This window comes from Equus quagga, chromosome 14 (genome assembly GCF_021613505.1).
Source record: "Equus quagga isolate Etosha38 chromosome 14, UCLA_HA_Equagga_1.0, whole genome shotgun sequence".
Taxonomy (NCBI): Eukaryota; Metazoa; Chordata; class Mammalia; order Perissodactyla; family Equidae; genus Equus; species Equus quagga.
In genome coordinates, this window is record NC_060280.1 from 14,425,610 (window position 1) to 14,699,770 (window position 274,161).

Genomic DNA, 274,161 nt, shown 5'->3' on the forward strand with positions numbered 1-274,161 from the left:
TCCCCAGCGAGAACTGTGAGGGCTTGATTTTTCAGAGCAACTGTTCATTTACAGACTCAGCTTCAACCTAATGAAAATGGATTGTGAAACTTTAATGAACAAGACTTTGCTGTCATAATAATAAAGACTTTGAAACAACGCGGAGGCCTCCATAGCAAGCGTCTGGCGCTGTGCTTGTTGCTACGGTACATCAAACCAATTAAGCCACATGATGAATATTTACACCGAGGTTTTTTTCAACTCTATGACATAAGATAAACTCGTAAAAGTGAGCATTAATTCTGCATCAACAGTTTCTGACATTACATCGCAGCAAAGACGCATCTGCCCAGCCAAAAGCCTGTGTCTGCCCACCTCTGTTTTGTCTTAATAAATGTCAACAAAGGATTAGAACATTCTGAAAATCCAATTTGCATGCATGGGTAGTGAGTACTGTGCAAGGAAAATATCTTCCTTGAAGTGCGTGTACGTTTGTGTGTGTATGTGTGTGTGTTTTGCTTGTGGGTTTGTGTATAATAGCACCCAGGTGGGCTTGTTCTCTCTGCCTGCTTCTCTGTGCCTGGGGGAGTGTGTTCCTGCCTTGTGCACACAGATCTGTGGCAGTGTGTGGGTGTGTAACAGTGCACAAACTCACTGCTCTGTGCATATATCCTATTTGTGTGTACATTTCTGTCTCTGAAGCTGTGTATCAGGGAGCGATTTTCTGGGTTTGTTTGGATTTGTATGACTTTTCCTACTCTCCATTCAACAATATTTACTGAGCATCTATTGTGTACTAGACAATGCGAAGCTACAATGGTTATGAAATCTTTGAAAGCATCTCTTCTTGGGGAGCTATGGTCTGGTGGGGGACTCTATACATCGATTAATATCCAGTCACAGTGAAGCATGCTAAGTGCTAAGATGAGAAAAGGAAAGAGTGTTGTGGGTGTGCATGGCAGGGAAATAGAACATAAATAAGAGAAATTGGGAAAGACTTCTCAGAAGAAGTGGAACTTAAGCTGGGCTTGAAGATAAGGAGTTATTCAGGCAAAGAAAGGAAGCCAGATTGTATGCATACGTGGACTGTGTGCGTGGCGGATAGATTTTTTCCAGGGTCTGTGTGCATTCCCATGTGTGTGCTTTGAGCAACACATGCATGCATGCACTTCTGTGTACCCAGGCCTCAATGTCTGAGAATCATAGCACTTTCTGGCAGGAAATATCTCAAAACCAGACACCATTCCTCTGCATTGTGAATGATGCAACTGGAAAGCAAAGGACCCTGGCTTTGGGAGGCCCAGGGCAGCGACTCTGGATTCAAAGATCTGTTACCACCATTTCTAATCTAACCTAAGTTTGCAAGTCAAGCTTTCAGGTACCCATGATTGCCTCAGGTTCTTATTGACAGAAGCGTAGAACTTCCCAGAGGCTGATGGAAGATGGAATGACCCTCTGATTTTGAGCACAAGTTCAGTAGCTTAGGAATTTTCAAGTCGGGAATTTCTAAACAACCTTAGCCCAGCAGTTAGTGTCAGCCACAGACAAGTCAATCAGACTACAGTAACTTCTGAATCTAGCTCTACTCCAGCCATACCCAGTTGTGCAAACACATATGGACTCAAAAGAACAAGTCCTGACATGAGCATGGTTAAAAAAAAAGTCAAGGAGTTAGCATTGCTCCTCAGCTGCCCCAACGCCTCTCAGACAAGCTGTCTCAGAGCAGAGCAAGAGTCCACAATTTGTCTTCTAGTTGGACGATAGGTTGTAACTTCACTATTTGTGCCCAGAGTGCATCCAGGTACAAGGAAGAAAGCAATCAAGATGCGAACCAGCCGAAAGAGCTGTCACAAACCCATATAGTTTATCCACAGGGAGCCCTTCAGGCATTTGGAAACTCATTTTACTCACGGAATTCTTGGAGGTTCTGTTCCCAGACTACAGAAGAGGAGAGGCAGTCAATTAAATTTGTAGAGAAAGCTACTATTCGTAGATGCATCAACAGAAGTGATGAGGTTTGTTCTGGGGCCATTTATCATGGAGGCAAACAGTCCTACCCATCCTCCCAAGGGCCTCTCTGAGTGGCGGATGGTGTTCATAATGACAACACCGAGTCCCCAGGAGAAGGTTAAATCATACTCAGTTTCCACTGGTGAAGAAAGGTACAAATATCTGCTGCAAAACAATTTTTAAGAGATTTGACTGTTTAAAGGGTTAGCCCTTGGCGCTCCAGGCAGTTCAACTACCCAAGTTCAGACTCACTAGCGTACACCGAGTGCCAACTAGGCATTGCGCATCTGGTGGTATTTTTACCAGTCATAGAATCCTTACCAAAATCCTGAGAAGTAGAATTTATTACCCCCATTTTAGAAATGAGGAAATCGAAGCAGAGAGAAATTGGGCAGTAAAGGGCAGGAACACTTCTGGTTCTCATTCTTTATACTTCTAGATACTTCTTGCAGAACAATTGCCCCAGGGTTTCAGAGACATGAGGTCTTACAACAGAAGCTTAAAATTTTCCCACACATCAATCAGCAGGCAACACCATCACTCTTTGAGGGGCTGTCTTTCTTTAGCATTTATAAAAATCCTCTGTCAGCATCATCGTCCCAGCGTGGCCTTCCTCTCAGGATCAGCAGAAATAGGGGCTTCTGAAAACAAAGCCTGAAGAAACATTAGTTTACTTGGAGTGACGCATAAGAGGACACAGACCGCCTTGACACAGCAAAAGGGCTCAAGGAAAGGAAGTGATATTTATGCTTTCCCATGGGTTCTCTCATTTAGCCTGCACCACAGTCCTGTAAACGTGTACATCTGTAGTGTGCATATGTACATAAATGCACACTACAGAATTGATCTATGCTGTGCCAGGCACCATGCAAACGTTATCTCTACTCTTTATGATACAGCAAGCGGGTAACATGACCCCAGGAAATCTAGGGTGCAGAGAGGTTTAGCAAGTTGCCCATAGTCACAACGCTATGAGTGGTAGTGCTGGGATTTGAAGACAGGATGTCTGACTCAAAATCCAGTGTTCTTTCCGTTATGTTGTGCTGCCTCTGAGACTAAGTCCCCAGGCCCAAAGCAGCTAAGCCTATCACATCTTCAGAAAGTCCTTGCAGTCTGAGGTTCATGATACAGGAAAGAGGATTGGTTGCTTCTTATCATGGGCTACTGGTGCAGCCCAGCTGCCTGGCTGTCACACCCTGAGTCTTGAAGGGTGTGGGGAGAAGACCTAGCTCTGTGCATCCTAAAGGCAAAAGGGGCTCGTCACCCATCCTAGAGACTTAGCACAGAGGCTCCCAGGGACCTATGGACCTCAAGCATCATCTTGTCTAACTCCTTTGCCCCACCCCAGGGGCCTCTATTGAAAAATCTTCATGGCTACAAATTTATCTCAATGAGGTCCATTCTACAGAATGAGTTCTTGTTCTACAGAATTAAACTAGAGGTAAAATGCCTCTCTATAGGTTCCACCCACTGGGCCGACACCAAGTCTCTCCTCCATGGGACCCCCTGGTCACTCAGAAGGTGGAAGCAGTGAGGACATGTGCTCCCCCTCGGGATGTATACCTGGGATCCGTCAGTGGTCTCCATTCTCCTCAGTGAGCTTCGGTGTGTCTCAGACTTGCAAACGGGGAAGCAGGCAGACTGGTGCCGAGCCCTGGGTGATCTGACCAGCCCTTTCTGCAGCAGGGCTGAAGGGAGGGCACGTGCTCTGGCCAGGATTGAGCCTCTATAGCCTCTGCTGGGCAGACCCTCTGAGAAAGTCTCATTCCATTGGACAGAGCCTCCTCTCCATCCTCAACAATGGGATCTAGGACCCGTGTGAATCATCACCTGTAGGGGCCATAAGATCTATCAAGTGCTTAGCAAAGTACCTAGGAAGGTGTGCCCACTGATGTATGGCATTATTATTACTATTGTTGTTGCTGTTACCTGGTGATAGCATCTCAGGGCAATTAGCAAGGGGGAGGTGCTAAGGCTCACCAAAGCCTCCACACTGCCTTTGATGAACATAAATTGTGCTAATAAGGAAATCTGGGTTTTAATTACAGTTCTACCATTAAAGATGAGGAGGAGGAGGAAGAAGATGATTTTGATGGTAAAGTCCACAACAAAAGCAATCATCATTTCTCCCACATTATAAACACCAGGCACATTGAATCGGATGCTTACAACAATCCTGAAAAGTGGATACTATTATTTATGCCCATTTAACAGATGAGGAAACTGAAGCTTAGAGATTACATGACTTGCCAAGGTCATGTAAACAGCAAGTAAAGAGATTAGAATCTTGGTGGTCCAGGAGTCCCTGAGCCCTTGCTGTTAATGCTTTTGTGATAATTCTTGTCACCAACTTGCTGTGTGAGTTTGGGCAAGACCCTTCCCCTCCCTCGGCCTCAATTCCCCATTGCCCAGGTTTTCACAGCCCAGTAGGCCTAAGATTGACTTGAGAAGGCAGTGGAGGTTCCTGGGAAGACCGAGTCTCCCCACTGAGCATGCCACCCTCTACCTTCCTGCATATGAATTCTCTCCTGGCTGCCAGGGCAGCAGTCAGGCTCATCTGAATATGTAAATCAGAATTAATTATTCAAGACTGGGCCTACTTTGCATACCAATTCCATTTTCTTCTGTGTGGGAAGGTTCTCACCCCTTTTAACAGTTTAGAATAATGTGCATCAGACCTCGAAAATGAAAACAAAAGTCTAAAAAAAAGACTGGAGGAAGAAGGGATAAGCTGATTTCTTTTTCTGGTTGCTCTCCCTGGCTAGGGCTAGGCTTGGATGGGCTGCCTGGAAACCAGGGGGCAGAGGTCCCTACAAGCCGGGATGTTCTCTGCCGTTAATGGTGAACAAAGGGTTCTTGAATTTCTGGATCATGGATGTCTTTGGGAATCTGATGAAAGCTGTGGAGTCTCTCCTCCAAAGAACAAAATGCAAATCTACAAATGTAGCATACAATCATGGAGCGTTCTCTGAGAACCTGGAACTCAGCCCTGGACCCCTGGTTAGGAAGACAAGAATGGCTCAAATCAGAAATATTGTGGGGGATGAAGGCCCATTGGATTCCTGGGCCTGCAGGTGTGTCACTGAGAGTTAAGGAAGATGCCTGAGGCAGTGGCCTTCTACCTGATCCAACACAGTTTACCTGAGATGCCTAGAGACGCCTATGGCCTTCATTGAGATCAAGGTGGACAAGGGCTCACCCCGGGGCACCAAAGCCTTGATTGGTTCAGCTGAGAGTATATGCTGAAGAAATATCTTCAACTACATTTCTGCAGAAGATGTAAAAATACTATTTATAAATCATACTATTTCGTATGATCACAACTATAAAAATAACCACACAGAAACAAAGATGAGAAGATCAGTAAAATTTTTGTGGAAGTTATTGTTGAGTATAACAATAGGTGACAGTTCTCTTTTTGCTGATTTTCTACATTTTCCCAATTTTCTTTAATGAAAAATTTTGTCTTATGATGAAAAACATGTAAAGCTTACATTAAAAATTACAAAGCAAGATCAATGGGTGGCCCATGATTAGTCTCGGAGAACAGAGAAAAGAGGGGTCTATCTACCAGGACTTTAAAAACACAAATAATAGAAGTTGGATTAACATGGAGGCATGGCTGTGATACCTGAATCCAAGCAGAAGAAAGGAAACTAGTCAGAGGAGAAACAGAAGAATGAACCATATGCTCAGAGAGAGGCAGACAGCAGGATCCATGCTGCCACTCCTCTCCTGCAAAAGAGAGAAAAAGTCACACCCTGGCTCCTGACTCCCCAGGAGACCCGGCTGAGTTCTGTGATGCACCTTTAACCTTTCTTTTTGCCTAAGCTGGTTTGAGTGGGCTTGGTCCCATGTAACCAAATAATACCTAAGACAGTGTGAAGCTGGACAGAACAAGTGAGTCTACTCTACGATTGAGTGTCTGTGACATCTGAGTGAGTGTGGGTGACATCTGAGAAATTATGTGTAACATCTGCATGGGTGTGTTTGTGTAACAGGCTGAGTGTGTGTAACATCCAAGCGTTTGTGACATCTTGAGAGAGTGTGTGTGTGAGATCAAAGTCAGTGTATGTAGCACTGGAATAAGTATGCATAGTTAGCTGGAGTCAATAAATGTTTAAATCTGTGACCTGTCAGTTGTAATTTCTATCAATTTCCCCTACACAATCTGGTCTTATACTCAGCCCAAGGGTCTCATCTCTGTAAATCTCACCTGGGGCCAGGGCAGACTTTCTCTGCACGCTTTTCTGCCCAGTTCCACAGGCGTGGAAAGAAGAGCAGCCAGTCAAGTTCATCCCCTCCCTGCTCTTCAGACAATGTCCGCTGATTCTCAGCAACTTCTTTGGGAAACTGAAGCCCAGAGCCAAGGAACAGCTCCCTCTTGATCTCAACATCAGGCTAGGATCTCAACTGATGTTCAAAGCAATCCTTGGGTGTTGTCTGGCACAGATGACTATTCCCATGTCACAGATAAGTAAAACTGAGGTCCACAGTGATGAAAAAACTGGTCCAAGTCACACGGGTTAGGAGCAACCAGGAGATGAACTCAGTTGTCCTGACTCCAGAGCCTGTATCCTTCCCAGTATGCCACACTCCTCCCAACTAGACTCTGCAGATGTCATGGTCAGTTTCTTTCAGCCCTAATCTAGTCTCTATTCACTTCCATTTTCCCGTCAAGAGCTCCCAGATGGGCATCCATTGCAACACTGAGCCTATGGCAGCAGGAGTAACCACAGACACTCCTTGCTGGTGGCTTTGAGCCCACTGGCACAAGAGTTGACATAGGGATGGACACTGAGCCTGCAAAATGTACAGGCCTATACCCGAGCGGCGCTGGCAAGGCAGGTTCATTCTGCTGCTTTCTTGGGATTGATTTTATTGGGAGAACTGATGACACAAAGATTGCTGCATGACAAAGCCCTGATAAAAGTGTTTCATCAAGGCCGATGCAGAATCTAGAAAGCCTAGGAGAGATGACCTGGTTGAGCACTGTAGCAGGGATATGTTTCTAAAGCTCTTTTGGGAAAATGGAGAGACTCTGGCTGTATCCAGTGGGTGTAGGGAGGCATCTTACTTGGCTGAGGTCTAGGAGAAGAATGGATTGTGCTGAAGCCACTGGGTGTGTGGCATTGGGGGCTGAACTTGTTTCATGCTGTTTCCTTCCCTGTTGGTCCAGTGAGACCTGCCCAGCCATGGAGCCATCTGCAATGATCAGCAAAATTGTGTGGGGAACTCCAGTTCCATTCCCCAAACTATGTCTGCTTTTCCCAGAAGTACATGCCTACAACTGTGCCTGAGACTCCAGTGGGAGTTTTCTCTCAAGGGGACCCTCTGGCTCCAACCCCATCCCCACCTGGAGATCATTCAGAACAATGTCCTTCCTTATCATCTCACTGTGAATAAATCCACCAGAGCCTTTCCTGAGAGCAGGGTTTTATAGGAAGGATGTGGGGAGCGTATAAGGAAGCTGGCTAAGGCGGGAGAGATGGAAAATGTGGAAAAGTAAAGGCAGCAAGCTGAAAGCCCAGAAGACACTCTTCCAACATCTCAATTTACAGAAGGCCTGTCCACTCACGTTTAAAGTGGAGACGCTTGTGGCTGAGCATTAATGAAATGATTTCGACATGTTGGGCACAGTTATAAGCACTTTGTATCCATTAACTCTCTTAATCTCTTTTTCTCTCCATCTCTTCAGCTCACTACTTTGCACGGATAAAGTAATTCATGGGCTAAAAGATTACCAAAATGGCTAAGATAGATAGGCATGATAGTGAGACAGTAAGAAGAAAAAGAAAAACAGGTATCTCATTTGTGTCACTGCCATTAGCTTTGAAAACATTTTCTCCATAAACTATTTTCAGTGGATCTATTTTATCCTTGCTCTGTTTTTCCCACCTGGCTAGGAAACCATCAAATGAAAAATAGTAGATTTCTACTAGAAATAGAAGACAAAATCACAAGCACCATTATTAATGAGGTGATTTAAAAATATACATATTCAATCAAGAGTAATTGGGGCTGAGCATAGTAAGTCATGGAAAATTATAAGCTCTGCCCACTCTAGGGCATGACTGACTATTAAAATTTTTTTCACACCATTGCCTACAGAAAGCAACTGGGCACCACTAGGGAGGTGACAGCAGAATGGCCTCACTCCCTAAACAGGCTTACAAAAAAGAGGACAATCTGTTGGATTGCTGAAACAAACTTAACCCTTTCGTGGCCAAGCGGGTTTTTGACAAGGAACTGTCAAGAGTTAACTCCTCAAGGGCAAGTCAGAAAACAGCTTATTCATTTGAAAAACGTTTGTTGAATACCCATTATGCACTTTTGCATTAGTTATCCAGTTTCCTTTAATTCTGAAAACTAATATATGTAGCCCATTTTATTCATCCTTGTTCATAAAGGCAGAAACTGGAGTTCAAAAAAACCAAGGTTATCTGCTCAAGGTCACAGAGAGAATCTGCAGTTGTCTATTTCGGCTCCACTCCCAGGGATCTTCTCGAGACCCCATAGACACCTGGTTTGCTCATTCTGCTTCCTCCAGCCACAGTTGATAAAGACCAACAAACCTCGGTTAACCGGAACCCCTGGCACCTGGGGATTTTCTTTAATGTTCTTCTCCGCTTTATTTAGAGTTAAAGACATAAAGACAAAGGCCTGCTATTTCAACTTTGGTAGCTGAGAAGTTTGGAACAGTGTCCGCATCTGTTTTTCGTACTGGCTCATGCAGAAAACCTGGTGAATTTGAGTCTTTCTAGGAAGGTACTACTTGCAGAAATGGTCTCTTTGAACATGATTTCTCACTGTCCAGGACTAGGAGTGGTGAGACTCTCTGAATGCCCAGGTTCTCTTATCCCTTCTTCCTGCCATCCCTTCCTTTTCCCCTATCCCCATCACATGACAAATTGGGATCCAGAGAGAGGCAGCGAGTTGGCTGACTTAGATATGGGCTGATCCTAGCACATATCTTTTCTTTCTTACTAATAAATCCTTAATATGAGGCTGCTTCATTGTGTTATGCCCCATATTCCAAAAAAAAAAAATGCAGAGGGAAAATAAAAATTCTGTATCGGTGAAGTGTTTGATTAGCTAGGTTCTATGTTGTCAAGGTTGGAGGCCACGTTGTAGGATGTAACAAACTCTAAACCAAGAATTGGTTAATGAGGGTTCCAGCCTCAAATTCACTGTCTATTACAAGGGTGTCCACGGACATTTATTTGACCTCTATGAGTATAAATTTCGTCAACTTCAGGTGGAACTAACAATACTTACTTCTCAAGATGGTTGTAAAAATCAGGTTATATAATGAGTATGGAAGTACTTGGAATATTTAGAAGTGCTGTCAAAATTGCAGGTGATTCGTGCTTGTGACCTGGCTCAACAGCATCCCGTCTCTGAGATGTGGAATTCAAGCATCGCCAGGACCATAAACGAGTAGCACGAAGAGAGCAAAGGCTTTGGGACCGGATTGGTGCTGGTTCAAATACTGAATCTACCACTTGCTAATTGAATGCCCTTGAACAAATTAATTATGCTCGCTCAGTCTCAGCTTTTCACCTATAAAGTGAAAATAGCAATACTTTTCTCATTGCGTTGTGGAGAGGACTACAATGGTGTGCTGGTAAATGTTTGACAACCACCTTTCTGAACTAAAAAAGCCCTGGTTTGTAACCCATGGTATAAACACTCGCACTGCAGCTGACTTCAACTTACCAACGTGGAGTCACCAGATGCTGAGCCGGGAAGCTGTGTGCACTTGGATCTTGCAAGCTACCCTGAGCCAGTGCCAGCCCACCTCTCAGATTAGATGAGTTAGTGAATGTGAAGACCCAGGACAGGTTTCCCATTTACTGGGAAATCAACAAATGGTTATTGACTTTATTTTGCCTGGGCCTGTCCTCCGAGACTCAGAGTCTGAGGCAGACACTGAAGCAAGCTGAAGGGGAAAAATCTTCAAGCAGATTCATTCCTGGGGTAAAGGAAATGAGGCTGGTAACCGGAAGGAAGGGGCCTGGTGCTGCTGCGAAGACAGATGACCACAGGAAGATAATCAGCAGGAAAAGGAGTCGTCGTCCCCCAAGCCCTGAATACAGTGAAGGACTGGAATTCATCCTTGGTCTTGGTATCATCCAGATCCTCTTCATTCTACCATCACCTAGGTAACTGGGGCAGTGTGGGATTGGTTGCCTGGCAACAAAGCCCACCTCTCTACTCCTGTACATAGCCACATGCCCTGACCTCTGGTGACATTCCCTCCCCACAGGCCACTGCCTGTCCCAGCAACACACTTCTCTACTGCTAGCCCCTGCCCCTGGCTGAGCCAGGCCCAGGGCCCATTCAACCTGAGTACTCCAGCCCAGAAATCCACAAGGCGGCCTGCACTCTTGGAAGAAAAGCACCAAAGACAGAGAGTCCAGACCAGGAGCCAGAAGCCTTGGAGTCTAGTCTGAGCTCCATACACGATCAGCTGCTGTGGACTCTTCGACATGTTGCTTGAGTTCTCTAAGTTTTTGTTTCTTCACCCCTCAGAGGAGAATTCCCTCTCCTCTGTACAATGGGAATTTTCTTTCATCTGCAAAATGGGGGATTATAATGCCTGCTAGGCCTACACACAGAGCTGTCCTCGGGTCCATGTGTGTGGAAAGTCCTCTGATGTACATCGAGTGCAAGGGGAGATGAGGTGATTATGACAATCGCCAGCAGTGCTGGCATCAAACAGGCTTCCACCTCTTCAAATTTCCCTGAAGTTAGGCTCAGGCCTTGGCACCAGGAAACCAAGGGATGAGAGAAGCCGAATCTCTTCCAGGACAAAGCGGGTAACATATTCTAATGGATTCTGAGAGGGTTTGTGTTCCTGCCCTTGACCATTGTAGAGCCATTTGTACAGGCAGCCCAGAATCCTGCCCAACAGCTCTCTCTCCGAGAAGAAAATTGGCAGCCCTGGGAAGCGAGCAGCTCTCACGTTAGACTTGATTAGGGACCAATTTGGGCCTGTTAGCTGAGCCTCCAGTATCATCTCAGCCAATTATTGGCCCAGCCTGGCCTGCAGCTGGCTGCTCCCTTCCAAGCTGGACACTTTTATTTCCAGCAGAGCTCTCCCTGCGCCTGAGGCAAGAGACCAGGGTCACTGTGGCCCATTAAAAAGATGGAGAGAGAAATAGCTCACTCAGTAAGGTAATGGTGAGGGTGGGCCTTGAGCTGGAGCTTTAATTAAAAAAAAAAATCCTCAATAAACAGTCTTGTGCCTCACGTGTAGTAAGTATGGGAATTTATAAACTCTCCCCAGCTATGGGGCTCCGATGACTATTAAACTTCTCGTCTGGCAGAGGAATTTCACCCTTACGGGCTAACCGTGCTACTCCATCTCTGCCAAGCCAAACAGGCTGGCAACCCAGGAGGGAAGCAGTAACACTGTGCTGTGACCGCCCCCCACCCTCCGAGAGCTCCTGGGGTCCGGCTGCCCCCCCAAACAGTGCTGGCCCTTAGGAAAACCAGTATCTGCCCAGACTCTCCTTCCTGCTCCTCTCCCTGCCTCTGCGGGAACCTGGCACTCACCCGGCCTCCCTCCAGTCAAAGCACTGCTTCCAGCAATGCAAACGAGAAGGGTCAAATCTCAGAATAACGTGTTCGCTCTTCCCCTAGGGCTGGGGCTGCCTTATATATTTAACAGCCGTCATTTTTCAGCATGGCATTCAAGGCCCCCCACAGTCTGGCCCCTTCTTCCTCATTTCTGGCCACTCTCTGCTTCCCACCTACCCCTCTATGCACTCTCCTTACTGTCCCCTGCCCTTGGACCTCTGCTCGTGCTGCTCCCTCTGCCTCGATGCCCACTCCCTTATATTCTCCCCTGGTGTAGAGTGGTCGTTAAGTGCACGGACCCCAGGGCCAACCTAGAGTTAGCACCCCAGCTCACCAGCTGTTTTTCTTTGGTCAAGCAAAACCTGTTAATACTTCAGTCTCCTCAATATAAATTGGAAATTATGGTACCTACATCACAGGGTTATTGAGAGGATTAAACGAATGAATGTGCGCGTTGTGTTTGGCGCCTAGTAAGCATTATATAGCTATTTGTTGTACTATTATCCTTTAAGACAAAAGCAAACCACAGACTGCAGGACAAACCCAACCACCTGTTTTCATAGATAAAGTCTGGCTGGAGCACAGCCACAGCCTCACCCACTGTGCCTGTCTTGTCTAGGATTGCCCTCCTGCTACAATGGCAGAGGTGAGCAGTTGTGACAGAGGCTGTAGGGGCCCCAAAGCCTAAACTATTTACTATGTGCCTCTTTACAGAACAGCACAGAGCAGTGCTTTAAAGACTCAAAGAAGATGCTGACTAACTCCCAGCTCCAGGCTGCATTAGGTACCACCCTTTCTGTCCCCGCGGCCCGAGCCTTTCCCTTTTGCACACTTCTCACAGCACTGCGGTGATCTTCTGGGGTGTCTGCTTCCACCATTGGGCTGTGAGCCCCTCAAGGGAAAGAATCCCATTTTTTTCACTTGTTTTTCTTCTGTAGGTCATAAGAAATAAATTATGAATAACGGATGAACTAGGAAGGGGTCATCTCTTGAGCCACAAAGAGACTCAAGCACGAACCTAGCAAGCTGAACAGTGCTGCCCAATTTGGGATGCGGCAGACCCAGCTCCTGAGGGGGTTCCTGTGACTCTTATATAGGAAAAGCCTCAGCCTTGTCTGACCCTTGTCTGTGCTTCCCAAAGCAGAGCCATTTCAGATTGAAACAGCTTCAAAAGCGTGAGTTGATGATGGAGAAGGAAGAACAACCTGGGTATCGACACACAAGTTTTCAGTATGATTAATTCTCAGTGTTTCAGAGTCTCATCCCTCCTCCTTCACATCTTTCGGTAACTTGGGTGTATTGCTCAGCGGCGGCTCACCAAGTTATTCACAGGAGCTTTCAGGGAGTGGGTGGTGAGGAGGCAGGAACAGAGCTGGGGGCCCAAGAAACACAACAGGAAATAACATTCCCAAGTGATAAGGAGGCTGAGAAAACGGAAAGATGGCCAAGTCTGAGGTTTGCTAGAACTTTCTTCTGCATAGCCTTCAGTTAAGAAGGACTTCTAATCTGGAAGACAAAAGTGGTGGGAGAAAGGATGCTATGACCTTGATGAACACCTAACGTCACATTCATACAAGCAGGAGCTATTAACTCACAGCCTCTCTCCTGACACCAGATATGGAAAGTTCTCTATGCATCATAGAGATTTAGTGATGGGCAGGCAAACAAACACAGATTAAAAAAGGAAACTCAGTCCCTGCCTTCAGGGAGTCCGTCATCTAATGAGAGGTTAAAACCAATAGGATTGTAATTGTCCTTGTAAACCTGAGCAAAAACCCAACCAACAGTGTGCACAATGAACCCCAGAGACTAACTCAGTTTCTACTACTGTGAAATCTCAGTCTAACCAAAGATTCCCAGCCAGTGACGCACTGACTGTAAGCAATATTTGAAACAATAAAACCTCCTGTAACAGGAAAAGAATTCAAAGAAGCCCTTGGGGTCTTTGTAAAAAGGTTTGGCCTATATAAATACTTGCTGCATAATTGAGTACCCAAGAACATTGGGCAAAAGATTAGGTGATGTGGAACTTTGGCAAAGTTGCCAAGAGGACCAAGGGCAAAAGAAATCCCATCGGAAGGTGCCACAAGCTCAGCATTTTCTGAAGTGTATTTCTTAGGATATTTCTAGATATTTTACTTAGAAAGTGTTAAGTAGGTGTCTTGACAGTAGAACCTTTAGTGTGGTCTTATTTAGTGTGACTCAGAAAGAAAGAGAATGTACGGCATTTCTTAAATAACTTATATGTATTTGATCAGGGAACACGTTTTCTATAAAGTATCACCTGGTTCTCATGTCCTGCAAGGCACAATTAGGGAAACGATAGAAGTGTTGGTAATAATGTGAGCTCTTTGAGGAAAGAGAGACTCATCTCTTATGGTATTGCCAGTGCCCCGGACAGAACCTGGCACAAAGCGCTTAGAAAATATTAGTGGAATGAACGGACCTAAAGTAAAAGCTGATGTCCTGAGTTTAAGGCATAGATATGTGATTGCCTCAGGCTTCTATAGACTTTCTGTAGCACAGAGAAGGTAGGGAGAAGTTCTCCAGTCTCTGGTCTCCAACTGAGCTCAATTTATAGCACAGTGTTTTCTGGAAGAAACTAGGATAGCTTGTTCATCAGCTTCAGATAAAGGCTACCCCTCCTTGAGAGATGATTGAGTCAGATACCTCTGAAACAGGAGAGCCTGTGGACCCTCATTCAGAACCTGAAGTGGCCCACCAGCTCACAGCTCCGCTGAAGGAGCCATCACACAAGGGAAATGTCATGTGTCAATTTCATCTGAAATTAGCAGGTTTTCCCGGCCGCTACCATTTTAAAGAATCTTTTAGTGGAAATACTCAGGCCAAATAATTTTTAATAGTCTCCATGAACAAAATTCTATAACACTCTTGCTGCACCCTTATATACACTATTAAAGTGCCTGAAAATTATAGAAATTATTTTATCGGCTACATTAATTTCCTCTTGAAACATCTCAACATATCAACTCGAAATTAAGCATCAGCATTCTGCAGTTGCATTTAAATATGTTAATAATCACAGGTAAATAAACCCAAAGCTGAAATTGTCTACAAAGAATGGAGGGCAGCTTGCTGCAGGTTCACAAACACAATGTAGGATAATTATATGCTAAAACACTTAACCTTGGGAACACACAGAATATTTACAAAGATCAATTGCTCATAATAAAAAGAAAAAAAATTTAATCAAATGAGAGAGTTATCTAGTAAATGGTTAGCAAACTTGATGGGAATTCCTTTGATAACACCATTTCGATATGATTAGTTGTACTATTTTTACATCTTTAGTAAACAAAGTTTGATTATACCACTGAGCTCCCTTTCTGCAGAAATATTACAAACCCATTAGTGGCTAAGAAGAAAGTGTAGAAGAAGGAGGGTTCAAAAAATGGTTTTAAAATTACAACCCACCCTTATCCCCCTTCTCCTTGTTTTCGGGATTTACTGGTTGTGAGGGCAGCCGCAACACAGTCCCACACACTCAGTGCATTAAAAAACAGAAATTTATTTTCTCACAGTTCTGGAGGCCAGAAGTGAGAAATCAAAGTGTCAGCTGGGTTGGTTTCTTGTGAGGCCTCTCTTCTTGGCTTGTAGATGGAGTCTTCGCCCTGTGTCTTCACGTGGTCTTCCCTCTCCATCCATCTGTGTCCAAATTTCCTCTTCCTGTAAGGACCCCAGTCACACTGGATTAGGGCCCACTGTAGCGACCTCATTTTAACTTAATTACCTCTTTCAAGACCCCACACCAAATACAGTCACATTCTCAAGTACTAAGGTTTAGGATTTCAACATATCAATTTGAAGGGGACATAATTAAGCCCTAACACTAGTACACCTAACTAGTACACCTAACTAGTACACCTAACTAACTAGTACACCTAACACTTCTCTTCCTCCATTTTTTAAAGGAGACAATATTATTGTCTTAAAAAATTTCCTCTTAAAAATTTACATATGCACCCTTCGAATCTGTCATCCTATCAAATTACAAACATTTCTATTGATTTGATCTCCTAAATTTCTCTCATCCCTCACTTAGGTTCTCACAGCAGCTTTTTCCCTGATTGCTCCCGACATCCAGCAGCCAGAGTGATCTTTCTACATATAAATCTTACAGCTTCTTCTCCATTTAAAACCTTTCCTGGATATTCAAACATCCAAAATTCTAAGAAGCTAGAAATTATACCCCTGTGGATTTATCCAAAAGAAAGAATTGGAAAATTACACAAGTATGTACTTGCAAAGATTTTTGTTACAGAATTGTTTACAATAAAGAAAATTGAAAATCGCCCAAATCCCTGATAGTAGCAGACTGGTTAAATAAAATCTAGATGTGTGTCCACGCAATCAATTACCACACAGCCGTAAGAAGGACGAGACGGGGGAGTATGTTTGCTGATAATGAAAAAATGTCTGTCCTCTATTAAATTGAAAAAAAAAAAATGTAAGGGTATATATAATATGTTCTTATTTAACATATAGATGGATGAAAGATGGATAGATTGTGAGATAGAGAGACAGACAGAATTCTGGAAAGATGTAGATCAAATTGTTACCAGTGGTTATCTTTGGTGGTATTACAAGTGATTTTTTTGTGTCTGTCTTATTTAATTCTTCAAAAATATATATTGTTTATGTAATAAAGAAATTAAAGTTTAAAAAGCAAAAACTCTGCTAATTTCTCCTTCCTCACAGATATAAATTCAAACCTCTTAGGATGACACCCAAAGATCCTCACCTGGAGCCATCGTACGTTTCCAGGTGCATCTCCTGTTACCCACCCTCACCAGCCCCAACCCCTCCACTCCACCTCTCTCTATTCCCCTAGCGTGTCATGCTGTCTCCTATCTCTGTGCCTTTTCGTTTGCTTTTTTTCTACTGAATTGCCTTTTCCCACACTTTTTTACCTGACAAACTCCTATTCATCCTTTAAAACCCATATCAAACATCACCTCCTCTGTGAAGTTTTCCCCACCCCTCAAGACATGGTTCCTCCCTCTTCTGGGTCCCCACAGTTCTTTGTTTTTGCTTCTACCACAGCATGTAACTTCTTCCATCTTGATTATTTTTTATGTTCCTTTCACTACTCTTTGGGAACCTCAAAGACTATGTGAGGATCTCAGGAGTTAAAGAGCCCAGGAGAAGTTAGTCCCCACTGCTGATGTCGTGTCCTTGCTGGAGGGCAGAGTGGGAGGACTAAAGGAAGTCTTTAGAACTCAGCTCCAGTCCCTCTTCCTTGGGCAAGCTTTCCCACACCACTGCCACCCTTTCCTTAGGCTAGACCAGGTCCCTGTAACATTCTCTGGCTATTCCCTCACCGATTACTGCCGGCCTCCCTCTTGAGACTGTTTTCCTTCTGAGGACGGGGACCATGCATGCCCACTGTGCTGCCCAAAACATCCTCAGTGCTCAGATAGTTCTTGAATAAATGAGTAGTGTCCAGCCTGGTGCCTGGCCCACAACACTCTCCAGGCGATGTGTTCTCTTCCCTTGCCCTCACCTGCTATTACAAAGACTGAATATTTCACACTCTGTCCTGAGACTAGGAAGTCCCCGCCCTATACAGGGGACCTAGAAGAAATCACATCACTGCTCACCTTGAGAATGATTTTGAAATATTTCCACCAGAGAAGTTCTTTTGAGGCTGGAAGAAGCTCTGGCTCATGCTTTGTAATGGACTGTGACATTTCTCTGAGTTTTCTTTATAGCTTTTCCAGGAAGGACTCCTTTCAGGACCATTAGAAGAGTGTGGACAACGATATACACACCGAAATAAAAGCACCAGAAGGAAATATAATAAAGTGTTAACCCTGGCTTTCTCGGGGTGTGGTGCAGTATGAGAGATGTCTCTTCATACATTTCTGTAGTTTCTAAATTTTTCATATTGAACATGCATTGTGGTTAGAATAATAATACAGCATTATTATGAAGAAGAAGACAGTCCTGGTATGTCTGCAATGACACATGAGTAAATCTCAAATTGCATTTTCTCATTGATACACATGGATATAACCCCATATCGTGGGAGAGTCAGCCTGTAGTGAAGAGTCAGCCTTTAGTTGGCCTGTGTAGGGCAGATCAGAAAGCCTGGGCCAAGTAAGCCAGAGATGGTTTCCCTGCCCAGGAAAGCTCGGTGGGTCTCAGGATGAGAGTCACTGAGCCTCCGGGAACAAGGAAAGGTCTCTGAGCCCCTGCAAATATTTGAGAACAATTTTCCTGGCCTCCACTCTCAAGTTGTTTTGTTTATTTTTGTTTCATTTTTGTCCGACTAACCCCCTCACTTGAGTCAACAATTTTCATATGACCTTCTTTCCATCACTCTGCTTACCTGCATCTGGGGCACCCCCCAGTATCAACTCTCTCTCTTAAAATATGCCTCCAGGTCTGTCTTGACTGCAGCAGGCTGTATCAGAGCCATCACCGCCCTTGTTTGGAGCATATGCATGCATTAATCTTATGACCCAGCTACAATGGAGAGGATAAGAGCAGAGAGTCTGGAACCAGACTGCCCGGGTTAAATCCAGCTCTGACGCTAACTGTGTGACATTGACCAAGCTCTTTGACATCTCTGGGCCTCACGTACAATGGTGAAACTAATGATACCTAGCTCAGAGGGTAGCCAGGAGGATGAACGGGGTTCATCCGTGTAGAGCACTTAGAACAATGCCTGGCAGAGGAGAGTGGTGCAAGCATTAGCTGTTATTATTATTATGACCAAAATTGCTCTGGTTTTCACTGAGGTTTTTCTGTTTTGTTTTTGCGAGGAGAGAGGAATTTAGCTGCTAAACTCTCCCCCAGCCCCCCACCATTGACTGACGTAAAGATTAAGGTCAGGCCCCCTCAGATCTTGGACTTTCCCCAGATGGGAATTGCACAATTGATTTTTGAACCCAGAGGCAGCAAGATGAATTCGCATATTTCCCAAAGAAATCTGAGAGAGAATATGAGAGACGGGCAGAGAAAGAACAGTGACAGAGAGAGGCAGAGACAGAGAAAGAGAACAGATTGAAACTGCTAGTCTGGCATCAGGAATGAGGGCCTTGGAAAAGCGGTTCATTTCCCAGCTGGTTTTTCTTTCTTTTTTTTTTCTTGGTGCTTTCCTTTTATTCATTTGTGTTCACACTTCCCCCTCTTGTGGATTATCAGAAAATCACAGGTGCTCCTTGCTTTCCAGTGGATTTCGAAGCTGGTAAACTCTCAGGGCTGGCAGTTCCGGCCAAGGCAGCTGGGTCAAAGCAGGGAGGCAAGGCGAAGCTGTGTAGTAGCCACACACATCACCTGCTCCCTATCCCAGTGTCATGTGAGAAGAGAGAAGCTGCTTCTCCAGCATCACTAAAGAAGAGCTCAGTAATGAATGCCAGTTCCTCTCAGGATGCCCCCAAAAGGCTTTGAGGAGGGCGTGGACTCATTTGGGGACAGGGCAGTAAGAGGGAAAAATGATACAGCAAATCCAAAGGAGAACTGTGTCCCTCACTGCTCTCAAGCACCTTGTTCCAAGCCCCTCTGTGCCTTTACTCTCACTGTAACTACACCAAGTGCCCATCCTTCAAGAACCAGGATAGATGTCACCCTTTTCATATTTTTTACCAACTCCTCCTCAGACACTTAACCCAGTGGAAGTGTCTTCTCTTCTCCCTCCTTACAGAACCTTATCTAGGACTCTAATGTGACACTGGTCAGATCTATGGCAATTATAGGTGCCATTGGCTCAGCATCCCACAAGACAGTGAAGAGGAAAGAGAAGAGGCTGGGTTTCATGACTCCCCAAAGACCCAGCCTCCAGCATAAGCCTGCTCTATACGACGGGCTGAGAGAACACTTGATGAATGTTCCATGGTCATGCACTTGGATGTGTGACCTCAGCCACGTGCAATGAGTGTCTCCGTTTCATGAGAGAGGGGCCAGGTGAGGCTGCATCTGAGGGTAAACTATAGTCCCAAAGTGCATTCATTCCTTCCATGAGGACTTCCTAGACAAAGACAGTTTCAATTACCTACATCTCCATTTCAAATTTATAGCCCACCTGCATTGGAAAAATATCTACGTCTCCGCAACGTATTCTCTAAATGCTTCAGAAGAAAAGGAAGGAAAGGAGGGAGGAAGGAGGGACAGGAGGAATGGAGGAAGGAGGGAGAGGAGAAGAAGAAGGAAGGAGAGGAGAAGAAGAAGAAGAAACAGCAGAAAAGGAGATGAGGAAAGAAGTGGGGAAAAACAGAGAGAAGACAGCATAGGTCGCAGTTGGTGAACCTAGTTGCAGGGTATATGGATAGCTAGTGTACCCTTCTTTCCATTTTTCTGCAATTTTGAAAATTTTCAAAACAAGAAGTTGGGAAAAATGCAAAGAAAACCCCCATATTTAAAGTGGTTTGCAAGTTTAAAAATAAAGTAAATGGCAAAGTAAGAAATAAAATGAGGACACAGATAAAAACTAGTCTCTCAACCTAGGGGCCATCAATGGGCTTTAGGGGTGACAAACCTCAGGAAATTTTAAGTACAAATGCTATGTTAGTGCATTTTTCTAGGAACGAAGTTTACATCTTTCATCAGATTCTCCAGGGGTTTGTAACACCCCATGCCCCTCAAAAGTGTAAAAGCAGTCACCTAAGGGAACTGAGAGAATCGCTCGTACCCGACACAGGAGACTCAGTGGCTGTCGAATGACTGAAGTAATCAAATTTGAGAGACAAGAAATACCTTGGAGATCATGCAACCCAGACCTCTACGTCCAGATGGGGAAACTAAGTCCAAAGAAAGGTCAGTGAGCTTGACTCCAACAAATTTAACATGTTTCACTGGCTCATAAATGACAACTGGGCCCACAATGCTCTCCTTATGCCAAGGGAAATTTTTTCCCCTAGAAAAGCCATGGTGAAAAACATTAGCAGACAATGGTCATTTGTTGGCCCTCCTGGACACGGACATGCATCTTTGTCCCAAACCAGATGACTGCATTCTTATGGAGCTGATTGCAAAGGAAGCCTTGTCAAGGGGGTTATGGGTGTCTCAGTGGGACTGGGGACTCTCTCAGCTGTAGGGGAGAAGGAGCCGGCCGCTAACTAAGATTGATGGGTGGTACGAGCCCTGGCAGGCCAAACACAATGCGGGGACGGTCAAGTGGGGGAACAAAATTAGTTTGCAAGATTAGAACGTATTAACACAAGTCAGACAACTGTCATGTCACAGCTCTTCACTGTAATGCTGATTGGCAGGCAAGCATTTCTGATTCTGATGGCCACGGAGCCGAGGCGTCTGCAATCTGTCTCGCATGACATCCACCGGCTGGCAAATCCCCCCTGCCAGAGAAGTCAGCTTTTCTTAGAAAACTGTGTCCCTTGGGTCTTGTTTGGCAGGCCCCCAGGCCAAAGGTGCATGGTAAGATGGAGAAGGCAGGGAGGATATGGTAGCTGTCAAGAATTTCAGCTGAAGAGGAAAGGTAGGCTTCCCAAGCTCCATGAGACAAGTACTTCTGGATCACTCAGAGGCCGGGAACCCGGATGAGGATGTCAGGGAGACGCAAGAGGCACCATAATCCCTGCCTTAAGGAATGATCAACTTCACTGGGGAGCCGAGACCTACACATGTGGACAAGTTCAATAAGGAGGCAAAGCAGGCCAGAGTCAGCAAGGCCATTCCTGCCCAAGCCCCATCCAGGTCATTCTAATGAATGCCTGAGACCTGAGATAGATGTTTAAATGGAAGTTGGAGATCAGCAGATGTACTCTTGAACTCACTATGGGTTGCCAGAGGAGGGAAGAATCAGGTATCAATCTAACCCTTTCAGCCTGAGCGCCTGGAAGGATGATGCATCACCATCTGAGATGAAGGTGACTGTAGGAGCACAGGACAAAACCTTCCTGGATATGAAAAAGCATCCAGGTCATCTGACATAAAGGCTTTTATCTCAAGAAAAACGTTTACATGTAAGTCTTTAGTGAAGAATTTCAGAATAATGAAAAAGCTAGCGCTGTGAAATTCTAGAAGATCATCTGTCTTGAAGAAGACCTCAAGGTTGATCAATTATACAAAAGAACCATGATGATTTACAAAATTTCGTGTATACAGATGGTCAACACTTTGGCCCTGGGGAATTTGAGGATAACCTGGCCCAAGGATGCAGTGTTGGATAACCCCAGGGCGTGCCATTTAACTATGCTACAATGTGAACAATACACCCTGGGAATTGTGCAATACAGTGGCCTTGGCTTGACCAATCCAATTCTACTTGGAAGGGTTGTGGAAAGAGAGAGAGGAGTGAATCTGTACGAGAGGCACCCGGAACAAAAAGCTTCCTTGGTGAAAGTGAACTGTTGTGTACTGGAACTTGCCGTGGAATCAAGTCTTGAGGTTGGTTTCAAAGCCAACCTGATAAATAATGTAGACAAGTTGCTCTTTTATTTCTGGAAAACCACAAATCTTGGCTATTAGGCAAAACTTTGACTCCCATGGAGCTGAACAATGAAGACTGGTTTTTTTGTTGTTTTGAGTACTCTGAGTGCAGGAGAGAAAAATGTGGCAGTGCTTTGGCAGACTCTGTAAAGCTCAGTTCTCCAATTGATGGGACTTGTAAAGTCCTGACGGCTTTGTTGCCCGTGTTGTACATAGCAGCATGATTTGACTGGGCATATGCCATATCTACACTGATAGAATTAGTGTCATTAGTATTATTAACATGCATGCATTCTCCTTTTTGTTCTCTGGACCTGTTTGGAGTTTTTAGACAAGCAGACTACTGGTGAGACCTCAAAGTGATGACCGTGTCCATTTTTAGTTTTAAAATGAAAGCATTTTATTAATAACCATGCTTGGGACAAAGTTGGAGAAACAGAAAAGACATCTTAAAATAGTGTGTTTCAGAACAAAGTGAATTTGGCTTTTGTATGTGCAATTTTGGTATGTGATATTCTTTATCTCATTTGTTACAATCTTTTGTTATGTTTCAGTATTTTGATACAGCTAATTATAATAAGATCTGAACAATGAAGACTTGAACAAAAGAAATAGACGAGAAGATGTCACGTGGGATGGTGTTTAAAAGATGACCTATTTTATGCTTTGCAAACCGTCTTTTCACAGTGGGGTCTTCCTCACCACTGCTATTGAAGAAATTTTCATGAGAGTCTTTGAAGAAAAAGAAACAAAATCCAAAAGACACCAGTAATTCCAATTGCCTACAGGTGGAGAAAAGAAGTACCATGCCACAGCTCAGAAAGAAAAAAAGGCCTCCAGAGAATGGAGAAGCTGAAGGCATCACACTGCAAGTCCCTAAAGATGCTTGGGGGGCCTTAGCCATTTGATTACAGATTAGAAAAATAGACATTATTGCCTCAAAAGGAGGCTCAGAAAACGTAGGAACAGCCTTGAAGTCTCATAACTGCGGTTAATTGAATATTTAATAGGCTACTTTAATATATAATAGGCAAAGATTTAATCAAAGTACCCATTCCAAAAGGATAACTGAGTATTCTGAATGTTCGAGCACCTGGAAGGGAAAAAGTATTACTGTACTGATATAATAATAACCGCTAATGAAATATCTATACCTTTGAAGACAAAATTGTTGACATACTGAGTAGAGTATCATTGTTTCACAAGCAGTGACTGCTAGTTCATTGGGATATTTTATCACAAGGAATTCAGATTCAAATGAACGCAAAAATGTAAAAATTACAGATTACCCCACATTCCTCTATGAATAACAGATGTGACAATTTCTGTACCAACTTGAAGTTAGCAGTGTAGGTATTTAGAGTAATTCTTATTTTCAAACAGCATTTTTTCAAGAAACTAAAGCTATGATAAAAACTGCCACAGTATATGTGCTGTCCATATAATTTTATAAATTTCAGCTTCCATGGCCACTGTTCAGAAGGGTTACATTGAGGTTACAGGACTGTTCTAAAAAGGCTGTGAAAGAGTGACTGAAATATCACATAGGCAGAGCCGGGACAACCAGGGAACTCAGCCAATCATGAATCTTTCTTTTGTAAACTTACTTGAAAAAGTTCGAAGTGGTTGGAAGAGTGGACTGGATGTTACAATTGGGACTTCTGGAAGATTTGGAGAAAACATACTTTCTTCTGAGACTTGTTCACTTAATGATGAAAAATGTCCAAATTTCTCATTAGCTGTGTGTGCTGGAGCATCCCATGGCTCACTAATCTTGAATGCCACTGTAAACAGTGTGCTCTTATGCCAACAGGATGTGCGTATTGTGACAGCTTGTAATTTCAACATAGGATTTCACACAGTCTGCAGTAGCAACCAAAGCATATGGAGAAAACACTGGCCTTTTTTCTGGCCCCTAGTTCCACCCATTTAAGAGAAGTTCTACTTGCCTTTCATAGCTCCCTCCCTGTAGACTTAGTGATCCATTCCTCACATAACCAGGAAGTCGCCACTTAATTAAATATAGAAAACAATAAGTGGACTGAAAATTGCTAACAGACTCCTATGAAGTCCAGGGCAGTTCCTAAGGCATCTGGAAAAGTTTCTGTTCTGATGGGTGTCCCTGACATTCAAAGCTTGAACAATGTGCAAAGTGGCTCTTTGAGATCGCATCATGTCATCCATCAATTAAATTCTATCCCTGACCAAAGATGAACACGTGTGACATGTTCCTTCAATGCGTAACTTAAAAGGTGGGTCAAGAACTGGTCTGGAGAATGGAGACGCCTTCGTTACTTCCTAACGAACATCTGGAGAATATGAATCCACAGCTGCCTTTGTCTATTTCAAAGCTTCCTTGATGACTCTCTTGTCCACAGCCCTTCTTTGGCATACTCCCTGTGAATGACCATGTTATCTCTCACTGAAGGTGGATTCAACTTTGAACTTTCCTTCTAAGATATGTGTGTCCAAAATCAAGGCTAGACAAGGGCTTCCCTTTATTCCAATGTAGACTTTAAAAAAACCTGCCTCTTACCTTGATCCTGTCTGGTCTTTTCTAGGTATAGTCTCATTAATGAGTAGTGATCAATATTTCTTTTTAATGTACTTACTCTACTGTATTCCAAAATTCCATACTATTGATGTAAAAACTGTGAAGTCTCACTCTTCTACTCTTAATTGAAAAGAAAAATCCAAGAAATGATCTAAGTACATTATATGGATCTTCTTCTGTCCCTATGAAGACATCAAAATGACCTCGTAAAACATCTTACTTTGATGTGAGCCCTAATGGTAACTCTTTGGTGAACAATTGGTAAGATGCTGCTTTTGGCCCTGGTTTGGTATGAATATATGGCAAAACTGTGATGTTTCTTTCTTCTACTCTTAATAGTAAAAAAGTGCCTGGAAATGCTTGTATATAGCCTTAAAAATATAAGAGTGTTCTTCAATGATGTTTCAATGAAACATTTAGACAAAGGATATCATGTACCTTTAAGTTTCAGATATATTTTACTGTGATGACTGAAAAAAATCTATTGCTAAAATATAAGGCTACAGGAAGATTAGGTGTTAAAGAAAAAAGAAAGAAAAAAATATCTACCTAAAAAATACCATACTAAAGTAATAATAGGGATTTTTAAAATAAAATATAAAGTAAACATAAATTGAGAGAATACACATATACAATGAAACATCATTGAAGAACAGTGGTCTTAATATCTCTTTTATCCCTTCTTCTGTTAGTATTGGAGTACTTTTTCCCTCATTAATGATGTACAGATGTGTGACGTTTTTCTCTTCTTGTGACTCAGAGGAGCATACCTTGTATTTATCATGAGACTTCACCTTTCTGTAGACAAATAATTTTAGAGCCTACACAACAAACTGCTCTGTTTTGGGTGTCATTCTAGAAATGTCTTTATTTTAAGCTATTGTATTCCCTTCTCCAAAAATACAAATAATCTGCCTCTAAGGATAAAATTAACTGTTGGTTAGATTATCACTTTGTCTCCACATCTAAGAAGCACTTTGAGACTTGACCCTTATATTCTGGAGGAAAATCCTCCTGTTCCTGGAAATCATGTCAGAACTTGAACAAATATCTGTCTGTGGTCTCAGGCCTGATGGACTTTGTTCCTGAGTACATGAAGAAATTTCTAGCTTGAGAGAATCACAAGTCTCTCAGAAAATTTCATTTAGACAAAGGATATCATGTACTTCTAAGTTTCAGGTAAATTCCACTACGATGACTGAAAAAAAAAGCTATTGCTAAAATATATGGATACAGAAAGATTAGAAGGTAAAGAAAAAAATATACACCTAAAAATACCATACTAAAGGAATAATAAGAATTTTTTTAATAAAATATAAAGTAAACATAATTTGAGAGAATATACAAAACCATGAATTAGTTCTTTGAACAGATTAGTAAAATTTCCGAACTTCTGACAAACAATCAATACAAAAAAGCAAAAGCTCAAAAATACTAGAAAGGAAGAATGGGACATAATTCAGAATCAGTAGAATTTAAAAGATAATAAGAAGATATTATGAAATTTTTACGCCAATAAATAATTGAAACATGAATTACAAAATCCTCAAAAAATACAATTCACCAAAATTGACTCTAGGAAAAGATGAAAAAGGTGAATAGTCCAATAACCTTAAATAATTGAATTGGTAAATTAAAAAAAATCTTCCCACAAGAAACACTAGATTGTCTTATTGATTCATTTTACTAATTATTCAAAATATTCCTATCTTAAAAATTATTCCAGAAAGAAACTCACATAACTTTCATTAAGAGGACAACATAACCTTGATTTCAAAACCTAATATGGATAAAACAAGAAATTTGATTGGTGACAAAGACACACTACAAGCTCCCCTGCCTGAAACACATCCTTACAGAAGTCTCTTTACAGTCAAAGAACACAAATAAAGACTTTAGAATACATTCATTCCACCCAACTTACATGTTATTACTGATAGATATTTTAATTTTTGTTTTCTTAATCCACAAAACATTCTTACTGTTATTTCACACAACGTTCATGAAGATTTAACCAGATATTTGCCACTTTTTTTCCTTTTCATCCTTCTTCCCTCAGATCTTCCTTCTAGGATCACAATTCTTCCGCTTAAAATGCATTCTTGAGAATTTCTTTTAGTGAGAGCTGTTTGATGTCAAATTCTCATCGTTACTGTTCATCTAAAAGTATTATTCTCCCTTTATTCTTGAAAAAGTCTTCCAAGCAGTTATTTTCTCTCCATATATGGTAGGCAAAACAATTCTCCCTCGGCAAAGATGTCCACACCCTAGTGCCTGGAACCTGTGAATACGTTAAGGCAAAAGGGAGTTTGCAGATGTAACGGAGGTTATTGAGCTTAAAAAAAGAAGAGAATCCTGGAGCATCCAGATGAGTTTAATATAACCACATGAGCCTTTAAAGCAGAGAGCTCACATGACTGAAGTCAGAGATATACAACAGAAGAGGCAGAGGTGGCAAAGGGGAAGGCAGAAAGATTCTAAGCATGAGAAGGATCTGAGGCTCTATTGCTGGCTCTGACATCTGGGGGCCTGTGCACAAGGACAAGAGAGAGGCCTCCAAGACCTGAGGGTTGCCCCCAGCTGACAGCCAGCAAAGAAACAGGAACTTCAGTCCTACAGCTGCAAGGAACGGGATTACGCCAACGACCTCAATGACCTTGGAAATAGATTCCTCCCAGAGCCTCCCAAATAAGAGGCCAGCTGGCTGACATCTTGGTTTCAGCCTTGTAAACCTCAGAGCAGGGAAATTGGCTGAGTTAGCCTGGACTTTTGACCCTCAGAACAGTGAGAAAATACATTTGTGTTATTTTAAGCAGAGAAATGTGTGGTCTTTTGTTATGACAGCAATAGAAATCTAATACTACGTTGACAATATCATTCTACTGTGGCTTTCATGTTTGCTGTTGAGATACCAGCTGTTGTTCTAATTATTTATTTCTTTTAAAGTAATCTTTTTTTTTCTCTGCTTATCTTTAAGATCTTGTCTTTGTCTTTGATGTTCTGTAGTTTCGTTTTAATACGTCTACATGTGGATTTCTTTTTATTTGCCCTCCTGGGAAATCATTAGTTTCTGAATGAGGGAGTGACGCCCTTCACCAATGTTGGAAAATTCTGAGTCCTGACATCTTCAGATATGGTGGCTGCTCCTTTCTCTCTTTTCTCTTCTGTAATTCCAGCTTAATATACGTTGAGCCTATTAACTCTGTATTCAATTTTTCTTAATTTCTCTTCCATATTGTCCATCAAAGACCCTCAGATATACATTTTTTTCATGCCTTCAGTTCATCAGTTCACTATTCAGCTGCTTCTAATCTGCTTTTAAAACCATCTATTTAGTTTGCATTTTGATTACTTTTAGTTTTATTGTTTCTATTTTAAATTCATTTGGTCATTTATAATAGTCTTGCTCTTTTCCAATGTTGTAAATCCTTTTTATTTCTCTAAAAATTAAATGTTTTAATTTATATTCTTACTTATATTTGATGCTTTGAATATCTATAGTCAATGTAGGACTAGTTCTGTTTTTATTTCTCAGAGCACTTCATTTCCTTTTGTTTCACGTAAGTTTTTTTGACTGAGTTCATATTTCTTGGAACTTTATCTGTGGAAATGCTTTGAGGCCTTTGAAATTGTTTCTTCCAGAGAGAATTGTATTTTCATCTGATTAAAGGACTACTTTAATCAAAATCCTTGGCCTGGAGATTTTTTTGAATCACTCAAATCATGTGAACTCAGGCTGCAAGTTCATGCGAGAGCCATTTTGTGGCACAAATTTCCGTCTGTGTTGGTGCCAAGAACCAAGACAGGAGGTTTTCCTTCCAGCCTCTTGGGTCAGAGGCTTGAGCTTATTTCTGGCTCGCCTCTATACTGAGGATGCAATCCTTTAGAGCCCAGCTTTTTGCTGGCAGGCTGGTCTTCAGACTCTCCTCTCCAGGCAGGCTCTGGACTTGGTTTAATTCAGCAGTGCCACATGAGGCTCTGAAAGCCATCACTTCTTTTCATCTGGTTTAGCAAATGCCCTCCTGGTAAAAGCCTGCCTCTTGGGTTTCTACTTTCACTTGGTACATGGCTTCTTATTCTCTTGCCAGCTCATTAGAACCTTTAATAAGATGTTGTCTATAATTTATTCACTGTTTTCAGTTCTTTTCAGTGAGGGCCAATCAGGCTACCTTGTATCTGGTGCCCTGCTGGAAATGGAAGTTCCAGGTGCTCTTGCCTTTCTGCGAGGTGAATTCCCCAAGGGAAGGGCTACCACCAGCCTTTTCCTCTCTCTCGGGTAACTTCTGAAGCACTAGGATCCAGCAAGATGGGAACCCATCCTACACGCCAGTAATTAGGCCAAGCTGACCTGTGTGCTTCATGCTGCTGGTCCCACTGTCCTCTCCCTTGAGGCCCAGTCCCTCTGTTCCCACTGTGTCTGGTGCCCCTGCCATGCCTACTCTGCAGTTCTGAATCTTCCCCACCCCCCATTCTGCTGACCCGAGCCCGTCCAGCCTGACTCCCATACCTGGCACAGAGGAGGGTCAGACCTGACTGCGCCTGATCTTTAACTGCCTGTATCCTTTCTGGGAGCTCCACCCTGTTTTGCTGCTAACTTCCCCCTCCCTCCCAGCGTCCCTTGGGACAGACACTGCAGAGCTCTGTTTCCTAACCTGTGCTGGAACCCAGTGCTGACAACAGTAGGTTCCAGAAGGCAGCATGTAGTAAGAAAGGAAGAAGCACAAGTTTTGGAACCAAAAATATCAAAGTTTACATCCCAGATCTTCCACTTGTGAGTGAATTACCACTTAAATTTTCTAAGCTTCCATTTCTTCATTTGTAAATATATCTTTGTCAGATTATTGGAAGTACCAGAGATGATAGATAGGAAGCATCTGATGCAAAACAGGTGTTTAATTAGGTCCCAGGTGGCTGGAAGAATACAAAGGTTGTGGCGTTTCTGGGGTTGAGACTGTTACTCTGGACTTTGAAGACTGGACTTTGAGCAATTACAGAAAGAAGAAGTCTGCTGTTGGATATCAGCTCTGTTGGAGGAAACTGATATCAACTAACTGAGGCCAAAATGGGATGTGGACTAGTGTGGAGTGTAGAAAGGACTGAAAACTCAAAACCTGAAACTAAAACCAAAACTCAGAATGTGGCAAAAGAGAACTTAGATCAGAACTAGCAAACAAAGCCACAGGAAAGCATAGGAAATATTTGACATTTCTTGCTCTTCTCTTCCCTCCCTCACCGCTGGCAGGGATTAATGACAATGAAAATAATGATAATAGCTAAATTTGTTACTGTTCCAAGTTCTTTAGTGAATTAACTCATTTGACCCTAACAACAACTCCATGATGCGGGTATTGCTGTTGTTAGCATTTTATACATGAAGACACTAAAAAAAGCACAAAGAAGTGGAGCAACTCATCCAAGATTAAGCAAGCAGCAGAGCAGCCTGGCCCCAGAATCCAAGCCCTTAGCCACTTCGATACGCTGCCTCTCCAATAAGAGCATCCTGTCCTGCTCTTCTCGGACTTCTCACCAGTAGCCGTGCAGGAAGCCACTATCAATTAATGGAGTTGACACAAGGAGTGAAACCTAATTTCCATCTTTGGTCTAAAGATTCCTGGCTTCTGGCTTTAAGTGCACCTAGTGAGCTGCGTTGGTGGAGACGCTAGGCCTCCGGTGTCTTTAGATGCTCTGTTGTTTGTAGCTTTCCCTATGTAATTATGTTTACGTTAACTACTAGCAAACTAGCCGAGGCGCTCCCGGAGCGTTTTACCCTTCCTCCAGTCATGCACCTGCCTCATCCTGTCCTCCCTATGAGTTTGTGTGTCTGCCTCCAACACTAGATGTGCACTCCTCAAAGGCACATAGAGAAAGTGCTCTATTTTTCTATTTTTCTGTCCCCAGGTCTATCACAGTCTCCATCACATCCGTATAACCCAATAACCATTTTAAATTCACAAATAAAAGCAGCAATCATGACTAGCATCTTGTTTTGTACCTTCAGAGTGCTGGGCCCTGTGCCAGACACATCCATATATTATTTCTAATTCTTACAACAACCCTGTGAGCTGATATTATTCTCATTTTATAGATAAGGTGCAGAGATATTAAATAATAGTCCTAGATTAAACAGTCAGCGGCTGAGCCAGGATTTGTATCTAGATCTAGATGGCTCCCATAGCTGCATTCTGTCCTGTGACATCCAAAGAGATAATAAACATTTAGGAAATGAATAAATTTGATCACACATTTCATTATGAGCATGTTTCTCAGCTATATTCTATCGTTGTCTTTTAAATTACCTGATCAAGAGCACAGTAGGTGGATATATGCTGCTGACATTTACAGTCACTAGCCTGTGTCCCAGGAGGGCAGACTGGGTTAGAAACCTGCCTCTGGCATCTAAGAGAATAGAGACCAAGCAGGACTCAGGGCCTTGGGAGTGTGGGCCAGGTTCTCCAGCCCGGCTGAGCTGGGAAGTGCCTCTCCCCTGCGCCGTGCCCATTGGATCTGTGCCTGCCACGCCTATAAAACCAAAGATCCGTCTCTGTCACCTTCACTTTTTACCTACTGACAATTCTGCCATTTTCACCTTCTGATTCTCTCCTGCGTCAGAGCACAGAGAAGGGAGTCAAGTCCAAACACTGGGATAAATGTATTTTCAATTGCTTGGGTACACAAAAGAGACCTAAGTAGAATCTGGTCAATTTTTGCATCCAGCAATTGTAATCAAATGTAAACCATCTTCTAGAAGGAAAACAGCATAGGCTTTCAAGTCAGACAAAACCGATTCCTAGCCTGGATCTGCTGCTTACCAGTCATGAAATTTGGGGCAAAATATTTAACTTCTTTAAGACAAAATTTCTCATCTGTAAAATGGGCATAATAACATCTGTCAAGAATGAAATCCAAGGAGGCATGTGAAGTGTCTAACACTTTAATAAATGCTCTCTCCTGTCCTCATCCTGTCTCCAAAACAAAGATCTGAGAACTAACTTTTATCCCACAATAGAACCAATGTGAATGAAATTTGCCTAAAAATCCAATTTCAACTCAAATCATACGACTATTTCTTATGCTGGGAGAGTACGCAGGAGAAGAGATCAAAATTTAATCATTTACGTCATGATCAATAGTTCCTTTCCAGGAGAAAAAAAGTAATTTTACTACTACCTACTGAAGTAGCTTTCAACATTTTTACCAAATGGGATTCATTATTTTTTAAAGATAATCCCACTTTTATAAAAAATTTCCCTGTCAAACTGCAGGTGTGAATAACAATTCAGTTTCTTGCCTTTATTAAGCAGCAACAAAATCTAATCACTATTAGAGCTTTCGATTGGCATGTATTCAGTGTGCCCCAAGCAAAGGAACTTGGCATCTTAATTCTCTGAACTGCCTCCTCTTGGTTCATAGATTCCATTTACATCATTACTGACTCCTCCGAGGTTCCATAGAACCCGTTAGATTGGAATCTGATTCTGGAGGGATGTTCAGGGAAAAAAACCTATATCTAGAGCCCGCTGACCAGAGTCGCCCAAGAATTCTTTTCCTGCTGCCCAAGGACACAGCAATTGCTGAGTCGGGCCCTGAAAACAAGGGCTTTGTTTTGTCTGGTTACCACATGGCCCCTTCCTTTCTCTTTGGAATTTGACAAGCAAATTGGCATTTGTGTTGCTGAGACTGTCATAGAATAGTGATTGTTAATTATACCCTAGATGTCCTGCCTCATTCTGCCATGGATGTATTATGCTAAATGTGCGTAGTGAGCAAAAGATCTTAAATTTGATTTCAAGTTGCCTATGGCAGCATGCTGCCAGCCCCGCCCCAGGGCAAAGAGCTCCTAAAGCTGCCTGTTGGGAGCTCTTATGCTCCAGGATGCCCGGTTCTAACTCAGACCAGAAAGTATTCGAAGGGTCCAGCAGATGTCAGTATGAATTCTTGAGTCTCTCCAGGTCGAATATTAACACGTCAAATTACATCATCCACTGCCCTGGAGAGCTATCTCCAGACAGGGTATTGTATGAGCTTTAGCTTCAGAGATGATATTTTCTGTAAAGATCTCCTCTAATTGGTAAAATTCCGACCTTACATCTCAACCCTGAAGCAGGATGAAAGATGCAGTCTCAATTATAAAGAACCTTCAAGGGATGAACAAGTGGATAAGGTGGCTGCTTCTAAAAATACATCCAGCCTATGCCAACTCTCTGCTCTCCTCTGTGTAGCTCGCCTGGATTGATTCCAGCATCTTCAGTATCTTACTCAGCAGCCTCTCCCTTTATCACCAAAGATGGAGCAGGGCCTTAGGTTTATTACAGCTTTAGAATCAGCAACCAGAGACAACGTACCCTGCTCTCCTTATGTGTGCTGGGACACTTCTCGGAATATCCTTTGATTCATTTCGGGGTGCTTTACATATTAAGAAAAGCACAGAGGATAATATACAAGTACTCATGTGCTCACTAACCGGATTTAACAGCTGGTAACATTTTACCATATATACACTACAGATCTTTTATTATCAATCAAATGAAGGTCTCATATATCCCTCCTCAATCCCATCCCCTCGCCCACTTCCCCCAGGGATAAGCATTGTCTTGAAGTTCACGTGTATCATTCCCACCTGTGTTAGTTGCCTGGCGTTGCCATGATAAAGCACCACAAACGCATTAGCATAAGCAACAGAAATTTATTATTTTCCAATTGTGGAGGCTAGACATCAGAAGTCAAGGTGTGAACAGGGCCATGCTCCCTCTGAAGGAACTTAAGAAAAGGTCTCTTCCAGGCCCCTCTCCTGGCTTCTGGTAGCTCCTTTGCTTGTGGCAGCATTGTGCCATGTCCGTATGGTGTTCTCCCTGTGATCAGGTCTCTGTGTCCAAATTTCCTCCCATTTTTGGGGTTGTGGGGGTGAGGAAGATTCACCCTGAGCTAACATCTGTGCCAATCTTGCTCTATTTTGTATGTGGGATGCTTCCACAGCATGGCTTCATGAGCGGTGTGTAGGTCCATGCCCCAGATCCGAACCTACACCCTGGGCTGCTGAAGCAGAGTGGGTGAACCTAACCACTACACCACTGGGCCGGTCCCCAAATTTCCCCTTTTGATAACGACACCCCTCAAATTGGATTAGGGCCCCACTCTACTCCAGTGTGACCTCATCCTAACTAATTACATCTACAATGACACTATTTCCAAATGAGGGGTCATTCTGAGGTGCTGGGGGTTAGGACTTCAACACATGAATTTGAAAGGACAAAATTCAACCCATAACACCACCCATGTATTAATACTTTCACTACATATGACTTTTCCACAAACATATATAGGATTTTGTGTATAACAACTTTTATATAAATGGTATTATACTGTATGCATCTTTTGTAACTTTTTAAATCCAACAATATGCCTTTGAGATGTATCAATATGACAAATTTACAGTACTTCATGTATAGTATTCACTGTATGAATGTATCACTATCCTCTCTATCCTAAAATTAAAAATGTCTACACAGTCCAAAATGTCATCTGATCAGTAAATAATAACAGATACATGAGTCTTGAGCTTGGACTTCATGAGCTGTCTGGTTCCAGTCCTTGCCAAGATTATGCAAATCTTTAATTGAATTTTGTGATCCTGCAACTTTGTGATTTCGAGCCTCAGCAGGTTCCATTGTTAAGGAAGTTTCAGGCAGCATGAGGAGAGCCACTTAACTGTTGGGGAATATCACTAAGCAACAAAGAAGAGAAGGAAGATATTGTAATTGATGAATAAGTATTAAAAGTTTCAGTTTGACTTTAGAGAGCCCTGGGGTGACAGCTGGATGTCCTCAGCCCATGGGATGTCCCTGAAGGAGGAAGGCAGAGGCTGGAGATGAAGTGCATTTCCCACTCCCTGACTCCTGGACTGGTCTTTGGGACAAGACATTGATCCCTCTGTCTTTTGATCAGAAGTCATAGTGAGCAGCCAACACAGCAAAGGGGAGTTGAATAGTGACCCGAAAGCTACAGAAACCTTCCCAGACATTCTTGCAAGTGAACAGCCTGGAGCCTCACCTGCTTATCTGGGGTCTCCTTTGTCCAGGGTTTTGGCCGTGGCTGACCTAAGGTTCAGCAAAGTGAAGGAAGTCTTGATCTTAAAGGCAGAAGATGCAGCACAGATGAGATGGGCTCACGTGGTCACCCAGGAAGAGGAGAGGAAGGCCCAGCAGCATGAGCAAGTACTCCACAAGGCTGTCAAACTCAGGTGCCGAGAGAGAGACAAGGAAACGGCCATCCTGGGAAAGTTCTTAGAGAAAGTGAAAGCATCCACTGGTCGTTGGACTCAGAGCTGCAAGCATGGATGGAATGATGGGAGCCTTCCTGAGGAGCAATCTCACGGAAAGAGATGTTGACTGCCTTTGCCCAGGCCACTTTCTTCCTGTTCCATGGTGTGACATCTGGCATCTGTGAACATCTCTGCTTTTGTGTTCCTCCATCTTTATTACTCTCTGAAGAACCTCTACAGGAGAGTTCCACATCACTCCTAAATACTGGAAAATCAGATGAAATTTGTCTTCTGGAAGTGGGAAATGAGGTTGGATGTGAATTTTAAGGAAATATCTCCACTTTCTTTGCCTGCCACATGAGCCTTTGAAACGTCTTGTTCAAAATTTGGGAATTCTCTTCAAGGACCTCCACAAGCAAAGTGGCAACCTGGTGTGAGGTGGTGACTTCCCTCAGATGGGTCATATGAAGACTTTGTCAAGACAAACCATCTAAATAGAACTCTCCACATGAACCTTTAGCTTTAGAAATACTTTAGAAGTATAGGTAAGTTTATTAGGAAATTTTAACATGTTTGAGGTCTAAAGAATACATTTTTCAAAGGATGTTAAAAATTAGCACGCCCCTCCCGTCACCTCGTACCTCAAGGTGCATATGGATTGAATAGAATGCACAGCATGGCTGCAAGCATGTGAGCAGCCAAGCCTGAAAAATGGACCCGAAAAAGACCCCACCAGCCTCTCCCTCCCTGCCTTCCCTAAGGGCAGAAACTGGAGGAGCCTGGCTCACAGTAGTGTCACCCCCATATCCCAGCTGTCATCTCTGGTTACTGTGGCCTGTTCAAATGAGAAATGACCCTGTTTTGAAGGTTGATGGTGGGATAAGCTGCAGAGGGACTGATTGAGTCTCAGGGTGGAGAAGAGAGAGGCCGCAGGCTTTCAAGAAAATGCCATGTAAACAATGTAGGTAAACTGACAAGATCTTTGTTTCTATGTGACGCCAAAATTTGAAAATATGCAAAAATCCCTTATGGATTTTTTTATGGATTTCTATGTGGACTCTGGTTTTTCTTGTGGGCCTCAAGTCTGAGACTCACACACATGCACATGAGCACATCTAAATATTCTACAATGTCTGCTTTTATTAGTCATGCATAGCCCCAAAAGTGTGTAAGAGAAGCCAGCCCCATGGCCGAGTGGTTAAGTTCACGCACTCCACTTCGGCGGCTCAGGGTTTCGCTGGTTGGAATCCTGGGCACGGACGTGGTACCACTCGTCAGGCCACGCTGAGGCAGAGTCCCACATGCCCCAACTAGAAGGACCCACAACTAAAATATACAACTATGTACTGGGGGGGGTTGGGGGAGAAAAAAGCAGGAAAAAAAAAAAGATTGGCAACAGTTGTTAGTCAGGTGCCAATCTTTAAGAAAAAAAAAGTACATAAGAAACCACAAATAAAAACCATGGTGAAGAAATTATAAGATTATGGACGTAAATAGAACCTTTACAACAGGATCATCAGAAAACTCTAACAAAAAGAAATTTTAAAAGAATTGTTTCCAAAGGCTGTCATTGCTTTGAAACAGAACTGATAACATACGGCATTTACCTTGATTTGTCTTTGATGCTTTACCCTGACACTAGACTAAGGAGTAGCTATTTTAGAGATTTTCATGGTATCGATCCTGAACTGTAGAGGATTTCTATTTTGATTTGTTAAATTATATTTCATTGTCTCATTCCTATTCTCTTTTTCTCTGAAATAATCTTCGTGTCTATTACCACAATTTTAACAAATTTAACAAATTTTGACAAATAACTAAAGGTTGTGTATCAGTGCTTAAAAATTATTTAATTAAAAATGCAAATGATTTTTTTCAAATAAAGAGAAATTTGGGAATTTGCAAAAGTGCTATACTTGTATTTTTAAGATCAAGCATGGCGTTTGGGCTTCTGCGTACATGAATACAATAAAATGCATGTGCTCCAAAGCAGAATGCTCATGGGCTTTGACGTCAGACAGTTTGTATAAATCCTATCTTCCATTACCAGTTATGTGACGTTGGACAAGACGTAGAGTCTCTCTGAACCTCAGTTTCCTTATTTGTAAAAAGGAATTTGTAATGACTTAGCAGGGTCATTTTAGAAATGTAGTGATGTATCGTATGTTACAGTGCCTGGCAAAAAGCAGGGGCTCAAAACAAATGGCAGCTCTGGTATAGTAGTTGTTATTTCTTGGATGCAGGTTTTAGCTCTTTGATTAATTCACTGTGTAATTTCAGGCAAGTCTCTTTACTCCTACGTGTAGGACGTTGAGATGGGGCCAGATGGTCTCTACATCTCTTGCAAGATTGAAGTCTCTGTTTCTAACATGCTATGGGTCTACACTTGAGACACTGTCAGGAAGGACCAGGCAACCTGAATAGATGCAAAGGTGGAATTTGTGGACTTGAACTGTAGCCACATTTATTGAGCACTCGTCATGAGGCACAATTCTAAGCCTTTTCCATGTATTGATACATTTAATTCTCACAACAACTCTATGATTAAGGCACTATCATTCTTCCATCTTACAGATGAGGAAACTGAGGCACAGAGAGGTTATGTACCTTGCCCAAGGTCACACAGTTAGTAAATGGTAGAGCCAGGATTAAAACTGAGATAGGCTGCAGAGCTCAAATTTGCTTTAACCACCATACTTAGTTTTTTTTAGGGATTGGCCTACCAACAGCTAAAATCACAGGTAATCCCAGCACTTATTCATGCTTACTTTTCTTTCCTGGGTCTAGAGTAGACCCTCACGACATGTTTTCTGGAGGATGATGGTTCTACAAAAGTCCAGAGCTGTATCTACCGTCTAGTAAGTGTTGGGTGCTAAGTTCCTGCTTTCTTCCCAATTAGCCCCTGAAGTCAGGCAGATGTGGGTTCAATCCCCTTATCAGTATTAACTATTGGGTTTTGGCAACATTACTCAACCTCTCCACACCTCTGTTTCCCCATATGTAATGGAAGGAATAAATGAGAACATTAACAATAACACCTAACTCACAAATGTGAGAATTACCAGAGGCGGTACACAGTAAAATGCATGCAGGAGGCACCCACTGCAGGGGATCAGCATTAGCTCCATTCTTGGGGACAAACTTCAAACGGAGTCACTTCTCCCTTGTTCTGAGCCCCAGAATGGGATTCTCTGCCCCGGGGCCTCTGTTATGACTCCTGTCTGGGGCGGTCCTGGAAGCCCAGAGCTGCTCACAGATACGGCCAAGCACACAGTCCACGCTCTGGGCAGCTGCAGAATCGGTGGGACCTTGAGGATCTCATCAGCTGAGGCTGAGTCATAGCATCCTGCCTGCCCAACTCTTTGCAGCCTAGAGAGGGAGGGTAGGATGTTCTCCCCACACCTATGGGTTTAACTGTAAATTCCATCCATGCCTTGACATCATCCTTTCATTTCTTTTAAATGTTCTCTTTCAAAAGTTCCACCTTTCTGAATAACGTTATTAAAAAAAAAAATCCATCCCTTCAAGTCTTTGACCTGAGTTTTCCATTCTGTGTCCAACTTCCTTTTCTTCCTCCTCTTCTTTTCCGTATTAATAAAGTTTCCATTCTGTGCAACATGATCTCTCCATGCTATGAATGTGTGGGTGTTATAAAAAGATATTGTTAAAGGGACAGTAACTATTCTGAAGTTTAATATAGCCAGAGAGAGGACTTAATGGAACTGTGGGTCCCCAAGGGCAGTATGCTCTCACAAAGGATCTTACAATGGAAGCTTCCGTGGTGTCATTTGTGTTCCAACACTTTTGAATAGGCTCTGGTTTCCCTCAGCCTTAGATCTTCCCTTACTGTTCTTTTTTATTCTTATTAAGATGTTATTTCTTTATTTTTAAGGTTCACAGCAAAGTTGAGGGGAGGGTACAGAGATTTCCCGTATACCCTCCACCGCTACACAGGCATAGCTTCCCCTATTACCAACATCCCTCACCAGAGTGGTGCATTTGTTACCACTGATGAACCTGCACTGACACATGAAAATCACCCGATGTCCATAGTTTACGTTAGGGTTCACTCTTGGTGTCGTACATTCTATGGGTTTGGACAAACATATGATGACATGTATCCATCGTTACGGTATCATACAGAGCATTTTACTTCCCTAAAAATTCTCTGTGCTCTGCCTGTTCATTTCTCCCAACAACCACGGATCTTTCTGCTGTCTCCATAGTTTTGCCTTTGCTAGAATATCAAATAGTTGGAATCATACAGTAAGTAGCCTTTTCAGATCGGCTTCTTCCACTCAGTAATATGCATTTAAGGTCCTTCCATGTCTTTTAATGGATTAATAGCTCATTTTTTTTTGGCACTGTATATTATTCCATTGTCTGGATGTACCATGGTTTATTTGTCAATTCACCTACTGAAGGACATCTTGGTTTCTTCCAAGTTTTGGCAATTATAGATAAAGCTGCTATAAATATCCATGTTCAGGTTTTTGTGTGGACATACGTTTTCAACTCCTTTGGGTAAATACCAGGTGCATGATTGCTGGATTGTATGGTAAGAGCATGTTTAGTTTTGTAAGAAACAGCCAAACAGGCTTCTGAAGTGGCTGGTACCATTTGCATTCCCACCAGCAATGAATGAGAGTTCCTGTTGCTCCACATCCTCATCAGCATTTGGTGTCGTCAGTGTTCCAGGTTTTGTCCATTCTAACAGGTGTGCAGTGGTATCTTGTAGTTTAAATTTGAATTTCCTTGATGACATATGATATGAAGCATCTTTTCATATGTTTATTTTCCATCTGTATATCTTCTTTGGTGAGGTGTCTGTTAAGGTCTTTAGCCCGTTTTCTAATAGGCTTGTTTGTTTTCTTATTTTTGAGTTTTAAAAGAGTTCTTTGTATATTTTAGAGAACAGGTCTCGACTGGACGTGCATTTGCAAATATTTTCTCCCAGTCTGTGGCTTGTCTTCTCATTCTCTTGACATTCTTTTGCAGAGCAGAAGTTTTTAATTTTAATAAAGTACAGCTCATCGATTATTTCTTTCATGGATCATGCCTTTGGTGTTGTGTCTAAAAAGTCATCGTCATACCTAAGGTCATCTAGGTTTTCTCCTATGTTATCTTCTAGGAGTGTCATAGTTTTGTGTTTTACATTTAGGTATGTGATCCATTTTAAGTTAATTTTTGTGAAGGATGTAAGTTCTGTGTCTAGATGCGTTTTTTTTTTTTTTTGGCATGTAGCTGTCCAGTTGGTCCCACCTTGAAAAGACTGTCTTTTCTCCATTGTATTGCCTTAGCTCCTTTGCCAAAGATCAGTTGACTGTATTTATGGAGGACTATTTCTGGGCTCTCTATTCTGTTTCCATTTATCTGTTTGTCTATTCTTTTACCAGTACCACACTGTCTTGATTACTTTAGATTTACAGACATTCTTAAAGTCAGGTAGTGTCAGTCTTCCAACTTTGTTCTCCTTCAACATTGTGCGGGCTATTTTGGGTCTTTTGCCTCTATATAAAGTTTAGAATCAGTTTGTTGATATCCATAAAACAATTTGGTGGAATTTTGATTGGTATTGCATTGACTCTATAGATAAACTTGGAAAGAACTGACATCTTGGTGATATTGAGTCTTCCTATCCGTGAACATGGAATATCCCTCTATTTATTTAGTTCTTTGGTTTCATTCATCAGAGCTTTGTAGTTTTCCTCACATAGATCTTGTACATATTTTGTTAGATTTATACCTAAGTATTTCATTTTGGGGGTGCTAATGTAAATGTTATTGTGTTTTTAATTTAAAATTCCACTTGTTCATTTTGGTGTATGGGAAAGCAATTGACTTTTATATATTAACTTTTTTTTTTTTTTGGCTGAGGAAGATTCACCCTGAGCTAACATCCATGCCAGTCTTCCTCATTTTTTTTAGTACATGGACCACCAGCACAGCTTGGCCACTAACAGAATCTTTGCAGCTGTCTTCACTCTCAAGCAGGAGTGCCTCCTCCATGCCTTCACAATCCGAGCAAGACCCTGGGCACCAGTCTAGACTTTGCCTCCCCTCCCCGACCCAACACTTGGTCCTGTGCTGTCAGTCGCTCACTCCTGTCAATTCCACCTCCAAATCTCTACCTACACCTCTCTCTAACAGAGTCTACACCTGGGAACTGAACACAGGCCGCCAAAGTGGAGGGTGCTGAACTTATTAAGTGCTAGGCCACCAGTGCTGGCCCTGTATATTAACCTTGTATTCTTCAACCTTGCTTTAATTGCTTATTAGCTACATGAGTATTTTTGTTGATTCTTTCAGATTTTCTATGTAGACAATCATGTCATCTACAAATGAATATACTTTTATGTCTGCCTTCCCAACCTGTATACCTTTCATTTTCTTTTCTTGTCTTATTCCATTAGCCAGAACCCCCAGTACATTGTTGAAGAGGAATGATGAGAGGGGATAGTCTTACCTTGTATCTGACCTCAGTGGGAGAGCTTTGACTTTCTTAGTGGGAAAGCTTCAAGTATGTGTTAGCTGTAGGTTTTTAATAGATATTCTTTATTAAGCTGAGGAAATTCCCCTCCATTCCTACTTTACTGAGTTTTTATCATGAATGGGGTTGGGTTTTGTTAAATGCTCTTTCTGCATATATTGATATTGTTCTTGAGATTTTTTCTTTTCAACCCCTTAATGTAATGGATTGCATTAATTGATTTTCAAATGTTTAAGCAGATTTGCATACTTGGAATACATCCCACTTGATCATGGTGTATATTCTTTTTATACACTGTTGGATTCAATTTGCTAATGTTTTGTTGAGGATTTTTTGCATCTATGTTGATTAGAGATATTGGCCTACAGTTTTCTTGTAATGTCTCTGCCTGGTTTTAGTATTATGGTAATACTGACCTCATGGAATTAGTGAAGACATATTCCCTCTGCTTCTATTCTCTGAAAGAAATTGTAGAGAATTTATATAATTTTTTTTCATAAATGATTCCTTTTCTATTCTTTGTCACAACTTATATTAGAAAATTAGGCTTACATGCCTCCTGTTCTCAGTCCTCCTTATATCCAAGCAGAAAAACTAAAAGGGTGTGGAAAACTGTCATTAAACAAGAAAGTATATTTTCTTCCATTTGGCACATTTTCTTTTTACCTTCCCTTTCAAACTCTTGCCCCTTGACATCAAAAGAACGTTCAGTAATAACATCCCTTCAGATCATCTTTCTAAGAAACACAATTGCTGAAGTCCCACTCCACCACAACTGGTGGCTGGAAAGGTTAGAGATGGGGCAGGGGTGGGGCGGGAGCAGAGGGAAAGGGGCCAGGTATGTTTTCAGTTCTAGAAGTTTCATTTTGATGGGAGTGGGATATGGGGAGATAAATGGGGCTGCGAGGGATTGACACACTGGATTTTCTAAATGTGAGTGAGCCGTTTGGAGAGAGTCTAGAAAATGTGAACATGACTGGGAAAAAAGCATATCAGATAGAGAGGACTTGCCGGAAATATAACAAATGTGGTAACTTTATAACATGCCTGCAAATTACTGGTACTCTTCCCGTCAAACAACGGAGCTTAACTCCCCTCCCCTTGAGTCCCTTGAATGTGGGCTGGACTTCTTATTTCTGATAAAGTGTGGCAGAAGTAATCTAAGTGACTTCTAAGGCTAAGTTATAAAAAGGACAGGTTCTTTCCAGCTCTATCACTCTTGGATCGCTCACTCTGAGGAAGCTAAACGCCATGTCGGAAGGACATTCAAGCAGCCTTCGCATGAGCCGCCACCTCCCTTCTGCATGAAGAGAAACTGAGACCTCCCACCAACAACCTGCACCCACTTGCCAGCCCTGTGAGCGAGCCACCTTGGAAGCAGATCCTCCACTTCTACTCATGTCTTCACGTGACTGCAGCCCTAGCCAACATCTTTTTTTTGTTGTTAATAACAGTTTTTATTGAGATATAATTCACACATCACAAACTTCGCCTTTTAAAAATGTACAATCCAGTGGTCTTTAGTATACTTAAGACTTGTGCAACAATCACCACTAGTTTTCATCATCTGCAAAAGAGACCTCATGCTCATTAGCAGTTGCTCCCCATTCACCCTCCCCTAAGCTCCTGAGAACTGCCAATCTACCTTATATCTGTGTGTATTTGACCACTTTGGACTTTTCACATATATGGAATCATATAAAATATGGTCCTTTGTATTGCCTCTTTCACTTATCTCACTGTTCTCAAGGCTTCTCTGTGTTGCAGCATGTACCAATACTCGACTCCTTTTTTATTGCCAAGTAGTATTCCATTGCATCGTTATACCATATTTTTTATCCGTTCATCACCTGTGAACGTTTGAGTTGTTTCCATTTTAGGAATTTATTTATTTTAGGAATAATTCTGTTATGAACATTCCTGTACAAGATTTTGTGTGGACATATGTTTTCATTTCTCTCGAGCATATACTTTGAGTCACAAGGTATATGCTGGGTCACATTGTAACTCTATGATTAACATTTTGAGGAACTGACAAAGTGTTTTCCAAAATGGCTACACTATTTTACAATCCCACAAGCAATGTATAAGGGTTACAATTTCTCCACATCCTTGCCAATACCTATCATTGTCTGTCTTTTTTAATTTAGCTCTTCTAGTTGGTGTGAAATAGTATTTCATTGCAATTTTGATTTGTATTTTCCTAATTACTGATTATGTTGAGCATCTATGTACTTTTTGGTCATTTATATGTATTCTTTGGAGAAATGCCTATTTAAATCCTTCGTTTATTTTTTATTTGGGTGATTTGACTTTTTATTGTTGAGTTGTAAGAGTTTATTATAGATTCTGATATTAATTTCTTATCAGATATATGATCTGAAATTTTACTTCCCATCACCGGGTTGACTTTTCGCTTTCTTGGTGTTGTCCTTTGTAGCACAAAAGCTTTTAACTTTGAAGAAGTCCAATTTATCTACTTGTTCTTTTGTCACCTGTAATTTAGGTGTTATATCTAAGAAACCATTGCCTAACCCAACCGTATGAAGATTTAAATCTACATTTTCTTCAAAGAGTTTTATAGTTTCAGCTCTTACATTTAGGTCAATGATAGATTTTCAGTTAATCTTTGTGTATGGTGTCAGGTAGAGGTCCAACTTTATTCCTTTGCATGTGAATATCTATTTGGAGCTTTTAAGGGAAAGCCAATCCGTTCTGGCCCCTCAGTGGCTACCAGGCTGCTAGTTTTCACAGCAACTGTGGTTGCACAGTTGTCAGCTTTCAAGATCCACAGAGCTGTGGGGAGGGGGATGGGAATCAGGCAAGTTAAAACACAGCAAACCTCATTGTTCTTGCAGAGGTTATGTCATTTTTCTTGAATAAACACTTCTTGGATTATTACAAGCCTTTCGTTAATTTCCATAATGCTGAAAAAGTTGATTTTGACAATCTTTGCCAGTGTTCTCATTGCTTTTACAGAGGAGTGGATTTCGGGGAACCCCTACTCTGCCATTCTGGAAATGCTTCCAACATCTTTATTGTAAACTCACGAGAAAGCTTGAGCCATAACCACTGAACTAAGCCATTCCCGAAAACCTGACCTGCAAGAAATATAAGAATAAACGTTTTTTGTTGTTTTAAGTCACTAAATTTGGGAGTAACTTGTTTTGTGCAATAGAGAACATGCAATTAATCACCACCTTCAAAGTTTTCAAAGGCTCTCATGCAGAAAGAGAGGTGTTCCCTGACATCAAAACTAGGACTAGCAGGTGAGTTTTCAGATTACGGCTTCATGCAGAGTGGAACTTTATGACCTTGAAGATTGTCCAATAGCAGAATGAGGTGATGGCTTTCATTGGAGATGCTTAAGCAATAACGGAGGATTCCTTTAGAAGGATATTGTCAAGGGGGTCCCGGCATAAGAAAAATGAGGTACTGGATCATTTATGTGGTCCTTTACAACTCTGAGATGATAACCAAAATGATGGCAGTAATGATGACGACAAGTTACATTTGCACAGAACTTTACAGTTTACTAAGAACATACAAATTATCTCCCTTAATGTTAACACTAACCCTAAGAGGGATGCCAAGCAGGGAGCATTATCACCTTATAGATAGGAAAACAGAAGCTCATAGAGATGGCATGCCTTGCCCAAAGTCAACAATAGGGAAGTGGTGGAGCCAGGATTCAAACTCACGGAGAAATCCACCTGATTCCATTTCGTGATGGTTCTTTCCACCACGTGATGCTGCCTACCTATCCTCAAATATCTGGATGTCCAGGTTTCCTTATCTGGGCAGCGCATGTAGCTGCACTTTCTCCAACATGTGGATTTCCTAAAAACCCATTCCCAGCCTTAATTCTGTGCTAGGGCCCAGAGAGAGGAGGATTTCAGCCAATATGCATGTTCCTGGCCAAGAAAATCCTAACTTTCAGATCAACCAGCCACTCTCAGTTCTAAGCTAATCTATATGAGCTAACTTGTGTCTGCATCTGACCACTGAGGCCTTTATGCCATGGCCTCAATCATGAAGCGTTAAGGTCATCTAGCTTGACAATGCCCTGCCAGGTCTAGTAGCTATCTTTCACAGAAGGCAGGATGAGAGTCAGCAGGGTGAGATTGCCTATGGAAAGACCATAGGGCAGAACCAATAACTGATGTGGAAGGTGGAACCTCTTCTACGTTCCCCTGGAGCACGTCTCTGTCCACAGCCTTTGGTCCCTTCTCTGCCAACAAGCCTCAACTCCTCTCTTTATAGACCTCTTGTGACTTGAACAGTCTATTGCATTTGATCAGCTCTGCACCAACTTCTAGGCCCCTAGAATCACTCTATTCAGACACTTCCTTTATATCTCTGTCTTCCTTGCTCTGAGGCCCAGGACACCTTTCTCTCTGAAGCCTGGCTGCAAGGACGGATGCCATTTCCCTGTACCCATATCCCACTTTGTTTCCTTTCTCTAAAATCCGTCCTATAAATCCTTCAATTGACAATTTGCTGCAATCCCAAAGTCATACTGGCTGCTTTCCATGCACCAGCTATGTGCCAGCACCTTAGGGAGGAGGAAGAAAGAATGTAGACTTTTCCACCTGTGCTCATGATTCTGTTAGTCCCCGTCCTGATCTCACCCAGATACCTTCTCCACTCTTCTTTATGCTACTGTCTCCCTCAGAAGCTGATTCCTGAAGATTCCATAACTCTGGCTCTCTCACCAGAGAATTTAGCCAATGGAAGAAGACACCTGTGGGAGATCAGAGAGTAAGAAGAGAGAGGTCCAGGCATTTCTTTCCTGCTGCCTCCATGCCCAGGCTCCATGTCTCCTCAGTGGCTGAGTCCCTACAGCTCCCACCAGGTGGCCCTTCTGCCACAAGTCCAGCTCTCAGTGGACTTTGGCAACACTTTTATCTCACCTGACCCTTCTGCCCTGAGGATGGCAGGAACTTACAATTGTAACAAGTCTCTGTGTGCCTCAGCATTCCTCAGTACCTTCCTTATCTCTGATTACAAGTCTCCAAATAGTCTATTTATGAACACTTCTTTTTTTGAACCATCTGAGTTAAATTCTGTTTCCTACTGGAACCCTGACTGATAGACATACACCCCCACAGCAAGTGTTACGGTGTAGAGACTTTCAACACATATGTCACCCAAAGGCTGCTCCTCTCCTTTATTCTCTTCAAGTTCTGTCATGTTATCGACCAACTAGCCTAGTACTGAGGAAGGGGCAGAACTTTGACCTTGACCCAAGAGGTTTAGTCCTCATTCTGTGTGTTTTTGGGAAAATCAATTGCCTCTCAACACAGGACTCACTTTCCTCAACTATAAAACGAAGTGTTAAACTGGATCAGTGGTTCTCAAAGTAGGGCACGCCATTGTGGGGGGTCCCCAAGACCCTTTAGGGAGTTCTGTAAGGACAAACTATTTTCATAGTAATTCTGAATTTGTTTACCTTTTGTTACTTGTTGATTTGTGCTAAGGGTGCAAAAGCCCTGATGGGTAACATTGTACCTTGGCATGATCAAGGCAGTGGCGCCAAACTGTACTAATAGTCATTGTTTGCTTCACTGCCACCTACTTAAAGTCAATTTTTCAAGTGCCAATTTCATTAGGACTATCTTTGATGAAGAAGTAAAAATTATGAATTTTGTTAAATCTTGAACCTTTAGTACATATCTCTTTTTTAATATTCTGGGTGATGAAATGAGAATTAGGCTTAGGGCATTTCTCCTGAATGCCAAAATAGGAGGGGTATCAGTTTCAAGAAAGAAACACTTGTCTAATTGTTTGAACTGCAAAGGGAATGAGTTGCTTTTTCCATGGAACATTATTTTTATTTGAGAGAATAACTGGCAGAAAAACTATGGTCACTGAGACTGAGGTGTTTGATAGACATTTTCAAAAAAATTAACAAAGTGAGCTCGTCACATCAAGAAAAACAACTGACAGTGTCTGTTGCCAGTGATGACACCTGAGCTCTCAAGCTTGATAGCTTCTCAGTACTTGAAGACTTTTCTGATGAGATCAGTTGTGATGGTAACAAAAGTTTGTGTTGATATCACAAGATGAAAGACACCAACATTTGGACAATCTGCATAACTCAGTGAGATATATCAAAAACCATATTCCTAAAAGTGAAGATTTTGCATAACGACTCAGAAGACCCTGGTTTGAATCCAGGGTCTGCCATTTACTTCCTACATCAGCTTCATTGTCTCATCTGAAAAATATGTTTTCTCATCTGTAAAATGGGTGTAATAGCTAACTTAGAGTTTTATAAGAACTGAATAAATAATATATGGTAAGAAACGTTAATGTATATTCATGTTAATATATAGAATGATATAAAACAAGGGCTTAGTGCATGGTAAATACTGTACAAGTGTTTGTTACCATTATGATGACCATCATCATCTTCACCATCATTTTAGGCAAGAGGACCCAGATACCACTTTTCTCTGTATCACAGAACTTCAGAGAAGAGGCTCTGGTACTAGATATCACCAGGTTCACATCCTAACACCACTTACTAGCTAGTGACCTTGGGCAAGTGATTTAATAACATAGTTGCAATCTCATAATTTTATTATAAGGAATAAATAAGATAATGCATGTAAGATGCTTGCCCAGGAGCTGATACATTAGGTTAATTCATTTAGAATAGTAAAAGAATTCAAGAAGTGTTTCTTGAATTGCAGAAAATCATGTCACAATATGGTGCTATTAAACCTTTCAAAAGGATTCACGGATTTTTGTGAATTTCAAGCATTTGTATTAGTAAACCAGCTCTCTGGAAAAAAAAACAAAAGCTCTGATTTGTAGCATCTGCCAGTTTCTGTGGTGTAAACACTCCCACCATTGCCAGTTTCAAGCTACTAACATGAGGTCACTCGATGTGGAGTTGGGAAGACACCCTCACAACTGTCCCTTGTGAGCTGGTATGAGCCGCTCCCACACACCACTACTTTCAAGGATCCTTTTGAAGAGGTATTATTCACTAAAACCTCATCTGGGGACACTGTTCACCATGAGCTTACACAAGAGCAGGGAAGCCAAGAGCTTCTGGAAACTTTGAAATCTTTTTGGTTTCTCACTAAATCACTCAGAACTTGACCCATTTATATACCTATGAAAACAATACAACTTTCTACTCAGTTTTAATGGTTGGAAAAGTTTTTGTGGCATGAAAACTTCAGAAGCAAGAAGCTAGTCTAAGATATAATTTAATCAGAAAATCCAAGACACATTCTGTTTGATTCCATTTATTAAAGAATAAAACTTTCATTCCAGTATATTCTTTCCTGCTATGAAATTCATTTAAAATCTTTTAGAAAGAACAAATTCAACTTAAAAAAAAAACTGCTGGGCACTTAAAATACTCTGGTTCCCAAGTTAAAAAACAATGAAGCCAGATTACGTAGCGAGAACAGAGAAAGATGAAGTGAAATCACCCATGACAATCTGTCACATTAGCCATTATGCATTTCAACATCTGTAACTGAGAAGTCACAGAAGTCAAAAAGGAAAAACAAAAAAGACGCCCAAGGACCACAAACTGCCTGATGATGTTGCTAGAATATTTAGCCCTCTGTCTATTTCATGTAAAAAATAAATTAAGTATAAATAAGGAGGTGAGGGGGCTGGTGTGTACTCAGGTGTGTTCACAGGTGTGTACTCAGAGGGGGCATGAGAATGGGGCCAAATGCGTTTCCTCTCCCACGCTCCCTACACAAAGCTCTCCTCCATGTTGCTGCAGAGTAAGAAAGAGTCCACAAGCCGGGGCTGGACCAGCTGCTGGAAGTCGGAGTCCTGGAGGCCTTCTGGACAGACGCCGGCCAATCTACGCAGAGCAGCCTGGGGAGGAAAGAAAAGAGATGATACAGGTCAGACGGGGGGCCCTGCTCAGGTGCATGTATTTCCTTCAATTGCCCTGAGAGATGCATTTCAGGAAGTGGCTCATTCACCAGCCAATTTGAGCTGATCATCACAAACACCTTAGTGATCTGGTCCTTTTGGTCCTTGGTCACCATAGCAAACTTTTCACTTGGTGACCTGATTCCATTTGCACCTTGGTCGCTATGGTGGATGTCATCTGAAAATCGTCATGATCTTAATAATGGTCTTGCCCTCTTGGTTTTTCAGTCATCTTAGGAACCCAGTTGTTTTAAAGATCTGTCATTTTAAAGGTCTGGTCAACTTAGTGATATATGTAAATTCAAGCTATGTTCATCCTAGAGACTAGGACTGCCAGAAGCATCAGTGGAATTATATTCTTGCTTCCAGTTCCCTAGAGGAACCTTAGAACAGCAAGGACTATTCATTTATGCATACATTCGGCAAGGTTCTGAGCAAAGCATTGTGGGATGCGAAGGAAGAAGAGAGAAAGAGGAAGGAAGGTCATAAAATTGAAGGAGATGCAGAGTCTGCCACCAAGATGAGATGAACAGGAAAGAGAGGTGCAGGCAGAGTGGAACTCCTGCCCAGGCTGCCCCACACTGAGCATTTCACTCTCCCCTGAGCAGGCCAGCCTGTTTACGTCCATGTGCCCTTGCTCAGCTCTTTCCCACGACATGACGTCCCTCCTCACTCTTTTCTAGCCAGCAGTTGCATTCATCCTGCAAGACCTGGCCCACTGTCACCTCCTCTGTGAAGCCCTCCTTGATTCCTTGAAGAGACAGTCTCTCCCTCCGCTGTGTACTCACAGCCCCTGAGCTGACCTATACCTTCTCACGCTTGACTGTAACTGTTTTATAGGTGTTTACCTCCCACACTAGACTCTGAGCTCCTCCAGGGTAGAGACTCTGTTTTGTTTTTCTCTGTATCTACAGCAGGTAGCACAAGAATCGGCACAGGGCTCAATAAACGTTTGCTGAAACAAAACGACTAATGAAGTGCTTTAAAATCGAGTTCTACGACCAGAGCTAACTGAAACTGTAAAGGTAAGCTGTGCGCCTCCCTAGACCTCTTTCCCGGGAAGCTGAGGCCATGCATGCTAAGCGCTCGGTGAATATTAATCCCTTCCCTCTTCTGGAGCCCGTGCACAGCAGGTAGCAAGGTTGAGCTCCAGGATGCCCTTCCCCCAGGAAACAAAGAGGAGGGGAGTATCTGGAATAGCAGAAGAAGCAAAGGCAAAGGAAGGCCAACACTTACTACCTACACATAGTATTTCATTTAATCCCTAGAGGACGCTGCAAGGCATCATAGTCTCCATTTTGGAAATAAGGAGACGGAGGCTCAGAGAGGGAAAGTGGCCTTTCCAAGATCACACAGCAGTCCAACTCCAGGACCCTCATACCTACACACACATGGAGGATGCTGCAAGTCCAGGACGCTAGGTCACATTGAGTACAAGGCAGGCAGGGAGCTTATTACCTAGACATGGGGGGTTTCTATGACTGAGAAATCAGGCCATGCTGGTGAAAAGAGAGGATGGCTTAAGCTAATTATTAGACTAACAGGTGCTGCCATGTCCAAGCTGGATCAAGGAGAAGTGACGTGTGCCTGTGCACATAAGCAGGGTCTGAGACACTAGTGGCAGGAAGTAGACTCCACAAGACTGTCTCTCCTGGGGTGTGACCCCCCCCCCGCCAAGGGCTGAAGAGGCTGAACTCCATAGCACATTCTGATTCTTCTCGGCTCCCACTGGGAGAAACAACCCCATCGCCCTTGAGTTGTCACAGTAAATACAGAACCAGGGATCTTCAGCAGAGGATATGAGGCCATTGATGTATCTTATGTGATCAGGGATGAAAATAAAGCAGGAGAGAGGGAAGGACAAAGAGAGACAAAGAAATAGAGAGAAAATAGACCCATGAAGAGAGAAAACGAGATAGAAAAGGAAAATAGCAGAGAAACAGAGAAAAGGAAACAGCAGAGAAATGGAACAAGAAGGAAATATTCAAACAGCGAGACAGAGATAAACTTGGTGAAAGAAAAGAGACCAAGAACACAAGGGAGATGGGGAGAGAGAGACAGTGACAAAGCAAGAGCGAGAGCACCCTGAGGCGGGCAACAGGAGAGAGGTAGGAGGATGCGAGGAGGCAGAAAGGGAGGAGGGGGGAAAGGACTGTGGGGGATAAAAAGAAGAGGGGGAAAGGAAAGGAGAGAGAGAAATCCTAAGAGAGGAGGCAACCTCCAGAAAGAGAGAAAAGCAATAAACAAAATATGAGAGAGAAAAACCTAGAAACAGACCTGAAAAACCAGAAAAGCAAATACACACCCTCCTCTCCCCAGGGTCCCCAGAAAGTCTGCAGGACGTGAACCCAAACCAACTCAGAGCACCCTCCCTCAGCATCCAGGGGTGGCAAGGACCCTTCACCATCGTGAAGCCTTCCTCTCGGCCTCTGCTTTCCTTGGAGGGTTGACAGCCAGTCACCCCAGGATCTCATTCCCAGACAGTCTGAAACACTGAGCACTAAGCCAGCCCAGCAGCCCACTGACAGCGCTTCATTAAGGAAAATCAATCCTGTTTGCAAGAGGCAATCCGCGCTGCCACTTCCCCAGACCAGATGTGGGAGATGGTAATTGAAACGTCCTCCCTCCACCTGAAGAGAGCCTTTGACAGTGGGAAGAGGCCTCATGGGAGCGCAGGACAGGGAGCTTCCAACTCCGTCTGCAGGGCCGGCCTCCACGTGGCCCCACCTCACCAGCCAGGGGGCCATACTCAATGTGGAGCCCCTTCTGGGAGCCGAACCGGTAACACCCACCAACACGGGCTGGGGCAGGGGGCAAGGAACGGTCACCAAACCCAAGGTCCCGTGGAGATACAAAGAGCTGGGAAAGGGCCCTGGCTCTAAGAGGGTTCCAGGCTAGAGGGGGAGAAATACAAATCCTCCGCATGAGGCGAGTTAGGGAGACCAAGGCTGTGAGACACGGAGGGAGAAAGTGTGGCTGGAAACAGATGGTCTGGTAGACAATTCGAGATCTTCAGCAACAAGCAGGCCTGTGTTTGCCTTCTAACAGCCTCTCTCATAACATCTGGAATACCGGATAACACAACCTGCCTGTTACTAGGAAAACAAAATCCGGGTAGGCAGGCCCAGCCACACGCTGTGTACTCCGTGTCTCTGAGCCCGGGAAGGCCCTCGGAAGCTTCACGGAGGAGAGAGATTTTGGCCTGAGCCCTGAGGAGGGGCAGGCACAGTTGGAGAGAGGGCATCTGCAAGGGCCAAGGGACAAGGCACGGTGTTGGGTGGCTCAGGGCACTCTGGCCCAGCTGAGCTGCACGGGGCCTGGAGGCGGTGGGAAGCCTTCAGACCCATGGTGGGTGGGAGCCAGACTGCGAAGAGCTGAGCCCATAGGTACCAGGGAGCCATGGAAGGGTCGATCACAGAAGTGTCATGATTGCAAACTGTCTGTGAGGAAAACTGGCCCAGCACCCACATGGAGGACGGATTCGGGAGGGAGGGACCGTCTTCGGCATCCAACAACACATCCACAAGGAGAAACGTAATCTCTTTTCCACCAGAAGGTCCTTCTAGTGACTGGAGACAGTGGCCAAGCCCTTCTGTGTGCTGTCATTCAAACCAACAGTGGAAATGGAAAAGGAATTGTGACAAGCCCACTGAGCTGTGGAGCTTCAGTTTCCCAACTTTTCCTCCGGGCCTCTTCAGCGTCAGGCCGTGGCGGGTGCCCGGGTTGTGAAGGTAATGGTGGTTGGGGCCGAGGATTACGTGTTTGCCCAGGTATTGTCTCTCTCCGTTTTACTCACCAGACCAGACGGAATTACAAGGGTCTGAGAACTCAGATGAAAAAAATTACATCTTTACATTCACTAACCTATTTCACTTCCTGAAATAGCATTCGCTTCAGTTGTGAATGTAGCAACAAAGCATGAAGTCTCAGCAAGCCCTGCGACTTGCTCACCAACAGACATCACAGATGCTTTCATAGCCCATTACACTGCTGGAGGTACCTGCATATATCCTGAACGCTCGTCTCCAGTCAAGGTTGCCATACTTAGTAGACCCACTGCTAGATCCTACTTAATGTATGAATTAAAAAGTACTTATATTAATATATCATGTTTAAATACTCCAATAATTATTTTAATAGAATTGATTTCCTTTTCAATTCTATAATATTTTATTTTATGCATTTAAAACACTATTCTGAGAAGAGGCCCATAAGCTTCACCCGATCACCAAAGGCACAAATAAAGGTTATGGTTATTCCACATGTACCAGAATAAGAGCCCATGAGAGCAGAGATTTTTGTCTTTTATTTTTCCACAGCTGTATCCCCATAGCCTTAGAGAGTGCATGGCCCATAGAATCACTCAGTAAATATTGATTGAATAAAATTTACAGCACTTAGTGACCTACCCAATGTCACACAGCTCCTTAACGGCAAAACCAAGACAGGTGTGTCTGAGTGTAACACCTGCTGTTTCTGCCGCCACACAGTTCCCATCAGGAGCTCCCAGAAAGGAGATGAGCTCAGCTAAAAGAAAAATGACGGGGTGAGGCAGGGGTGTCACTGTTTCACTGTGAGACAGCTCGAAGGACCTTTAGATGCATCACTTCTCCCTCACTTTCTCTGAGGACCAGTCAAGGATCTGGCACTCCCTTCTGGAAGTTAAATGGCCTGTTTATACAACACCTTCCCTGCTCCTTGATGCTTCCAACCAGAAGCTGCTCTGCTTCGGGATTCCTTCCAGCCCCAGCAGGGAGGAGTGTAGAGACAACGCACGCATTCCTCACCTGGTCCTGCTCATTGTTTCATGGTGGGCCCAGGCATCAAGGAGGAGTTGGGTGGGGACCTCCTGAGACGTACTTGCCTGGTTCAGGGTGAAGATTCTGGGGGCTGCCTGAATAATACTCTCTGTCCTATCCTTTGGCCTCCAGAACTCTTCCACAAAGGAGCGGGGAGCTACACAGCTGGAAGAGCACCAGTAGAGGGGCTCTGTCCAAGGACGAAAGGAGGCTTTTCTCAAATGTCTGCTTTGGAACAGGCAGGAGACATCCATCCCCGAGCTCTCACACGCTGTGAGCGCCATGGCATCAAGGACACCAGCTACTATTCTACCAGCGGTCACTCTGGTCTTCATCTGCGGTTAAGATTTCCCAGAATCTCAGAGATTGGTTACTAAAACTGTGGGTGGGGGTGTTCCCCAGCCCGCCATCTTTCACATATGTGACCTCATATAATTTTCTTCACAATTTTATGAATTAAGTGAAACAAGTATTACTCTCATCACCATTTTAAAGGAAGAGAAAGGTTGAAGCCCAGACAAGTTTCATGGCTTGCCCAAGCCAACTGTGGCATGGCCCGTTCTCCCAGCCCCTGGTCTGCAATCCCAAAGCCCAGGGAGGAAGCTAGGGAAGTCTGAGAACTCACCAGGCAGGCCACCAGCACGGCGTCACTGCTGTTCCTCTCGGACGGCGATCGGCAGAGCTCGATGAGGCGGGACATACCTGCGTGAGACAGGGAGAACCTCACACCCAGGATGGGGAGCACCTGGCCAGGCCTGACCTAGAGGTACTCCCTGCTGCATCTCTCACATGCAGCCTTCTGCATGGAACCTTATCGAGGAACGTGGCCCTCAGGGCCCGGTCAACCCGCCAATCAGCCGCAGAAGGGGGCTGAGCCCACCTGGAGGAGCTTAAGGAGACTTTCTGCTCCCTTGGATGCAAACAGGCCCTGGTTAGGGCCAGGATGAGCTGGAGCATCAAAACCAAACTCCTTAGTGCCAAGACACTGGCCAGGACTGAGCTCAGCTAAGGTGCAGAGGTGTGAGCAGTAGAAGGCACTGCAGGTCCTTCTGAGAAAGAACTTCCTGTGTGGATACTTCTGATTTTACTAGAACTATGTTTAACATTTACATCAGTGGAAATTTCCAGTACCTTTTTTTCCCAAGTGCGTAGTTCAGTCAGAAAATACATTGTGGATAAAATTACAGAAAACTACAGATTGAGCAGGTTCACGTTTCCTAGGCCTTTCCAGAGGGAAGTTTAATAAATGACTGCTTTTCAATGCAAATTGGCTTTTTCAAACTCTAAAAGCAACAACAAAACTCATTGTAAGATAAAGTAACAAAAAGCACGAGGACACATTCTACATTTATCCTCTAAAAAGTCTTTACAGAGCTGGAACCCTCTGCTGTCTCAGGGCCCCCTCTTGCTGTCCTCGGGGTACCTGGATGATGGGTGCCACTGCCAAGCTGATTCCCAGGCCTCTCCCTGGAGGCCCCTCGCAGCCTTCACACTGGAATAACTTCCCAAACCACAGCTGAAGACTCAGCTCCTCGTTAAAACAGTCTTTGACCCACTCAGATAAATGTGGGCTCCTTCCCTGTGTGCCACACGTGCCGTGGACAGGCTTTGAGCGTCACTCTACGCCACTCTCGTGCAAATATTTGTTTCCATAGCTGCCGACCTCATTAGGCTGTGAGCCCCCGCAGTCAGGATAATGTTGTAATCAATTCTATATGCCTAGCACGCAGGACAGAGCCTAGTATAGAGTGCGTCCTCTGAAAATATTTGTTGGGTAAGTAAGTGACTAACTGAATGAATGGGTGATTTAATGAATGGACTAATAAGTTAATGGACAATAAGTAAAGTAATGAATGAGTTAGTGAATGAATGAACAAAAGGATGAATTAATGAGTGAGACAATGAGTAATGAACAAATGAGTGGATAAGTAAATAAATGAGTAAGCGAATAACCAAATGAGTGAATGAATGAGAAAACGAATGAGTGAATGAAAGGATGGGGTCTTAACTACCAGGAAGTCTGCAGGTGAGTCACTCTTCTGGCCCACTTAAACCTCTCTGGGCCCTTCCCCTCTCTTGCTTCAGCCCCAGGTTAAAGCAAGCTAGACTAGGGTGTGCACCCTGGGCCTCCATCCCAGTATTTCTCAGCACCCAGAGAGTAGAGCTCACCCCAGCCAGCTCCTACTCTGAGCCCTCGGTTGCCACTGTGAAATCAGGGCCACTCCTGTCCCCAAGTCCCCCACTCCACTCCTGCCACAGCCAGCATCACTTACAGCTCAGCCGCACAGCCTCTCGTGCCACTTCCGGGTCTCGGCTGAGACGGGCCAGGGTCACTGCAGCCTTCTGCTGGACTCGCTCGCAGGCGGCCACCTCGGCAGGGGTCCCAGACCTTGGCTTCTCGGACAGCATGCCCATGATAAGCTGGACCCCTGGGTGGGAAGTGATGAACAGTTGGTCCCTACCCCAGCAGGGAGCCTTCCCCTCGGGGCCAGCTGGATGGATGGCTGCAGGGCTCAAGCAAAGGCTGTCAGAATGACTTAGGGGTCTCAACCATAGGGGGAAGCTGGGCAAGGTTTCTCTCCTTCTGCCCCGGGGGTGTCTCTGATTCCCTGTACCAAGTTCCTAGACTTGGAGGGGCCATCTGGAGGACATCCCTTTTTATTTCTTTTAACGCCATTACTGAACTTTCACTACATCCCTGATGCAGTGCTAAATGTACAGTTAATGCTTGATCCTCTAAAACGTCCCAATAGCCTCAGAAACTAGTTATATGGGAATTCACTTTGAGGCCCAGAGAGAAGTGAAGTATCTTGCCCAGGGTCATGCAGTGAGTAGTTGGGGAGCTGGTATCAGAACTCAGATAATCTGGTTACTCTCCATCATCTCTTCATCTCTGATGTCGGCTGCATCTGACAGGTCCAAAGATGACGGGTCCCCCTGATGGCGGGTGACCCAAATCTAGGCTGGATAATCACTAGATCAGATGCTTTAGAGGGGATTCATGCACTGGAAGAGCGTGGAGTAGTTGGACTGGGAAGTTTAGGCCTGAATTGCCCCATTTCTCCCTCCTAAGGTTCAAGGGACTCTGCAGGCCCTGCCTTTCAGGGCCCTTATTAACTCTGCCACCACATGCTCTAATCTTGGGGACCAGGGCTTCTCTCCCAGACCCACTCCTTGGCTGCTGAATGGAATAGGCCTTCAGGTTCCCTATGCCCGCAATGTCCCTAAGACAGTGCCTGCTAATATCCTGAGGTATGTATGTATGGCGGGGGGGCATAAACAGGGGATACCAAAATGACAATTTCAGGAAGTGCCACAAACTTAAGAAATTTTACTAACTCCCTTGGTCAAGGTTCCCATAAAGAAGCCATTTTCCAGACTGCAGCTTTGTACCTAGAATCTGCCAAAGAAGAGTTTCTCATATGCTAGGAGGAAAGCTCCACAGGGCAAAGATTTTTGTCCATCTCCTGCATGGATATATCTAAAGTACCCAGAATAGTGCTTAGCTCAAATATTTGTTGAATGAATATCAAATGAGTGAATGCAAATGTATTCATGTGAAAAGCCTTATAAACATATAAAAACAAAGTTTCCCTTAAATATACATTTTAGAAGTCTTATCTAGAAAAAGATGTTATGCAATCGGGGCTGCCTAGGAAAATCTAGAATATGTTTCCTAGGTTCTGGCCAGGCTCAGTGCCAGAAAAACTGCCTGAAAACTGTGGGGAGTTACAGCTTAGAGAGCAGCTCCCAAGGCCATGTTCCCTCCCCAGTGTTCTCGCCAGCTCAGCCCCAGCCCCTGAGGGAGAAGCGGAACCAGCTGAAAGGGGACTATTGATGCCAATGGGTTGACAAGCGAGAGCCTGGGCTGCCTCCCAGTGTGAGGATGACCAGTGGTCACATTCTCTGACCTCCTGGTATGGCCCCCTTCACCCAGGGCCACCAACGACACTCACACACAATTCAGGGTGGGACAGAGACAAAATCACCAGGCTGCCGGGGGCAACGTGCGTCAGTCTCAAGCATCCTGGTAAGAGGAGTGCCTTTCAAAGCCCAGCCTGCACAATGGGGCCTACTCTGTCCAGTTCAGGAGTTCTGCTGTCTTCTGGTGGCCCATGGTTGTGTCATCACCATTGCTGATCCCTCAAATCCTGCTCCACTTGGGTAAATAGTCTCTTCTTCAAACTCTCCTCAATTAAACCCTGCGAGACTGACACCGTTTCCTGAAAGAGCAGATACACTTAGCACAGTACTCGTTCTGTGTCAGATACTTTTCTCATTTGCTTTATATTAATCCTCACATCATCCTTATGAGGCAGGTATTATGTTTGTTCCCATTTTGCTGATGGAAAAACAGAAGTCATCAGCCAATAAATAACAGAGCCAGAATTCAAGCCCAGACAGTCTGTTTCCAGTTTTCACGGTCTCGGTTACTGTGCCATCCTCCCTCTGTGGCATTATTTTATTACAGGTGTCACACTTTTGGCACCTTATCCCTTTTGTCTTCTACACAATGGAGTGAGACCCTCCATTGTTAGCACAATGCCAAGCACATAGTAGGTCTCAATAACTGCTGACTGAATGAATCAGTAAATAGCACTTTGTAAACCATAAAACCCTCTATACGTGCCAGCTAATCCAACCTCAGGTCCGTGGGCCTATGGAGACCTTTTCCCATTGGCCACTTGAACGTGAGGCTCTGAAGGCTAGAGGAAGAGGCCACAGATGATACCCCTCGGCCTCTCAGCCTCAGCTGGCTCAGTAAAGTTATTCATTATTAGCTCAATCACATGAAATGAACACAAAACGATGCCTTTCAATTAGCAATAAAGCAATGGGGGATGGGGAATGTGTGTGTTTGCTAAGACAGCAGGCAACCTGGGAGAAGGGGCTTTAACAAGAGCAGAGGCAGCTGGCCCAGGCTCCCAGCTCACTTGTCCTCATTAGCGTCTCTGGTTTCCAACCGGTTGCTAATTGCTCCCTTATTTCCTAGTCACAGGAAGCCCTCCCCACTCTCTGTCCCCAGCTGCGAGGCAGCTGACCTGTCCTCCAGCAGAGACTGCTTAGATCAGCTTCCTGGCCAGGGAAACCTGGCCTCCTCACCTGGACATTGGTGACACCCTCAGCACAAGGTGGGGGCAGGGGAGCAAGTGGGGAAGGGATGCTCTGGGTCCTCACCTGAGGGGTCAAGGGATCCGGCTGGCCCTGACCTGCTCGCCCACCTCACCCCTTTCCAGGCACTTCAGCTTTCTAGTGAGGCTAAATCCAATACAACAGAAATGCCTTAAAGTTAAATGCACCTTTTTGTAAGAATAAATTTTTATTTCTTGGATCATAATGAAACCTCTGTCTTCTCTTCAGCATCCTAGTTAAAATGGTAACTGCCACCCCTACTCTGGGTCTACCTTACCCCTTCCTTGCTTTATTTTCTGCATGGCACTGTCACCATCTGATATTCTCTTTCTTCTTGTTCATTGTCTGCCTCCCACTGGAACTGAAGCTCCGTGAAGGCAAGCAAATATTTACATATTGGCCCAGTTGCACACAGAAGCACACGTATATGTGCTCACGCAACTGTGGAGACCCACCTGTACACATTTACACACCTACACATAGGCCTTCACACAAACACAAAGGCACGTGTTCCTGTATGGCCACACAATCCATGCAACACGCACACTGCTGAAAAGGCATACCATTCTCCTGAATGATGTCAGAGGCGCACTGCTCCAGGACAGACATGTTCGCCAAGATGGTCACAATCTGAAAAAAGAGAATTGAGAAGCTAAGAAAATGGGCACACCTGAGCCAAAAGGTGCTCCCTACAGACCGGGGATCCAGAGGCTAAAAGCCTTCCTTCAGCCCGTGACTCCTTACTGTCCACCTGGCCCATCTTTCTATGGGATTTTCTTCCATCCCCATGGGCTCCTGCCACCAGATGTGCTTCCCCAGTGACTGATGTCCAATCCTCATCATGTGGCCCTAGGATGGCCCCCAGGCACCCAACAAGCCCACTGGAGAGAACAGCGCCACCTGAGTGAAGATGGGGCTCCCGTCATTTTTCTGCAGGGTCCCTCTGGCCCCAGACCCTGAAATGCAGATAGAACTGGCCGGTTCCTGGCTACCCCTGCCCTGGGTTGGGTTCTCCCCATCCTAGCTTCTTGCCCTGAAACCGAACCCTACCTACTTTCAACTGAAATTCATGGAGACTAAGGTGAAGTTAGAGAACATGAGCAGGATAAAAGGGCAGGATTACATCCTAAGCATCAGGTATTATATGGAATCTGATGAGAAAGCTCATGCTCAGCTGCACTTGACAAGTCTGTGGCCTCCAAACCTTGCTTTTGGTCATTGCTGAAGGGCTTTACTTGTAGTGAAGAGATGCTGACACCAGGTGACAGTGAGCCTTGCTACAACCTCATGGGCTGGGGGGCCAACAGCCCAGCCCATGCCCACCCCTTGGCAAAGTCAAGGTTGCAGAGAAAACTCACAGCACAAAACTGGAATAAGGAATGGACCATCAAGGGACCCACCGCAGACCCCAAACTGTACAGGGTAACAAAACACCACCAGAAAACACTGGAAACTCGGCACCTGTTAATGCAGATACCGCCATGACCGTGTTCCTGACACACACGGCAAGAGGAAAGTCCACTCGCTTCCACAGAAGCCGCCAGCACTCTCAAACGGTAATTAAAATAAGTAACAAAATAAAATGAAAAACGCTTCTCGTTGGTGTAGGCCTCTCTCTCTTGAAAGGTTTCTTCAAAGCTTGTGGCACAGTGTAACTGCAGGCCGTGCCCCCGCCTCTGAGGCAGCGGCTGGCAGTCCCCTGAGGACGGTTCGGGCAGCTTAAATATTGAAACTGGATAACGCATAGTAATGTGATGCTACCAAGAAAGATGATCCAGATGTTAAGAGGCTCAATATCAGCATATTATTCTGGATAATGAATGCATATAACAAATCTGTTCTTTAAACAGAAACAAAAATGTTTGCCATATTAATAGAATGTCTATCTCCCCTTTCTTCACTAAACACATGTGGAAAAGGGATACATATTCTCAGGGTGCTGTGGCATCCGTGTGTGTCAGCCCCTTCCCGCTCAGACCTGTCAGGGGCCTGGTTGGGTAAGCAGGACTTGGGGTATTGCCAGGGGAGGGGCCAGAGAGTACCCCAAAAGCTTTACCCCAAAGACAACTCTGCCCCAGTGGGATGTTTTATGAAGAGAGTGGCAATCTCCCATTTGCATTTTAGGAAGATAATGGAATTAAAGGAGATTTAGTCCTTGGAGCTCCCCTCCCCCTTTAAGATCGTGAGTGTTTGTGGGCTGAGTGGAAGGACTTAGAGGAAAAATATGGGTTGAAGAAGCAGTCAAACAATCGAAGGTTTCCCAAGAGGCAGAAAGTGCACAGTCTTACGAGGAGGGAGACACAGGCCACGTCTGTCAGATTGCAGTTCATGTGGCCTTCTCCGGGCTGAGAGCAGGAGCAGGGAGCACGGCCTCTGTTCCCACCACACAGGGGCCGCTACACACCAACCATCACCAGCCTGGCCTCTGAATAAAGACACTAGCTTGACATACAGATCCAAAAGAAAAGGAGGGAAGGAAGGAGGGAGGCAGGGGGGAGGAAGGAAGAAAGGGAGAAAGGGTAAAATAAAAAAGGAAAAGGAAACCTTTGTCGGCAGCATCGGGTTCATTACACGGCAATTATGATCTGTGTCACAGGCACAGGTAGGTCTTTGTGTCAGACTAATTTAGATCCTGTTAATGAAAATTACTTCCTCTTTGCAGAGCCTGTACCCCATGTGGTTTTCTGAGGTTCAGATGAAGAACTCAATTAAGCACAATTTGAATAAATGCCAATTATGCCCTGCTTTGAGTGCCCCTTTGGAAACATCCTTGTATGCACCGTGACGTCGAGGGGAAGGGGTCACTGTTCCTCATGCAGTCAAGCCCAGGCCTGGGCTTTTAGGGACAACCCGTTTACCTTGCTGGTACGTGACAGCAGTGCTGTCGGCAGACACAGAACAGGAGCCGGCAGACAGTTTTCCCTGGTCTGGGCTAATTCATTCCTGTCTGATGGTTTTCAGTTAAGCCCCTTTCCTCCTAAACAAGGGGCACTACTCCCTCTGCAGTTATTTGTCAAAGATGGAGATCAGCCTCAAGGAGGCCCCGGTGAGAGGCAGGTAGTGTAGTGGCTATGGGCACGGATCAGCCTAGTCCCAAATCATGGCTCTATCGTTTACTTTCCCCTGATCTTGGCCAATTTGCTCAAGCTTTCTGTGCCTTGGTTAACGAAGGTCTATTCGTTTTCTATTGCTGCTAAAACAAATGACCACAAACTTAATGGCTTAAAACACCACAATTTTACCTTGCGGTTCTGGAGGCCAGAAGGCCCGAGTGCATTTTACGGAGCTAAAATCAAGGTGTTGACAGAGCTGCATTCCTTCTGGAGGCTCTAGGGGAGAGTCCACGTCCTCCCCTTTTCCACTTTCTAGAAGCTGCTCACATTCTTGGCTCTTAGCACCACGTCACTCTGACCTCTGCCTCCTCGATCACATCTCATTCTCTGACTCCGCCCCTTCTGCCTCCTTCTTAAAGGAGCCCTTGTGGTTACATTGGACCCACATGGATAATCCAGGACAAAATTCCTGTATCCAGATCCTTCACGTAATCCCATCTGCAAAACTCCTTTTGCCATGTAAGGCGGCACATTCACAGGTAGTGGGGATTAGGATGTAGATATCTCTGGGGACCATTATTTGGTCCACTACAGAAGAGAAAAATAAGATAATTCCTAAGACTGTTGTGTGTATTAAATGACCCAATGTTTTGTCAAGCACCCAGAACATTTGTTAAATCAAATGAGTCTAACCTGCCTCTGGAGAACAGAGCCTAAAAGTACCCAGGTCTCAAAGACTGTGTTAAGCAATACCTCCCAAGGCAAGACCCGGTGTTGACAAACGTGCTGCTAACGTGAGATCATCCCCAAAGGGAGGCACGATCCCAGAGCAGGAGCTCCTCCCAGCAGAGAACCCAGCCAACTGTGTGCTTCCTACCTTCTGTGGCACCGGAAATCATTTTTCCTGTGGCCTCCCAAAGACTGACTGACCACCTTAGGAAAATTGAGGTGAATAGCAAATTGAACCAGAATGGCAGAGGACCTCCCGTGTCACTGATTCAAGAAGAAATGGCCCTGTGTGGGAAGAAGGCGACTGGCAAAGCCTTTTGACGTCAGCACACACATGGAGGAAAAGGTTTGCTCTGTGCTGGCCCAGGGCAGGTGAGCCAGGAACACTTGTCCACAACCAGCCCCACGGCGCGCACCAGGCTTGTCTCACATACGCAGCAATGTCTGCCTGGGATCCACTCCCACTCTACCTCTGTCTCCTTTGTTTGCTTTGTTGTAAACCAACACTGAGGTCCATACCACATAAAAGACAAGCGAGGATTACGCAGGAGACCCAAGGAGAGGCAGGTGCTCTGATCTAACAGAACTTGCAATACAGAAACTCTGACTTAGATTTAATGAAAAGTTATGATTGCTTTTATGCTGTGCAGTAATCAGGACAAAAAGGCCAACAGTTCATGAGACTGTAATTAGAATTACTCTTTAATTGCTAGATGGAACATTTAGATTTCTATTATCACTGTGTTAACTCTCTAGAAGCTAGAGCAACAATGTCAACTGCAACCCTGAGACCAGCCAGAAAAATGCCTCTCGGCCTCTCGAGGAAGCTCAGGGCTTCTCTCTGCCCTGCCATCAGGTCTTCCCTCCACACCACTCCTCTGCTAAAGAGCAGGAAGAGCAGAAATAATCGAGGCCAGGACGCAGGTCTGAAGAATGAAGGGGTCTGAGAGAGGAAGGGTGTGGTCTCTTTAAACACTCTATCTTCCCCAGGCCAGCAAACCAGGGGGCCCAGGAGAAGGTCCAGCTCTCTCCTTCTCCTCTCTCTCCGTTGAGCCTCTCTCTCCGTCTGTTAGGTTTTGTCTGGGGGACCCAGAAGCTGAGAGCTGGACGGGTGTAGAGACCAGGAGGGCACCTGCCTAGGCCTGAGACAAGCACACTGCTCCCACTCTCTGGTTCTGGGGTCTTCTCACTGCCAGGCCTGGCTGTCCCTCCTCACTACCAGAGAGGAAACACTGGTGGGCTGAGATTCCGGCTTAGGAGAGAGAGCCACAAAGGCCATGGAACTGCCTTGGATGTAGGTCCTAAGCTGTTGGCGACGGGGCAGAGGACTGTCTCTGGGGACTGCGCCGAGGCTGGGGTGTGGGCCTCACGGTATTAGAGAGCAGGTAAATGCCAGACCACACTGTCTGCCTCGCTTTCCCTTGACTTTTAGGGAGGGGATTATGGGGCAGATCAGGACCAGGTCCTGGTTTCCTCCAATCCCCTCCAGATAGGTCTATATGTGTATGTATTCATACGCAAATAGAGGTACCAACCTCTTCAAGTGGCTTATAGTCCTCATCAGCCCCTCAGACACACACACACACCTCATAGATACCCACACACACACTGAAATAACACACACCACCCATTGACTCACACCACACTGCACTCACCACCACATTAACTACATTTCCTGACCCTTTCTTCTGGCTCCAAAGCCGACCCTCCCTGTCTCAGACCATCCCAATCCCTGGTTCTATCAGAGCCCCCTGCCCTACTTGTGTTTGAGTATCCACTTTGGTTGTAAGTTCTCTATGAGCATTTATGCATTTATGAACATAATGACACAAGGAGGAAGGAAATATTATTATCTCCATTACATGGATGAGGAAATGGTGGCTCAGAGAGGTTAAGTGATTTGTCTAAGGTCATACAGCTAGGAAACGGCAGAGCCAGGATTTGAACTCAGGTCAAATGAACTCAAAGCCTATGCTGTTTCTACTGTGTCACATATGTCATATGTATATACGACAGCGGTTTACAAACTATAGAAGGCTTTTGTGGTGTGAGTCAAAATTAGCATCACTAGAAACTGACGTTTCTGAGAAATAGACTCCAGAAAATGATATTCACAGGGAGGTCTCAGAAATGCTACAAAATCCGGGCATTCTAAAATGCCAAGAAGACACTGCGCTTTCACGGGAAGAATATACCAGCACCTCTGCCTCTATGAAAGCAATGAATTTCTGAAGGCCACAAAAAGTCATGCTCAGTGAGAGGGTCTGTTGTGAGTTAGACGAGACAGCCAGGTCCCTTTCACCCTAGGTGGTCACTGATCAACAGGCAGGCAGGGCGGGCGAGGCGAGCCAGCACCAGCACCAGCACCAGGCAGCCCCCTTCCCACCACCCCAGGCCTTGCCTGTGGCTGGATTCCCTGGGCAACATGACCCCTGGAAAATACTTCTGGGGATGAAAACGCAGGCCACACAGATGGCTCCTGAGGCAGAGAGTGCTCCTGGATGCCTGGCCACATCCGGCTCCCCCAGATTAGCAGAGGGGGGAGGAAGAGCCCAGGCCGCAGGCTGCCCTCACCCCTGTCCACACCCCAAGGGGGCTACAGGATAGGCATGGCTGCGGAGGCTTCTGTTGGACAAATTAAGCAGACTCAGCTTGTGGAGACGACGAAGAGATCTCACTGAGATGTCCAAGTGGAGGTGGACAACGTGTAGATCTGGAGGCCTCACACAGCGCTGGCGTCACTGGCAGATGTATTACCGGAAGCCTCAGGGGCCTTTAATCTCCTAAATGCTTCAGGGGGCGGTGAGCACTGCAGAGTCTAATTCATCTTCTTTGTCTTCATTACAGAGAGCCCTCTGAGTGCCTTAATCCTCCCTATGCCACAGGAAAGAGCCATTTGTTTCTTTAACAGGTGCACTCCCACTAGCTAAGCGGTTGCTCTGAGCCAGGGCAGAAGGTGAAGCCATCCTGAGGAGGGTGGGAGATGGGCCTGGCTCAGACCAGAGTCGGGGAGGGGGGAGGACAGGGTTGGGGGAACAGAGCGGTCGGGAAGTGGGCAGGAAAACTCCTGACTCCATGTTCAGAAAGAACTGCCATCTGCAGAGAACTGGACCACATTCCCGCCCCACCCCGAGTCCCCTCCTTCTTGGGAATCAATGGTGTTTCAAGAGGCGTCCAGTCACTCCTCATGATGAAAAAGGGTCTCTGCCCATAGAGCCACAGGATGTCTGAGCTGGAAGAGACTATGCCCATATTACAGATGGAGAAACTCCACTCTGGAGGTTCTCTACTCAGGGCTGTGTGCCAGACACTCCAAGGCCAGGAGCAATAATAACATTCACAGTGGCTTCCATTTATTTCATGTACCAAAAGTTTATATTCATTAGTTTATTTCATTCTTATTTCAACTTTGGGAAGAATGTGTTATTCAACCCCATTCGCAGATGAGGAAAGTGAGGCTTGGAGTGAGCTGCCCAAAATTACATGATTATTAATAGCACAGAAGCTTTGAACCTAGGTCATGTGACCCAGAAATCCCTGTTCTTATGGCCTCACTCCTGGATCTTATAAGAAATGACCAGGGTTGGCCACAGGAGAGGCACTTGAAGGCAAAGGGACCTAAAATCATGTTCGGCAGGTGAGAGACCCAGCAACCGGAGGTGTCTAGCTGAGGAAAGGCAGAGCAGGAGCAAGGCAGACAATGCAGATTGGGCTCTCCAGCTCCATTGCCCACAGCCAAGGGCTGAGACTCCAGTGGACATTGGACATGCCCCCTCAGGAGCCAAGTGACCAACAGCCAGCCCAGTGGGCCATCACTCCTTGTCTGTTTGTACTGTCATAACTTTCCTCTATAGGAGGCTTGCCCAACTCTAAGAAGTGAGAGATTAGACTGGAAAGGAAATGGGGAACTGTGTCATGCATGGCTTGGAAGGCCAAGTTGAGGACTTTGGATGTGCTCTTCCTTGGGGCATCAAGTTTGAAAAATAATGATATTCATCATTTATTGAGGACTTAGCAGGAGCTAAGCATTATATCAGGTCCTCTATATGTATTAGCTCACTGACCCTCACAATAACCCTGCAGGGTAGACATTCATGTCTCAATTAATATATGAGAAAACCAACACCAAAGAGGCTGTGACTTGATGAGAGTCACCCAGTTAACAAATGGCCTGAGCAGGATCAACCCTCCGTCTCTCTGACCCCACAGCTACACTACCTCCACTTCATTTTCAAAGCTGGTCGTAGTTGAGAGTCAGAGACTAAAGTGTAAGTCAGGCCAGGATTTAAATGCTGGCTAGCTACTTGCCAACTATAAGATTTTGGGGACATCCTCTTGAGCCTCAGTACTCTTATCGATTAAATGGAGCAAATATTATCAGCCTTATAGTATTATTAGAGCCTCACATGCAAATGCTTATATACTAGAAAATTCTCTCTAAATGGGAGTTTCTATGATCAGAGATTCTAAGGATAAAAAATAACTGATAAGGTGCCATCCTGCTTCTTCTCTTTCACTCCCTAAACAAGCATTTAGAGAACTTCGCCATGGGTGCCAGCTCTGGGCTAGAGGTCTTAAGAGATCCTGGTGAAGTACAATCATGGACCATGCCCTCAGGGGAAAAAACTGACATGAAATAACTAGGAAGAAATAAATATCATTGGAAAAGTCAACACTGCATTGTGAGACGTGGCCTCCGAGAAAAGGAGGCAATTCCAGAGAGCTGGAGCCATCAAGGAAGGCTTCCCAGGAGCGCTGGGTTAGGAGCTGGGATGCAAAATTTTTGTGGCAGCTTCGACTAGGGGATGAGGCTGGAAGAAACAGACAGGGAGGGAGGCCAAGATGTAGACAGGGATGAGCTGGGTTGGAGGTTGGGGATCATCTAATGTAGAGCTGGGGCGCCTCATGGAATTTATAGAGTCCATCAGCTCCACCCTTTGGTAGGGAAATGGCAAGCTGAGTATGGCAGAGGTGGGACAGGATATAATTCCATAACCTCGAGCTCAAAGGCCCTTTAAAACCCCTTCATTCAATGTTTTCAAAAACGTTTAGCATTAAAATCCTTTTTCCTCAAACAAAACTTTACATGGAGCTCAAATATATAAAAACATTGAGAATGACAAGAGGAGTTGAGGCCAGAATCAAGGCTCTGCTCCAAGCCCCTGTTTTTGTGGAGTCAGAGAAGGGAAGCAGCTCGCTGCAGGGTACAATGTGAGACAGGCACCAACAGGACTAGGAGACAGAGCTTCAGAGGAGGTCCAGGGATCTTCCCATGGTGTCTCCGCCTCCTGGGATGGACAGGTGTGAATGGAGAAAGAGAAAGGCCCTACAGGGGTTGGGAGGTGAAAAGGGGGTAGAGAGGGTGCTTGTGGAGATCCTTCAAGGGCAACAGGGCATGTTGAGAACACTTTCCTTTACTGTTCTACAGAATGTGATCAACAGGACTGACTGTGTGCTGCCAGGCCATGTTGTGTCCCTCTCCCCAGTCCTGGCCTCCCAACCTCTATCTTCAGGTCAGGGCCTTGTTCTTGGTCCCACTTGAGCTTCTCACCTGGTCCCGGGTATAAGGCGTGTCCACTCTCTGCTTGTCACTGCAGGCTTCCAGGAGGACGCGGATGGCATTCAGCTGCAGGAGCATCTCACAGGCCATTGTGTCAAAGAAGGTGATGTTGGCAAGGGCCGCAGAGGCCAGCAGGAAGACTTCTCCAGATGAGGCCTCTTGGCACAGTTCTGGATGGCGAAGAGGAAGAAAAGATCTTCACTGCTAAGTGCTTTCATATCCTATCTCATTTGGTTCCCACAACAGCCCTGGGAGAAAATTCATGCAGGTGTTATAATACCCATTTTACGGATAGGGGAAGTAGTTACTACAGAGGGAAATTTATCTCTCTAAAAAGGTGGCAGAACCGGGATTTGAATCCTGATGTGTGACTCCTGTTCATTCCTTCGTCCAGCTATTATTTACTGAGTGAGCACTGGGAATGAGGCACTGCTGGTGTCTTGGGATAGCATGGTGAACAAGAAACATCGGGTCTTTGCCCGTTTTAGGGTTACATCCTACTAGTAGGCAAGAGAAAATGAGCTTTTAAAAAATTAATATAAATAGTTGTAAAATCTGACCAATGTAAGAGAGAAAATAAACAAGTGCTAAGAGAGAGAATAACTTGAGGTCCACTGGGGTGCATAAGGAAGCTCTCCTTAGGAATGAATTTACAGCTAGGACCTTGAGAAGAAAATGAGGTCAATCTTGAAACTATTTGGAGGATGAGTATGTTACAGGCCAAAGGAACAGCGTTTACAAAGGCCCTAAAGCAGAAAAGAGCTCCTAGTCCATTTGTCTCCGGTAATGTACACTAGACTGCCATTGAATTTGCCTTGAGAAAGAGGCTGAAGTTAAAACATAAAGACTCTGCCTCTCCAGCTGCCAACAGCAGAGCTTCATTATTTCCTTTTGGTCCCAAGAGAAGGGTCATCTGGCTGCAGAAAAGTCCTACACCAAGCCCCCGAATGTCACGCTCATTCCCTCTGATCCTACTGGCCATCACCAGTCCTACTCAGATTTCCCAACTTGCATCTGTAATTGTACTGATGAGTTTGATGGGTCTTTAAGGAGGAGGGGATCACCCTCAACCCCTGCATCCTTCCACCATCTAACATCCTCCTATGGGCTCCACATGATCTGGAATGGAGGCAAGAAAGGGCTCTGCCCATGGTACCACCCATCCACCCCAATAGACCTGATTTCTGACCCTCAGCTCCAACTTGAGCATCAATCAGGGTGCTTCCTGGGTCCACGCCCTCTCCTACTGATAACATCTCTATGAAAATACAGGAAGAGAAGCCACACTTCAGGGCAATAGCCCCAGGAGAGACAGTTCAGGAGGCAGAGTTGAGCTATATCCTATCCTGATCTCTAGTTCTTGCCTCCAGACAAAGAGTCTATACTTCCACTGGGCTCTGATATTGAAACTAGCACCTCTTGGCACCTTCCAGAGAGTGCCATTACTGGTCCCTAACTATAATGGGAGAGAAAATAACAATAATTGAACCACCTGCAGTGTGCCTTGCACTGTGCCATTAAGTTCTGAGCACCCTTAAAGTAGAAAATGGTTGCCTCTGTTTACAGATGTAGAAGCTGACACCCAGAGAAGCTGGTAGGAGCAGCAGTAGCTACCATCCGTTGAGTGTTTCCTCTGTGCAAAGCACTGCTATTCATTCTTACCTCATTAAGTCATTCTATCTTTACGACATCCTAGATTTCATCACAGTTTCTAGACAAAGGAACTGAGGATTCAAATGTTAAGTGATTTTTCAAAAATTATGAAACTGAGGACTTTTGGCAATTGTTGGGGCCTAGAAGCAAATCCAGGTCTGGTTGACTCCAAAATCCCCATTCCTTCTATACTCCAGGCTTCCTCTTGGCCTCTTTGACTCATCCCCAGCGATGCTCCTGCAGGTCTAGGTTCCAGTTCTGTCAGGAGGGCAATGTCTGTCTCTGGGCGGCGCTGCTCCCCGAAGCCCAGATGTGATCAACTAAACAACTCAGAATCTTGATCTAAGTGCCCAGGGCTGGGACAACGGATTAGCCAAGGAATTCAGAACTCGGTAATTCCCCTTTTCCAACGACTGTCCTATCCTCTGACTTGAGGGGAACCACTGGGTACAGCCAACCCCTTCCAGGCCACCTCCCTCCGTCCAGGGTTTGGAGTAAGACCACAAGACTCACCGGCCCACTTTGCTGTAAGATTTCTTAAAGGTCCAAACACCCACCCTCATTCTTATGCAGCCACCATTGCTGCCGACGCAGCAATTATTAACACAACCAACTAAGTGCCATTTAATTTTGGTGCGCATTTATTTAAACTCCGGTCTGAGTCACCTGGGAAGTGTTAGGAAGATTAAATTGAGGATTCCAGTGGCTCATTTATAAATGTTTCCAGGGAATGGCAAGAAATTGGAGGGCTTATTCCCACCAAAGAACAGAGCCCTGGCGTCCTGCCCAGAAGATACATCCCATCTGCTGACTCTCCGAGCAGACCCCACGATGCATCTTCCTCAGGGTGAAATAAATGAGGAGATTCCTCTTCTCCAGGGAGAAAACCAGTCTGGGCAAAGAAGTCGGAATGGACATACGGCAATAGTGAAAGGTCGTTTGGACTATATATGTTTTGGGATGCTTATTTATTTTATTATTTTCTATCATTTATAAATTGGGAGATCTTCCTATAAAACTTAGGATTTTTGTCTTATCTTTAAAACCTAGCCTTTTCTATGTGGCAACAATCAACTGGAGTTTATCAGTGACTGCCTCCACTTTAGTCAGTAGGCCTGCTTTTCAATTCCGTACAGGACTCAAATCTGCTAATTTTCTTCTTCCATCTGGCCTCATCAACTCCTTTATGTTTCCTCCCCGGCTCCAGTGTGAAGTATGAAACTCCTGGCTTAAGTGAATCCTAACATTGTTATGTTGCCTCAAGAAAGTTCCTTAACCTCTCCGGGCCTAGATTTCTTCTCCTGTAGAGTTAGCATTGAACTCTAGGGTCCCTTGAGTTCCATCCAGCCAAGACTTTCAACAGTCAGCTTCCATGTTTTCTCAACTTTGAATAAATGTGGATGTTGGCAAATAGACTTATGCCAGCCTGGCTCGTGGGTGCCACTGCCCCAGGGACTAGAATCAGCCAGGAAGTCAACTTAACTGATGCCTTGGATGTGCAAAGTACTTGCAGATCTTAACATTCTAGAGCTAGAAGGAGAAATTCTAGAGCTTGAGAGAAATGGTTCCAACCCCTTCTTTTATGTATTATTAGGAAAATTGTAAAATGAGCTTTCCAGTGTGACCTGGCAAGTGAGTGGCAGCATCTCAGACAGTGTCTGCACAGGGCTCTTGGTCAATAGCTACTCACTGTGTGGACGAATGAAAAGACAAAAAATGCAAACCCGAGTGTTCCAAGTCCAGCGTCCTGTGCAGCTCCTAAATTTGTGCGATTCCAGATCCCCCCAGCCCTGGTTTGGTGACTCCCAGAGCTACTTTACAATTCCTGAAGTTACTTCTCATTCAGTTTCAAAAGATACGGACATCGAGACAGTGCCAGAGACAGGGTTAGAAGTAGAAACACAGGTCATCACCAGCACTTATAAAAGAAAGGACGTGGTTTGTAAAACAACTTTCCTGAGGATTGTTATCCAGAAGAGTCCTTCTAGTTCCTGCAGTTTTGCGAAGGAATGCTGGAGGAAGAACGTGTTCTAGATATCAGGCTATGATTCTCCAGCCAGGACTTCAGGTGTCCAGACGGGAAACCTCGAGGACTCAAAGCCTTTCAGGCCTCATAATGTGAGACCAGTAGTGAGACTACAGGCAGCAGACTAGGGTGAGCCAGCGCTCTCTGAGAAGCTGTTTGCTCCCGGTCATTGCTGCCACATTCGGTGGGTACAAGACACTGAGATGTCAGGAACAAAGACCATCAGAGTCTTTCTGACCAAGGATCTGAACCTCAAAATTAGAGACCTCACTCCTCCCCGGGGCTTTTCCTGGTCTCCATTCTCAAAGGCCAATTAATCCCAATCTGACCTCACTTCAAGGAGCTTCTCAGAGGGCTGCACGCATTTTAGTAGAAGATGACACCAGAACTCTTTAAAGCCTGACTCTTATCCTTCGGTGGTGGGATTTCAGCTCTTGTGATCATCTGTGTAGGAGATGTGTGAGGTGCAGGGGGACCTTCTAGTCCCTTCCTGAAGACAACTGTGACAAGGCCCCCTCCCCCAGCAGTCCCTTCCGGCCCAGGATGACTCACTGACAAGAGCTGTCACGATCTCCTCCATGCTCTCCAGGAAGCTGCTGAGGTGCTGGGTGAAGGGCAGGTGTGGGGAGGTGACCTGGGCCACCACAGCCGCAGCCTCAGCCCGCGTGGCCTCTGAGTGGCTGTCATCAGTCAGGATATCGGCCAAGCACAGAACGCCATCCACCTGCAGATGGAGAGAGAGCACGTCCCTGTGCATTCTGGGAAAGCACCACTATTCATGATAGTAATGAGACAGAGACTCAAGCCCCCCTACGTGGTCCAGTGCTGGATCCCCCGTGACTCTGGGGGCCTATCCTTTGGCTCCAGCAGAGATCAGTGACCTCCCATGAGCTTCCTATATAGCAGACATCAAGCCAAGCATCTAAGGGCTAGGCCCTGGTCATCTACCACAGCCAACTGGAGCAGAAAGCACAGTCACTTAGAAATCTCACATCCGAGCTCTCATCCTGGCTCCCTCTTACTTACATTGTATGATTTGGCATTAATCACTCAGCCTTTCTGAGACTGTTTTCTCATCCACCAACAGGGTGTTGAGTGGGGCAGGGGAGGGGAGCTTAAAGAGATGAAGTAGGTGATGCTGAATCCAGAAGAGATGCTCGACAAATCTTGGCTCCCTCTTCCCTCCCTTGCGCTAGCAGCAGGCTGAGCTCAATGTCTTTCCTTCCCCATCCTCCCCTATAGAAAGAAGGCCATGTCCCCGGAGGCCTTGCTCTCTCTGCCCAACCAGAGAGGAGCAAACCTGGGCATGGCGGGACGTGAACGCCAGATAAAGACTTCAGCTTCCCAGTTCTGCCCCAATCAGATCTGCTCTTGGCATAAGAGCAAGCTCTTATGAGAGAAGAAGCTAAAAAAGAGTTTCCGCTTATTCCGTGTTTAACAGGTGCCGGCTACCACTCTAAGAACAGCGCATATGTTATTACACCATTTGATCCTTACCATAACCCTCTGAGGTCAGCGTTAGGATTACCCTCATTTACAGATGAAGAAACCAAGGCACAAATGTTCATTGACTTGCCCCAGATCACAAACTTTAAAAGTAGCTGATTTGGGATTTGAACCAAAATGGTTTGGTTTCAAAGCCCTTGGTTTTGAACAGGACGTTAGGCTGCCTTCTCAGAAGTGACATCTGAGCTCAGACCTCAGCCTCCATCAAAAGTCAGTAGATGAGACCTGCTTAGAGGAAAAGGAGGGTAGTAACCTGTGAAGGTTAGCTCCATAGGTCTACTGCAGCCCCTCAGGTGCCCCAGGACACCAGCCTTCCTGAGCGCCCTGCCACCAAGCGCCAAGGAGTCCTTCCCTGTTAGGAGTGGGGCGTAGGGATGAGGCAGAGAAAGAACCAGGAAGAGGTAAGGTGAGGAGAGGCCTGTGCTGATGCTCCCCACACCTGCCACAGGCCTGAGGTTCCTGTCCCTACACCCTCGCTTCCTGCCACTCAGCTTCAGCCGGTCTCCATAGGTCTGCGTTTCCTTTGACTAATTACCACCACTGAGTCCTGGGCCTCCCTTTAGTGGCTCTTGGGAGCTCTAAGGTCCATTAGCTGTGAAAGCCTTTGGCAGTCTCAGACTCAAAAGAGACAAATGTGGAAACTGTCCGCAGTAAAACTCACCTGGATGTGCTTAATAAAAGAGAACAAACAGCAGCCAGGCAGCCCCTGGCAGGACTGGATTCATGCCAGGTGTTTGACTGACAGGCCCTCGGAGAGAGGCCTCACTTGGGCCCAGGGAAGGAGGGCGGGCCTTCCTCTGGGCCTAGAAACAGGAAGCAACCCTACAGCCAACATAAGGAACCTCTCAGGCCTGTCTGGCCTTCACCCCTTTTCCTCCTTCCAGCACCATCCAAGGCTGCAGCTAGGGAGCTACAGGGTCCCTAGTGAGGGACTGTCTCAATCAGTCCAGTCTCCCTAATCTCGTCTTGGATGCAGATGAAGTTGCATCCCCAATCCAGCTGGGAACTCTGGTCATTTCCAAACCAGACCCAAACCCAGTCCCCAACACATGCTTGGAGATGGACCAATCTGAACACAGTAGAGAGGCCAAGGAGTTGATGGTCCCTGAGGGCCTGGATGCTAGGCCTCCTCCCAGCTCAGAATGCTGCTCGGCAAGCCCACTGAGCACATACTGTGTGCCAAGCCTTGCACAGGAGCAGAGGTGAACCAGGGCTGGGCGTCCCCTGCAGTGAGGGAGGTGACTCATCCACAAATAACCATTACATGGGTGACTTCAATGAGGGTCCTGCATGGGGAGACCTCCTGAAAGCCGCCCTGACTTAATGCCCACACCCCAGCTGGGGGAGGTGGCCCTCCTTGGAGCTCATGCTCACTCACAGTCTGCTATCATCGTAGCATTTATCACCATGATGGGCCCTTTTACTCCAAGTGGGGTCTGTGGACCAGCTGCACCAAATTCCCTGAGAGTTTCTTCAAAGCACATTTTTGGTCCCACCTAGACCTGTTCAACTGGACTCTCTGGGGAGCCTGGAATCTGCCTTTTAACAAGGTCCCCAGCTGACTCTACGTGCCAGCAATTTGGAGAAGCACCGCTGTGAGGAGATTCTCTGCTCCCCTGTCTGTCTGCCTGTTTCCCTGGGGGCTCTGCAAGCCCGGGGACCTCGGTTTGCCTGCTCGTGGTACTCCAGGCCTGGCACACAGTAGGCTTTTGGTAAATGAGGACTAAATGCAAGGAGGTAAAACTTGGCTGCAGACTTGAGGACACACTTAGACAAGTAAAGGAGAGGAATGACATTGCGACATCATGAGCAAAGGCTGCTTAGGAAAGGCAGCTTTGGAGAAACAGCCAGAAACATGGTATCCACAGATTCCTGACTCCGGGAAAATGACCCTGACCCCAGCCTGGTGAAGACCCCGTTCCTTCTCCACCCTCAGGTTTCCCAGAGAAGAGGATCTGGGGCGTCCTGCCTATGCAAGTGCCCACTGTCTTGATTTCCTTCTAATTTGGTTTATATGCTTCAGATCTCTTTTGGTAGCTTCCTACTTATCAAATATATCATCCTTTCAAAAGAGAATATATATACATATATAGCAAATTTATAAGATATTCAAAAATAATAAAATGAACACCTACATGTGTTTATGTATATGCCTAATAGCCAGAAATTCTAATATTAGGGATAAAATAGAACCAGAAAGCCCCTGTTCACCATTCTTGAGCTCATGCCTCTGCTTTTCCCTGACAGATAAGCCACTACCCTGAATTTTGTGCTTATTATTCCCTTGTTTTCTTTAGAGATTTATTGCCTGTGTATATTGTTTAGTTTTACAAGGTTTTGCACTTGACATAAGGGGATCATACTGTATGGTGCTTTTGTCCCCAGGCAGCATTATGTTTGGGAAGTTCCTTCCTGTTGTTGTGTGTGGCAAGGTCCATTATTTTCACTGCTGTGTGGTATTTCGTGGTGCAAATCAATCACAATTCATTTATGTATTCTCCCATCGATGAATATTTGAGCTGTTTCCCAGGTTTTGCTATAATACAAATGCTGATATGAATATTCTTCTAAATGCCTTCTGGCGCACATGTGCCAGAGTCTCTCGGTGTCTCAGTCTAGGAGTGGAATTACTGGCTCAGAGGGATTGCACATCTTTAATTTTTACCACTGTTACCAAACTGTTTTGCAAAACGGAGCAATGTATATATTCCCACCAGCAATGAATAAACTCACGTAACTCCATATTCTTGCCAACATTTGATACTGTCATATTTTAAATTGTTGCCATTTTGATGGGCGTGTAAAATTTGTATTTTAATATGCATGTCTCCTTACTATAAGGAAGCTAGGCGTCCTTTCGTATGTTTTTGATTTGCTCTGATTTGGTTTTTGCCATTTGGATGTCTTCTTCTATGAACTGCCTGTTTAGGAGTTTTCCTTTTTCTATTGGGTAGATTGTCACGAGGGCCAATTTCCCAGGCCTTTGGCTCTGATGCTACTGACCTGCCACTTAGCCTTCTGCCACCCGCCCAAATTGGTCTCTGTACCCATCACCATCTTGGCAGCTCCAACCCAGCCAGCTCATCACAACAGGAGGCCCTGAATGCCCACCCCGACCCCCACCCGGGCTCTGGGCTTCCCAGTGCCCGAACCAGTTCCAGTAGTGTCAGAACACGCAGGGCTCTGGACTCACACCTACCTGCGTCTGAATCCTACTTCTGTATCTTACTAGCTGGACAATTTTTGTGCCTGCTTTGAGCCTTTGTACATAAACTAGGGATAAAAATACCAACCCCAGAGGATATTGGAATCATTTACTGGGAGAATGCGTGTACAGTGCCTGCCACATGGTGGCGCCATCATTCCACCTCATCTCCGCCTGGTGGTTGTAGGCAGTAACCCTAGAGATGAGGCCCTGAGTCAGCTCCCCTCACTTCTGCCATCCCAGCCAAGGTCTCTCAATGGGACTTCTCTCCAGGGCATCTTTCTGCAGGCTCCTCTGGGACTGAGACCCCATGGGGAACCTCAGCCCTTTGGGTTGGGGCCTCCAGGTTTACCTGCCTGTTTGGATGTCCTTGGATCGTGCAGCCCAGAACTAGAACTTCTAAAAGGTCAGTGACTCCTGTTTTAATTCCTAACCAGGAATGATAAGATGAACAATTACAATCTCTCAGAAAGAAACAGAAAAAAGTAGGAGGGTCCCTGTATCTCTTTATAGTTCCACAGATGCTGACTGAGCACCTATCTCGTGATGGTGCTGAGCAAGGCCCTGATACAGAGATGAATCAGCAAGAAATTAGAGACAGAGAAAGAGAGACAGACAGACACAGAGAGAAACAAAAAATGAGAGAGCGAGAGAGAGCATATGCTTAAGAAGGATTTGGGACCTCGACCAGAGCAAAGCCCAGCCCCTCCCCTGCGGAGAACTCCCTCCATCTTGGCCCTCGCTCCTTCCTGGGCCTCCACGATACCCTACTTTTTGGGCTCAGCTCCTCCCTAGTTAACTGCTTCTTAGCCCCAGGTTTTCCTGTCAGCCCACTTTGTACCATCTCCGTCAACAGCACCCTAACCCAAGGGACCTCAATGACTCCTACGATGACCCCCAAACCTAGCCTCCAGCCTGGATCTTCTTTTCTGAAATCCGCATCTACATTTCCAACCTGCTACTGGATCTCTTTATGTTTAATTCTCAAACTAAGTTGCCTGGGTATTCCACGGCACCTCAAACCCGGTGCACTCTACAGCTGAAGTCGTCGTCTTCCCTGTCTTCCCTCCTCACTCCCGTCTCAGACCCCTCTCAGAAGTGACTTCCTCTGTGAACACGGACCTGAGAGTCTCTGTTTTCTCAGCTGCCACACCACTCTGGTCTGACCACAGCTGGAGCACTTCCCATGTTGGAATTTCCTCATCAGTTTACGTGCCTATCCCCATACTAGATCTGAGCTGCTCAGGGCAGCTCCTGTACTGAATCATCTCTGGTCCCCAGCACCCAGCTGAAGCCTGACACACACAGTTAAGTTGTGAAGTGTGGGCTGAATGATGAAAAAACAGAGGCCCAGGTTGGGGGAGAGATTGCCTGGACCACGAAGCAAGTTAATGCTAGGCTAGGACTCCCATCCTGGTCTCCTCACTCCTCGCCCTGCGCCCCCTCTGTGGGGCCTTTGGGAAGAGCGATGAAGGGAGAAGCTAAAGAGATGGCCAAGTCGGTGGCGGCTGCTCAGCTCAGCTCCTATGACGGACCCTGTCATAGAGTAGCTCAGCCTGAGGCCAGCTTCCTCAAACACTGGTCCCATTTCTGGAAAGTCTCCATCCGCAATCACCCACTTCCCATCCCCAGTCATAACCTTAATGATGCCAAAAGTGCAATCTAATCAAAGCACTTCCACATCCCTAAAGAACTGCTGCTGGAAGCACTTAGAGGTAATTAGCTTTTCCATGGAGTAGGATGGGCCCGGGCCCGAGGCCAAGCTTTCCTCATGGGAGGGCACGCAAGTGGTGACAAGGATGCTCTGGCCTGTCATCACCTGGGCAGCAGGGCCGATGCACCTGGAGTCTGGACACAGAGGGAGCTGGTGAATGCTGACATTCTCCCCAGGAAGTGAGAGAAGAAGCATGGAAGCCACACGGTTGAGAAACCCAAAATATACAGTAAACATCACATCAGATTTTTTAGCAATGTTCTCCTACTGATTAATGGAAAAGCATCAGTGCTGGCTTTTATGCAAATACCTAAGGGACACAGGCTGGTATACAAAGGCCCATCACCTATCATGGGTGCTGAGCTGCTGTTTTCCAGTAACTTTTTGCACATTTAGTTTTTAGGGAAAGAAAGAGGAGTTAGCTGCTGGGTTTTAACAGTTAAACAGAATCATGAGCGTGCTTCAGGGGAGGGAGCATGACCTAAAGACCCCCAAATTTCCTGCTTCACCTTTCTATCCACTCAGACACCTAAAGTCTACAGGAAAAAAAAAAGAGCAGTTGGAAGCCTGCTCATGGTTCCAGGTAGAACAGATCTGTTGGCCCAGGGTGCAGCCAGAGGGAAAATTCAGTCATTGTCAGAGATGGAAGCAAGGGTCATGCCCGAGAAAGCATGTGTGAGCCAAGGGACAGGGCGAAGCATTAGGGGTAGTAAATGAACCCCAGGGCCAGAAGCAGGATCTGAATGTGCATGTAAACTGTATCAGTGCAGGGTCAGGACAAAGTCTGTGAACAACACAAGGGGTTAAAGGCTCACTTTATAAAATGAGGCATTTGTTTTAAGGATTAGTGGCAGAGCTGACAGCTCAACAGAAAGCTACAGAAAGCATAACGGGCCTTTAGGAGGCTAATATTATCCTCCACCCAAACTCACAGATCCAAGATCCCATTCAGCCTCTTTTGCTATTTCAAACAAGAATCTTTGATTAAGAGCTAAGTTCCCAAATGGATAAATACCGGTGTTAATATGTAATAAGGAATAGGACAATGGATGAAAGGGATGATATATCCAGCTTGGCAAGCAAGTCAGTAAGGTAAAGAGAGGCGAGTTATTGAGGTGGAGAGAATTCCAGGATTGGGTCACTTAAGGATATAAACAGGAAATAATTTCCCTGTCAAGCAGATGATTTTCCTCAAAGCTGATAATCAAACGACTCTCTGAAGGCATTTAGAGGGGGGAGGAGCGAAGTTTGGGAGAAGGCATCAAAAGGTCACTAGGAACAAGCCCATTTCCCCTTGGGTTAGGGTTTCTAGGTTTGTGCTGATGTGAAATTTTCAGCAAAGCACTACTGGGCACAGCTGGGATCTGAAATGCACCCAAAGTGCTTCTAGATTAGTGGTTCTCAGATGATTAAAATCATCTGGGAAAGTTTTAAAACACTAATACCTGGGCATCACCACCAGAAATCCTGAGTTAATCGGTCTGGGGTGGAGCCTTGGCATCAATATTGTTAAAGACTCCTCAAGTGACTCTGATGGAGATCCTGGGTCGAGCGCCACTGCTCTAGAGGTCCCTGTGATGCACTGGAAGTTCACAATCCCGGGGGAGATGAGAGCCTGGCTTTACACCTCAGCTGTGCTACCTGCTGAGTAGGTGAAGTGAGCAAGGTACTCACCTTCTCTCAACTTTCTAATCCTTCATGTGATAATAATATCATACTTAATAATTAAATAGTGAATAAAATATTGAAAGTGCTTCTCCTGAAATCAGTAACAAGACGGAGAGATCCATTCCAGCACTCCTATTTAACATTTTATGGTGGCCCTGGCCAATGCAGTAAGACAAGAAAAAGAAATAGATAAAACAAACAATTTGAAAAAAGGAAGTAAAGTTGTCATAATTTCCAGATCACATGATTGGGTACACAATCCGAATCCACATAAAATCCAAAAAAATCTACACACCATTAAAATTAATAAGTGAATTTAGCAAGGTCATTAGGTATAACATTCAAAATTGTACTTTCTACGTATTAGCAAGAAAGAATTAGAAAATAAAAATTTTAAAATAACAATTACATTAGTACAAAAACATACCTAGTATGGAAAGTAGACATTTAGTGGTTAACATGATGTAGTCTATACAGAAGTTGAAATACAATGATGTGCACCTGAAATTTATGTAGTTTTATAAACCAATATTACCTCAATAAAATTTTTTTAATTAAAAAAACATATACCTAGAAATAAGTCTAAAAAAGATGTGCAAGATGTCAACACTGAAAATTCAAAACCTTGCTGAGAGAAATTAAAGACAATCTATCTAAGCAGAGAGATATATTACATTTATTGGTTGGAGTACCTTATACTGTTTAAGATGTCAAATATCCCAAAATTTATTTATAAATTTAAAGAAATCCCAATCAAATTTTCAGCAGGTGTTTGTGTGGAAATTAACAAGCTGATCTTAAAATATATATAAAAATGCAAAGAACTTAGAATTACCAAGATAATCTTAAAGAAGAACAAAGTTGGAGGATTTATTCTACAAAATAGAAAAATTTTATTATAAACTACAAAGACTCATACAGTGCCATATTGGCACAAGGATGGACAAAAAGACTAATGGAACAGAAAAAAAGTCCAGAAATGGACTCATACATATGTCGTCATCTTACAACAAAGGCACCACTTTAATTCAGTGATGAAAAGATGGTCTTTTTGATAAACGGTGCTGGCTCAACTGAGCATCATATTGAAAACACTGAACCTTGAACACCATTAAAAACAATTAATCTGAAGTAGATCATAGACTGAAATGTGAAAGGTAAAACAATAAAGCTCCTGGAAGAAAATATAGGAGACTATCTTCATGAGCTGGGGGAAAACAAACATTTCTTAAATGGACACAAGAAGTATTAACTACAAAAGAAAAGCTCAATAAATTGGACTTCATCAAAGTTAAGAATTTCTATTCATCAGAAGACACCATTAATTGAATGAAAAAGCAAACTACAGGCTAAGAGTCTATATTCTCAATAAATGTACCCAACAAAGAATTCGTATGCAGAATATATTTTTTAAAGTTTATAATTCAATAAGAAAAAGACAACTCAATTTCTTAAAATGGGCCAAAGTCTCAGACAGACATTTCACAAAAAGAAGATAACCAAATGGTCAGTAAGGATATGGAAAAATGCTCAAAATCATTACTCATCTGGAAAATGAAAATTAAAACCATCATGAGAGATCACTATGTCTCCAAGCAGGTCACAGTCAGGGCACTGCCTTGTCAGCTGTCACAAGGCTGCAAACTACTTATCCCGACTTCTGAAGCGTCCCAAAGGAGAATGAAACTCTCCTTTGGCAACTGTGGTGTTCATTATCTGTGTCTTTCCATCTCTCCTCCCTCTCTCATCCTTCTCTAAGTCTCTTCCTCTTTCTCATCACTCTTCTCTCTCCCTGTCTCTCTTTGTCTCTGCGCGTGATCAGAGGACCCACCACGTCCTGTCAGGGGTTGGTGGACGTTGTGCTTTGAGGGCTGGCCTGCTGCCAATACTGTGCTGTCAGTGCCAGGCTGTTCCCAGGAAGTGGGTCCTCCCTAGTCAGACTCTGCCCCCAAACCTGCATCCTCTGTCATCTTCTCAGTCTCCTCACCGTCTCCTTTCCCTGCCCCAGAAACTTCCTTTCCCCTGCTCCTCTCCAAACTAGCCCTTGCCCCACTCCGGAAGCTAAAGGGTGAAGACAGTAGGCCCCCACCCCTGCACCCATCCAGTGCCCTGAGTGACCCTTGCTTCCCTGCAGCACAGCTTCCCTTCTCCCAGCATGAGCATCACTCTGACATCTGATTTCTTATTCATTTTCTGCTCTCGCCAGGTTGCTCGGGGTGCAGCCAGGAAGCCCACTTTGACCAACATTTTACCCTGCTGAGCTTGGAACCCCTCATCTGACCAGACACACACACACACACACACACACACATACACACACAGGCCTCCGTCTGTGAACTCACAGGGAGAGGGAGGTGCCCAGCTCTCTTCTGACAACTCCGAGAGGAACACCACCTCCTCAACACACACCCAATCCCAGAGAAGAGGCACCAGAAATCGCAGCCCAGCCAGCTGAACACCTTCTAGCTTCTGTTAACCACATTTGTCTTCCAAAATTATTGCACGTGGCGCACAGACCAGCAGACCAGTATCTCCCTCCACCAAGTGAGAAAATCGAGACTCATGGGGATTAGGAAACTTCCTGTGGCTCCTCAGCAAACTGGTGGCAAAGGAAGGGCTGGGCCCAGGGTCTCTCCGATGACCCCCAACCTGGGGACAAGGTCTGTTTGGGGACCCAAGAACATGGGTTCAGGGCTAGAGGAATGGGGGGGGGGAGCTAGAACAAATTACCAGGATTAGATGATACAAGAGGGGGCTCAGGGCAAATCCCATATGAAGATTTGTAGTCATTCTGTCCTTGCTGAGGGACAATGTCTTTGCTCCCATCCTGCCACCCCACACAGGGGCCTGAAACTGCTCCCAGAGGCCCTGCCAGGCTGTGTCTGAGTGAAGTCAGACGCCTGCATCCTGGTCTCAGCCATGCTGCTAACAGTGGGCACGTGGCATGTATGTCCTTCCTCCCTCTGGGCCTCTATCCTCCCATCTGCAATGCGGAATAAGGCACCAGAGCTCTTCCAACAGTGTTTACTCAGTCACACAGCCAACATTGTTCACCTGTGTGCAGCCTCTTCCCTGATGGACCAAGGGGACCAGATGGTGCCTGCTGGTGGGGAAGCTCAGACTGAGCTCTGAGGCCAGGCAGGGGGAACACGCTCCAGGAGCAGCACTGAGCATGAGCATGGTGTGAGCACCCAGAGGAAGGAGAGCAGTCGGGGAGGCTGTCCAGGGAAGGAGTATTTGAGGCATGTCAGCAAGTGCAAGTGGAACATTCCACTGGGAGACCCCAGCCCAGGCAGGGGCTCCAAGACAAGGAAGCCCCTTGGACGCTCAGGGGAGGAATCCAGCGGGAAGGGGGAAATGACTCACATGTATGGCGCACTGACTCATTGTGTCCTCACAAACTGCAAGGCAATGATTATTGCTCTGCTTTCCATGTGATGAGCCCAGGGGTGGCAGGGGTGTGAGAAGGTGGTGAAGCTGGGCGTGGAGCCCAGACCTGTGTACCACACAGGCAGTGTGCTGGAGGCTGCTTGCTGGAGGGCACCTTCAGTGCCAGGCCGACAGGTTTGTATTTTGTCCAGTGAGAACTAGGGGGCTTATGAAGCATTCTGCTCCAGGAAAGCACAGGACACACTCGCTGGGGAAGCCTGGAAGCTAGAGACTTGTTAGAAGTATCCACATGCTCCGCCTAGAGGAGTCTGGCTCAGCCGGAAGAAGCGCCTGTTGCCTCGAATTTGCAAGCCCCCGCCCTCTATGCGCACACACACACATGTTACACAAGGACACACTGGCCCTGACCACCGTTTTGGGGCCCAGAGCCCACCAGCCTGGCCAGCTCCAAGAGAACACAGCCCCAGGCAGCGTGGCAGGGCTGCCGCTGCCGCTCTGGTCCACCAGGGGCCGCTGTTGCACAGCGCATGGGGACCCGGCGAGGAAGCGCTTCCTCCGCCCGCTGCCCGGAGGCCCCGCGCCTTCTCCACACTCAGGCTGGACCTTGCCTGTGGGATGCAGCCCCCCGGCCAGCCAGGCCTTCCTGCAGCCTGGGTAATACTGGCCCGTAATCTCAGCGTGAATCCTCGCGGGGAGAGGCGGAGGGGGTGGGCAGTGTGCCTAATTTTGTTCTGTCTCTTCACACCCTGGCCTCCTTCAAGTCCGCCCAACCTCTACCTTCAAGGCAGATGGAGGAGGTTGGGAGACTTTGCAGTGGGGAAGGGAACGAGCCACACTCCCTCTAGAAAGCCTCCTTGCAGGGCTGGGGAAGGTGACAATGGCAGTCCCCACTGCTGTCTGCCTGTAGGCCAGTCACAGCACAGACAGCTGACCTGGCACCCTGGGATTCTCTGCGCAGTCCTAGCTCATTCTCTGGGCAGGTGAAGGCCTAGCTGATAAGCCTAGGAGGGTTGAGCCCCAAAGAGGGATGGGGAGGCATGTGGATCTCCATTCAGAGGCATTCTCCCTCTCCCTCTCTCGAGGAGATACTCCTATATACAGAAGGGGCTGCAAGTCAAATTCACCAAAGATTTCTTACCTAGCATCCACAGCCCCTCTCTCCCCACCCAGCCTTACATATGAGAACTCACTCAATCCAGATAAGCAGCTCCCTCCCCCTGGGGTCTGCCTGCTATGCCACTACCTCTTTCAGCTAATGAGGTGGGGTGGGGAGGGGCTTGTAGCAAACTGAACCTATGGCTGGGAGCAAAAGATTGGGGTTCTCAGCCCAGGCTCTGCCTCTCCCAGTGTCTCTATGCTTTCTAGCCTCAACCTCCCCTTCTGTAAAATGGGTGTGACCATCTCTCCCTGCCTTCCTTGCAAAATGATTGTGAGAATCAAATAAGCAAAAGGATAAGAAAAACTGGTTAACTTTTCTTTTTTGCAAATATTACCTATTTCTGACCTTCTGCAACCCTACAAGGAGCAAGCAGTGGAGAGAAATTTCTGTAAAACAGTAGCTGGAATGGCAGAGCTCCCACCGCCCCCCTGCACCCCGCTCCTTCCTGCCCAGGGTCTCTGGGGTTTCAGTAGCTGGGTCCAGGCCTCTCTGTCTCTATCTCCAGCCAGCCCTTCAGATGTTAGGGCATCTCAATCCCAAGAAGCTGCCCCAGGAAACGGGGTAGGAGTGAGGGAGATGCATGCAGACAGGCAGCGGTTTCCCATCTCTTGCCACTGATGAATTTCTTCTTGGACTTGAAATTGAGCCCTCCTCCTCCTGTTCATTTTTAATTTCTCCATCGATTTTCATTAAATTCTCCCCTTGGCTCCAGCACAGGGTGAACTTCTTATTTGAAAAATAAAACAAGAGGCAGGGGGTGGTAATAAAAGGAAGCTCTCTGGAAAGCAAGATTGTCTCTGATCTCAAGGCTGGAGGAGGCAATTGTTAGAACCACCTTGGAGGTTGTCTGAGGCTGTCTGAGCACGGGGCTTTGAGTGTCCCCCACCTATTATGGCCCCGGATCTGTTGGTTCCTGCCCCTCAGATCCTCGGCCCCTCACCTGGACCACAGCCCCCAGTCCAGCTCTACTCCACAGCCCCCTCGAACCCCATCCTGGCCCCTGGCCCTGTCCAACCCCAGCCTCTGCACCAACAGTGCCCTAACCATCCCTTTAGCCACTTGGAACACCCAGAACTCTGCCAGGACTGGTGCAAAATCCCGAGGACTCAACCTTTTTGGGGTATGCAGAGTTTTCCCCAGATCAGCCTGAAAAGTTGGAGACAAAGGGGCAAGGAGGAGGGAAGGGAAGCAGACACAGGCTGAGTGCTCCTCCACACAGGCTCCAGGCTGGGGGCCCCACCCCCACTGCTGCACTGCATCATCACGGTGGCCCCACGAAGGAGGGGTCGTCCTCATTTTATGAAGAGGAAGCTGAGATCCAGAGAGGAGTGACTTGCTCCCTGGCCCCCTTGCAGCCTCACCCAAACCCCACAGTCCTCTCTTTTCTTGGTGCCCATCCACCCTCCCAGCTCTAGTCCTCCAGGAAGGCTGCCCTGACCGGCGCAGGCAGGCTGGGTCACCTGACCACCCAGGCTGAATTGGCTGCATCGGCTGTCATCAGGCTATGTGCTCTGGGGCCCTCACTCCCTCCTTGGCTTCATTTTCTTCCTCTAGTCTTCTCCAAGGTCGGGTCCAGAGGACACCACCTCCTCTTCTGGGCTCCCTGAACTCACTGAGCTCCTAAAAGGCTGATAGCCCCACCGCTGACTGGCCAGCAGAGTCCCTCTGCCTCTACCAAGGCCACTCTCCCCAGCCCACCTGGGAGCTCCTCCTTGGCACTCTGGGTCCAGCCTCAATGCTTCCTTGGTCTTGCCTTCACCAGCACCCCAGGTGGAGGTGGTACTGTGGGCCTGTGCCTCTCATGGCCTGGGACAGCCCTTCCCACTGTGTGTACTGCTGGGCCTCTCCCCACTTGGCCATCTAGGGAGGCAGGGAACACAGCTGCTTGTCTCTCCTTCCCAGAGCCCAGCACGGGGGCTGGGGGTTGAGGGGTGATTGTCTGCCAAGGACACAGGGAAGGCAGGACAGACTTCCTGAAACTCGCTGATACAGGGGGAACACGATTGTGAGGAGGCCACAGCCAGGATGAATCAGACCTCTGGAAAGAGAGAATGGAGGCTTGAAAGACCCTTCCGATACCTCTGGGGAGGGCTTTGCTGTGTTTAGACATCTCCAGCCCTGCTCGGGGAGCGTCCATGTCTGCCCTCTGCCCAGATCGACACCCAGAGCCTGGCTCCCAGGGAGCTGTTCCTGCGGTTCCCACCTCAGAAGGGCCAGCTCTTCCCAGGGCAGCACAGTATAAAGAACATGGGCTTTGGAACCAGCCAGACTTGGGTTTGGACCCAAGCTGAGGACACATAGTCTCTGAGTCTCAGTTTCCTCACCTGCAAAATGGAAAGGTTGTGAGAACTTGAGTTCCAGCCCTACCCAGCTTCTCCATCCTGTGCACCGGGTGGCCTCTTTGCACGCTGGCCCCTCCTGCTGGCATGCTAGTGCTCCCTCCTCCAACAGACAGTAACCTCCCTGAGGCCTCTGATTTCCAAACCCCAGCGAGGAGTCTCGGACCTGCTGCAATCACATGGCCACCATTTCTTCGGTGACAGGTGTTTGCCAGGCACCAGGTTACTGTACGTCTGTTCTTCTCGGACAGTCCTGGGAGGGAGACGTCATCACGCCCATTTGACTGATGAGGAAGTCATGCTTCTGGGAAGCTAAGCAACTTTCCCAGGGAAATGCATCCAAGATCATAGGTAGAGAAGTCTGGGTTCCAACCCAGGAGAGCCTGGCTCTCAGAGGCCATGGTTTCCCCACTGCGTGAGTGAGTTAACTGAAGGAGTGAGCTGAGTAAATTAAAGTAACTGACCAACTGGATGACAGAGAAATGAAGAAGCCGATGATGAAGTGACTTCCTGTGAGTGAATGAATGAACCCTCCACTGAGTCTTTGGCCACAAATGCCCCAAAGCCAACAGAGCTGGGCATCACACGGCAGGGCTGGGGACGGATGGGGGTGCCTGGTGACCCGACTAGACCCACACCTCCGCCGCTGAGGTCTGTGCATGATTTAATGAACCTCTTCAAGGTTGGATGGGAGTGGGGGGAACCACATGACAGAGATGAATTTCACCAAATCCAGTGCATTTCTTACTGCCAATTAATTAAGCGAGCCTCAGCGTGGTGGCCAGGCCAGTAAATCAGGGGAAGGCTGGGACTTTGACATTATCTGATTAGGGCATGACTGTGCCGGGGGAGTGGGCGGCTGGCAAGAGCCCCTGGGCACTGCTTCAGCACCCCGCCTTCACCCCCCCCACCCAGTCCTTGGATTTCCCCACTGTAAGCACTGACAATGGTCCACCACACCACAGCCTGAGGCCAGCGCTCAGCCATCTGGATCACAGATGGTGACAGGTGTGGGCCAAGTCCTCCCTGGGTGTCTCTGGAACTTCTCAGAACTTGGGAAGCAGCATGATGCGGAGGAAAACAGTGTGGACATTGGCCTCACAATATCAGATTTAAGTCCTGGGTTCGCCTAATGGTTCGCGGCCCAGGCTGGCTCTGACTGGGCAGAGCTGCTATTAAATTACTGCAAAGCCATTTATTAGCTGTGTGCTCTTGAGCAAGTTGCTTCAAGTCTCTGAGTCTCCCTTCCTTCCATAAACAATGAGGATAATAACAGTGCCAATGGATTAACGATTAAATGACACAAGGAAAGGAGGGGCTTAGCAAAGTGCTCGCTCAAAGCAAGTATGTGGTATGTGGTAGGGATTGTCCTTTTTGTCATCATCGTGACGTCCTTATTACCTGATAGAACAGGGGTCCACCAACATTTGCTGCAGAGGGCCAGATAGTAAATATTTTTGACTTTGCGGGCCCTATGGGCTCTTGCAATGATCGATTCTGCTGTTGTGAGGTGAAAGCAGACACAGACAACCCCTCAACAATGAGAACAGCAGTACTCCCATAAAACTATGGATCAAAAATTTGAATTTCACATAACTTTCCTCTGACACAAAACGTTATTCTTCTGATTTTTTTCAACCATTTAAAAATGAGAAAACCACTCTTAGCTCATGGGCCATATATACAAAAGCAGGCAGCAGGCTGACTCTGGCCCGCAGGCCGCAGCTTACCCCCTCTGCTCCAGGAGGCCAGCTCCATGGGGACAGGGGTTGTTTGTTCTGTTCACTGCTGTGCTCCCGGCACCTAAAACAGTGCCTGGCAAACAGCAGAGAGTCAATAAATATTTGCTGAATGAGTGCATTACAAGCCATTTGATTCTGTGCAACAAGTCATTTCACCTCTATAGGCCTTGGCTTCTGCATCTGTGCAATGGGGATGCTTGCACACAAGGCCTCAAATGTGCAGGCATCCAGTGAAATGAAAATGCATGTGGAGCCGCTGTGCAAGCCCCACACTTGCTGTACAATGTAGTTGCTGTTTCAGGCCCTCGGGGGGCTCTTCCCCTCTCCCTCCTACTCAGTGCCTGGCACAGAGCGGGTGTTTCAGGAATGTCCATGTCTGGAAGTGTCTGACCTGGAGGACGGGATGCCCAGATAGGCTTCCTTCTCCTGTGCCAGCTGGGGGTGGAGGATTAGGACCTTGGCCAGGAGCAGCAAGGTGGCGGCGGTTTAGCTGTGGGGACCTTTTGGGGCTCTGAGAGTATCTATGAGACCAGCAAGGCGGGAGGCAGACTGGGGATTGGACTCAGACAGACGGGGTCCAAATCCTGGCTCCGAAACTTACTATGTGATTTTAGGCAAGTCATTTAAACTGCCTGAGCCTCAGTTTCCTCGTCTTTAGGAAGGAGATGTGAATAGTGCTCACCTTACCAGGTTTTGGTGGGTTAATGAAGGGATGTGTGGAAGAGGCTAACTCAGTCTCGGGCACTGAGTAAGCACTCAGATGATGCTTGCGGGGCAGGTGGCCCATCTGGCCTGGCCAACATGCATTTGTGCCTTCTGGCTTTGGAGCAGCATTGAGAAGGTGGAAGGAAAAATTACCTCCAGCGTTCCCAGCCACACAGGTTTTCAACTCTAAACAAAAAACCCTGCCGGTTTTCTTCCCTGGATTGAAATTTCCCTGCTGCTCTGCAAACCCTCTACAGCCAAGAAATCCACTGCTCTTAGAGGATCGGCAATTCCAGTCCCTGCTCTTTTCTCCTCCTATTCTTCCTGCCAATAAGTGTGAAAGAAGATGAGAAACAAATCCTGCCTGGCCATTTTTCCACTGTCCAAGGAAGAAGATTTTATGGGAAAAGAGAAGATTTTTCAGCACATGAAGCTGGAGATGCTCAATGCATTTGCTTCATGAAGTCTGTCCGTCTGTCTACCTATCTCGCCACCGCCCCCTCCTCCATTTAGCCATCTAGGTGAGCACACACATACAAAGGCTTCCGACCCCGTGGGAGGGGACACTCTATTCAGAGGAACTGGCACTAGCTCCTCCACTACCTTGCTGTGTGGCCTCAGATAAATTACCTCCCCATTCTGAGCCACAGCCTTCCTGTCTATAAAATGAGCAGATTCCCCATCCACTCTCCATCCACAGCTACGAGCATCTCTGAGCCGTGATCCTGTGACCCTGTCTCTCACTAGATTTGGAAAGAGGTCGGGCATAAAGTAAGATGACCATCTGTCTGGGAGTCCAGACCAAAGTCAAGAAGCTGGGGGTAGGGTGTGGGTTTTCTGGGCGGTCGGGACCAGAGTGTGAGACACAGATGCAGAGCAGTTTGCTTGTACCATCCCCACATAGACCAGTCACAGGAACAGACTCACGGTACTTCCCCCAACCCTGCAAGCACCACAACTGTCACCAGGCCATATCAGGCCTTTCTACCTTTCTTCCATAAAAATTTTCAGCATCTTTCCTTGAAACTTGCTTGGCCTGGGGTGAGCGGAGTTAGAGGGGAGGTGGTGATCTGACAGGCCCAGGCGCCTCAGCTCCAGGCCAACCTAGGGCGACATGACTCGTTCCAGCTCTCACCTCCCACTGGCCCCAGGGTGCAGGGCTGAAGCTGCTCCTCCACCGGGACCTGAGTGGGTCTGAGCCTGCAGAAGGGCCCTCAGGCACTCTAACCAGGAGGGTTGGGGAGGCCTGGACTGCCATTTAGGGATTTCTCAACCAAGGACACGCTTGGCCTTAGGCCTCAGTTTCCCTTACCCAAGCCCTCTAGCCCCGGGGGAGCCCTACCTGCTTGCCAAGGCATCCAACCCCACCCTGCTCTTGCCTGTTCTGTCCCCGAGGAGCTGGATCCTGTTCCTCCTGCTGGGGTCCTGCGGTGAGCGAAGGACCAACTGCCCCGAACCTCGACACCACTCCCTACCTGACTTGCCTGCCTCCTGCTGTGTTCCACCCACTGGACTTTGTCGGCCACTCCTCCCAGGAGGTGCTGAGCTCCCCTCTGGGCCCTACCTTTCCTGCCCGAGCTCCTCAGTCCCCAGCCCCTTCACGTCTTCATCAACTTCCCTAGTCAAGATCCCAGCAGCCCCATCTGAATGAGGCCTGGGAAAATGAGGGGCTCAGGGGACTTGCTCCCTGAAGAGGCGCACATGGCCCCCAGGAGGTCTGTCCCCCTCCACCGTCCGCCTGGCTCAGGCACCTCAGCGCCCCCCCAGCCAGCCAGCTTGGCTCTTACCTTCTCCAGCTGGTGGACGCCCTCTTCCACGCAGCAGATGGAGGCCAGCGTGCGCAGTGCCTGGGGGTACAAGCAGCGGAAGCTGTCCTGCCGGCAGACCTTGAAGAGCGCCACGACCCCACCCTCCTGCCAAGGAAAAGAAAGTGTCACAGGACCTCACTGTGTGACCTTTGCTGGGCTGGACAAGAATAAGTGACATCCCTCAGTCAGCAGTATGCTTTTGGGTCTATAGGATGGGAAAATATGCCCCGTCAAAGTATGCTGCTTTGGCGTAAGGATTATTTTGAGCTAAAGGTAATTGAGAAGAAGCAGAACAAGAAAAGATCTCTGCCCTCCCCCATTTGCTTAAAAGTAAGACATAAATCTACAAAGATGCCCCCCTCCCGTCTCTGCCAGGAAAGACAAAAGTTAATCACCCAAGACAACTTTAGACCGTTCTCAGCCTGGAGACAGCACTGGAGGAATCTACATAACTTTACTAACCAGACTTTATCTATGATTAGTTTCCCATGTATTTGCCTTCCCATAATTTGCCACCCCTAGAGACTCAAGGTCCTTTTCCTTTATCATGTCACTTCTCTAAAAATGTATGGTTCCTTTGCTAAGATGCTATATAAGCCCAAGTTCTAACCAATCCTTTGAGTTACTCATCTCCGATGCTCTCGTGTGTGAGTGAAATGCATATGCTAACAAACTTCTGTTTGTTTTTCTCTTATTAATCTGTCTTTCGTCAGCCCAATTTACAGGGCACCAGCCAGAGAACCTAAAAGGTAGTAGAAAAAAAGATTTTTTTTCCTCCCTTACAGTTCCTACACACACACACTTGCCATGCTCACATGCATGCTGCAGTGAAATGCTATCTCCAGAAATAACGTCACCCTCGATAGTCCAAACTGGAGGTGGGATCCCCCAAATGCTTCTGGGGCTGGAGGGCAGGCATATTTGCTAGGGCCTGGCTCAACACCATCCAATGCTGCTCCCACACTCCTGGCAACTCCTCTCAGCAGTCTGCCATGGAGCAAGCCTGGAGGCATCTGAAATAGGTTCTAGAAACAAATCTAAGGCAGGTGAAGGGAACTAAAGCCTAGATGCCCAGTGCTGGTTCTCGCTCTGCCCCCACCCACCCATTACTTCTCAGATTCTCCCAACCACCATGGCAGGCCCACAAAAAGGAGTTTCATTTATCTCAATGCTATAATTTATTCCCATTTTGTGATGGAAAAAAATGAAGTCCAGATGGGTGAAATAACTTGTCCCAAATCCACATTCTCCTTGCTTTCACTCTTTTACTCCAGTTTGTAAAAAAAAAAAAAAAAAAAAGCAAAAAACCTTTAGGACCAATCAGCCAGCTCTCGAATGTGAGTGTGTACTTTCTGTTTTGTGAGCTCTGTTCGTGGAAGCCCCTTGAACTTGAGGAGACTTCCCAGGAGAAGTCTGGGAGGACTTCTGGGAAGAAGCTGGGAGTGAGTGAGGCGCTCATCCTAACTGGTCATATTTATTCCATAACAGTCACTGGAGCCACCTTAGTTCTCGGAGCAAAGTGAGGCAGCTAATAGATCACAAAGGTGACTCATCAAGGTGCCCAGCAAACTGGTGGCAACACCAATGCCGGCATCCAGGGCAGGAGAAGCTGGGTACCCCCCAGCTGGCTTTGCCTGTTTCCTCCTCTCCCCTTCCCTGAGCGCTGGAAGATCCCCAGGGGGTGGCAGCAGTGAAGAATGTGGGAGCATGTGATCTGACCTTAATCCTGAGGGACACTCCCCTTTAACCTCCCTTTTGCTGGTTCTGACTAAGCCCCTGCTCTCTGTCCCCCAAAACTAAGAAAAATGTTACAAGAAGAAGATGGGTTCAGCTAAATACCACCACCCCCTGTCTCATTTTTGAGAACTCTTTCAACAAAAAATACACTGAGCACCTCCAATGCACCAGGCGCTGTCCCGTGTTCTGAGGACGCAGCAGCAATGACCGAAAGGACAATGGACAAGCAAGTGGAAGGGGAAGTGAGGACCACCACTGCCCAGCACAGACTCACTCAAACAAGTCACCCCAGCTCTTCCTTCTTCTCACCCACAAAAAGGCACAGAGACCTTTTCATCCTAAGAGTTTAGCAACATATTTTTGCAGAGACCAAGATGGAAGCGTCCGACTTAGGGGGAGCTGATCATTTCTGACATTTTATAACCAGCTAAGAGTGGTCCTTAACTTTTATATTCTTACTTCCTTTTGGGTTGTTCATTTGGTGGGAAAAGGGTACATCTCAGGGCTGGTAAATTCATTCACACAGCCAAAAAACACTAATGGTTTATTAGATGGCAGATACTGTGCTGAGCACTGAGCACACTGCCTCAGTCCCCATCCACACTGAACTCACAGTCTGGCAGGAAGACAATTTTAAAAAATACAAATCTGCATAGACAAGCAGTGTAATGGGGGGCTGCAGGTTTAAAGGATCACAGAGCAGGAACCCCTAACATAATCTGAGGGGGTTTGCAGAAGGGTCAAAGAGAAACACTGTGGTTTTAAATGCACATCATTACTCCGATAAAAATACGCTCTGGTACTGGACAAGCCCCTCTCTGATTGCATGCTCCACAATCCTTTATCCCTGCGCTTTATGCCCAGGGCTCCTCAGACATCTGATGAGGGTTCTGCATGAAGATCCTACTCAGAGAGTCACTGAAGTAAAATCGAGTTACTCTTTAAAGTGAGAAAACAGAAAGCAGAGTCCTAAGCTCTTTTCAGCCTAACTTTATGGTCGTTAATGACCTCCTTCCAGATGTAAATATTTAGATACATGTATATATATATATATATATATATATATTTATTTATATTTATATTTAAATATATATATTTATATTTACTCATATATATTGTATAAATATTATTTATATAAGCAGAATAATAGACAATAGATGAATGATAGATATGATAAATAAATGATAGAGAGCCATAAATAAGTGATAGATAGATAGATATTTACGTCTGGAGCAGACAACGAAGACATGATGCCAAAGAACACAGGCTGAGAGCCAGGATCCGTGTGGAGCCGTCCTTTGGCTCAGGAGGCACTGAGCCCAGCATAACTGTATTTAAGCCTCTGCATGCATTTGCATTGGATTCTCATTACATCCTTTCCTAATCCTATGAAAAATGGCCTTAGCATTTTTAGCTACTGGGAGAGGAAGGAAGGACATCCTGAACCCAGACTGAGGGGATTCTGGTTCAAATCCTGGCTCTGCTGCAGGGTACCTTTGGCTGAAAATGGGGTCCTGACAGCTACATGACAGAGCTGTTGGGGGAGCAATTGAGTGAATGTCTGTGAAGGGCCTGCACCAGCTCTGGACAGCAGGGTGAGGGTCAGGCTGCGGAAAGCTTCCTGGTTGGAAGAGTGTCTCATACTCTCGTGAAAGGTGTCCTGAGGGCTGGAACACGTGGGAGCGAGAGGAGGAAGGACGCCACAGAGGAAGTGAGGTAGATTAGTGGCATGGACCACCCTGAAGCCCCCATCAAGGACCCAAGAGGAGCACCCATCTTAGAGCAGAGCCCAGAATTGCTGGAGCTAGCAGAATGACACTGTTGGCCAGAGCTTGCTTCATTTTATAGAAAGCTCTGGGCTCAGAGCCCAGCTGTGTCACGGTATGCATTATTCATACAGACTTGGGATAGCCCGTCATAAAGCTGGAGGAGGCTACTTGTGGGGTGTGTAGGCTAGCATTAAAGGGAATAATAGAGGAGCTGGGGTGGGGGCAATTTTGACAAAGCACACAGAATTTTCTGTGCTCTGTACTCAGGAACGGATGGGGTTTGCCACCACCATCATAGGGAGGACTGGCTTTATTCGGCCTTCAGAGGAACCCAAGAGGCTGAGAGGACAGACCTCAGACAGGCTGCCCAAATCATCCCCTGGAGACAGTTCAGATGGATGGAGGACCCAAAGACAGAGCACCCTGGGCCCCAAAGAGGTGGCTGGGAAAGGTCACTGGGAGGACCTGCCCCATCTCTCTCACAACGTTGGGCGCATTTCCTGAGCATCAGTGGTGAGAATGCTGTGCAGGGTGTACCAGGGACTCCCAGCCTATACACCACCGTCAGGACTTCAAACCCAACGCAGTGATCCCGCGAGAGAAACCAATCTCGCCATCTTCCAGGCTGGAAAGGTGAGAGTCATCACCGAATCTTCCCTCTGTGCTTCAACCTTCTGTCTACTCTCTCCCAAGGACCAGAGACACGAGAAGCTGAGATTAAGATTCTGGAGTCAGCAGATCCAGTTAAAATCCTAGCTCTGCACTGAATGTGGGTTACCTTCTCTCTGAGCCTTTGTTTCTTCATCTTAAAAATGGGAATGATAATTATAACACATCATACGATTATTCAGAGGGTCAGATGAGTTAATGAATGGAAAGCTTAGCACAGTGCTTGCCGTATAGAAAGGATGCAGTAAATAATAAAGGTTGTGGAAGGGGGGAGGAGGGCAGAGGGAGGAAGGGGGTGAGAAAGAGGAGGAAGGCAGGAGGAAGGGGAGGAGCAGGTGCTGCTGAGAGGCAGGTCAGAATAGGAACCAAGAGCCGAGCCTCTGCTGCCGAACAGCCAGGGTCAAATTCCAGCTCAGTCACTTACTACCCGTGTGACCTTCTAGCTGTCTCAGCTTCTCCACCTGCACATGGGGATAAGTAGTATCTACCATAGAGGATTGTCATGAGGTTTAAATAGGTTATTAAGTAAAAAGCCCTTAGAACATTATCTGGCATGTAGTAAATACTATATAGAGGTTTATTTTTTATTTCTACTACTACTAAAGCACCACCACCTCTAGCATCATCAAAGGTGACCACCTCTAGCTCTAGAAATCTCAAGTTCTGAGGGCCGGCCCAGCGGCATAGTGGTTGAGTTCATGGGCTCTGCTTTGGCAGCAAGGGGTTGGTGGGTGCAGATCCTGGGCGCAGACCTACGCGCCACTCATCAAGCCATGCTGTGGTGGCATCCTACACAGAAGAACTAAAAGGACTCATAACTATGGTATTCAACTATGTACTTGGGCTTTGGGGAGAAAAAAAAAAGAAGAGGAATATTGGCAGCAGACGTTAGCTCAGGGCCAATCTTCCTTGCAAAAAAATTAAAAAGAAAAGAAATCTCAGGTTCTCCCATTTCTTCCCTACTCCTGACAATGCCTCCCAGTGCCAGCCTTCACCAGCCTCATGCCTGGCGTGGGCGCGCTGACTGTTGTGTGTTATACCAGGAGCAGAGAAAGAGGAAATCCTGATGAAGAGGGAAACAGAATTGTTGAAACAGAGGCTTCGCCTGGAAGGGGAAGTACCCTAAGTCTCTTAGCCAACTGAGCTGGTGAAATAGAAAGAACATTGACTCCGGAGCTGGACAAATGTAGTTTCACAAGTCAACTGCTCAAGGTACTCAAATACCGTGAGTCCTGGTGTCCAGTAAATAGAGTCACTGAGACCCATCTCAGAGGGGGCACGTAGCTAAGATATGATGACTGTTGATAGTGCCCAGCACTGGGCCTGGCACATTGAAAGCAACCAGTAACAGTCATTCTTGTTGTTGTTATTATTCATATTCGCTGAGACACATGTATTCCTTGGGCAGGCTCTGGTAGGGTATAGCCCATCTCCACACTCAAAGGGCCATCCAAATCTTTAAACAACTACTGGTCGTAGTTCTTAAGAACCCAGGCTGGTATTGGGATGGAAGATAGTTGAGTAGCTGAGGAGGGGGTCCCCGCCCAGGCCTTCTCCCCTGCTTTCTACCACTGGAAATATTTGGATCAATATTTAACCAGACGTAAGTCCTGGTTCCCAGAGGAGACCAACGCCACCTTTGGCTAGCCCCTTCTCTGCTTTTCTGAAGTGGAGCACAAATGTGAGTGGCGGTAGGAGCCGTCTACAACTCAGGCAGACGGAGCTTGGCACATGAGGTCCTGGAGCAGACCGAGAGCTTTAGCAAAGTTTCCGTCCCAGGAAACTTGAAGGCCTGTTATTTCCAAAACGTAAAACCTCTTCTGGCCCCACGCGCCACTCAGAAGAGGTCCTTGCCCCTTCCACTCCTCACATCCACACCGGGAGCCCAAACCCAGCCAGTATTTGCGCCTCATTTTGAAAGGCGAAAATAGTCATCGTTCCAAAAGAGAGCCAGCTAATTTCTGCTTGAAGGCAATCCAACTGATGTTGAATCAGTTTCAGCCCCAGGTTGGAGCCCCTCTGTGTCCCCCACAGCACCAAGGAGACAGACCTCTGCAGGGTCCACACTCTTGACCAAGCTGAATGATGGAGTCACAGAATCCCTGGAGAGGACCGACCTGATGCCATCCTTTCCATTCCCTGGGCCCCCAAAACACCACAGGCTTTCCAAGTTAAATCATTCTCAGAGAGAGTAATGGTCCCCAACCTAAGCAGCACATTAGAATCACCTGGAATGCTAAAATATCCACCCCAGGCTCCATTCTAAACCAATTAAATCTGAATCAGAACATTTTTAAAGCTCCCTAGTGATTCTAATGTGCATACAGCGTTGAGAAATTCTGAGTCACACTTTGGCCCAAGAACCTGAAGGGCCGAGGATTGAATCAGAAGCCACCACTGTGGGCCTAGACGGTGAACTCTGAATTAAAGAGCTGGGTTCCAATTCTGACTCCTCTCTTTAACAATTGTGTCTCCCTGAGCGAGTTCCTGAAACCCTTTCTTCAGCTACAGATGGGAACAACAAGGCACTTACTTCATAGGATGGTTGTGCGATGCAAAGGAAATAATGTATGTGAGGCATTCAGCATGGTGGACAGCAGTGCTCAAATGTTAGACCTCTCCCCCCGCCGGAGTTAACAAGCGTTTACCCTGCTCTTTAACGGCTTGGATCAGTGATTCTGAGAGTCTGACCGCGCCTCAGAAACCCCTGTCAAGCTTGTTGAAATGTAGCTTCCCAGATCTTACCTCAGGACTTCGGTAAATCTTGGGTGGGGCAAAAGTATCTATGTTTTCCAAAACCTCCCTGAGGAATTGGGATGCAGAGTTAGGACCAGGACCCACCGAGCTGCAGCATCTTCCTGTGGCGGGTGTCTTAAGTCAACTGAAGGACGGAACTTTGCTTCCAATTAGATCACTGGTTCTATTCCCAGTGATGATGTCATTTCTCAAGTAAAAACGTGAAAATGAAACAGACCCAAGTGAGGTCCTAGGATTACCAGTTGGCTATATTTGCCCTAAATGTTTGGACCTCAAGTGCACGGGCAAATTGACCGTGAAGCCAATGAATTACAACTCCCATTGTAACTGAAGAAAACCACTGTCCTTTTCAATGTTTCCTTCCCTTTATGTAGTAGTGGAGTGGCTACAGGAATTTTGGGGGTCCAGGCAAGAACTTGAGTTGGGGGATATATTCAGCTTGGGTTTGGTGTGATATGTGGAGATGAGGAAGAAGGGTTGATATTTATAACAGACATCTTTCATAAAGAAAGATGATAAGCAGAGAATAAAATCAGAGGGATCAGCCACTATTAAAGATGGAGACACCAAGGCCCAGAGAGGGGAGATGACTCTTTCAACATCACACAGCAAGCAAGTGCTGGAGTCAGGACAGACTTCCTGAGCCAGCTGTCCCAGCAATCTAGCTTCCTCACACTCTCCCTAGGCCAGTCATTTTGGCCCCAAACCATGAAGCTCACCTTGGCTATGATGCGGCACAAGGCAGCTCCCTCCTGGGTCAAGCTGAACAGGTTCCCTGTGGTGGATTCCGTGGTGTAGATATTGTCCGAGGCATCGATTTTTCTCACCAGTGCCTACGAAAAGAGAGCAAAGTCTGATGGTTACTCACCCCCATCTACCCTCTGCTCATCTTCCTTAGTGGAATACCAATGGGTCCATGCTCCTAGGAGCCCCCTAAATCTATAATCCTGTCCCATCCACCATCCCACTATGGGGGTGATGAGGTTCTAGCTTTGGGAAAGACATGAGTCAGCATGAGGTCTGAGCTCCATTTCAGAAATATGGGATAAATTCAAACCCTGGGGTCTGGACCACAAATGTGCCCTGCTCCAGTTGATCAGAAAATCAGCTCTCAGCATTGATGGTCCCAGCAAGCACCGTTTTGTGGTGCTACTGGCTCCTAATGAGAACAGAAACCATTAGATAAATAAATAAGCCATCAAGTTGAAAACCAATGAGTTGCTACAGCTATGACTAAAGAGTCAGCTCACTGTGGATGGCTAGCAGCCAACGGGAACTCCAGCTGAGCGATGGGTTCCGGGCTTGGGTCAAGAGAAGCACTCCACTCTACGAGAGTAGCTAACTGCTCAAGGACACTCCACGGGGTGTCTAGCCAGGCTAAAACAGCAACACGGGGCATCCTGTCAAAAAGTGGGTAACTCTGATGCTGGACTGATCAAGGCTGAGGGATCCAAGGCTGGTGGTGAGAGGGCGGGGATAACCGAACATAGGACCCAGGGAGGCCCAGGAAGAAAAGCAAATGAAAAATGTTTCAATCAATAAGATATGAAGATTATTTCTAGAAGAGTTTAGCTTATTTCTGAGATAAAGCTTTTCACGTATCTTAAAACCACTCGAAAATCAGCCATTTGCTTTGAAGCATGTGACTCATTGATTATAAATGATTCCTACCTGCTAATTCCTGCCAGTTTCTTGAGTTTCTCCTGAGAGGTATAGAGACAGAGGCTGGGAGAGTTGCCTCTGGGGGCCTCATGCAAGAAAGTAAGGCCTCCCGACATGGGTGTTCTGAGAGCCATTTTTGCAATTTCAGTTGCCACGTATATTTTAATATAGCAAATGGATTTGTTTTTAATTAACTCTGGCGTTATGAAGAAGACACTTAAAAAGAAATGAGGAGATCTGAGTTCTAGTCCCAGCTTGCATTTTTAACACACTACGTTGATGAGGAAGTATGTATACAGTTAAAAGTGTGGACTCCAGAGCCAAACATCCTGGGTTCAAATCCCCACTCTGCCACTCTGTCGATGTGTCCTAGAGCAAGGAGCTTAGCCTTTCTATGCCTCAGTTTCCTCATCTGTAAAATGGTGCAAATGACCGTGTCTATCTCTTATAAGGGTTGTATTCATCTCTTAAATTTTCCGATATATATAAAAAACTTCTAGGGCCGGCCCCGTGGCTAAGTGGTTAAGTTCACGTGCTCTGCTTCTGCACCCCAGGGTTTCACAAGTCTGGATCCTGGGCGCAGACCTAGCACCATTCATCAAGCCATGATGAGGCAGTGTCCCACTTAGCACAACCAGAAGGACCTACAACTAGAATATACAACTATGTACTGAGGGGCTTTGGGGAGAAGAAGAAGATAAAAAGGAAACTTGGCAACAGATATTAGCTCAGGGCCGATCTTTAAAAAAAAAAAAAGGAACTTCTAAAGGTACCTGGCACATGCAAGCAAAATAAAGTTGTTAGCAGTTATTATTTTGTGATCCTAGGCAATTGAGATAAACTTTGTAGGCCTCAGTTTCCCCATTTGTAAAATAATTCAAATTAAGGAGGTTTGAGGCTCAAGGTAAATGGCTCTCTCTTTTTTCTTCTTTATTTAAACTCATAGAATTCTTCACACACACGATATGCTAATCCTCTACATATGGCAGTCTAAGATTAAGTGTGTATTTAATCAAGCTACATCAAATATAAGAATTATTCCCTAAGATTTGATAGATGCCTCTTGTAAGATATTTAACAAAAGGTAAAATTAATAACCAAGATTTGTCATACAAATCTCTGTAATGAATGGGCTTCTTAGAATCTCTCCCCATCATTACCGTAAGCAGTTGCATGAGTGACACTAATGCTCGCGTGAAAATGCGGATTTCACATATTGGGGTCCTGTACCTAAAGGGTAATTACCCAATGTTCCTGATTAGTGTTTGCAGTTGAAGCAAATTAACATTAAATTAACCAATTCAAACCCAATGTCTTTTTGCAATCATCTGCTAATATTAGACCATTTACGTCTGAGAATAATTTCTTGTTAATATCTATACGCATGTATATCGTAATTATGCCTCAGATACGTCTCAGTGAATCAGCTCTCTGACAATGAAAAGTTGTAAGCATCCTTTTCACAAGGATAAATTTGGAAAGATATGAGATCAAAGGCTCCACCGGAATCGTCCAGGTCTTAAGTGTTACAGTACGTCAGAGCTGGAGGTGCCTTCAGAAGTCTCGTCCAGCTCTCACTTCAAGGTAGAGAAAACTGAGACACAGAAATCTGACCAAGGTCACACGTGTGCTAAGTGGTGAATTTGGAGCTCAACCCTGTGAATCCTACTTCCTGTTTTTAAAGTCAGAGAACCCATCTCCTGCAACAGCGGCAGGACCTGACCTGGGCAGAGATGGAGAGCTCAAAACAAAGAGAACATTCAGCCGCATTACCAGCTCTCAGCAAACTGGAGAGCGGTTCTTCATCCTGGCTTCCATTAGCATCTACGAGGCTCTACCCTATAGTGGCCGGAGCGCCTGCTGCAGGGGGAAGCGTTGACTGAGAGCCCCCGCTGCTGCCCCTCTGGATCCACCACTGTGTTCTTGCTGAGGTCATACTGCCCCTGAGCTACTCCCAGCTGCGACTGAGCACAGCCGGGGCACTCCTGTGGGCCCATGACTGCAGGTCAGAGGACTCTCTAAAGGGTGACTTCGGCTTGAAAGTTCCGAGTCTTTCCCTACTCAATTCTTCCTCAGTTGTCAGACCTGCAATATGGTTTTCCACGCATGTTCCTGCTTCCTCCTCTTCACCCGTCAGAGGCATCTCTTATCAAATGCGATCTTGGAGTCAGGTTCAAACTAACACAGTCTCTAAAATCAAGTTTTTTAGGGAAATCAAGGAAGAACTAGAGAAGTTTCAAAAATTTGCTTCAGCCTATATCATGAGAAGAGTCATGAAAGAACGGAAACAAAATAAAGAAGATAGACCAATTAGGCTGAATGACAGAACTTTTTTTTGGTGAGGAAGACTGGCCCTGAGCTAACACCTTTGCTAATCTTCCTCTACATTGTATGTAGGATGCTGCCACAGCAAGGCTTGATGAGTGGTGCGTAGGTCTGCACCTGGGATCCAAACCCACGAACCCTGGGCCACTGAAGCAGAGTGCACAAACTTAACCACTATGCCACCAGGCCAACCCTGACGGAATTTATTTTTAAGACAGGCTAGGCCGATATGAAACAAAAAAATAACATCTTGAAGACCAGAAGAAAGTGATAAAAAAGGATTACGGAGATGCATGCAATCTAACTGCTCTAAATAAGAATTCAAAAAGGAGGATAGATTTTTAATTGTATCTTGATCAGAAAGAGCGACTGCAACCACATGAAATTTATCAGGAGAGGTAAGCTCTCAAATCAGCCTGGAATGAGTTCTTCTGAAAGAGCCAGGAATATGTTGGGAAGCCTCTTCCTAAAGCTTCAGAGAGAGAATCAATAGTTAGACATCATTAGGGTAGCCCAGCCATGCAAAAGGGTTGCGAAACTGTGGGCAGATTTGACAGGGTCTGGTGGATTCAAGGTGGCCACACATCTTTGCTGGTCCTCCACAGAGAGGTAATTCCCTCCCTTTTGAATTTGGATTGGTCTCAGTGACTTGCTGGAAACCAGCACTTAGAAGTAATGTTCCAGGACTTCCAAAGCTAGGTCATAAGAAACCTTGAAGCTGCCACCCAGGCTTCTTGGAACATTCTTTGCAGAGTCCTGAGCTACCATGTAAGAAGTCTGAGAACTCTGGGACTCACGCTGGAGAAGCAATGTGTGGGGTCCCTGATCAATACTCTCAGCTGAGCCCCTCCTTCCAGTCATCCTCTCTAAGGCCCCATACACGTGACGAAGGTTTCCAAGACTCTCCAAACCACCTGGCAGCTGAACACCATCAAATGACCTCTGTTGATGCCACAGAGAACAGAAGAATCATTCAGCCAAGCCCTGCCAAATTCTTGGCCTTTAAGATTATGAGATATAGGGCCAGCCCCAGTGGGGCTCACTCAGTGAGTTCAGCTCACTCTACTTCGACGGCCCAGGTTTGGTTCCCGGGCATGGACCTACACCACTCATCTGTCAGTGGCCATGCAGTGGCAGGAGTTCACACACAAAAAGAGAAAGATTGGTGACAGATGTTAGCTCAGGGTAAATCTCCCCCAGAAAAAAAAAAAAGCTAAAAGAAAAAATTGTGAGATATAATAAAAATGATTGCTATTAGGGTTGTTTGTTATACATTTATAGAGTCTAGGACACAGGAAAAGACTATAGAGATCAGTATGAAATATTCAAAGGATGGCTAGATAAATTTCTAGGTGAAAGGTTTTGAAAATGAGGATATAGTATTGCCTGTGTCCTAAGAAAACATATTGAAGAAATGCATGAATTAGGACTGATGGGAAGATATCTCCTGAATGGGACTATCCAATTCAGGGAGGCAAATATGGATAAGATCTCTTGGAACAGGAGGTTTGGGGCAGACTCAGATCTTAATTGGTTTCATTTCCCTCAATAAGAGAAATCTCAAAATCTAAAATCTCAAAATCTAAAAGAGTTTTTCGGAAAAACAAAAGGATGTGGCACAAAGGAAAGGGAAGTCAAAGTGGGACAGCTGCTCAGATCCAGCAAGTATGCTGATTGCATGAGTTTGAAAAGGAAAGAGACCCAATGGGAAGCAGGGTAAACTGTTAGAGAGTCAGCTGAGGCTCCCTGAAAGGAGCAGAGGGTGAACAGAAGAAAAGAGAACACTGAGGCAGAGTTCATCACTGCAGAAAAAGATGCAGCAGAAAGAAATGCTACTCAAGGCTAAAATATTCAAAAGATATGGAGGTCAGTGTTCCGAGAAGCACATGGCAGAGGGACTGGTCCTCGGTAGGCCCATCAGGGGCCAGACTTCAGGAGCATGAAAGGCAAGTCTCCCTAGAAGACAGAGGTCTTAAGGCCTAAGCAATTCTCTAGCAAGAGTCAGGGCCAAGAGCCATCATGCTATAGAACTAGAATGTCTGTGTATCCTATGCCAAATTTTTTCTAATTTAGCTCTAAAAGAATTTTTTAAAAATATGACCCCTTGCATAGTTTTAATTTGGCAAGTAAAATTTTTCATCATAAGTTTAAAGAAAAGAGTTGGAAAAGATGTAATTTCCAGCAAATTGTAAATACTGACATAAAATAAAACCATTACATCACTCTTTTAGATGTATTTAAAGGAATCTAAATACCAAAACTACTTGATACCACCATCATCCGCTTAAAAACACATTAATAATCTCCTTCTTAAACATTTGAACAGTTTGCATCTTTCTTTTCACCCTTAAATTTATATCCCATTCCAATTCTCCCTCAGAATTTATCTCATTGTAAGACATTTAAATTTCAAAGTGTTTCATTGATCACCCTTATCATACTTATCATTGAAATTTGAAATTTTACTTTGTTTCCTGTGACTATAAGGCCCTAAGAGTTTAAAAACAATCTCTTTTTGGTTGAGTTACTGTTACAATTATTATCAGTACAATTGGTCAAAACAACGTAGATTTTAAGCTTACATAATCAAAAACAAAAATGAAAATTTTATTATAAATATATCTTGAGATGAATGAAGTTGTGTATCCTTTTCAAGTTTTCTCATTCATTCATGCATCTATGATTGAATATTGATGTGCTCCATTTTTAGATGTAAACCCTGAAAAATCTTGTTCCCATAAATCCATAGAGAGCAATGGGAGGAGTTTGTGCAGCCAATGTGCTTTGAGCACATTCTGAGTTATGTAATCACATGGCGATCTATCATCCATCAAACACTGTTCTTAATGATCTGCCAGCTGATAACCCCTCTAAATTGGTAGAAGCAAGGGATGGGAAACCATTTGACTCACAAAAGCATTTGTTCCCCCATCTCTAGAGTCGTTAGTTACTATTCAATTTCTGGGAAGAATTCCAAAAGTACTTTACCAAGACTTATCAAATAACTATCAATTATACCCATCACTCTTCCACTTAGAGCACCTTGGGTTTTCCGAATTATTCAGGCAGGATTAGGAAAATCAAAATATTATTAATTTCATTGCCAATACAATTTTTTAATCAAGTATTTTTGTGTGTTTCAAATACATTTTATCAAAACCTTGAAGCTACAGCTTTTGCTGATTTAATTTATGGAAAATACCCACCCTATAACCTAACGGTAAAAATAGTTCTTTTAGTCAAGCCTGTCAGCCCAGTCAACTTAACTTTTTCTCAATATAGACCTGACTTCTTTTCCAATTAAAAAATGTTTGCTATACTTTTCAAGAAATGCTAAAAAACACTGACAAATAATTATGGAAATCACTCTCTAAGAGAAAATGCTAAAAGCTGTCAATATTAAAATAATGTAGGTCTAAAATAAAATTTGACTTATTTGCATATGCTATAAAGCCAAAATAAAACAATTTACTAAACTTTTAAAAATGCAAAGTAATACGTAGCTAACATTGTAAATTAATTATAAATCTAGGAATATGATAAAAGGCATTGTATTCCTTCAGCAAATAGCTGTGGATATGTAATGAACCTTAGTGTTCATTGTAAGGAATAATTAAATAAGATCTGAAAATAAAAATATGAGAAATCATTCAGTTATTTTTATTAGCTTTCATGATCAAACTTCCCTAGGTACTTAGAGAAGGAAAAAGGTATTTACTGCTTAAATATAACTAGTCCAGCTGCTAGCAATTAATTTTACCTTTTGCTAACAGGAAGTAGAAATTAGTATTAATATTACATAAAACGTCCTGACAAAATAGGCTTTAACTGCTTTCTTAAATAATGTGCACCCAATCTGAAAAAAAAAAAATTCACATAAAACTTATATCTGTGGATTTTATCCAATGTATCTTGAAAAATTTGGTTGTCCTCAAAACTATTCCAGTTACATTGAAAAGAATTGGTATCATTAACCGTTAGAGTCTTTGGCTCTTCAAAAATACTTTTTTTCCCCAACTAATGACATATCCTAAGGTTGAGCATGAAATGTAGCTGAAAGGAATTGCTTGCATTTAAATATGTGCCCCCAAAAGCCATTTTTAGTGTTTGATGTATCCTACCAATGCTTTCTTTGCTTTGTCCAAGGAGACTATCCCTCAAGAGCCATGCAGGATTTCAGAATAAATGGAGATGGAAGGGATAAGATAAATTAGAAACTTTCATAAACACCCCTCCAAAACACACACACACACACACACACACACACATATACGCTACCACATATCTGGATTCAGAAAATCCCCACACTGGGCAAATACACAATGTCTAATGTCTTTCTCAACAGAAATAGGCAAAAAACACTGAAATAATTCACAGAGGCCTAAGGGTTCGTGGTTCATGCACAAAGGCTTCCTCTTTCCCAGCTTGCACTGCGAGGTTTTTGCACAGCCAGACAATGCCCTCTAAGATCTGGGCTGGGTGAGGAGTCCGCCTTTCCTTTGGACAGTAATAGAAGGGCTATTAAAAACTCTGTGCATTATTAGGAGCATCATTTTTAGGAAAGAAAACAAATGAAAACTGAAGATCTGGAAACTGACTTCCGTAAAGGTATACATGTTAGGATTTCTCCTAGAAAATCTTTGGGAACCTGGAGAATGCAATACTATTTGAAGTGCTTTGAAGACCACCAGCCTAAGTCACTTGAAGCAGTGGCACAAACACGTCATTTCGAGGGGAGCTAGAAATTGAGAAACGTTGAAAATGCTGGATGGGAAAGAATGCAAATCAAGCGAGTCCACGTGAAGGAATTACAAATGCCTGACTTTGCAGGAGGAAAAAAACAGATCTAATGCCCTTCAGTGAGAAAGGAGACATTTTTCTCCCATATATGGCAAACATCGTACCACAGTTAACCTATGGTGGATGCTTTCCCCCAGTAAATGTATGTCACAGATCCTTGTGGATGGTGGACAACTGAAATAAACTGACATCCTGCCACAGATGCAACCAAGACAGTGTCTGTCACCCACCCTCTTTCTCTCAACTGCAGAGTGTCTGTTAAGGCCTTCGGGAGGCCGACAGGCAGAGTCCTAGGAGAAATCTCACCTGAAATTCCTCTGTAAGGACTGAGGATGGCCTGTTTTAACTCCTGTGAGTGTAGGCGCAGGGCTGTGAGAATACTGTGTATCCAAGGTACTACCTCTCCGGGCCCTTCCAAGTACGGTCGGGAAAGAGCCGTACAAATCGAGAAGGCCTGAAGGAACCCTCCCACTGCTGGAGAGACGGTCTGGATTCAGCTGCCGAGGCAACACGGCTCCCCACACACACACTGGGATGAGACCCTCCTGGCTAAGACGAGCAGAATAAGAAAACTGAAGTGAATTGTATTAAGCTAAGAATTTGGGACTTTGAATTATTCCTAAGAGTAAAGGGATTCAGGTTTTTGCTTTTTTCCTTTTACTTTATTTTCTCCCAGGGAACTTTAAAATGAAATTGGAGGCTATTTTAAAATTTTGAACACCTTTATATTTCTCATCTGGCAAGTATGTTTGGATTATCTTTATGCTGCCATTTAATCGTATTGCAGCCTCTGATTACGATAGCGGATAATACAGCTGAGCAAAATCTGAGCATGGGAAATAGAAAAGGAAAGCAAATTTTGAGCATTGGTTACAAAAGCTCCTTAGGGTTAATTTAATGAATGTAATATTTTGAGTCATTTCTGAGCCTTCTGAGAGTAACGTCTAAATTGCCCACTGAGATTCCAGAAGGATCCACAAAGGAGTAGAGGTTGTCATTTGGGGGAATGGCTTCATGAAGGTGGGAAAGGACTGTCCCCAGGCAGATCACCTCTTCCTCCTGGGGGCCCAGCCCCTCTCCTGCCTGACCACAGCCTGATGGATAAAGCCAATAAGATAACAGGACAAGAGCTGTGAACTGCTGGGTACTTGGTCCCCACTCCTTCTGTCCTCATAGGTAGGGATTTCAGCACCATCACCTCTGCTGGCCTCACTCCCCACCACTCCCTGTCACCTCACTGAGAGAGGAGGGATGAGTTAGTGAGTTTGGAAGAAGGAACTGAGTATGTTCATCTTAGCACCTGTCTCTCTTCTCAGGAAGTGTCCCTCTGGTCTGACTTCTGTCACAGGATAGGTGGTTGTCCCTCAGGTAAGGCCTGAGGTGGTCCAGCTCTGCCTGGGATGGGGAGGGGAAATTCAGCTGTGAGATGAAGTTTTAACAAGCTCACTTAGCCTCAGAGCCAAAGATACATTCCCCAATCAGTTTTATTAGAATAAAGGCGCTATTTAACCTAAAATAAAAATTGCTTGATGGAATAAAAGGATGAATGAACATAACACCTAGCCACGTGAAGCAGAGACATGGATTCAAAGGTACAGGTGAGAGAGTCGCCCTACTAAGTGGAGAGTCCCCTAGAAGTCCTCTACAAGTGAATCAATTTTTAGAAGTCATCTTCTCCTCTTCCCTCCCACAAGGCTAATTCTTTATTCCCAGATAGTCTAATCATAAACACTCATTAATTTCCCATTGGTGGCTTCTAACATTTAAGCCTTAAATTTTCCCATGCCCATCAAGTAGTTAAATTATCTTAATGAACAATTAATTAAGTGATTAAGAGTTCTTTTAGCAAAGCTCATTGTTGGTTTCTCTTAAGGCAGAGCAAGTCTCATGAATAAGACAGTTGACACAATCAAAAGAGTGCCACCAGTTACTCATGTGTTGTCTCATTTGATCCTAACAACAACCCACGGTAGAGATGAGGAAACTGAGGGCCAGAGAAATTAAGTCACTTGCTTCAGTTTGCATATCCAGCAAGTAACACAGTCAGGATTTGAACCCTGATATGCCTCCAGACTCCAAGCTCAGTCCTCCACCGCACAATGTCCACGTTCACAGAATTACATACTACCAAAGATTGGAAGAAACCCTGCAAGTCATTCAGTTCAGCCTCCATCTACTGCCGATATCCTCCCAGGCACGACTTGCCCATCTCAGGGATGGGAAGTTCCTAAGGTGGCCTTAAGCCCTATTGCTTCACAAATTTCCCTTTTACATGGACTTTCCTGTAGATTCACTCCACTAGCCCAAGGTCCTTCTTCCCTTTGGGGCCCCAAAGCACAGAACTTCCGAGATAGCAGAGTGTCCATCCTGAGATTAAACATCCCCTGTTCCTCCAACTGTTCCCCACATACCCTGATCTTCAGCCCTTCCCCACCCTCCCAGGAACCCCCCAGAGCACAATCACTGGCAACGACACTTCTGAGGCCTGGCACTGGACATAATATTCCAGGACGGGGCAGACCAGTGCAGATTATCACTGCCTTCATAGCAAGCACAGCTCCACTGTGTAATATTCTCTTACGGAAGGGGGTGGGAGTGGGGTGGGAAGAGCGTTCTTCCTCTGCTCAAGAGTCTACCTGGCTCCCTAGCAGAAAAAAGAAAACGCATTTCCCAAATTGCATTTCTTGAAACACCAGCATCCCAGAATAAGTGAATAGACGCTTTAAGAATTAAAAAGATCTATGATCATGTAAGTTTGGAATATACTGCTTAAGGTTCATTCATTAGTAAATCTTTATTTAGTGCCTATTGCATGCCAGGTACTCTTCTAATCACTAGAGATGCATCCATAAACAAAGCACATGCAAATCCCTATTATGGAAGCTAGAGTTCAGACAAGAAATACTATGAATGTGGGAGGACCTTTTAGAAGATTTGCAATGCAGAATGGCACATTATAGGAGAAATTCTGATGGAAACAAATGGGCTTAATTTTATTTCTGTCAAGATATCCCAAATATAGGGTCTTTGTATAATTAGTAACATCCTAAGTCACTAGCTTAGGAAATACACACTCACAAGACTGAACCCAAATCACCCTGCCTTCAGCCAGCGTATCTCCTTATGTCACTGCTGTCCTGTATGGAAACTGTCTAATGTAAAAAGAAGCTAAAGATCAGCCGAAAAATATTATGAGCATGGCAAGCTCAGCCCATAGGAGGACTTAGAGCACACCATGGGGCATGCTGGGAGGAAAGGGGAGTTAACAGGAAGCCGACAAATATGTAGAGGAATGAAGGACAGAAATCTACCTTCTCCACCAGGGGAAGGAGTCCAATGGGGGACCAAATTCTAACACCAGAGCAGCTGACCCAGCTCAGTTCCCAGGCCAAGCATCAGTGACCCAGGTGGTCAGACCTGGGGATGGGGCAGGACTTAGCCAGGGAAGCAGAAGCACTGGAATTCCATCTTGAAAAAGGTCAGGATAGGGCCAGCCCTGGTGGCCTAGTGGTTAACTTCAGTGCACTCTGCTTCAGTGGCCTGGGTTTGGTTCCCAGGCACGGAGCTACACCGCTCTTTTAGCAGCCATGCTGTGCTGGCAGCCCACATACTAAAAAATAGAGGAATATTGGCACAGATGTTAGCTCAGAGCAAATCTTCCTCAGGAAAAAAAAAAAAAAGATCAGGATGAGGAAGAAACAGAATGGACCCAGTGCCCTGGGAAATCAGATACATAGTCCAAAAGGCCCAAGTGGGCTCCTAGTAGCCCAGGGGGCTTTTCCCAGGATTCTGTGACCTAGAGCATCACAAAGACACCCAATCCCTTTGCGCCCTGGTAGACAGAGCTGATGACTACTTCTAAACCAGCTGGCTTCCATTTACAAGCCAACGTAACTGTTCCGTTTCAGTCCTTTTCATTGAACCTGGAACTTCCAGACAAGAAGGCACAAAAATGGCATAAAAAGCATCAATGGGTACCAGGGCCCCTGCTCAAAAATTCCTCCAGACTCCCCTCCCCTCACGACTAACTTCAATATTCCTTGCTCACAACTCCCTCAATTTCTTCACCAATTTTCACCCCCAGGGTCCACTGGGCCCCCTGGGACTTCATGGTTCAGTTTGGGACACTGGCTCCAGCTTGAACCACTGTCTGCTCCTATGTGTGACTGCCAGCTCTGAGGGCCTGGCCCAGCGCCCCAGCCATTGGCTCTTCCTTCCTCTTGTCCCAGCCTCTCAGGACAGGGAGTGTGGCCTTCGCAGACCCCCTGGGCCGGGAGCATAAGAATGCAGGGAGCCAGCTGCACTGACCAGCAGGTGAGCTAGGCCAGAAGGGCCCGGGCCCCGTGAGAAATGAGCCAGACACACAGGAAAGAGAGGAAAGAAACTCTGGGCTCAGTGGAGAGGCTGAGTCTGGAGAGAAGCCGACATGAGAAGGGATTTGTTATTTGTGGAAGGCTTTTATTTGATGGTGGGAAAAAAATGGCAAATATGTAACACAGATTTCTGTAACTATAAATAACACGTAAATACCTTTCATAATGAAAACCTTATGGAATCTGCTTTTCTGGGAGCCTTTTAAAATAGGAAAAGGCAAGAGGGGGAAATAACATGTATTTAACCCGTGCTACGTGCTAGGACTTTCCATGTGCTGCTTGCTTACTCTTCTCACTTCTTTTCTGGGGAAGGTTTTCACTTTTTAGATCAGGAAAAGGAGGCTAAGAGGTTAAGGAACTTGACCAAAGGCCCCCGGTGAACCACAGTTTAAAGTGGATCTTCAGGCTCCAGGGCCCTTGCTCTTTGTAGAATCAAACGGGGGCCTGCCTGGAGGCGGCCGCTGCACTATATGACCTTTCTAGAGTCTTCTCTATCACCAGGATTTCCAGAATTGGCTTGTTCCCTGCAGGTGCCTTATGTCTTTCAGGACAATAAGGATCCACTGTGTACACTGTGAACGTAACTCCACAGAGAAGATTTCGGGTGAAGGGACAATACTGAGAGTGCAATCGGGAGGAGCTGGGCTCTGCCACTGCCTGCTGTGTGACCTTGGACAAGTCTCTTTCCTCTCTGGGCTCCAGTTTTCACATCTGCAAAATGTAGAGTTGGCCTAAATCCTGGGAAAGGCTCCACTCAGCTCTGACAGTCTGTCTTTCAGGGGATGAGTTCACTTTATGGTCTGAGTAGGAGGTCTCCCAGCAAAGGTCACTTCAGAGCTTCCCTCAGCCTGGTCCAGTCCCACTGCCCACCTCCCCAGGAGTCTACATGAGCGCCCCTCCCTAGGGGCCGGCCCGCACTGACCTGCACCTCCCGGGTCAGGGCCAGCTCCAGCAGCTGGCTGAAGTGCTGGCCCAGCGTGCTCAGGGTGTCACTCACGCAGGCCTTCATCGACTTCAGGACGTGCTCATTCTCAACCTGGAGGCACCTGGGGAAAAGAAATCATGAGGTGGGCCACTGGACAGGGCAGGTGGCCAGCCCAGAGCCACTGCGGGGGCCAGATCCGGGCCTGCCGCAGGCCTGGTGTGTAGCAAAAGCAGTCTTGGAATATTCCATAGCTGGCTCGTCTCCTGGCCTCCCAGTGTTCAGAGAAGTGCTGGCCTGAGCTGGGAGCTAAAGTCCATGTTACGGGGAAGAGAGGCCATCAGAAAGTGGCCAAACCCCTGCCTCTGGGGATCTCCCAGGGAGGACCTGCCATCATGGCAGCCAGGGTCTAGGGATGGGGGATGGGAGCAGCAGAGGAGGGGTGCTGGTGAGCCAGGAATGCCAGCGCTCCCCCTAAAGGTCTATGGCACTGCCGGGGCCCTTAAGGAAGGGCCGCCTACAATGTGCACAGAGGACCCTTGAGGATTTTCTCCCCAGACAGAAAGAACAGGGCAGGATCAGGCTCAAAGTTACCCCAGTGGCCTGAGAATGTTCCACACTGGAAGGCCAAAGACTCCATGGGGGCCCAAGGGATGCCAAGTTCCAGGGTTTTCTTTCAGGGCCTGGGGGCTGGAAGGGTGAGGGAGAGTCAACATACACCTGGGTGTGTATACACTGAGGTTGAGTGTGTGTATGTGTCTGAGTGTAAACGTATGTGTGTTTATATGTGTGAGATATGTTGAAGAGGGCACGGGTGTATTTCTGTGCTTGCATGAGTGTGTGTTTATATATCTGTGTACGAGCGAGTGAGTGTCTGTGAAACCCTTGTCTTTGTGTATGTGAGTAGAAGTGTGTGTCTGCCTTCACCTTGCCTTCACTTTGGGGACTGGGGGCCTTCCCAAAGCTGTGGGAAACCTTTTCCTTGTGACCAGCCCTCAAGAATCCTCTTTCTTCCTATGCTCGGGCCTCTTCTCTGCTGTCTGCATTCTCCCTAGGATCTGAAAATGGGGCAGAAAATCCCAAGAGATTCTTTTAACTTTTCTTATAAAAGTCAGCAAAAGGGAACTTGCAGAACAGCACCAGCCCTCCCTCCCCCCACACTCGCTCTCTCCCTCTGGGAGAAGATGTCAGCCCCGTCCCCTGCCTGAGGACAGGCTGGCAATCCCTGGGAGACCCAGGGTCCAGATTTACCTCTCTGTGACTGCTGAGAGCTCTGAGCATTTCTCCATTAGCAGCTTCTCAATCTGTAGAAAAACAGATCAAGTTTGTTCAATTGAATAAGCATTAGTTGAGAACCAACTGCTGTGCTGGGCCCTCTGGGGCATAAAGACAAAAAGGCAAGGCACCTGATTGGGGAAACAGGCAGATAAACTGGGACACAGAGTGAGGTGGATGGCAAAGGCAATCACTACCAGCTGCTTTGGGAAGTCAAAAAATAAAACTGAGTGATTAGTTATGCTGGGGGATCTGGGAAGCTTCAGAGAGGAAGGGGCATTTGAGCTGGGTTTCAAAGAATGAATAGAAGTTTACTGGCTGCAAAGTGGAGCAAGGAAAAGGGTAAAGCACTAAGGTGGAAAGAGAACGTCAGAGGAAAGAGAAGTCATGGTAAGGGGGATTTTCAACGGCTCACTTTGGGCTGAAAAGATTCAAAGTCATGGGCTTTGGAATCAGAAAGGCTTAGGTTGAATCCCACTTACACCATTCGCTGAGTAACTTCAGGCAAGTTCCTTAGGCTCTCTGAGTTTCTGTGTCCTCATTTATAAAGTGAGGACAACAACACTAGCTAACGTTTTTAATAAACTTCTTTTTAATGTTTTACATGTAATAACTCACTTGGTCCTCACGACAGAGTCATGAAATAAATGCTATTATTGTACTCATTAGGACGACAGAAGTGGGGCACAGAGAAGTTAATTAACTTGCCAAGGTCACACAGGAGAGCAACATTTGAACCCAGGCACTCTGGCATTAAAGTGGCTATCCTTCGCCATTGCACAGCCTCTCACAGTGGTTATGTCTGCATCACAGGTCGTGCAGGTTAAATGAGATGTGCATAAAAACACCTAGCACAATTCCTAGCACAGAGTAGATACTCAGCAAAGGTCCTTACTGTCTTCCCTGCTTTATGGGAAGAGGAGGGATGTCCCTGGGGCAGGAGGAGTTCAGACTCCACGCAATTCAGACCCACTCTTCTAGAAGGCATCCTCATTGCAAGTGCCCACCCACGCCCATCCCAGGGCAACCAACCTGGCCCATCTCCTGTGAGGAGCTCCTGCTGCCAGTGCTGTACTCGCTGACCATGGAGCGGGCGTGGCAGGTCAGACGCACGCTCATGCTATGCACGCGCGCCCAGCGGTCCTGGGCCAGCTTCTGCCCAATCCTGCGCAGCTCAGTGCTGATGACCCAGCCCCGCTTGAGCAGCAGCTGCAGGGGGTCTCCGAGGCTAGGGCCACCTGCCAGGATGAGGTCACCCTGAGCATCCTCCTCCAGGCTGATGGGCTTCGCTTGCAGGACACACATACACTCACACTCGGTCATGAGCTTCAGGTCCTCCATCCAGCGCTGGACCGAGTCCACCTGCATCAGGTGCAGCCTGCAGCCAGGGAACAGCACCAGGATGGGAATCAACGCTCCACAATTTCCAGAGGTTTCAATTGCAAGCCATCTGATGTTTATTCAACACCTACCGTATGCTCAGCACTGTTTCTTGCGTTCACTTACCTAATCCTCTTATTTCTCATTAGGTCCATCTCACAGATAGTAAGACTGAGGCACAGAAGTTTTGGGGGCAGATGAGCAGACAAACAACAGGCAATGGAGTCCGACACAGTAGGAGATGATCTTTGCAATAAGAGGAAAAGGGGAATAGCCTAACATCAAATTTAGTTAGCTATGGGACAACTACATGTTATATAGTGTGCACTTCTTTAAAATGATGCTTCCCAAAAGTTTATAGCAAAGAAAAATGCGCGTGCTAATAAAGTAACATGGGGAAAGCAGCCTGCAAAAATGTAAACACAATTATTATAACTATATTAAAAAGATATTTCTAGAAAAAATATTTGAAGGAAAGATGAATGCTAATGGTTCCTTATGGGTGGCAAAACGTAAACCTTTTTCATTTTTTTCAACTTTGGTCTAATTTTTAAATTTTCTATTGTGAGCATGCATATTACTTTTTTTTTTTTTTGAGGAAGATTAGTCCTGAGCTAACATCTACTGCCAATCCTCCTCTTTTTGCTGAGGAAGACTGGCCCTGAGCTAACATCCGCGCCCACCCTCCTCTACTTTATATGTGGGATGCCTACCTCAGCATGGCTTGCCAAGCAGTGCAATCCTAACTAGCGAACCCTGGGCCACCGAAGCTGAACGTGCAAATTTAACCACTGTGCCACTGGGCCGGCCCCTGTGCATGTTACTTTTGTAATGGAACAAAATTAACTCTACTAGTACAATATGAGAATATAGATTAGAGCCTGAGATCTTTATCAAACGAAATTTAGTCTAAAATTCACTTAGTCAAATAAAATCCAGTCATATCAGATCACTAATGAAGCACTGAACGTGTGTTGAGTGCCTTATATTTAATGTCACAAAAGTGCCAGGCACTGCGGAAAAAGTGGAGATGCACACGCCCAGCCTCCACTCTCATGGAGCTTTTGATCTGCCCAAAGAATCAAGACAAAGTAATGATAAGTTAAAAAACAATGGATTTCAACATCACTTGAAGATGACGACAGAAGACGAGATGCACAGTTAATCATTAAGGCTGGGCTCCAGTCCCTTAGTCTTCGGCTTTGGCTTGCAAGAGTCTTCTAACTAGTCTTTCTGTTGCCAATATTACCTGCCTCAAGCCATTCTCTGTCTGCTGCCAATCATTCTCTCATTCTACAAATAGGTATTCAGCACCTACTATGTGCCAAGTACTGTTCTAAGCCCTGGGCTGTAATAGCAAACAAGTAAATAAAAAACATTTCCCTTGCGAAGGTTACATTCAAGTGAGAGGACAGCCAACTTTCAAAATAAATAAGCAATGCATATAATACGCTGGGGGTGGTAGGCACTATGAAGGAAAAGAGTCTAGGAAAGAAAGGTAGAGAGTGCTGGGGGTGGAAGCAGAAGTAGGCATTGCAATTTAAAATAAGTGGATTGGAGAAGGCTCATTGAGAAAGGGACATTTGAGCCAAGACTTGAAAGACATGAGGGAGCAAGCCATGTGAATATCCAGGGGCAAACTGTTTTAGGGAGTGGGAACAGCAAGTGAAAAGGCTCTGGGGCACAAGTGTCCTTGAGATGTGTGAGGAATAGTAAGGAGGTCAGAGTCAGCCAGACAGAGAGATGGATGGGGGTCGTGCGGGGAGAGCAGTGGCGGGTGGGGATGAGGCAGACCCTGCAGAGCTGTGTGGGACAAGGTAGGACTCGGCTCTGATTCTGAGCACAGTACACAAAGGGCACTGATGGGGCCAGCGAGGTGGGGTGGAACTATCAAGTAGGACAGAAACGAGAAAGGCACGCTGCAATATCATGGTTAAGATCACATCTTCGTATTCGCTGGTATTTAATGAGGAGGAGTAGGACTTTCTGAACGAAGCAACTGTTTAACTCTAAGGCTTTTAAATGTAGTTCTTAACCACAAGGTTTATAATGTTTAAGCACGGAAAGTGTACATGTGGTTTCTTATAGCAAATTGCCTTTTAAAGCGTTAAAAACAAAAACTCACCAATGACATTTCTCCCTCTCCCTTCATGAAAACAGCTATTATAATTTGTAAAGAATTTGAACATATATATATGTGTGTGTATAGAGAGAGAGAGAAACAGAGACAGAGACAGAGAGAGACAGAGAGTCACCTGAAATCACAGCGCCCTGGGGCCCATTCTGTCTTTATGACCTCATATTTAACTTTACATAAGTGGGATTGTATCACGTGTACTCTTTGATCATAGATAATTTCTACTCTTCTCACCTTATTATCTCTCCCTCAATCCTTGCCCCCACAACCCTGGCCAACTCATGGTAACCTAGTGAGTGTCATTCCATATTTTTCTCCACACTGATCCATTCCCATATGGGCTTATATCCCGTAGGATCCTAAAACATCCTTTTCAATGTCTGAAAATTATTCCATGTTATAGACATACCACAATTTATTAAACCATTTTCCCAGTGTTGGCACTCACTTTATTTCCAGTTCTTGGCCACTATAAACACCCTTATACATATGCCCTTACATATCAGTGTCTTCATTCTGGCTAGATCCCCAGGAGCAGAATTGTAATTCAACAGATGCAGTCATGTTGGCTCCCCAAAGCAGCAATGCTTCCCATTCCCCCAACAATGGAGGAGAACTTTCTGTATATATATAGTTACTCCCCTTTGTGAATCTTCAGTGTTCCCCACCACGGACCATTGCCCCCGACATGGGTCAAAATTCCTGAGGCTGGGAAAGGGGGGCTTCCAAGATCTGGCCCCAGCCTCCTTGCCACACATCTCCCTTTTCCATCTTCCCCCAACTCTTAGCACCCTTGCCACATACACACTGTACACTCCAGGACACTCAACCTCCCTACTTCTCAAACATACTACTCTCTTTTACCATCCCCTGTGGCCTTGCACAGACAGTGCTTCTCTCAGATACGAGTTCCTTTTCCTTCTTCTCTACCTGGCAAGCTCCTACTCACCCTGAAAGACCTAACTCTAATGTTACTTTCTCTAAAAAGGCTCGGCCAGAGCTCATCAGCTGCTCCCCAGGGCCCCTGCGTGTCTCTGTGCGTCCTCCAACAGAGCACTAATCATATTCTGTTGTAATTGGTGTGTTTGTCTGACTCTCCAAGTCCTGTGAGGGACAGTCCCTCATATCTAGCTTATTGCCAGTGCCTGACACATACCAACCGCTCAGTAAATGTACGCCAATGAACGAGGTACCAAACGGCAGGCATTTATTGCCATACCTCTGCAGAAGACTCCACATGCATCCACCACTCGGGCTGCCCAGAGAGTGCCCTAAGATCAACGTGACTGGCAAGGGAATGTAGAGGATGAGAAAACATATGAACATCACGTTCTAGAGATACAGACCTGGGAGACAAACTGACCTAGGGGCTTTCAAGAGGCAACAAATGAACTAGTCACTCACTCACTGACTCATTCACCCATAAACACTTTGCGGTGGACCTCTGTTGTTTTCGTCTTCCCAGCATCTGTCCTTCTTCTGTCAAAGGCAAAGACAAGTTACATTAGCTGCCTCTTTGTGTGGCAACATAGCCTCCAGCTTTTCCCTCCTGTTTGGGAAAGGTCCTTCCTCCCAAACACAAGGGTGGTCCTCTGGTGACCATGTCTGCGCTGTGTGAAGATGTCCCTGGCCATAGCTGGTGTTTGATCCTCAGGTGGGCTCCTGAACCAAGCTCCAATTCTCTCTCCCCAAATTGTCAAACTTAGAACCTAGAGTTTCAGAGACTGGAGTTGTTGGACGTGGGTCATGACGTTCATGACAGCAACTTCAGTTGCTGCGTGAGGAACCCCAGGATCATTTGGGGACAGTGGCATAAGTCCAAGAGTTAATCTCTATTAATTGTAACCAAAAGAACCTTTTCTAAAACTCAAGTACACAAATAAATAAGCAGCATTGAGTCCGTGCCATCCCTTAGAAAAAAGGTTTTCTGGGAATTCAAAGAAGGGAGCTGTCTCTTCCAGTCGGAGAGCAAGGCAGCTGCCTGGGGAAGGTGGCTTTAGAGCTGGGTGGGGTTTGGACAGGTGAAGACAATGGAAGCATATTCCGGGGCGAGGGGGGTGGACAGACAATGAGACAAGGAGTAGGTGAGCTGGGCTAGAGTTACACATTCTGGAAAAGAGGGAGAGGTGAGAGGGAAAGCTGGGAAGGTGGACCTGGGTCCTGATCTTGAGAAGCTCTGGATGCGAGAGTAGGGTTGGGCACTTACGCTGGAAGCCCTGAGAAGCTGTGGAAGGGTGGCAGGGCCGGGCGACAGGGCTGGAGGCCCGTGGGCTTGAAAGACTGCTACATCACAGCACTTGGGACACAGGAAACACGTGGTGCAGGATGGGTTCCCCCATGTCTTCCAGTGGAAGAGCTCAGGGACCCCCAGGCAGGAGATACTCACACCCCTTTACTTCTGGCATGGATGGGAAAGGGCTGTGGAAGAGCCAGGAAGGCAGAAAAAGGGAATGAGAGCCACCAAATGCCTCCTACCTGGGCCCACCCAGGAGGCCTGATTAGATCGGAAACACATTTTCACCACCCCCTCCACCCCAATGCACACAGACGCATACTCAGGTCTTGCTCTTTAAGATCTTTCAGAATTAGAAAGAAAGTGGATTTCAGAAACTGTTAATTAAAACCGTAGTCAATTTATCACTCTGCTGGTAAGGGAAATGGAATGACAAAACTATTGATCTCCCCAGTATCTGAGTATTTGCACCTCAGAGTGTCTGTGTTTGTGGACATGAACTCACCCGGGAGTCCGCCTGTATTACCTGTATGCCAGTGTCCCGGGGTCTGGGTGTGAGTTTGTGCATCTCTACCTGCGCAAACACTCGGATAACTGTCTGCATTTACAGGGCTTGCATCAGATAAACTCCATAACTAAAAACACATGGGGTGGGGCTTGAGTGTGAGCTGCATTTAGTGACTCAATTCCAAAGAAAAGAGAATAGAAAGTGGAGAAAAAAAGTAACTCTGCCATGGAGAAGCCTGGCAAACAGCACCTAAACCAAGCAGTTAGAGCGAACCTCACACTGAGGAGCCGTGTTGATAGCATGTACCCCTGATGTGATGCGATGACAAGGACACTTCCCCACTGGGGCCATCTGCCCCCAAACACATAAGCTCAGTGTCATCATGCAAAAAACATCAGGGACCCCAACTGACGGACATTCCACAAAATATCTGACCAGTACTCCTCAAAACTGGCAGGGTCATCCAAAAAAAGGAAGACTGAGAAACTGTCACAGACCAGAGATCACCAAGGAGAGTGATGACTAAGTGTAATAAGATATGCTGGATGGAATCCTCAAACGAAAAAGGACATTTATGGAAAATTAGAGAAATCTGAATACAGTCTGGAATTTAGCTAATAGTAACAAATCTGTGCTGGCCCCTTAATTGTGACAAACGTACCGTGCTCATGTAAGACGTTAACAATCGGGGCAACTGGGTATGGGGTATTTGAGAACGCTCTGTGCCATCTTTGCAATTTTCTGTAAATCTAAAACTTTTTAAAAATAAAAACGTTTCTTCAAATAGAAATACAGGGTTTGGGTTGGGAGGTAGAGTCCAGATGAGAAGCCTGAGGATTTTTTACCCCGTCCTTGCAGAAAGAATTTCACTTCCCTTGCTTCTTCCCCGGCCAGAAGCACAGGCTGAGACTGGCCATCTCTCTGACTTTGTGCCACGAGCCCCATGGAAGGAGGACCTAGAGAATTCAAGCTCCAGCGAACGGGGAGGTGGAACCCAGCTAAGGAGCCAGGAGTGGAAACGTCCTCAAAGAACCTAGAAGTGGAAGGAAAGAAGGTGCCCCGCTGGGTTAGGGGATGAGGTTGTTCTCTTGAGTCAAAGGAACACACAGCAAGCCTAGCTGGCTTTGTCTTCCGGTTGGCCCCGTTATCTGCCCTAGGGACCCCAGTGGCTGGATCCCAGGAGAGCCTCTTGGACCTGCACCTTCTGTGCTCAGCTACCCCAGGGATGCCTCCCTCTGGCTCAGTCAGGCCCTCAGACTGCTCATAATGAGCCTGCTCCCTCCTTAATCGCCTGAACAGGCTTTGACCCAGAGCTTCCCCGGGATGGGACCGAACGGCCTATTGTGTAAGGGGCTTGAGCATAAAAAGAGCTTCCCCAGGCCCAGGCCAGCGAGGCTTGCATGCTAGCATGTGGGGCAGAAAGAGCCAGCTCTGCTCCTCATAACCTGTATGATCAGAGGCTGCAGCTGCCTTTATTGCCCCCCTTTCCTGAAATTCTTATTGAAATAACATACATACATAAAAGTGAACAAATCAAAAGATCAAGCTGCAGTTTGATGAATTTTCATGAGGTCAACACACCCATGAATCCAGGAACCAGAAAAAGTCTCCCCTGTGGCCCCTTCTGGTCACGCCCCAGTCAAGATAACCAGTATCCTGACCTTTAGCAACATACATCAGTCTTTTGAGTAAGTTTCTTAACCTCTCTGAGCCTCAATTTCTTCATCCGTAAGACAGAGACAATAATATACCCTTCTGTGCCAGGCTGATGGGAGAATTAAATGAAGTGGCAAATGTGAAGAGCCTAGGACATTGCATGGCGCAAAGGAGACACTCGAAAATGTTAGCTCTCTTTGCTGCCCTCCCTCACAGGTAACACTTTAGCACCTGTGATAATGACTATAATAATGGTAGGATCTTGGGGCATACTCCACGTGTTGAGCCCTGCGCTAAGTGCTTTACATGAATTATTTGATTTATTCCTAGGGACAATTGTCTATTAGGTTTTATTATTATTCCCATTTTACAGATGAGAAAACTGAGATGCAGAGAAGTAAAATCATCCAGGTAAAAAGCAGTAGCACTGAGGTTGAAACCTGGTCTCTCTGACTCCAGAGTCTACTCTCAGCCTCCACGTTTGCTGTTTCCCACTCTGCCCACCCCTCAGAAAAAGCAGAGGAGTAGAGAGCAAGATGTGGCAGCCTTAACACAGGGAGACAGGAAGGACCGTTTCCCCAAGCAAGAACTTCAAGGCTGTTTATGAGCAAGAGGAAGATGAAAGGGAGCTGTGAGCCGCTGCATCTGCCTACAGCTCTGGAGTGGCAGCGGACCAGGATCCCAGGCCCCGCAGATGCAATTACTGCTTTTGGGCCAAACCCTCTCCCGGCTGTCCAGCTGCCGGAGCCGCCTTCCAGGGTGACAGCCTCAGAAATGAGGACAGACAGGGGGCGCCTGTGGGGAAAGCAGAATCTGGTTTTCTTTAAGAATGAGCTTAAAATAACTTCTATTTCTAGAGATTGGTTAAACAAATGCCTCCTCTTTCTCCCCAAGCAGCAACAAAACACGCTGAGAAGAATAAATCGAGAGGATTATTATCCCCGCTCAATCTCACTCAGTGGCTGGTCCCCAGGCCCCGTCAAGCTGGCACACCCCACTTAGGTTCAGGCCAGTTCTGACCAGGGCAGGGAGACATCAGGAGGTCCTGGCCCACCAGTAGGTAGAGGGCAAAATGTGTTGGCTGATCAGGACATATATATCTCCCACCCAGCCTGACTTCACCCAGCAGGCTGTGCAAACTGAGCTGCCCCAGTTACAACTAAACCATTGAGATAATAATATAATGATCTTTAGCTAAAAAAATAAAGAGAGAATTGAGTGAAAGCAGCTCTGAAGTCACAGGGAAAGAGATGTAGACAAAAGCCATCACCAGTGAATAACTAAGATGCACTGGACCCTTACTGCCCCAAAGGCTGTAAACTTATCATATGTTATTTTATTCTCGCAAGAACCTGATTAGGAGCACATTCTTATTGTTCCATTTTACAGATGAAAATGCAAAGGTGCAGAAGACTTATGCGATTCAAGAGAGCCAGAACTCCATGCAGGCAGCCTGATTCCAAAGACTGTGTGTCTACTGGCCACACATTACAGCTTCTCCATCTGCCTCTTTCTTCCGTCTGACTCTGAGATACCCTCAAAGGTAGGCACTGTCTGACTTATCTCAGCATCACTAGCACTCAGCACAGGGCCTGACACATAGTAGGTATCAATAAATATTTAATTGAATCAAGTAAACAAGAGACTGCCCGGGGAATACGGATTATAAGCCTTGTCAGATGAGCTAAAAATATTTTCTGACCTTGTAGGATGCCACCAAAGATGAGCATGATAGCCCTGGCCTAGCACGTGGGGACCCCCTGCACTCACCCCTTTCTCTGTTCCGGGACTACACGGCAGGAGATGCAGAGTCTGTCTTTGGCTAGGCTGTCAGGGAAAGCATAGGTGATTCTCTGCTATACTTCTTTCCTAGCGGTAAAAGTTTGAGAGTTGGGCAAGTAACTAGATCCCACAAAAGACATTATAATAAAGTTTCTTGTTTAATAGCTTCTTCTTTTAATATTTAGTATTTAATAGAAATACTTAAAGCCAGTGCCAGTAGAATCAGGGGGACCTTTTGTACGTGCAACTTTCCTACATTCCACTAAGCAATGCTCTGGTTGGGTAGAGCTTGGACCCTAAGCAATTACTGTCCCAGTTCTCATATTCTGGCCTGAGCTCACAGGCAAACGGTTTTCTGGTGAGGTGTGGACATATGTACTCAAGCCTTGGAGAAGAGGCTGAAGGTAGATCTGAGCTCCCAAGGCAGGTGCCTGTCCACATCTTACAACAGTAACAAGCATAAACTATTCTCAACCAGTTCAACAAGGTTGGAAACATTAAGCAGTGGCTCTCAGACAATCCCTGGTCAACCTCGTTCAGTGCAACACTAGTGATGCTGACCGTGCACCAGGCCTTGTGCTGGAGATCTCGCCCTTGGGAAGCTCACACGGTGTCATAGAAGAGAGACAACGAATATAACCCAACTCCACTCTAACCCCAACACAACATGCCATCGTCTCAAGGATTTCCAGGAGTCCCCAGAGTTCATCTCACATATATTCCCCCCAAAACACTAGTTCAGTCAACCATAGGTGGCATTGGGTGATTCTGACACCCTTTCTTCCCTTAGCACCTTACAGTGGGTATTATTCTAGCTGCTAAGTCCTGCCAGTTTCACCCAGCATGGCTGCCTTTCCTTCTGGGTAATGTCATGCTGTCTGGATTCTACTAGACGTCTCAGGCTGTCACAGCCACCACTTCTTCTTTTCTGCATCTTCTAGGTACAGTCGTACCACCATCGGAGTCAGGCATGTCACTGGTCTTCTAGCCATCATGTGGCTCATGTTGGGTACCACTCCTCCCACCAGAGCATGAACTCTGGAGCTGGACTGCCTGGATTAAATCCCAGATCTGCCACTCACTGACTGTACCACGTTGGGCAAGTTACATAACCTCTCTGTGCTTCAGTTTCCTCACTGGCAAAAGGGAGGGATAATAATACCTAACTCCTAGGCTTTTTGTGATTATTAAGTGAATATATATGTATAAATACATATACACACATACACATATATGCATGTATGCGTAGAGATATATATTTGCTTAGAATAATCCCTGACAGGCAGTTTTATATGTGTTAGCTATTATTAGAGCAGTTTTAATTAAAGAAGCTGTATCATTAGAACTTAGCTACTTAAAAGTAAGAGAAATAAGGAAAACTCTAGGAAGATGGCAGTGGTGGCAGCATAGTTTTTCAGTCTCTCCAAATCCCCACATAAAAACTGACAGAGCAACTAGATAATAAAACAAAAACCCCATGGATGATATTTACAACAAAACTAGACGATAAAATATCCACACAAACCTGAAAATACAGGAAGTGGGGACAAACCACCTCCAGCTTCAAGACCCGTTTGGTGTCACCTGCATGAGAGAAAGAGGAAGGAAGCGATAAGGGGTACCTGATGAACATGAGAAAGGAGAACCCCAAAGTAGCCACTGGGTGTTCACTGGGAAGCACAGCACGACCATTTGAGGACAGTAACTGAAACTAGAGGGGGTTGCCTCTCTCATGAGGTGAGGGCACAGCACCCACTCTGAACACTCAAAACTGAACCAGCAGGAATCTTTTCTACAACAAAGTGCCAGGTGGAGAAGAAACTTCTGGGAGCGGAATTGGAATTGAGCAGGGCAGGGACGCAGATACAAAGGATGCTCAGATCAATGTGGGGGTGGAGGCAGAGCTGGGAACTCTCAGAAAGAAGAGCACCGTATTTTTGAACCCCACATAAAAACAAAAGATGATGGAGCTCTGTGAACTTAGAACAGCTTTCCTGAACCTGCTGCCCTGTAGAAGCTCGTGAAAAGTAATTTTACATAACAATGAGCAACAAAAAGATTACTCAAGTCCCATCCTCTACATAGTTATTTTAGAAAGAGAATAAAGAGCAGAATAATATCCCTACCAGGAGAAAATGCCCAGAAAATGCTCACAAAACAGAGGAAACTATAACTTACTATCTCAAAATCAGCTCCTAATTTTCAAATGATGTAAGATAAGAAACAGAAGCATAAAACCTCAGAAAGGTCCTAACTCAGGAAAGAATTAGAAATAAAAGAGAAATGCCATTTTAGAAAAAAAGACTAAACAAGGAAAAGCACGAGCTAATGTCTTTAAAAGTTAAGCGCAAAAATGAAGGAAATTCAGAAAGTAAAAGAAAAAAGAAAGATACAAAGGATTTGTGAGAAAGCGACAAATATTAAAGATAGCCAAAGAAGATTCAACATACACACAAGAACAGTTCCTGAGGAAGGAGCTCAAAACTCAGGGACGGAATACTTACTCAAAATCATAAGTCAGGAAAACTTTCCTGGAAAAATATTTTTTTTAGCTATATATTGAAAGAGGATACTACATACATGAAAACAAACATACATGACATATTCTAGTAAGATTTTTGGGCTTTTATAAAGAAAGAAAGCAAATCCTTTGTGTATCTAGAAATAAGTGCATGGTACTTATAAAGGACAAAAAATTATGCTATGGTGTGTTTTTTTTTAGAGCAATGCTTTATACCAGAGAAAAAAGCAGAGTAACATATTTAAAATACCCAAGGAAATAAAGTGTGAGCCAAGGGTTTTATATTCAGCTAAAATGATTTTCAAGTATAAGGCGAGAAGGAACTCTGACTCTGGTGGCAGCAAGGATGTTGGAGAATAATCATTCAAGAATAACTAAGAAGATAAAATCAACAGGACTTGGACACTGACCCAAATGGATGATGAGGGAGAGAGAAGAGTCAAAGATGTGACCCAGATTTTTGACTTGAGCAGCTGAATGGATAGGAGAAATAAATTCAGAAGACAGGAAGGTGGGTTCAGTTCGAGGCATGTCGAGTCTAATGGGCCCACCATCTCTTCTTTTGAAAAAGTCCAGTCCCTCTCAGCCTGGACCTCCCATAGAATTTCATTGCAAAAATTTCCAGGCGCTCCCTGCGTCCATGCAGAGTGTGCAGCTGACATACTCTCACAAGTTCCACCTTGAATATTCATTCCTTCATTCAATAAATATTTCCTTGGTGCCTACTATGTGCCAGGAATTGTTCGAGCTGCTTGGGATATATTACTGAGCAAGAAAACAAACATCCCTGCCCCTGTGGAAGAAACATTACAGCAGGAAAACAGACAATAACAATAAAGATAATACATTAAAAAGTATATAGCATGTTAAAACTGGTAATTTCTACTAAGACATAGAGTTAGAATAAGTGGGGAGAAGATTGTTCATGTGGGAGGCAGGGAGGTGATTGCCATTTTAAATAAGCAGTCGGGGTAGGGCTCCTCGAGAAGGTAAGACATGAGTGAATGCTTCAAGAAGGTGAGAGATCAACCTCGCTGAAACACGGCGCTGAGCATTGCAGGCAGAGGGAACAGACAGCGCAAAGGCTCCAGGTGGGAGCATGCCTGATTTGTTAGAGAAACAATACAGAGATGCGTGTGGCAAGGGAGTGAGTAAGGGAAAGACCAGTAGGGCATGAGCTCAGAGAAGGGACTCGAGCTAGATCATGTAGGGCCGGCCTGGAAGCCATTGCAAGCACTCTGGGTCTCACTCTGAGTAAACAGGAGAATTCCTCCAGAGACATCCAAGTCATTTGTCAGCTGGGTCCACCTCGCCCCTATGCTTCTCTACAATGCAACCTGGAAGGCTCTGTCTCACTAAAGACTTTATAAAAACACACATAGATTAATTTAAATTGACTTAACCTCTGCTATGCAGTGAATTATAAACTGTTTACTAAACAGTTAATTTAAGCATAATTATTTATGCAACAAGCTATAAATAATTTACAGTGCGGTTAGGGTATTGACTTCCAGCCCCTCCTCACCAGGGCACTGGCAAAGCCCAGCCATCTGTGACTAAAGGAAAGGTTGCTTCTCTGATCTTGTTCAAATCTTCCAATGTTTTCGTTGCCCTGCTTCTGACCCACTTCTGAATCCCACGCTGAGCTGCAGAGGTCTTTCTGTGCATCAGGGCTTTTGTGGAAGGGGCAGACAATTCTCCATCTCTCCATCTCTAACCACCCAAGCTCACATTTTAAGTGTAGAGCCTTCACAACGTATGGTGTTGGACAGCTGACAGCAGTCCTGCCCCTAACTTGCAGCTGACTGGGACCAGGAACAAGGCTTTCACTCCTGCAATGGACTCTGCAAAATGCCTCCTGCACCCCCCTGTTACTCTGGGAACGGCCTCTTTCCCCCTGTGATCTTTCTGTTCTCTGCCGTCTCCTGCACTCACCCTCGGCTCCAAGCTGTAGCATTGTAAAGAGTTTTCAGATTGTTGCCAGAAATCCTCATTTTCATTATTCATCCTACCCACCTTGATATATGTGTTTCATCCCATTTTCTGTCAATTAAATGGTTCAGTACAACCTGGCAAGTGAGTTGATCCTACATTTCAGGTATTCCCAGGAGTGCTGGGGAAGGGAAATGGGACCACCAATTCACCTGGAAGCTAAAAACTGTGAGTAATTTGTGAAAGGGGCCCGCATGATGGCACTACAGTCACTTCGCCCTGTCCACTTCTCCAGGTTGGGATCTTCCATCAATCTATAGGAGGGTTTGAAGCTAGGGAAAAATCTGACTGCTCTAAAAAATCAATTTAAAAAAATACACCTAGCACAGTTCCAAGCATGCTGTAAAGAAAACTTCATCGGGTACCTTCTGTGTGCTGGGCACATAGCAAGGCTTGCACATACAATATCTATCTTGTATTCACAGGAAGCCTATTATCCCCATTTTACAGAAGGGAAAAAACCGAGGCTCAGAGAGGTTCCCACAGCCAGTCAATGGCAGAGCCTAGAGTTCAGTCCAGGTCTGCCTGGCTCCACAGCCTGTGGCCTCACCTCCTCCCCTGTCTGTCCAGCGCCCTCACGGAGCACATCGTTGTTTCTGTCTCAGAAAGCTAAGGAACAGGCCTTTGGCTCCAGGTAACTGTTTCCTGTCCAATGAGCCAATGTGTACATTTAACAGCTGCCTCCTCTCTGATGACTCAGAGATCATCTTGTTAATCTTTCAACCTCTGGTATTTTCAATGCCCTCAGAGGGAGAGAGCACACCACTGACACTCCCTGACCTCTCATTATTTCACATCTAAAAAAGGATACATGTGTGCATGCATTGCCAGTGTGACCATGAGAGCCAGCATGAGGATACTAACAGGCAGAACACCTGAGGAGGAACCATGACCTGTGTCCTTGTCCTACTTTCACCTCTTAATAGCTGTGTGCCTTTGCACATGACACTGACCTCTCTGAGCCTCAGTCCCTGACCTGCTCTCCTTCTCATTTCCAACAACTGTCCCAGCCACGCTGAGTTCTTTCAGTCCCTCTGCTGTGACTTCCAGCCTCCCAGCCTTTGCACATGCTGGTCCCTCACTTCCCATTTCCTCTCCACCTTGCTGACACCTATGCATCCTTGAAATCTTGGCCTAAATGTCTCTTCTAAAGTAGATTTCTCTGACTCCTAGATGAGACCATGCTCCATGTGTCTTTAGTACTGTGTCCTTCCCCCATGTGACATGGGTCTCAATTGTTTGAACAATTTGATTAAAGTCCACTTTATTCACTGGACTCTAAGCAGGGCAGGGCTTATGTCTGTCCTGTCCTCCTTACATGCCCCCCCCCCCAGCCCTGGACATGAAACATGGAACAAGTTCAGCGCATATTTATAGAATTGAATTAAGTCAAAAAATCTAACAAATGGTAATAACAACAACCTGTACAGTTGAACTGTCTCTTTGGGTTGTTGTGAGGGTCAAGGGAGATGAAATTCATAATCATTATTGCTAGCATTTATGGAGGCTGGGCCCTGTGCCAACTCTCATGTGGACAGCTTCACATACGTTAGCCCGTTTAGTTCTCACAATGACCTGTGGGGGAGGCACGCTTGTTTTTACAGATGAGGAACCTGAAGCTTGGAGAGGTGACGTGAACTATCTGACGTCACCCAGCTTGTAAGAGGCAAAGTTTGGCTGTGAACCCAGCGCATCAGACTCTAGACCTCATGTTTGTAAATGCTCCTGTAAATTGCTTTATGAAAGGCAGTGCTCTGTCCAAATGGCATGTTTGGTACAGTCAGGTACAAATTATAGATGCATTCTCACATGTTCAAACTCTGCCTTTGCTTGTGCTCAAGCTTCATGGCTATAACACAGGACCTGAAGGGTAGACTAAAGAGATTTAGCTTGGTCTCGCCCATTCTGTTCTGCTCCTTACTTTCGGGAGAGTATTTTCATTTGCCAGAGTGGAACGTTTAGGAGAATTCACAGATCTCACATGCCAGTTGCCATCCTGGTACCTCTGCGTGGTTCTGAGAATGCAGGTGAGAGGACAGTTGAGGGTCACATAAGAACAAAGACAGAGAAATGCGTTAGGTGAGAAATGCATTCTGAGAAATGCGTTAGGTGATTTTTGTCGTTGTACAAACATCATGTGGTATAAGTACCCAAACCTGGATGGTAAAGCCTACTACACACCTAGGCTAGGTGGTACTAATCTCATGGAAACACTGTCGTATATGCAGTCCATCAGTTGTTATGTGGCACATGACTGTACAGAAATCACTACTAGAGGGTTTCCAAGAGACAGTCTACACCATCGGCATGGCTCCATAGACTCCCCATCAGCCTCCAGCCCCCTCCACTCGGACCCCTTTCCTCCCCCACACCCTTGCTCCACCTCAAGCCTCAGCCTCTGACCAAGGGTTCTCTATCCCCAGTTGTGGGCAGACTCCATGGACAAGATATCCTCCACCCTGGGATGTACTGGCAGGGCTGCTCTCCCAAAGGGCCCCCAGATGCAGAGGCCAGCAGAAGTGGCCTGTCCCACCAGTCCCACAGCCAGTGCGTGCTGGGGCCAGGCCCAGAGCCCCAGTGTCCTGGTATTTTCTCTGCACCTGCTCAGCACCAGCCTGTCCTAGGAGCTGAGGCTACAAAGTTCAACAGGAGAAAATCCTAGTGCTCACACAGCTCAGCCAAGCCCCTGAACAGGCAAGAAAGCACCAGAAATCCAATCTGGTAATAATTATAATAGTAGCTAATATGTTGGGGTTCAGCAATGAGCAAGGCATTGTTCTAAGCCTTCTCTATATATTATCCTTTAATCCTCCTCATAATCCTGTGAGAGAGGCTGTTATCACCCCCACTCACAGACAAGGAGACTTCTATCAGGAGAGGTCACATGGTAAGTAAGTGGTGGGGTCATTACTCAAACCCAGTCCCTAGAGTCCAGAGTCTCTGCTCTTATCAACTAAACACCACTCTGCCACTAAGAAGCTGTGAGCAGGATAGTGCAGCATCACAGGAGACGGAGGGCCTGACTCCGCCTGGGAATATGTACACAAAGGAAATGACATTTGCCCTGGTTCTCAGAGGGGAGGAGTTAGCCAGGATGACAAGGGTAAAAAGGACCTCCACACAAATGTGAAAAGGCCTGGAGATATAAAAACAGTAATACAACAAGAAGTCTCACTGGACTCAAGCATCAGGGGTCCATGAGGGGGTGGCCAGGAAGGGGCCTGAGGTGAGAAACAGGGACCAGTTGATCAAAGACCTTGAATGCCAAAGACCTTGAATGCCATTAACCCTGAAGCTGATTTGGAGTCAATGAAAAGATTTTTAGAGCAGGGCAGTGGCGTCCTTGTGCATAATGTTAGCAGAAAATGGACTAGAGCAGGGTTAAATCTAGACAGGAGAGCGAGCTGTCACGAGATGATGGTTATAAAACAGAGACAGGACAGAACCCTGAACTAAGGCAGGCACTTGGGCTAGGATGAAGTGGATGATCTGGAAGGGAGGTGAGAGGATCTGAGGGTGAAGCAGAGGAAAGAGCAAGGCTGACTCCTGGGTGTCTGGTGTGGGTGAGATGGGAAACCCATCCAGGGAGGAGGTGGTTTTCATTTTACTTGGTTTCAGGGTGAAGCACTTTGACAAGTGGGGTACACAAGGCCGCAACAGAAGTGGGGGCCAGGCCCTGCAGAGAGGTCCATCGAATGGGCCCCAGGCTTCCCAAGGAGGACAGCAGGCCCAGTGAACCCCGCATGGCCCCGCTACGAGCCGGTCCACTCCCAGCTGTGGTCACTGTGCCGCCACATAATGAGCTGCTCTTCTCAATTTTGGAGTCTAGGGACTGTGGCTGATTAAGGTTTGGACTGTGTTAGCGCTGAGCATCCCGTAATTGCATAGCTTGCCTGACTCTCTGTCATTAGCTCGCTGGTTCTCCATGCTACCCCTCTCCTATTGGATTTGCTGAATGACCCTGACATGAAAGTCTAGTAAAACAAGGCAGCTCTAGCTGAGTGGTGGGGGCTGCCTGCTGGCCCTGCCCCTTGAAACTTCCAGTGCTTCCACCATCCTTGGCCATGACCTTCGAGCTGCCATGTCAGTGTGCATGACATCTTCCCTTTGCACGTACAGACTACTGATCTGATTACTCACACAGAGGAAGGGAATTGAACACTGAGGTCAAAGCAGATAGACTGGCAATGAGTCACATTCCCTTTACGGTGGAAAACCACTGCAGTCAGGAGCCATGTAGGGTCTCCCTCCAAGGAGCCAGAGGGGCCAGGGGCCAGGACAGAGTTGGATTTCCTCGGTCTCCACAGTGAACTGGAACCCGAGCCTGATGCTGTAAAGATTGCCCTCATGCCTGGGGAGCAGGGAGGGCACCCCAACACTGAACAGGGCTCCCAGGAGCTCTGCCCAGTTCTCACCAGAGCCCCTGAGAGAAGCAGATGCCTACTCCCCCAGCTATGCCCCCTTACTCTCTGACAGCAGCTTTCCTGGACATCTGGAAGGAGGTGGTGGAGCCCCCAACTGGGCTTTCTGGAGTCTGGCAGATTCCAAACACAAAGCCAGATGTAACCACCATCATCTCGACATACCAGCCTACTGGTCAGTTGATTTTTTTAAGCTGGAATTATCCAGGGTGGAGTTGAGATAGAGGAAGAGAGTAGTATAGTCTCATACCAAGGAATTACAGTATGAAACAACGGGCTCCCTAAGATATTTCCAAAGTCAGGGGGAACTAGCTACCCACACAGCAAGCAGGAAAAATTAGCAACAGTAGAGGGCCTTCCGTGTACCTGGAAGCCCCCCTTCAGCCCACACAGTGGTTTTTGATGGTTGGAGATTATCATCCCATTTTATAGATGTAGAAACTGAGGCTTACAGGCATTCCATAACTTGCCCAAGACCTCACTGCTAATAGTGATAATAAAGCTAATCACATTCTGGGCACTGTGCTAAGGGCTCGGTTCAATCTTAACTGCTCATTTAACCCTCACAACAATCCCATGAGGTTCATGTAATGAGATTTGGCAGGTGAAGTGACTTGTCACACAGCGGAGAAGCAGAAACAAGAGCCCGGCAATCTGAGCCCAGAGCCTTGCTCTTATCTGTTATGCTGTGCTCTTTGAGCGCTTCAGCAATGTTGCTGATGCTCAAACCCTCAGATCCACAGCTGGGGCTCTTTCGACTATGCTAGCCAGCCCTTAGGTGACATAACGATGCCTTTTTAAAGCTTGTGATCATTTACAGACTCCAGGATGTCTAGCCATTTTTCAAACACTTGCTTCATTTCTTTCTGGGAGAGAATTGGGTGTGTGGTGTTTAAATTCAAGACAGAACAGCCGGCCCACTGGCCCCATCATCACAGATCTCTGACGAGTTTGCACCAGACACGCGGCCAAAGCGGGGAAGCCGGGGAGGCATGCCAACAGCGTGGGGAGTGATCCCTTCAGGACTCGGCCGCAAAGGGGTCTCTCCACCCCCTCACTGGCCTTGCCCTGCCTCTGCTTTTGCCCCCTTCCTTCTTCGAGCCAATCCCTGGGGGATGGTAACTGTGCCTGACCCTTCAGATGCCAAAGGGAACAATTTTTCCCAGCTCAGCAGACCCCTGCCCTGGCCCCCAGCTGCTGTCCCAGTTCCTCATTCCCAGCTAATCCTGCTGAGCTGGCAGCCAGTGTTCCCCAAAACTTTGAGCGTCAATAGTTTATGGAAATCTATGCCTATGCTCTTGTTGGCTCATCTTAACCTCCTTTCACGGAGAATGGAACTTTATTCTTCAAAGTCTGGAATTTAGATTTCCCTGCCTTACTCTGTTCCACGTGCTGTGTGAAGCCGAGAGTTCTCCATAAAGGAACACCTCGCTAAGCCAAGAACACCTAGTCATGGCCTCCAAACTTTACTGAGCACCCCAATGTGCCAGGCACTGGGCTGGGTGCTGGGATCACAAAGGAGAGATGGTGAGACTATGATCTTTAAGAGGGCAGGACCTTCCATTGCACAGTGACTTAGTCCCTCCCTCTTGCACAGCACCTGGCTCATCACAGGCACTTGACAAACATCTACTGAATGAATAAATGAGTGACTGTAAATAAACCATTATAGTTCACCGTGCTACATACGGCATTTCGAAATAAGTAGAAAGAATTGTGGGAGCACAGAGAAGGGATGCTTAGCCCAGGCTAGGGCATCTGAGAAAGCTTCCCAGGCCAACACTGGAAGGATGCCCTCAGGGTCACCAGGAGAAGAAGCAAAGTTGGAAGAGGATAGGGTTTCAGACAGAAGAAAGGGCATGTGCAAAGAAGTGGAGATGTGGAACCACGTGTTGGGAACACGGCAAGTTGCTAAGTGTAGCCAGAGAGATGGAGATGGAGTTGAAAATAAGGACTTCAAATCACCAAGCATGTTGGAATGCTGGCATCCGTGGATTTATCTGTATTGTATCTCATCAAAGCAGGGCTCCCTATACCCCCACAGAACACTTCCCTTGGCTGTACCAAAGGGCTTCCACAAAACCTGAACAGGCCACCCCCTCATATGTGGAAGGGGCTCCCAAGCTAGTACGTCTTGCAATTTCCATCCCAGCTACTAGGCAAACACTAGGCCTCTTTGTACATTTCAGAGGAAGGAATGAGAAGACCTTGTTTTTGTCAATAGCATTGCTTTCCCAGCCCTGATGCACTAAAGTGGAATATTTTTGTCCAGAAAAGGGAACAGACTATCCAAAACTCATTCATGAACTCCTAGAATATTAGAGCTGAAAGGTCCCTGGGGAAACTTTTGCTCACCTCCTTATCCTCAAATAAAGAAAGTAAAGCTCAGAGAGGGAAAAGAATTCTCCAAGGACACACAGCAAGTTAGTGCAGAGCCAGGGCTGGGAAGGAACGAAGGAAGAAAGGAAGAAAGAGGGGAAGGGAGGAAGAGAGAGAGGGAGGGAGGGAAGGAGTAAGGCAGGGAGGAAGCGAGGGAAGGAGGGAGGGAAGGAGGGAAGGAGGAAGAGAGGAAGGAAGGAAAGAATTAAAAAAGGAAGGAAGGAGGGGAAGCCAGCCTCTGGCTCCTGTCCATGCCCCCTGCACTGTGTTCTCCTGCAAGAGATTTAATGGTGAAATTGCAGAGATTTTTTTTCCAGTGAACCTAAAACCAAAAACTAAAAATATTTCTGAATTACTATTCTTTAGAAGGAATAAAAGGTCTCTCCAACTCTCTGCCTCGATCAATGAATTAAATCTTTGGCTTCCACTCAGAAAGAGTATTTAAATTAATCAAGATAAAACTCTAGCTTACTCTTTCCCTCCAAGCAGTAGTTTTCTACCAAAAATAATGAGAATAGCTTACTGGAGACAAAGGAGTATCTTGGAGAAAGGAACAAAATCCAAGCCATTTCATTTCTCGCCTGAGACTCTTTAGCTATTTATCATTCATTCATCAAACATTTATTAAACATTTATTCATTGCAACAGCCACGTACTGAACTCCTACTGTGTGCATTCTAATCATAGCCAGGAATTGAATTCAACCATCAGGATATTTATCATGAGTAGGAAAAATGACATTTACATAAATCATTATCATACAATCCAGGGCCTGGCCCAAAGTTCTTAGTCTAATGTAAATCTCATTCAGATGAATGAATGAATAAAATTGATGTCTATTAGAGATTACTGCTACACGAGAATTCCACTGGGGCTCAGACACAGAACTTCTAGGATTTACTGGAGGCTGGTGGGAGGATGAGCTTAAGAAACACAGTCCAGGGAGGGCAAGACTCTGCATTGGGTGGGATGGGGCCTGAAGAGTATTATGACAGCTCCATTCCCCTCTCTGGGCCTCAGTTTCCCCATCTTATAATGAAGGGAGGGCACAGATGGGCTCTGAGGAAACTCCCAGCAACAACCTTCAATGCCTCTACAATACCAGCTCCCGGCACTGTCTGGGAATTTAAACCCAACCTCTCTTCTTAAAAATAACTCTTGACTCATTGTCCCTCTGCCTTCACAAGGTCCCGCCTTGTGTTTCTGTGGATTTCTCTTAGGAGACGAGAGAAGGGAGGGAATTTGGTTCCAACTTTGATTGGGCTTCCTTTTGGTTTAAATAACAGAAAAATAGCCAATTATCCCATTGACAATTACAGTCTGCACATCTCACCACAGGCCCAGAAAACAGCCCAGCAGCAGAAAACCAGCCACAGACCGGGGTTGCACACATGCAAGCCATTATCTACTTGGAGACAGGCTGGTCTGTGACGACCCCCACTGGCTCAGGAAAGTCGGCAGGCCAGGGGCGACCCAGGAGGCCACCTGCCACTAGCTGTAGCTGAATCCGGCGCTGGCTTATCAGACTCCAGGTGGAAGAGAAACCAGGTGAGAAAGTGATTCACTCACAGTGAGAGGTCCCAAGTGAAAGACCCAGGTTGTTGTCCAGCCTGCATCGCAGCTCACTTCCTACAAATCCAGGCCCGATCAGGTCAAGAGATAAATGAGTGAGCTCTATGAGGGAACGGACCACGCCCGCGTGGATCACCGACATGTCCTTAAGCACACAACCACCATAAAGGCACATGATTGGCATTCAATACATATTTGTAGAAAAATGTTGATGAAGGCTAATGAATAAATGACTACCGGGAAAAATGAGTGAACGATTAGTTTGTGCCACGCCTCCAAGAACATCGTAGAGTACAGGCCAGCTCTCAGGTTCAAGCACCACCTGGGAACACGTACCCGAGCTCTGTTCCTCCTCAGCTCTGTCCTCAGATGAGTCACTTCACCTCCTCAAGCCTCAGTTTCCTCATGGGATAGACATTGGGATGTGCCACCCAGGTTCCCTTTAAGGAAAGACTTGTTGCCTCCAGCTGCTGGGAGTATCATTAGCCAACAGCCTCCAGCTGTCAGGTCCTCCAGATACTGTCTTAGAGCCACCTCACCCAAGGTTATGCCTGCCCGGAGCCACCCGCTGCAATGCAGACCAAGGCAGGATGTAAAGGCCCTGGCCACTTAAGCCGAAGAACAACAACTGTGATCCCAAAGCTCCCTGTGGGGTCAGCTGAAGTCATCACCCAGCCTGCACTGCAGCTCCCCTTCTTGAGTCTGCTTCCCTCCTCTCCCTTCCACAGCTATGGATGCCACAGGCCCTCCCTAAAACCATCCTGAACTCTAAACTCCATCTCAAAGGCTGCATCCCGGAGTACCCAATCTGTGACCCCTCATTTGCAAAACAGAGACAATAACAAGTATGCAGATGGGCTGTCAGGAGGACTAAATGGGTTGCTGTGTGTAAAAGCACCCAGCTCAGAGCAAGTGCTGGATAAGAGTGAGCCACCTTCATGATGGGGGTCAGCAGAGGCCAGCTCTTTAGTCAGCATCCCCACCCGCATTAGCAGGAACCCAGAGAGAAAATGTCACGGTGTTCCAGCTTGATCTGTGGGTAAGAGAAGTAATGGAAGAAAAGAAGGAGGGAGAGAGGAAGGGAGGGAGGAAGAGGACGTCTGGACATGGCCCTGTGTGTCCCTCAGACTGGCCTCCATCCCACCCTGCAGGAACCTGTCCATAGAGATGGCAAGGTCAAAGCACTGGGCTATCAGGATCCCTGCGGAAAATGAGAGCCGTGCTATGAAGGTGGAGTACCACCCTGAGAGTGTGCAGATAGGCGCCAACACGCTGACCACCACAGCTGGCCATCATCGCTGGGTCCAGCAGCACCTCCACCATGCCCAGAGCCCACAGGAGGCTCAGCACCACAGATGCAAAGATAGGAGCCCAGAGACCCAGGAGGAAAACGAACATCAGCCAGGGACGTAGCAGCCACGGTCTCCTGCTCTCCAGGGAGCGGATCTCCTGCCCTTCATGCCCGCCAATAAATCCTTGAGTCTGCAGGGAAGTATCTGGACCTGAGCTGCAAGTGTTTCCCCTGCTGAGGAAGAAGGGGGGTTTGTTACTGTTCTGGGATGGGGTGCTGAAGTGTGGGCTGTGCACTGCAAAGCACCCTGGGCCCTAGAGACACCTTCCTTCCTGGACCTCAGCACTTACTCAGCCTTTTAAAGCAACAACCACTGCTGCCCTGTTATAGAAGACAAAGCTGGTGCTCAGAGAGGTTAAGCGACAGCCAAAGCCACACAGCTGGTAAGAAGTGGAGCTGGGATTTGAGACCAAGGCCTTTTCCAGGCCTATATGCTTTCAACCACTTAGGCCTACATGGAAGATTCTAAGAGTAGGATTTTGTTCTTTGGCTCATTTGTTTTATTATTTTTCAATATGAAAGCTTCCAGGAGACTGAGACACAGTCAGAGTTGAGAACCCTGTCACATCCCCTCCTGTCACCCACGCCAAGCAGCATGGGACCCCAATCCCTGGCCCAGAACACTGTGCTCCCGGCCGTCCACTCTCTTCCAGGAGCCCACACCCACAGAAGCCCTTTTGGATGCTGCTTACTCATAAGGGTCTCAACTACCAAAGGCCTCACCGTATGATTCACTCAGGCTGCTGGATGATCCCACGCAACTTGATGGTATTTATTTACTTTGTATATTGAGGTGAACGACGGCACTAGAGTGAAATTCAATTTCAGCAGAACACGACAGAAAGAAGTCAATTATCCAGCATTAATTATGTATCTGGGGACAATAACCAGGGTGTCATTTCCCACAAGAGAGGCCTCTGCAGCTTGGAACAAGAGGAAAGAAGAGGTGGCTGCTATTATCTGCCCATAGTGCAGCATGAGATTGACAAATTAACCCTCTGACATCTCGTAAATGCACATGAGCCTTGTCTGGGAACATGGCCCATGCACCAACCCCCAGAATGCCCACGATTAATAGGCTGGTAGGCCCAGAGGTTACAGTTCCCCCATGTTCCGGGCAGGCCTGAGAATGCCAGCCTGGGAATATTCAAAGGCAACGACACCTTGCCTCTGCAGCCCACCCGCCATCAGAAGCGTGAGGCTGAAGACATTCTAAACAAACATTTTCACAGGTCGCGGTGTTTGTGGCCAGAACTCTCGGAGTCCTGTTAGTCTGGGGTTTTCCTCCCAAGGTATTTGCTGTACAAGATCAGTGAGAAACCTTATCCTGCCTCCCAAAGGGTAATAATTCGATTCCTAAATCATTGTCATGTAATTTAACTTCCTTTTATCCTTAAAACTTCTGAGGTCGTTGTAAGTGGGAGAGAGAGAGTCAGCGGTTCCCAGGGGCTGAAAGGGTGCCGGGATCTGACCCACCCCGGCCTCATAGTCTCGGCTCCTGGTCTTCATCTGAAGAAGTCCGCATGGGCTGAGCAGTTCCCACGTGCAGGCAGCTGCTTTATACAGATTATTGTAAATTCTCATAACAACCCGATGACATTAGCATAAATATCCTCATTTCATACATAAAGAAACTGAAGCCCAAGGTTACAGCTAATAAGTAGCAGAACCAAGAAGCAAGCTGAGGCAGTCCCCACTCCTAACCACCATCCTAAACTGCCCTGTGACAACAGTGTCCCCTCCCCCAGCAGGGGCTCTGCTCTGACCATCCCAGGACCCAGGAGCCCTGTGGAGGCGTCCCAAACAGATGTCCCCTGCTGCCAGAGCTCCCACTGCCCATCTGGCTACACAGTTCCTGACTGACTGCCCCGGCAGGACAGGAGCCAGAAGACTAAGACTCCACTTCATCTAGAACAATCACGGTTCCTCTTGGTTTAAAATATTAGGCTGCTGGGAGCGTCCATCTGTGACTTACTATTTTCTCAGTGAGGTCATTTGCTGAGAGTGAGGGGTCAGGAGAGGGATTTCTGGAAGAATTCTCTAAGATCAGCTGCATGAAGAGCCACAGTGGGCCTCTGACATGCAATACTCACTCAATCAATAACAGCTCCTCTTACATGGCGCTCACTATGTGACAGACTCTGCATATATTTACTCATTTAATCTGCACATCAACCCTATGGAGCAGGTACTGTTATCAACCCTGTTTTATACATGAGGGAACCGAGGAGCTGTTGGGGTTCAGGAACTTGCACAAGGCCACACATGGTGAGAGGTAGAGCCCAGCTCTGAAGCCAGGCAGACATGTGTGATGCTTGCTCATCTCATGAAGGTAAGAGCCAAGTCTCCATTGCTGAGAACGCACATATATCCTGACAGGTTTGCATCTCACTGTCTCTGGGCTCTACCTCAGACACACTGTGTGGAAAGATACTTGGGTCGCCCTATGATCCTTATCCTCAGCATCATGCTGCATAGGAACTTCTTAACTACACCGCTAACAGTGTTCTCCGCCCTCAGTAACATGCATGAGCTGCATTTCATACCTCAAACCTCTTTATAATGATGGCTTTGGAGAGGCAGACTAATGCCGTCATAGAGGTTAACCCAGTTCTAGTTGATTTTTAGCAAAGATTTAATAAATTTTTCTGATTTTAAAAGCAATACACATTCAAAAAAAAAAAAAAACCCTCAAAAACCAAAACAAACAACATAGAAATGAATGATGTAAGTAAGTTGATATCCCCTGTAATTCAGGTGGGAGTCAAGGATGGAGTAAGCGAAGATGTCAGCGCTGCTGTGATACGTAAAAGAAAACAACGACAATGATTTAAGAGCCTTGAAAGGGCCACTTGGATTCGGTTGACTCAAAACGGCCCCATCAAAATGTCTCAGCCAAAAATTGAAAAAAACAAAAAGTGCTAAGCAGAAGCCCTGAGCCCTCAGGTTCAAGGTTCCTCCACAGACCAAACTTGCATTAGACTGACCAACCAGTCCAGTTTGCCTGGACAAGGACACGGGAATTTCAGCGCCGAAATCAGGACAATCCCGGGCAGACAGGGACAGCTGGTCATCACAGATTTGCTGTCCTGATACTTCTACCTTTGGCTCTGGCTCAAGCGTCTAGGACCAGCCAGGTGTCCACACTTCTAAGCTGTGTGAAGGCACCTCTGGTGTCCCCACGTCTCTCCTTCTTCTCACCTCATCACCTGGGCTTCACCTTCCGCTCAGTGGATTCCTCTTTCCTCCTCCCTACACTGCCCACTCAGGGCACAAGTATTTCCCAAGGATCAGTTCTGTGGCCAGTCCTCTCTCTGGTGCTCTAGGGAAAAGAGAAGACACCTAAGGGTAGAGTGACCCCTTCCAAGAGGCTCAGAGAGGGCCTTCACTCACCCTGAGGCCCCCAGTGGCTCCAGCCTCCTGGCCCAGCTGGGATCAGGAGCCTCCTCTGGGGTCCCTCATCTTAGCAGCACACCCCACTCCATCCTTTGTTTCATTGTCTGCCTGGATCTTAGACAGCAGCTCCTCAGGGGCGGCACGTGGCTGACTCCTCCGTGTCCCAAAGCCCAGTTACACTTGTATTTGCTGAGTGAACGTGTCATCCCAATACCTCGTCCTAAGCTTCCTCTCCAGGACAGCGCAAGGAGAGATGGGGCCACCTGCAGCCTCAGGATCCTGGGGCTGGGCCTCAGCCAGAGTCCGGACAGAGCAGGCCTCACCCTTAGAGACGGCCGTGGGACTTACCGCTGACCCGGCAGGGGCATGGAGTCCAGGTGGCGGCCTCCAGGCAGCGCCATCATGTTGATCCCAATCTGCAGCAGAGCCTGCCCACAGCGGTTGGGGCCCTGGAAAGAGAGGGCAGGACGGGGTCAATGAGGCCCCGAGAGAGGAGGCGCAATCACTTTCTCTCCTGGATCCTGGCCACCAGGAGCCAAGGCAGGTGTGGAGGAAAGGACCCCAGGCCTTCCTCTGCTTTCTGAACCAGTTTACACTCTGCCGTCCTCACACAAGTAATGCAGGACTCAGATTGGATGTTGGTTCTAAGTCCCCAGCCCACTACGAACCCCTACAATCTTTTCTTACATCTCATTGCCAAACATTTGCCTAACCCATTTTTCTTCTTGCCCAACACTGGGACACACAGACCAGCAAACATTGCATGGGACATACTTGTACTTAAAAAGTATCTATGGTTTATCTGAAATTCACATTTAACTGAACATCCTGTATTATTTGCTAAATCTGGCAACTCTACATGCTAATTCCCTAACCATATATCATCATAGCCCTGGGTTACTCACTTCAATTGCGTCTGGGAAATGTGACTCTGTAATAGGCATGGTGGTTGCTTCCCCAAATCCATTCTACTTCGCATAATGTAATTTCACCCAAACTGCCAGTAATGGGTTCAGGAATGGGCATGGGGCTCAGCTGGGACCAATGAGCCATGAAAGGACTGCTTCTAGGAAAAGTCTTCCTTTTCCTAACCGTAAGCCACAAGGTGGGTCAATATCTCTCCCATTGGACCCGAACAAGTGAGCATGTCACTTTATTGCTGCTAGAGACCATCTGGCAATCAAGAGATGACCTAGCTGGAGATGAAAGCTGGCACACAGAGAAAAAATCTGGGTCCTTGATCATTGAGCCACTGAATCAACTAACCCTGGAGTCGGGCCCACCTCTAGGCTTCCCACCATGGAAGATAATGAGTTCTTGTTGAAGTCACTTTAAGCGAGGATTCTGGTTCTGTATAGCCCAAAGCAGCCTAACTGATAAAGGTGGACCACGTTCTGAGGGCTCCAATCCCCAGCGCTGAGGACCCACTTGGCTTGCGGGCACCTCACAGGTTGGACTAAGACAACAGTGTCCTTCTTCCTCCACAAAACCAGCTGCCCACCTGGTTGTCTCCTCCTGCCTCACATTGTCCCTTCCCTGTCCCTCCCTCTCTGCCAACTCCTTCTCCAAGTCAATGAGGAAGCCCTCCCTGAGGAAAACGGAGATTCTGTCACCTTTTCTAAGTAAAGCAATAGAAGAGAAGGTTGGCTGTCACCTGTCATGCCCTGAGCTTGAGGGCAGCAGATTTCGAGACATTCAGAGAAAACACAAATATGAACTTGTGGAAAGATACTGCTAAGGAGAACAAGGTAAGTCCAGAAAAATTAAACTCTTATTCCATGATTACAAGTGACCCTTACGAGAAAAGAGCAGAGGAGGACTTCAATTAATAGTGACGTGGCTGGACATAAAGTACTCCTTATTACGCCTGTAAAGAAAAATAAAAGAGTCGATCTCAAAAGAATGGGGAGGCAGGAGTTCAGAATAAACTAGAGCTCTAGATAATTCCAGAGACTCTGTGCCACTGCCTGTTTCCTGGTCTGCGGACCCCACTAGACTGGAGTCCCTTGAGGACAGGGACTGCTTGTGTTCCAGGCGCTGAGCCAAGGGCCACGCCCTTAGCAAAGCACTGTGTGTGTCTCTCAAAATAATGAGCGGAATGAATTTTTAATACATTTCTGTTGAGCCCTAATTCTTCATCTGCAACTGAGAACAATTTTACAGGGCAATTATAACGATGACAGGAGATAAGGAATATAGATACGTCAGGCCAGGGTGAGAGCTAAATAAACAGTAACTGTTATTATTAGGATGCCCTGGGGGTGTGCTGCGTGTTCACCCGTGGTCAGCTATGCTAGGGGAGATGGAGGAAATTAGATAAAGGTATAAAGCACGGAGCACATGAGAGTGCTCAGTGAGTGCTCCCTGTCATCAGTAGTGTCACCATTGTTATTTCTATCATTATTTCCATTATTGAGAAGGTATATTTTTGGAACCCAGTGAGTCAGCAGCCTGGAAAGGATAGCACAAAAGAAAAGCTGGAGTCAACGAAATGAGGTATTTGTTCCCTTTTTGATACCTTTGATTAAAGAACCAAAAAGGGAAATACCAGCTTCTCAAAGTGAATGCTATGCTGTGATCAGAGAGCAGTGAGCAAGCATCTCCATTATGGAGAATAAAAAGGGGCAGAGTGAAAACGGCGAAGAGGGAATTAAAGCTTAAGGCAGCTGAGGAGAGAGAGACGGTACGGAAGCTCAAAGTCCTTTAAAGCGTGGACCAGGAAGGATTCTGTAGGACAAGGTGAAGCATGCCCTAGCATATTGGAGGAATCTCTGGACCTGATCCAGTTGTATCTGGGGGACCAGTCATGAGCAGAAGCCTGGATGCAAGCAGGTGTTCTGAGTCTCTAAGAGGCAGATTCTAGGAACATAGCTTGGTGACTGCAAAAATCTAGAACAGATTCCTCATCACTGCTCTGTGAGCCCTTCAGACAGAAGCCAGCTGGGGCACAGTAGGAACAAGTCATGCCCGAAGATCTACTTCCTTTTCAGTAGGGACCACTGGGCACTTAGCTCACGGGAATGCAATAAACCTAATACACCTTGATTTTGCTAAGCCCCCTGGGGAGATGGCCTTGATCATCCATTGCATCCATGGCTTCCCAGCAGTTATACGGTGGAGCCCAGTAGCTAACAAAACCTGGGTTCACATAATCGCGTGTGATCCCACAGGCTGGGGAGGCCTCCTGGGGGCATCTGGGTGTGTGTGTATCACCACCCTATTCACAGACTGTGTTAATTAGGCCCGCCTCTTTTCTCCAGTGGCACCAGACTCCATGATGTCTGAAACCACATCCTGCTCAACGTGAGACTGGGCCCAGGACTTTACATAATGGCCCGCATGGTCGAAGCCGCGATCGTGAATCAGATAGCAATCAGAGGAGCCACAGCTCACGTTCACTGGGGATAAAAGAATATCTGGAAGGTGAGGCAGAGAATACCAAGAATTCAAGCCAGGGGCCGTCCCTGTGGCCGAGTGGTTAAGTTCGTGCACTCTACTTTCGGTAGCTGAGGGTTTCGCCAGTTCAGATCCTGGGTGTGGACCTAACACTGCTCATCAAGCCATGCTGAGGCAGCATCCCACATAGCAGAACTAGAAGGACCTATAACTAGAATATACAACTACGTACCAGGGGGCTTTGGGGAGAGGAAAAAGAGAAAAAAAGATTGGCAACAGATGCTAGCTCAGGGGCCAATCTTTAAAAAAAAAAATTCAACCCAGCTGATGTTTATAAAGTGCCTCTAATATAATAATAATAATAATGGCAATGGTGATAATGATAGCTAATATTTATTGAATGTGTACTACGTGCCAGGCACTGTTCTAAATGTTTCATATGGTATTAACTCATTTAATACTATCATCATCCCATTGTTACAGACGAGGCCTCTGAAATTCAGTGGAAGTGTGTGCATTGCCCAAGATCACACAGCTAGTAGGTGACAGAGGACTCATATCCAGGTTTTATGATTGGAGGGGAGGTGCTGGAGCAGTGAAGATGCTAAGAGCAACAAACAGGTGACATGTGACATGTGCAGGCTGACTGCACTCCATGGTGGCAACACCCAGCCCCCACCCTTCACAGACAGCCCAGCCCTCTTCCTCTCACCAGTGCCCCCACTGCTCCCACCTCCCAGACTGTCAGTCCTCCAGCTTCCTCTGGTGCTAGCCTTTAATGACACAGCCAGAGGACAAAGGAACAGTCCTGAGAGAGAAGAAGAAAGAGCGAACACTGCACACGATAGCAGGAGGAGGAGGGGCACAGGGAGAGGGGGCCTCTCTTCTGCTCCTCATTTGTTGGTTCCTTTTGTGACAGAGTTAGGGGACCTAAGGGGCCGTGGGGGAAGAGACCACAGTCCCAGCTGAAGCCTCAAAGTGTCACCAGTTTTACAGAGAGACCTTTTTAAAAATTGCCGCCTCCAGGGAAGCCCCAGGGCCTGCTGCCTTTGCAGCCACCCCCACCCACGGCCCTAAGTCGACTCCTCCTACTGGGGAGAGATTCAGAGTAGAACCCCTCCAAAGCTACACAGCGTGTCAGGAAACCAAGAAAGCACTGAAACCAGCAACCAGTTAGCCATTGATGATTAAGTCGCTAGGAACTAAAGGTTTTTTTCCTTATTGCAGCTATTGATTATAGCTTTTAGCTGTTTAACCCATCGTTGTTAACTGTGCTGCTTAGGCAATATGCTATCTGATTCCCACTAAGATCCTATGGAGAACATCTCCCTGGCGCCTGGGTCACCATGGTAATGGGTGTGTGATCTGTTTTTCAGGAATTAGAACCCCTTGTCCACTTCAGGCCAGTTGAGACCACCAACTCATCAACTGGACCTGCTCAGATGTCTGATAAGTGACGTTTTCATGTCAAGAGGCTAAAAACTCCACCCTCAGATCAAGCCAACGCCACCATTTTGTGAGCATGCGTCCTATGAAGAGGCATGGAGTCTGACTACGCTTGCGCAGATTATCAATTCCCTCACCTCTCCTCGCCTCCAATCACCTATCTCCACATTTCAGACCACCTCACCCCCATCCATAAATATACCTGAGTCCCTATTTTCAGGGAAGCAGTCTTGAGACTCATTCTCCAGTTGCCTCATATGGCTGCCTCTCTCTGCTGCAATCTTGTCGTCTTGGTGTTTGGCTTTCCCGGTGACGGGCAAAAACAAACCTGGTGTGGTAACAGCACTCAAGGTAACCCCTTTGCCCCACGCCGTCTGTCCTCACTGGTGTTGCAAATAGAACTTGAATTTTGGAGCCTGATGGATTTGGATTCAAATCCTGACTCCGTGCCTTATTAGTACCTGACCTTGGGAAAACCATCCACCCCTGTGAGTGTTGCTTTCCTTGATTATATCTGCCTCCCAGGAGAGTCACAAGGGTGAAATGAGATCACTCACAAAAGTCCCCGATCATTAGTATAACATAATATAACAGATAGTACACACTGCAAATGACATTTCCATCAAAGACGGACTGCAAATATGACGCTCGTCCCATAAGGTTAGTACCACAGAGCCTACGTGTGTAGTAGGCTATACCATCTAGTTTTGTGTAAGCATACTCCATGAGTTTGCACAACTACGAAATCACCTAATAGCACATTTCTCAGTGCATGTCCCCGTCATTAGGCGATGCACGACTGTAATAATAAGATATAATATCATATGCTTGGCACACAGTAGCTTCAAAGAGGGAGCGTCCTTCCTTGTGGAAGGAGGAGTTGAGAAAAAGGTCTCTGGGCAGAGATGCTGCGTTGCCCATGAGAGAGGTGAAAAGGACACACACCGGAGCGACCAAGAAAGAGGAAAGGCCATCACCTCCGCCCCCTGCCCAAGGGCCTTCCTGATTCACAGAAGATCCCACCCTGAAGCCTGCAGTCTTGGTTCTGCAGGGCCCCCGGCTGCACCTCCCCCACTAGAAGCAGCTAGTTTACAAGAAGGACTTGAAGCCTTAAGTGTCTCTGATTTAATTCAATGCCTGCTGCGACAACTGCTCATTTGGACAGCTCATTTCTGCTTCTGCATCCCATTAGAGACAGCCCTTGCTCACCTCCTTTTGACTAACAAGCCAGCCTGGACTCTAGAGGAAATGGAGGCTATTTACATTAAATTATTCCATTAAGAACCAGGAGCAAGGGCAGCTTCTGCCGTTGTCTAATGGGCCAATCCGAGCAAAGCTCAAGGCAGGGCTGGGATTGTTTAATCTGCAGATCCATTAGGGCTGTCAACAGGGCCCGGACGGTAAATATTGTGCAAAGCAGTTAAGCTCCAGCAGCGCTGGGTACAGGGAGGAGGCAACTGAGGGCAGGAGAGGAATGGGACTCAGGGATTCAGCCAAGTCCCTTCTCATTTGATCCCCTACCCCCTGGTGGTTTCTCCTCCGTAGGATTTATCACAATTGTAATTAAACATTAACTGTGAAATTAGCTTATCGTCTTTGTCCCCCGAGGATCCCAGGGCAGGGACTGGAGGTGTGGGCTGCTCACTGCTGTGTCCCTCCGCCTCCCGTGCCTGCCAGCGCCCTGCGCACAACCATCAGCTCAGTAAACACCTGTTGACCGGCTGGGCTCTTGTTGAAGGAACCTAGCTTTCTCATTGCTAAACGGGAGACCAAGATACCTATTTCACCACGTTGTTTTGAGTACTCAGTGAGACAATATGGGAGGGCCTTTTGCAACCTTACGCACTGCATAGAAAGGGCTCTGCCCCTAACACCCTTTGAGACAAAGCCCCCTGTCCCTCCTGAGTTCTTGTAGTCCTCTCTGTCTGGTTGTACCCAGCTGCGCAGCCCGCCTTCCCACTCCCAGCTCTGTGCTCATCAATCTCCCAGACAGACAGACAGGTGGGACAGCAGACAGTCCCAGTGGTGCATGAAAACTGCAATAAGAGGTAACCAAGGAGATGCTAAGGGAAGTCCCGAGGGCTTCCAAGCCGTCCTAGGTCAGAATGGAAGGTGGGGAGAGGGGTCATGGAAAGTTTCTCAGGGCATGACCCCAAAGCTGACACTTGAAAGAAGCACATGGAAAAGAGGAAGGAGAAGGAGCCAGAAGGAAGGTTATATGGGCAGAGAGAAGAGTATGTGAAAGGCATAGGATCAGGAGTATGGTAAAATTAGGGAACTGCAAATGTTTCTAGAACCCTGGAGCCCTCTGGGCTGGTGGTGGAGTTTAGAGGAAACTGTCCCAGTGGCATAGAAATGCAGAAAAAAGAGTGGTCACTTTCAGCTGACAGACTTCTACGAGGAAGAGACACCTGAACTGGCTCTTAAATGCAGAGTGGGATTTTGCCAGGTACAAGGTACAAGGACCTTCAGAGCCAAGAGAGCAGTGTGAGCTATGGCACGGAGACCAGAAAATGTAGCAGGTATTCAGGGACCCAGACGGCTACCAGGGGTTTGGAGGGAAGGTGCCTCTATGGCCCTGCACATGAAAGGAACTGATTCTTTGGACTCTATCCTGTGGGTGGTAGGGAGCCAGTGAAGGTGTCTGAGCAGGAGAGTGAAATGATCAGAGTGGCATTTCAGCTCCCATGGTGAGCAGTGGAGTGGATGGACTCCAGGAAGTGAGACTAGCAGAAGGGGTTCATTTAAGAGACAGATGCAAGCTCCCAGGGGAGCCACGAAAGCCCTGGGGCTGAAGAGGTAGAGACCTGGGCATGGAATGGAGGGCTGCAATGAGCTTTGGGAAGTAATGACAATGAGCCTACATTCTCAGCTCCACTTTGGGCCTCTGACTGACCTGTGGGAGGGTGGCAGTGGTCATCAGAGATATCTCCATGTTGCTAGCTGTGGTGGCCAGCATCTCACAGCAATCAGATACTTTAAGAGCCCTCATTCCCAGGGGAGATGCAAGAAACCAAGCAAGCTGCCACCCAGCCCTGCAGCATGGACCGAGCCTCATGAAATATAGAGAGCTCTGGGTCCCTGAGGAACCCGACGGCCCCTCACAGCTGTCAGGCAACAGAGGCCAGCAAGCAGGTAGAACAGACCTCAGGGCTCACCGAGCCGGGCCTTGTCTCCTCAGGTCCTGAAAACCCTGGCCAGACAACCCAGAAGGACTGCGCATCACTTAGAGGGGGTCCATCCAGACCTTGGCCCCGCCCTTCAATTCTGGAGCCAGAACAGTTTCTGCAAAGCACAGACAAGGTCCCGAGCATCCGCCTGATTAGCTGGATACATCTGCTTTCTAGGCTTCACCCAGGGATCCCATCTGCACAAACATGTCGATGAACTTGACAGGGCAAAGACTACAGCTCCCAGCCGAAACCCAGGCAGCCTTCTTGGAGGAGTTCACTTCATAACCTGAGAATATTAGAACCGGTACAGGGCCTTAGAGATTACCTCCTTTTAATGAGAGCCATGATAATAATAATATTAAAACAACAACAATAATGAGGAGGACAAGAGGGAGAAACACTCATTGGGTGATAACTATATGTCAGGCACTGTTCTAAATGCTTTACATTTAATACTCAAAATATCCCCACGAAGTTGGTTACTACTGTTATCCCCATTTTCAGATGAGAAACTGAAGCACAGAGAGTTAAACATGGACAGATGGAGAGACACATTCAGAGAGGGGAAGAGATTTGCCCAAGGTCACACAGCAAGCCGAGCTACACCTGGCACCTGCACCCAGGTCTCCTCACTCCCATAAACTCCTCCCATGGGAAATCCAAAGAAGCTTTTGAGTGGTAGGAGCCCAGAGAGACCCACTCGGGTGCAGAGTGATTCACCCTAGGAAGTCAGTGGTGCCGCAGTTCCCCATTGGTAAAACGGGATGCTCACTCCTGCTCTTTCTCCTCTGCTGTGGTTACTGAGCACAGGGAATGGACAGTGGGCAGGGAAATTCCAGGGATTCCTGGTCTGATTCAGCTCAGCCTGGGAACAGGACAGGCAGGTTGACTCAGAGGTGCCCATGAGTCCCAGAGGTCGGAGAGAAAGGAGCCCAGAGTCAAGCTCTCCTCGCCGAGGCCCACGTGCCCCAGTCCCTGACTGATAGGACCACCCATCCTCAAAACGGCTCCAACTTGTGAAAGCCAGCCCACAGGCAGCCTCCCCTGAAGGGGCTGTGGGGGTCCTGGAGGGAGGCCCAGGCTCTCAGAGCCAGGAAAGCCATGTCTCCCCCCACCTTGTGTCTCAGAGTGCACCCTTCCTGGCTCTGGGACTTCAACACCCCAGCTGCCCATCAGAGGGACGCCCAGCCCTGAGCTACACAAGGAAACTGCAGGTACTGGCATCTGGGAGCTGCCCTTGGGGATTTTTGAAGGTCAAAAGTGAGAAACTGGTGCCCTAGACCTCCAAGACTTTAGGCAGAGGGCAGCTCCCGATGGAGGTTCAGCTGGGCCTTGGGGCCGCCCTGACCCAGAGCTCTGTCAGGTAAGAATGCAGCTTTGGAGTCAGACTGCCCCACTTCAAATCCAAGCTCCACCAGCTACTAGCAGTGAGCCCTTGGGCACTAGGTCTCCTCATCTGTAAAGCGGGCTATGTAATAAGGACAAACGAGGATGAAATGGCACTGCAGCGCAGACCGGTGAGACCACATATGTGAAGGACCTGGCACGCAGGGCACTTGATAGAAAGATTGGTTCTCGTGTATTCTGGTGAGGACAGTAGCTAGCAGCAGGGAGGCAGCCAGATGGAGGCCATTCTGCCTCCTCCTCAACTCTGTCCAGCTAGTCAACTGCTTTCCATTCTTTAACTTTTTAATTATCCCTTCTTACTTTCGAACTTTTCCTGATGTGAATGTTAGCCAATGTTCAAATGTTCCTTAGCTTTGATTTGCAAAAACGAGAGCCCTCTCTCACTGGGCCCAGGTCCCAGGGTGCTAAAATTAACAATCAGTATACTTTCAGCTAATGACTTACTGGCCATGGCTGCCATGAATAGACATAACTCTCGGATAAAGGCCATTAGAGAAAATTGAATAGCTCCAATGTGGTGAAAATTTGGATACATCCTGTTTCATAAATCACACTCAGAGGTCACACCGGGCAAGCTGTTTCCCTCTCTGAGTCATGGGGAGGACCCAGGTTGAGGGGTTCTACATACCCTTGGGAAAGAGGACGCAGGAGAGGGAAGTGTACAGTCTTTTGCAGTTTCACTAATATGATTTTCTCTTACTTCTAAAGCCGTGAGCAGATGGCAGTGTTATGTCAACAACCATGATAATCCAACCTTCTCTGATTTTATTTCCTCCCCAAATCCTCCAAACTGGAGTTTGCTCAATAACATTTGGAAAGTAGCATGATGAGGTCATGGAAATCCAAAAGGTCAGCGTTGGGATTCCAAGTGCAGTTCTGCCCCTTACCAGGCCTCTCTGACCTTCAGCCTCTTCCTTTGTAAAATGGGGACAGAACCTACTCTCAGGATTATTGTGAGAATCACATAAGATCATGTAGCCTGCATGATACTTAAGAGCAAGTGAAATAATAATACCATAAGCTACTTTGACCCGGGGGCCAGTAAATGGTGCTACATAGGAAGTCTCATGATATCCATCTTTGCGTCCAATGAAAGAGCTATTTTCTACCCAGACCTCAGGCCCAGAGAGCTCCTTCTCACTAAAGGGATTAAAAAGTAGAATATATTAAATACACTGGGAGGAAGAAAAGCCTTCCACAGAAGAGGTTTGATAAAGACCTAGCACATAGAGACCACGCTTTGAATAAGCACAAACAACAACACTAAGACATCTTCGGTGGTTAGCAACATTGGCCCTGAAGGAATAATTAACATCCTAGCTCATACCCTGTGTGACCTAAGTTGTGTGGGGCATTCAAAGGAGAATCCAGCCTGAACCACAACCTTGGCTCAGCCACAAGGGCAAAGGGTTCTCATCAGCTCATTAACAAAAAGAACCAGAAAGAGAACCAGAACCTACCCTAGGACCATTGTATGTATATAGAATGACCCAGAGTGAGAGCATAACACAATCATTCTCGACAAATCCTATTGTCACTGTCATAACATCCTCAATGGATAAAGAATCCATTATGTTGGGCGTGGTATCGGGTACATAGACCACATGGTCCACATATGACTATTTGAGTTAATTAATTGGGGCACAGAACGGACCAAACATGAAAGCAGTCCATTCACAGAATGCTGTCTTATCAAGGCTCATTTATGTCTAATCTACCACATGTGACAGCAGCATCTGAGCAGTGCATTGCACAGTGTCTAACACAGAGTAGCAGCTCAATAAATGTTAGTCATTCCCCAACAGTGTGTTCCATGGCTCTGCAAAAGCATTTTGCTCTTCCGTAATTCTATGCATTGGTAATGGCACCCCAGAACCCAACGTGAAATCTCCTTAATTCTCTTTTTCTATCTCCAGTTAACACCAATGTTTCAGGATTCAGCTGTAATCCTACTTCATCTGGGAGGCCTTCTTCAACCACCCTAACCTATTGTAATTTCTCCACTCAAAAAGTTACCTAGGAATCAATAAAATTGTGAGGTCTTGAACAATTTTAAATTATACTGTAATAGAAGGCACGTTTCTCCATGGTCCCTCTCTCTTCCCCTTTCTGCATATTGAGTTATGCCAGAGCAACTGGAAAGCTACAATGTGACAAGGCCAAAAGATGGAAAAAAGATGAGTCCTGAATCACAGTTTGGAGTAGAGCCACCCAACCCCCATCAGTCTGTGGGGTAGGCAAGAAATGAACATAATGTGCTAAGCCACTAATATTTGAGGAGTCCTTTGTTACAGCAACTAATCTTCATTAACCTGACGAATTGTGAGAATTAAAGTAAATGCTATATTTAAGGCACCCATAAGGGTGGTGGACACAGAGGTCTCTCAATAAATATCAGTTCCTTTTCCCTTCTTCCTTAGCCTTGGAGGAGATGGAGGAATAGTGTATGTGTCTACTGACAATTAACCCTCTGGACACTGATTCTTGTTCTTGCACACCACAACCAGAGTCCAGAAGCTGATGAGGTGAGGAAGGGATGGAATAATTACCTGCCAACATTTAAAGTCAAATCAATTCTGAGACTGAGATCCTGTTTCTCAACCACTGCCTTCTCTGCTCACATACATCCATTCACAATAACAGCTAAAATTTACTATAGTCAAGTGCTTCTAAGATTCATTTTTTCATATTTTAACATCTGAAATTGGGATGTATGTTTCAGTTAATGGCATCTTGGCATTTTGTCATAGTTTAATTGGAAGCATATTTTCTTTTTTATGAAATAACAGGGCATCTTACAATCTATGGCATCTTAAATTCAATGAAATATAGTATTGGGACTTAACTATGTGCCAAGCACTCTTCTCAGTACTTCACATAAATAAGTCCATTTATTTCTCAAAAAAAAAAAAACATCCAAAATAATCAGTGCTACTATTATCTCCATTTTAAAGATGTGGAAATGAAGACCCAGAAAGATTCAACAATTTGCTAAGGTACAAAACTAATAAATTGAGTGAGGTAAAAACCATACCCTCTCTTTAAGGTCCTCTATTCCATGCCACTATTTTTTAGCACCTGATTTTTAGTTGACAATTGAGCCCTCTTCTTATAGAGAAAGCTCGCACAAGAATTTTATGTTCAGCAATATGGTAGACCAGATATTCTAAAATACTTCCCCAAGGGAAGAATTTTAAAGGATTGATAAGGTGTTCTTAATATTTTTAAAATGCATTGCTGAGTTGGAAAAAATGTAAGAAATCTGGAGATCCCAAAGCAAAGCAAAAGCAAGAACCAGGAATAATAAGCAAGAGTTGAAGGGAGTTGCTGCCCTGAGAACATCTGCTGACTGCTGTGTCCCTAAGCTTCTGTTTCATGAGTGTATGGAACAGGGCAGACCAGGGACAAGCCCAAGGACTTCCCAAGGGAGAGAATCAAATAAAGGTTCAGGAGGCCAGAAACTCAGGGCAGGTATAAATGAGAAATAAATCTTCTATATGGAAGGTGTCAGCAAGAAAAGTTTTCTGTCCCAAACTTGGTGCTGGGTAAAGAGAAGTGAAATTTCTCCTGAGAATGAATGTCCACAGTAAGACCCTCATAAAAGTTCAGGGCCTGAATTCATTTTATCTACGAGGGGAAAAAAAGCTCAACTAGAGAATTTAGTATCAAGAAATAAAAGAGTCTTGGAAGTATTTTCAAGGAGCACAGGCTATAAAATATGACCAAGCAGACTTGAGAAAAAACCACATAGAACTTCTATAAATTAAAAATATACTAATTAAAATGAAAACTCATTGGACAGATTAATCAGAGCTAAAGAATGAACTGGTGTATTAAAACATAGAACAAAAGAAATTATCCAAAAATGCAGCCCAGGGAGAGAAAATATGAGAGAACTAAACCTGAGACATAGAGTGAAGTAGTCTAACAAGTATTTAATCAGATTTCCAAAGGGAGATAATCAAGAACAGAGGAAAATGTGATATTCAAAGAAATAGTGGCTGAAAAATTTCCTAGAATTTTTAAAAGACAAAACAACTTTCAAATCCAGGAATCCCAATGAATTCCAAGTGGAAAAAATATAAAAGATGTACACACTCTAGACAACTCATAAGACTAAAGAACACCAAAGACAGAGAATAGGGGTGGGCCCGGTGGCACAGCGGTTAAGTTTGCACATTCTGCTTCTTGGCAGCCTGGGGTTCACTGGTTTGGATCCTGGGTGCAGACATGGCACCACTTGGCAAAAGCCATGCTGTGGTAGGCATCCCACATATAAAGTAGAGGAAGATGGACATGGATGTTAGCTCAGGGCCAGTCTTCCTCAGCAAAAAAGGGGAGTATTGACAGTAGTCAGCTCAGGGCTAATCTTCCTGAAAAAAAAAAAAGACAGAGAAGATTTTTAAAGTATCCAAAGGAAAAAAAAAAGAGAGAGAAATTAGATTGACAAGTGACCATTTAATAACAATGATGAAAGTCAGCAGACAATGGGGAAAATGTCTGATTACAGAAAATAATTGTCCTAAAATTCCATATCCAGAGAAACTCTCTTTCAAGAATAAGGATGAATTAAAAGCATTTTCAAACAAAAATCCCACACTAAAGAAAATCCAAAGGATTTATTTCAGGCAGAAAGAATGTAATGCCAGTTGGAAGGCATGAGATGCAATGATGATGAGCAAAGCTACTTGTAACTATGTGAGTAAATCCAAACCAACCTTGACTATAAGAAATAATCATTTGTAGGATAAGGAAAAAAAGATAAATCTAAAATATTGTACATAAATTCAGAAGGGGACGACTAAAGCAAGTTAAAGTGTTCTAAGATTCTTTCACTTGGGAAGGAAGAAAATAGAGATGTAAATTAACTTTAGGTTTTTAGGTTACTATTAATGCTGTAATTTCTAGGGTAACCAACTAAATGAATATACATAGAGAAAGAAATATACATTACACTTCGAACACATAGAGAAGAAAAATATAAATGAGTAATAAAGAAAAATAATCCAAAATAAGAAAGAAAGAAGTGTGAGGCAGGAACATCAACATAGAACAGTAATCAGAGGAAGGGGAAATGGACTAAAGCAGCCACTTGTAAGCAATGATTATAAAGAGTGCATTACACACACACACACACACACACACACACACACATACACACCAGAAAAGAGAGAGAGGGAGAGAAAGTGTGCTATGTGCTGGCTACAAGAAATAGCCCTAAAACAGAAAGACCCAAAACAGCTTAAAGTTTAAGGCAACTAAAGACATACCATAGAAATATTTACCTACAGAATTCTCATGCTAATGTATTCATATAATACAAAACAAACTTTAATACAATAAGTATTATAGAGATGAAGAGATTCACTACATAAAAATAAAAAGGTCAGCTCATCAAGAAGATAGAATAATGAGGTTGTACCCAATAACAATAAACGTCTTAAGAGATACAAAGTAAAAACTAATAAAACTTCAAGGAGAAATGAGCAGTCCAGAATCAAAAAGGGAGATTCCAACACAATTCTGTCATTAATTGATAGCTTAAGCAGAAAAATTATCAGTAAGGTATAGATTTGAATTGCACAATTAAGTTAGATTTAATGTTTATGAGTAGAACACTACATTCAACTTATCAGGAAGACATGCTCTTCGCAAGGATTCGTGAATCTTTCTCTTTTTTTTTTTCTGATGACTAATGACTAGATCGTAAAGCTTCAGCAAATTTCAAATGATTGGCCTCTCTGCCCAAACAAATATCCCCATACATTTGGCTATTTTAAACATGCAAATCACAGGTGAAAGAAGAAATTAGAAAACAAATCTGAATGATTATGAAAAATACACATATAAAAATCATATAGTATATCGATAAGTAGAATTAAGAGCAAAAATCGCAGCCTTAAATTAGCAAATAAGAAAATCTAAAAATTAGATGAATTTCTAACTGCTAACAATATAGAAAATTTAAGAAAGAAGAAGACAATAATTCCAAAGAAAGCAGCAGGAGAAATATAGCTAGGATAGGAGCTGTTATTAAGCAAAACGCAACAAAAACACAAAACGAAACACAAACACAAATAAAACGATCAATAGAGTTAAAGTTAGTTTTTGAAAACACAAAACAGACAAACTTCTGGTAAGATCAGAAAAAAAAGAAAGAAAACATAAATAATCAACATTGGCAACAAAAGGGAATTTATCACTACAGATGCAGCACAGATAAAAAGAATATTATGGATATTATTATATGGATAGGAATATTATGCAACATCATTGAAATCATAAATAAACTGGATAAATTCCTAGAAAAATACAATTTACCAAAATTGACTCAAGAAGAAATAGATATAACTTATATATCTATAGTTTATAGCCACTGAATAAAGTAGTCAATAGTTTAAAATCTTCCCATAAGGAAAACAGCAGGCACAGAGTTCACAGATGAGTTTCTGACATTCAAAGGAAAGATAAATGTACCCAAACTCTTCCAGAGAATAAGAAAAACCACACTTCCATTCATTTTATGACATAATTTTAATACTGAAACTAAACAAGAACACAAGAAAAGAGCTTTATAGACCAGTGTGGTGGATAAACATAGATGAAAATATACTAAAAAAAATATTATTAAACAGAATCCACCTATATGTGAAAAGGGTAATACATTATGGCCAAGTTGGGTTTAGCCTAAAAATACATGGCTGTTTTAATGTCAGAAAATAGATTAATGAAACTCACTACATGAATAGGCTAAAGAAGAAAAACCTTATGATCATCTCAATAGATGAAGAAAAATAATTTTAGAAAATTTAACAGCCCTTCATAATATAACCGTTTAGCAAACTAGGAACACAAGAGACCTTCCTTAAACTCATTAAAGAGCATCTACCAAGAAAAAAACATAGCAGGAGCAACATACTTAATGACGACATGTTGAAAGTATTTCCTGTGAGATCAGAAACAAAATAAAAATGCCCGGCTCCCATCAACTTCTATTCATTACTGTATTACAGATCTTAGCTAGCGTAGAAAAAAAGAAAATGTGTAAGAATGGAAAGAAACAAAACTGTCATTATTTGTCGTTTATATGATTTTCCACAGGGATGGCACATCTGCCGGTGCACAACAGCACACAGCCAAGGGGGCAAGTGGAGACTGAACTCCACTTCTGCTGTGCCCACCCAGCCACCACCCTTCCCAGGGCTGGGTCCACCAGACACCGTGGCTGCAGTCCACTAGGCAAGCCAGGTCTCCATGGGTCTGTGTCTTCCCAGACATGCTGTCTTTCCCTAATTCCTATAAAAATGTAGCATGAACTGGCAAGTCCCCCTCATTGTCAATGTAGAAAACCCAAAAGTATCAAAACAAATATTTTAATTCATAAAAGGGCTTAGAAAGTTGACTAAAAATGAATACACAACAGTCAAGTATAGTCCTAGACACCAGCACAAACATAAAGTGAAATTCAGGAGAGAGAACATTAACAAAAGCAACAAAAATATATAAGGTATATAAAATTGAATCTTAAAATGTACAAGCCCTTATTGAGAAAATTATAAAATATTATTAAAAGATATTACAGAAAGCCAAAATAAATGAAGAGGTATTTCACATATATAGACAAGAAAATGTCAGTTCACCATAAAAATGATTATAGCTTCCATACAATTCCAACCAAATCCCACTGGATTTTTTCCTGGAACTTGATGACTTGAATCTGAAATGTATAACCAAGATTATTCCTAAAAAAAGAAAAAAAAAATGAGGAGACTTTTCCTGCCAGATAATAAGACTTATTTTCAAATGGTAAACACAATGTGATATTGACCCTGGAATAAACTTAGAGAATTGAATAGCGAGCCCCAACTTAGCCAAAGCACGTGTGGAAACTTGATTAATGACAGAAGAGGGGGAAACAGAGGGAGACAGAGTCAGAGCACACACACATCCCAAATCACAAGCAACAAGTGAATTAGGGTCAGGAGGGCGGGTGATGACCACTATTGCTTCTGTCTGCTCTATGAGGGGAGAGCTCCTTCTGGCCCACACACTCCTGCCCCTGAGATTCTCTCTCACCCCAGAGCAAAGATCTAGCTGGTTTGAGCTAGAGAGAAACAGCAAGAGGGTTGCTCTAAGAGCCCCCTTCTGTGGACAGAAAAGGCCAGCCCACCTCCAGAACAAGCAGATGAAAAAGCTTCTCAAAATGAGAAAAGGAACGTTAATTAAGAAGATCTGGTATATGATCCTTTTAATGTGCTGTTGAATTCAGTTTGACTGATCAAGTGGGATTTAAGCCTGGAATGAATGGCAAGGATGGTTCAACATACACAAATTAAGACAAATGATCCACCACATTAACAGAATAAAGGATAAAAATCATATGATCGTCTCAACAGATGCAGGAAAATCATTTGACAAAACTGGAGGCTCTTTCATGAAAAAACATCTCAACATATTGAGCACAGAAGGAACATACCTTAACATAATAAAGACCAGCTATGACAAACCCACAGGTAACATCATATTAATGGTGAAAAATTGAAAGCTCTTTCTCTAAGGTCAAGAACAAGACAAGGGTGTCCACTCTCACCACTCCCATGCAACATAGTACTAGAAGTTCTAGCCAGAGTAATTAGGCAAAAAAAAAAAAAAAGGGGGGGGGAAGGCATCCAAATCAGAAAGGAAGAAGTAAAACTGTCTCTGTTTGCAGATGACATGATCTTATATACAGAAAACCCCAAAGACTCCACAAAAAATCCATTCAACTAATAAGTGAATTCAGTTAAGTTGCAGGATATAAAATCAACATGCAAAAATCTGTTGCATTTCTATAGACTAACAGCAAAGTATTTGAAAAAGAAATAAAGGAAAAAAAACAAACAAAAATTCCATTTACAATAGCATCAAAAAGAATAAAATATTTGGGAATAAATTCAACCAAGGAGGTGAAAGATCTGTACACTGACAACTATAAAACATTGTTGAAGGAAACTGAAGACATAAAAAAAGGAAAGATATCCCATGTTCATGGATGAGAAGAATTAATACTGTTAAAATATCCATACTACCCAAAGCTATCCACAGACTCAACGTAATCCCTATCAAAATTTCAACGGCATTTTTCAAAGAAACAGAAAAACAATCCTAAAATTTGTATGGCATCACAAAAGACCCAAAAGAGCCAAAGCCATCTTGAGAAAGAAGAGCAGAGCCAGAGGCATCATACTTTCTAATTCCAAACTATATTACACAACTACAGCAATCAAAACTGTATGAAACTAACATAAAAACAGACACATAGACCAATGGAAAAGAATCAAAAGCCCAGAAATAAACCCCCATGTTTATGGGTTGACCATGTATATGGTCAACTAATATTTGACAAGGAAGCCAAGAATACTCAGTGGGGAAAACAGAGTCCCTGCAATAAATGATGCCAGGATAACTGGATATTCACATGCAAAAGAATGAAATGGACCCCTATTTTACACCACTTACAAAAATTAACTCAAAATGGATTAAAGACTTAAATGTCAGACCTGAACCTATAAAACTCCTGGAAGAAAACATAGAGAAAACACTCTCTGACACTGGTGTTGGCAATGACTTTTTAAACATGACACCAAAAACACAAGCAACAGAAGTAAAAATAAAGAAGTGGGACCACGTTAAACTAGAACCTGCACAGCAAAAGAAACGATCAACAAAATGAAAAGGCAACCTATGGAATGAGAAGAAATATTTGCAAACCATATATCTAATACGGGGTTAATATTCAAAACATATAAGGAGCTTATACAATTCAATAGTACAAAACAAAACAAATAATCGAATCATTTTAATGGGTAGAGAGATTAAATAGACATTTTTCCAAAAAAAGACATGCAAATGACCAACATGTATATGAAAGGTGCTCAACATGACTAATCTTCAGGGAAATGCAAGTCAAAATCACAGTGAGCTATTGCCTCGCAGCTGTTAGAATGGCTGTTATCAAGAGGAAAACAGATACACAAGTGCTAGCGAGGATGCGGACAAAAGGGAACACTTGTACACTGCTGGTGGGAATGCAAATTGGTACAGCCACTATGTAAAATAGTGTGGAGGATCCTCAAAAAATTAAAAATAGAACTACCATATGATCCAGCAGTCCCACTTCTAGGTATATATTTGAAAGAACTGAATCACTCTCTCAAAGAGAAATGTGCACTCCATATTCCTTGCAGTATTATTCAGAATAGCCAAGACATGGAAACAAACTAAGCATCCTTCATAGGGTGACTGGATGAAGAAAATGTGGTATACATGTGCAGTGGAATATTATTCAGCCATAAAAAAGAAGGAAATCCTGCCACTTGCCACAACACAGATGAACCTTGAGAACATTACTGTATGATCTCAAAGCTGAACTCATAGAAACAGTAGATTGGTGGTTGCCAGTGGCTGATGGGTGGGGAGGATGGAGAGATGTTAGTCAAAGGGTACAAATTTTCAGTTATAAGATGAATCAGTTCTGGGGATCTAATGTGAGCATAGTGGCTATAGTTAACAGTGCTGTATTATATACTTGAAAGCTGCTAAGAGAGTAGATCTTCAATATTCTCACCACAAAAAAAGGTAACTATGTGAGGTGATGGATGTGTTAACTCATTTTATCATAGCACATTTCACAACATATACGTATATCAAGTCATCATATTGTATACCTTAAACTAATGCAATGTTATGTGTCAATTGTATCTCAATAAAGCTGGGGGAAAAAGGGAGAAAAAAAGGAAGACCTCGGCTTGGCCAGACATGCACCTCCCCGCTAAAACAGCCTACTGCGCTCACTAGTGCGGGATGTGGGAGGAAAGCTGCTCCAGGGGCCCTGCTCTGTGCCCTGACCTGCCCTTGCGTATCTGGGCACAGGGGCCAGCACAGCCCCTCACCACCGTGCCCGGGTTGGGTGGGGCCGCTCCAGGCTAAGAACGCGTCAACCTCACGTGGCACAGGCATGTGGGGCAGATGCTCTCATCCTGATGCTTCTGCCCCTGATGACGCCCACAACCCCCACCCCATGCCGTCCTTCTGACTCCCCTTCCCAAACCCAAAAGGTGGCACAAAAGGACAGAGACCAGCAGCCCAGAAACCAGCAGCCTCGTCTCAGCTCTGCCAGTAACCAACTTTGTGAACTTTGTCAAGTTACCTAACCTCTTGAGACTCTTTTCTCATATGCAAACTGAAGATAATAATATATCTTTGATTGCCTGGCACAATTGTTGTAAAGACCAAAATATAATAAAGAAGATGACACTGCTTTGTAATCCCTGTATGAGGTCATAAAAATAGGAGGGATTTTGTTAGGCAATGTGGTCTATGGAAATGAGTCTCTTGAAAGAACCAAACGAATGAATTTATAAGGGTGGAAATTCAGGCAAAGCGAAAAGTGAGCCCAAGGCCAGGATAGAAATCTGGAAGTTAAGGTCTTAAACAAAATTCCTGTTAGCATAATGTAAGCAAGAAACCTGGAATGTTATAAGAGGACAGGTCCTTGGGAATTGTCTTTTCCAATCCTATTGATTTATGCCAAGAGAAACAGAGACCCAGAGAGGGCAACTGACTTGCCCAAGTCACAGAGCAAATTTGTGGCTGAACCCAGACTAGAATCCAATATTTTTCTTCCCTTCCCCTCATTTTCTGTCTAAAACCTGGCCTAGTCCATGACGCCACCTTGGAGAACATAATTACCCCATATCTAAACAAAATACCACTGCCTTCCCCAGGACATGCACTGAGGCATGCTAAACTTGGGGACACTTATTTTCCTGTGTCTACCAGTTCAGCTTGCTCATGAGTATAACTCACGCCCCTCCATGTGGAAATCCCTCTGCCAACTCCACAGCACAAGACAAACCCAATGTGTTGACCAAGAGCTTAAGAACCAATTACCCATCCAGCACTGATGCAGACCCTGGAGCCTGGGCAGGCAGGGGCTATGGCCCGAATCCCTCTGACTTTTCAAGAAATTGTCTCCAGCTCAGCCCTCCCCACTAGAATCCTAAATGTGGGGATGGAGGCGCTTCAAAGGACAATTCCATGTGAAATCCTGTTGTTAAGTCATAGACTTCTGCAAGCCGTGAGGAGACAACAGGACTTCTTCTTATAGCATTGTCCTTCAGCTCCTTGGGACAGCAGCGGAGCAAATATGTGGGTCTGGTGAAGTCCCTGGGGGCCCAGCCTTAGGCCAGACCAAGCACTGGATTTAAGACCCAAATGTGCATCCCAGGTGCCCATCTGGAGGCTGTGAATCCCCTGTGGGCTGCTCTCTCTCAAGCTGGGCAGGGACTTTCTCTCTTGCAGTGACCCGGGGCACAGGACATACCAGCCCCTCACCCACACCTGTCTCCTCTCCCTCGCTCTCAGAGGCACCTTCACGGCAGCAGCCCCCTCCACTCACTCACATTCACGGTCCCAGTGAGCCTTTGCCAAGGGCTGTGAGGATAATTGAGGCAGAACTGGTCACAGGCTAGGCCATACGAGTGCATGAGGGATCCGGAGCCAGGCTCTACCCCCGTCCACGGTCAGGTCTTTCTGATCCCACATCTGGTCCACTCTGAGACCAGTCTAACACCAGCCTTGGTCTGGGTCAAGAGGGCATCTGTTCTGCATCAGGCCCCAGCCGGATGATGGAGAAGTAGATGAATAAAACAATTTTCTTCTTCTTAGAATTTCCTCTTCCATTGAAAGAGATACGTAAATGCATAATTAAATAAAACATAGTAATTCCTCCAACATGAGTTCAAATAAGATGCTTGACCTTTCTCTGCCACAGTGCTCTGTGTGGCCTGGGACAATTAATGCCTTTTCTGGGCTTCCAATTTCTCATCTGTAGGAGGAGAGAGCTGGGTTAGACGAACTCCTACTCTGACTCTATGCTCCTACAATCCAACAACGCCTCCCCAGAAGCTTCTAAAAGAGTCATTCATGGCCAGAGTCCATACCCAAACCTTTCCCCACTTGCTCTGCCCAGAACCCAGGCTGCTCTGTGTTCTTTGTTCAAAGGCGGCTTCAAGTTACAGGAGACATCTGGAGTTTGTCCCCATGACAGCCACTCGCACCACCTGCTGCTTGTGTTAGCCATGAGAGCCCCCGCATCATTGCATACTTGCCCACTGTGCATCTGGGGGCCACCCCAACAGTCCTCCTAACCTCAGGGACCCTGCTGGCCATAAGGCTAAGAAGGCTTACACAAGACAATTGTCTTCTTGCTGGCCTCCGAGCCCCCAGCATCCCTCTCTTTATTCTGATGTCAGCTTCAGCCTCTTAACACACAGCTCTTATTACACCATCTCCCTGAAAACCTGTGATGTCTCTCCAGTATTTCTCACCTCAGGCCTGAACTCCTCAGCCTGGTGCTCATGACTCCCTAGACCCTGTCTCCAGCCCACCTCACCTCTTTTGGCACTAATATCCCATACACCCAATGTGTCCCTTAGGTTCAAGCTTCAAGGCAAGCTCCCCGCTAGTCTTCAGGCCTGACTTGCTGTCCCCACCCATCGAGATTCACCTTAAATGTGGCCTCCTCCTGGAAGCTTACACTGACCCCCAGAGCACAGGGCACCCAAATACTGAAGTGCTGACACCATTCGTCTCGGGCTTACCAGTGCCTGCTTGGTTTTCTAACTGACTGCTGATCTCCTATGGGTGTATCCTGTCTCCCCTGCTAGGAACAAAGTTCTAGAAGGATCTGCCCACATCTACCAGCATCTAGCATAATGCCTTACATGTAGCAGGTAAAGACTTGTCAAAAAGCAATGAAGACAGCTGGACAGATCACTGAGGGACAGAAGAATGGATGAATAGCCAGGAAGAGCCTCAGACATAGGCAGTGCTATGTAGACATTGGTGGAATAAAAAGTGAAAAGGAAGGATAAATGAATGAATAAGTGGACCTTGTGCCAGCCACCTACGTCTCTCACCTGTGTTACTACAGCAGGCTCCTACCTTATCTTCCTCCCCAACCTCAAGAATGTGTTCTCCTCACAGCAGCCACAGCGTGTCATTTCCCTGCTCAAAACCTTACAGTATCCATCCACGTCATTCAGATTGAAAGCCAAAGTTCTCCAAATAACCTACCCGATCTGGCCCCCATTATTGCACTGATCTCAACTCCCCAGACTTTCGTTTCACTCCCATCACATTGACCTTCATCCCGTCATACTGACGTTCAGGGCCCCCCTCACACGAACCTCAGGACTTTTGTCTTTCTTCTCCTATTTGACTTTTCTGCCCCCAAATATTCACATAGCTTGCCCTTTCACTTCCTCCTGGCCTCTGTTTAAATATCTGCTTATCAGAGAGACTTTCTGACCCTGTATAAATGTACAAACCCCCTCCCACCCTTAGAACTCCCTTGCCATGCTCTATATTTCTCCGTAGCACTGAAAACCGTCTGCATACTGTATATCAACCTGTTCACTGTCTGTCGTCTCACACCAGAAAGCAAATTCTCCCACAGCACACGTTCTGCCCACTGCTGTATCTCCAGTGCCAAAAACAGTGCACGGCACAGACTAGGGGCTAAGTAGATAGTTGGTGAGTGGATGAATGAGGGAGAGAACAAGTGAATGAGGCTGTAACTCGGATCCTTGGCATCTTCGGGCATTTTTCCAAGATGCTCTTATCTGACGTGGCTGTCATTGTCCTGTGTCTGCTCAGTTCCAGCCTGCTCCATGTCACGGCAGATGGACGGCACACATTCTGGGGGCTCTTTGTAAATGACGAACCTCAAAGAACTGAAAGAGTAGCTTCTGGCGGGGCAAGGCCAGGATTAGTCTACTGCCTGGTTTCTAAACGCCACATTTTTAAATCCTGCTCTCTCACCCTCCGCCTAGCCTCTCTGCAAATTCCACAGGGTTAAAAGTGCGATCCTGGTAGAAAATGAAGAAGAAAACAAAAGCATCCTCTTTTCCATGGTGGGGTTCATAGGGAGCTATGTTTCTCCTTCCCCTCTGGGCCTGAGCCTGGAGCACCTCTGCAGAGCCCAGCTGCCACCTTCTATCTCTCTGATCAAGGAGCCTAATTCCTAAGCTCTCATCACCACTGAAAGAGCGGACAGGACTCTAGAAAAGCAGAGGTGACATAAGAGGAATAATCAGCGTGGCAGGTTCTGGTCTCCCTCTCTTCCTGTTAACACCCTGCAGTCACACATGGCCCAGCACTCAACCAGCACAGCGACATCTCCCCACCTCGATGGTCTCCTTGCCTGGGCTTCTGGCTGTGAGGACCATACGAAAGAGAGATGAAGGAGAGGGGGTGACAGTGATTCAACAGCCTTGAGTCACACTATAAGTCCAAAACAAAGTCTTGTTTGTGGATGGATAGGTGGGTGCCGAATGGGCTAGTAGGCGGGTAAGTTACTGCGTGCAGGCAAAATAGATAATTGAATAAGTAAGAGAGGAATGCAAGAGTGAGTGAGCCAGAGTGACTGAACGGGCTCTCTGTCCTAGTGTTAATGGTGTCTTTGCAAGGATGGCTCACTGGGCTTGAGAAGACCCTCTCTCCGAATTCTCTTTTAGGCCCATGTCTAGTGCAGTCTCGGGGTGAGGAGGAGGTTGGCAGCTCCAGACTGATGTGAATCATGCAAGTAACTCTCAAGTTCCCAGGAGTCTTCATGATTTGTAAAGATCATGGTTTGTAAAGATCCTTTGTACAAGCAGCCAAGTCAGGACCAGCTGGAGGCCCTTGCACCTCCTACCTCATCTACAAACAAGAGAGGGGTTGATGGAGAAGCCATAACTCAGTGACGCCATGCGACTTAGCCAGCTCCTCCAGGGAGCTTCTAAGAATCATCCAGAAACTAGACATTACCTATCACCAGTCCCCTAAAACCTCCTGAGTGACAACGTAATCTGTCTGCCCAGAAGGTGGTAAGATCTTGGAGAAGCAGAAAGGCACCTCAAATACAACATGTCCTAAAATGAATTATTCCCTCCTCAGACCTGCTTCTCCCCTAGAATTTTTATTCTACTGAATGGCACCACCATCCATCTCATTTCTCAGCTGATAAAACTTCATTCATTAATTCATTCAACAAACATTTGTGGCATGTGTCAGTAACATGCTAACTGAAAGGAGGCACATGGTGTTTTATAACCCCTTATAAAATGGGATTTGACCCAATCAGGGAGGTCATGGAAGGGACAACTGAGCTGAGAACTGACAGATAAGTAGGAATTCAGTCTGTGAAGACATGAAGGAAGGGCATTCTAAGCAGAGGAACAGCAAATGCAAAGGTCTATGCCAGGAGAGAGCCTGACAGGCCCAAGAGACAGACAAGGCCAGTGCAGCAGAAGACAGAGTAAGGAGAGTGCTGGGTAGGAAGATGGAGGAGACGGTGCCAGGGGTCAAACAAGACCTTGCAGGACCTGTTAGAGTTGGTCTTGGAACCAGCCCGTTGCTGAGTGGTTAAGTTCACACCCTCCACTTTGGCGGCCCAGGGTTTTGCCGGTTCGGATCCTGGACGCAAACATGGCACTGCTCACCAAGCCTTGCTGAGGCTGCGTCCCACATAGTAGAGCCAGAGGAACTCACAACTGGAATATGTAACTATGTCCTGGGGGACTTTAGGGAGAAGAAGAAAATAAAAAAAGAAGATTGCCAACAGACATTAGCTCAGGTGCCAATCTTTAAAAAAAAAGAGAGAGTCGGTCTTTATCTTAAGATCAATAGAAAACAACTGAAGTATTTTTAAGGTAAGAAATGACACGAACCGAGTTGTGTTTTGGAATGTACTCTGGCTCCTGGGTGGAGAATAAATTTCAGAGACCCCACGTGGAGATAGGTGGACCAGTTACAAGGCTCCTGTGGTACTCCAGAGAGATGAAGATGGTACCTTGAACCAGAGTAATGCAGGTGGAGATGGAGAGAAGTGACAGATTTGAGAGAGATTTACAAGAGAGCATCCAAAGACTTGGTGATGGAGTGGACACGGGCTTTGAGGGAGAGAGGTGCGAAGGGCGATTACCAGCCCTCTCTGACTTGTGCAGCTGCATAGATGAAGGAGCCAGTCAATGAGATCTGAAATACCACACAAAGAGGACCACACGTGAATAGAATAGTGCAGAAGAATAATGCAGAAATCCCATTTTGGACATGCTGAGTTTGAAGGCCTTTGAGACATCAATCTGAGAGACCCTTTGACTCCTTAACCTCCCTCCCTTTCTGCATTCAACCTGTCACCAGATTCCACCTCCTCTCCACTCTGTCTTAATTCAGATCCTTATAATTATTTCCTAGATTATTAACACAATCTTCAGGCTCTCTCTCCTGTTAATCCATCCATTCCACACTTTCTAAAGGATTAATGAGGGAGGCCCTCGCTGACCAGCCAATCTAAAATACTCTTACCCTACTATTCTCTATCTCAGTTGGTTTGGATTTTTTTCTTTATAAAAATATATCCTAATTTCTTGTATTTTTCATATAGAAATAAATATGGACATATACATCTAAGTCCTAGCTCTGCTAAGAGGGCATAGAAGCAATGACACACTAAAAGCAAGGGGCACAGGTAGCCCCACACCTTGGTTTCCAAATGCCATTCTCCACTACAGGGAACCAGGGCTCCTTGGAGAAAAGGCTCATTCCAGGGCCGGAGCAAAGAAAGGATGAAATGAGCTGGAACATCTTGCCACTGCAGATAGTAAGGAAGGGCTGAGAGAATCACGGGGACAAGTCAAAAAGAAACAGGGGCCGGTTCACAGAGCCTCCCACTGATCAAATCTGGGGCAATTTGAACATCAGAATAAAATATACTAATTGATTATAACCCATTGAATAAATAAATTACGAATCCATGAGTCCATAGTAATGAAAGAAGGAAGGGAGGAAAGAAGGAAGAAAAGAGAGAAAGAAAGGGAGAAAGGAAAGAACTTTCTCACCAGTGTGTGCCAACTAATAAATATAGAAGAAATGATGGATTCAAAAGTATCAGTGATGATAAAATTAGTGGGTGAAAGTTTGATGAGGAACGGGCTATTTACATAATTTCAAAATATCGCTCCACAAATTACTTATTAATTACAAAGGGAAAAATAGTAATTTCATAGTGGAGAAACTGGTGAATATCATCGCAAGCAAGTGACGAAGGCTTCCATCACCAGCACTGGGACAGTCCCCGCATCCCGTGCCTGCTGATACGATAAACTCGCCTCAGTGGTATTCCTGCCCAAAATGCATAGCTTGAATCTAATCATGCACAACCATCAGATAAACCCAAACTGAGGGCTAGTCAACATAACAACTGGGCTGTACTGCCCAAAGACATAAAAGTCAAGAAAGAAAAAGTAGGGGAATCGCTCTGGATGAAAAGAGACTGAAGAGATACGACAACTAAACGCAGTCTGTGGATTGGATCCCAAATGGGGTGAGAGAGGTAAAGACATGAGGACAGAATTGTACTGTGGTAAGAGAACATCCTTTTTTTAAGGGAATACACATGGAAGTATCTAGAAGTAAAGAGACATCACGTCTCCAATTTACTCTTAAATTGATCAGAAATATGAATATTTTCTATGTATTCTTATATCATATGAACTGCACACAAATAAAACTATAAGTACAATAACAAATGAGCAATAAACTATAAATTATATAGACATACAAAATATACGTAAAGAACAAGAATAATGTATTTTTATGTTATTGGAGAGAGAGAATGAAAGCAATAAAGTAAACGGAACGTATTATAAACGATTAAGGGATATGGATAAAGAGGGGTTTCTTCTACCAGTCTTGCAAATTTTCATTAAATTGATATGATACCAAAACGAAAAGTCACATAAAAATTATTTGTTTTATGTTTGTTGAATGAATGAATGATCCCATATCCAACCATGACCCTCCCCTTCTTAAAATACCTCAGTGGCTGCCCATAACCATCATATAAAAATTCAAACACCTCAGCACAGCCTTCAAGGCCTGACATCCATCAGTAGCCCTTTGTAATGTCTCCCATCTCATTTCTCATCAGTACTGACCATCCACACTACTCACTCCAATCTTACTAACTGCTTAAAGTCCCCCACGCTTACCATACTAGACAGGGCTTCTGTGCCTTAGCATGTGCTGGCCTCTCAGCCTAACATGCTCTCCTCTTATCCCCCTGGCAACTTCTCGCTGTGTTTGAAGATCCAGACCAAGAATTTTCACCTCTGGGAAGGCCCCTCTGATCACCCTAGTTGGCGATGATACTTCTTCTGATCCACCAATACCTCCAGTACCCACCATGATCATGTCCCACAGACAGCCCTGTCACTCTTGGTTTACAAGGCTCTCTTGCCACATGGTCTGATTGCCGCATGAGGACCAGGATAGTCCCTACTCACCTGTGTGCCCAGTGCCTTGCACAGGTCATGACACATCACAGGATCTCAATTAATATTTGAGGCATGAATAAGTGAATAATAATGTCTGAACTTTCTGCATCTCCCAAGAGAGCCCCTGACTTCAGTTTTTTTCAATATCCTCAAAAAATACGGAAGAGTGAGGGAAATCATTTTACACACAAGGAAAGTGAGCCCCCAAGGGTGAGATAACATAGTGTACACAGAGGCTGGGCTAGAACTGGACTCCAGATCTCTTGTCAATCAATCAGTCTGGTGTTCTTTTCCAGAAGGTGGGTGGGTGGGACAAGAAGGAAGGATATGCCATTTGTGGCTCACCTGTTCTATGCTAGACACCATGCTTCAAATAAACTTGCTAGCTCTAGCATCACCATTGCATTATGAGGAACCCCATTTTACAGATGAGGAAACTGAGGCTTCATGTCAACACTGACTACAAAGCTGATGCTCTTTTCTCTGCACGCTGTCAACATGTGTGGCCCACCTCTGACCCTCCATCAGAGGACATGAAATGACCTGAGTTGATCATTCTGTCCCTCAACCACGTCTTTTAAACCAGCGCCACACACATGCCCACAATGCAGCCACACCCTCAGACCACAGGCGGCATTTCACATGGTGTCCAAACCCCGGATATTTGGTTTGTAAGACAAAACCTCCGTTCCTCCTGCAGAAAGTGAACACTGTACCCAATTACCCAGCCAAACTGCTGACGCCTACAGACGCTGCATCATGCTGAACAGGGTCTGGTCTGCCCAGAGACGTCCTCAGGGGATCCAGCACTCCCCTAGAGCTTGGCACTGAGGTGATCATGGAGCTGGGGGAGGGAGGACCAGGCTGGTTGGATCACAGAGTCTGGGTGGAGACTTGGTTCCCAGGATGGAGATTGGTCCAGGGGAGAAGTGAAGCCACAGAAGCCCAGTGCTGCCCACTCGGAGGGAGGAGGGGATCCCTGGCCCCCACCCCCAGCCCAGGAGTCCTTCCCCACCCCACCCCTGCTTCCCACAGAGCAGTTCCATCTGAGGCTGGGAAGGCCAATGATGCTGATGACATTCAGATCCTGGAGCCAGACAGAGAAGTCGGGCACTTAGCCCTTCCCCAGTTGGCCCAAAGGGGTGACTTTTCCTGCTTTCAAGGTCTGTGAACTGAGGAGTGGTCAGTGGACATTCACCACAGACTCCAGTGTCAGACAGACCTGGGATGGAATTGTTGCTGGCTCTGACCTGGGGAGAATCTTTTAACCTCTCTGTGCTTCCGTTTCCCTGCCTTTAAATAGCAGTCCCTGTCTCACAGGGTTGTTCTAGAGGATTCATGAAACAAAAGACGCAAAGGGTCTGATGAAGGGGTTGGCCTTTAGTACATACTAAATAAATGGAAGTCATGTGCGTAAGCCTTCCCCCACAGAAGTTCCGACCACCTCACCCGATGCGCTCCTGCTGGATTTTAAACCTGTTTCACTTGGTTGGGCTTAAAGTCCAGAGAACAACCAGAATCCTCAGCAGAGATGCAATCAAGTCTTAGTCTTACCCTTTTGAGATGCTATTTACCTGGGAAGGAACCAACTCCTCACCCGCACCAGCCCACCAGCGCATCACTCCATGCCAGGCGTTAGAGTCACTTTCACCAGCTCACCAGCATGTCATTCCACGCCAGGCATTCCCAGAGCCTCAGGCCAAGGATTCGTCTTTCCCACTTGGTCACCAAATGCTTCTGGGAGGATTAGTCTTAAATGTGGGCAACAGCCACCAGTGGGGGGTGACCTAAAGCCTACTGAGAAGCAATGTCCCAACACGATGCCTGAAGGACCCCCATGAGAGTCCTTCTAAGCCTTCTTTAGTGCTAAGCACTGTCCCCACTGTTCCCCTTTCCAAACATCAGCAGCCTTGGGCAGGGTAAGATTATCGGCCTTGGCGTGAATTAGAAGTTTCACCAGCTTTGCCACTTGGCTAGAACGCTGCCCTGCATTCAGATGTCCCTGGTGACCCACATCTCTTACAGGTAAGAGGTAACAAATAATTCCCTAGCCACTTGGCCTACTTGAGACCCCCTTGATGGGAAGGAGGAAGGAGTGAGCCTCACAGATCCACGAAGAGGCAGAAAATCCGCCTTGTGTTTCTCCACATTCCCAAAGCCGCGTTCCTTGTCCTGAACTCGGGCTTCAGAAGGACCATCCCTGATTAGAGACCGCGTGGTCCACGCAGAGGGAAGCAGAGCTCAGGTCCAAGAGATACAGACCTCCCAGCAGAGCCCTGGGCCTAGCCAGGGTCACATGAAGAAGGGGTGGCCGTGGGGCCAGGGCCAGGCTTGGGGCAGGAGTCAAACTCCTTCGGGCACCCAGACACTCACGCTTTTGAGACAGGGAGGAGCTGGCAGCTGAGGCACTCAGAGCAGGGGGCATTTATCAATGGCCCAATTCATTCTCAACAATCCCCATTGTCTGAGCCAGGACAGAGATGGGCATTATCTCTCAGAGCTGCAAGGAAGAAAAGCCCCAAGACATGGTCACGAATCTGAGTCCAAAGATACAGAAGCCAAAATTGAGACATACGGTTTGAAAACCAGCTGAAATATTTGAAATTGAAGATGTCTCAAAAAAAAACCATGCAACATAGCTCCCAGCCTCAGAGACCAATAGAATGCTTAACTGCTGAGTCTTCATTTATTAATCTAATCTCTTTCTACAAAGGATGCAAGAGTTTATAGTTAAAGATGTGCACACTGTAAAGTTGTTAAAGTAGGAATTAAAAGTCAAAGTGAGGGTTCCAACTAACACCGTTACTAGGATGGAGCAATACGATGGACTAAGAGCTTCCTAGGAGCCAGAGTAAGAAGGGAAACACACAGGTTATGCCATGTGCTCAAGAGTCACAGAGACCTGTAGAAACCCCTTGAGCACTCTACACTTCAATTTCCTTGTCAGGAAAAAAAAAATGGGACTATTAACCTAATAAGGTTGTTGCAAAAATAAAGCATATGTTAAAGACTCCATAAATAGTTGTCATTATTATTACCATTACTCCGCTATCTGATTTCTCTCCTTTAAACTGGAACTGTGTTCACTTGTGGGGTTGCCCTGATGCTCTATGATTCCTCATGGTTGCTCTGAAATTCTGATTGACAGGTATATGTACTTGATTTTTTGAAAAACGGGGAAACAGCCTGGGACTCACCACGACTCCTCCAGTTTTCCAGAGTCTTTTCTTGAGTCCCAAGGTGGCTGGGGACCCCCACACAGGAGGAGGCTGGGGAAAGCACGCAGACTTCCCTCCATCATCACCTTCACGCTGCAGAAAGGCTGCCGGGCTCACCACAGCCTGCCCTTATTTAAGCTTCCCCAGGAGTCAGGCCGAGGCCAGGCCAGGGAAGGGAGACCCCAGCACCTCCCTCAGGAGATGGCTGGAGCCCACCTGCTCGCCTGCAGATTGGGGCAGTTGGCAGGCTGAGAGCTCAGGCGCTCCTTGGACAAACCATAAACACCGAGGAAGAAGAAAACCAATGTCATCTTTCTAACTTCCCACCTGACGGAGCACATTTAGTGTGGGCACCTCATTGAAGCCTGTCCAGAGGAGAATGGCCAGGATGGGAGAAGTCTAGAGGCCATGATAATAATAATAATAATAACAACAACAACAACCAGCTGATACATGGGGCACCCACTCTTCCAAGCACTGTTTAGTGTGTCCCCAGAAGTCCTCAGGGGAACAAGAAAAGAGATGGCCACTGGAAGAGGAGAGAGGAGCAAAGCAAAGGCTAGCCCTCCCGACCCAGCCTGCGGAGGGGAGACGCAAACACGGCTGATTAAAACCAAAGAAGAGAAGGAATCGGCCCAGCTCAGCTCACCGCTCCTCGCTGTCAGACAACCGCCCGGGCCCAGCTTGCAGGCTCACTGCTTTTCTGCTGCAGGGGGTCCAGAGTGTAAACCAGAGCCTGCAGCAAATCACAGGTGCCGAGCTCGCCTCAGCCTTCCAGGCTGGCCCTTGCACTTCTAGGAGAGCGAAAGCTGCTTTCGAGTCCCAGAGCCCGAGGGCCAGGTTCCAAGAATAGCCTCAGTTCCAGGTCAAATGGAACAACCTGAAGGCACTGTACCACCAGCTGCCCTGACCGCCCCAGCCAAAGCTTCTGACTTAAGACATTCCCGACCGAGGCCAGATTTTTGGACTCATTGTCCAAGGTGCCATATGTTGGCTAAAGGGGAGCATAAAAGGGGGCCTGGAGGCTGAGAGTGGGTCAATCCAAGGGCGCATGTTTGTGTATATGCATATCTTATATGGGTAGGTGCATGTTGCATACATGTCACTGTCCACATATACATGTTGCAAGTGGGTGAGTGTTTGCGGGGATGTCCTGAGAGGAAGTGTGTGCAAGGCTGGTGTGTGTGGGCAGGAATGCGTGGACACGTGAGGAGCTGTGTGCGCATAGGTGTGGGTGCCCTGCGCGTGTTTGTGGATGGACTTGGCTGTGTGGTCCGCTCATCCCCTTGTCCTCCTGCCTTTCCTCCTGGCATGAGAGTGGGGGCCCCCCTGGCTGTCTGCCCAAGCCTGGCCAGCCAGGTAAGGCTGTTCAGAGTCCCATTCACTCCACTGTTGGCTCTGAGCTCCTGTCTTCCTCAAAGTCCTGAGAAACCAAAGCTGCATGACCCACAGAGAAGACGCCCGAGTCGGGGACAAGTCAGGTCACCCTAGAAAGGCTGGGTTCAGGTAACACTTCTTACCCCCAGCTTCTACCTTCCCCCGCTCACACACGCACGCATCCATCCACACACGCAACCGCTCAGCCAACGTGCAGCCTTCCCACCCCACACACGAATGCACTTCCAGGAGAACAGACACAGTCCACACAGGGCAGCACGTGCCACACAGACACACATGCCACCTGGGGGCACACCCCAGGCCCACACACACTGACACTCTCCACCCACACTTACGCCCTGGGACACATGCTAGAAAGTTCCACATGCTACCTCACCAGCCCAGACACACTCCCTCCAACTGGCAATTGCTCCACTCACAAGCACTCACACTGACACACATACCTACTATCCAAATAGTCACAAACGTGCTGTGTCCCCGACTAGGCTGGCAGATCCCGCACCGGCCCCTGAGCTGTGTCTGCCGGCGGAGCGCGTCTACTTACTCTGAGCGAGCGGCCGGACGGGCGGGCGCAGCGCGGGCGGTGGCAGGACGCGGCCGGGCTCCGGAGGCCGTGCGAGTGGCCCTCTCCGCCGGCCCAGCCCCGGGGGCCGCCCGCCCCGCCCGCCCCCGGCGGCGGCAGGACCTTCCACAACAGCGCGCTCGCTGCCAAGCCTCTGTCCCGCGACAGCCACCGCTGCCTGGAGTCTGGCCGGGCCGAGAGGCTATTTTGGTGCCCCCGGAGGTGGAAACATCGCTCTCTCGTTTGTGGAGAGCACTGGAATGGGGACGCGGTCAGGGCTAATTAGAGACCTGGCTCACCTCGGGGCCGGGGTGGGGGGAGTCACGGCGGGCAAGCCCCCGGGAGCGTCGGAGCCGACCCGGCGGGGGTGCCCACATGCGCCTCGCGTGCCAACATCTGCACAGGGAAGGAAATGCGCCGCGATCGTTTTCCTTGGAGCTGAAACTGAACAAGGAGGGGTTTGGGCGCGGTGCACACGTTCTGCCCAGGGAGCCGCCAAACTTTGACCAGCCCCCAAATGCCTGGAATGCGATTTGGTTTATTCACCACAGGTGCTTCCCTTTGGAACCTAAGTCACCCAGATAAAATCACCCACCTTCAGGTCGCTGGTCTGCCAAAAATTACAGACAATGCTTGCAGAGACTCCTTCTAACTTGGGGCACGTCAAACTCCCTCTCTAGACTTCTTTGTGTCAGATGGCCAAGTCTAGAGAAGCCTGATTCCTACCCAAAAGCTCAGGAATGTTGCATTCTTGAACTGGAGGGAGGCTGCAAGGCCGTTCCATCCAGCTCCCTGCACCCAGCCATGAATCCCCGGCGGGTGGAAGGGGGGCGCCTGGAGGGCCTCTACCCACTCCCACTCTCGGGCATCACCAGGGAAGAGCAGCCCCTAGCCTCCCAAGCTTGAACCCTCTTATTGGCAGGAAGTTCTCCTTGGCGTCTAACCTAAATCCCTCATGTGCAAACTATGCCCACGTGTTCACATTATGTGTTCAGGGACAGGGAGGCCAGCCCCATCTCCATGACACAATGACTGCTCCCAGGTCCATTGCAGCCTCCTCTTCCTCGATGTTAGTGTCCCTGTCCTTTGTCAGGCCCTGGCTGAGAATGACTGGCCCCTGGGACTGGACACATGGCAGCTCCTGCCATTAGCTCAACTGCCTCAGTGGTCCGGGCACGCAGGCTCTGTGGGTGCGCAGTCACTCCCCTCAGACAAGCCAGCTTCGACTCCAGCCTCCATCCATCTAAGACAACCTGATTCTAGTCTCCAGACCCTTGAGAGGGGCTTCAGTTCCTATCTCAACAAAGGCCATCTTAGGGCCTGGGGACAGAGCTTGGGCCCCCAGCCACCCACCTGGCTGGGCACTCGCACTGGAGCCACAGCCTTCCTCAAATGGGGAAAGTTTGCAGAATCTTTTCTCTGAGTCAGTTTCTGGTGGGTCAGATAGTGTAATAACGTAATCCAGACTTTGTCCTCAAAGAGACCTGACTTTACATCCTGCCTCCACTGCTTTCTAGCTGTGTGTCCTTGGACAAGTCACTTAACCTCTCTAAGGCTCAGTTTTCCCATATTTTCAGTGAGGATCATGATAATCTCTGCCTACCTCATAAGGCTGTTAAAAGTATGAGATGAGATCAGGGATGTAAAAGTATCTGGAAATCTAAGATGTTTTTTAATATGCTAGAAATAGAATGAGGCTTAGATCATAAACAGGATAAATGTTAGCAAAAAACCTTAGAGATCTTTTATTTCTAGGTCCAAACTCTGTGCCTGGGTTTCAGGGCAAGAGAAGAACAGTTTGCTAGGAAGGATTTGCTAGATGTTTCTTTGCAGCACTTGGTATGAATGCCCCCCACCCTGCATTCCCCAACACACACACACAAGCACACGCTTTCCCAGATACATACAGCACAGCCCAGCCTCCTGGGTTCCTGTTGGCCCCATAGACCCCATAGGCTCCAAGGGCCTGTACCCTCGCTGGCTGCCTCTCCGTTGCCAGGGGGCCGCCTCATGGCTCCAGTCTTGGCCGCAGCACTCCAAGTCTCCCTAGAGAGGCCCCTGCATGCAGCTCCTCTCTCCTTGCCCATCCTTCTGGGCCATGGCCCCAGCAAGGCCTATAACTCAGGGCAGAAGTGGCAGAGGCCTTCTCCAAGCCAGTTCAGAACTGAGGCTGCCCAGGGGAGCTCAGAGTTGAAGCCTCACCCCCGACCCCCTCCCCGCTGCCTGCCTGGCTTCCCAGTGCTGTCCTGTTTAATTCTTAATGGAAATTCCATCCCCGGCGCTGGCCCTGGCTGGCTCAGGGAGTCTGGGCTTGGGCCAACAGCAAACTCCACCCAGAGACAGGGGCCTGCTTGGCCATATAAATGCAGACACGCACATGTACACATGTACACACACACGAGCCGAGAGACATGCCTGGAGACATTCACAGACTCAGAGATGCTCACCCAGACACAACCATACACAGAAAGACAAAACGCATTATCATCACTAACGTTTATTGCATGGTACCAAGTACTTTGTAGGTATCAAGCTCTTTAATCCTCACAACACCACTAGGTTCTGGTATTATTCCCAATTTACGCATGGGGAAACTGAGGCACAGGGAGGTTAGGTAACTTGCATTAGGCATCTGGTAATAATAACCTAACACAAGAGCACCAGGAACTGTGCTAAAGGGCTTATGCACATTTTCATTTTGCCACCACAGTAGCTTTTTGTAGAACTTATTATTATTCCCATTATACAGACAAGGAAAATGGAGGTCAGGTAGTTTGAATCAGCTGCCTGTGGCCTCACAGCTTGTGAGATGAAGGGAGACTCTACACAGATGTGCACGGGAGCCTCCTGGGTGAACGGGGAGGCATACGGATAGAGAGAGACATGCACACATTCGGAGGCACAGCCACAAATGGTTTCTTCTACCAAAGCAGGTGCCTCAGGAATGGTCCAGAGCTGGATGAGACAAAGGTCCCCTCTGGCCTGACTCCATGTTCTTCTTCCCTCCCAATGGCCAAAACCAGCTCCATCGGCTTCACAAGTCACTTCCGGAAGAGCAAGTTCAGACCTAAATGAAGGAAAGATTTCAGGTTTACGGTTCAGTCAGCCAGGTCAATAGTCAACCCCCAGCCTCAGCTCCAAAGCCGGTTTGCACAGCATCCCCTACATGGTCCCTGGAAGAAGGCTCAGGGGCGCTCTGCTGAAGGGATCATGTAGGGTGCACCTCCGAGGCTCTGGTCACTATCCAGAGGCTGGCCAAGGAGGGCTCCCAGTCCACTGGCCCAGATAAGGCTGGACAGAGCCCACAGGACAAGGCCCAGCACGAGAGCCAAAGCCCCAGGCAGAACAGAGACTGCGTTGTCCAGAAGAGCTGCAGCCACGCTACAGAGAGATGGTAAGACTTTGGTGGGGGAGGAATGGGGAGAGGAGGGGCAAGGCCACAATGGGGGGCAGGTAGCAAAGTCCAGAGCCCCCGGAGTTGAGGGAACAGGCCTGCAGATGAAGAGATCAGAAGAGATAGAAGTCCGGGGACTTGCCCACTGCTTGAAGTTTCCCCACTAAGCTAGACATCTCCAAGCAGAGGCTGTGCTGGCCTGGGACTCCTCCAAAGCAGTCCCACTAGCAAGCGCCCAGGAAGGCCTGTCCTATCCAGGGCTATCTCTATTGTCTCCCGTGGTTCCCCCCACCCCATCCCAGGATTCCCCATTGTTTCTGCTGTCATGAGCCCATCTACTCTGTGGTCTGAGGGCAGCTCAGCATGGCACCCCTGTCGGGGCATCTGCATTGGAAAAGAGTTTTTCCAGACAGAAGTGTTTAACCCCCACCAGTGAACCCGGAATGGGGTGTCAGACAGTGGCTCTCAGAGGGGGAGACGTTCTGAGCCTGATAATTTGCATTTCAAAAAGTTCCCAGGTGATGTGAATGCTGCTGATCTGGGGGTCACACCTTGAGAACCACTGCCTTACAGAATAAGAGAAAGTCAGAGGCCATTCCAGCTCGAAACTAAATGTGTAACCCAACTTCAGGGTACAAATAGTTTCGTCTGAAAGGTCCCTAAATAAAGAATTTACATTCCTGTCAGTAGTTTGTACTCTCCCCTCCCCAACCTCCATCTTCCCAGCTTCTGCACCAGCCCTGCTGTCTGCTGGTGGATCTCCCATGGGCTCTGTGGTGGCTCTCTCTGCCTCAGCACATGGCATCTTCCACTCTGTCCTCCACCTGCTCAGACAAAGTTATCAAGATGAGGGATCTGCCCCAAAATAGCTGATGACCAGGAAGGCTCTCAGGTCCAGGGATGGAGATATCAGATCAGAAAGTCATGATGACAGCAGCTGAAATGCCAGCCCACCCAGAGAGATGAGAGATGGGCAAGGATCCCAGTACCCAGCACTGCAGCCTCTCGTCCCGCAATCACTCCTGCATCCCTAAGACGTTCACATGGATACACTGCCCTGCCTCCAGAGTGATGGCACACCAGGGCACTCCAGGAGGGCAGGGAGAAGTGAATCCGGCCACAGAGTACCAGGCAGGCTGATGCGGACACACCACTGACTGACTTGAGCAATGGCCCGCCCATCTCTGAAGGCCTTCCTCTGCAAAGCTCTCGAAAGGGAGAATTTCCCCAACTCCCAGGGCCAGTGTGAAAACCTATAATATGATTCGAATGAGGCCATGGAAGGGCTGGAAAGGCCCTCAGAGATCTCCGGTGGGCTGGAGCCTGGGAGCACCCCTCTTCCCAAGGCCATGTTCAGTGACTCTGGCAGCTTGAAATTGGCCCCGGTGGGAGTACTCAACACCACAGAACTGGGCAAACACTACAGATCAGGGCATTTTGTATGCTACTTTGCTTTGCTTTGCTTTGCTTTGGAAAGCCTGTTGTGGACCATTTACCAGCACACCAAGGCGCCCGTGGGTCTGTATTTTCAAGTGTTTCAAGCAATGATGATGCAGGCCCACTCTAAGAAACACTGGTCTAGTGATGAGGTTCTAATCCAAACCCCTCATTTTACAGATGGGGGAACTGGGGCCCAGAAAGGAAAAGGATCTGTGGTCGAGGTCACTGTAGTAGGTCCCTTGTGGGATCACAGCTGCTCAGGTTAGGGCAGTGGGGGCTATGGGGCACCTTGCCCATTTTCCTGACCCGCTCCTGCATCCTCATCATGACACACCTGCTGTGGCTTATTGGCTAAGAGAGGGATGGGAGGAAGGTCCTGTCCCCTGTGAGTCAATGAGATTACCTTTCATCAGCATTTAGATGTTAGGACTAGAGGCTGTTAGTGGCCAGATCACCTGACTGGAGCGCCCTGGATAGCAGGCAGCTGAACTCCAGCTGCTGAGAGCCCCAGGGCTGCCCTGTCCTTCTAGGCCTTAATGTTCAACTGTTCACTGAATTCAGGGAAATTCCCGAGCATGCTCCCAACCAATTCCCTGTCTTACTTAAAGTAATAAGCTTACTTAGAGCAAAAGCCAAAGAGCAAGTCAGTGAAAATAAGAACCCAAGATTCTTGCCCCTTTGTCTTGTCTTGCATCCAGCCTTAGAAAGGATGCAAAAGCATGAGTGAGTGTGCAAATATGCAGGTCCCAGGGTGGTGGTTTTCCAAGAGTGATCCTCAGCCAGGAGCATCAGCAACCCCTGGGATCAGATAGGAAATGCAGATTCTCAGGCCTCACCCTCGAAATACTGAAGCAGAAACTCCAGGGCCGGAGTCCAGCAAGCTGCATTTTAACAAGCCCTCCAGATGATTTGGATGTCCACTAAACTTTGAGGACCACTGCTTTCAACCACGGAGGGGCTGCATCTTCTGCCCCCCTAACGATAAATCAAAGGCTGTTCAGCTCAGGAGGACAGGCCATCAGGGTGCCAGGCGAGCACACCCCTTCCTGGGCAGCCTCCTCAACCGCACCCTCCTGGGGAGGCTTCACCATTCCAGCAGTGGGCCTGCATCCTGAGCTGAGACGGAGGCCCTCTTTCCAAAGTCTAAGGGGCAACATCTTTACAAAAACAGCAGGACAACCTCAGCAGAGACACAGCAGGCCAATGCTCCTCTGTCACTGTCTTGGTACCTAATTGAGGGGGTGACTCCGTGGGCAGGGGCTTGCTCTGGCTGGCCTGGAGACAGCTTCAGATGTCCTTCTGAAAGGAGGCCTGCCAAGGGCCTGGCTCTAGAAGCCACTTTGCCTCTCCAGCGTGAGTCTTCTGTTTCTTCCATGTCTTGTGCTCCCAGGGTTCAGGGGAAAAGATGAGGTTTGAGGGTAATTGAAGAAGTGAGGTCTTGGGGAGAAGGGAAAAATAGCAATAAAAATAGCCACTGCTACATTAACAGGCATGGCCTGCTTCCTGTATACCAGCCCTGTCTCTACTAAGCACTTCCACGCTTTACCTGGTTTGTGTCTCACCACAATCTAATGTGGTCATTACTACCCTGCTTTAGAGGTAAGGAAAGGGGGCTGAGAGAGGTGAAGCAGCTCGCCCAAGATCACACAGCCAGTGAGTGGAAGATCAGAGATTCATACCCACGTCTGTCTGACTCCAGGTTCCACGAGTTTCACAGGGTACCACACAAGGACACAGGTGCAGAGGTTCACCGGAGCAGGAGGAAGTGCTCCTGCTGCAGAGACGGAAGGCCAGGTGCTGGCTTACGTAGGATATGGGATGAGAATTGGCAGGGTCCTTTTCTAAAGGGGGAGGCTGTGTGACTTGGGGTGAATAAAGGGGCAGAAGTGGGGGTAGGGCCTTGAGTGACTGTGCAAATATGCAGGTCCCAGGGTGGTGGTTTTCCAAGAGTGGTCCTAGGCCACTTGTTGTCAAGGAAGGAACAGCCCAGCTCCTCTGAGAAGCAGGGGAAAGAGCAGATTAGGAGTGACAGTCGTGGCCAGGCTGGAGCTGAAAGACACGCATTTGAAATGAAGCCAGCGGCAGTAATCACATAAGCCAGAACTCAATGACTCCAGATCTGAGTTTGGGGACAGGGGCTGACTCCACGTCTGAGATCTGAGAAGTGTCCCAAACAGGGATTGCAGGGCGCTTACTGTCTATCCGGAGAAGGGGAAACCACTGAGGCCCTGCCTCACCGTGGTTGGAGGACACCTTATGTGTGGCCCTGTGTGCGCCACTATGGAGAACGTTGCTCCCAGCCCCGGCAGAACGTGACCCAGGTTCCCAGAGAGAATGGGGCCTGTCAATAGGCAGTCAGGGTGGGCACTGGGAGCCACTGAGCAAGCTGTGGAACCTGGTCGGGAAAGAACTTCCCCCACCCAGAGAGTGGGAGGCTCTGCGACTGGTTAGAGTTGGAATCAAGGCAAGTCATTAAATGGCACCACCTCCACCCGGCTGATCAAAACAAAAACCTGAGTCATCTTTTTATTCCTCTTACCTCCCCATCCCCCTCCCCTGACATCCAAGGGGTCAGCGCATCCTGTCTGCTCTACCTCAGTCCTGAATCCCTCACCATCCAAACTTCATTAACCACGAAGCAGTCAGAGTCATCCCTTAACAATGCAAATGAGATCACGTTCTCCAACCTAAAACTCTTCAGCAGCTTCTTATTATTGCACTTTACTCTGGCTCACAAGACTCTACATGATTCTTCTCTCATGCATTAGGGTCTCAGGTCACATCATCTTCCTGAAAGAGGTCTTCCTTGACCACCCAAAAGAATAGAACCCTCCCCTGTGATTCCCCTGTTAATACCACTTATCACTCTCCAAAATTTCCTTGTTTATTCACTTGTTGGATTATTGTCTGTCTCTCTCACCCTCTGCTCCACAAGAACAGAGGCCCTACCTTCTAGTGCGGTGCCTGGGACATACTGGATCTTTGCTAAACAACGGTGGAGTGGTTCAAGCGTGGCGGAGCAGAGAAGTGGCAGAGATCATCTAGGAACCAGATGCTAAAAAAACAGAAAGAGCTAGATAGAAAAACCAGCCCTTGAAAGGAAGAGAACTTGGGTTTCCAAGAATTTTCCCTGAAGAAGGGCGTTTGCATTCCTGGTTCTTGAGACCCAAGAGCCTCCTTGTCCTGAAGGTTCCATGAGACATTCCTATATTCTAAAAACATTTTTCTTTTTTCCCTTAAGCTGACTTGAGGTTTTTTTTTTTAATGTTGCTTACAAGTTAAAAAGTCCTAATTTGTACCGCCTCCCCATGTCTCCTTGGTGAAGACAGCACCAAAGAAGGCCCAGCAGTTAGTGGGACCAGCACATCATGAGGGGTAAGGATCCGAGGCTTAGCTCTTACCTCTGTGAGCCCAGGTGACTGTCTCTCCTTCTCTGAGTCAGAGCCTACAGCACCTGAGATCTAGTCTAAGTGTCCTCCCAGGTGTATCTGACAAGGACTCTGAGCCCATAAAGTAAGGAAAGGGTCATCTTTCATGCAGAATGCATATTCTGTACATTTTCATATGCCAGGCAGGTCCCAGCAGGAAAAGAAGTCCACTCAGATGGGATTTGGAAGACAACTTAATGAGGGGCTATTTATGGTCAGAGTTAAGAGATAACAACTGGTTTGAGGTACCCAGGGATTGATGACTGTGGGAAACTATTATCACATCTAAGTCTGGCTCCACTGGAACCATGGAAGAGGCTGTGGAACCCTGGATGAGGTGATGACCAAACCATGACAGCAAAGTGGAGAAGAAATTTCCCAACCTCTCTCTGCTCCTCCTTCTGATCTCCAGCCAGTGCAGCCATTGGCAGAATCCAACCAGAGAGCCCAGGGGGCTTGAGTGAGAATCAGCTTTTCAAGACACAGAGCAGAGCAGAGAAGGATGAAGAAGCTACGGGGGAGGATGCATGGTACAAATGGAAAATAACCAGAACCCAAGAGAAGAACCGAGACCTACAAACTCTAAACGCCCACAGCCTCCCTCTCATTTAAATCTCTCTGTAGAAGTCTCCAGAAAGCCACTAAATTGCCATAATGGTCTTGATAGACTCAGATTTACAGCCTTTGGCTAAGGGCCTGCCAAAGACAGGCAAGAGCTTTAGCTATGCCATCAAGCACACGCAACAGCTGCCACAAGAGCTTCCAGAAAAGTTTCACCAGTAGATGAAAACTCTGACAATTTGAATAATTGAAGAGCCTTAATGCCAACTCCAAGATACATTATTGAGGATGGATGGATAATCGCCCAGGAAGGATCCTTCTAATAGAAACCATACCCAGCCTAGGACTCTGCAGGAAAGAAAAAACCAATCTACTTTAAATTTCCTGCAATTAATGCCCACCTATGACTTAAAAGATCTGGCCTCAGACCAACTCATCCTTTCTGGAGGGAAATTCTCCAGAACCCATCCAAGCCCGAATCACATGACCAAGTCACATACCCAAGAAAAGCTGGGGAGAGTGGGGAGGACAGGTTTCAATCCAGAAGACTAAGACCCTTCCAAGAGTAAGAGCATTCCCAAAGAAAGAATGTGCTACTTCAGAACGTATTGACCTCACTATTGCCGAATGAAGTTTAGTCCAGCAAACAATGAATGAAGGCCAGCCCTTTGCCTGCTGCTACGCACATCACTTGGGATACAATTGATCAAGCCAATATTTTACCTTGGGATGCTTATATTCTAATAGTGGAGAAAGAGACACAAATGGACCATTCCCATACTAGGAGATAATAAGAGAGTGTGCTAAAATGTTTCATCATAATTGTGGATTTGCGATTTACATATTTTGAGGCTGTGTTATTAGGTGCATATACATTTACAATTCTTATATCCTGTTGTCAAATTTTAAATTTTATTATAAGGTGACCCTCATTATCTTTATGATGCTTTTTGCCTTAAAGTCAGTTTTATTCAAAATTGGTATAGCTACACTACCATTATTTTGGTTACTGTTTGCATGATAAATTGTTCATTCTTTTACTTTTGCCCATTCTTTATTCTTATTTTTTAGCTACCTCTTGTAAAGAGCCTACAGTCAGACTTTTTTTTTAAATCCAGTTAGTGTAAGTGGAGGTGAGGAGGTTATGTGTTTTGCAGATAGTTATCTGTGAAAAGAGTTTTCCAAAAAAAGGAAATAAAGCAAAGGCTTTAAGGCAAGAATGTATCAGGTATCCGAGCAAAAGCAAGGAGACTAGTGAGGTGGAGCCGAGCAAACAAGGGTAGGATGGAGGTGAGTAGGAGGATATGAGAGCAGAGGTAGATAGAGAATAGGTGAAGCGATGCCCTTGAGGAATGGAAAAGGGCTGAGATCCAGTGCACAAATGGAAGAAAAGGCTCTAGCTAGGAGCATGGAAAGTTCATCTATGGTCATTAGTGGGAGAAGGATACCTGGGAACAGACCAGTAATGGGTAGGAGTTTTGGTGGAGTCTGTGGAGGCTCTTTCCTGATAGCTGTCATTTTCTCAGTGAAGTAGGAAGCAGGGTCAGGAGCTGAGAATAAGGATGGTGGAGGCAGTATAGGGGTTTTGAGGATAAGATATGAAATAATGATCTACAAGTAAATGAGAGAATGAATGTACTAAGGACATGTGATGTCCTGGCAACAATAAAGGCCTAATTAAAGCTCATGGTCATGGATTCATAGATTTAAAAGGAGGCAATCAATCAACATGGTTGTGCATTTTTCTCCAGGCATTAAAGGTCCTTGGTCCAGATGCCAAGTTTCTGAAACCTTCTCTACCACATTCTGTTGAATGGTCATCTGGCCTCTCCTTGAACACCTCCGGTGACAGGGAGCCTATCACTTCCTGTGAAGCCCATACTGTCATTAGACAGCTCTGACTGTCAGACAGTGTCCCCCATATCGAGCTAGCATTTCTCTTCCTATTTGTCCCCCCTGTATTTGAGCTTCTGGGTCTGGATCTGTTGTCTGTTGTTCATGTAGCTCTATCTCCCCCTGTGTCTGGTCATCAGAAATTTGACAGCATATCCAGTTGGTGAGGCTGGTGGGAATGCAAAATGGTATATTGCTATATCTACCAGAATTACATGTGCATTTACTCTTTGACTCTACAATCCCACTTCTAGAAAGGATAAAAAAATGGTGTCACATTAGATTAAAATTAGATTAAGATGATGCCAGATTGTGCCCATGCACATTCCCCGTAAGGACATAAATATGAATATTTTGAAAAATTCAGCTCCAAAGATGATTATTACAGCATTTTTACAATAATGAAAATATGGAAATAATTTACATGCATATAAGGGATTGATTAAACAAACTCTGGCACATTTATTCAATGGAATGTGAAACGAACATGAAAAATGATGCAACAGAAGAACATCGAATGACATAGGAAGATGTACACTGAAAAAGGAAGGTTTCGAAGAAGTAAGTTTGGTGTGATACAATTGTATATATATGTACATAAGATATAAAAGAAAGAATATACACCAAACTATTAACAGTGGATTTCTCTGGATGATGAGATAACTATGAAACACACTCCACTCTTTTTTTTCTCCTTCTTGTAATCTCTAAATTTTCTACATTATTTTATTTTATAATTAGAAAAAGAAATTATTTAATTTTTTAAAATAAACTTTTAATTTTAGAACAGTTTTAGATTTACAGAAAAAATTCAAAGATGGTACAGAGACTTCCTGTATATCCTGCACCCTGGTTCTCCTCTTATTAACAGCTTACATTGGCATGGCACATTTGTTACACTTGATGAACCAATAGTGATACATCATGATTAACTAAAGTCCATACTTTATTCAGATTTCCTTAGATTTTACCCGACGTCTTTTTCTCTTCTAGGAGCTCATCCAGGATACCACGTTACGTTTAGTTGCCATGCTTCCTTAGGCTTCTCTTAGTTATTTTTTTAATTAAAATACAAACCCTACCAGCCCTTCCACACTGAGTTCAAGACTCACTCCTCCATAAAACCTCCCGAAGGTTGTCTTCACCCACCCCCACCTCGAGCCGGGAGATCTCTGAGCCTCCTCTGAGCTCAGACAGCGTTTTGAAATATTAAATCTTAGTGAAGAAAAAGGCTCAGGGAGAAGAGCAGCCTGTGTCAAAATGCGGGGGTCGCCATTCATGCCCTTAAAGCCTCCCCCCAACCACCATTCCTCCATCTCTGCCCCAGCCTTTCTCCTTCGAGGGAAATAAGGCAACAAAATGGATCTCAGGCCCCGGGCGTCTTGGTCAAGGTCCCTCCGACAAGAGGAAACTTCCAGTCGCCCTCTTCTCTAAGGACTACCATCTGCCCCTGAATCCTAAGTGCCTTCCGTAGGACGGTGCCTCATCTCTGTGAGAGAGGCGTCATTACCCCAAATTTACAGGCCAGAAAAGCAGGGCTCTGAGAGAGGGGAGCATGCGAGGTGAACCTGGGACACCGGCCCGGACGACGGGGAGAGGGGATCCTGCCAAAGACCGCTTAAGCGCCTGCTTGGTGCGCCCTCTGGTGGAGAAGAGGTTGCTTTGCATTCAGCGGGAGGGACCGGGGAGAGACCGATGGTATTTCAAGATAACGCCAGGCCCCTAGGCTTCTATTTTTCACATCCTCACCCGACATCATATTAAAATGCACCTGTATCTCACTTTAAATATAATTTATATACAACTACGTAAGAGTTGACTTGGAGTAGATCAATGGACATGTAGATCTTTAAATAAACATTTTTTTATCTGTTTTACCATTTTCATATCTTGAAGCCAATCACTTACTTTGGAAACTCGAACATTTTCATGTGTTCTTGAAAAGTTTTTATACCTTTAGCTTGTTGTTCTTGGAGCTGATAAGAAGTGCAGACACTTGCCACGGTGGATACTTCTCAGGTTGTGGGTCGCAAGGAAGCAGCAGGAGCAGGGACCAGCACTGTGACCACAGTCCGGCTTGGGGAAGGGCCATGTGGATGGGGTGATGCTCCAGGCCTGGCCTGAGAGGTACATGGAAAGTCATGGGACATGCCCAAGCTTCTCACTAAACTTCACTTCCTCATTCTGCATCCCCAATGCAAGCACCCTACTGGACCAGGGCAAGTAGACTATGGCTTCTCCTTTATATATAAAGTTTTTATATAAGGATTTTTATTTATAAGGTTCTCTATATATGGCTTCTCTAGCTCATGCAGAACAGAGACCCTCCCCTAGGCATCCACTGAGCTCAGCTGAGACTGTCTAGAACTTTCATAGATCTTAATGAACCCAGATGGAGAACAACAGGTCAATAAAAACTGAGGGAATAGGAAATATGGCTTTGCTGTCCTTCGCTGGGTTTGCCACAAGGAGCTCATTCCCAGGGCTCAAAGGCCTATAACATTTCACTTCCATCCCAGAGAAATTGCCATCAACTAGCTTCAAAGGGTGGCCTCTTCCCTGGCTCCCAGCCTGCTCAGCTCCCAGCCTGCCTCGACCTGGTCAGTGCCATCTTAACACCCATCATCATGAGCCTCCTCCTGGCCATCCCAACATCACTTCCCTGAAATCAAGACCAAAGAAGACATCAATTCCCCTCTGGTCACCTGGGCTTCTTCTCCCAAGTTCTAGTCTCTGATCTGAGAAACAGGCCTGTTCCCCCAGATATCTGGGACAAGGAATAAGCTTACCCTACAGGAGAGACCTTATCTCCTACAGAAGCCTCTGGCTTTATCCTTTACTGTCATATCCCTATAAGTGAGTTCAATCCACTAAATTCATTTAAGAAGAGTTAAAAATTATATAAGCAGTATGTCATTTCCTAACACAAGGCACATCACACACTAGAAATTTTGTCTCTTTCTCTGCAATGGTATAGTGACTTTTACTACCCGGATCTGAGGGAAACTCAAGAAACATCAGATGGACGCTGTTCTCTGCAAAGGGTTATTCTTTTCCAAAGCGAACTCCAAAAGACATCTGCTGTATTGTGTTACCTTGTATTCAAACTCCAACAATTGCCAAATCTAATTATTCAGCATGGATCTCTCATAGGTGAGAGCCACTTGGAAGTCCTCAACTCTATGTGACTCTGGTGGCTACTGTCCGTTTTTTAGGGGGAATGGAGGCCTCTAGCATTAAACCTTTCTTTCCTATTAGCCCCTTAACCTCCCATTCGGAGAATTCCTTGTTGTGCGTAGTCTTGGTGGAAGGTGGTGCTTGCTTCTCACAATGGAAGCTGAACTTCTCCCTGACCCAACACAGTGGGGACACAAGCACATGGGGTGGGCTCAGGTGAGTGAATGACCCCACAATATAGAGACTGGAGGTCATACTCATCACAGTAGTAACAGCAGCATAAAGATCCCTGTTCCCACTTTGTGACGTTTTCTGAAATTTTGCTGGCTAGCCCTCAAGAGCATCCCTAATTTCTTCCTGTTTCCTGGCTTTGTCCTCCACTTACCCATTGTAGTAGGCAGACTCCAAAATGGCCCTCACTCATCCCTGCTCCTAATACTCCTGCCTGTGTGTAATTCCCTCCCACATCGTACTAGGGTTGGGCTGTATGACCAGTAGACTATGGCAGAGGTGATTTGGGTACCTGTCTTGTGCTCTCATTCTCTCTTCCCACTTAGCCATCCTCCTCCTTCAATCTGTCGCTCTGGGGTCAGCCATCACATGAACAACCTTAGGAAGAGGCCCCCATGGCAAGAAATTGAAACAGCCTGAGAACAGCCACATGGGTGAGCTTACAGCAGATCCTGTAGCCCTATTCAAGTCTCTGGAGACTGCGGCTCTGGCTGACATCTTGACTGCAATCTCATGAGAGACCCTGAGCGAGAACCACCTAGCTAAGCCACCCCTACATTCTCATCCTTAAGAATTCAGTGAGGTTCTGATATTCTTCCAACAATATTGCCTTCCTGCATGAGAAAGCATGAGTCCGTTTCTACTCCTTGCAGCCAAGAACTTTAACTGCTATACAGATTGCTACCCTAAGTGGGGTGCAGGAAACAGACACTCAGGGAAATATGCAGAATATGGGAAGTGTAGGATCATTTATCTAGCTGCTGTGTGGCAAATAGCACAAAAGCCCATTCAGATTGCAGAACGGGAATCCAGCAACTATGACACTCAGTAAGAAATCGGTTACCTGGAATCAAGTTCCCATTAAGTGTAAGGGTATGGAGAATCCAAGGCTCTCAGGATGGAAGTGGATGCTTATGCCACTAAAATCCCAAAATTCTCAAGCTCAAGGCCTGAACTGAAGCTCAAGGATTTTCCATGACAGTGGTAGAGAAATTTCTCATCAGGTATACTGTCAACATGACCAAAGCCCAAACTTGAAGTTTGAGCCTTCTGTCACAGAATTATATCAGATGATCACCAGGTGTCTTATGCGAAATTAGAACATTAATCAGGAATGAGGATGATCTTGAGATATTTGAAAGGAGATGTTTGGATCGATTTAGGAGGATTTCAAGTATCTAAATCTCCACTCCTCTATTGAGGCTATAATACCGCAGAAATATCCATATCCAGCTCAGAAGGCTGTTTTTCCCTTGCTTGAAGATACTTTTACATTGCAACAGAAGGCCTATTCCCCTCATGCCTACTATATATGATGATAAATAGATAGATAGATAGATAGATAGATAGATAGATAGATAATGATAGATAGATGTATGATCAATAGATAGATGATAGGTAGATATAGATAGATGATGGATAGATGATAGACGGACGCCTATCATCTCCTATGTATAGGATATAATACTATCCTATATCCATTATACATGTTGCAAATCTCTCTACTCATTTGTCGATTGTTTTTTCACTTTCTTTGTTACATTCTTTTAAAAAAGTAGAACTGTTTAATTTATTGACTTTTTTTCCTATGGTTAGCACAATTGAGGTTGTTTAAGATGCCTTTTTTACTCTGAGGTCAGAAAGATTTCTCTTATATTTTCTCCAAAAGTTTCTAAATATTTGCACTTCACAGTAGAGTCCCTAACCCGCCTTGAGTTGATATTTTCCAAGATGTGAGATAAGATAAATTTCTCTCTTTTTCCCGTAAAGATAACCAATTGCCCAAACACCATTTATTGAATAGTTTCTCTGTCACAGACCAAAATTTTATATATGCAGGTCTCTATTTCTGGGATCTTGACTTTTTCTACTTGCTAATTGTAAGGCCAATACCATTTTATCTTAATAACTATAAGTTTGTAATGAGTCTTAATAACTGATAAGGCAAGCCACCCTCAAAAAAATTTATTATTTTTCTGAAGCATTTTGGCTATGCTTTATCATTTTCTCTTCTATATAATTTTAGAATCAACTTGCTAAGTGCTAAGGAAAATCTTATTGGGATGTTTATTGAATTTGCACTGAATTTAATTATGGGATATGTGGGACATCTTGGTTCCAAACATATAGGCCACCTTTATGATACTGAGTCTTCCAACCATGCACATGGCATGTCTCTCCTATTATTCAGATTTTTTTGTGTGTCTCTCAGTAAAGTCTGATGATTTCCTCAGCACAGGTTTTGTACATTCTTCGGGTAATTTATCCCTGGATTCTTTATATTTCTGTTAATATTGTCATTGTTAGCTCTTATTTACCATATTAAATACATTTACTATAAATTAGTCAATCAGATATATATTGATCTCATAGCCAGCCATTTTTCTAAATATTTTTATTAATTCTAATAACTTTGTGTATTCTTTGGGGGATTCTGTGTACATCACTATAAATACTTTCCCCCTTGTCTTTAAGGTTTCTTTTCTCTTTCTTGTTTTAGTGAATTGGCTAGGACCTCTTGTAAATTGCTGAATAGAAGCAGTGATGGTAGATTTCTTTATCTTTTACCTGATTTTAAAGGGGGTGTTTCTAAATGTTTCTGCACTAAGATTGGCATTTGTCGCAGGCCTTCGGTAGATACCTATAATCAGGTTAAGAATGTTCCTTTCTACTCCCTGATTACTCCAGGGTTTTCTCAGATAATCTCATCTACTGAGCTAATCATAATATTACAGAATTTATGATTTTTTAATGGATTAATGGATTTTCAAATGTCAATTCACTCTTGTGTTTTAAGGGCAAGCAAATGTTGGTCGTGATGCACTGTTTTATGCACACTGTTATATTCTGTTTTCCATTATTTTGTTCCAAATATTTGCACCTATATTCATAGGTGAGATTGAGCTGTAATTTTTCTTTCTCATAGACTTATTGTCTGGTCTTATTATCTTCGTCACACTGGCCTCCCAAAATGAGCTGGGCAGTATTTCTTCTTTTTCTATTCTTGGGAAAGTTTTGTGTGTAAAGGAATAAGTTTTTTGAATATGTAGGAGAATTCATCTGTAAATCCAACAGGTCTATGCTGTGATTGTGATAAGATTTTACAAAACTAATTCAATATATTACAGTTATATAATTATTCAAAATTTCCTTTTCTACTCGAGTGAGTTTTAATAGGTTTTATATTTTCTAGGATTTCTCCGTTTCATCTGCATTATAAAACTTACTGGCATAAAGTTTGTTGTAGCATTCTTATACGATCGTTTCATGTCTGCTGTATCTACAGGAAAATTCTCATTTTTATTCTTGACATTATCCGTGTCTGCTCTCTTTTTTACTACTCAGTCTCACTAGATGTTTTTAAATTTCATTAGTCTTTTCAAAGAACAAACTTTTGGCTTTGTTGATCCTCTTTGTTATATCTTCATCTTATAGTTCATTAATCGCTGTTTATATCTTTATTATCTTCTTTTCACATTCTCTGGGTTTTCTTTGTTTTTCTTTTCTAATTTCTCAGTTTGAATGGCTCAGTTTAGGTGTTCAATTTAAAATTTAAAATTTAGCTCATTTAAATTTTTCTTTTCTAACATTATTATATAGGGCTACAAAATTTTTTAAAGTTACCACTTTCATTGCATCTCCAAATTCCAATGTGAGGTATTTTCCTTATCATTCAGTTATAGATATTTTAAATTTTCCATTTAAGTTTTCTTCTTTGAATCCTGACTTGTTTATAAACCTTGTATCATTTTCAAGTATTAAAAATTTTATTATTATTATTATTATTTTCTTCCATCCTAATTGCATTATGATCAATAAATGTGCTGACCAAGATGGCATAAGCCCACTATAACCTGTCTCTCTCACTAATTGCAACTAAAACCTTCAGACAGAATATAAAAAGGATCTACTTGAGGATTCTTAAAAGTAAGCAATGGCAGGTGCATTAGGGAGGGAAAAAGAATCACAAAAATGCCAGTAAGGTCAACTGTTTCTTTTTTCTCTTTTATCTTCTAAACTTAGCCCAAGGGTGGTCTCAGTCATGGAACCATGTAGTGGCCAGAGACAAGAAGACCCTGAGAGAATCTCCCTCTTTCTGTCCAGAGGAAGAAGAAGAGGAGTCCCTTCAGCCTAAAATCTCCATTGTTTTTTCTTCCTTTTTTCTCCTGGCCCTGTTTCAATGCCAGCCCTTGTCAGAGCTGCAATGCCACAGTGTTGGCAGCAGTGCAGGTAGATAAAACCTGTCTCTCTGATAAAAGGTACCATAAAAGGGGTGCCAAAAAATATGTGAAGAATTTCTTTTCTCTCTCCCTTGTCTCTTGATACTTTGCCCAAGGGTAACTTGAGTTCCACAAACTCAAGCCCATGCAACAGCACGTTCTATGAGGCGATAGTGAACACTCTCGAAATCAATGGAAAGATACCTATTGTTAGCAGAGAAATCAAAACTATAAAAAAGAACAAAATTGAAATTTTTAAATTGAAAATATAATATTGAAACAAAAAAGTTCACTGAGTGGGCTGAATAGAAGAATGTTGATAACAAAGGAATCATTAAACTTAAAGACAAATCATTAAAAATTTGTGTAATGAAGAAAACAAAGAAACAAGATCTAAAAAATGAACAGAATCTTAGGAAATTTGGGGACAACATCAAAAGGTCTAACGTGTCACTGAAGAACCAAAAAGAAGGGAAAATGTTGGCACAGAAAAATTAATGGTTAAAAACTTCTCAAATTTGATGGAAGACATAGATTTACAGATTCAATAAGCTCAGAAAACCTCAACCAGGAAAAAATTTTTTAAAAAATCATGCCCAGACACATCATAATTGAACAGTAAAAAATAAAACTTAAAGAAAAAGCTTGAAAGCAGCCAGAGGAAATAAAGCATTACGTATAGAGGAGCAAAGATTAGAATGAATGCAAATTTCTACTAAGGAACCATGGAGGCCAGAAAAGAGTAGAACAACATCTTAAGAATGCTAAAAGAAACAACTCTCAACTTGTAATCTGATATACCATGAAGATATCCTTCATGAGTGAAGGCAAAAGTAGTTATCTCAATGAAAATGTTGGAGTAAGGGCCTCCAAAATTTCTCTCCTTCAAAGAAGCAATGAGAAAAGTAACAAAATTTTCAAAATTCACTTTTTCTAAACTCTAGCAACTGACCAAAGGCTTGCAGCAATTCAGGAAGCATGTATTCAAGAAAAACAGTTGAATTGCAAAAATAACAGTGAACTTTGTGGCATTTCAGCTTGCCCTAGTCCCAGGCACTACTCTCCAACTCTGTGGTAGCTTTGAAAACTAGCATCCCACTTTCTTGGTGAAAACCATCAACATCAACTTAGCAGGCACTGGAAGGAGCAAATGAGGATGGCTTTCCTTCAAAGCCTCATTCCCAGAGTATTATTATTTTATCTCTCTGGTCATTCCTTGGAAGACTCCATTTGCCATGCCGTCTTTATTTGATCTGATGTGGAGCTTGCCCAGTGCAAAAAGCCTTTTCCCCAGGGGCATTTGTTGGAAACAACTACAGGCAATTCCTTAAATTCACACATGCCTGAAGTGGTGGGGAACACTTGGGGTAAGTGATAGACTAAGCAAAAATACTCAGGGGAAAATCTGAGGAATGTGATGTGTATAGGAGCTTTGAAAGCTCCAACGTATTTCTGGAAATATAGAAGTCACAAACGTGTGTGGAGTGGTGTACATGCTCAGAAAAGACCTGAGACAGCCCTGAGGTCTCACCTCTCACTGACCTTGAGGTGGTGTACAAGCAGGAAGTCAAGACTAAGGCAGAGTTGTCAACTGCTTGGCTAGGTGTGAAGGCAATGCCCCAACACGCACATAGAGCCCCTTCGCAGAGACTGAGAAACTTATTTGTTCTAGATATTAAGGAAATGTTTGTTCAATCATTAAGTGACTACTAAGCTAACCAAACAACCTTTTCCCAAAAAGTAACTCATAACAGATCATAGACCTAAATGTAAAACACAAAACTATAAAATTCCTAGGGGATAACATAGGAGATAATTCCTAGAAGATACCTTCGGTTTAGATACAACACCAAAGTCACGATCCGTGAAAGAAGTAATTGATAAGCTGAACTTCGCTGAAATTTAAAACTTTGCCCTGCAAAAGACAGTATCAAGAGAATTAGAAGACAAGTCACAGACTGTGAGAAAATATTTGCAAAAGACACGTTAAGTAAATTCTCCAAGATGTTTAAAGGACTCTTAAAATTTAAAAAAAAACTGGGTCAAAGGCCTTAACGGACACCTCATCAAAGAAGACATACAGACGACAAATACGCATATGAAAAGATGATCCATACCACATGTCACCAGGGAAACAGAAACTAAAACAACAATGAGGGACCACTACACTCCGATTAGAACGGCCAAAATCCACAACACTGACAATACCCAATGCTGCCAAGAATATGAAGCAAGAGAAACTCTCATTCATTGCTGATGGGAATGAAAAATGGTGCCAGTTACTTTTGGAGGACTGTCTGGTGGTTTCTTACAAAACTAGACATGTGCTTACCCTACAATCCAGCAATTGTGCTCCTTGGTATTTACCCAAAGGAGCTGAAAACTTATGTCCCTACAAAAACCTGTGCATGAAAGTTTATAGCAGCTTTATTCATAATTGCCAAAACTTGAAGGCAACCAAGATGTCCTTCAATAGGTGAATAGATAAACTGTGGTACATCCAGACAGTAGAATATTATTCAGTGCTGAAAATAAATGAGCTACCAAGCCATGAAAAGACATGGAGGAAACTTAAGTGCATATTGCTAAGTGAAATAAGCCTATCTGAAAAGGCCACATACTGTATGATTTCAATGATGTGACATTCTGGAAAATGCAAAACCATGTAAACAATAAAAAGATCCCTGGTTCCCAGAGGAGTCAGGGTGGGAGAGTGGTGAGTAGGCAGAGCACAGATTTTTAGGGGAGTGAAATACTCTCTGTGCTGTTATAATGATGGATACAGGTCGTTATACTTTTCTCCAACCCGAGTGTCCTTCAACATCAACAGGTAAATGGATTAACTGACTGTAGTACATCTGTACAATGTAATACTACTCAGCAATATAAAGAAATAAAATATACATGCAACGACATGGATAAATCTCAAGTGCATTATGCTAAGTAAAAAAAGTCAGATTCAATGCTACTTACTGATTCCATTTATACGACATTCCGGAGAAGGCAAAATTATATTCAGAGGATCTGAATAGACATTTTTCTAAAGACGGCATACAAATGGCCAACAGGTACATGAAAAGACACTCAACGTCACAAATCATCAGGGAAATGCAACTCAAAACCACAATGAGATGTCACCTCACGCCCGTTAGAATGGCTACTTTCAAAAAGACAAGAAATAACAAGTGTTGGCAAGGATGTGGAGAAAAGGGAATCCTTGTGCACTGTTGGTGAGAATGTAAATTAGTGCAGCCACTGCGGAAAACAGTATGGAATTTCCTCAGAAAATTAAAAATAGAACTACCATATGGTCCAGCAATTCCACTTCTGGGTAATTATTCAAAGGAAATGAAATCACTATCTCAAAAAGATATCTGTACCCCCCGTTCATTGCAGCGTTATTTACAATAGCCAAGACTTGGAAGCAACCTAGGTGCCCATTGACCAATAAACAAATAAAGAAAATTTTATATGTATATATAAAACATATATTATATAATATATAACATACTTATACCTGATACATAATATATAATAACATATATTATATAATGTTATATATATAACATTATAGTATGTGTACACATATACTATAATGTTATATATATAAAGAAGATTAAAAAAGAAGGAAATCCTGTCATTTTTTTCAACATAGATGGACTTTGAGAGCATTACGCTAAGTGAAATACATCAGTCAGAGAAAGAAAAATATTGCGTGATATCACTTATATGTGAAAACCACAAGAAAAAAATGGAACTCAGAGAAACAGAGAACATGCGGTTGCCAGAGGCAGAGAGTAGGAGGATGGGCAAAATATGTGAAGGTGGTCAAAATGTACAAACTTCCAGTTATAAGATAAATAAGTCCTGGGATGGAATGTGCAGCATGGTGACGATAGTTCATAATATTGTATTATATATTTTAAAGTTTCTAAGAGAGTAGATCTTAAAAGTTCTCATCACAAATAAACATTGTAACTATGGTGATGATAGATAGTAACCAAACTTATTGTGGCGATCATTTAGCAATATATACATATATCAAATCATTAAGTGTTGTACACTTAAACTAATACAACACTATATGTCAATTATAAAATTGTAAAAAGTAAAAATAAAAAATAACTAGGGCCAGAGGACCCAACAGTTGTTTGTAGCAGTCGAGTGTTGAGGAGAAGCACGGACGCTTTTGAGGAGTGATGAATCTGATTGTACCTTTATTGTCACAGCGATTACATGACTCAATGTATTTGTCAAAACTCATAGAACTATACATCAAAAAGAATTGACTTTTCTGTATGTAAATTTAAATACTATGTTTCAAAAGAGATCCTGAGGCTGGGACTTTGCAAACCGCATTTTCCTTTGTCAGTGGATTATTAGAGCCAATTCGTCTCTGCCAATTGAGAGTACAAAAAGCAGAGAAGAAGTCGTGAAAAACAAGAGAATTGTTCCTTTCAATTTTGATTTCTGTCTGTCAGCATCACCCACAGAGTTCCTTTACTCTGGCAGGGAAGCTGGTTCCGGTGTCCAATTTTGTTATGTTTTTCCACACTCCTAGAACAGCCTTGTTGCACCCTCTCAAAGATACCAGCATCAGCCGACCTCCCTTCTCAGTGGTCTGAGAATCCTTCTCCATGTTTCTAGATGGAATTACCCCACCTCTTCCCTCTGCTCTCCCAGCCCTTTGGGTGGCAGCTCTTCCTTCACTTTTTATCTCTGCACTACTTCTCGTTCTCTTTGGCCTTTTCAGTACTTGACTACCTGCTTAGTCAATTTCTTATCTTATTCTGTCTGCTAAAATTACTAATGTGATTTCTGTTTTTCTGACTAGAAATTGACTGATAGAAAGCTGAAGTCTTTCCCACGCCCTATAAAGTCCCCCAGGATCTGTCATCCCCGTTACTACCCTGACCTCATCTCCTGCTTCTCTTTTCCCTCAGTCACTGATTCACAAGATATACAGAAGATAAAGAAACATGTTAAACCTCACCACAGAGATGTAGTCATCAAAATTCAGAATGTGGGAAACTCTATTGGACAAATAATCTAGTTTCTCCAACAAATAAATTGCAAGAGGAAAATACACAATGGAGGGGGAACTTCTAGATAAGAAGGGCCTTAAAACATACCAGCCAGCAGCAATATGAAGACCTAATCTGAGCCCTGACTTTATATATATATATATAAGATCATATATACGTATACATATATACAAGATAATTGCAGAATTTGAACTATGACTGGATATAAAATATTACAGAATTAGGAAATTACTGTTAATTTATTTTAGTTGTTAAACGGGATTGTGGTTACACTTAAAGAGTTCTTCCCATTTAGTCCTTCCCATAAAGATACATGGGGAGATATTTATGGATATATTGATATAATAATATATGGGGTCAGGCAATAGATGGCACATAGATATAACAACATTGACCATATGTTCGTCATTGTTGAAGCCAAGTGTCTCAGTCAGTTTGGGCTACTATAACAAAATACTACAGACTAGGTGGCTTATAAACAACAAATATTTATTTCTCACAGTTCTGGAAGTTTGGAAGTCCAAGATCAAGGCACCAGCAGATAGAGTGTCTGGTAAGATGCCCATTTTCTCATTCACAGCAGTCTTCTTACTGTAACTCATGTGATGGAAGGAGCAAGGGAATTCTCTTGGGCCTCAATTGTAAGGACACTAATCCCATTTGTGAGGGGAATATCTTTATAACCTAAACACCTCCCAAAGGCCCCACCTCCTAATACCATCACTTTGGGGTTAGGTTTCCCAACATATAAATTTGTGGGAGGACACAAATGTTCAGCCTATAGCACCAAATAATGCGGAGAGGGGATTCATTTTATTAGATAAAGACTAGGTGGTTCATATGTTTAAAATTTTCCATTTTTCTTCAAAATCTAAGAGTCTACCCATGTGAGGCAGCTAGGTCAAAGAATGGTTCACACATCTCCAGAAACACCAGGAGCTATTGTTGAGAAGCATATAGTACAGTGGTTTCAACTGCAAACTCTGGAAACCAACACCTGTGTCTGCCCCCATCTGTCTGTGTGACCGTGCACTTCACTTCTCTGTGCCTTTGTTTCCTTAGATGTAAAGTGGAAATAACAATGGTATCTACCCCACGGAGTTGTCGTGAAGATTAAATGAATTAATAGGTATAAAGCGCTGTCCTAGAACACCATCTGGCCCATAGTAAGCACTTGGGAAGTGTCAACTGTTATCATTATTAGTAGAAGAAGGAGTAGTGGTGGTGGTAGTAGTAATAAGAGTAGTAGTCTTACTACATGGAAAAACAAGCGGAAATGAACAACCAGGGTCTTGAAACACATGTATCCAAAATATGTTTTTAATCTTGATGAAGGTCACAAATGGCACAATATTGACATTTCCTTAAACAAATTATACAATCATGTTCTTAGACAACAAGGCATAGCATCACCGTTACCATGTGTCCCCAGAGGCCACAAGAGGCAGCGATTTCTTGTCCCCTAAGGTTTGGCAGAGCTGCTGCGATCAACAGGATGGCTCTCAAGAACCAATTTGCTACCAGATAAGCTGATGAGAGATACCATCACATCTACTGCACATGGAATCAAATGTAAAAAGGATGCACAACAGATATGGAATTAGCTTATTTTGCATTCAGTTTCATTCCTTTCAAGGGACAAAGGTGCTTTTTTCAATATCTATTAGGATGCAAACACATATATCTTCCATAGGGCCTTCTCACCAAGCTGTTGTCAACAGAAATTAATAGAAGTGGTGAGTTCAGCTTCATGGTAACCTGAAATGAAAACAAAATAAAAAAGAAGAGGAGGAAGAAGGAGGAGGAAGAGGAGAAGGGCAGGAAGAGAATAGTCACCATTATTACTGAAAAGAACACGAATTTATAGACATGCTTCTTTAACTAAACACCATTTACAAATTATGGCTATGAGATGTAAGCAGGCTTTTAAGGCAAATAATGGTAAAACAATTCAGGGGTCACTCTTCATATCAGCAGGGGTATTATGATTACAGCCCCCTGGTCCGACTCTGTGAACACTGAACAAGCGTCGAGGGCTTTCTGAACCTGGGTTCATTCATGACGAGCGGCCCTGGCTAGGTTTGCAGGGCCCTCCCTTTCTGAATCCAGCAAGCATTGTTTTTTCCATTTCTCTGCTCCGAAAGATGACACTGCATCTCGGCAGCCTATCCTAGAGCTCTGATTTCAAGCTGACTTGTAGAGGAACTCATGACCTCCGGAGCAAGGATGTAATTGGAGAGAAGGGACCTGAAGAACCTACCATGCCCAGTGGGCTCCAAAACATGGATTGTAACCCCCAAATCCCTTCCCCTCCCATCTGACAGTACAAGGGCAGTTACCTTCTTCCTGGAGTCATTTCACTGATCAGGCCTGAAGGTCCCTGCGGCGACGGCCGAAGGCTTCAGAGCCCACATCGGTGGGCACAAAGTTGCTCTTCACCACCCCTCCAGATCTGCTCAGCAGGCCTGCCAGCCGATGGGTCACACAGGTGGCAGTGTTGCAGGATCTCTTCTGGGCAGTGAGGCTGATTTGCAGGATGGAGAAAAAGAGAAGGCCTGTCAGTGAGAGGAGCCTGCCCCCATGGGACCTTCATAAAGAAAATTGCGGCTCTTTGACACACCACTTAACAATAAATGTTTCTCCTAAATGTAATTATCAAAGCTGTTAGGGGAAATGGCCTGGCAGCCTTTGCTAGGAGCCCTGCCCAAAGACCTTCATGAAAAAACCCAGTTCTAAGGCATGGACCACCTGCTGAAACCCTGCATTTATTATCCCTTACATACAGTCCCTTTGGGACCAGGAAGGAGTGGTCAACAAAGGCCCAGCTCCACCTAAGACACATGGGAGCATATAGAGGCCATACCTTAGCCACGAGCCCCGGTGAAACTCCTTTCCATGGGAAAATGAAAATCGCCTGAAGTCGCAACTGGAAGAGGCTCAGAGAACAAGGTTTGCAGCATCCTCCCCTGGAAGTTCTTACCTGCTCCACAGCACACCTGTTCTTGATGCTGGAGCTGGTTCACGGGACCATTCACCAAGCCCTATATCCAACCACCTTGAGGCCAAGACTACTTTTAAACATAGGCCCTGGGCACTCTCAGGACTTGCACAGAGACCAGAGGAATGACCACCACAGAGAAAATCCTTTTAGAAAATAGATCTATTCCTCAGTAATGAGGCATGAGGGATGAAGCAGGAATTGGAGGGCTCTGCCATGAAACCTTCTGGGGCCTCATTGTTTCTAACCTAGTCTATGAGTCCTGCTCTCTTTCCATCCGTCCTGAGGTCCCTGACATTCTCTGCCATAAGCAAAGCTACAAATACCAGCTTGAAGAGCAGCCAGGGTGAGATCTGCATGCATTAAGTTCATCAATGGGAGCTGGAAAGGAAACCAGGGAGAGCAAGGAGTCCAGTTGGCATCCTGGGACACCCCAAAGTGAGGTTAGTGGTCCCTCTCCAAACAGATAGCTGTGTCCTTTTTCTTGCCAGGTGTTTCAGCCCTGAAGCCAATGCCAGAGAACGTACGAAAGTTCTTCAGGTCCTTGAGTGTGTGCCCAGCACACAGTTACTCAGATTACTGCACTGCTTAGCTTTGGGGCTGTCGAGGCTGCAGGGAACAGACATGCCAGGCAATACCATGCACTGGGTCTGCCCTCACGGGCAGTTATGCAGAAGGTTAGGCCAGGGAAGAGTCATTTGGAGCCGGTCAGGTGGGGTAGGCAGGAGGGCAGCTCAGGCTTCGTCCACTAGGAGAACTCAGAGGTTCACTGAGCCAGAGCAGGCGCAGTGGGGAAGGGCTGCAGTGGAGAAGCTGGGACCTTGTCTGGCATTCCACATGCTGCTCAGTCCTTGATGCTCTGCAGAGAGGGTCTCAGGGGGGATGCAGGGGCAACACGTGCCTCTGTCCGGGCAGTGCTGGGGCCAGACCAGGGACTGGTGTGTCTCCAAGCTCAGGGTGCACAGGGTGGTAGAGCCGGGAAGGGTGTCTGGCTCCTGACAACATGCACATCTCCATGGATCCTACACACCTGAAGACCCCAGACCTACCTCCAACACTGCTCTACCTGAGCCCACCCTCTGCAAGGCCTTTGGCTTCACCTTGCAAATGTGCAATGAAGGCACCTTGCAGGTGAGAGAGAACAACATATGCAGGTTAAGAAGGTGGAGCCAAATTTCCAGAATCTCCTGAGATATATAAGGTCCATCTGCTGGCTTTGCACTTACCAGTCCTACGTCATCCAGTGCTGGGAGGTCTCCTCAGTAGGGCAAGACCATTTCCCAGAGTAAGTGATTCCACACCTCCCCGTTTCACTTCCTAACAGCTTTCAGGAACGGATCTTTTTAATGTGTCTAACCACAGTCCCTCCAGCTGCACCTGGACCTCCGTCTTCCATGGAGCCTGAGAATGGTTGGGCCCCAGGGCCTGGTGAACAACGACAGCCTGCTGCACTCCTGGGCAGATGTTGTTTTTCCTACCTTTCTGGGACATGTCCTCCTGGATGTGCCACGGTGGGATGGGGAGCCTTACCTGGAGCCCTCCATCTCCTGTTCCTGCTCCTGCTCCAGCTCATTGGTCTTCCTCTGCACATATGCCTTCACCAGTGCAGCCAGCAGGAGGCGCCCTTCCTTCTCACTGAGTGCAGCCGGGTCTGGGAGGCTCTCCAAAGAGGACCTGGGGAGCAGAAACCAACCCAATACAGGCTCAGAGCCTCTGCCTGCCCCCTCCCAAGGATAAGCAGCCAGGCTTCCTGGTCCCGGTGACTTCCCCTGAGGATATGCACCCCCCCCAACACTGAATCAAGGCCAGTGTCCATTTGAATCACCGTGAGCCTTGCTGCTGTGACTTCAGAGGCACAGAAATGCTGGATTCCAGGGGCAGTGGGAGGGGAGTGCTCTTGCAGCTTCAGGCTGTCTCACCTGAGTGGTTGCGCCTGGAGGCTGCCTGCCTGGCACAGGACCAAGATGCTGAAAGCCAGGAAGGAGGAGGGCTTGCCGAAGCCCATGATGCCTCTCTGTAAAGGGAGAATGACGTTACCGCTGCACCAAGACCAAGCACGGCCTGGAGCCCACAGACGGGGGTTCCAGTCCTGCCTCTGCCAGGATGGCCTTGTGACCTCAGGCAGGTCACCCCACCTCCCTCTGCCTCAGTTCCGTTCATTTGACAGATGGGTGCTGTGAATCTCAAAATGTACATTGCAGTGAATGGCTTGGTAGAGCAGAAACAAGCGACCTGGAGTGAGGGTGGGAGGATTCTGGTTCCGTTCTGTGGAAAGCCAGGAAGAAGCCACACACCTGAGCATACACACAAATCCACACCTTTTGCCCTATGCAGAAACCCAGCACGACCCACCCTGCTGCAGACTTGCTCTCCCATTGCGCCTGTCTTCTCAGGGACCGAGAAATCCAGCACCACCTTCTGTTCAGCTGGACTTCGCGCTAACGGGTAGGAGAGGAAAGCGGGAAGGGTGAATCGGAAAGCAGGGCTAATCTCCTAGACGTAGGTTTGGATTTGGGGAAGTTTTTAACCTGCCAATTACTGGTGTCTTTGGGCTCTGCCCGCGCAGCCCGCCTCTGCTAGAGCGCAGTTTAGCTGCAGGTGCTGGGCACCAGCACCCCGAGGGGCGCGCGCTCTCCTGGTTCCCTGACCGCATTGCCCCAGGAGCGCGCCAAAGCCCCAGGGACGCTTGCCGGCTGGAAGCGCCTTAGAGGAAGACTCAGGGTTCCTCCGTCCCGGGAGCCAAAAGAGATGCCTGAGGATACAGACCACCAGGGCACTCCCAGACCAAACTCTGGCAGGATCCTTCACGCCAACAGGCATCCACACAGGGGCCACAGAACCGCCTACCCAAGCTCGCGGAGCTTCTAGCGCCCAGGCAAAGCCCTGGGGATTCCAGAGGTTCCACTGGCGCTAGTTAGAAGGAAACGCGCTGACAGCCCCAGGCGCCCGCCTTCTCCTGAGTGGGACAGAGGACCAGGAGCACCTGGCTGTAGGTGGGCCGAGATGGCCACTAGAGGCAAAAGAAAGGCAGGCAGGCAGACGAGGCAAACGGAATAAACTAACCCTGAGGCAGTTTATTAGAGTGAGCGGAGCGGGAAGTTCCTCACCTGGTGACCCGAGTTGCAGGAGAGCGCGAGCGGCCTGTCCACCCGGATGGACACAACGCCTGCTGTGGGCGTCTTCCCTGCGGAGCTCTCGGCTCTTATTCCAGTGACAGTGGGAGGGGGATCCCGGCGAGCCCGCGCGGCCAATCCAAAGTGGCCAGGACCGACCAGGCTCCGATTGCGTCATTGCTCGCTGTCTCCGCACCGGTCGACTAGGGAGGGGAACCATCCGCTCAGGCTGTCATTTGCAATGAGGTCATTGCTTAAGGAGCGGGAGGGCTGCGAGAGGGTGGAGAGCCTTCGACGTCCTGAAAGTGGGGAGAGTTTGGCGCCACCGATAAAGAGCGGCCAGAGCCTCTCTCACTTTCTTGGTGCCTGAACTTCGGCCTCGCATCCTCTCCTGCCACGCCAGTAGAGACCCCGCCCGGGCCACCTGGACCCCCAGGAAGTTAATCAGTTGTCCTGGGTCCTGAGGGGATCTCGGCTGAAATAGCCCACGGTGGAGGACGATGGCGAGGGAGAGGGGCCTCGGGAAACGGATCTCTTTGGACCAGCTGGGGTACTCCTGGGCCATTCTCCCCTCCCTCCCCCCTCGCCCTGGCGCCCTGGGCCCTGCAAAGAAGTTGCTTTGCTTTCAGTCTGACAGCCAAGCCTCCTTTGCCTCACTCCTCTGAGACGGGTAGGAGTGAGAGAGGACTGGGAAGGGAGCTAAGCTGGCACTGCCTGCACAGAGGGCTAGGCATCCCCGTATCCCGAATCCTCGACTGTGGGTTCAGCATCCCCCACCCTAACGGGGAACCCTCCACTGCAGCGCCGCCGGAGTCGGTTTACACAGTTGCCTGGCACCTCTGGCTTCTGTTTGCCAAGCCGCTGGGCCAGACAGCCTATCCGGGTCTGCCAGGGTCGCTACCTCTCTCGCCCCACATCCCGCCCCACTTCTCTGAAGCGCTTAATTGCTGAGTGGGCCGGCGACCAGTGCCGACCCACCCAGGAGATCCGGCGCTGCAAACCCAAAGGGCAGCCTTCGGACTTTCACACAGGCGCCACTCGCAGCTGCTGGAGGGCCTGTGCGCGCGCTCGCGCTTCCCGCTGGGCGCACGGCCCGCACTCGCTTATCTGGACCCGGGCCACACGCACTGCCTTTCGTATTCACATACTGACGCTCCCCTAGACAGGCAGTACTCACTGCAACAAACGCGCCCTCGCGGGCTGTTCGCAAATAAGCGCGCACGCTGCAACCCAAACCAACCTCGCCCAGACCCCTTGTTTCTATTTTCAGAATAGGCACGTTTTATGTACGTAAGGGTCCCCCAAACATGCACATAGACACACGCACGCCCACGCATCCGGGCTCAGCCTCTCCCTTTTTTCTGAAGGAAAGCCGGGTTCTCTGAGTCCGGTGCTGCGGGCCGTCGCTGCACCCGGGCTCGGGGGAGAAGATCCCAGCTCTGGCCTGGCCGACTGGGCGTTGAGAGGGCTAGGGTATAGAGGTAGTGGGGAAGAAGTGAGGGAGTGCCACCCACCCTCGGGGCCTTAGGCTGGCGCCCGCTGGCCTCTCTTGAACTCAGGAAGCCTCACCCTGGGGCGCGAAGCCAGAGGTTAGCGGGATCCCCACGGCTGGTGCTTATTGCATCCGCAGGTCAGAAGGGAGCCCAGAGGATGTCTGTCTAGGCCGCCTGGGTCTTATTTTCTGCGGCAGGACCCTGCTTGCGGGGCGAGGACGGGTTGCCCTCCAGCACCTGTCAATCGAAATTCCAGGTAACACCCCCAAGAACCCCGACCACCAACTCCAGCGACTCTTGCCGGACCTGCTACCCCAGCGGCAGAGCGCACAGAGGTTGCACGACCTGGAGTCGCCTCTACCCGCAGGAAGGCTGCGCGGCACCTAGAACGTGGTTCCTGGCTGTGGCGGACGGGGAAACTTGGCAGGACGGCTCCCAGGACCCTTGTGATCGGGCATCAGGAAGGGCTGCTCTCGGAGGGGTTCCTGTATGATAGTGGGAAGGTCTCTCTGCCCCCAAACTGTTGGGCTCGCTTTTGGATGCAACCAGGGACATCGAGGCGGCCTTTATTAGGGGCCCCTAACTCCTAAAGTCCTGAAAATACAAGGGGAGACTTCTGCATCCCTCTCCCTGATTCTTGCCAGGGAAAGGAAAAGCGCAGCTGGGAGGCACAAGGGGACAACCGCCTCTGCCCTCTATACCTCCTGTTCCCCGACCACCGCCACCGTCTCTGTCTCGGAGGTCTGGCAGAGCATGCAGCCCGCCCCATCAGCTCCTGGCGGCACTACTCGCCACAGAGCTGTGGGAACCCGGAGAAAAAGGGGGGCCAGCGTGGGGGCCGCGGAGAAGGCGGGATCGGAGAGAAGGTCTGGAAGGCCCCAGACCCTAGAGCTCCAGGCTCGCTAACCTCAATAATGTTATCAGTGGCGCTCTGAGCCGAGGGAGCCAGCTTCGAGGGCGGGATAGTCGGGGAGGAGTTTAACCTGCCCAGAGGCCCACATATATGAATTTGGGGGGAGTTTTGAACCCTTGGGGCTGAGGGCTGGAGAGCTGGAGAGCTGGCAGCTTCTCCAGAGACTGACTATGTCACTAGGACTTTTCAGAAGTGTTGGGACCGAGAGCCGTGCCGCCCCCGAGCGGGGACACAATCTCCGTCTGCGCCCTCCGCTCCAAAGGCGCGCGCTGGGTGGTCAACCCAGCGCAGAGCTCTAACCTGGGGTAAAAGTCGGCAGAAGTTTCTATAAAGGCCGCCAAGACACGGATCCCTGCGCTCTGACAAGATAGAACGCGCGCCCGACCCGACACAGATCTTAACACAAATATGCCTGGTTCCGTGCTTTGAAAATTTTCTTGGTGACTCCGATGGGACCAGCTATTTTAGCTCTGAGCACCCAGAATTATTTGACCTCATCTGCTTTCTCCACTAGGGGCTTTGCCCGTGTTTGGCGAGTAGTAGGTACACAATAAGTGGTGAAGGAGAAGCGAGCGAGGGCATGAATGAAAGGGCGGTTCCATGGGTTCATCACAGTAAGAGTCAGCAGGAAATCAGAAGCCAAGCTGAATTGGGCTGTAGACCACTTTGCATCCATTAGCTGGAAACGCAGATCGTTGATCCAAAGACGCACCTCTTTTTATTTAATAAAAGGAATCAATGCCCTGGTGAAAACTTTCTGGAATCTAATGTGGGAGGAAGTACTGAAGACTTCTCTTCGGAAGTCCACCGACTTGAAAAGCAAAACAAGCCAGTTTTCTTCAACCCATCCTTGTATTATATTAGTGAGTAAATGGGGGGGAAAAGTAAAGAAAATAATTTCCTTTCTAAATCGAGAAAATTACATTTTGGTTTCCCTGGAACTGTTCTGAGCTTCAAGGCATTCCCAGACTAAGTAGCATGAGGATTGACAGAGAAGAGTTTCCCAGGAATATCTTTTGCTTTTAAATCATCTCAAATATTTTGATGCTCAGTTTAACTATTTTATGTAATTACTTTTAAATTTTGAAAATGATAGTCATAAAATTTGAGAGAAATAGATTTCATGTATTACAGCTTTTGAAGTTTATTTTTATTTACTTTAACTTACTCTCTGTTTTCTTTACAAATTTCCTAAGAAGAATATTCCATAGGGGAAAGGTTCATTCATTCAACAAATATTGAGGACCTACTATGTGCCAGGCATTGTTCTAGGCACTAGCAATTCACAGCGAACAAACAAAAACTCTGCCCTCCTGGTGCTTACATTACAACGATGTATTTCACAAGAGTCCTTGTTTATCACCCTCCACGCAAAGAAAACACATCCCTATACTACCCACGTCCTCAATACAATAGTATCGTTTATTTGTTTGTCAAATAGATATTCAGGGTTTATATTCTTAAGCCCATGTAAATACTATTCCTAGCTGAGCCAGATCCGGTACTTTGATTATATTTCCCTGTACGTTTGTTTTATTTTCACTTAGTAATTTCCTCTCTTTTCCTTTGTTTAATTTTCCTTCTGCCCATCACTTGTTCATTCCTTTTCCCAGATCCTGTTTGCTGCTCATCCTCGATTTACTCCCTCATTATGGTGGAGCACATTCACCATTATATGGCAGATAGGTTTTGTGGAAGTAGAATTCTAGCTTAGAAACCATTTTGACTCAGAATTTTAAACGTATTCTCCATTGTCTTCTATTTCCAGTGGTGCCTTGGTGTGTACTATTTTTATTTATTGTCCTGAGTACTCAGAGAACACTTGCAAACTGAAAATTCATGTCCTTCACTTCAGGGAAATTTTCTTGCCTTATTTCTTTGATAATTTCCTCCTCTTGGATTTCCTGAGTTTGTTTGTTGGTGTGTTTGTTTTTTGTTGTTGTTGTTGTTCAACTTTATGGGAGGTTTTTTTTTTTTCAATTTTACATTGTTTTTTAATTTCTTGATCATGTTTTTTATTTCCAAGAACTTTTTTTATTCTATGAATGTTACTTTTTACATCCCCCTGTTTTTATTTAATGGGTGCAACATCTCCTCCTAGCTCTCTAAAGCTGTTACACGTAGGTTATTTGTTTTGTTTTTCTCATATTAGAGGCTATTCTGACATTTTTCCTTGACTGTTGATTTATACTTAAGAGGGAAGTAATAAAATGCTAATCAGAAGATGGGGATGGGAGAGTCGCCCATCACTGGGTCTGAATATGGAGTGATTCGATAGGAAGCAACCTTGCCATTTTGTTGGGGGTATCCTAAACTATGAATTGCTATAAGTCTTTTCCCTTGACTTTTTGTTGTCCCTAAGAGAAGTTCTCCAGTCTCCTGCACGGGCCAGTGGGAGGGAGGTTGGGGTGGAGTATAAGCCAATGAGTAAGGAAGGAGGCTGAAAGTTTTACCATTCATTATGGTAACTCTCCAGTCTTTTCTGGGACCCAGGAGAGATAGTCATCTAACTTCAGAGGATATAGAAAGGATTCCTGGGTCTATCTACTCCTTTTAAAGTCTTGCAATCACTCCAATTTTCAGCCCATCCTATAACTCCACTAACAGAGACAATCAATTGCTCAAAGCCCTGAGCTTGTTTGGGATCCTTGCTTCTTGATTTCCCTGCCCTTCTAGAGTTTATAGTAGAAATGTATATCTTTACACTGCTTTCTCTTCTGCCAAACCAGTTAAGAAGACTGGCTGAGGGGTAGAGTATGCAAAGCCCTCAAATTAGACGCAATCCACTGATTCCCTCTCCCCATCACAGGCCACATGCCTAGAGGCTTCTTTCTCCAAACACCAGAGAAACAGAGGTGCCAACATCCAACCCACAGAAGTCCCTTCTAGAGAATATTTTTAGAGTTGTCTTTGCCTGCCAGAAAATGAGCAAAGTGTGGTGGCTCAGGCCCAAGCTGGTCACTCTGAGAGATGGACAGATTTCGTGAATGACGTCAAGGAATTACTCAGGTTGGGTTCCTCTGAGATGATTAAAATTCTCTCTTGGCTCAGACTCACAGGACGAAAGCTGACTCTCTCCTCCCTGTCTGAGAGCATTGTTCCACACTGCAAAGGAAGTAGAAATACAGGTCCTTAAAACTTTCTTGTAAAGCTAATGAGAACAAAATCCCCTGTCCTCAACCCTCTCAGAAAAATGAAAGTTTTTGCTCAGGTAAATTCCCACGTCACTGAAACATACTTTAAACGGAAACAGAACTTTCTCAAAGCCATTCTGGGTGGAAACCATTTTCAAATGCATTACATTCTCCTCTTGGCCTTCTCTGGATGACTCACAGCTTTCATCAAGAGAACATCAGTCACAGTGCTGAGTCCTGAGGGAGCGCCTGAGTTGGCTGGGCCATTGACCTCCATACCTGCTGACCCCAGTTGCTGTGCTGTTGAGCTCTTGGTCCATTGTTCTCCATTTTTCTATATTCATATTAGCATATTTAGTTATTCGTATTTGGTTGACTATGAGATGCTCATAGTCAGGATCTCAGGATCATGTTTTTGGATTTTGATGGTTTTTTCTGGTCACTGTTAAAATATCTGCCTCTGACCCCAGACCCAGTTTACCTGCACTTTCATCTGCTAATTCAGTGTCAGCAGGAAAATAATAGAAGCATGCTCAATAGACCTGGCTGGAGCAAATCAGAAGTAAGGAAGGTTGGAGGAAGGATCTATGTGTCTCTCTTCTGAGTAATGCTAAAGAGCTCGAATGTATTTTCCCATCTTTTCTGGCCCTCAACTATGTCCTATGTAGAGGATGTTTCTGGATAGGTGAGTGTTTCTACAGTGTTAAGAAAGTTTGAGATAGACCATAGGTTTAAAAGAGGGACTTATGTAGCAATGCTGTCCAATAGAACTTTCTGCAATAATGCAAATGTCCTGTAATGGGAATGTCTCATTTCTGCGCTGTCCAATACAATAGCCACTAGCCACGCATGGCTCTTGTGCATGTGAAATACAGCTAGTGCAACCTAAGAGCTGAATTTTTAATTTAATTTAGTTTGAATTAATTTAAATGTAAATATCCACACTTAGCTAGAGGCTGCTATATTGGACACAACAGTCTACAGTATGGAGTAGTGGTCCAATGCATAGATTCTGGAGCCAGGCTGCTGTTGTTCAAATTCTGGCTCTCACACTTCATTGTATGACTACAGACAAATCACTTGAATTTTCTGCACCTCAGGATCCTCCTTTGTAAAATAGGGATAATAATATTACTTATTTCATGGGACTGTTGTGAGAATTAAATAGGCAATTAATATTAAAGTGCTTAGAACAGTGTATGGCAACTAGTAAGTGCTATATAAGTGTCAACCATTGTCTTCCATTGGGTTTCTCCAGAAGCAGAAGCCAAGGCAAGAATTTGGGTATAAACCATTTCTTTGGGAGTTGCACCAGTAAGGGAACAGGGAAGGGAAGATAACCACTAGAGAGTCCAATAATAAGCAGGTTACTGCTGGAGGCAACTGGGGCTTTATCCTGCTGGAGACTGTCTGGGACACAGTACAGGGAAAGCCTCAGAATCACCCCACCCAACAGATGATAGGTTAGGTTATCCACCAACTTCAGTCTGTCACCAGTTGAAGGGGTGCTCCCAGGGGTGCCAACTCCCCAACACATCTAACCAGTCCTTCATGGCCACACTTCTATGGCCAGAGAACATTTCCAGGCAGAAAGTCACAGGTGCTTGCAATAGAAAGTTACAGGTGTAAATGGGAATGGTAAACAGCGGTGGGGTGCTAAAACAGACCACTACGGCCCATATTATTATTATAGTCTTCCACTGCTTAATGACCCTCCCTAGAAATAGGCAGGAATAAATTTCCCATCCATCATACCTTGTGAAAGATCAGCAAACAGGCTGTGATATGCTAATGTAACCTTGTTGGCTACACACCCCCCCCCCCCACATCTGATTCTTAAGGTCTTTTCTTAGAGTATCTAGAAAGCCCTCTGGTGGTCCAAGAGTCCTAGAGCCAGTTATCTTCAGTGTCTCTTTCATCAGTAGGCAAACACACAGAAAAGTCAGTGCCCTCTACTCCTTTGCAACAATAAATCAAACCCACACAGAGACCCTCTGTTCAAAGGAAAATATAAGGGATGTGCTGCCAGACTCAGCATGGGGCGGGGGTGGGGGAGGGGTTGGTATCTCAATCCTGATTTATTAGTTTTCATGAACTTGTTATTTCTTGTTGAACAGACCCTATTTTCTCAAACCCAGCACCTTGGAAATTTCCTTTGCCAGGAGATTACTGGAGAATTTCTTCTGTTTATTGTTGAAGATATTTATATTAGCCTTATTTTTGTGTATGGATGTTTTCAGCTCTCTACCTTGCTGAGTTAAGATTAAATTTTCATACTCACTCCTGAAAGGATGGAGGGCTATGGAAGATGGCAGAATGACTCTTAGCAATAATACAAATTGTTAATATTTGACATTGTACTCATCAGGGTGCCTAGTTGCATATAACAGAATCCTCTCAACTGATATAAACAGGACAGTATCTGTTACAGGGCATTGAGTAGCTTACGGAATTTTTTAAAAGACCAGGGATTCAGGTCTGGATGCCACACAGCCAAGAATAACACAACCAAGAGAAACCAAGCACATCATGGAAATGTTCCAGTGGGAAGTCCATTGCTGCTTACCTATGACAGTTATGACTCCAGGTGACTACTCCACGGGTGCCCTAGAATATCCAGTCTCCTCTCATGCAGCCAACATCTTAAAGTGCTCACTTTTGCTTTCCAAGTGTCCATGAATGTCTCTGATTGCCAGAACTGAAATTTTGTGTGGAACTCTAGCTGCAAGAGAACCTGAAAAGAAGTATTTTTAATTTTCTAAGCTCTAGAGGAAGGCTTGCAAGAAGGGGTTTGGATGGATATTGAGTAAGCCGCATTCAGCTTCGCTTGGATATTGGACAATCCTCTCTAATTCCATATCCCAAAAGGAATTTGGGAGGTTTTTCCTATCCAAATCTATTCTTCCCTCACTTTTACCTGTAATAGCAAACAGCGGCACCAATAACTCAATGTATTCCGCTCAAAATTTAGGTATCATCCTTAATTCCTCCTTTTCTTTTATCTATATTCAATCCATCAGTAAGCCCTGTTAATTCTATTCCCCCTACCCCAAACATATCCCAAATCCATCCATTTCTCTTTCTCCACTAGTATCTTAGTCCGTTTGGGCTGCTATGAAAAAATGACACAGACTAAGTAGCTTATAAACAGTAGAAATTTATTTCTCACAGTTCTGGAAGCTGGAAGCCTGAGATCAAGGAGATCAAGGTGCCAATACAGTCAAGGGAGAGCCCTCTTTTGGACTGCAGACTTCTTGTTGTATCCTCACATGGCAGAAGGGGGCAAAGGAGCTTCCTGAGGTCTCTTTTATATGGGCATTAATCTCATTCATAAAGGCTCTAATCATCTCCTAATGGCCCCACGACCTAATCATCTCCAAAAGGCCCCATCTCCTAATGCCGTCACACTGCGTATTAGGATTTCCACATATGAATTGCAAGGGCGCAGGGAAAAACATTCAGACCATAGCAACTAGGGACCCTGGTCCAAGTCACCATCATCTCTTGCCTGTGCAGTTCCAGTAGTCTCCTAACTAGTCTCCTGGATGTGACTGTTGCCTCTGCAATCCCTTCTCTTAACTAACTAACTCTCAGAGCGATCTTTTAAAAGCATAGATCATATTGAGTCACTTCTTGTTCGTACAACTCTCCAATATAGTTACGATAAAAATCTAAAGACATTCACACAGCATTTAAGACAGACATGGCCTGCCTCCTAGCTATCTCTCCAGTATCTTCTGATGCCAGTCTCCCCTCATCCATATACCCACACTGGCTTTTTGAAAAGTCCTAGAACTGACACATCAAGACCTTTCCCACCCCAGAGCCTTTGCAATTGTGGGTCATCTGCCTAGAAAAGTCTTCCTTATTTGTCAATCCTCCCCTTCTATGACACCACCCTCACCTAACACCTACATCCCACCACTCTTGATGGCTGACTCCCTTTCACTCTTCACTTTTCAATTTAAAAATCAAATGTCATCTACTTAAAAAGACCTTCCTGACCCCCTATCTGGAGAAGTCCCTTCAGTCTCTTTATGATATTAATTTGTTTCACTTCTTTTACAGAACTTACCATTCTCTGAAATTATCTCTGAAATCTACTGATTTGTACATTATTTGTCTCCTTTCACTAGAATATAAGCTCCTTGAGAGCAGCCTCCTTGAGTACTTTGGTCAGCTCCAGTACCTGGAACAGTACCCGGCACAAAGGTAGAGCCTAATGAATGTCTGAGGAATCATGGAAGCACATAAACACTGACTCTGCAACACTTAGCAGTATGTTAAGGGTTCTACTTACACCTTTTTACATAATCCTTGTGTATTAACTGGGTCCTCCAGAGAAACAGAGTCAATAGGATGTATATATATTCAATATATATATTTACCATAAGGAATTGGCTCACATAAGTATGGAGTCTGAGAAGTCCAAGATGTACAGTCAGCAAGCTAGAGACCCTGGAGAACAGATGGTATAGTTCCAGCCCAAGTTTGAGTAGGAAGGCAGGAGAAGACTGATGTTCCAGCTCAAAGACAGTCATGAAGAGAGAAAGAATTCTTTCTTACTCAGTCTTTTATGATATTCAAGCTTCAATGGATTAGATGAGACCCACCCACAACGGGGAGGCCAATCTGCTTTATTCATTCTACCAACTCCAGTGTTAATTTCATCCAGAAACAGCCCTATAGACACGCTCAGAAATAACGTATAACAAATATCTGAGCATCTTGTGGCTCAATCAAGTAGCCACATAAAATTAACCATCACAACTTACTACAACCGTATGAAGTAGGTACTGTTATCTTTGCTTTCTGATTGAGAAAACAGAGGATAGACAAGTTAAGTTCTAGCCCAATGTCATACCTAGTAAGCTGAAGAGCAGGATTTAAGCATGGACAGTTTGACTCCAGACCACAATTTAAATATTTATGTTATTTGCCTCTCTCATAGCAATTATGTATTTTTAAGGAGAAGCAGGAAGATCTTGATAGTCTCCTGAGCTCAACCATGTCAATACGCATGGAGAGTAGAGCAAGGCAGCCAAAACCATCCCCCCCAGGTACTCAGCCACAATCATTATAGAAGGCTCCTGGGGGACCAAATTCACTTCTTTATAGACCATCACATTCCTTTGATCATCTTTTTTCATCTCTTCAGTGTATCTAAAGACCATGGCAGCACAGTAGAACTTTTCAGTGAACGTGCCTCCAGTCCCAAGACCAGAGCCCAGTCTCCCACTAGTCGACCACTTCTCTGCAGTGGGTAGATTGCATGGGTCAGAGATGATGTCTGTCTTCCAGAAGTGAATGAATGAACGAACTGTCAGATGCAAAGGTCAGAATTAACCAAAAGTCTTGACCTAAGGGCAACAAAGGTGATAATTCAGTTGAATCCTGCGAGGGTGAAGTTGCTAGCCAAATTTCTCAGATTCACGGTGCTTAGAACAGTGCCTGGCACATAGTAGCCACTCAGCAAGTATTTGTTAAATGAATAATAGTAGTATCATAACTTTTTCTTTGCTCGTTTGCTTTGTTTATTCATCATCACCGCAGCATCGTTGGACTGTTGATGTGTTTAGATATCCAAGTTGATGATCTGGAGCTAGGAAAAACTGCATTGTTCTGCATAATCAAGGGATGGAAAATTGAAGTTCCCTTGGGGCAATGTGGAAGGGATGGGTAAAAGGAGAAAAAGGAGACAACTGATGCCCCAGATCTCACAGGGTAAAAAGCAAGTGAGAAACTCTTCTTGTTAGTTAGGGGATGAGGTAAGGGACCAAACAAATAATGAAAAGAACAGAAATGCCTAATATGAAAATTTAGCTTATTTACCTGGCAAGCTGTGATGTGCCTTCTCTCTTTAACCCCGTATCTTTAACATAATCGACTATAATTTTTTTGGTTTTGTTGGACTGGATATTTTTGAGGAAATCAAGGAAGGGGTTGAGTCTTATCTCAGAGTCCACATGAGGCAGAATCAAAGACAGAACACACAAAAATGGAACCTAGAGACTATAAGGCATGAAATAAGGGTTTGAGCTGTATTTATTTTGTGAGGAGTTGTAAGTGGTTAGTAGAGCTCGGCTCACATCTGAGCTATACTAGGATCAGGACAGCCACTCAGTAAAGGGATTTCTCAAGGTCATTGCCTTCCATTCAGTAGAAATGGGAGTCATCCTCTACCACTGGGAGTTGTTCCCTGAGAAATCTTCATGCCATTGCATCAACCCCTTTGAACTCACCACGCCTGCCTGTGACTCACAAGTATCTTGTAGCAAAAGAAATCCAGTAGAGGGCAAAGTTCTCACCTTATCTTCCTTATTAAGAGCTTCAATGTTCTCATGTGTCATTTGGTAATTGAGACCGTCAATTAGTCGCCTCATCTCTGGTCTTCATTTTCCTCTCTTCCATCTAAACTCAACCTTCAGGCCACACAGTGGAAGTCAACAAAATGAGGTAACAGCCTTCTACGTGAGTCACACTGGGTGACTGTGTTCAGAGAGCACTGTAGGGCGAGCAGCCAGGGTCCAGGCAAGTGTTTCAGCCATCCAAGAACTGGCATGCAGCCCAAGAAACACTCTCACCTGATGACGGAATAGTGGGATGAGTCGTGGAGGAAATAGTTCCCAACAGCTGGAGAAAGAGTCTCTTGGCTTATGCACAGCAATCCTCTTGTCAATTAAAAATGTTGTCATCATTCACACTGCAATGTAAAATGCTTTTACACTGTGCTCACATTTCTACAGGTTTCCATCTACTCTGCACATTAAAGACGTGACCCTTCCATGAAAAGGTGACATCTCTAAGTTACTATTCTTCCCAAACAGCCCTGTACAATGGACAGAAAATTGTTTGCTGGCCCTGAAAGGGCAAATGCAAGGAGGGAGATTTCCGTGAGCTATTTCTTTTTGCTGAGCACTCAGAGGAAAATTATAAGTGGTGGGAAGAAGGCTTTGTTTTCTAAAAGACTTTTAGTTATTCCTGAGAAATCCTTCTGCTTATTCCCGGAGAGAGGTCATCTCTTAGATGCTGTCAGTCAGACAGGGATCAGCAGCCAAGGAGAGGTGCTCAGAGAGATTTCCAACTAATGCAGCCAGAGGAAAACTGCCAAAGAAGCAGGGTTCCTTAGGATAAATAAATTGAAGGATATCTGGGGGATAAAAATAAATCCTTTTTGAAAATGAAAGATGAAGGGATGCTGTATATACAAATTGCCCTGTACATCAAATTCTGAACAACGATGTTGCCAGGGCTGGCCCTGCAGACCAATGACGCAAACAAATATCTTCTCAGACATGCTTGCTGGCCGTTTCCTCCAAAGCTATCTAACCTGCTTCTGTCACCTTCTCATAGGACTTGTGAGAGGGTGCTAAACGAGATGGCACGTTGGTCATAATCCTGGTGGACCTGGGCTGAGATCTTCAAGATAGAAGACATCTCTATAAGGATTGGGTGAATACAACCCAAATACAGAGACTGGCAGAGGAGAGCTAGGTTGTCCAGCCTGGTGGTGTCTGAGAGGACCCTGCCCCACATTTTTAATTCCAGAAGCAATCAGGGCTGGGTGGTAGATCTCATTGTGAGACAGAGATCAGGAATCCACAAGGGGAGGGACCCCTCAAAAGGCTGAAAAATTTCAAGACATAGAGTATGGATCTCACCCCAACACCCTACCAGAAAATTGGGGGAACTAGAAGGCCAAATCCCCCACCCTCCTACTGTGAAGGTGCTGAAATGGAGTAGAGTGGTAGGCAGCTGATTTGTAGGGACCAGCAAAGGAGTTCAGTACCAAACGTTGGGTGATAAGAGAAATAGAGAGAGTACTAATTTGATACTAGATGCGGATCCCGAAACACTGGTTCCTAGTTATAACTATTAGCAAAAGCATTGGTGGTCTGCAGGCAGAGGATCTACAAGGGCCCCAATGGGAGCTGAGCATCTGGTCTGAGGAGCAGGACAACTGCAGGCCCTCCAAGGGGGCCAGACAGACGCCATCGAGATATATTCCACCACAGGAAGACTCTCCTACCATGGATGATTCATAATTAAAATAGGCAAACAGGAAATACAAGACAGGCTGACGGTGGGCTGTGTTGTTGTTTTTGCAATTCTTGAAGAACTCAAAGAACAAAACCCAAGAGACAGAAAGACTAAAGAGCTTCTGGTTGAATTCCGGATAGCCAAACAGAAAGTCAGAAGTTTTTGTGAGTCTTGCCCAGCCTTCCTTGTTTCAGCCCCAATCTCAACTATTTAGTCTACCAACAGGCTTAGTCCCCGGGCTAGGCAAAGTAACGTGTGTGTGTTCAGAATGAAGCAAGCAGGTCAACAGCTAAGCCCTAAGGCAGCCTAACTTGGTTATTTCCCAGGACATACCGTTCCTTTGAGTAGTGCCATTCATAATAATAATAACAACAATAGAAGACAACATTTATTTCACAATTTCATACACCTAAGCTAAGTGCTAGCATTTGTTATCTGTCGTATTAATCTTCACAGCATTTGTTATCTATTTTATTAATCTTCACAACAACCCTAGGAACTATGTCCCGTTAATGGTCCCATTTTACAGATGAGAAAACTAAGGTTCGGAAAAATTAAGCAGTTTTCCCAAAGTTACATGGCTGTAACTGGATGTGACAGTATAAAGAAGTCTGACTCATTCCACACTCACTCCAACTCCTTTCTGGGATAACACTCAGCATCACAGAGGCTGGAAAATTAGAAAGTGCATTTCCCAGAGCACCTTGAAACTGGGCTTGGTGGGCAGCCTAGATTCTCACAATCAGCCCCTGGAGGCAGAAGGGACGAGGGGGAGCCTCCTTGTGCAGAGATTGTACGTGGTGGAGACGTGTTTCTTCTGGAGCAGCTGTGTGGGAGGTTCAGTTTCAGGTCCCCAATGTCACAGGTGCAGCAGCTGTGGAGGCAGTGGGGTTCCCCTAGAAGAGGCCGGTGGTGTGCTTCAGTGGCTCTCCAAGCTGTTATGCTCTGAGCTGTGTAGTAACCAGGCTTGGTACCTTGGGCTTCCCCAAGTTTCTTTAACCTACCTAATCTCCAGTAGTGAACACTTTTCTGCTTAACGGACTTAGAGTGAATTTTGTTTCTGCACCTAAAAACCCTGAATAACACTGTGAGAGCTAGAATTCAAACCCAGGCTCATCTAAAGATAAATATAAAAATAAAAAATAAGAAAAAAATACTGTATCCTGTCACCCTGCTACCTATCCTCCATAGACTGTTCTACACTTTTTCTTTTTGCATAACACTTACCACCTTGTAATATACCATGTAATTTACTTACTTATAATGCTTGTTGTTCAATGGCCTGTCCCACTCCCACCCAGTAAGAATGTAAGATCCCCAGGCAAGGATCTTTGGCCTGTTTTTCCAAAGTAAACCCAGTACCCAAACAGTACCTGGCATATAGCTAGCACCCAATAAATATTTGCTGTCTTTGGATGTGCTGATTTTTATGTGGATAACTTAAAAAAAAAAAAAAAAAAAAAAAAAAAACAGGCTCATCTGACTTGGATCCCAGCACTTAACCTGGGTTTTGTTGAGAGACAGAGGTGATCTTGAATTAAGGGAATTTATTTATTTTAGGAAACACTTAATCTCAGTTTGTTTAATGACTGAAGTCTCTGAGAGCTATAAAATGCTCCACATCTAACTACCCCCTGCACGTTCTTCCCTCATATCTCGTTTGTCCTCCCACAAGGAAGACTGTCATGATTCCCCCTTCTTGTCACTTAATCTCGAGGCACCATATAGTTCCTCTACTCCAGCAATCACTATTGTCTCTGCTTATTTCATTGTCCACAACACCTATTAAACTGTAAGGTCTGGGGAGCGGGGCCAGGCATCCTACCCTGCTCTGTACTCCCAGCACCTATCACAACCCCTCAAACACAGTGGATGCCCAATAAATACATGTGGAATAGATGAATTGTGGGAACAACTCCCACAGAGGGGCACAGCAAAGGGCGTTTGAAGGGGAGTGTATCCAAAGACCCATCTTTTGTATTGCATACATTTATTGCTGATAACTCTCTGCACGAGGGACAGAACCTTGGGCAACTGCAGACAGACAGGCTGAGAGTGCTCAGTAGTAAGCAGGTTATCAATACTACCAAGAAGTATGCGGTTAAGGGAGATCAATCTAGGTCACAGAACACAGGATGGAGATTCATAACCTGGAGAGTGAAACCAGAAGGTTTGCACAAGGGTCGTAAACGATGTGAAATTCTCACAGCTCTGGTTAAGGGCCTCGCCAATGCCGTAGGGAGACAGTGTTGGTAGTGAGGCCCAACACACACTGTACGAGTGCCTGGAGAGTATGTGTAACACAAGACAATATTGGAAATATACACAGTATATGTGATTTATAATATAAACTACATATAGTATATATCATAAATCATATATATGTAATAAATATGTAAGCAAATTCTGAATACCTCCCATTTTCATATAGTCCATCCTTGCCAAATAAAACCTTGTTGCCTTTATTAAGAAAAATATTTTTTAAAACTTTTTCAATGTTAGGGAGTAATACGTGAATGAGGTAGGGCTACCTGACGTCTTAGTTCCTGCGCTAGTGTTTTAACTGAGACTAGGCAGGCATCCTCTCCACATCCATACTCATCCCCACCTCTGAAAGAGGGGCAAAGATCTGTATTTAATATGAATTATTGCAGATGGTTGGCACTCTTTAGCTAAACCATCCCAATGATTGATTGTTTTTATTTGTTATATTGATATATGAATTCTCGAAGGATATAACTTACTGTTGTGGGGTGAATTTCACAAAATGAGAGCTCAAGCACCAGAAATACTAATTGGGAAAATTAATTTACCACTGCTGGTAAATAATCTGAATATCTCAATTAGTTGCAATAGAGGATTCCCGGGTATCAAAAAAGAAAGAACAAACAAAAAACTTTCCCCATTTCCAGATACAAATTAACATATCTCTAGTCCTCCTTGGATCCCTCTTATCTTCCACCACTGCCTACTCCCCATTCTTCCCCACAAACTAAACACACAGTGTACCTACTAAACATATAATCTGGGGCTGGCCCTGTGGCTTACTGGTTGGGTTTGGTATGCTCTGCTTCAGCAGCCCGGGTTCACGGGTTCAGATCCCTGGCATGGACATAGACCACTAGCCAGCCATAATATAGATATATAATCTGAGCTAGTGGGTATTCCTGCTTTTTGTTTTGTTTTGCTTTTTTGCTGAGGAAGATTAGCCCTGAGCTAACATCTGCTGCCAATCTTCCTCCACTTTATGCATGGGTCGCCACCACAGCATGGCTGACAAGTGGTGTAGGTCTGCGCCCAGGATCCGAACCTGTGAACCCAGGCCACCGAAGTAGAGTGTGCCAAACTTAGCCTCTACACCATGAGGCCGGCCTCTCCTGCTTGTTTTAAGTTCAAAATTAAGCAGCTGTGAATTACAAAAAGGCATAAAAATTCAAATATCCTGACTTAACTAGAAAAAAAATGGTTTAAATGCCTGTATGTTCAAAGAAATAAAAACGGTAAAGTTGCTCAAGAAAGGATAAAAATCATTTCCAGTAGGTTGAGATTTAAGTTATAGAAATGAATCAGGTAATTAAATTAAGTGTCAGAAAGAGTGGAGTTTTTTTTTTTTTTCTTGCCTAATACGCACACTTTATGAGAAGCTAATTCCACAGACCAGCGTGGTAATTTGTCCACTGGGTCCATCAGACTCTGCAGTTGGCTTTGCAAGAACTATAAGGCTTCTAAAGCCAAATTGCCCAGAGCCTTTTATGTGGCAGGCACTTTGCTAGGTGCCCTAGGGAAAGCAAGAAGTATAAATGTTTTACGAGAATTCATGCTGGAAATGTATTCTTGATTATTCCTGTGGAATTTTCCAGGCAGAGAAGAGTCTAGTGGGGTATAGATCTGGGCCCAATCACTATTTTCTGAACACACCTGTACCAGACTCAGTTGACACACTATCCTAGAGTCGTGGCCACACCTACTTCACATCACTTGTGCCCATCCCCACTGCCAACCGAGCAGACTCAACACACTTCCCATGGTCACAGAACAGGTCACTAAAGCTGCCCTTCTCCACCACCAAATAGACAGATCAAGTGGCCCCAGACATAGGGCTAATTGAGAAGGAGGGACCAGCGGAAGCTCTGCTTCCCCAACAGCTGCCTAGAGCAAGGAGGCACCACACCCAGAAGTTCAGAAGAAGTAATGCCTCTTGGGATGGACTTAACCAATGGGAGAAAATGGGAGGAAGCAAATCGATGCATCCCCCTTTCCACTTCCTCCCCGCCCCACCCCTGCACCATGGACTGTTTCAAAGGTGCAGTAAGCGCTGGTTTGGCCTCTCCGAAGACATCTGTGAGGCCAAGCAACCCACCATGTTTGTTATCCACGAGGTGCTGGCCAGCTCAGCAACACATCCCCTTGTGTTTACCCTCCCTCCTTCGCTCGCGTCACTCCTATTTTCCCTCACATCTACTTTCCTGGGACTAAAACTCTCCTCCAAAATGTTAGCATGTAAGTTTTTGCCTCAGATCCCATTTTCTAGGAAACTCATGCTAAGACAGTCCCAGCAGTGGCCCTGGGAAAGCAGACCTCACACCGGGATTTAGAGTTGGATTATTCACTGATCTGAAGGCAACAGGGACTCCAATGAGGTGGTAAGCAGGGTGGTGATGCTCCCCCTGCCCCCTGCATGCAAGCCATCACGATCCCTGAGGCTTTCTTCCACCTGTGGTTAACTGAGGTGCAGAACATGGAAATTGTGTAGTGAGGTTATCAAGTGGCTACTTCACTTGATTGGTATAATCTAATGCGGTTAACCCGTTTTAGGAAGAGAGAACACTCCATATACCCTAGAGGGATAGTTATTTGTCCTTACTACAATTCATGCATACTATGGATATGAGTTTGCCCTCCCCGCTCAGCACCACTTCTCATGGACATAAGAATGCCTGGTCTATTGACATCGTGTCCCACATAACATTGCCCAGGACAAGTATATCCATGTTACCTCAAAGAAAGTGCAGCAATCGGCTTTCCACGTACCCATCCCCAGAAGTGCCCAGTTTATGGAATGATGGAGCAACATGTTAAAGACTCAGATAAGGCATCATCTCAGGGACCTTCTGCCAAGTTGGGTGGGGTCCTCCAGGATGCAGCATAAGTATTAAACCAACAATTTATACATTGTGCTGTGTCTTCATTAGCTAGAAAATGTAGCTGAGAGGTACAAATAAGACTGGCACCTCTCACCATTACCCCAGCAAGCTACTTGTAGAATTTGTGCTTCTGGCCTCCCCGACCTTAGGTTCTGCTGTGGATCTCATGAAATCCTGTTGAATAAAAATTAGATATCTGGATTGTCAGAAGGGCAACTGGTTAAAGGACAAAAAATGAAAGGGTACTGATTGATTGACATCAAGCTGGAGGGAAATTCGTAGTGACATGTCATAAAAGCTACATGAGCATTTGGATCAATGATTTGGATACATCTATTGAACAACTTGTTCAACAGAAATACGTGAGTATTCAGAGGACTCTCTAATTCTCAAAGGGATGTGCACTTATTACCAGATAATAGATGGTGTTAACATCAGAAAGAACTTTAGCTTGACATTTTGGGGAGAGTATAGTGAGCAACTTGAGATCCAGGGCTTCAGTCGACATACTTATATTTAAGGATATTTTGGGCACCCTAGTTTTTGTCTCTTTGGAAGGTATATTCCTGGATGCTGTCTTTTTGTGCTTTAAACACTTTACTGTTCCATTGTTTGAGGAATCATTATTTTTGTAGAGTTATTTTATATTAATAATACACAGACAGGACACCACTGACAACTCTACTCAGAGAAAATTTATGAATGTTACACCTATAAATTCCTAGGATGCCCGAATGATGGTTTCTGGCAAGAGTTTTAAGGAAAAAGAAGACATAAATCTAGTTACAAAGGAGAACCAGTGAAGTTGTTTAAAGTAAAAGGAGAATTTGATGTGTTACTAGTAAACATTCGCTAATGAAATATTCATAGAGACAGCTGTTCTAAGGACAAAGGTCTGTCTAAAGTGAAAGGATTCTATGAACGGGTGCAGTTCAATGGAACTTGTACCTGGAAGAATTGCAGTAAGATTCTGATGACAGAAAGGAAAAAAATCCAAAAAGACCCAGCAAAGAGTGAATCAAGAATATCTGTGTTGAATGGATTAGTGGCCAGAAAACTACTTGGACGCCTCATTTGCAATATGAATGAATGAAACACCTTCTACATAACTGGCCTCAAAATTTTCAGCCAGGGTCTTTTCCCAGAACACAGTTTCTAACTTCAGGTGCTAACTGTGCTTGGAGAAACAGGCCCTGTTGGGCTCAGTGTTATAACTGTATTATGTATAACCTTCCACTCAGAGGCAAAATACTTACATAATCGTATTTAAACTTTTTCTAAAAACCTTCACTGATTCTTGGTATAAAATGTGTCCCTTAAAACCAGCCTCTCATCCAGACCCTTTGGAGAGGTGGGATGTTGCATATAAAGAAATTTCAGAGATCCTGAGAGTACCACTCTGTTTTACGCCCTGCAGCATTCTGGCACAGTTACTGTGATACTGCCAAATATTCTATTCATGGGACAGAGCTGTTCTGTGGGCTTGGCAGGGGGAGATAGCTCTGTGAATATGAAGATGACACAATAGCTGGCAGGTGGCAACTGACGTGCCCATTCAGGTCTGTCAAGTGAGAAGATATAAGAGACATGGATACACTGGCTGGAAATTCAAGCAAGGCCTCACCGTGGTCAGTATCTTGGTGTAGCCTCTATATCCAGGCTCTAATTCTAAGCTTTGAAGCCTAGAAACTCAATTTTATTTCAGTGCACCCAGAGTTGACCATGCTTGGGGAACAGACCTCGTTTGGTGAATTGAACTCACCAAACACTGATGCATGTAATTTACAATGAAAGATATGCCTTCCTCTTGCCAAGGACCAGAATTTTATTCTGGTCCTGTCTGGAGCTGTCTGGAGCTCACTCTTCCTCATTAAGATACCCGAGGAACTAAATTACTTAATAGAATCTTTTATAGTGAGTAGAAAAAAAGTGAGGTGCAGGAAATTTGATGGCCTACAGAGATATTTCATCTGATCAATAGCAACACCTGGTAAGATCCTGCTTTACAAAAAAGGTTACTTCTTCATTGATCAGAATCTTCTTCTAGATAGTCTTCATGCCCCTCGGATAATGCTGAGCGTATACCGACAAATTGTTATTTTCCACTTTTCCAATTTATAGACTTCATGTGGGATAATCCTACAAAACACAACTTCAAATAGATTGCAAAATGTTTTACTTATGCAAATATTTATTTATTGCAAATTATATTTCCTTCCCCTGTAAAAGAACAGGGTAATATTGTCAGTCAAAATCCCAATACTTGGTGATGAGTAAGTGGTAGTTGAGTAATAGGGTAAATTCTAAAATAATTCTCTGGCTACACGGTAGAACACATTTTGAAATTGCTTGGGTGGATTAGGGAAAGGGGAAAGATGACTTAATGAGATAGTCAGTTAGTTTTGCAGTAGAGGGTGAACAATCAGAATCAAGAGATTATGTTTCTTTTGAGTTTGTGGCCATATTTTTCCGTATCTTTTGACACTTATAAATGCTGTCAGGATGGAATGTTTGTGGCCCCTCAAAATTCAGATGTTGAAGCCATAGCCCCCCGTGTGATGGTATTTGGAGGTGGGGCCTTTGGGAAGGAATTAGGTTTGGATGAGGTCATGAGGGTGGGGTCCCCATGATGGGATTAGTGAGGGGCCAGTGTTCTTTCTCTCTCCCCACACCAAGAGGTCATGTGAGCACATGGCAGGATGGGGCTGCCTACAAGCCAAAGAGAAGAGGCAAAAGGCATCGGAATGAAGTCTACCTGGCCAAAACCTTCATCTGGGACTTCCTAACCTCCAGCACTGTGAGAAATAAATTTCTGTTGTTTAAACCACCCAGTCTACGGTATTATGTGATGGCAGCCCAAACAGACTAAAACAAATGCCACCTGCAATAAGATCACACACATTGTTCTAGCTGCCTTCCCTGAGTGGTTCTTGCAGTATTTTTTGCTAGCATATCTGGAACAAGTTGATCAATTCTTAACCACTATTCCTTGGCAGGGTGAGTTGGGGGAGGGTAATGCTTAAATCCACCAATAAGTAACTGCAAGTCTCTTTAATGGCATCTTGGAAATCTTCCAAGAAGAAGCATAAATGCCCTGGGTTCATTTATAGGTCATAATTTGTAATTTGTCTCTAGGGTTTTTAAAAAGAAGTATGTATTTATATTCAGATTGATGGTCCTGCATCTTTAACCCTGACTAAATAGGTTTGGGACAATGTACAGGCTACTAAAATTCCTGTGGTGGATATATTTCCTGAAAGCTTCTTTGAGCTCACCACTCTCAGGGGCTTCTGGTAGTAAATCACTGACTCTATGGAAATTCATCAAAAAGACCAGAGCACAGACAGATCTGTGGGAACCTGGGCTACAGCTGAAATGTGAGAGTATTGCTTCTATGATCCCATGACAGATTTTGTCCATGTTTGTTTCCTAAAATGTGCCAGGCCCTTTGCAGGGTTCTTTCCCTACGTTAATGTTCAAAGCAAACCTCTGCAGTAGATATTATTATATCTGCTTTACAGCTTGGAATACCAAGGTTCAAAGACATTAATTAGCTTTCCAAAGCTATCCATCGAGTATACGCTAAAGCCAAGAAAGGAACTCTTAATCCTTACATTCCGTTTCCATTCTCTTTTCACCAAATCAAATGGCTTCTTAAATCAACCAAATTCAAATTCAAGAGTTACCCCAGCACCACTTATTAACGAAAAGTCTTCCCAGGAAATAGACTTCTCCCCCCACCTCCTCACCTGGAACTGCATGAAAAGACCCCTATAAAAAGGGTGGAGGACGTCTTGGTGAGGAAACGGGTCTACTTCAGTGCCCAAGAAAACTCAGCACATAGTGCTAGAAAGACTTGCTTGATCCTTCTCTAAAACCTTGAATCTGCAACTGATCCTAGAAAGAAATTGCAATAGATCGCTACATCTATCTCAAAAGACCACTCTTTCCATTTTTGAAAATTCCCGAAGGTTTGTATGTTATTCCGAGGCTATCAGCGTGGTGTAGCATATGGTATAGCACATGCTGTTGACATCTTTCTGAAGATCAAATTGTGGTTGCTGGCTTTCTGCATGCCCCTCAAGGCTTCAGTTCTCCAAGGATCCCTTCATCCCTTCATTATGTCAACTACAGTACTACATGATGCTCATTTGGGCCCTTTTTCAAATGTGTGGAAATATCTTGGCTTATGGACAGTTAGTGGGGAAAATATTAAGGATACACCAATAAACCAAAGACTAGTATTTTTAAACTTTTTGTTATGTGTGACATTCGTTCATAAAAACTCATGTCTGACATTTAAATTAAATCTAAATGCACACCATTTCTCTGCTCCTCTTCTCTCCAGCTCCCCTCACACTCCCTCCTTCTCTGCCCCCACTAACTTGCCCCCTCCACCACAAGAAATCAGCCTCCACCTTCCCAAATGATAGTGTATAGAGTATAAAAGAAACTGCATAAGATAATGGACCATTAAAAGTGAAGCTTTTGAACACAAATCAATTCCCTTGTAAGCCCTGCTGTACAATGTCTGACTTTGAATTCCCACTTTGATTTTCATTAATAATTTCACCCACATAACTCATGCTTCACAGGCTCTTTATCTGCTAATGGACAACCTCTCCTGCCTCCAACAATGTCTGCCCTGAGCATGGTATTTCTGGGACTCTGGGGTGGAGGGTTTCTCATAAATATTCACAAATAAAATACATTAGTCGCCACAGGGCATCTGCCACCACTCCCCTATGGCACCCACTTGGTGAGGTCTACTGGTACAGCCAACTCCCACAGATGAGCTTCATCCAAAGGGAACCATCGCCTTCCATCTGACCAGCAGCTCCTTGGAGAACCATCTCTTCTCCATACTCAGTTCACATGCAGTTTGGAGAACTGACCTCACATCTCAGTTACAGACTAGGCATATAACTCAGCCTGATCAATAGGAGCCCCCATGCCTCTTAACATAGTGATTGCTTCAGAGATGGGCATGTAATTTAAGCCAGTACAATGAGAGCCATGCCTGGGAGTTTGCCTGGAGCTTCTGGGAAAGCAGTGCTCTTTTTCTTTGAGGATTATTAGCTGAAAGGAAAACATATGCCTGGGGCTACTGGCATACATCTTTGCCACCACACTGGGAAAAATCTGCTGAGAAAGAGGCTAACATAGAGGAAAGCAGAGTCAAGTAGGGAAATAGAGTCAACCCAATGACATTGCTTCAATCCCGGATCCAGCCATAGCTGAAGGCAGGGGTGCCTTCAACTTCCCATTTAGTCAACAAATCTTTTCTTTTCCTTTAAACTACTCTGTCACTTATAATCAAAAAGACTCCCGACTAATGCACTTAAATAATTGTATCTACTCTTGGTTTGTAAAGCCTGAAATCTAATACAAAACACAAACCTTCCTAATACCTAGAGATCTACTAGAAATGAAATTTACTGTTTGTCAAGATCAAAATAACTTCCTCGAATGTCTCTTTCACCCTAAAAGTTTCCCTCTATTTGAGAATATGCCCCAGATCAAGAATGATTCCTCTTTTCTGGGCCTGGCTACACTCTGACTTGTTAAATTGCTTTGAGACGGAAATCTCAGGACACTAAGGGTAAATAAAACAGGGCAGAGGGTTTCACGTGCCCTTTTATTCCATATTAAATATAATGTCCAATAATCCTTTGGCTCACCTTCTTAGCATTCAGCCCACTGCCTGGAGGCAGAAAATGTCAATTATTCAGGAAGCCTCAACCCCAGGCTGGATTGCTCATTCGTGTTGGGGACAAATAACATCGGGTGGAGTGTCTCAAGCCTACAGCCGAGCCTCTATAGGAAATTTCTGAGTCATTTCTACAGCACAGTAAAAGAGGTGCTCTGACCTTTTATTACATTCCCTGAGATTGAAAGCAGAAGATAAATTCTACGCATAAACTCTCCTAAATTTAATCCCATGGAAACTTTGTTTGGTTGAAGTCCTCATTAGGGGAATCCAATTTGATCTTACACAAAGGGACACACTTCCCCTAAATATATGAAGACAACCATTCTCAATACTCTTCAAAATCACCAAGGGCACATTGTTGTTCTTTCTAATACTTTCAAAAATAAATTTGTCAAATAGATAACTCTTTATTGGAGGAGGGGGAGGATTCTGTTTGGATTTTTTTTTTTTACCTTTTATTTTTAACTAATTTTAAATTTACAAGAAATTGCGAAAACAGTACAGAGAGTTCTCCTGTACCCTTCGCCACTTTCCCCCAATGACCAAACCAGGAAATTGACATCAGTACAATACTATTAACTAAACTACAGACCTCATTCAGTTTTACCTGTTGTTACATGTACGTATTTCACCCAGGGAATTTTTAAAAACAGCTATTTCTCCCAGCTCCTCAGATTCTCATTCAGCTGGTCTGAGGTGGAGCCTAGGCATGAATATTTTATTAAAATTTCTCCAGGTGACTCTGCAGGCTGGGAACCACTGGATTAGAGAGAGACACGCATTCGATAAAGTGAACCAGCAACATGCCTAAACAAAGGAATGGAATTAGGATAAGTTCCTTATTTTCTCTCCGAGCAATCAGACAGATATTTTACGAAGTGTGCAGAGACATTTGTCCTATGACTTTAGGCCCTCCATAATCTAAGAATAATGACAATAGATTAGTGACCTACTGCCCTTGAGAAGGAAAAAGTCATGATGTGGCAGTGTAATATGATATTGAAACCCCCAAGGTGAAGATTTTCTCAAAGATTCCCCTGTGACATTACTATGTGATATCACCAAGATCAGAGTGAATTGGACCAGGAGTCAACAGTAAACTAGACTCTATCCTGAGAATCTGAAATAGTGCAAAGAGACAACTATTTAAAAACAAAAGAAAAAGGCAAGGCTCAGGAGCTATGGCATGGTCATTTTAGCCATTTGGACTGGGCACTAGGAGCAGGCACATAGAGAGAAGATGCTACCTGAGTTTCTATCTGCTTTCCAGTTTCTAGTACAGCCCTTCTGGGGTTTGGCTGCACTTTTGACCTTGGGTTCCATGTGTCACCCTACATCCTTTTAAGAAAATCATTTTTGTTTAAGCTCGATCAACTTGGTATCCAACGCTTCAGCCAAAGAGCACTAACTAATATACAGGATCTCCCAAATGCTGAATTGATCACCATTCACTTCACTTTTCTGTGCCTTTGCCCAGGTTCTATCCTCTGGCCTAAAAATCAGCAGCTCAATGCGGAGGGGCTGTGTTCATTCATCTCTGATTTCCTAGAGCCCAGTATAGTGTCAGAAACAAGGCAGGTGCTCACATACTGTGGCAGACAGAATAATGGCCTCCCAGAGATGTCCACATCCTAAGCCTCAGAACCTGTGAATGTGTTACCTTATGCGGCAAGAGGAACTTTACAGATGTGATTAAATTAGGGCTCTTGAGATGAGAAGATTATCTGGGTCATCTGGGTGGGCCCAGTGTAATCACAAAGGTCCTTATAAGAGGGAGACAAGCTGTTGAGAAAAAGTGAGAAGAAAGGAGATGTGACCATGGAACGAGATGTCGGAGTGATGTGCTTTGAAGATGGAGGAAAAGACCATGAGCCAAGGAATGCAGTTGACTTCTAGAAGCTAGAAAAGGAAAAGAAACAAATTCTTCCCCGAAGCCTTCAGAAGAAATGCAGCCCTTCCAATACCTTGATTTTAGACTTCTGACCACAGAAACTGTACAAGAATAAATTTGTGATGTTTTAGGCCATTAAGTTTGTGGTCATTTCTTACAGCAGCAATAGGAAACTAATATGTTACTAGTCACTGACTGGTTGACTGAATGGCTGAATGAATGAAGGTGTACACAATGCTCTCTCCAGAGCACTTTCCCGATTTTATAACCAATATAAACTGAGCTACCTGAGGTCTAGGCAGCAGTCAGACCTCTGCTTCCAGCCGGAGCCTCAGTGGCTGGAGCCTCACAGAGTGCAAGTGATCCTTGACCACCTGCCAAGGGCCAATGGGCTGCCCTTTGGGGTAGGAAGGTCGGCCACGTGCCAGCCCCACCTTGGAAGGGGCTCCTCAGCTGCATCCAGACCAGCACCAGGTGGCCTTCGGCAGGCTGAAAAATAAATATCAACTCCTTCTCTTAAGCCACAGGATGAACTAAGGTCGAATTGTGGTTGTCTGTGAGAGGTAGGATTTTAGGTGATTTTTACTTTCATATTATGCTTCTCTGTATTTTTATAACTTTTTACACTAAATGCACATTTTTATAATGATAAAAATAAATAATAAAATAATATTCCTTCCAGAAAAAGAAGCCCTCTTTGACCTAGGCTTTCCAAACGCAATTCCACATCCATTGATGGTTTTCTTTCTGGAAAACAAGTCAACAATTCGCAAGAACCATTTTGTTTTCAGAGGAAATGCATATTAAGATAAGAATGGAGTGTTATATGGGATTAGGCTGAATGTTTTTCTCTGACTGTCTCCTCTGATTGCAGTCAGCATCCACAGTCAAATGACGGCTCTGCACATTTCAGGAGAGGAGCAAACAGATCCTGACCAGACCTGACCAGGACTCTGGCCTTTCCAAGGATGCCTGTGGCGTTATTTGCTTGTTAGTTTATTTAAGGCATCAGCAGACTTTTTCTGCAAAGGACAGATAGTAAATATTTTAGGCTTTGCAGGCTATACAACCTCTGTGACAACTACTCGAGTCTGGCACTGTAGAGTGAAGGCAGCCATCCACAACATGTATATAGTGTGGTTGTGTTCCAAAAAAACTTTATTTATAGACACTGCAATTTGCCTTACACCTAATTTTCACGTGTCACAAAATATCATTCTTCTTTTGATTTTTTCCAATCGATAAAAATGTAAAAAGAATTCTTAGCTCACAGACAATAGAGAGAAATAGGCAGCAGGTAGATTTGGCCCATGGGCTGTAATTTGCCAACCTCTAGTTCATAACATTCTACAAAGAGTTCAAAGAGTAGATTTTTACTCTCAAATAACTATGTACTATGGAGTTTTTCTTATAAAAATGTAGCTCTATTGTTTTTAGAAACACACATTAAAATCATTGTTTTAAGATATCATGGTACCTATACTATGATTATGCCTACATATTTAGAATCTCTACATGATTAAAAGCCACTGATTGCCACTTCCAGTTTGTACGGTAGGATAAAAGGAGCTTGGAAGTTGCCACTCCATCCTAACAAGTAAAAAGTTGAACAGACTGAAAAATCAACAACTTTTCTAAGATCCATAAGACAAGCAAAGACACAAGGCAAACGGCTGCCTCCAAAATTAGAGAGACAGACAGGCAAATACAGGGGGTCACAGCTTACCAGGGCAGAGACACGGAAGGGGAAACCTCCTCGGGAACCAGCACTGCAGGAGGAAAACCTGAACTGTAGTTGACAAGGTCCTGGAGGCTCCACGTGGACAACTCTGGAAGTTAAAAACTCCAGGGGGATGCAGTCATGGAGGGCCCCACAATTTTGTGAGATTTATCTCTCGGAGCTCCACCAGTATCTCACAGTAAATATTGGAGAAATGTCTCCTTGTGCTTCTGCAAGTGGGAGGGGAAAAGGAACGATTTTGAAATACACAAGATCGTTCTATTTTTCTTAACAAGGACCACCCTCAGGAGAAACTAGTTAACCAGAGCCTAACTTGATGGGGTATTATTGAACCCAACTGATCTGGGGGAAGGGAAATATCCAACTCCAGTCACCTCTAGACATCCACTCTAGCCATCTCTCCCAACCGAGGGGAGAGGAAAAAACCTGAGAAACAGTTGTGAAGTTCACAGTCCAGAGGGATAGACTCATGAAAGACTGAGACCTAATTATAGGACTGTGAATGGCTTCTCCTCCCCCCAGATCTGATCACTACATTACTAACGGCCTATTAACAGCAATTCCTTTTACCCAGTACCTAATGTCCAGCTATCAAGAAAAAATTACAAGGCATACAAAAAGGTAAAAAACAATATGAATATACAGAACAAGCCTCAGAAGCAGACATGGAAGAGATGTTGGAATTATCAGATTGGGAATTTAAAACAACTATGATTAATATGCTAAGGGCTCTAATGGATAAAGTACACAACATGCAAGAATAGATGGGCAATGTAAGCAGAGAGATGGAAATCCTAAGAAAGAACCAAAAAAAAATGCTAGAGATCAAAAACACTGCGATGCAATGAAGAATGCCTTTAATGAACTTATTAGCAAGCCAGACATGGATGAGGAAAGAATCCTGGAGCTTGAGGATATGTCAACAGAAATCTCCAAAACCGAAAAGCAAAGAGACTAAAGACTTGAAAAAACAAAAGATAATTTCCAAGGACTATGGGACAGCTACAAAAGGTATAACATATGCGTAATGGAAATACCTGGAGAAGAAAGAGAGAAAGGAACAGAAGCTATATTTGAAACAATAATGGCTGAGAATTTCTCAGTCATTATTAATGTCAGACGCCAAACCATGGATCCAGGAAGCTCATAGAACATCAAGCAGGATAAATGCCAAAAATAAAAAACAAAACCCTATACCTAAGCATGTCATTTTTCAAACTACAGAAAATCAAAGATAAAAAAAAAATTCTGAAAGAAGCCAGAGGAAATGAATCACCTTACCTATAAAAGGAATAAAGATAAAAATTCAGCCAACTTCTCAGAACTAATGCAAGCAAGAAGAGAGTGGAATGAAACATCTAAAGTGTTGAGAGAAAAAAATCCCAGCAACCTAGAACTCTGTACCCTGTGAAATTATCCTCCAAAAGTGAAAGAGAAATAAAGACTTTCTCAGACAAATGAAAATTAAGGGAATTAAGTTGCCAGTAGACTTGCCTTACAAGAAATATTAAAAGAAGTTCTTTAGAGAGAAGGAAGATAATATAGGTCAGCAACTCAGATCTACATAAAGGAAAAAAGAGCATCAAAGAAAGAATACGTGAAAATAAAACAAAGTCACTAATTAGCAAAAAAATTCTCTTAATTATTAAAATACCATAGTTTATCTGATAAGATCCTGGGTAGGAATCTTACAAATATCTATTATAAATAATATATGCTATATGCTATATATGATATATGTGATGTGACAAAAGTGAACCCAAGTGTTTGAGTTGCCATTTAGCTATTCAACTATTGTCCACAAGAATGGACATGAATTGGTAAAACAAGAATGCCCCCAAGTGGCAGCAGCCATGGGAGATAGACTCTCTCCCACCAAAGCAGGCAGAACTGAATCCCTGTGTTGCCACTGCCAGGGCAGAATGCTGATGACCCAGACACAGAAGACAGAGTGCTCAAATTAGAGAAGGACAGGAAGCAACAGGACCTGGCAAGTAAAGAGCTAGGTCATTCCTAGGGCAATTAGAAATTATGCTTTGCAAAGTACATTGGAGGTAACAATACTCCTCAGAGTACAATTGATAAACACTGGACTCTAAGTGAACTTTGAGCAGGTTCATAAGCACATTAAGAATGGATACCCGGACACAAGGAAGGAACGACTCGGGGAAATAATAGCCATAGTTAACATGTTCTGGGTGTTCTGAGAGTCCCAAATGCATGGACTCTGGAGCCAGATTACCTGGAATTGAACCCCAACTCTGACACCTGCTAGCTGTGTAACCTAACCTTCCATGCCATCTCGATGCCAGTATGAGGGACTAGTGTCTGCTCCTAGGGTTTTATGAGCAATAAAATGAGTTTATATATATGTGTGTGTTATATCTAAGTGTTAGCTACTCCTATTACTACTTTTTAAAATTTTTGTTTTGAATACTTATTTTGTGCCAGGCTCACTGCCAAGATCGTGCGATGTATGAACTCGTTTCATTCTCACAACAGTTCTATGAATTACACAATAGTTTCCCATTTGCTGATGACAATATTGAGCCATAGAGAGATTAAATAATTGCCCAAGAGTACAGAGCTAGTGAGTCTTGGAGCTGGACTTGAGCCCAGGTAATCAAACTACAGACCCAATGCTCTTCACTGCCTCCCAGTGAGGAAGTAAGGCTCAAGATAAGCATGACCTGAAAAGGAAAAATCCATGCCATCTCTTCTACCTTAACTCCAGACTGCCCCCTGAACACCTCCACGTGGATGTCTAACAGGCCAAAATGGACCTTTCTCTTGTATTAGAGATTAAGGATTAACCTGGCTCAGCTGTATAGGCACAAATGAAGACGCCAAACCCCAGAGAACAGAAACCTAGTTTGCCTGCCTCAGGCAGTGTTCAGCATCCTTACCACGAGCTTACTCCTTATCAGCAAGAAGCCCAAGAAAGGAAGAGAGACAAACCTACTTTTTTATTGTAATGATCCTGCCTCTACTGCGGTAGTCTGACTGCTATTATATTCCCCTAAGTTACAGCCATCTGATAATTAGCTCCTCCTGCTGTGGGAAGGAGTAAGTAAAAAGGAGGGGAGAGGGAGGTCAAGGCTCCATCCTTCCAGAGCATATGCACGGGTCTTAATAAATTAAATTAAAAATAACAGTACATAATAAAAATAGATTATCCTGGAGTCATACATATAATTGAAGGCACTCTGGTTTCCAATTCCATAAAGTAGACTGAGATATTCTCAGTTTAGTCTTAGTTTGAGTTAAAGAATGCTCCTAGACATTGTTATAAATAGATTTCTGGACTGGCTAGACCCAAATAATAATTGCAGTCAAGATTCTGGTCCCTCAAATGAGTAATAAGAAGAAGAATACCATGTACCTTTATTAAACATTAATATATGCCAGGCACCATTCTAAGATCTTCATAAATTGAATCATTTAAACCTTACTTGGACTTGGAAGGTTAAGGAATTTATTCAAAGATGCACAGCTAGTAAATAACAGAACGTGACTCAAGTCAATTCTGTCTGATGCCAAAGTCTTTCTCAGATCATTAGACCTTAAAAACTTCACCCAAGTGGTGAGCCCCTGAATGTTTATAGAGTTTGATCTCCCATCTCTGGAGCATATACGTCTCACATGAACATTTGGAACATTTACTATTTCCTGCTCATCAGGAATAACGTGATGTCATCGATATATCAAACCAATGTGATATTCTGCAGAATGTCCAGATGATCAAAGTCCCTTCAGACTACTATACTGTGACCGAGAGCAGGCACAGACCACAGCGCAAGTTCTTGAATGTGAACTGTTGCTCATCCTAAATGAATGAAACTGCCTCTTGATTCTCCTTACTTATGGGTGTTGAAAAGAATGCATTTGTTAAATCAACAGCTACAGAACAAGTATCAGAACTGCATCTCTCAATCCTTGGGAGTCTATATAAGATTTATTTTGAAGAAAAAACTCCAGAGCTTTGAAAAGGTTTGAAAATCACTATATTTGATTGAACTTAATTATATAAGTAAGATGTTCCATGGGCTTTTATTTGTGTAATCTGTCAAATACTAAGATATCCTGAAATTTCTCACAGCTTCTATCATTTTCTCAGAGATGCTAATTGAATAGATATGAGATAGAACCTACATTTCTGCATTTTTAAATGGCTCCTGGAATAATTCGAATGATGATCACCCGTCACCACTGTGAGTGTAACCGATTCATTCATTCAACAAATCATTATTGAGTACTGACTATATCCCAGTGTTCCAGACACATTGCTTATGTACGTTAACAACTTACAGAAACACAGTATATCAAAATAGGAAATTAATGTTGGTATAATATTATTTAGGTCTAGAAGGTGATCTTTTTCTTCTTATCTTAGTTTTTCTAGTAGCTTTTTCATTTCACTCTATTGTAAAATCTGCTTCAGCCCATTTTCTTTAATTTCATTGAAAGCACAAAACTGGGCACAAGTTGAAATTTTATGTTTCCTAGAGTAGATGTTCCAAAATGTTATTTTCACCCACCTTTTGCATAAAATATCCCTTTCATACTTTTTGCTATGGAATGTTTGTGTGCATGCTGGTGTTTTCCTGCATATGTATCTTATAAGAAAATTCTAGTATTTGTCTTTAGTTAGTGTGGATAGAATCCTTGTCTCTTTTCCCTATTTACTTGAACATTATTTTAATCTTTCCATTAGCACTAGAATTAGAGGGATGGATTTTTACAGTAAATATTCTCTCTTCTACCACCTAGCTTCCATGGTAGACGGGTGAGTGGGCTGGGTAAGGATTTGTATCTGTGTACAACTATAGTCTGGGAAATTTGACTCTGCGTTTTCTTTTTGAATTTTTTAAAAATCTTTCATTATCATCCATTTTTTGTGCTATCCTCTGTTCCATGTGGGGCACCTCTTAAATTTGTGCTTATTTTGCTACTTCTGATATAGAATCTATTTTCAATATTGAGACTTCTCCTTAAAGGATTAGTGCACACTTCATTTTATGAGTCAATACTATTATTTCTGGTCCACAGCTTCAACAAAGGTTCATCTGTAGATCTCTACTGCTAAGGAAGTTAGCCATACAGTCTTTCTTTCAAAATCCCCTCCACTCCAAGTAAGATGATATCCATCCTGGCTGAAGCCCACTCATACGACTGGTATCTGCTTCTCTAGTTGAGAAGCACCACCGGGGTCCTTCTGCACCATCTCTGCCCACTTCCCACAGCCCAACTCATCATGCTCATGAGCAGGAGAACCACGTACTTGCCCTCGGCATCCTTTATCCAGAGATTGTATTATGAAGATGAAGCCTGGTTTAGTTTCAGCATTAATAAAGTTTTCTTTTTCTTAGGTGGTGCTTTTGCTTCCTTTCAGTAAATATTGGGCGTGGATAAATGTGCAATTATACCACCATTTTCCCCATTAATCCCATTACTGTTATAATCAGAAACAAACAAAAAGCCTTTTTCATTGTTGAAAATAAAATCCATTAAAAAAAGGACATTCGACATTAATTCTAGTTCCAGGAAATGCATTTTTTTACTGAACTATCTGGTTTTCTTCTGAATGTGTAACCAGGGGGTTATTATCATTTTTCTCCCGTCTTGATATCGTGAGACACCTGAGGCTTCTTATTGATGGGATGTATTTTCTGCCTTTACCCTTCCTCACGTCGTATGCCAAGCACTCAATAAAAAGAACACCCCTAAGCTTCATGATCCATGCAACCCACTCTCTACTGGACTCTTCATCCTGCTTCTCAACTGTTTAAAATTAAAAGGTATTTACAGATGTATCATTAGATCCAATATATTTTGTCATAAGAAGAGTTAAGTTTACAGTTAATCTATTATGGTCAATACAATTTAAGTCAGATTTGCAACTGAGTTAAGACTGAGAAAAATCTCAAAACCCTTATTCTTATTGTTCTTAATCCCCCTAAACAAACTACTTAGAGTGTTAACAACAACCAGAAAAAGTTCCTGGAGTTCACTAAAGATAAATGCTTGAATCTGAGAAATTTTAATTGGCAACTATAAGACAGAAATGCAATTCTCCTTAATAAAATATGGAGTACATTGAATCATCTATGCATATATGGATATCAGTTTAGGAACTGGGTTTTCACAGGTGAGTGGAACTAAAACTGTATATTTTGACAGAGAGATCTTTCTTAGTTTTTGTTCGTTTTTGGCAAGCAAATAACAAGAGAGACTACTCTTCCACTTTTCCAATGGTCTGACTTATCTCTAGGTCAAAGGATCACTTTGAAAGTTGGTGGAAGAGAATTCACCTGGGGTTAGAGCTAGTTACTTGGGCAATCTCATGAGATGTAGCATCATTGTCCAGGTTGTGGTCTCTTTTCCTGGGTTGGTTTTATTCATGAGTCTGAGCTCATGGACCTCAAATTCTCAATAAATGATACATAGCCAGAAGGTCAAATTTACTGATTTAAAGTAAAAACCATGGCCGTGAGCACTGATCGGATCTTCCAATCTCATGAAAATATATTAATTTACAATGGAAGGTATACCACCACTGTGAACAGTATGCTTGCATCTGCTTCTTGGCAGCTGGTTAATCAAGAAGCAAATTTAGAAATTAAAAATTACTTGGCAAGCACAGAAAGTGTATAAACCAGGGAGAGATTTCATTCAAGTTATGATAAAACCCAATAAAAAATCTCTACCCCACAACAGAGATATAAGTAATGACCACTTTGGTGTTTCTCCAGATTCAGTGTTTCTCCCTCAGATTCAGTCTCTTTCCATTTTCTAGACAACATGGATAAATGCCCCCAAAATCTTCCTCTTTCACTCCATGTTTACCATATTTCATGCTGACTCTCTCCATTCTTTTGATACATTCTTTTTTTTTAAAGTATGTTAATACCATCAAGCCTTTCTTTATCCATTATAGCCTAGAAGACATTTTATCTTTTAAGGTGACGTGCACAGATATCCTCTATTAGATATTAATTTTATCAATATAATTGAGAATGCTGAGAGAAGGCACTGTTATTATGACCAAAATACAGTTCTACGAGCACCATTCACTAGTTTTAACTATCTTCTTTTTAGGATACAACTTAGCTAATGGGTCTCTTTGGTCTTGTCCTCACATATTAGCACCGTGTGAAGGAAGGGGCAAAGATTGGAGCTTGATCTTTTCTTTTCTCACTGCTGATTCTGTATGTCCTAGGATTCCAGGGTCTCCTGAGATTATTAGCAACCACAGAATTCTGAAGACAGGTTACTGGAGCTTTTGAAATCTTCCTCTCTGTGGTCTGTTCTTATACCGCTACCATGGAAACAGACGTCTCATTATTTTTGAACAGGTCCGTTTCACTTTAAATTAACTGCCATAAAAAAGAAGAAATTTGTTGTATGTGAAGGTAGCAAAATAATGTGGCCTTCAGTCAAATTATATTTCATTCACAACCACGGGTCAGGATAAAATTCTTAACATTTTTGAATCGTCCTGGATCACATAGCTTGTAGAGTATCATTTATATCCTAATAACGTGTATATCAACTTTGCACGTAAAAGCCGAGATTCCCCACCTCACTAAAAAAAAAAAAAAAAATGCCGACAGAATCATGGATTTGCCATCTGTTCTTCTGATGAAAGCATACAGTAAATAAAGCTGAGTGTTAGAAATAGTGCAAAGCACTGATTCCTAATCTTTCCAAATGTTTTCCCCAGCTTTTAAAACAATCCCTGGGACCTAGTGGAGCATCAATACATATTGAAAGGATGAGTTCACGAATGAATGAAAATTTCAATGGCTACTTACATGATAACAGTGGCAATATTTCTTACAATTATTGAAGCACATACGGATTCCTGAACCCTCTGAAATAACTCCTTGGGTTCCTTATGGTCTGCAGCCCAAAGATTGGAAACCACTGGTATCTTATTCTCATAATCTCAGGACCAGAAAGTTATCTAAACAGCTATTCTCATTCAGATCTGGTCATTTTAAAAGAACTCAAAGACATCATATATTCCCACAATTTCTTTCCATTGGGCCCAGAAAGAATTTTCTGAATTGCCTGAAGATGGAATGTTTCAAGTGGTAGTTAAATTCTCAATGAGACCCGAGTTAACCCGAAGGCAGAGACAACATCTCTCCTCATTGATAAAACATAAGTTTTTAGTATAGTGGTGAGCATGGTGGGTACACAATGGCTATTTGTTGAATAATTATTGAATCTCTGGATGTGTCAAGAATATGTCAGATCTCTACTAGGCCGGTATTCTAGAGAGGAGATTTAGGCATTGGAAGCATGTTGAACTTTACGTAACTTTAAAGGACCTTTGAAATAGTATAAGACAAGTCTAATGTCTCTATAGTAGGCTATCATTGTCCCAGTGGAGTCTCCTCCAAATTAACTTTCCAATTCCTTCAACCTCCTTCCATATGATGAGACTTTGAATCTCTTCACCATCCAGAATCAATATAGTGCTACAGTTTAGAATAAAATAGGAGTATTATTTACCGTCTTAAATCTTCACAATATTGTAGACTAAGATCGCATTAGTTCCTCTGACAACCAGATGTAGCCTCAACTTTGGTTGCAAGTGATAGAAAGCCAAAGGGAGAGAGCTTAAACAAACAGAAATTTATTGAAAAGATAAGGGATTTTGAAGGATAAAGGGTAAAGGAAGGGATTTTGAAAGAAGTTTGTACAGAGGACAATAACTGGGATTAAAAATATTATTTAACCACACAGAAAGGGCAAAAAGTCCCGCGGGACAACTAGAACAAAGACTAGTTCCCTCCAGGACTCTCCTGCCCAGAAATATAAGGACAGATAGGTGCCATATCGCACATCTCAATAACAGAAGCCACGAAGTCTCTTCCCATAGTTCCAGGTGACAAATCCTGGAAACAGACTTTGGCTGGCTAGTCTTTTTCAGGTGCCACCAGGGCCAGTTGGTTGCAGGTAATTTACTTCAGACATGACCAATATTGGTCTAACCCTCTGTGTTATTGTGGTTCTCAGAGAGAAGAGGGGATAGTCAGACAGTCACCCTAGCTGATAACCAGTACGCTGTCACACTAGCAACAGATCTTAAAATCACAAGTGATTAAAACTACTGAATATTTTTCCCAAATGCATCTATGAGCCATGTCACTCCTAACCTTCCTACACGCATGTACAGGTAACTTTTGGAGACCAAATTGCACAGTTACATTCATTTTTCTTATGTTTTATTTATGAGTGATAACTTGTCTCTCAAGCCTCTGTTCATGTTCATTTTCCCCAAAGCCTGATGAAAAAATGTCAGTTCTCAAAGTTCCAATCAAGAGGAAATATATTACATTAAAATAGGAGGATATTGTTAGGCTAATGAATATATAGAGAAAAGGCATTTTATAAAAGATTCAGTATGTAAAATGTCAAATTATGTGGTTATACATTGTTGGGAATATTTTGCATACTGTGGGGTTTTTTAGGGTTTTGGGGGGGGGGGGTTTGGTGAGGAAGTTTGGCCCTGAGCTAACATCTGTTGCCAATCTCCCTCTTTTTGCTTGAGGAAGATTGTTGCTGAGCTAACATCTGTGCCAACCTTCCTCTATTTTGTATGTGGGACACCACCACAGCATGCCTTGATGAGCAGCATGTAGGTCTGTGCCCAGGATCTGAACCTGCAAATCCCAGGTTGCAGAAGCAGAGCATGCGAACTTAATCACTACACCACCAGGCCAGCCCCTGCATTCTGTGTTTTACAGTAGAAATAGAATGAACTGGCTCAGTAGAAAGAGGTAATTTAACTTAATAAGAGTGAAAAATATATCTTGGTCAGCAAGACACTTGAAGGCAAAAGCATGAGAAAGAAATTACACTTTTAATATTTTCTATTACAAGAGACAGGGCATAGTTGAGGTGAATTTTGAAAGAAGTGTATGCAAAGGATGATGACAGGGATTTTTAAAAGAATGGTTACAACAGTGGATAAAAGTGGATTTTCACTGATGAGAATTTCTGGGACCTGGTGCCCACCTGTTGTTTCTTCTACTGGTAGGGTCATGACCAGTATGAATAAGGCAAATATTTGTGAATCCCCATAGTTTTCTTGTACTTCTACTCAGCTTTTGTGCAGGGGAAATGTCGTGCATTGTATACGACAAAACGTGCTTTCCAAATGAACACCTTGGATTCCCAGGAATCATAAAAGCCTGGAATCTCAACAACTTGTCCTACTCCTTGCTGTCACTGAGGAAGACAGAGCCCACCCAGAAGGGGTAGGCAGGAAAAGACACAGAAGTTAAAATGATACTATTATTTCAAGCCAAAATTCTCTTAAAAATTGTACAGTATTATTTAGTGGGGGTAGAAGTTTTATTCCAGTAATAAAAATAGTATGTCTATTTATGCTAAAAACTATACTTGTAACATTTTTGCTTGTTTAAAGTTAAAATGTTTGGAATTATGATTTTCCAAAACTGCTTCTTGAGAGGTATTTTAAAGAGACGAAAAATTAGACAACAAAATAAATCATTTATTCCTGAAACAAAAGCACAATACTACAGGGGCTGGCCCAGTGGCGCAGCGGTTAAGTGCACACATCCTGCTTCTTGGCGGCCCAGGGTTCATCGGCTCGGATCCCCGGTTCGGACATGGCACTGCTTGACACACCATGCTGTAGTAGGCGTCCCACATATAAAGTAGAGGAAGATGGGCACGGATGTTAGCTCAGGGCCAGGCTTCCTCAGCAAAAAGAGCAGGACTGGCAGTAGTTAGCTCAGGGCTAATCTTCCTCAAAAAAAAAAAAAAAAAAGCACAATACTATGCATTTTAGTGGCTTGGAAATTTTAGTCGACTATGACAAAAAACTTAAGGGACACCAGCCAGCTGGCTCAGAGTTAGTGGCACAGCCTATAATACGTGATGTCCAGTGATGCAAGTATTCTCTGTCTTCGCTATTCAGTACAGCAGCCATTAGCCACATGTGGCTACTGAGCACTTCAAATGTAGCTGGTGAAACTGAGAAATAGAATTTTTAATTTTACTTAACTTATAGGAAATTAAAATTAAATAGCCATAACTGGCTAGTGGAGAATGCAGGTATAGTAGATTGACACCAGCAAGAAGAGTATTTTTGTTTAATTTCCACTAGGGGGCACTATCTACTTCAGCAGAAGCACTTTGTACATTGTTCCCTTTTTCCATCCGATAGTGAAAAACAGAATAATCAAGCACCATATTTCCAATTGCCTAGACGTGTTTTTGCCTCCTTCTAGATTGGTGCTCCCAGCAGCCGTTCAGGTGGTCTATCTCTTCATATACGACTCTTTCTCTTGCCTCATTTCATATACTAATGAGATTAGCCGTGCTTTTATTTTTTTTCCAGCTTTATTGAGCTAAAATTGACAAATAGAATTATAATATATTTAAAAGTGTACAACCTGATGATTTGATATATGTGTACATTGTAAAATGATTACCATAATCAAGTTAACACACCGATCCCTTCACATAGCTGCCTTTTATTGTTTGTTTATTTTTTTTGGTAAGAATTGGTAAGATCTACTCTCTTAGCAAATTTCAAGTATACAATACAGTATTGGTTTCTATAGTCACCATGCTGGAGACTAGATTCTCAGAATTTATTCATCTTATAACTGAAATTTTGTACTATTTGACCAACATCAACCCATTTCCCCCATCCCGTTGCCCCTGGAAACTACCATTCTACTCTGTTCCCATAAGTTCGACCTTTTTTTTAGATTCCACATATAAGTGATATCCACAGTATTTGTTTTTCTCTGTCTGGCTAATTTCACTTAGCATAATGCCTTCCAGGTACATCCACCTTGTCACAAATTGCAGGATTCCTTCCTGATACTCCATTGTGTTTGTGATATATATATACACATGTATATATCACATTTTTTCTATCCATTCATGTGTTGCTGGATAATTAGGTTGTTTCGGTGTCTTGGCCACTGTAAACAATACTGCAGTTAACATGGAGTGCAGATATCTCTTTGAGATGCTGATTTCATTTTCTTTGGAAATATACCTGGGAGTGGGATTGCTGGATCAAATCATGGTTCTATTTTTGATTTTTTGAGGAACCTCTACACTGTTTTCCACAGTGGCAGTACCAACTTACATTCTCACTAATAGTGTACAAGGGTTTTCTTTTCTCCATATCCTCACCACCATTTATCCCTTGTCTTTTTAATAGATATCCTAAAAGGTCTGAGTTAATACCTCACTGTGTTTTTGTTTTTTTTTTTTTTTGAGGAAGATTAGCCCTGAGCTAACTACTGCCAGTCCTCCTCTTTTTTTTTTTTTTGCTGAGGAAGCCTGGTCCTGAGCTAACATCCGTGCCCATCTTCCTCTACTTTATATGTGGGATGCCTACCATAGCATGGCTTACCAAGCAGTGCCATGTCCGCAACCAGGATCCGAACCGGCGAACCCTGGGCGGCCAAGAAGTTGAACATGCAAACTTAACTGCTGCGCCACCTGGCCGGCCCCACCTTGCTGTGGTTTTGATTTGTATTTTCCTGATGATTAGTGATATTGAGCATCTTTTCATATATTTGTTAGCCATTTAAATGTCTTTTTTTGGAAAAATGTCTATTCAGCTCTGTTGTTCATTTTTTAATCCAGATATTTGGTTTTGTGCTATTGAGTTGCAAAAGTTCCTTATATATTTTGGATATTAATCCTTTCTTGGATGTACGATTTGCAAGTATTTTCTCCCATTCCATAGTTGGCCTTTCATTTTGTTGACTGTTTCCTTTGCTGTGCAGAAACTTTTCAGTTTGATGTAGTACTGCTTGTTTATTTCTGCATGTGCTTTTTGTGTCAGGACCAAAAAAATCATTACCAAGATCAATGTCGGGGAGCTTTTCCCCTAGATTTTCTTCTTTCAGGTCTGACATTTAAATCTTTAAACTATTTTGAGTTTTTTTAATGTATAAAGGTCCGATTTCATTCTTTTGCATTTGGATATCCAGTTTCCCCATCACTTATGGAAGAGACTATCTTTTTCCCATTCTATAGTCTCAATGCCTTTGTCAAAAACTAGTTGAACATATATGTATGGATTTATTTACGACCTCTCCATTCTGTTCCATTGATCATTGTGTCAGTTTTTATGCCAATACCATACTATTTTGATTACTACAGCTTTGTAATATAGTTTGAAGTCAAGAATTGTGATGCCTCCAGCTTTGCTCTTCTTGCTCAAGATTGCTTTAGCTATTCAGTCTTTTGTGGTTCCATATCAATTTTAGATTGTTTTTTCTATTGCTATGAAAAATGCCATTGGAATTTTGATAGGGATTGCACTGAATCTGTAGATAGTAGATAATACTCTGAGTAGTGTGGACATTTTAACAATATTAGTTCTTCTGATCCATTAATACAGGATATCTTTCAATTTATTTGTGACTTCTTCAGTTTCTTTCACCGATGTTTTATAGTTTCCAATGTATAGATCTTTCACCTCCTTTGTTGAATTTATTCCTAAGTATTAGACTCTATTCGATGCTATTTTAAATGGGATTGTTTTTGTAATTCTCTTTCCGATAATTCATTGTTAGTGTATGGAAACACAATTTATTTTTGTATGTTGATTTTGTATCCTACTACTTTACTGAATTCACTTATACATTCTAACAGTTTCTTGGTAGATTCTTTACCATTTTCTATATATAAAATCATGTCTCCTAAAAACAGAGATAATTTGACTTCTTCCTTTACAATGCCTTTTATTTCCTTTTCTTGCCTAATTGTTCTGGATAGAACTACCAGTACTTTATTGAATAGAAGTGACAAAAGTAGGTACCCTAGTCTTGTTCCCGATCTCAGATGAAAAACTTTCAGTTTTCCAAAAATGAATATGATGTTAGCTGTGAACTTGTCATATTAGACTTTATTCTGTTGAGGTACCTTCCTTCTATACCTAGTTTGTTGAGAGTTTGAATCCTGAAAGGATGTTGAATTTTGTCAAAGGCATCTTCTGTATCTATTAAGATGGTCATATAATTTTTCTCTTTCATTTTGTTAATGTGTTGTGTCACATTTATTGATTTGCATATATGGAACCATCCTTGTATCCAGGGATAAATCCCACTTGATCATAGAGTATGATCCTTTTAATGCGTAGTTGAACACAATTTGCCAGTATTTTGTTGAGGATTTTTGCATCTATGTTCATCAGGGATATTGATTGTAATTTTCCTGTAGTACACTTCTCTTGCCTCGGTAGCAGGGTAATGCTGACCTTGTAAAATGAGTTTGGAAGTGTTCCCTCCTCTTTAAGTTTTTGGAAGAATTTGAGAAAGATTGGTATTAATTCTTCTTTAAATGTTTGGTAGAATTAACCAGTAAAGCCATCTCGCTCCAGACTTTTCTGTGTTAGGATATTTGTGATTATTGATTCATTCTCCATACTCATTATCGGTCTGTTCATATTTTTTATTTCTTCATGATTCAGTCTTGGTAGGTTGTATGTTTCTAGGAATTTATCCATTTTTTCTGGGTGATCCAATTCATTGGAATATAATTATTCATAGTAGGTCATTTATGATCCATTGCATTTCTATAGTGTCAGTTGTAATATCTTCTCTTTCATTTCTGATTGTATTTATTTCAGTCATCTCTCCTTTTTTCTTAGTATAGCTAAAGTTTTGTCTATATTGTTTATATTTTTTGAAAACCAGTTCTTAGTTTCATTGATCTTTTCTATTCTTTCTAGTTTCTGTTTCATTTATTTCTGCTCTAATCTGTGTTATTTCCTTCCTTCTACAAACTTTGGACTTAGTTTGTTCTTATTTTTCTGATTCCTTGAAGTGTAAAGTTAGATTATTTATTTGACATCTTTCATTTTTCTTTTTTTAAATTGTTTTACTTCTTCTTCTCCCCAAAGCCTCCCAGTACATAGTTGTATATTCTAGTTGTAGGTCCTTCTGGTTGTGCTATGTGGGACGCCACCTCAGCATGGCCTGATGGGTGGTGCCATGTCCATGCCCAGGATCCAAACCAGTGAAACCCTGGGCCACCAAAGAAAAGCCTGCAAACTTAACCACTCGGCCACAAGGCCAGCCTTTTACTTAATGTAGGCATTTATTGCTATGAACTTCTCTCTGAGGACTGCTTTTCCTGCATCCCATAAGTTTTATACATTGTACTTCCATTTTTATTTGTCTCAAGACATTTTTTGATCTCTCTTTTGATTTCTTCTTTGATCCATTGGTTATTCAGGGGCGTGTTAATTAATCTCCATATATTTGTGAGTTTTCCAGTTTCCCTTCTGTTATTGATTTCTAGTTTCATACAATTAGCATCATAAAAGATGTTGAATGTGATTTCAATCTTCTTAAATGTTTTAAGACTTGTTTAGTGACCTAACATTCATTGTATCCACATCCTGGAGAATGTTGCATGTATGCTTCAGAAGAAGTGTATTCTGCTGCTGTTGGATGGAATGTTCTGTATAAGTCTGTTAGGTAAGTTTTGTACTTTCATATGTTTTCATGTTGCTAATTTTCATCCTTTCGTTTCAGCTGAGAGAACTTCCTTTAGCATTTCTTGTAAGGGCAGTCTATGGTGATGATCTTCTTCGGCTCTGTTTGTCCCTCAACTCTGAAGACAACTTGGCTAGGTACAGTATTCTTGGTTGGCAGGTTTTTTCTTCAGCACTTTGAATATATCATCCCACTCACTTAATGGCCTCCAAGTTTTCTGCCGAAAAGTCCACTGATTGTCTTATGAGTGTTCCTTTGTATATAATGCATCACTCTTCTCTCTCTGCTTTCAAGATTCTCTCTTTGTCTGTAACTTTTGACAATTTGACTATAAATGTGTCTCAGTGTGGCAGAGGAAGTACCCACAAGCTCTTTCAGGCTCCTGGGAGGATCCCAGTCAGTCCCCAAATGAAAGCTAATTAGACGTCTGACCTTCAGGCAGCAGTTGGGAAAGTTGCTACCTCTGTGCTAAGCCTAGGGTGATAGGCTATTGCCTTGGGAAGTGCTTGCAACCCTGTTTAAAAACCACCTCTTTGATGCATGTGGTCTTGGGAGACTCACAAATGCTGAGCCTCATTTGCTCTCAGAGCTAAAATTTGGGTTAGTAGATGTATAGTCCAAATCCTTTACTCCTCAAGGAGAGACAAGCATTTGAGGGTTCCCTCCCAATTATAAGGCACTGTGCCAGAGTTGGAGCATATGGCATGACAGTGTCTCAGCTTTTCCTACCCTTTTTGATGTGGGTATTTTCTCAGTCACTTGATGTGTAGGAGTCACTCAACTAGTTTCTGGGTTTCCTCAGAGCACATTCATCTATGTGTAGCTATATATCTGGTGCATCCACGGGAGAAAGGAAAGTCAGGAGCTTCCTATTCTGCCATCTTGCTGACATCACTCTGCTGACAAGCAGTACTTTTAGCAAGATGTCAGTGAGGATGTAGAACTGATGTACACCTGAAGAACTGAAATTCACAAGCTAATGTTATGTAGAAAATGTTTAAAGTAAGTGAAGAAAAAAGTATTCTGCACAAGTCTGCTTTTCCTTAAACAAAATTTAAGGTTACATTTTCATTTAGATTTTTGCAGAGTCTTGAATATACTGATGTCAAGAATTTCCAAGATGAGGCTTAGTATTTAGAATGTTCAAGCTTATTTGACTATAGAATCTTTATTTGTGGAACATGAATTAACGTCTACCTAAGCCAGTGTTTTCCACAAAGCAGAGTTTGAAAACCACTGGCAGAATTTTTCCAAGATGAAATTGATTTAATTATTGTCCTTCAGACATGTTCATTAAATTCTGTTATTTGACCACATTTTTGTTGTTGCATTCATCCCATAAATCTCCATTTGGTTCGTAAAGATTGTCCTCTTAAGTTATTTTTCCTTTGAATTATTTTTCTTCTATATTTTGATATATTCAATTCAATCCATCCATTTATTGAACACCTACTATGTGCCAGACACTATTCTAGGTGCTTGGTATATTACAGTAAGCAATACACAAGATTTATACCCACTTACATTGTAGTGGGAGCAGATAAATAAAAAAGTTAAACATATGGGTTGTCAGATGTTCATGAATATTATGGAAAAATAAAGCAGGTAATGGAAATACGCTCGCAATTTATATACAGTGGATCAAGGAAAGTCTCACTGGAAAGATTTCATTTCAGCAAAGACCAAAGAAGGTGAGGAAGGGAGTCATGCAACTATATGGAGGCAGAGCTTTCAAGCAGAGAGAAGGGTAAGCACAAAGATCCTTAAGTGGTAGTTTGCCTTGCATGCATGGGAAACCTCAACGTGGCTGAACAGGGTGAGCAAGTGACTGGGTCCTGGGACAAGAAGTTCGAGAGGTATCAGGGGCCAAATGTAGGGCCTTCAAGCACTTTTAAGGACTTTGACTTTTATTCTGAGGGGTATGGAAAGTCCTTCAAAGATTTTAAAAGGAAGAACAATATGATCTGATTTACATTTTTAGAGGATCACTTTGTGTTGCCAACAGACTATGTGGGGTGGGAGGAGGGTATGAGTGGGAGCAGGAAATCCAGTTAGGAAGCAACTGTCATTATCCAGCTGTGAGACTGAGGCAGCTCAGACCAGGGTGACACCACAGGATGTGAAGAGAAGTGATCCTGGATTTATTTTGGGGTTTAGAGCTGACAGAACTGCTCATCGATTGCATGTAATATCTTTTGCTGCCCTTCTCCAGTTTTCTGTCTGTTTTAGAAATTATAGACATACTTCTCTAACAAGGCAGAGAACAAAACAGAAGTATTGATTATCTTTTCACCTCCACTCCGCCTTAAAAAAGATAAAATCTACATTTTTATTTTTTCCCTTCTCTTCTCCAGTCGAAAATCAAGTCTCCTAGAATCAGAGCCTGAGGCAGGGAACTGTGGGGAAACGATTCCCTGAAGAAATACTCTCGGGAGAAGGGATGTGAGGAAAGCAGGAGAGGGCAGGGCAGAAGCTAAACAAGCATGCTGTCTCAGCAGGGCATGGCTTCAGTCTGGTCCCAGAGTGGCTCTGGAGCAAGAAGCCTTCCACAGAGTTGTTTCCACCTGGAGGCAAGAGCGTTGGCCTTCGATACCAGCTCAGAGTTGGCGGGAAGCGCAAGGCATAAACTGCATCAACATCCATTACATCTCCTATTCCCCATTTTTTCCTAGAATTACTTGTTAGGATCCAGATTGTCCTCTTCTTTAACAATTGTGCAATAGAAGCATTTTTTCCCCTCTGGAACACGTGCTTTTGGTGCCTTGTCCAGATTCCTCCCACAAGCAGCTCCGAGGGTTAGCGGTGATAGCTCACAGCCACAGCCTTCTCCAGCAGATTGCCCTCAGCTGATGACCGTTACTTTGCTGGGAGACGCCTTGGAGGTTCCCCCTCCCCCAACAAGGGCAGGCTTCACCCGATGACTGACGGATACAGAGCACAAGAGCCCAGCGCTCTTGACTCAAGGTAGAAAAACGATGTGGAGCCATTCACCCTGCAGAGCTCCTCCTGTGATCAGACTTAGACTAGACTTTAGCCAAATCTACATCTTCGTTTGGCTTCCTCTCCACCCTATCTTGCTTGCCTCGTTTTCTTACAGGCCTATTTGAGAGCACTGTCTCAATAAATCACGTGTAGAAGTGTTACCAGCACCCTGGGTTTTTGTCATCCCCCAGGATAGAAATCAAGAGAGACAACGAGCAAGCAGGAGGAGTTAGAAAGTTTATTAGCTTGTGTACAAGGGAGCCAATCACGAAAAAGGTAAGAAGGGAGAGAGACAGAGAAAGAGAGAGGTGAGTGGCTTCCCAAATAGCCATACTGTGGGGGTTTTGTCAGGCTGGGGCAGGCGTTGGGTCTTCCGACGGGCATGTAGAGGTGGGGTTGTGTTTGCACCTGCGCTGTATCACAAGTTACAACATGCATCGCATGTATTATTAGCATGCTAGGTCTCCACCCGTGGGTGTTATTTTTACTATGGTAATGAGACAAAAGATCGCTTTCAGCCAACTCTTGGGTGCTAGGGCGCATGCCTAAACCCGGAAAAGTCCTGAGGTTGCGGAATGTGGATCCTGGGGTCTCCATCTGATTCCACCAGCTTGCCGATTGGTTAGGGGCCTTATCTTGTTAGGCCAGGAGCCTTGAGGCTACAACTGTGGACCCTATGTCGTCAGGCTGGTTCCTGTCTCACAAGAATCCCCATCTCAGGCTCTGCTTCTGAGGACTCTTATCTAAGTCGTGGTCCTCTTTTATCTAATTAGGTGGATAGGGTGCCACTGGTTGCCACAGCCGGATTCTGGAAGTGAGGCTTGACTCATTTGTCGTCCCCCCCACCCCCACCCCACCATCCACTCTCAGCCCTTATCATTGGTAATCAAATGCAGTCCATGCTACTTCTGAACATTTTTCTAATCCTGTGACTCTCCAACCTCAATATATAGTGGGGTAGTTTGTGAAAATGTAGGTTCCAGGGCACTATCCATCAAAGATTTCCCCTCTGGCTGGTCTAGAAATCTGCATTGTTTTTCAGATGCACCTCCAGATTATTCTGAAGCAGGACAACACTTAGAGAAATGTCATTTTCTCCTTTCCAATCCCATTGCCACTACTTAAAGTGGAGTCCTTACTATTTCTTGCCTGACTTCTATCAAAATCTCTAAATTAGTCCTGGTATTTCACTCCTTTCTAATCCATTTTCAATTCCTGGTCACATATAATGGGAGCTGATCACTGAGTGGACTGAAACACTCCATTGTTCCCCACTGCACTGGATAAAGTCTAAATTCTTGACCATGCCATTAAGGCCCTCCACCATCTAACCCCTGCTTTCGTCCATCTGAAAGAAAGGGGGCCCAGTGGCAGTGTTCTCACCCTGGGGGCCAGCTCCAGAATCCAGCTCTGAGTCTGACCTAGAGTTCATTCTAGGGGTAGAAGAGTTCTTGATGAGTCATGTTGCCCCTGGGCACACGGCTTTTGAGGCCTCCATCCCCAAAGGCCCATTCATAGAACCTCAGCACCAACCTCCTGGTCTTCCCTGGTGTGGCCTTCTCAGGAAGGAGAGTACGGAATAGAGACACACAGTTTTGAAGGCAGGCAGGACTGGGCTTAGGGACAAACATACCTGGTTTTGATTCCCACTTCAGAAACTTCCTAGCTGCCTCAATTTAGACAATTTATTTAACTTCCCATAGGCTCTATTTCCTCATCTGACATACAGACATAAATATTTTTAAAAAATAAAACCCACATAGATTTGTTCATAAGATTAAATTACATAATGATCAAAATGGGTTTAACACACAGCACTAGACACATAGAAAGTATATGGAGGAGGAGAGGATTGCTTGGTTCCCTGTTCTGCTCCTGCCACTAACTTTGGCACCCAGATAAGCCTCTTTGCCTCTGAAATTCTTTGCCTGTACCCTAAGCCCCTACCCAGGGCTGCTGACCCCATGTGTTGCCTCCACAGCTCCTCTCATGGAAGCTGGAGCTGGCCTCACGCCATCTTCCTTAGGCAGGTCAATTCAACTTGGTTTCTTCACTTGAAAAATGAGAAAAACCAGAACTAACATTCATTGAGAGCTTATTTCATGCCAGGACCTTCACATTTACTATTTAATTTAACAGAAATACCCTGTAAATTTGGTATAATTATGTCTACTTTTTCAGATTAGAAAATTTAAATCAAGTGAGGTTATTACAAGTCCACATAGCTTAATACGGTGACTTTCAAACAATCTTGCTGACTCTTCTCTTTTGGATGATATCTAAAATGTCTCAAGTTTAAATAGTTGTAAAATATGTATTTTCTATCATATTATAAATATTGACATTTTGAGCTGTGACATTGATCCTTTAAATATATCCATTTGAATCTAAATATCATAGCAATATATGATATCATCCCTTTAAAAGAAAAGAGGCTCTTCTTTAACTGTCAGAAATTTTACACTGTTCCTCTTCCCTTGAATTTTATCATAATGCATTACATTTTATGCCCAATAGTCTTTTGTCACAGCATATTTTTCTCTGAAAAAAGAGATGAATATATTTTTTATTTCCTTTATCTATCATACTCTACATAGAAAATTTTCTTCTGACATGAATTATCATTATAAATATCATTAATAGGAGAATTGACTAAATATTATAAATTTGTTACATATTTTAAAAATAATTATATATAAAAAGTAAATTTTTACTGGAAATGCATCTCTTAACAAGATGGATAGGATATTTTTTAGTCAATTTCAGTATCCATGGACGATTCTTACTTATTACTAAAATGAAACAATGCTCAACAGCAATTCTATTCCTATTTTTGTAGTTATTATTTTAATAAATGTATGACCTAAGACACCTCATTCACATAAAAAATGAGAATGGGAATGAAAGAAATTTTGCCATAGCAATATCACTGTTGGGGCAGGAAGAACTATCCTTTTACCATCTAGGTTCTTGTGGCAGGTCTAAGAATTAAGTTCTTATGAGACAGAAAAACAGGAGAAAATCAAACAAAGTTTAGTAACATATATGCATGGGAGAACCCCAGGAAATCTGAGTAACTCACCAAAAAGGCTGAAGCTACCACCTTAAATACCATCTTTGGTTAAAGACAAAAGAGGATGTTGTGGGTAGTGTCTTGGAACTTCAAAGGAGAAGAAGGCAATTTACATGAAGATGGAAAAGCAAATGTTTGATAAATAAATTTTTCCTGGGCCATCTAACTTTGATAAAAATGAACCTTGCCAGGTGCCTTTCTGTCTACCACACCTAGAGATATCTATGGTGATAGCTCCTTCCTGGGACAGGACTTCTATCTGAAATTCTTTTAGGCAATTAGGAGAAAGTTCAAAGTTTCCTTCTGAGTCTTTTTTCCTTAAAAGTACTTGAGCCAAAGAGACACATTTTGGGATGGTAAATTCTAGTCCCCCATAGCTTCACCTTTGAAACTTCACGAAATTTCATGGTCCAGAAGCTGATTTGGTAGATTGTTCCATCTCGCTGAACACACCTCTTAGTCCTGATGATAAATCAATCCAGTTAAATTCATTTCAGGGGGTGCTGATGCAGGTAGGCTCCCAAAGTTAGGCCTATTATTGTGGAAGCAACCAACCAGGTATTTAATAAAAAGCATTTTTATGGAAACATAAAGAAAAGGCAGGTTAATGCTTGGAGCAAATTATAAACCAGTTTCTGAGCCCAGAGGACAACCAATCAAGATTTTTAGATGTCAGGGTTAAAGCATCCTTTTCAATTTGAAATATATCTGATGATGTCATTGGGTGTAGAGGTATCTTTTTGAGTGCCTTACACAGTAACTGGTATGAAGATTGTCTAAATATGGGCTATTGTGATGATCTCTCTTAAGTTTTTATCAAGTTGTCCAGCTTCAGTTTGCAGGACTTCAGGAAAAAAGCTGGTTTCAGTTCTCAATGATTCCAAATGAAAAGGAGGGGGAAAATTGAAAATGTTAGTTTGAAGATTGTAACCAGATATTTGAGGAAACTAGAAGAATTCAGGATCCAATCCAGTTAACTGGTAGGAAACAAAAACTCAAAGACAATTACTAGAACTAGAATCAATATTCACAAATGCGTATTATAGTTTCTACTGAAACATAATTTTTCTCTCTAAAATCACCCTCATTTTTACTGAAGATAGCCAAATTAAGACTAACTGGTTTGCAAAATAAGTGTGGTTTCAATAAACCTGGCCCAATTATTTACATAAGTACAGCAAGAATATAAATTGATCATATAGGCTTTTTAAAATCTTCTTTGCTGGGACTTTTCATAAGGAATCTCAGATTGAACTTTAAGGGCCTCTCAAGGCCAGGATAGCCAAGCCAAAGACTTGTCATCAGACTCTGCTGGTAATACTTTAGATTTGGTTGAATCCCTCTCTTATTGAGGTCCCCAAAATATCCTGAAGTTTTTTTGCACCTACCAAGGAAGAAACCTTCTTTACTCACCTGGTAAGGCTTCTGGGAACACTGTAAGCAAGATAACAGGCCAATGTTTCCAGTGACAAGTGGCTTTATTCCATAAATTCCATCTTTCTTCCTTAAAGCTGTTTGGTTATATCTGAATCTATGTATGTCTCACATAGAATATTCCAATTAAAGCCTTGGTAATATGACTAACATTTCCAATTGTGTCCTGTTATAAGGAGAACAGATTCTTATTGAACTTATGCAAATAATTCTATTATTATGAAAATAAGAATACTCACTCATCAAGAGTTTCCAAATTCTGGAGGATCAGGTAGGGAGAAAAAGATAAATGTTTCTATTCTGCTTACAAAAGTATAACTTACCAAATTGTTATAAGTCATAGTTAGCTTAAGAGAAAAGGTTTCCTTAAATCTGAAAAAAACAAAACATTAAAAAATCAGTAATATCTCAAATGAAAAGTCATAAAAACTATAATCATACTCATCAGTTCATTCAGTCCCATGTAATCAACTCTTGATCTTAATCTTCTGTTGGCAGTTTCATGAAGTCATCAGTTTCTCCATTAGAGTTTTTTAAATTTCTTACACAGTTCAGTTTTATGATCTAAAAGTTTACCAGAAACCTGCATTCTAGAGTATGTGCCAGAGTCCTTTCCATGAATCTCTCTGAAGATGAAACATTTGCCAAAGAATCAGAGTAAAACAATAGCTATCTGTAGATGACAAAAGACTTCAAATACAATATAGGTCACTGTGAACAACTCTTAGTTATTCACTTAACCAAACTGACAACAGAAGATACTAAAGGCAAACATAAATAGTTAAACAGTTTTCTTTAAAAACCGTAGTTCTCTTCAGAGAGAGACCTCAGCAGTTTTGGAACATAGGAAATTATTTTGACAAAACATAGATTTTTTGTCTTTTATGTAGATTTACTCAAAAGTAAAGAAAAACCTTTTATAATTTCTTTATCGAGAGCAGACTAAAAGTTCAAGAAAATTATCCATTTAAGAGAGAGAAAGAATAAATTTTAATTTTGCACCAGCTTACTTTTGATATTAAAACTCACTTAGTTTATTAAATTCATTTCAACTTTAGCCAACTTGGGCACACACAAAACTCTTCTGAGTTCCTCTTTTACAAACCTTCTGTACCTCTTGGTTTTTGGGGGGTTTTTTGGGTTTTTTACTGAAAACATACATCTTAACTTCTCTTGAATACAAAGGTGTTTCCCTTATTAATTTTTAGTAGCTGTAATCACATATTAGTTAGAATTTTTAATCCTTAGTAACATTAGTTTTTAGTAAAAACTAAGAAGCAATTATGAACTGTCTTTTACATTCACATTCTTTGGCTTGGCAAGTTTATAGATACTTTTTTATACTTTTTTGAAACATGCTACTTTATAGTACAATCTTTTAAGAAAATACAACATGTTTACTAATGGACCCAAGCATCTTTTAGTTTCTCTGTAATAAGAAGCCAAAGCATATAAACCTATATTTAATAATTAAGGTCTAATATTTTATCATATTTGTAAATGACCTAGATACTCAATAAATTTCTATCATTTAACTTAATTTAACAAAGCTCTAAGGTTTAAAGTCACCAAAAGTTTTTGAAGTTGTTTTAAGTACATATACCATAACACATAATTACTGTTAAGTTTATGTATAAAGTTTTATCACCCTTATATCTAAATCATTTGCTCCAAACAATTATGTTTAGATTACTCACGAAAACTTTATGAGATATTAGACAAAAATTGCCACCATTTTAAGTTATCATTTTTGCTAACAAATTTGTAACTGAGATAACATGAGCTTATTTTACTACTAAATCCAGGCTGCAGTTACCAATGGTGATAATTCTAAGGACGTGTTTATTTCAATCAAACCAACAAACTTAAAATAGGTTTTATTTACCATTGACTATTTTATATGTTAACTTGAAAAACATTTGGATTGGTTTCTATTACATTTAGAACCAATTTATATACGTGCTTACTTTAAACCAATTAAATAGAGCTCTTAATTTTTGGTTCTACCATCTACAGGTACAAAAATATCACACATTTACAACATATACATATAGACATACGTGAACACACAGACAGAAACAGACGGAGACCTTCAGGCTTCTGTTAAATTTTTGCTATGAATCAGGTACAATACAAAACTCACTAGTTTATAAAATAGTTAGAGCCAAATTTTGTTTTAGCAATTGGAAAGGTTGAGGTTACCTGCTTGAATAGCTAAGGGCTTTTTTTTTTTCTCTCTGATGAGAAACATTTGCATTTCAAAGAATGTCTCTCAGGTCCTAGAAAAGATAGGAGTAGAAAATTTACGTCACAATGGCACAGAGAAAACATTCAAGTTTTCTTCAAGATGCAGTTTCTGGGGTATATTCATCTTATCAGTTTCTAATGTCCCGATATCTACAGGAATTTTGAGAGGAATAGGGGAGGTTTTTGGATTGTCAGAAGGAAATGTGAACTTTGAACCACCTTCTAGAGCCACATCTTTGACCCAGCAGAGATTTATAAGACAAAGATGGTTGTTTTCAGTTCCCCCAAAGAACTGGATTACAAATTTGAATGATAAAAGAGGTTGATCTACATTTCAGCTGCATTTTTCCAATTGCTTCTTTATATCAGAGAGATTTTTAACTTAAGAGATAAACCAAAAGATTTTTATGTTCTAAAACTTCAGGACAATGTATCATACCTTTAAAAAGTCTACATAAAGCATTTAACAAAGGCCCCCTTTCCAAGTGCACAATTTAACCCTAGACCAATTTACCCTTGCAGGGGGGTTACAATCTTTTTTATTAACTCCTCCTCAAATATCAGCCTCTATTTTTTATCTCACATTGTATGGGCTCAGGCAACTCTATTGACCTCTTTTAATATATTTAACATTGTCTGAAGGGTGGATTATATGCCTGCATCAGGGAGTTTCAGAAATTTCTCTTCTCTATCTCCTGGTTATTTTACTCATTTCTGTGCAAAAGGCTTTGAGGTCCCAGAGAGAGGTTCAGTGAAGGGACCTTGGTCCTTTTGTTGCTCTTTAACTGGATTAACTGGCCTAACTGTTGCCCCAAGTGATTGTTTCTCATTGTGATTTCTGTCTTCTGGCTTTTTAAATTTTTCCAAATCAAGGTAAATAGAGAAGACTAGTTTGGGGCCCTTTAATGTTGGAGGGGCCAGTAGGGAGGTCCCTTTGGCCCACTCAACCCTAGGCAGTGCTGTATTAATGTCCATTTTATTTATCCCATCTTTTAATAACCATCTTAAGATTCCCATCCTGCTGGGGTGAATCTTGTGACTCTTCCCTTTCTGATTCCTCTTTGTTTCCTCTTATAATATTTGCTTTATTTACCTTATTTCCTAAAAGCCTCTATTTTTTTCCCAGAAATAGAATTTTTTTAAGTAATTTTATTGGGATTATAATGGTTTATAACATTGTGTAATTTCGAGTGTACCTTAATGTTTATCAATTCCTGAATACACTTCATCGTGGTCACCCCCAGTAGTCTAATTTTTATCCATCACCATACATATATGCCCCTTTGTCCCTTTCATCCACCCCCAACCCCCTTCCCCTCTGGTAACTACTAATCTGTTCTCTTTATCCACGTATTTGTTATCTTCCACATATGAGTGAAATCATGCAGTATTTGTCTTTCTCTGTCTGGTAAAAGCCCTCTTTTAAAAACTCTTGTTTAGAAGAGTCTCTTGACTTTTCCCTTGGCTTCTTTCCATTTTTTTTTTTGTTGTTAATTAACTTAATGCTTTCATTAGCATCTGTAAGACCATGAGGAAGCTGAGACTCCAAATTTGATTAAGTTCTTAATGTTAGTCATTATTTCTTTGTATTTCCTTTTTAATTTGGCCTTTCCATAGATACCAATAAAACAGCTGTTTATGATGAGACCTCTCTAAAAATTTTTCCAATTTAGAAGTTTTTCTAATTTAAATGATCCATGATCTCGACATTAATGAGCAGGATCGCAATAGTGACTCAAACCAATAAGCCTTTTATGATCTAACTGTGGATGTAAGAGGTGTCCCCCAAAAAGAGTGCAAAGGAAGCAGCCCTCACAAGATCCAGAAAGTTCGCTCCCAAAAGTAGTATAAGAAAGCCAAGGCTTTTGTTGCACAGGCAGAATGAGCAACAAAGGTTGAGATGACAAAGGCCCCTTATCGACTGGGTCTCCTTATGACAAACTCCCCTGAGAGTTGATACAGCCAGACAAAGAGCGCACATCTTGGAACACCAGTCTATTCAACTGGCCACCAAGATGCATGCCAATATGTGCATCCTCTGGATGGTGAAGACCAAAGAGGTCACAAAGCCATGTTCTCAAGACATAGAATGAGACAAAAGAAAAAAACCTCATCTTATATGCACATTAGCAACTTTAGCTAAGCTTTAGGTCTCTTGGAGCCAAACTAATACCTAAGCGGGAGGTGCTATGAGACTGGGGATTGTGTATGGTTTTACAAAGTACCTCACTGCACAGAAATTTTCTTGTGGTTGGCAGGGGATCTGTATCATTTACTCCGTTCTGTGACCAACTTGTCTTATCATGGGAGTCTTCTTGAGGTGGTGTGTGCCCTAATGGGTCTTAAATGCTCTACCTTTGCCCACTAATTCTGTGGCCTTTTGGCTTCCAAGATGCCCCTTAGCAACAGCTTTTACTCCATGTGCATATTAACCCACAGCCAGTTTACTGAGGGACCAGCCCAGACAACAGGTTTATAGAGATGCCTGCATCTTGCCCTATGATTATTTCCTTTTTATGACAAATGAGGCAAAAGACAAGGAAAAATAGTGACCATCTCTGGGAAGGGAAGGGTCAATAAACCCAAGAGAACTCAAACCAAATTTCTCAGTTGCTGAGTCCAAGAAGCTAGCTTCACAAATATTTTCTCCTGCTAATCTAAATTTAGAAAGGGAAAAAACTCACCAGTGTCACTTCCACTGAACCCTGCAGGCAGAGACCTGAGAGACTGACATGGTAAGAGCGCTTACCTCCTGCCGGCTCTTGTCAGAGGTCCAGGATCTCTTAGCTGCAGTAGTCCCAGAGTGAGCAGTGTCCATCCAGTGAAGTTTTCTCCTGTCCTCATCATCAAACCGTAGGGGGAGAAGAACCATTACTTTACCCTCCAGGTTCTTCTGGCTGGTCTAAGAATTAAATTGACATGAGAAAGAATAATGGGAGAAAATCAAACAAAGATTAATAACAAGTATACATGGGAGAAAACCAGGAAATCTGGGTAACCTGCCAAAATAGCTGAAGCCACCACCTTAAACATCACCTTAGTTAAAGACAAAGGAGGATTCGAGGGTAGTGGTTTGGAACTTCAAAGAGGAGCAAGGCAATTTACATGGAGATGGAAAAGCAAATGCTTGATAAGCAAATGTTTCCTGGGCCATCTAACTTTGATAAAAATGAGCCTTGCCAGGTGCCTTTCTGTCTACCACATCTAGAGTTATCTATGGTAATAGCTCCTTCCTGGAACAGGCCTTGTATCTTAAATTCTTTCAGGCAGTTAGGGAAAGCTCAAAGTTTCTTTGAGTCTTTTGTCCTTAAAAATAATCAAGCCAAAGAAACACATTTCAAGGTGGCCAATTCTGATCACCCCACATCACAATTGTTTGAACTACTTCTGAGTTAAATGCTGGAAAGAATCTACTGATCTAGCTTCAAAAATAGTTTTTAATGATCTGTAAGATAGCATCTTGATTAGGTCCTTTTTCGGTTTTGTTGAAAACAAATAATTATAAACTATTTGATTTGCCAAAGATTTTTTAACACAATCTTTAGAGATTTACTTTCTCAATACAAGCACCAAAAATTCCAAATAACCCTTTTGACATCCCAGAAGTTGTTACACTCTAATTGGAATGAATCATAGTAAATAAAAGATATTCTTTGCTTCCAAAATGATTTTACTTTTCCTCAGATGTGCTAGGCCCTTTATAGTGAGTCTATTTGGGTAGATGCTATTTTGAAAACACTTTATTCATGTTGGAGTCAACTAATCACTTTTCTGCCTGATTGAATCTTGCATTTATTTTTCAAATTGTTTCAGCTGTCTCTAGGTATATCTCTAAAGATATTTTAATGTCTTTTCCTCAAGCATGTAAATTCCTCTCATGCTTAGCTGGTCACAACTCTTAAATTGTGCTAATGACAGTGAGCACAAAATAAAAAGTAATTATATAGCTACATATAGATGGGTGTGTCCGTGTGTGTGTGTAAAAAAGATGAAGTCGGCTATTGGCAGAATTTGCCTATTTGGAGCAGATTTGGAGGATGGAGAAAAATAAGTACATATCTGCTTTCAGAGAAGACCACAAAAGAGCCTTAGATTTTTGTTTTATCCATCGATCCTTGTCCTTTGAGTATCTTTTTTGTGATAGTCTGAGAACACTCTTTAGTGAAGTGGTATTGAGGTGGCTGTTAGCAATTGGTAAGAGCTTTCATAAAAAGGGTCAAACAAAGTAGCCATGAAAATTGATGTCCTTCCAATGACCTTTAGACATTTAACTGTGCCCCAAGCAAGCTATATCATCTGTATGATTTATAAAGCTTTTCTTTATACTTTTTCTTTAAGATTATTTAAGTTTCACAGTAATTACTTTTTATTCACCAGGTAACAAGCTGGTTACAAGGTTGAAACTCCTAATGCTTTAATAAAAAATAAAACAAAGAAACAAACAAAAAACCTTGCTGGCACTAATAAACCTTTTGGAGGGCAGGGAGAAATTGCTTTAAAGCTGTAAGGAGCTTTCTTTTTCAAATTGTGGTCAAAATCACACATTCTAATAAACGCTGTAAGGGGAAAGGCCAAAGATATGGGAGAAAGAGTAACAGGGGAGTGCTAATTTGGATTGGGCATTCAGAGGAGGGTCTCTCTCAGTAACTAACATTCAGGTCAACATCAAGGGATAAATAGGCTTTAGAAATGTGATGGAAAGAAATATCTAAACCTCAAACAGGAGAAGAAAAACAATTCTCAGATAAAGTAAGAGATACAAAGGAGAATTTACCCAAACAAAACAAACGATCCAGAAAGTAAGCAAGAACTATAAAGAACCCAGTCTGAAAAATAACATGGCATGAGATACAGAAACAAATTATCTGCAAGTGCTGAGTTTTATAGAACTACTTAGTAAACATGAATTCAGTAAAACAAGAGCTTAAAGACTAAATGGAAAGTAAAGTAGCAGAACAGAAAGAAAAATAGAAATTTTAAAGCTAAGGAAATGAAAGGAAATCCAAACAACCTTACCTATAAATTAGAAATTACACAAACAGGACAGATATAGCTAACGCTCAAATGAAGGCAGAAGAAAAACTTCATATAGTTATGAGGAATGAATAGAAAAAAGATAGAGAATAAAATAAAGGGTGTAAAAAATAGACATAGGCGCCAGAGAAAGACAATCTCATATTAGGATGTTAGGATATTTAGATGTCCCTGAAATAGTGAGTTCAACAAAGAGACCAAAAAAATATGTATATATTTAAAGATAGAATGCAGGAAAAATTCCTTGAAATAAAAAAAATCTGTAAATTAAAATCTGCAGATTAAGATGGTACACTGCATACCAAAAAAAAAAAATTATACAGGGTATCATGAGAGTTCCTGATTATTCTTGAGCTTCAAGGGTAAAAACAGAAGTCTTCAGACACGTGAGGAAAAAATGAAAGTGAAACCACTTAAAAGTGTAGCTGGACGTGAGACTGGCTTCTCACAGTATCATTTGATGCAAGAAGACAATGGAGACATGAGACCAGCAAACAGTTGGCCATTGATGATTAAGTATTTGAGTACTAAAGATTTTTTCCTTTTTGCAGCTACTGATTATAACTTTTAGCTGTTTAACCCCACCACCCCCCATTGTTAACTGTGCTGCTTAGGCAATATGCTATCTGATTGCCACTAGGCTCCTATAGATAACATCTCCCTGGAGCCTGGGTCACCATGGTAATGGGTGTGTGAGCTCTTCTTCAGGAATTAGAACCCCTTGTCCACTTCAGGCCAGTTGAGACCACCAACTCATCAACTGGGCCCACGCAGATGTCTGATAAGCAACCTTTTGACGTCAAGAGCTAAAAACTCCACCCTCAGACCATGGTCATGCCGCCATTTTGTTAACATGCATCCTATGAAGAGGCATGGAGTCTGACCATGCTTGCACAGATCATCAATTACCTCATCTCTCCTCACCTCTAATCACCAATCTCCACATTTCAGACCACCTAGCCCCTCATCCCATAAACATCCCTGAGTCCCTATTTTTGAGGAAGCAGATTTGAGACTTATGCTCTCATTTCCTCACATGGCTGACGTAATTAAACTCTCTCTCTCTGTTGCAACCTCATCATCTCGGTGTTTGGCTTTCTGGGTGGTGGGCAAAAATGAACCTGGTGTGGTAACAGAAATGTCTATAAATTATAAGGGGGAAATAGGTGTGACTCACGAATGTTGAGCCTGTATAAGTTGTCATTCAAGTAAAAAGGTTAAGAAACATTTTCAAACATCAAACCTCTCTGGACACACACCACCCACGAACTCATCAACAAAAAGCACTTCAGATGATAAAATCAGCTAACCAAAAGCTGATTCAAAATTAAGAACCCAAAGAAATAAAATGATAAGTAATGATTAGCATATAAACATAGAACAAAGACTAAACAACTAGGAAAATTATTTCAGAAGACAGCCAAAGTACTACCGTTTGTGCTTACAACCATGAGGGAGTCAATGGGTTAGGACTCACCCTTCAACCATGAACAATTAGAAAACTAGCCAAATATATATAAAATAAATGTTTTTAGACATTGGAAAACATCCAGTGAAGGGTGTGATCCCTGAAAGAAAGGAAAGAAAATATGTGAGTTGTACAAGAGCCCCAGCTTTCAAACCCTAGACAATTTCTGGCCCATGGGTGCAGGTAGGGGGAACGTGAAACGTCTGTGTAGTTTTCTCTGAGTTAAGGAGACGGATATTAGAGTTTAGAGTGGCCCAGGCAACTAGAATTTGAGAGTAGAATACTGTAGAGAAGGGTGCTATTCAGAAAAAAGGCTCCAGATATCTGAACAAGGATCCCTGTGAGTCTCTGACTGAATGCTAACCTGTCTATGCACAGCATAAAATTCAATAAGACTACACAAGGAACAACACATGGAGAAAGAAAAATTACCACAGAGTGGAAGCCAAGCAAAGTCCTTAGTTTTATATAGGGCCAAGACTACTCAGGTCCCTCCCAGCCAGAGCAGAAAGATATGGTTAAATGCACATGACATTTACTACTGACCCTAAGAGTCACATCTGGGGATAAATTGGTACCTTAGGAACATCTACTCTAGACACATCCTTAAAATGCTGAAAAATCTTTAAAACAAGCCTAGAAAATATCAAACTGAATCATGAGCCATTTAATTGCTTACCGGAACAAAATCCACACCCTTTAAAGAAATACAACAAATTCTGGCACTTAACAGTGAAATATTTACAATGTCTCATATCCAACTAAAAATTGCTAGGTGTGCAGAGAGAAGAATGTAACCAAGGGAAAAAATAATTTCATAGAAGCAGAGACAGAAATGATAAAGTTGATGGAATTAGTAACAAGAATGATAAAATAACTTTTACAAATATGTTCAATATGCTTAAGAACTTAACAGAAACATGAATGTAACAAAAGAGAAGTGGAAGATTTAAAAAATGAAAGCATATGGAACTGCTTTGGAAGAAAAATAAAATGTCTGAGAGTGAAAATTACGGTGGAGGGAATTCACCACAGATGAGACATAGGAGATAAAAAGGTCAATGAACTTGGAGACAGCAGGAGAAAATATCCTAAATTAGGCACACAGAGGAAAACACAAAAATAAATGAGACCCTGGGAATCTGTGAAACAACATCAAGCAGTCTAGCATACGTGTAATTAGTCTCCGAACGAGAGGGAAAAGAGAAGAGAAAAAAATACTTGAAGGAATACCAGTAGACGTTTAAAATACACAAAGCTGACACATGACAATACTGAAAGAAAAAAATAAATAAAACTAAAATTATAGTTGTAGATTCCAAATTCTTCTCTTAGTAATTGATACAAAAGTACAGAAATTAGTAAGGATATAGAAGACCTGAATGACAATATCAGAGGAACTATTGGACATTTCTAGAAAACTCCACCCATCAAGAGCAGAGTATATATTCTTTTCAAGTACACACGGAACATTTATCAAGATAGAAAAGAAGCTAGCCATTAGCCAAGTCTCAATAAATTTAAAAACATTGAAATCATAAGGGAGTTAAATTAGAAATTACAAAAAGATTACGGAAATACCCAAATATGTGGGGATTAAATTTTATAATTTCATGAGGACCCATAGCTCAAATAATAAATCACAGGGAAAATAGGAAAATATTCTGAACTAAATCACAATTAAAAGTTAGCACATAAAAATTAGAAGATGCATGGAAAGCAGTCCTTAGAAAGGAAATTACGGCATAAAATGCTTCTACTGTAAAATAAAAAAGTTAAAATCAATAAGATAGAAAATTAAAAAGCAATAGAGAAAAATAAATGGCCCCTAAATGTGGTTTTCTGAAAAAATTCAATAAAATGGATAAAACTCTAGGTAGAATGATCAAGAAAAAGAGAAGACACAAATGACCAATATCAAGAATAAGATAAAGAACATCACTATAGATCTTACAGATGTTAAAAGAATAGTAAGTGAATATTGTGAACTGACTGAAGAAATAAAAAATCGTGAATAGCCCTACAAGTAAAGATAATGAATTTGTAACTCAAATGTTTTCTCTAAGAAAATTCAAAACCAAAATGATTGTATTGTTTTATCAAACGTTTTTAAAAAGATAATATACCAATCCTACACAAATTCTTTCAGAAGATTAAGAAGGAGGTACTACATCCCTACTCATTTTCTGATGCCAACATTACCCTGATGGCAAAATCAGATGAAGACATTATAAGAAAAGGAGACTACAGACCAATATCCATCATCTACATAGGCAAAAACAAATCCTTAATAAAAGAAAATTAAAAAATTGGATCAAGTAATATGTATAAAGGATAATATATCTTGACAAAGTGGAATTTACCCCAAGAATGTTAAATTGGTTTAGTACTTGGATCAATCAATGTAATTTAACATGTTGGCAAATTAAAAGAAATACAGAATCATCTTAATAGATGCAGAAAATGCATTGACACCCATTCACGGTAAAAAAAAAAAAAACGGAAAAAAAAACCCCTCTCAGTTCTTAGAGAATAGGAGGAATTTGATCAAAAATATCTATAAATATTCGGAAGCTAACAACACACTTTCTTGTGAAAGAATGAATGATTTCCCCTAAAGATTATGAACAAAGAAAGGCTATCCACTCCCACCACTTCAATTCAACTTTGTACTCGAAGTTATAGTCAATGCAATAAAGTAAAAAAAAAATAAATGAGGGGCCAGCCCCGCGGTTAAGTTCTCACACTCTGCTGCGGTGGCCCAGGGTTTAGCTGGTTTGGATCCTGGGCGCAGACGTGGCACCACTCGTCAGGCCACGCTGAGGCAGCGTCCCACATGCCACAACTAGAAGGACCTGCAACTAAGACATACAACTACGTACCAGGGGGGATTTGCGGAGATAAAGCAGAAAAAAAAAAAAAGATTGGCCACAGTTGTTAGCTCAGGTGCCAATCTTTAAGAAAAAAAAAAATGAAAGTTATACATATTGGAAAGAAAGTGTGATATTGTGATTTATAATAAGAAATATATATTTGGTCTTCTCCCTGTTCCTGGCATACAGCTCCAAAAGCTGTTGGAATTTCCTGTGATGAGAGTGATAAAGGTGTCTTTTGTTATGCTAATGAGATGACTTTGGGAAAGCCCTTAGATCTCCTAAGGAGGGGGGATTCTGGTCGCCAGAGGAACCAATCCTGTGTTTAGAGGGTTGAAACTCTCATTCCCACCTCCCTGACCTCCCTGGAGGGGAGAGGCTCTGGAGGTGGAATCAATCACCAATGGCAATCATGCCTATGTAATGAAGCCTCCATAAAAACCCAAAAGGAAGGGATGTGGCGAGTTTCCAGGTTGATGAGCTCATCCCAGTACTGGGAGGGTGACATACCCCAACTCTATGACGGCAGGAACTCCAGCATTCAGGACCCTCCCAGACCTCACCCCATGTATCTCTTCATCTGGCTGTTCATCGTATCCTTTATCACATCTTTTAATAAAGTGACAAACCTAAGTGTTTCCCTGAGTTCTGTGAGCCTCTCTAGTAACCCAAGGGAGAGGAGGTCATGGGAACCTCCAATGTGTAGCCCATTCAGACAGAAGATGTGGATAACCTGGGGACCTACTACTCGAAGTTGGCATCTGGAATGGGAGGAGGGGCACTTTCCTGGGATTGAGCCCTTGACCTGTGGAATCTCATGCTATCTCCAGACAGATAGTGTCAGAATTGAGTTAAAGTGTAGGACAGCTGGCTAGTGTCACAGAAAATTGCTTGATGTGGGAAAAACTCCCACACATTTGGAGACCAGAAGTGTTGTGAGTGTGTAGCAGTGTGAGCGTAAAGGAGAAACACAGGAGGAGAACTGGGTTTTTCGCTAACACAGAAATTAAAACTGCCTTTATTCACAGATGGTAGGACAGTGTGGCTAGAAAATCCTGAGGGCCGGGCCCGGTGGTGAAGCAGTTAACTTCACACATGCCACTTCAGAGGCCCAGGGTTCAGATCCCAGGTGCGGACCTACACACCACTTGCTAAGCCATGCTGTGGTAGGCGTCCCACATATAAAGTAAAGGAAGATGGGCACGGATGTTAGCTCAGAGCCAGCCTTCCTCAGCAAAAAGAGGAGGATTGGCAGCAGATTGTTAGTTCAGGGCTAATCTTCCTCAAAAAAAAATAATAACTAACTAAATAAAAACACTTCTCCCCTCCCCATTCTTAAAAAAAGAAAAAGAAAATCCTGAGGAATCTACAAAAATCCTGTGAGAACTGGTAAATGAGTAAGCAAGGTCACAGGATGCAAGGTCAATATAAAAAAAATTTGTTGCTGTATTCAAATAATGAAGAACTGGTAATTGAAATTTACAAAAATATCAACAAACGTAAAACTTTTAGGAACAAACTTACAGTGGAAACTACGAAACACTCCTGAGAGGACTAAAGAAGCCCCCCAAAAAATAGAGAGATAGCAAGTTCATGAGTTGGAATAGTCATTGTCATTAAGATTTCAAGTCTCCCCAAGTTGAGCCATAAATTCAATGCCATGCCAATCAAACTACCAAAGGATTTTTTTCAAAATTGACTAGTTCATTCTACAAATTAAATGGAACTGTAAAGGACCTAGAATAGTCAAAACCATTCTAAAGATGGTTCAGTTGGGAAGACTTCCACGACCTGATTTCAAGACTTAATATAAAGCTATGGTAATCAAAACAGTGTGGTGATGGCGTGAGGATAAATGCGTAGATCAATACAACCAAATAGTCCATAAATAGACACACATATATGTGGTCAACTGATTTTTGACAAAAGTTCCAAGGCAATTCAAGGGAAAGTGACAATCTTTTTAAAAAATGATGCCAGAACAACTGGACATCCATACGGTAAAAAAACCACATCTTGATCTCACACTACCCAAATATTAACTTGAAAAAGATCATAGACCTAAACATATAGGAGAAAATCTTACACACTTGGAGTGGTGAAGATTTCTTTAGATAGGATACAAAAAGCATAAAACATTGGACTTTATAAAAACTAAAACCTCCTGCTTTTTGAAAGGCACCATTAAGAAAAGCCATAGGCTGGGAGAAAATATTCATAATACATATATCTGACATGATTAGCATCCAACATATATACATTATATATATATTATATATATCTCAATTTTAATTGAGTTGTTAGAAGATAACTCAATTAAATGTGGGTGAAAGATTTGAACAAACACTTGACAAAAGACAGTACACAAATGGCCATTAAGTACATCAAAACATGCCAATATCATTAGTCATAAGGAAAATGCAAATGGAAACCACAATCAGATACAAATGCACAACCAGCAGAATGGCTAAAATTTTTAAAAGCTGACAACACCGAGTGTTTGTGAGAATGTGGAAGAAGAGGAATTCTCATACCTATTTGGTGGGAATGTAAATTGTTACAATCATTATGGAAAATAGTTCGGCAGTTTCTTATAAAATTAAACATATGCTTGCCACATGACCTAGCAACTATACTCCTGGATATTACCCCCAAAAATGAAAACATATTTTCACAAAAGTATGTACAAGAATGTTTGCAGGAGTTTTTTTTTTAAGTAAACAAAAACTGCTAACAGCCAAAATGTCTATCAACAAGTGAATGGATAAACACAATGTGGCATATTCATACAATGAATTATTACTTAGCAACAAAAAGGAACAGACTACTGATACACACAACATAGATCAATCCCCAAAAGAATCCATATAAGGAGTATATACTGTACGGTCACATTTATTGGACACTCTAGAAAACGAATCTAATCTGTCAGATAGCAAATCCGTGGTTGTATGGAGGAGGAGGGATGATTGGGAAGGGGACGAAGGAGAATTGTGGGGTTGATGGAAATGTTTTACATCTTGAATATGGGGGTAGTAACATGTGTATATACATTTGTCAAAACTCATCAAATCATATATTTATAATGAGTGCAATTGATTGTAAGTGAGTTAGACCTCAATAAAATTGGAAAAAAACAGCAAAGATATACATAACATCTTGTTCTCAATATAATTCCTTCTAAAATAATGTGACACATTTTATGGAAGGCTTTGGTTTAAAATATGTGTATTTCAAACTTTGTGTTAGTTAAATCCTGTTTTCCTAATGATAAAAACATCATGTTCTGACAAAATAAAAATGTGACAAAATGAGATGGTATGGGGAAGTATTTTTATATCAGGGAGAAAACCCATATTCTCTAAAAATGAAGCATATGCTAAAAGAAAAATGAATGAAAAGTATAGCTTCAAATTTTTAGGACAGTGAAATGCTCTGTGTGATATTCTAATGACAGATATGGGTCACTATACTTTCGTCCAAACCCATAAAATGTTCAACACCAAGAATGAACCCTAAGGTAAATTATGGACTTTGGGTAATTATGATAATGTCAATGAAGATTCATCCTCTGTAAAAAATGTACCGTTCTAGTGAGTGATGCTGATAATGGGGGAGGCTATGCATGTGTGATGGCAGGTGGCATATGAGAAATCTCTGTACCTTCCTCTCAATTTTGTTGTGAACCTAAAAGTGCTCTAAAAATGAAAGACTTTTAAAAAATTAATAGAACACTTCACCTAAAAAAGGTAAATTTTACTCTATGTAAAGTATGCCTCAATAAAAGAAATTAATGGGAGAAAAAATATAGCTTCAATTCATCATAATTTTTATGATCATGTTGTTGAACAAATATCTATCTGCATTCCAGCAATTCCTTCAGCTTATTTTTTTCTAGTAAATTCAAGTAAGATAAATGTAATACATTTAAAAGGCATGTATAGTATGATCTTAGTTTCTAAAACCATTTTTATTTATCTACTTTCCTATCACCTACATATCCATAGTTTTGTCTGATTATGTGCTAAAGGTATGTTTGGAATTATTCTTACCAAGCACTAAACTTTGTTATTTCTGGCCATTTTGAGTAAATTGTTGCTTTCTTTGTCTTTTTTCTATATCACTTAAACTTTTTTCTTTCCTCTCCTTTTTCAGGTTATTTCTCAAAAGTTACCTTCTTGACACCTTCCCTGGCCAACTTGCGTCCTCACCACACCCACCATTTTCAATCTCTCTTCCCTTACTTATTTTTCTCCAGCGAAATCATCACCATCTAACATACTATTTGTTTTATTTTTAAACATTTTTAATCAACTTTATTGCAACATAGTTTACATGCAATTAAATGCACCCATTTAAGTATATACTTGGTCTGTATATTCCTTTTCCTGTGATGATTTTGTTTGCGTTTAGCATCAGGGTAATTCTGGCCTGAAAATGACTTGGACTCATAGAATGAGTTTGTATAAGATTGGTGTGATTTTTTTCCTTAAATGTTTGGTAGAATTCACCAGAGAAGACATCTGAATCTTGAGTTCTTTTTGTGGGAAATATTTTAGTTATGTATTCAATTTTCTTGGTTGATATAGGATTGTTAGTTTTGTCACTTTGGTAACTTGTATCTTTCAAGGGATATGTGCATTTAATTTCAATTTTTAATTTATTGACATAAATTTGGTCATGATAATAATCCTTTATTGTCCTTTTAATATTGAGTATCTGTAGTAATGACTCTAGCATTCCTGATATTGGTAATTTGTGACTTCTTTTCTTATTGATCAGGCTTACTAGAGGTTTATCAATTTTATATATCTTTAAAAAGAACCAGCCTGTGGTTCACTGACTTTCTCTGTTATTATTTTTCTATTTTATTGATTTCTGGTCTTATCTTTATTATTTCTTTTCTTTTACTTACTTTGGGCTTAATTTGATCCTCTTTTTCCAGCTTCTTAAGATGGAAGCTTAGTTCATTCATTTTAGAACTGTTTTCTTTTCTAACACAAGCAATTTAAGCCTACAAATTTTCCACAAAACAATTCTTTAGTTATATCTTACAAATAATGATGTATTTTCCTGTCAGTTCAATTCAATTCAATTCTTTCTGACCCATGAGCTATTTAAAAGTGTATTATTAACTTTCAATGTTTGCAATTTTCCAGGTATCTTTCTATTATGGATTTCTACTTTAACCTATTATGTTCATAGAACTCATTCTTTATTGTTTCAATCATTTTAAATTTGTTAAGATACAAAAGAGTATATACTGTATGATTTTAAATTTATTGAGAATTCCCTTATGGCCTTGCACATGCTCTCTCTTGTTTAATGGCATGTGCACATTTGTAAAGAATGTGTATTCTGCTGTTGGTGGTGAATGGTTCCATATATGTAGATTGAGTCCCATTGGCCATTAGCGATGCTCAAATCTCTTCTAGCCCTACTTATTTTCTGTCTACTTCTTACACCAATCACTGAGAAAGGAGTGTCAAACTCTTGAACTATGATGGTAGATTCGTCTCTTTTTCCTTCCAGTATTGTTAGTGTTGCTTTATGTATTTTCAAGCAGTGTTATTGGGAATAAACAGATAAGATAGTTATGTTTGCTTGACTGATTGATCTGTTTAAATCAATGCTTCTTTTCATCCCTGGTAATATTCTTTGTCCTGAAATCTTCTTTGTGTAACATTCCACCTTTAGAGTGATTCGAATTTGCATGGTATATCTTTTTCCAGCCTTTTACTTTTAAGCTATCTGTAACTTTCTATGCAGTCTGACAATCTCCGTCTTTTAATTGGGGTTCTTCGATGATGTTCTTGGGATATCATCTACTGCCTCGCTATTTGTACTGTCTGGACTTTGTCCCTTTTTTCTTCTTTCCATATTTTCTTTTGGATTAATGGAGTATTTCTTGTTGTTCCATTTTATCTCTACTATTTAATGTATTTTCTGTTCCTCTAAGGTTTACAATATGCATCTTCAACTCATCACAGTCTGTCTCAAAATAATATGCAATATGCTTCTTCCCATATAAAGTAAAACCTTTACAACAGCATGCTTCCATTTCCCTCCCCCGTCCTTTGTGTTCTTGTTGTCATAAGTTTTAATGCTACACATATTATAAACCTCGTAACACACTGCTATTTTTTTTTGCTTTAAAGATTCAATTATCTTTTTAAGAGTTAAAAAATATTTAAACATCCATGCTACAGACCTATGGTTCCCAAACTGTCTGCTGAGGTGTCATGGGACACCATAGCAAACTCACAGGGGACAATGGGACAATTAAAATTTTCTAAGAAACCATAATACTCGACGTCTATTGGACGTGGCACGAACGACTAGCTTGAGGTTGTTTATAGCTTTGGTATTAGATCATACTCCTTTCCTTTTGTTGATGTCATAGCTTAAGAAGCTGGCAGCTTCTGTCATATGAAGCAAGTATCACACAAAAAATCAGTGTGGAACAGGCAATGAAGGTGGTGGTGTCTATCTGATTCCAAATTTTGAGAAGTTGACAATACCCAACAGGCATGCGCATACTGTTAGCAAGTAATTGTGGTTGTTTAAGAATTAAATTAAAATGTATTTTCTTCCAATTTACATGTATTATTATTTCACATGGCTACTAAGTTATTAGGACATAAACACTTTAAGTTGTGCTGTGCGAGGAATATTGTTACGGCTTCTTTCAAAGTACAGATATTAGAAAAGAAAATGGATGAAATCCCTGACATTTTCTTGAATTTTTGTACTTATTTCTATAAATGATACCTCACCAATGAGTTAATTTGCATAAGACATGCCTCTTAATCTCTCCCACATGGACTTCTCAATATTTCTCTTTAACGGACAGGAAATTAAACGCTCCATATTCTCAATCACATCAGGACGTGGGAGTCCCCTTTTTACAATACAAAGATATTGCCTGACCTCTGTTTACTGTAAGAATTAAGCAGCCAGAAGGTTCTGATATATCAGATTTGGAGTCTGGGAAAGAGA

At 44.1% G+C, this 274,161-nt stretch overlaps 2 protein-coding genes across 5 annotated transcripts; both read right to left on the minus strand.

The window, feature by feature from the left end:
• Window positions 1-48,571: 48,571 nt before the first annotated feature.
• On the minus strand, window positions 48,572-175,326 carry INSC (INSC spindle orientation adaptor protein). Of its 4 annotated transcripts, none has more exons than XM_046684833.1 (14): window positions 175,267-175,326; window positions 141,355-141,455; window positions 114,711-115,056; window positions 113,655-113,707; window positions 112,404-112,527; window positions 99,041-99,154; window positions 91,369-91,494; window positions 72,706-72,877; window positions 68,466-68,644; window positions 59,696-59,762; window positions 56,273-56,428; window positions 54,625-54,701; window positions 53,610-53,727; window positions 48,572-49,140 (listed from the first exon to the last, which is right to left on the minus strand). In XM_046684833.1, the coding sequence occupies exons 2-14, from the start codon at window positions 141,408-141,410 to the stop codon at window positions 49,127-49,129; spliced, it is 1,602 nt and encodes a 533-aa protein (XP_046540789.1). In that variant the 5' UTR covers window positions 141,411-141,455; window positions 175,267-175,326; the 3' UTR covers window positions 48,572-49,126. The 4 variants fall into 4 exon arrangements, with proteins under 4 accessions (XP_046540789.1, XP_046540788.1, XP_046540786.1 ...); XM_046684832.1 differs by lacking the exon at window positions 175,267-175,326 and adding an exon at window positions 174,849-174,878; XM_046684830.1 differs by lacking the exon at window positions 175,267-175,326 and adding an exon at window positions 146,051-146,188.
• Window positions 175,327-199,699: 24,373 nt separating this feature from the next.
• CALCB (calcitonin related polypeptide beta) lies at window positions 199,700-204,517 on the minus strand. Its single transcript, XM_046638147.1, has 5 exons — window positions 204,462-204,517; window positions 203,274-203,368; window positions 202,885-203,028; window positions 200,696-200,880; window positions 199,700-200,114 (listed from the first exon to the last, which is right to left on the minus strand). Exons 2-4 carry the CDS (start codon window positions 203,357-203,359, stop codon window positions 200,721-200,723), a joined length of 390 nt encoding a protein of 129 aa, XP_046494103.1. The 5' UTR covers window positions 203,360-203,368; window positions 204,462-204,517; the 3' UTR covers window positions 199,700-200,114; window positions 200,696-200,720.
• Window positions 204,518-274,161: the final 69,644 nt, after the last annotated feature.

Coding starts and splice junctions, on each gene's coding strand:
- CALCB (XM_046638147.1), bottom strand. CDS start 203,359: ATGGGCTTCGGCAAGCCCTCCTCCTTCCTGGCTTTCAGCATCTTGGTC. Junction 203,029..203,273: donor CTCCAGGCGCAACCACTCAG/GTGAGACAGCCT, acceptor TCTGCTCCCCAG/GTCCTCTTTGGAGAGCCTCC. Junction 200,881..202,884: donor CAGGAGATGGAGGGCTCCAG/GTAAGGCTCCCC, acceptor CCTGCAAATCAG/CCTCACTGCCCAGAAGAGAT.
- INSC (XM_046684830.1), bottom strand. CDS start 146,089: ATGAGTCTCAAGACTGCTTCCCTGAAAATAGGGACTCAG. Junction 99,155..112,403: donor CCCTGACCCGGGAGGTGCAG/GTCAGTGCGGGC, acceptor CTCTTTTCGTAG/GCACTGGTGAGAAAAATCGA. Junction 56,429..59,695: donor TGACATCATTCAGGAGAATG/GTATGCCTTTTC, acceptor CTTCCCACCCAG/GGGTCCAGCTTATCATGGGC.